The sequence below is a fragment of the Paralichthys olivaceus genome, chromosome 4 (genome assembly GCF_024713975.1).
Source record: "Paralichthys olivaceus isolate ysfri-2021 chromosome 4, ASM2471397v2, whole genome shotgun sequence".
Classification (NCBI taxonomy): Eukaryota; Metazoa; Chordata; class Actinopteri; order Pleuronectiformes; family Paralichthyidae; genus Paralichthys; species Paralichthys olivaceus.
In genome coordinates, this window is record NC_091096.1 from 6622117 (window position 1) to 6825000 (window position 202884).

The 202884-nt window shown below is 41.5% G+C and overlaps 20 protein-coding genes and 3 long non-coding RNA genes across 41 annotated transcripts in view; 11 read left to right on the forward strand and 12 right to left on the reverse strand.

The window, feature by feature from the left end:
- Positions 1-889: 889 nt before the first annotated feature.
- On the forward strand, positions 890-6735 carry LOC109637066 (glycerol-3-phosphate acyltransferase 3-like). Its single transcript, XM_020099184.2, has 14 exons — positions 890-1044; positions 1437-1654; positions 1741-1807; positions 3104-3252; positions 3357-3502; positions 3703-3777; positions 3869-3958; positions 4055-4148; positions 4228-4343; positions 4660-4715; positions 4923-5008; positions 5114-5242; positions 5382-5461; positions 6248-6735. The coding sequence occupies exons 2-14, from the start codon at positions 1511-1513 to the stop codon at positions 6354-6356; spliced, it is 1341 nt and encodes a 446-aa protein (XP_019954743.1). The 5' UTR covers positions 890-1044; positions 1437-1510; the 3' UTR covers positions 6357-6735.
- Positions 6736-9311: 2576 nt separating this feature from the next.
- myl7 (myosin, light chain 7, regulatory) lies at positions 9312-11181 on the reverse strand. The gene is made up of 7 exons (XM_069523472.1): positions 11032-11181; positions 10698-10799; positions 10129-10204; positions 9886-9990; positions 9710-9788; positions 9576-9624; positions 9312-9494 (listed from the first exon to the last, which is right to left on the reverse strand). The coding sequence occupies exons 1-7, from the start codon at positions 11032-11034 to the stop codon at positions 9390-9392; spliced, it is 519 nt and encodes a 172-aa protein (XP_069379573.1). The 5' UTR covers positions 11035-11181; the 3' UTR covers positions 9312-9389.
- Positions 11182-11829: 648 nt separating this feature from the next.
- Positions 11830-16399, reverse strand: gck (glucokinase (hexokinase 4)). Of its 2 annotated transcripts, XM_020099182.2 has the most exons (10): positions 16111-16399; positions 15522-15684; positions 15233-15387; positions 14893-15012; positions 14690-14785; positions 14492-14591; positions 14201-14384; positions 13445-13600; positions 12728-12961; positions 11835-12589 (listed from the first exon to the last, which is right to left on the reverse strand). In XM_020099182.2, exons 1-10 carry the CDS (start codon positions 16189-16191, stop codon positions 12442-12444), a joined length of 1437 nt encoding a protein of 478 aa, XP_019954741.1. In that variant the 5' UTR covers positions 16192-16399; the 3' UTR covers positions 11835-12441. The 2 variants fall into 2 exon arrangements, with proteins under 2 accessions (XP_069379574.1, XP_019954741.1); XM_069523473.1 differs by lacking the exons at positions 14201-14384; positions 14492-14591; positions 14690-14785; ... (2 more) ...; positions 15522-15684; positions 16111-16399 and adding an exon at positions 13719-13843 and having other exon boundaries at positions 11830-12589.
- A 3704-nt stretch (positions 16400-20103) lies between these two features.
- ykt6 (YKT6 v-SNARE homolog (S. cerevisiae)) lies at positions 20104-25586 on the forward strand. Its single transcript, XM_020099185.2, has 8 exons — positions 20104-20660; positions 20996-21134; positions 22026-22108; positions 22256-22356; positions 22453-22557; positions 23133-23198; positions 23549-23650; positions 23758-25586. Exons 2-8 carry the CDS (start codon positions 21031-21033, stop codon positions 23791-23793), a joined length of 597 nt encoding a protein of 198 aa, XP_019954744.1. The 5' UTR covers positions 20104-20660; positions 20996-21030; the 3' UTR covers positions 23794-25586.
- LOC138407461 (uncharacterized) lies at positions 25389-28645 on the reverse strand. The gene is made up of 2 exons (XR_011240858.1): positions 27201-28645; positions 25389-26618 (listed from the first exon to the last, which is right to left on the reverse strand). It is a non-coding gene; the product is annotated as an uncharacterized lncRNA (long non-coding RNA).
- LOC138407460 (uncharacterized) lies at positions 26960-30643 on the forward strand. Of its 2 annotated transcripts, none has more exons than XM_069523475.1 (5): positions 26960-27113; positions 27544-27598; positions 28652-28723; positions 29662-29746; positions 29959-30643. In XM_069523475.1, the coding sequence occupies exons 1-5, from the start codon at positions 27051-27053 to the stop codon at positions 30005-30007; spliced, it is 324 nt and encodes a 107-aa protein (XP_069379576.1). In that variant the 5' UTR covers positions 26960-27050; the 3' UTR covers positions 30008-30643. The 2 variants fall into 2 exon arrangements, with proteins under 2 accessions (XP_069379576.1, XP_069379575.1); XM_069523474.1 differs by having other exon boundaries at positions 26998-27216.
- Positions 30644-32360: 1717 nt separating this feature from the next.
- LOC138407462 (uncharacterized) lies at positions 32361-33255 on the reverse strand. The gene is made up of 3 exons (XR_011240860.1): positions 33184-33255; positions 32811-32893; positions 32361-32483 (listed from the first exon to the last, which is right to left on the reverse strand). It is a non-coding gene; the product is annotated as an uncharacterized lncRNA (long non-coding RNA).
- Positions 33256-33443: 188 nt separating this feature from the next.
- Positions 33444-69253, reverse strand: LOC109637090 (rho guanine nucleotide exchange factor 28-like). 13 transcript variants are annotated; one of them, XM_069523479.1, is made up of 40 exons: positions 69114-69253; positions 68199-68242; positions 65045-65186; positions 64111-64220; positions 63625-63811; positions 61111-61294; positions 60442-60643; positions 60123-60198; positions 59256-59302; positions 58064-58136; positions 49285-49406; positions 48710-49089; positions 47742-47910; positions 46843-46954; positions 46541-46621; positions 45601-45643; positions 44374-44463; positions 43648-43771; positions 42735-42879; positions 42430-42485; positions 41233-41290; positions 40484-40619; positions 40254-40384; positions 40009-40149; positions 39455-39705; positions 39245-39370; positions 39025-39142; positions 37940-38194; positions 37780-37856; positions 37496-37674; positions 37324-37421; positions 36992-37183; positions 36513-36641; positions 36277-36410; positions 36144-36191; positions 35817-35921; positions 35512-35670; positions 34998-35249; positions 34549-34921; positions 33444-34449 (listed from the first exon to the last, which is right to left on the reverse strand). In XM_069523479.1, the coding sequence occupies exons 2-40, from the start codon at positions 68229-68231 to the stop codon at positions 34259-34261; spliced, it is 5529 nt and encodes a 1842-aa protein (XP_069379580.1). In that variant the 5' UTR covers positions 68232-68242; positions 69114-69253; the 3' UTR covers positions 33444-34258. The 13 variants fall into 13 exon arrangements, with proteins under 13 accessions (XP_069379580.1, XP_069379578.1, XP_069379579.1 ...); XM_069523477.1 differs by having other exon boundaries at positions 35512-35676; XM_069523478.1 differs by having other exon boundaries at positions 36513-36644.
- Positions 69254-70361: 1108 nt separating this feature from the next.
- Positions 70362-75469, reverse strand: utp15 (UTP15 small subunit processome component). The gene is made up of 12 exons (XM_020099227.2): positions 75272-75469; positions 74617-74733; positions 74425-74517; positions 74117-74301; positions 73495-73673; positions 72954-73079; positions 72667-72802; positions 72477-72561; positions 71778-71933; positions 71458-71559; positions 71221-71354; positions 70362-71095 (listed from the first exon to the last, which is right to left on the reverse strand). Exons 2-12 carry the CDS (start codon positions 74704-74706, stop codon positions 70804-70806), a joined length of 1578 nt encoding a protein of 525 aa, XP_019954786.2. The 5' UTR covers positions 74707-74733; positions 75272-75469; the 3' UTR covers positions 70362-70803.
- A 445-nt stretch (positions 75470-75914) lies between these two features.
- LOC109636954 (transcription factor BTF3-like) lies at positions 75915-79066 on the forward strand. Its single transcript, XM_020099009.2, has 6 exons — positions 75915-76038; positions 76834-76902; positions 77153-77266; positions 78046-78247; positions 78333-78392; positions 78699-79066. Exons 2-6 carry the CDS (start codon positions 76834-76836, stop codon positions 78743-78745), a joined length of 492 nt encoding a protein of 163 aa, XP_019954568.1. The 5' UTR covers positions 75915-76038; the 3' UTR covers positions 78746-79066.
- Positions 79067-80069: 1003 nt separating this feature from the next.
- Positions 80070-85164, reverse strand: LOC138407464 (uncharacterized). The gene is made up of 4 exons (XR_011240861.1): positions 85060-85164; positions 82926-82996; positions 82600-82787; positions 80070-80925 (listed from the first exon to the last, which is right to left on the reverse strand). It is a non-coding gene; the product is annotated as an uncharacterized lncRNA (long non-coding RNA).
- il12b2 (interleukin 12B 2) lies at positions 81764-85352 on the forward strand. Its single transcript, XM_069523488.1, has 8 exons — positions 81764-82013; positions 82367-82448; positions 82563-82808; positions 82945-83047; positions 83195-83385; positions 83699-83847; positions 83941-84051; positions 85070-85352. Exons 1-8 carry the CDS (start codon positions 81888-81890, stop codon positions 85208-85210), a joined length of 1149 nt encoding a protein of 382 aa, XP_069379589.1. The 5' UTR covers positions 81764-81887; the 3' UTR covers positions 85211-85352.
- Positions 85353-85994: 642 nt separating this feature from the next.
- On the forward strand, positions 85995-89596 carry LOC109636951 (protease-associated domain-containing protein 1). The gene is made up of 5 exons (XM_020099003.2): positions 85995-86262; positions 86504-86604; positions 87633-87742; positions 88364-88531; positions 88612-89596. Exons 1-5 carry the CDS (start codon positions 86208-86210, stop codon positions 88730-88732), a joined length of 555 nt encoding a protein of 184 aa, XP_019954562.2. The 5' UTR covers positions 85995-86207; the 3' UTR covers positions 88733-89596.
- A 1132-nt stretch (positions 89597-90728) lies between these two features.
- Positions 90729-92700, reverse strand: LOC138407463 (sphingosine 1-phosphate receptor 3-like). Its single transcript, XM_069523489.1, has 2 exons — positions 91814-92700; positions 90729-91723 (listed from the first exon to the last, which is right to left on the reverse strand). Exons 1-2 carry the CDS (start codon positions 92698-92700, stop codon positions 91666-91668), a joined length of 945 nt encoding a protein of 314 aa, XP_069379590.1. The 3' UTR covers positions 90729-91665.
- A 618-nt stretch (positions 92701-93318) lies between these two features.
- On the reverse strand, positions 93319-96337 carry LOC138407403 (allatostatin-A receptor-like). Its single transcript, XM_069523079.1, has 2 exons — positions 95377-96337; positions 93319-95258 (listed from the first exon to the last, which is right to left on the reverse strand). The coding sequence occupies exons 1-2, from the start codon at positions 96231-96233 to the stop codon at positions 95219-95221; spliced, it is 897 nt and encodes a 298-aa protein (XP_069379180.1). The 5' UTR covers positions 96234-96337; the 3' UTR covers positions 93319-95218.
- Positions 96338-97539: 1202 nt separating this feature from the next.
- Positions 97540-98409, forward strand: LOC138407388 (adenosine receptor A1-like). Its single transcript, XM_069523052.1, has one exon. It carries the CDS (start codon positions 97540-97542, stop codon positions 98407-98409), a length of 870 nt encoding a protein of 289 aa, XP_069379153.1.
- A 3449-nt stretch (positions 98410-101858) lies between these two features.
- On the forward strand, positions 101859-104086 carry LOC138407389 (adenosine receptor A1-like). Its single transcript, XM_069523053.1, has 2 exons — positions 101859-102724; positions 103121-104086. Exons 1-2 carry the CDS (start codon positions 101859-101861, stop codon positions 103221-103223), a joined length of 969 nt encoding a protein of 322 aa, XP_069379154.1. The 3' UTR covers positions 103224-104086.
- A 936-nt stretch (positions 104087-105022) lies between these two features.
- On the forward strand, positions 105023-123432 carry hic2 (hypermethylated in cancer 2). Of its 2 annotated transcripts, none has more exons than XM_020099219.2 (2): positions 105023-105214; positions 115548-123432. In XM_020099219.2, exon 2 carries the CDS (start codon positions 115632-115634, stop codon positions 117390-117392), a length of 1761 nt encoding a protein of 586 aa, XP_019954778.1. In that variant the 5' UTR covers positions 105023-105214; positions 115548-115631; the 3' UTR covers positions 117393-123432. The 2 variants fall into 2 exon arrangements, with proteins under 2 accessions (XP_019954778.1, XP_019954777.1); XM_020099218.2 differs by having other exon boundaries at positions 105024-105222.
- Positions 123433-152866: 29434 nt separating this feature from the next.
- On the reverse strand, positions 152867-177080 carry pi4kab (phosphatidylinositol 4-kinase, catalytic, alpha b). Of its 2 annotated transcripts, XM_020099220.2 has the most exons (55): positions 176902-177080; positions 175619-175735; positions 175011-175104; positions 174593-174681; positions 174441-174513; positions 174108-174370; positions 173890-173956; positions 172938-173086; positions 172779-172844; positions 172586-172682; positions 172291-172482; positions 172067-172167; positions 171790-171919; positions 170991-171120; positions 170803-170898; positions 170500-170683; positions 169809-169909; positions 169407-169575; positions 169263-169313; positions 165614-165722; positions 165002-165138; positions 164771-164904; positions 164465-164547; positions 164297-164367; positions 164078-164202; positions 163906-163987; positions 163702-163785; positions 163299-163388; positions 162928-163047; positions 162074-162088; positions 161835-161927; positions 161590-161746; positions 161362-161489; positions 161087-161245; positions 160700-160851; positions 160518-160625; positions 160283-160410; positions 159754-159912; positions 159503-159582; positions 159039-159238; positions 158628-158718; positions 157667-157834; positions 157410-157463; positions 157178-157298; positions 156966-157095; positions 155861-156004; positions 155693-155763; positions 155508-155614; positions 155278-155382; positions 155017-155142; positions 154754-154874; positions 154365-154524; positions 154192-154281; positions 154001-154084; positions 152867-153901 (listed from the first exon to the last, which is right to left on the reverse strand). In XM_020099220.2, the coding sequence occupies exons 1-55, from the start codon at positions 176998-177000 to the stop codon at positions 153850-153852; spliced, it is 6306 nt and encodes a 2101-aa protein (XP_019954779.2). In that variant the 5' UTR covers positions 177001-177080; the 3' UTR covers positions 152867-153849. The 2 variants fall into 2 exon arrangements, with proteins under 2 accessions (XP_019954779.2, XP_019954780.2); XM_020099221.2 differs by lacking the exon at positions 162074-162088.
- On the forward strand, positions 166014-168977 carry serpind1 (serpin peptidase inhibitor, clade D (heparin cofactor), member 1). The gene is made up of 7 exons (XM_020099222.2): positions 166014-166118; positions 166295-166565; positions 166797-167440; positions 167569-167717; positions 167814-167938; positions 168063-168207; positions 168317-168977. Exons 2-7 carry the CDS (start codon positions 166303-166305, stop codon positions 168506-168508), a joined length of 1518 nt encoding a protein of 505 aa, XP_019954781.1. The 5' UTR covers positions 166014-166118; positions 166295-166302; the 3' UTR covers positions 168509-168977.
- Positions 177081-178271: 1191 nt separating the features above from the next.
- Positions 178272-181400, forward strand: snap29 (synaptosome associated protein 29). 2 transcript variants are annotated; one of them, XM_020098974.2, is made up of 6 exons: positions 178272-178515; positions 179318-179554; positions 179691-179884; positions 180003-180088; positions 180174-180278; positions 180549-181400. In XM_020098974.2, the coding sequence occupies exons 2-6, from the start codon at positions 179318-179320 to the stop codon at positions 180707-180709; spliced, it is 783 nt and encodes a 260-aa protein (XP_019954533.2). In that variant the 5' UTR covers positions 178272-178515; the 3' UTR covers positions 180710-181400. The 2 variants fall into 2 exon arrangements, with proteins under 2 accessions (XP_019954533.2, XP_019954534.2); XM_020098975.2 differs by having other exon boundaries at positions 178461-178601.
- A 2610-nt stretch (positions 181401-184010) lies between these two features.
- LOC109636958 (somatomedin-B and thrombospondin type-1 domain-containing protein) lies at positions 184011-196785 on the reverse strand. Of its 2 annotated transcripts, none has more exons than XM_020099018.2 (5): positions 196319-196759; positions 188957-189142; positions 188446-188536; positions 185751-185909; positions 184011-185333 (listed from the first exon to the last, which is right to left on the reverse strand). In XM_020099018.2, exons 1-5 carry the CDS (start codon positions 196566-196568, stop codon positions 185228-185230), a joined length of 792 nt encoding a protein of 263 aa, XP_019954577.2. In that variant the 5' UTR covers positions 196569-196759; the 3' UTR covers positions 184011-185227. The 2 variants fall into 2 exon arrangements, with proteins under 2 accessions (XP_019954577.2, XP_019954578.2); XM_020099019.2 differs by having other exon boundaries at positions 184409-185333; positions 188957-189139; positions 196319-196785.
- Positions 196786-198588: 1803 nt separating this feature from the next.
- Positions 198589-202884, reverse strand: part of LOC109648105 (tricarboxylate transport protein B, mitochondrial) — a 17171-nt gene continuing 12875 nt past the window's right edge. The window contains exons 4-9 of the mRNA XM_069523028.1: positions 202233-202371; positions 201604-201688; positions 201357-201461; positions 200901-201016; positions 200717-200790; positions 198589-200373 (exon numbers count right to left, since the gene is read on the reverse strand). Coding sequence (XP_069379129.1) covers positions 200259-200373; positions 200717-200790; positions 200901-201016; positions 201357-201461; positions 201604-201688; positions 202233-202371 — 634 coding nt within the window. The 3' untranslated portion in view covers positions 198589-200258. The remainder of the gene's footprint in view (positions 200374-200716; positions 200791-200900; positions 201017-201356; positions 201462-201603; positions 201689-202232; positions 202372-202884) is intronic.

Consider the following 202884-nt stretch of genomic DNA (forward strand, 5'->3'; position numbering starts at 1 on the left):
TCAACCTGGGAAATAATCAGGATCTTTTGTTAGTCTTAGGTGAGAGAGAGGGGATTTAACACGCAGAGATTGTGGCTGCATTCCTCATAAAGGCTTCCTTGTGTTGGTGACTGATGTGTCTGAGAGGTTTGTGGTTTTTTATTACAGTAGAGGGACTGTTTCCCAAAATGCATCAATTTCAGGTCGACGTTGTTATCAGCCGTGTCAGTGATGGATGCTGTCAGAGGCTCAAACCAAAAGAGGAAATTAGAAATCATGACTACTAACATCTTATTGGGAGTTACACTGATAACAAAAAATAACAAATTATAATAAGACTTAATAAGACTGACTGGAGTTAAATACCAGACTAACAACCAGACTCACTGATGTTTCTATAGGACTTGTTGTCAATCCTCAAAAGTTACACTGCACATTTCAATGTTTTTAGTATTTTTTTATTATTTTTTATTAAGCTGACTCTTCTTATATGAGGCTCTTTCTATTTGGTCATGTTTCTTCAAGTCCAAGTCCAACACCTTTCATGGTATTGTTGAACACTAAATTATACAAAAATTAAAACTCAAAACTCAGTTTGGTGCAGAGGAAGAAGCTCGTCTGAGGAGGATCAGGTCTTTAATAGTTTATCTGAGATGCATTGGCCATCTGCCTCCTGCATTTCTTTTATGAAAGGTTTCATACAAATAAATAGATTATTTATTAAGAGTTTAGTTTAGAGTTAATCCACTATGATCCAGTCTGCTTGGAAGAAGTGGAGGAAAGTCCAGTATTTACATATTATGCTTCAACAGGAAGTCATCTAACAATATAAACAAGTTTGATCTAATTTCATGGGTCTCCCTGCAGAGCACATGTATGTTTGCTCGGCAGAATCAAACCAGCGTTGTCCCACTGGAATCCACCACAGGTCCACTTGTCTCTGTCTGCAGGGGGCGCTGTTGCACGCAGCTGAGTGAACTTTGTTCCAGTGGTGAATGAGTTGTTTGCTCTCCAGATCCTCACAGTTATTCTTCAGGAAGTGAAGACATGGACTGACGCTGACAGGTAACATGAGCTCCGGTCACTGGGAAACTCTGTCGCTGCAGACTTTTTAAAGAAAAGACTGAAAGAAATAACGCGGATCTCTTTCAGTTTAAGTCAAGATTATCACAGTGATAAGTTTGTTTATGGATTTGTTTATGTTGAAGGGAAGACACTTGATACTGATCTTGTGTCAGCGTGTGTGTGTTCCTGTGCTTTTAAGCATAGACCCATAGGGTTAGAATTAAGTTTAGGTGTGTGTGTGTGTGTGTGTGTGTGTGTGTGTGTGTGTGTGTGTGTGTGTGTGTGTGTGTGTGTGTGTGTGTGTGTGTGTTTTGACACTTTCCTACTGATTCAATCAACTGCAACGCTCTTTTGATATACGATTTGGGCCTCCTTCCCCCCCCCACCTGCAGGACGACCTCACCTGAGCCTCTGGGCTGCCCTCACACCCCTACACATACCTCAGACCTCAGGGAACAAGGTGGAGATGGAGGACTTCTGGGCCGGGGCCCTCTGGGCACTGAAGATCTGGCTGTACCTCATCGTCAGCCTCATCATGATCCCAGCCATGTTTGGCTTCTCGCTGGGCATCTCCGAAACGTACATGACCGTTCTGGTCAAAACCTTAGAGGTACCGTCCACTGTGCAGCTTTATGTAAATATTGTGTCCAGATCTGACCTGACCACGAATGTCTCTGTGTCTGTCCTCGTCCACAGTGGGCCACTCGGAAGATACAGAAGGCAAACGCAGAGGAGCAGACACTGCAGGCCTCTGCATCTAACAGTGAGAAGAATATTTATACTTGAGAATACTTAGATGGCTGTGGCTCGGGAGGTAGAGAGGATCGTCCCTACACTGAGGTCGTGGTGCGATCCCTGGCTCCCCCAGTCCACAGGCAAATGTGTCCCTAATTATTGTGTATAAAGTGTATGAATGGTGTGTGAATGGGATTTGTACTACATGCCTGGATGTTCAGATAGATAGATAGAGAGAAAGAAAGAAAGACAGAAAGATAGATAGATAGATAGATAGATAGATAGATAGATAGATAGATGGGGTCTCTTCTAAAGTATATTAGTAATTCCCTTTATTGTGAAAGATCGGCATTTAGTGACAGTTATGTGTTAAGCTGCAATACTGGATTTCATAAGATATTTTATGACAAGTCTGGGCAGGCATGTTGCAATGATATTGGCAAAGTGAAATTGATCTACATGTGGAGTGAATGAGGCTTTTCTGCACACAGAAAAATGGAAACAGGATGAAAACCCTGTGACTTGACACAGAGAGTTGAAATGGTTTTTATCTTATTCTTCTAAATGTGATCTTGTAAGTGAGTGAGAAGTTTTTTACAGTCAGCAACGAGGTGTAGCTGCTATGCAAACTCTGCATATCTCAAGATGCAATTACACAACTTTTTATCAGTCGTTAAGCACCGCAGGGTTGGATTTCATGCTGTAACACAAAACAATGCATGCTAGATAAAGAAGACAGTTTATGCAAAGTCCAACTTACGTCAGCGTTACCTTTTTTAAATGTGCAGGATGAACAATTGAAGTTTAGTGACACACAAGTTACAGGACTTTGTTCAGAAATTTTTCTTCTGAATATTGAATGCAGGTTTTGGACTTTGCCCTCTGAGTTATCTGATAATGTGGAGTCTAACTCTGAACTGTTCTGAGAGCTGTTATATGTGGATAGTGTTTGAAGCCAGGTGTGGCAGCCTTCCTGACTTCACGCTGCTCTCTGAACAGCTCAGCTCTTGTCTTATTGATGTGTATTTCAGGTCACAGGGTTAAATGTTTGGATGAGTTGATATATTCTGTTGGTTCATGGAACGTTTCTGCTATAATTAGAACTCGTAAAGACTTATCCCGTCATCTGGTCTCTTATCAGTGCCAGTACTTCATGATACATGCAGAGCTCTTGTCCTTTTTAAAAACTCACCCCTGCATTCCCGAAAGAACTTCCCCTTCTAACACCTCTGATATGACAATATATTACTTTCTGGATTGCTTTGAAGATAGTGATTCTTATCAGATGATTGAGTCTGAGTGTGTTGCTCTGTGTGTATATCAGGTCTCATCCAGAGGGAAGATGGCTCCATGGAGAAAGAGTTAGAGGAACTCCGACGCAGTCGCCCCAAACCCCCAGTGGGAGGTGATTTTACACTAAGCGACTGTTTTTATTTCACCCGAAGAGGCATTGAGAGCATTGTAGAGGACGAGGTAAAGTTTTACTTCATTAGCAAGAACACAGTTTGACACGTAAATGATAATAAGTGATTTTGTTTTGCATTTCAGATCTCTAAGTGTTTGTTTTTTAAATTCAGGTGACCCAGCGGTTCACATCAGAGGAGCTGGTGTCCTGGAACTTACTCACTCGCACCAACAATGATTTCCAGTACATCAGTCTGAGGCTGACACTGGTTTACGGCCTGGGCATCTTTGTGAGATACTGCATCCTGGCTCCACTCAGGTACATGAGCTGACTGCAAACTCAAGCTGTCAGTTACCTGGAATGATTTAGAGGCATTTGCAATCAGACCAATCTGTCTGGTATTAAAAACTACATTTTAGACTTCAGTCAGGTTAACTGTCATTTTATCTCACTATTCAGAAATTCAGAGTTTTATTTTTTTGTTTGAAAATTGAAAGCTGTGATTTATGTCTCTCCAGGATAACACTGGCCTCTATCGGTCTGAGCTGGTTGGTAATAGGAACATCAGCAGTTGGATTACTCCCACATTCAAGGTGCCCATAAAATATAGCATCATATCATTCTTTAAACACTTTCACACACTTTCCTTTCAATTGATCTTGTTCTGCTCATGTTGAATTTCAGGGTGAAGTCTTGGCTGAGCGAATGGGTTCACGTCATGTGCTACAGAATCTGTGCTCGTGGACTTTCTGCTGCTATCTGCTATCACAACAGGTGGGAGAACCCTCTCTCATTACGCACCCACACCACATTAATCATATTGTTTTATCTCCTGATTCTGACCTCATGGTTTCTCCTCACAACCTGCAGGGAAAATAAACCAAAAAAAGGAGGAATCTGTGTGGCCAATCACACTTCTCCCATCGACATTGTGATTCTCTGCAACGATGGCTGTTATGCGATGGTACGTGAGACTTTTTTTAAGGTCATTTTTCATGTTGAATCATGACATGCTGGTGTAACCGTCCTCATGTGTTGATTAGGTGGGTCAGGTCCATGGAGGCTTGATAGGAGTCGTTCAGAGAGCCATGGTGAGGTCTTGTCCTCACGTCTGGTTTGAGAGAGCAGAGATGAAAGATCGCCACCTAGTGACCAAAAGGTCAGTTCCTCCAGCTCATTTTTCAGCCTTGTCCCTGCAGGTCTTTCTTGCCTGTGTTTTCTCTCTATGGAGAAAAAACACTGGCACTGAGAGAGGTTGGCATTTTCCTGGCAGTGAAAGTCTTCTTAAGTTTTACAAGAACAAATGTGTTTTGGAAAGTTGCTACTGAACAGTGACTCATAATATCACATCCTCGCCCAGACAGTTGCTCCAGATGTTTGAAGTATTGTCCGCAGTGTGAAAAAAACTCTTCAAGGGTGCAGCATGTAGATATTTGTGAGGAGTGGTTTCCATTACCTCTTTGTGTTGCCTCTAGGTTGATGGATCATGTGAACGACAAGACAAAGCTTCCCATATTAATATTTCCAGAGGGTAAGTGTTACCATGTGGAGAGACAGAGATACTTTATCCAGTCTGATGTTTGTCTTGGTATCATCAAAGATAAGACGCAGTGAGCGTTGTTGTTTCAGCTCAGTCTGGCCACTGAGCGGTGACAAATGAGCAGTTATGTGATGTGGGGGCTGGACCCAGCTCACACAACTCTGTCTCCTTTAATACCCTGATGTCTGGTTTCTGCAGGAACCTGTGTCAACAACACATCTGTCATGATGTTCAAAAAAGGGAGTTTTGAAATCGGAGCGACAATATATCCAGTAGCCATTAAGGTACTTTATTCCTCTCTGTCAGTCAAAGCCCCATTTCTCATTCTGACTCCTCTCTGTCCGTCTGACTCATATATTTCATTATCACTGCACCCCTGTCTTTTTAAGTATGACCCGAAGTTTGGAGACGCTTTCTGGAACAGCTCCAAGTACAGCATGGTGAATTACCTGCTGAGGATGATGACCAGCTGGGCCCTCGTCTGCAACGTCTGGTACCTGCCAGCCATGCATCAGCAGGTGTGTATGACACGTCCCGCAGCACGTGAGCTCATGAACGCTTAAAGCCACGTGTACGACCTGCACAGGCCCCCACCCCTACACATATGCACACACAGAGACACGTGTCTGACCAAGTTTGTTTATTCAAATTTGGAAGGAGGGGGAAGATGCTGTGCAGTTCGCCAACAGAGTGAAGTCGGCCATCGCTCACCGGGGAGGACTGGTAGATCTACAATGGTGAGATTCAACCTCTTCACTGTTTTTGATTTGGCTGAGTCATATTCAAAGATGCTTTTTTTGTATGGTCAGTTTTCCTTCTTCAAAAAAAGATTAAGCTTTTTTACAGATAAAACTGACTTTTAAATCCTCTAAAATGTAGTCGGTTTTTTTTTCAAGTCAAGAAGAGAAACTGACCCACTGTCTTCCAACAGAAGGGTGATATTTTTACATCACAGGTGTTATGGAATTTTCATAGACACTGTCTCTTGTCCTCTCTGGGGCAGAGTGCAACAGGCTGTTGTGTTTGGGAAGTGCGAGAGCTTGGCGAAGGTCAAAGCCTTCACTCCCTGGACATCACAGATATAAGACTGCATAAGCAGGCACTACTGTCTCCATAACTAGTAAATACATTTGATTGTTTAGGAACAAGCACACCCATTGATTAAATGATCTGTTGGGGTTTAGAGTGTGACTGCAGGAAAGCAGACTTCAGAATATGAGAGAGCATCATGCACAGATGTTGTATGGATGAATTCTGATTTTCTCGTCAATAAATATTTCAGCATAAGACATCCAAGGGCTCTTGAAAGCTTTCTTCATTGATGAGTTGACCATTGATCAGCAGATTTTCCACAACAACAGGGAGACATGAAATCCTTTGAGTGTCAGGCATGGCTAAATAAAATAGATGCTTTCTTTTGCATGAGCGTGAAGCTCTGACATTGATCGTACAGTCTGTTGCATGTGGCTAAATGATGAGCACCACTCTCTGTTTGTCCTGTCTCCACCTGTCCGCCACTGCAGGGACGGAGGCTTGAAGAGAGCAAAGGTGAAGGAGACGTTTAAAGAGCAGCAGCAGAAGCAGTACAGCAGCATGGTGGTGGGAGACGACAGCAGCAGCAACAGTGACTGAGGCCTCCCGTCAGTGTGAGGGACAAATCCCTGAAAACAGGTGTCTCTCCTCCAGCTGGACTCAACATGGGATGCAGTTCTGCCAAGTGGACTTAATGAACACTGTGAAAACCACAGGTTAAAGGAGGAGAGCCTTGGTGATTTAGATGAACACAAGTGCAATATTGACCTTCGACCTTTACGTGGAACAGACTGACTATGAAGAGGGGAAGCGCTTTGTTTAAGATTTCTACTGTAGAGATTGAATATTATTGCTGAGAAAAAAAATGCTCTGAATGTGTGATTGAAGACAAACTGGATTCATGAATGTCTTGATTCTCACAGTCAGTCTTTGGCTGCTCCTTGTTTTTTCTTTTAAATAAAATTGTTTACAAACTGAATGGGTTCTATATTTAAGAGTCCTGGACATACCTTTATAACAAGACATGATTAAAACTAATAAAATACTGCAAAAATTGTGTTTTAAGTATTTAAATATAGACTTGAGGTATTTAAATCTTGCAATGTTGTGCCTCAGAAGAATTAACACTTACTGTATTCACGTAAAAACAATCTGTCCAAACAGTTTTCCAAATTTTAATTGAACACTTGACATCGTTTTTCATGTGCTTTTGCTAACATTTGACCCCTCACACCTTTTTCTAGAGAACACAAGAGACAAAAGGTTTTGGCAATTAAATAATACATTGTGTGTTAAAAGCCCAGTGCATTAAATGTCCACATTAGAGCAGAACACACATCTGAGACTTTTTGGATCTCTCTCCGCTGGAAGGTTCCTCTGAAGCATGACTCTCACTGCCTCCATTTCTCACTGAGCACTCATCTTTGTCCCCTTAAAACAAATGGAAACAGACTTGTTTCATTCGCTGTAACTGTGAATGTTGACACAAGCAATCAATACAAACATTGTCTGACCTTCATTCTCATGATTGCTCGTTTCTGTGTTTTCCTGAGTGACCTGTGAGAAAAAAACAAATATCTCTTAATCCAATCAGCAGCAGTCACAGTACCTCAATGGGCAGTTTTCAAACCATTCAGTTCTGTGATGACATTACTAACCTGTAGCACATTACTTGTGTTTCTCTTGCTCTTGTTGAGCTCCTTATATCTGCGAACGTCAAACAATGAAAAGTTTACATGAGATTTATTCACAGTAACGTGTGGTGGACAGCAGCCAGTGTGTGTTTTTTTTAAAAGATGTAACTTCCTGTCTCTTCCTTTTCATTAACCCTGCCAGGACAAACAAATGGTACGGTGAAATATTTATGAGGCAGATTAGTGCCTCACATCTGTGTCTCCCTCTCCACAGCTCAGATGACAAACAGGCTGCTGTTGATTCACTCCAGCGAGAAGCTGCTTTTATCTCTGAGCAATAAAACCCAATAAAACTGCTCTGTAACAAATCATCTGTGGTTTTACCTCAATGGTTTCTACCTTCAGCTCTGCTCACATGAAGGGCTTTGCTCTGATTTTAAATGTAGCTACTTCATTAAGTAAGTTTTTGTCATTTAGCTATTACTTATTTAGCAAAGTTAATATCAACCTACATCTGTATCAGCTGCTTGGTTAAAGTAACATCTGCACCAGGACCAAGCAACATGGTGATGACAGGAAGTATTCCAGCTCCACACAAAGACCCCGTGTATTGTACTGAGAGTTCTACATCGTCAAACACTGTGAATCAATCATCCTTCAAAGTGCAGCTACATGTCAGAACACACATGCAGGGATCAACCCACCTTTGCAGATAAGAGTCACAGCTCTTGTTTGCAGCTTTGGGCTTCCTCTTCAGTCCATCTGGGCTCCATGTTGTACTCTCCTCTCCTCCCACATCCACCCGGCCTGCAGCTCCAGATGCAATCGGCATCTCTGCCAGCACAACCACAGATTCCACAAATCAAAGCTAAACCCTCTGTCATCTGGCTGCGACTCCTCTGTTGCTGGATGTGTTGAAAGGAGAGCTGGTCTCAAAGCAGCTCTGCAGAAGCCTCCGTCCTCCTGTTGTTGACCGGCTGTTTGCTGTGTGAGCAGGAAAATGTGGCCGTGCGGTTAATGGAGACGTTTGTTGTTGTATCCACGGCAACAGTGTCCGAAAAGAAAGGAACAGCAGTGAGGCCTTTGTGAATGTGATGGATCCACTGACATCTACTTTACTTTATTTCACTTTACTTGACTTAACCCCAACCCAACTCACTTTGCAATAATCATGTGTGGCAGTCGACCAGGCCACCGGGGTCTCCCACACAGCCAGAGACAAACATGGTGCTTTTCAGCATATTTTATTAATCCCACCGTGCAAATATAACTAGAGTAAGCTCAACTCAACAGTGTCCCAAATCTCAGTCCTGAGTGTCTCTCCATGAATGTCTTTTTGAGGACACTCTGCTGCTGCTGCCTTTTAAACCTGAGGATCAATCAGATAACTGCTCTCACCTGCACTGATCCTCTGGTGCAGGTGAAGCTGTTCTAAACTGATGACATATTCTATATATATATATAATTCTATATGAAATATATTTTTCAGTCCCCACAGTGATTTGTAACTTTTCTTTGTTGTAAAAATGAGTGAGGACAATCTGATAGTATGGATTAGTTGAAATGATCAGTGGTAACAGCCTTGGAGGTTTTTGAATGTGCTCACTTCATCGTGGTTGTCATTGATCACTCAGAAGCAGCATCACGTTACCAAAAAACCATTGCACACTTTTTTAAAACAATAAAAAAAGTTTGGTTTGTTTTATTTATTTATTTTTCAAAGGATAAATGATGGTATTGAATTTTAAATTTTAAATAATAATTTTATATATAATTGTTATTACAAATTGGAAAAAAAAAAAAGTTTTTTACAGCAGTGACAGTTTTTAGTCTAATCAAATGTGCAGTGTTACTTCACAAATATGAGCATAGTCATTATAATTTCATAATCAATAAAGAAGCTTTGGAGGAGCCAACATCATACATTCCTACATTATTCAACCTTTTATTCATTTTTCTGAATTTTACCAACAGCCTCTGGCGTGTTAGAACAAGCTTATTAGGATTCCTCCTTCTCATCTCCATGTGTGATGATGTAGCAGAGCGACTTGTAGTCGATGTTACCGGTCGGGTCAATGGGAGCGAGAGAGAAGGCCTGATCCGCCTGGAGGTTTATAAAGTGACATTTAGAATTATGATCTTATTCATATTGAAATCACTCAGTTGAAAAATAAAAGACACAAACCTCCTCAGCTGTGAATTTATCAGCTTGGTTCATCAGTAATCGTCTAAACCTGGATAAACACAACGAAATAATTTAAAAGGAGAAAGAAAAGTTAAATTAAATTAATTAATATAGATTAATAGAATGTGTCTTACTCATCCTTGTTGACAAAGCCTGTGCCATTGGGATCAAATAGTTTGAAGGCAGCAAGTATGGTGTCCTCAGGATCGGTACCTGAGGAAGAATAGAATTTCACCAACATCATCTGAACATGTGTTATGAATTTAAAATGAATCAAAGATTGATTTGATCATGTGTGAAAAGTTCTCACCATTGAGTTTCTCTCCAAACAGAGACAGGAACACAGTGAAGTTAATGGGCCCTTTCCCCTCGTTCAGCATCTCATCCAACTCCTCGTCATTGACATTAAGTTTCCCTGATACACACACACACACACACACACACACACACACACACACACACACACACACACACAGTTGAAACACCTAGTCAGTGGAACCGTTTCATAGCAACAGATTAAAAACATGAAGACTTAAAAAGTAGATAAAAATACCCAGCTGTGCATACGTCTGCTTCAAGTCTTGTTTTTTGATAACACCGTCCCTGTCCTGGTCGATACAACCAAAGGCCTGTGGGGTAAACCAGGAATAAAAAAAATCTTAAGTGCATGATTCATTAAAATAACAGCACTTCTGGGAAGTACGTATTCTGCCCTGCACAGTTCACAATGATTAATCTTTCCTTCACCAGATGTAATAACCAGTCTGTTTTTTTTCTGTTCTTTACAAACTGCTTTAGAATTTCATTAACTTTGTCTTTATTATGGAAAATTCAGCAAGAAATTCTGACACTAATCTTTTATAGGACTTGTTGAACAAGAAGCTTCATAAATATAGCCAACGTTTTTTTTAAGTCCGAGAATTATTGATACTTTCTTTTTACAGTTTTAAACTATGGGTATTCCTTGATTGTTGTCTATGAGGCCACCTCAATCATTTTGCTAGAGATTGGTTTAACTTAAGAAGTTCAATTTGATTTTTTCATTCCCTTGTATTAGTTTGAGAATCAACAATCACAGGTTCCTGTACAAACTTTTAAAGACATTAAAGTTGAGTACCGCACCTCCTTAAACTCCTGAATCTGGCTCTGCTCGAACATGGAGAAGACATTGGAGCAGGACTTCTGTCCTCCCCTCTGTCTCTTATTGGAGGCCTTCTTACTCGCCTGAGGACATGAAACTTATTCAGTTTACACACTGATATTTCTACTGCAGGCTCAGGTTTCTGTAATGCGTACAAATCAATTATAAGGATATTAAACAACTGCTTTAACCATTGGAAAAAGATGTAAAAAACACACATTCCCTAACAAAATAATAAGATTCCCATATTTTGTGATAGGTTTTCTTCAAAATCACTGACATCTGAACACATCACATAAAGGTGGACTGACTTACCATGTTCTGAATGATCGTGTGTGGACTCCCAGCAGAGGTGTGATGCTGGGGTGGGTTTTATGTATGAACCTATCTTATCTCCTGCCCTCCTATAATAGCCTGTGGTGGGCAGCACAGTCCCTTACATGGCCACGGCTGCTCTCTGTGTGTCACTGTAAGGACCCGATAAGAGGTGAAGCAGCCAGGATTCCTCCAGGCTGGAAAATAAAGATATGGGGAGCGCAGAGGGAGAGAGGAGACAAGGGAGCGTGACCTCTGATGTTTGACAGTCACTTAACCAAGTAAATTTTCCTAATGTCAGAGGCCACATCAAGCTCTAAATGTACAATAAATGTACATTTTATTTGCAATTTTATGAAGAGTATAGCAGCAGCCGTCTGGATGCAACACAACCGCCTGCAAATATAATAAATCTCTGCAGCAAATGAGACATGATAATCTGAGGAGCTGTGTGTGTGTGTGTGTGTGGGGGGGGGGTTATCTCAAACTTTTATCATTCTTAAAACTTTTTCAATGAAAATGGAAACAAACAAATCAATGATCACATTCTGTTTTAACATAATTCAGCCCAGTAAGACTGCAGATGGAAATCAGTTGCTAATTCATGAAAGTAAAGTTTTGTACAAATAAATATTCCTGACAAGAAAATATCAGAATTAAGTTAATGAATAAATAAAGTAAACTGAACATAATATTGAGTATGAATATGAATATTATGATTCATTTATAAATAGCTGGTCTGGATCATGTTTGTTTGTATTTGGGTTTAGGGTCATTGACATCAATTCAATTCTTTTTAATTCTAATTAGTTGTTTTATTTACAGTTAAGCTTATTCACATCATCACAGAGTACATTTCATCGTGCACATGTGAAAAATTACAAATTACTGGCAAACACACATGGAGTTACAAACATTTAGATTTAAACATTAGATGTCAAAGAAATAAGCTTTTGTTTAAAAACAGGAATTACTACACAATAAAGCAACGATTTTGATGTGGTGGTATAGTTTACAACAGCATTTACAAAAAGTATCCTTGTGCTACACATCAACCAGTTTTTACTGGTGTTATAAACTATCATCAATAATATATGTGCCATTTTCAAAATGGAGCAGCCATTTTAAATGAGCCGCCTAATGTTTTGGGTGCAACAGGAATCCAATTCTTTAATTTACAATAACACTGATATTACTACAACTTGGTCCAATACTATCAAATACAGTCTACAATACTGCTGCTCTCTTGTCTGTACATCATCCAGTCGTGAGCGTGCAGCTCACTGACACATCCCTCAGAGCCTGGAGAAGCTGCACGTCTGTAGATGATCATCAGTGATCTCAGATCAGGGTTCAGGCTAACTTCACTGCTGTCCTGCGGGGGGTGAGCAGCTCAGTGCTTAGCCCCCTTTATTGTGTGAGCATGCACGCAGCCATCTTACAGGCCACTGCTGAGATAAGAGCTGCTCCACGGCCGCTGCCCTCCTCTGACTGGAGGAAGGTGATCTCACAGTGAGGCGTGAGGTCCCTGACCACTTTGTGGAACCTGTCACGGAAACTGAGACATAGATACAACAATCTCAATCTGTCTTCTAACTTTCCCCTGCACTGTTCAGGATATAATTCTATATAATTGTATAATCTCATGTGTTGGTGTGGACTAAGAATATGAAGACATTTAAAAGGCATTCCTCACCACGGGTGCAGCTTGTACACAGACCCGTCAACCCCCACTGTGATCTTCAGGGCCTCCTGGCTGCGTCGCTCCCTCATTGTGTTGATCACACCTGCGAGTCCTGCACCGCACATGTGAGCGGAGCGGGTGGAAACGCTCTCACAGACCAGACGTACGATATCACAGTCCAGCTCTGACGGCAGAACACCCAGGGATGACAGGATATTATAGATTTGTTTTCTGTCTCCAGTATCACTGAAAAAAAGGCAAATGGCAAAATGGTTGTCTTGTTTCTCTCATTGTTTGATTCTGTATTTGTTTATATATATATATATATTTAAACACACATTTATATAAAATATATAGATTTTCCATTCATCTAATTTAATTCTTTTTTCAAGCTTATTAAAATAATGCAATTTTATATAAAGAAAACAAAAGTGTCTCTTCATATCAAAATTATAAAAGCTTACTTTATTAATGGAAACATTATTAAGTTAAAGATATTAACTTAATTGACTCTACTTAATCAATAAACTAAAGCTGAGCTACTTTATTATGTTTATGTATGTAATGTATGATGATGTTGGAAATAGTTTTACAAATGGATATATATATATATATATATGTGTATATGTATGCAATAATATTTATCATATCTTTTCCTTGTCTCATGTGTTTTATAGGTCGTTTTTATACATTTAGCCATCTATAGCAGGTGGACTGGCTGGTGCTCACCTCTCCATCTGTGAGACGTAACGCGCCTCAAAGCTGCCACGTGTCTTCAGCAGCTCCGAGGCTTCACCGTTAAACAGCAGGTCTTCATTCACCAGCTTCATCAGAACAAGCCTCACCAGCTCTCCCATGTACTTCCCACTGATCAACTTCTCATATCTACAGGAGGCAACAGCACCAGAGAGCTCTCTTTAAACACCAATGGAGCACTCAAAGAAAGAGTGGATATTGAAACAGTGGAAAAAAAGAGGAAGGATGTGTGAGTCATGCAACGTACGAGCAAACAACTTTCTGTCTCTACACAGGGATGATAACGTCAGTGCCGAGGCTGGGCTCAGCAGTTGTCTGTGTGAAGGGGCTGCCAGTGCACAAAGGCAAACAGCCATTAGGCCGACAGGCACAGTGACAAGCACTGGGAAGAGAGGTCATTAATCTGACACCCCCACCCACTGACGTGAGGGCTCTGGCCATTTACAGACATCCTCATGAAAAACAGCTGGTAGCTTAGCACCTCCACAGAGACCTCGGAGGAGACTCTGGTGAGAATTGCCAATGGGGGCATGATTAATATCGAGAACGGTAAGAGAGTGAGGAGGATTACAATCTGCATTTCAGACTCCATACACACTACGGTAAAGTTGAATAACAGCTGACTAACACTTGTCATGTGTGCACGGGGGTAAAACTGATACAGTTGGAAAGATGCAGAAAGTTTCGTGAAATGTGTGAAGTTGAACTTATGGTGGAACTTTCACTCACAGCTGTTTTCCAGGGTTGATCGAGGTCTCGTCCACCACTCGGTCGTACTCCAATCTGAACTCCTCCAGCTCCCCGTTGCCCCCGAACGCCCCCCACTCTGTGTTCACACACATCCGGCCCTCCTCCCCTTCTACCAGCTCCACAGTCCTCATCTCCTCCATGTAACATGCGTTACAACCAGTGCCTGGTGAAAAGAGAGATCAGTATACATATGTGTATGCATGAGCATGTTTACAATTGTATATATATCATTTATCGTTGTAGAATGTGTGAGTGTGTTCAATTTCTTACCAACAATCATCCCGACTTCACAGCTGCGGTCCTCGTAATAGCAGGAGATCATGGTGGCTACTGTGTCATTCACCATGGCGACCACATCCATCTCAAAGTCCTGCGTGATATCAACATCACAGAGCATCATATTCAGGTGTTAAGTATCTCGAGTTGTTCAGTTTTTCAAAAGATAGATTGTGATGAAATGTGACTCACTCCTCGTCTCTTGATGGCATCTCGGAGTAAACCCACAATGTTGTTGCCCTCAGCCCCAGAGGCCTTGAAGCCTTTGGTCCAGTTAAGGAGGATTCCCTGTGGTGAGAAAGGGACAAACCTCATATTTAAACTTTACAAAACAATTTAGAATAGAAACGTGATAACAGTCCTTGTTAGCATTGAGTAAAAGATCAACCTCCCACCTTGTCAATGTTCTCATGTCGCACTGGAAAGGAGAAAGTAAAACCCAGAGGAAGCTTTTTGTGCTTGATGTGATGTTTGTCCAAAAAGTCCGACATGCACTCTGCTACGTAATCAAAGAGCTGCAGGATGAGAGATGTGGGAGAAATGCACAATAATTAGTGCTCATTTCACTCTGAGAGGTTTTATGTCAACGACATGCTAGAGTTCACAAAGACCAGAGCAGAAGTCGTCATACTATTCAATAAAAGTTATTTCATTATATACAAATATTTAACAATGAAAAATCAACACTGATTGAATGAATTATTGGTTTTGTATCCAAATGCTGAGTTCACTGACCATTTCAGCCGTCCCTGTCATGGCATCTTCAGGAATGGAGTACATCTGGTTCTTGGTCTCTACCTTCCAGCTCCTCTCCTCATCTTCACCCACTATGACCAGCATGACACGGAAGTTTGTACCCCCCAGATCCAGAGCCAGGAAATCACCTACCTCTGTCAGACACACACACACACACACACTACATGTAAATACACATACTGGCTTCACCTGCCACCAAGGGATGACTGTTAGATCACATATTGGTCACATCTGTATGATTTTAAAAATGAAGTTTAAAATGTTCTACCTGAGCCCTCAGGGGTGGAGCACACGTAAGTTGGCAGCATTTTCACACTGGACTCCTCGTGCGTCTCTAAGCGCAGTCCTCTCTCCATTTCACACTGCATCCGCTTCATGATTTCTTTAAGATCTTCCTTGTTCAGTCTGAACTCTGACAGGATCTGCTCTACCTGCAATAAGGGAGGAGGGAGCAGGTCAGAAGCAGCACAGAAACCATAGTTTTACTTGGTTTTACATGTTTGCTCTGGACAAAAGGTTCGGGTTTACTTATAATAAAAGTTATGGTGCAGTGAAAACCAGAGCAGAATTGCAGAAACAAATGAGAATGAACAAGATAAAACTTACAAATATATAATTAACAATAGAAAACATCGGAGTAAAGTGAAGAGGACTGAGTTCCCACAAATTTTCAATAAAATACAGCAGAAAGTTGCATCAGAATTATCCAGTTTCTCAGTGTCAGAATTATTCCAGTGCAGACTGTTGTTAACTAACACAACAGTCAAGTAAATAAAAAACACAAATCCACAGCATCACTCAAGGTACAAGTCACTTAAGTCTCATTTCAGCGCCAGAGGCAGAAACGTGAATCTTACCATGAGGATTTTATCAACCACAGAGCTGTAGCTACAAGGCATCTTCACCGTCTGGTCTGGACGACAGCTGACACACGGCATCGTCACAGGTTTGACTAAATGAGCTTCTCTGTGTGTTTCCAGGTGTGTGTGGAGTGTGTGTCCACCCTGTGTGTGTGCAGAGTCAGTGAAGTGTGAGGGCCTCTGAATGAGGAGCTCAGCTGTTTTTATGCTCAGGTGAAGTGGGCTGGAGGCATCAGACGTAAATGGCCACCCCTTCCCGATACCTCACCCCATCTGGCCATGTAGGTTCACACACACACATGCACTCTCACCTGCACTCACTCTCTCACACACACACACACACACACACACACACACACACACACACACACACACACACACACACACACACACACACACACACACAGGCACAAACATACAGCCTCCGTACAAAGTTTGTTGACATTTCAGTTATAATATATCATTCACTGGCCAAGGATTTGGATTTTTAAAATGTACATTCATATATTTAATCTACAACTGATTTGTACAAGTTGGATCATGATGTTTGTCTTTTAGAAAATCAGCAAATGTTGTCTTTGCCTTGAAAAAAATACTTTTTTCAGTCCACTAAGATTTTCCTTAAAATCATCACTGTTCCTCTTCAGAATACAGATTACTATTGATGAACTCTATCATATGTTTTAATCCAGCAAAACAAGATTTAAGATTTGACTTGGTGAATTATTCTTTGCCATCATGTTGCAAAGTGTGATATGTGACCTAGAATCCACGGACTGTGCTTTTACAGTCCATCAATGACAAAATTAAAACAAATCAATTTGAATGTGAACCCTGTGATTTGAAGTCATCCTTTTTATTTCAAAGAGCAACATGTCGTGCCACAGGTTTGCTTGATGGGTCAATTTCAGAGGTCTGAGAGAGTTACGCATATATTTGTAAAATAACTATGTCTAAAATTAGTAACAGTGAGGGGTGAATGACCTGTAGAACTAACAATATGCTTTGCAGGTGAAGGCCTCTGGTGCTTATCTGCTCCTGAGGTTTACCTGACCAGAGGTCAGAGCTTTTCTTAGCTCAGGCCTCTGATTGGGGGGGTAACTGTGACCTTGTCCCCAGTGCCCTGACTGTAAAATCAAGCCAAATGGTGACACTGACCCAAAGACACACATCTATCCAATATAACCACAAATTCTCCATTGCTTCTGATGTAATACACAATTTAAACGTTTATATATCTCCACAGGTAGCTTTAACTTTGGGGTGAAAGAAAATGATAATATACAATATATAATATTTGATAATGTGTTTGTTTTGATTCTTATCATTTCTACCACTGGATGCTCATCATTTTCCACACTTTTCCACAAATAAAGTCGTACGTATAGTATTTGTGTTTGGTATATTATGTAAATAAACTTAACTTGGATCTGTGCTCGATATAAAACGAAGAGCTTTGAACGTTACCTGTTTGAACAAAACAATTTTGTAAAAATGTTGTTCAGTGGGGTGGAAAAAAGGAACTCAGGGGGAGAAAGTGAGTAATAATAAAATTAGCATATAATTAAATTAATTTATTATGTATGTTGTGCAAGAGACATACATCTGCTACACTTTCAATTTGAGAATTTTACTGCAGCTTTGACTTTGACCAGTCGAAGTGTACCTTTTGGTGCAACAACAGTTCATTTATGGCTAAGAGTTGAATGTGTGCCAAGTACTTGTCAATAGCTGATTATCTGGTTAATTTAACCGGCTGGCTTGTTTGCACAGAGAGCTGCCTGATGGATTTCCATTCAGCCAGCTGTCTCTGATGACTGAGCCAACGTGTAACCCAATTGCAGCAGAGGGACATGTAAAGATCGGCAGGCCTATGGCATATTACCTCATACTGTACATCCAGGAATTTGTGTTACAGCTTGTTTGCTGCTGCACGTGAGTTGATTCATTACAGTTAGCCCAATGAAGTGGAAGCTTTCAACTCAGACCGGTCACATGAAGCCTCCTGGAACATTTATCCATTTAAAGCAATGATTGAACAGTTTGTTAGAAATTGGTGGTTTAGATGAACATTCAGTAACCTGCTGTTTTATTTACTTCCATTGGTAGAGTCTGCTCATCTTTTAAACTATTACACACTACTACTTTCAAACATAATAACTTGCATGTTTATTTACTTATAAATATGTATAATTAATCATACTCCATTGAATTACTTTAAGTACATAACTGCCATCATGTCACTTAAGTTGTTAACCCGCAAATATTTAATCAATTATTTTGCACCTATTTAATTTAGCACACATAGATGGATGGATGGATAGATAGATAGATAGATAGATAGATAGATAGATAGATAGATAGATAGATAGATAGATAGATAGATAGATAGATAGATAGATAGATAGATAGATAGATAGATAGATACAGTAGATAGATGGATAGACAGATGGATGGATAGATGGATAGATAGATGGATGGATAGAGCGATAGAGAGATAGAGAGATAGATAGATAGATGGATAGATAGAAAGATAGATAGATAGATGGATGAATAGATGTGCTCAGCATGAGCCATATGTCAACATTAACACAAAAACTTGAACTTTCATGAAATAAATCGAAATGCTTTTTCTATCTTACCTTATCCATCGTATCACGACGAGGATTAAATCTCAAGTGTCCTCTCGACCATCAGTGCTTTGCAGTGGATGTTCACTCTTTCTTCAGGAGTTGAGGAAATTCCCAAGTTTCAGTTGTTGATGTTTTCACTCACGTGTATGAAGAGCAAACAAAACACTAAACCTTTATGGGAAACTGTCCAAACATTATGTTCCCAAAATGTTTGATCTACATAATGTTCAGCAGCTAGTTTCAAACACACAGGCCGATATCTGCGGCAGTTTAAATTGTGAAATGAAAAGTTTAGGAGTAGATAAGTTTCATAAAAACCAAATGGATTTGCCTTGATTCGTGCAGATAGGAAAAACAATGACAAATCTTCATCCTTATTCAGATGTAATGAAAAATAAATGCTTTTATTTTCAGTCTTAAAGACATCAAATAAAAAATGTATTTATCTTCATCTCTGTAATTGTCATCTAAATAAAAACCTGTGGATTTGTCTTCATTCTTGCTGTTAACTGGTCCAGTTAAAAATATCCCCATGGACGCATTGCCTTTGCCATCATCAGCTCCATCAGTCAGTCAGACGAGGGAGAAGACTGAGTTTTCCATCCAAGCCTTCATCCCACTGATGAAACAATATAATTTTAGAGCATCAAAATTTGAGAAAAGAAAAAATGAAGATGACCTCTGGTTCTACAGCTGAACTTCTCACTAACACTGTTACCTCAATATCTATTGAACTGTTCCCGGAAAGAAAAGTGATTTCCTCCTCCCCTGATGTGGCAGCAACTGGGGAACAGATGCACCGGGAGGCTAAGCCGTTTCCATGTCAAACGGGTTTCAGTGGGTTACCTTGGAAATGAATTACGGACACTTCTACCATGGAAAACACTTAACCACTGAGTTAAGTGGCCGGAGGACATTGTTAAATGGAGCAAGATCACCAAAGAAAACATCAGGGGAGGGCAGCTCAGGGGGGCTTGTTTTTGTCGCCAAAACACGAGACTCACAGGACACCAAGCTGTTTCACACTTTTAGACCAAACAATAATAATAAGAGTAATACGAATAATAAGAATGAAGATAATAAGAATAATGATTAGTATAACAATAAGAATCATAAAAATAAAAATAATAAACATCATCATCACAAAAATAGCATTCATGATAGTTTATTAATTACATTACTAAATTATATGCGAAAAAATAGAACAGAGTTGAAGATGAATGCACTGGGTACTCATACTAATAAACAATATTCTTAAATTCACCATATTGAAATTATAATTTTACACACATATTAACTGTAACGTTAAAATTGTATCTTTTTTTTTAAGATAACTATATGAGAAAAGTAGACACTTGACCTGAATTATAATTACTTCACAAAAAATGAGGTGTGTTTCTCTGGAACATGAACCAGTTTCCGTGTTTACTCGCATCAGTGTTTCAGTGTAATTATATCATTGAATGTCAACTTTTCACTGTCACACTTCTGTGGGCTGAACTAATCAATGCGTATGCAAAAGCACAGTTTTTCATAAATATCCCACAGAACCAACATTATTTATTCATTGCACTTTTGGGGGGTTTGCGATTCTTCCCAGATTCATATTAATTATAACTTTTAACATTTGAATGCGATGACATTTCATTTTACCTCGTCTACTGGGAACTATGAGAAACAGCAGCGTCTTTGTTTGCACCGGAACAGATTTCCGGTCGGACCGTGTGAGGATCGTGACGTGGTGATTGGTCACTGAGCTGCACCTCGGAATTTAGCAACTTAGCGTGAACTCCTTCGTGATCAGGCCTCCGGACTCGAGTCCTTTCACATCGAGAACACTCGGTTCGTGCGGAGTGAGAAGTTTGTTGCTTTGTTTTCGTCGCGACTCGAACTGTTTTGCTGCGGATTCGTCTGGTAAGTTCACCGAGGCCCCGGGTAACTGCAGCTAGCCCCGAGCTTCGCTTGATTCCTGTGTGTTTACACTCTTTTTAAACCCGGTTCACGCGGTTGTCAGTCTGCGGTGAGCTAGCACAGATCGCCGTCAGTCAACCAGTCCATGTTAGCCTGGAGGTAGACACTCAATGAACCCGAGCGTGACTAGCATTAGCCGGTTAGCTTGTTAGCTCCAAACAATGCGTTTACTTTCACTTGTCAGCTGAGTCTCTTAAGTTTCTGAGCTGGATGGGGGGCGGGGGGGATAACGCTCTCATGTGATTCTGCTTGTGTCGTCTCCCAAATCGGATCATCAGGGTGAGTGAGTGTGTGAGCGAGTGACGGCGGCAGCATGAAGCTCTACAGCCTCAGCATCATTTACAAAGGAGCCTCCAAGTCCAACCTCCTCAAAGCGGCCTACGACCTGTCCTCCTTCAGCTTCTTCCAGCGCTCCAGGTGCGTCACCACCACCACACCTTCTTTATGCTGCTGTGTTTTCATTCCTGTGCTTTCCACCTGAATCCCTGCAGGTACACTGTGTTTATCTCAAAGGTACAGTGTGTAGAATGTTGTGATATCTAGTGTTGAAGTGTCATGTTGCAGCTGAACACCCCTCACCTCACCCTCTCCTTCCAAACATGAAAGAGAAACTGTGGTAGACTTTCATTGTCATAAAAACTCAAAAGGTGTTTAGTTTGTCCAGTCTGGACTAATGTAAAAAACATGGCGGCCTCCGTAGAGAGGGTCCCCTCCCTGTAAATATGAAGTATTTGAATATAAAGGGTCTTTTCTGGGGTAAAGAAAACTACGATTCATATAATTTAGATGAAACAAACAAGTGAAAACATCATGAGGATTATTGAACATTAAACTTCTGCCAATAGATTCCTTTCACCTAAATCTTACACACTGGACCTTTAACTTTTATATTTTCTATATCTCTAGTTTTATATTTTAAGTTGTACACTTACATCTGCTGTATGTTACTATAATGCAGGACTTTGTAGCACTTAAGTTATTTATCTCTAAAGCTGTACTAATATGTGGCTTCAATACTCTGCCTCGGTTACTTGTGTCTTTCCATCACCTGGTACTTCAAATATTCGTTTTGTCAATATCTCCATCACATACTTCTTTACAGTGACAGCTTAGTAGTAGTTCTGGTGGTGAGACCTTCATCTCACTGCAGTGAACTTATTCTTTGGTTTCTCTGATTTTGACCTTTTGTTATTCTTATGCTTATGACTGTTTTGTGTGATACTGGAAGCCTAAAGTTCCCCCAGGATCATTCAAGTATCTATCTATCATCTATGTATCTCTTACTACGTGTTGTTTTGGTTTGTTTAGTATTCAGGAGTTCATGACCTTCACCAGTGCCTTGATCGTTGAGCGAACATCCCAAGGAAGCCGTGCCTCTGTCAAAGAACAAGGTAAAAAGATTAGTAGCAGTCTAAAAAGTAGAAACAACACTTAGTTTATTTTAATGTCAAATGAAGCAGATTTTCGTCCAGAAAAGAAACTATTTTTAAGTCACTTTCATTTTGATGGTGGCACATGGTGGTTTCTCTTTCTTTCAGAGTACTTGTGCCATGTGTATGTGAGAAATGACAACCTGGGTGCCGTGGTCATCGCAGATACTGAATACCCACAGAGAGTCTGTTTCACATTGCTGGAAAAAGTGGGTACAAAAACATGTCCATAAAGATGCATTATTATTATTATTATTGCACGTCGTTGTCAGCGTCAATACTGAGATATCTGTTTGTTTTTTCAGGTACTCGATGAATTCTCCAGGACAGTGGACAGTATAGACTGGCCCTCTGGTAACCCTGGTACCATAACCTACGCAGCCCTAGATAGTCATCTTTCTAAATACCAGGTCAGTGTGTATGTAATCTGTTTATTAGAAAATACATCAGAGGGAGCCTCATTATGAGCTGAGAACGAAATCAGATTCAATTAAATGCCTTCAGAGTATCTGAATTTCTCAATTCATTTAATATTGTTTAGTCAATAATACTGAGTAGGGTCACGATACTAAAGATTTAGTAGTCGATACCATAAAATTTCCGTGATTCTCGATACCCAATTCAATACCACGGACAAAAACAGAATAATAAATCCCATTTACTTCAACACACTCTCCTTTATAAAAATATTTGAACAGACAAAGAACAACAGTGAGTAGCCTTCAAGTGATAAATGAAATAAAAGACTATTAACATTATAAAACAGAACATTGGCATGAAGGAAAATTATGAGATTTCAGGTATAGCTCAAAGAGAACAGCTGCAGAGGTTGCACATGCAGTGTACTAACACACACACACACACACACACACACACACACCTATATACTAGAGCATATTTGTTCGTGGCTTTTTCATAAAATGCTGAAAATACAACCTATGTAGCTGACAGCTTGTTGGTTTGTTTTTTGTGTTTTTGATCCCAGAACCCCAGGGAAGCAGATGCAATGACCAAAGTGCAGGCAGAGCTGGATGAGACAAAGATCATTTTGGTGAGAAACCTCTCAAAACACAAATCAACTGGCGGAAAAATATGCACAGTACTCAGAGAATTCGTTTTTTCTTCATTTTCCATTCTAGCAGAACAAACCTAGGATATGTAAATCACACAGATAGAGTGAGATCAACTTCAGCAGTTTCTTCTCAGCCATGAGATCTGGGCCTCACCACTAGACATTTATAGTCTTCAGAATGGTCTCAGTTACCAATGCATCAGTTTAATTGACCAATTTGCGACTCGCTCTACATGCCTAAAAAATGATGTAGCATTTCCTGAGCACTTGTCAGGTCATAATCTTTATACTGCTCAATGTTTCTGAAACAAATATTTTGTTTCATGTAGCACAACACCATGGAAAGTTTGTTGGATAGAGGAGAGAAGCTGGACGATCTCGTGGCAAAGTCGGAACATCTGGGAAACCAGTCCAAAGCCTTCTACAAGACTGTGAGTATTGATGACTCATCTTTATTCATATTGGATTGTCATGCTGTTTTCCAGTCGCTGTTCAAGTGCCTGACCTATGTGCATGTGTGTTCATATGAATCCTTCAGGCACGGAAACAGAACTCATGCTGTGAAATCATGTGATGTCGCTGCCTCGTCCTCGTGGACACACTCGTCTCTGCCTTTCTGCTTTTCCTACATCTCCCATCATGCACTGGTCACCAGCTCTCCACAACAACGGATAGAACTGACGCTGTCTGGCGCAAGGATGACAGCAAGAAAGGGGGGAAGGTGGTGGCCAGTGATGGAAGTGTGACGTATCTGGATTGTGACTGATGGGGGCTGAAGGAGTGATGGGATTTGGTCAGGGGAAGACGTAACCTTTGAATTATTTTTAACATCTCAAATGGTAATCATCTGTACGGTGTTTCAATACCAGCTGACGATATAATAGTGTGACATTGTGTATCGGTGATGTTTTACCTTCAAACCATTTAATGTTGTTCAGATTGAATCAAATCTCGATAGTTTGATCTCAAAACTTAATTTGTTTGACAGAGTATTAACCCCAGTTGTGCTTTTGCTTCAAGGCATCTCTGACAATCCCACAGTCTTAACTTGTGAATTCATACAGTGTGTCACTGTTTAGGTTCAATTCTTCAAAACTCAAACGGATTATCTTGCAGGCATAACCTTTGTGCCCACTAGGTGGCCCTGTTCATATACTTTATTCCTCCAATGAGACTCGGTGATGAGGTCGAACGGAAAACTAATGTCAACCAAGACAGCGAGCGACTGCTTGGAGGTTCGATATCAAAATCTCACAGGATTTTATGTTGATTTTTAAATATCTTTATGATACTGGATTAAGTTACAGAGTTTCTTTGCTTTTTTCTTTCTCATGGTATTAAATTAAATCTTAAACATTCCCACTTTGGGTGATTGAGTTATTGTGTGATGATGCATCTTAAAATTGATGAGAAGTTGGAGATTAGATGTCAAATGTAGAAAGATGTTTCTCCAGGGATGCAGCCTTATTGCAGTGTGGCTTAACATGTAACCCTCCTGTCCTGTGTAAGAATTGTCACCTATAAAGAGCAGAGCAGGACCTGTAAGCTATTGTCTTCTTCTCTGCATACTGTAGCCGTGCTCTCTGCTGTGGAAGCCAACACATGACACTTTGGCACACTTTTTTTTTTATTTGCACACTCAGACCGCTGCAGTTCACGGCTCGTCTGTACCTCAGGTGCTGTTGCACTTCCCTGGCCCTCCTATTGTGTGCCGTCATCACAAAATGAGTGATTTCATACTACATTTTTATTTCAAGACACTCCACGGTTGACTTTGTGTTCCTGTGAGCACTGCTTGTGTTGTGTCTGACTGGAAATTTATTTCTTCATGAACTGCTGATCAGTTTCAAATGAAGACATGCCTTTGGTTGTGTATTTTAAGACTGCTCTCTGCTGTATGTGAGTATGATTTGCCGATATACAAAATCTGCAGGCTGCATTGACGTTGAGTGCCTGTGTGTTTGTGTGTGTAAGTGAGAACAGAATTTGCTCTTTCTGCTTTTACAGTGTAAACGTTTGTGCAATATCTCTGCAGACTGTTGGTGTCGCTCTTTGAAGCAGGGGGAATAAATTGAGATATTTCCCATAAATGACAGTAAATTTGACCTTTGTATTTGCTATTTTTATGACTAACTCCGATGTGGGGCTTGTCCAGGGTTCTTTGAGATATTTGTCTGATTTCTTCTTTTCAAAAAAAAAAAAATCCCAATTCATGTGCTGAATTTAAGTCTGTGGAGTTGTATTATGGCTATTTGCAGGTTAGGTCTTACTGACCAGTGTTAAACGTTTTCATCCAGATGTGGTCTGCAAATTTTAATCAGTTAGAATGACTTCAGCTAATAAACAGTTCTTTCCTATCTGTATTAACAGTTTGTATTTGGAACACTGCTTTGTTCAAAAACAGACTATGTGATAAACAGAACAATAACTTCTGGTGTGGCACGTATTTATTATTTGAAGCATGCAGGTGGAATTTATTTTCTAAGGCAGCTGTGGTGTTGTATGACATCGTGCAAACCTGTTCTCTTATGCAATAGGAAGTCAATAATCTTATCTTAAATATAAAAATAAATATATATATATATATATATATATATATACCTTCAGTCAGCAAACTGAAGGTTAGCTGATAAACTGGTGCACCCTTCATGTAGTAGGAATTATTTGAACAGATTCAGTGGAATATTGGAGAGAGTGTTTTGGGTTAAACAAGATGTGACAGAAACAAATCAATCATCTTTACCAAAACAAATAATGCATCTTCAATGTACTCAAATAAAAATGATAATAAATAAACACATTTTAATGCTAGTGGATAACTGCAAATAAAATAGTTTTGATATTGTTGAATAAACATTAGCGTTGTCTTTCAATTAAAGGTACAGTGTGTAGAATTTTGTAATATTTAGTGTTGAAATTGCATGTTGCAGCTGAACACCTCACCCTCTCCTTCCAAATATGAAAAAGAACCAGTCTTCAGTTGTCATAAAAACTCAAAAGGTGTTTAGTTTGTCCAGTCTGGACTAATGTAAAAAACATGGCGGTCTCCGTAGAGAGGGTCCCCTCCATGTAAATATGAAGCATTTAAATATAAAGGGTCTTTTCTGGGGTAAAGAAAACTACAATTCATACAATTTAGATGAAACGAACTAGTGAAAACATCATGAGGATTATTCTACATTAGATTTCTGCCAATAGATCCCTTTCACCTGAATCTTACACACTGGACCTTTAAAGGGATAGATTACCCAGAAATGAAAAATTCACTCATTATCTACTCACCACTGTGCTGGTGGAGGAGCGGGTGAAGTGTTTGAGTCCACAAAACACTTTTGGAGTTTCAGGGGTGAACAGAGTTGCAGCCAAATCCAATAAAATTGAAGTATCTGGTGACCATGTCTTCAAATGTAAAAAAAACAACAGGAAAAAGAACATTAAATTCCACCATACTGCTGCTGTGGTGTCATCCGAATGTACGTAAGCCTAGACATTGAAATTCGACTCGAAGCGATTTCATTTGCATCATGTTTTCAGCCCTAAAATCCTCTGTGATCCTCATTCATGTTCGCACACACACACACATCCCTCATGTCGTGACAACTGTAAACTCTATAAGAATTTGTATGCATAAGTTATTACACATCAAAACTATGGAGCTAAACGATACTTTAGCTTTAACTTTACTTTAATGTTCACCCCACCCGGATTCAGAAAACATCCTATATCCGCCCCTGTGAGAGACTGTAAAGTACGCGATCTGACAGAGGCACCTGAACGCAGCACAGCTGAGAGGAAAACAACGTGAGAAGCGGATGAAGACAGAAAGCAACAATGTGGACGGAGGAGAAGAACCGGAGTGAAAGTGTAACCACCGCAGACACAAACAGCTCGAAGGTGAGGAAGGCAGCGGAGCAGACGCGTCGTGATCCTCAGAGGGATTCAAACTTTTCTGTTCACACGCTGCGGTCACTTCTCACCAACCTGCTGCAGTCTGGAGGTGTTGTCTCCTCTAGGAAACGTGTGCCTCTCTCCTGCATTCTCTTATCTCTGCTCCTGTCGCTCTGGTTTTCCACTTGTTTGAACTTCCTGCAGAAACTTTTCTTTCTCTGCAGCAAACAGCACGACTTCTCTTTTTCCCTTCCCCCCCTCCAAACTGATGTCTACATCAGAGGTGTTTGATTTTCACCTGCACAAGTTGTGTTTCACCTGAGCTGTCCTGTCCTCTCGGTGCTCCTCTTGTGCTCCTCCTGTGCTCCTCCTGTGCTCCTCTTGTGCTCCTACTTCTGTTTGTGCAGACATGATTGTGTTTGCTGCATGTTTTCAGATGGTCGACCCAGATCTCACAGGACAGCTTTTCCAGGCAGTTCAGCAGAGAAACGGTGAGGAACTTTATCTCTTCAATCTCCTTCTCGAATTCTAGTCAGAAGCTCAGAAGAAGATCAGGGAACTTCAGGATGTTGATTCTGTCAGGAGGATCATAATGAATCTAGTGTCGTTTGAAATTTGAAGTTGGTATTGTGTGTTTTTTAATCCTGGTAAGAATGTGTCATCATAATAATAATAAACCTAATTTATGCAGCACTTCAGAACAACTTACAAAATGCTTTACGTGAATAAACAGGGATCAGGACATTTCAGGGCTGAGGCAAATAAATCCAGACAATTTAAATAACGCAGAAAAAAAGATGGAATAAACCACACAACAGCAAAAACAATAGATATGAAACAAAGAGGAATAAAGGGTTAAAAAGGAATATTGTGCCTCCAGGATCTCTCAATGTTAAAGATAATTCTGCTGAAAACCAAAACTAACAGACAGGGCTGAAAGCATAACCTCCTCGTTTGGGGCAATTAGTATATCAGAGAAGGAAGGTACTGATTGAACATGAGATCAGAACTAATGGGTTCTTCCTGCAACTAGAAATCTACAGATGATCATAACAGACATGCTCCTGAGAGAGTAGTTGCACTGCAGGAAAAAAAAACCTGAACCAAAGTGTAATATTCAGAATGACCACACATTTGAATCAACAACTGCCCCCAGTCCCAACAAACACTGCAAACAACACGCCTGAGAAACAGTTTGGATAAAAGAGCAGTACCCATATCCACATATTTAAGGATTCATCATTCAGGATAGTTTATGTAAATACTTTTTAATAGTGAGTCATTGAAATACCTCCTTGATCATTAGCTCTTTGACTCACAGACATTTTGAATCCATCCATGATGGCGCTTATCCTTTGAGGGTCGTGAGGGGAGAGCTGGACGCAATCCCAGCCGACATTTAAATTCAATTCTCATTAATGACTCAATTGCAAAGGTCAATATAACACACGCACACACACACACACACACACACACACACACACGCAACCTTTTATATCAGCATTGTGTTTTTCTGTTTTTCTGTTTTTCCCCTCGTCATGAAGGTTCAGCTGCAGCGGTCACTCTTCCCTCCTTCACAGAGGACTCTGTAACCAGCAGCAGTGGGATCATCCCCGGTGAGCAGCACAGTCTGATGTCTTTACAGACCCAGGCCCGCTCTCAGAGAAAAACACCTGATTAGTCAGACGTTCCACCTTCAGTCCACAGCGAACAAAGGCCGCCTATTTCCCTCAAAAGTGGAGACTCACAAATAAACAGGAATCGTGTTACACCACCAACAGTCGGCCCGAGTTTTAAAACATTTGACTTGGCGGGTGTTTATGGAGCACGACTGCAAAGCAAAAGAGGCCCTTTTGATTTTGATCCGATTTCTTGGGGGGCTGTTTTCGTTGGCCGAGAGAAAGGTTTTCCAAAAATACTCAGTCAGTCAGAAATATCACACTTCCATAACTCACTCTTCTGTGTATTTAAATATGCAGTGTTCTGGTGACCTACACAGCCTGTTTCCCACTAATCATACTATAGACACTCTTTGTAGTTGAACCTTGACCCCAGGTCCCCCACGTTTCTGTGTCTCTGTTTGCGTGGGGGTGGGGGGGTGTAGCTGGTTGTGTGTGTCTAGTGTTGCACTGTGAGAGCAATCTCGTTAAACCTTACACTTCTTCGACCCGATCTGCTGCTAACTGTCTACGGCCCAGAGCTGAAACACAACTTATTCCTGGTCAGGAAGAAATTGTGTGTATGGATGTTTTGTGTTTTTAAAATATAACCAGACCCAGAGTAGATGTTTGGCCAGTGAAAGGAATCAGGTCTGCAGAACTCTAGAAGGTGGCTTTTACAAAGAAGGAAGACATTTCTAAAGAACTGAATAGATGGATATGGAAATGTGGATCATGAATATACACAAAACTTTTTTTTTTTCTGGGGAGGTAACTGCTTCAATCAAATCACCAGGTAAACAAATTATTTCTCCAGAAGCCCAGAGGTTCTCATCAGGTCACGTGTATGAAGTTCTATTTCAAAATGCAAATTATTTCATGTTTTGTGCCTTTAGGTGCGATTGCAGCCACTGTGTTCATCACTCTTTTACTTGCTCTCTATGCCGTCCTGTGGAAGTGCATGGTGTCGCCGCCACAACGGTAAACAACACACACAAGCCCAACTCCATGTTACCAGAGCTTTAATTCAGTGTTGTTGACCCAGCGATGCTGCAAACTGCTTATTTGTTCACCTGCCTGTTGGTGTCAGGTCTGAACTTTGTATCCCAGCACATCAGAGGAAATCAGTTTTTACACTTCATATTAAACTTTACTGCAGCCGCTCAAGCATTAACACTCATTCCCCTTTTCAGAAAGCACAGCAAGGTGAGGGTGAGATTGCAGCAGAGGAGTTCTGTGTGAAGACCGGCTCGTCTGTTCAGCAGGCTATTTTGGATCGTAATGGTGCGGACTCAAATCTGAGAGCAGACTTTGCTCCCCCCCGTCAGGGAAAAGCACCAGAGTGACAATATGCCACTGAACAGGATCCTCCTAATGGATCCAAAGATCAAACCGCCAAAGACTGAGTGGACTGAGTGGACGTGTCACCTGCGGCTCCATGATGATTGTGCTGCTTTTTTTTTTTTTTTTTTTCTTGTGGTTTTCTGTGAACTCTGCACTACTGAGGAACGAGGCAGCTCAGGCTGCAGCTCAGGCCGCAGCTCAGGCTGCAGCTCGCTGACCGACGAACTGTATATGACTGAGAGCTGGGGGGTGTATTTAGTGTAAATAGATTTTATTTTGCATATTTTTTTACCTAATGGCCAGTTGCCTTGTAAACATGTCATTCATTCTCACCTAGTATTTCTAATGGCATCACCAGGTTCCATTTACATCCATTTTATTCTTTACTTTCTTTAATATTTTTCCTTTTGAGATCCACATTTATTCAATTTACTCAGGATGATGATGTAACTACTGTTACTATGATTCTGTAATAAACTGCAGTTTGTGTTTTTTTTAACAGTTGTGAATATAAATAAATAATTAGAACAGTGACTGTTTTTTTTTTTGCTTTGTGGTGTTTTTCAAACTTATCGTAATTATGGTTTTAAAGTAAAGCATCTGGTCTTGAGACTTTTTTCCCTGTGGATAGATTTATGCAGACATTTGTGCAGACACAGCAGTAAACAGATTGTGAGAATGAATGTAACAGGAAAGGAATGCTCATCTGTGTGTGGTGTGTCAACGATATCTGCTCAGATTCATAAAGGTTCATCTGCTGCTCAACCTCCTCAAACCTAAATGATCAACAGGAAGAAACGCATAGTGCTGCGCGTGTAAGTGGTCCCTCAGCCAGATGGACACATCCACAGAGGACACAACATCAACTGTGGCTGAGTGTTTCACAGTCACAGCAGAGGTTGAACACGTTTCCAGGACCAGTTCTGCAACTTAAAAATAAGAAACGGGGTGAACAGAGTGAACCAATGAGCAGGGAATGTAGTTTGGAGGAAATGAGAAGAATGCAGAGTGGAAAGTTTGCAGATATCTTTAGAACAGAGATTGCTCAGCAGATAATTAGCTATAATGGATGAGATACGTGTTAAGTAAACAGGGAATCATGATTCTGATGAAACTGAGTGCAACTGAATGCAAAACGTTTTGATGAAATTGTAAAATGAAGCTGCATCAAATCAAGGATTATATCATTTATAGCAGAACACCTTGAGGTTAATGGTCTGGCTCTGCTCCTGAGGCTGCAGTGGACACAGGTTCATCAACACTGGACGGCTGAAGAATTAAAATCCTCTGGTTTGATGACTCTTAATTTCTGCAGATGAGTGTAAACAACAATTGGTGGTTGTGTTTTCTTGACTCACTTTGGGCAAGTCAACCACGATAATGCATCATGTCACCATCTCAAAATGGTTTCATGAACATGACAAAGAGGTCAGTGAACTGGCCTTCCCAGTCACCACATCTGGATTAAAGGTCTATGGGACGTGGTAGAACAGAGGATTTTAACCTGGAGACAAACTGGGATCATATTGACACACAGTTGTGTTATTGTTGGATAAAAGTGGTAACACAGGTGAGGTCACTGATTTTCTGCGTTTGTTTATGAAGCTGCACATTTAAGAATAATTACGTCACTGACTTCCTCAAATTCAAAATGACTAAATCTGATTTATTTTGACACAAAACATATGAAAACACAGAAGTTGCTGATTATATCTGCTCGGTCTCTGGAGATTAGAAGAAAATGTCAGCAGACTGGTAGGATGAGATCTGTAATCAGCACATGACCTGTTTCAACAAGTACTGGGAGTTAAAGCGTAAGATACCAGTGAATTTTAAATGAGACAGCTCTGCCATTAATCACTGATGGACAAACTGCAGCGTATAATTATATCATGAACGACTCCAGGTTAATTATACTTTGTGATAATTCATTACTTATACCTCATCCTACAAAACGTATATGTTCAGAGCAGATGGACATCTCTCGGTGACGCTCCCGTCTTCTCCTTTCACCTGTTGTGTTCAGCTGCGTAATCAGTGACACTGTTATCATCCTGTAGATAAAAATCTCTTCAGTGGCTTCCTCTTAAATGTTTGTGTCACAGGTCTCCAGGATTCTGATGAGGAAGTGAATCACTGACAACATAATATGACTGATGGGAAAACAAATGTTTCAAGAATGTCAAACAAAAATAAAAAGATCTCAAGTCACAGTTCCAGACAGAGCTGATTTTTGAGCTTTGCTGTTGTCAGCAGCGATAGTCTCGACTCCGGCTCCAGTGCTGATAAGAGGATATTTGACGTACTGAAGGTTATGCTGGTGATATTGACTGGTACAGTGGTGCCCTCTCTCAGCTCCTGGTGGAATCTTGGTCTATATACAAATAAAATTCTTATTATGAGACGCAGACAATCAGTGGTGCTGCTAAAACTTCTATAATTCTGTGTAGGTAGGAACAATACAACACACAGTAAAAACCTTACACATCCACACAGATTGTGTGCAGACTTTAGGAGGGAGGAGCTTTGCAACACACATTTGCAACAGAAATTGCAACAGTTGAGAAACACTGATACAAAGGTCGGTGAGGGCAAAGAGGAAAAAACATAAGGGCCTGATTTTAACTGCAAAAACAAAAGAGTATCTGATATTCATTGATGATTAAGGATCAGAATGTCATCATCTATTATAGTTACTTACCTTTCTGCTCCAGGGACTTAAATGATAGTAGACATGTGGTTCTCTGACTGAGTGGCAGAGGCAGATCAGAGGTCCATGTGTATCTGCAAATGGAGCACTGACATTTTACTGTACTAACAAAAACAGGGAAACATTGTGCAGCAGATACAGTTGATGATTATCTATGACATCCTGTTGAAAGCAGGATAATTGATACTGTTTAATTACCAGGATGCAGAGCCTTCAAACAACATAAATTCCAGCAGGGGGGGGGGGGGGGGGGGGGGGGGGGGGCAAAAGTACTTGCAATATAAAATAAGGGTGCTGTTTTCAGTGCGGCTGATCTGGATCTAATTAACGTCGCCCACTGAGTAACTGTGGTTTACCAGCTCACCATCAGGCTTAGCTCGTCACCGACAGGCTGCGGAGGAATGATGCTCGGTCGTCGTGGCTGCAGAACATATCTGAAGAGGAAGTGAAAGCATTTTGTAGAAACGTAAAACCAGATTCAAACATGAACCAATCACTGAGAACGTTGACTGAAGTAATAATGACTAACATCATCGTTATATCACATCAAAACCTCTGATTGTACAAATGTCAAGCTGATGTCGCCGTTTTTGTTTGACACAAGCAAAACGCACTGAGAGCTGATGATTTCCACAGTAGTTTTATGTACAGCACAATATTAATATGGTACATCACAGAGATTACAATAGAATACATATCAAACAAACATATTATTAATGTTGACAGTGCATGAAGCAATTTACACACAATAAATAATCTGAAAAGTAGATTAACAGAAAAAATACAGCCGTTTTTTTTTTTTTACAGAAATCAATTACAGTATCAGATAGCAAGATTTTTGGCACTTGTGTGAGAAAAATGAAGTTCCTCTTCCAGAGTAGTGTGCATAGGTAGCATTTCCATAAAACTATACATATATCTGATTTTTACACAATGTCAGTATATTTATTTACTTTTAGATGCTCACAATCCCTCATACATATTATTAAAGGTGATGTGGAGAAATAATAGCACTCTCTACATTTGAGGAAGGACTCAAATAATAATTAGCTTCTCAAATATTTCCTTTTTCTTTTAAGTGCTCCTGGGAAAACACAACTTCTGTCCACGTGTCCGAATGCTTCAGGTCTCAGTGTTTGTAGCACAAAGGTACGTCTGCCATCGACAGGTCCGACAGATATTCAAATGAGTTGTGGCAGAAGTGAAAACACAGGGAGTATAAGAGCTGATTTACATAGAGCTTCTTTGCAAAAAGGCACAATGGCTTGGTCACACTGCAGGAAGAGAAGGAATAATGGCTGATATACGCTGATAAAGGCACACACAGTATTTCTGCATATACTCCCTCCTCGCAACAAATGCAAACATTCACAAACACATATACGCAACAAGTACATTTCTGTTGGTCCAGTTATACGTCAGGAAGCTTAGTTTGTTTCTCAGAGATAAACAATGTTCTCCTCACCTCCCTCCTCCCCGTTCTGTCCCTCAAGAGAGAGGTAAGCCTGTGGGGGAAGGAGCGGGGTAAGAGAGGGGGAGGAGGAGGAGGAGCAGTCCTCGAAAAGTCCGTGACCTGTGACCTCAAACCTCCAGGGAGGAGGTCGCCTGTCCAACGGGGGGCTGAATTCTGCTGGAAGGAGAACAACAGAACAGACAATGATCTTGGGTTTTTTTTGGTGTCTCTCTCTCTATGGTGTCGTATGATTTCCTGTTTGATAAATCGTCTTACTGTTATTGGTCCTCTGCGGCTGCGCGGTGACCCTGTTGCTGAACGGGAGGACGGAGTCGTTCAGGGGGCAGCTATGGCTGTTACTGCACTTTGGGTACATCAGACCATCTGGAGGCTGTTTGCTGTGAGCCTGACTCAGCAGGGCGTTGAGGCTGTTGTAGAGGCTGGCGCTGAGGCCCAGGCTGGCGGTGTAGCTGGAGCCGTGCGGGGGGCCATCGTGGTTCGTCCTCGACGTGGAGTGCAGACACTGGTGCTGGTTCTTGTTCCCGGGCTGGTGGAGGTGTTTCTGCTGGAGAGAGGCGAGCAGAGCCACCTCGTTCTCGTACACTGAAGAGCTGCCATCTAGACTTCCTGTGCGGCTGTGGCTGGACTCCTGTGAGGAGACACGGTTTAGTCAGCAGTCGATTTCGTTTTCACCTTCCTGTCTGTCCTCCTCCTCCCTCTCATACCTTGAATCCATCCAGTGGTATTGTGGCAGGCAAGCTGCTCTGGCGGTTGTGTCTCCAGCTCTGGAGAAGCCTCTGCTGGGTCTCAATCTGCTCCTTCTCCCTCTCCACACTCCTCTGGCCCTCCCTCAGTCTGTCCAGGTTCTGCTGATACTCCAGCAGCTGGGCCTCCAGCTCCTCACGCTCACAGCGGAGACGCTCAGCCTCCAGGAGGCACTGCTGCTCTCGCTGCTCCAGAACGCTCTCCTGCTCACTCTGTTAACAAACGAGGCACGTGCACATGGGAAAAATCAGGCAGTTGCAATAGATTTTCTGCACAGGATTGGAATTGAAGGCTTTAAAAAATGTCTTGTGCAACTTCAGTGCAACTGGGTTTTGGTGATCTGCTCTGTATTTCTAGGTCTATTTTTTCCTTTTGCATGTAAAAAAGTGAAAAAAACAGATAAAAGGTTCTGTGCATGAGCCAGAGGGCCAGAGGAAACCATGACTCTACTGCCGTGGAATCAGAGATGCTCACCTGCTGTTTCTCTCTGACCAGACACTCTTTGTCCCATCGCTGCTGCTCCTGTTTCAGCCTCATATGGAGCTTCTGCACCTCATCCACCTCCTCTTTCTTCCTCTCTAGACCCTTCTTTTCTACTTCCTCTTTCTTCTTGTCGATGCTCCTCTGCTTCTCCTGCTCCTGGAGGGAAACAGAAACAGGTTATTTAAACGAAAAGGTCACTGAATTCAAGTTTAAATTCCTCACACTGATTGATAAACTGGTGTGAGCCTGTATGTGCTAAAGATTCTTATTCGACGTGAATATTAAATGGCTGGTACCAGACTGTTTTGGAGAGAAGAGAGGGTTCGGAGCTGAGGTCTCTCTCCCTCCTGGAGAAGAACTTTCTGGACTTCATAGCAGCTGTCCTGGAGCGTCACAGCAGCCTGCAAACACAAAGAGGAAACACCCGATCACCCAAGTTAATACTTTGACATGAAAAACTGACATTTCAATGGCGGATATTTAGCCTGTTTTCAAATCTGAATCAGTTTATTAAATCTTTTCTCTTGAAATCAGACATTAAAGCTGCATATTTAATATTAACTCTGTCCTGAATCCAGTCTTAAACTCAGTTCATCACAAATACCGAGATGTGTTTTTCTCACCTGCAGACTGTAGAGGAGCTGAGTCAGGCTCTGCACACTCTCTGCCACCTACAGAACAAGGCGTTATTACCGGGGAACACTAACTTACATTTATCCATTTACAAACATTGCTTATGGGGAACTGTAGTTGAACCTTTAACATGGTCCCTTTGTTGTCTCCTCTCCTCAGCTCGACGGCAGAGCTCCACAACACACCGTCCAGCCCCGTCAACTCTGTGTCCGATCCAAGAGACGTGGAGCTCATACTGAGTGTGCTGAGATAATCGGCTGTAGGAACAAGAACTCGGTAAAGGTCGGGTAGGATGCCAACAGCAACATCAGGGCAAACAATGATGACATTCTGAATTACAGTGCATGTCTGCGGCTCACGTTCAGAGGGAGACTCTTGGATGCTGCTACCGTGACTGTTGTAGCTGCAGCACTCTGGTCCTCGGACAGGAGAGCTCTGAGTTCGTACAGAGACACCGTCACGAGTCTGGAGAATGTTGACCAGGTTCTCTGCTGCAGGAGAAGCAAAGATCTGTCAAAACTCACGATTAAGTCTGGATTTTAAACAACCAAAGGAGGGGGTGTCAATAAAGCAAAGTGTGCACAGGCTTGAAAAGAGGGGTCATCAGCCAAAATAGGTAAAATTGGTAGAATTTATTCAAACAAAATAAACCGAGGAGGTTAGCTCTGTGTAAAAGATGCTATAATGTTAAATTCAGTAGATTAAGAGAAATATTGTTTCTCGTGTATATATAATATTCAAAATATCCTCTAAAATGGATTTGCCCCGACCGAAAAAAAGATTTGTATTTCAAATTTCATATGGCTGAGGCTGAAAACACAGCGTGCGGCTCCGTCACCTTCTCTGAGTGCGGCTGTGAGCAGTGAGGAGGCCTCTCGCAGCGGCTCACTGTCTGTGTCTGGTTGTACCAGCAGGTGGCGATGTGGCACAGGTTCTGGTGAGTGCAGGGTTAACTCGGTGAGCTCAGCGTACAAATGTAGCTTCTCCTCCAGGCTGGCGCAGATTTGCTGATCCTGACCCAACAGAGTCTCTGCACAAAACAAACACGACCTTTATGACCTTTTGTTTTTAATAGTTTGAAGCATTTTTTAATAAGATCTCCACAATATCAACAAATGAACACTTGATAAGAGCAGGTACCAGTGACAACGTGCAAGCCAACACTCTTACCTTGGAACTTGGTGATCTTCTGGACCCTCGCCTCTGCAGCTCGCCTCACCTCCTCTGACTCAGCACTCCGATCCTCCTCCTCCTCTTCCTCAGGACAACTGACAGGTAGATCACTGGGTTAGATGATGAGTAACACAATGATTCCACATACTGTACACTTGACTTGTCCCACCTCTCTACAGCTTGTCGAATGTGTCTCATCCACGCATTCCTCTCCTCTCTGGTGTTGGTGTGAACTTCATACATCTCTGGTCCCACCGCGGAGGCGGAGATAAGGAACATCCCTCGCTCCTCGTTGGCTACTTCTCTGACGATGAGCTTCTGCAGAGGAATCACTGGAGGCTTCTGGTCCTGAAACAGTTGATAAAGGTCATAAAAAAACATGGGTGAAACTGGTTAAGAGATGAAGAGAAATGGATGTATGGCAGGTCAGGGGGGGTTTGGGTTGAAGCTTACAACTGCAGCAAATATGAAGCGCTGGTCTTTCTCTTGTAGGAAAACCAGGACGTCTGTGAGAAGGAGTGCCAGAGTGTCTGAAACAGGAGTGAAAAAATATCTAGACTTGTTGCACCCAAACTTAACAAATCTAACAATGCAATGATGACGTCATGCAGACCTTTCAGACGTCCTGTGGCAGTCTTCCAGAAGACCAGCCCTTTATGCTGCAGAACCCTGTGTTTGCTGAGCAGGTCCTGTTTGCGAAACACTTTGTCGTTCTTCAGCTTGGCAAAGCTCTTGTTCTCCAGCCGGGCCAGAACTTCCTGCAGCTCCTGCCACCTCTCGAACTTATTCACAGTCAGGTCCACTGCAGCGATGATGTCACGGATCTGAACCAGGGCACGTGACAGGTCAGAGTGTTCTTGACTTCCCTCTGTCAGGAGAAAGTGTTAACCGAGGTGTAATTAAGATAAATGCATTACAAAAGACGGGTTTTCAATTATACTGGACTCACAGTTTGCCTTTCACACATGCACAACGCAGCAGCAACAAATCCTCTGCATTATTAAGGCGAGGTGTGTTACTGCTTAGTGTTACAGTTCACTAGTACAGAACTCTCACATACTTAACACAGCACAAAGAAAAGAGCAAAATGTATACTATTTATAATATTCTCTCACTTTGAACAAAACAAATGGCGACTATGTCACGTGATGAACACAGGAAATAACTTGAGCTATTTGTTCAGTGGAAAGTTATTCATCCTCCTCTTCCTGCTCTGCTCGTGTACTGGGACTTTTACAGTGTAACTATTGTCCTTGTTCTCTCTCAGCAGCAGGTGTGTTATGTGAGCGGAGCTGTTTTTTTATATTCAGTAAATAGCAAAGTTGTTGATTTCTTTACCATATGTTCATGCAATAAACATACACATCTATTAGCTGGTAATCTGCATGATATATTTAAATTAAATTACACCTGATTCTAGAGATCAATTTGGCCATTGACAATTTGATGTGATCACTCTAAGCAGTTCCCACTGTAGCTAATACAGTACCTAGTTGCATAGTAGTACAAAGTATTGGTAGCAGAAGTAGTAGTCATAGTCACAAAAGTAGTTTTGTAATATGTAGTAGTAAATAAACATCTGCAGGATAATGTGTAAACATTTAGCAGTGCAAGAACACACTCAAATATTGAAATGAATTGGAAAAAGCTTTGGGGGCTGCATATGTTTACAGTTAGGACACAGCAGACCTCACTTACCCTGAGTGTAATGTAATATCCTCTCCAGCAGCACTGGATACTTGGTGATGCGCTGAGTGACCAGCAGGATGAATTCAGGCACCTCTCTCCGTCGGACCAGAGAGTTGTTGCTCTGTTGCTGTGAACGGAGGTGAAATTCCAAATGAGAACATCGGCAGCTCAATCGAGACGCAATACTGTGAAACTAGTCTTTAACAGCACAAGAGGTTGAGGAGCTTACTCTGACAAAGTTCTGGAGCTTCTTGTTCTGCTGCTGCAGCTCTTTGAAGACATTGACAGCCTCAGTGTGGTGACTGCAGAACTCACCGTACACCTGCTTCATCTTCTCAGCATTTTCATCTGAGAACTGAAAGAGAGAGAGAAGCCATCAGACACCAAGTACAGACATGTTTGTGTGTGTGTTAGTATCCACGAGAGAATCTCCACCAACCTGCTGAAGCAGGATGTCTCCAATCTGGTGGATGAGATAATTCCGTTGGTTCTCAGATTGAGTTGCGGCCTGTCGGCGTTCCTGCAGTGCTCCGAAGAGGTTCCTGTGGAAGAGCAGCAAAGGATCCAAGCACGGGAAGATCCGGGCCACGCAGTCCCAGTCGAGCTGCAGCTCCTCTATCATCCCTCTCCTGAACACCTCAGACATGACCGTCAGGGTTTGGATGTGGTGCAGCTCCGTCTGCATCAGCTCTGTGGAGAGGGCAGTGAAAGTGGATTATGGGAAACATCTGGAACTCTTATGTTAACTGGTGCAGATGAGATGTTTATTTGGGCAAAAGTTTCTGACATTGAATAAGATTTGTTATACACTTTTTACAGAGATTTTAATGTGCAAGAAGGACATTTGAGGACAAAGGTTTTGGACTCAAACGAGGACGTGTGCATGGTGTATGTTATCAGATTTTCCACTGAGCTAACCCAACTACAGAAAGTAATTCAATATTAACATTAAATACAAGAAGAAGAAGAAGAAAGGAAGCAAAAGAATCTCACCATAAATAACATCCTGTCGTTTGACCGTGCGCCTGTCGTGTTGTCGACAGAACTCCGGACAAACCGCCAGACTCCACGACTCAACATCAAGTCCGAGCAGGTCGGCAGAGAAGTCGCTCAGTAGAGGAGCATCAACAGCATCTGTGAGAGCAAAAGATAATTAACAATGTCTTAACTTTGACTCACAGCTTCCTGTTCAGTAATTATCAATGTGACGGCTGAGATTTTTCCTCTGTCTTCCTCACCCTGTGTGATGATTGGCTGGTCGGTGGATGGGGGAGTGGTTATGACCGGCGTTCCCTCATCAGACAATGAACTGTTGGCGCACGCTGTCACACTGCACTCACCATCCCCCGCCGCTGAGTCACTCAGTCGTCTGTCGGGAAACAAATCAGGTCGGAATTGATCATTAAGAAAAATCCAAATATAGCTTTGATGTACTGGTGAGACCATCGTGGGAACACTGTCATCCTACCTGCTGTCTATGGAGAGGGAGAGGCTTTTGGTGAGAGGGGCAACTGTTTCCCTCTTCTCTCTGGTCATCGTTGGCAGTGACGAGGAAGAGGAGGCAGATGAGAAGATGGAGGCTGGAGAGTTGTCTTTCACAGAGTCTGAAGGGGGGTGGGGTAAGGAGGAGCAGGAAGAAGGATCAGTCACACCTTAGAGAATTTATACAAAGCAGTCCTTCAAAAACTAGTGTTCAGATGTTTTATCTTTACCTGTGTGGACACTGAACAGTAACTGGATTATAAAACAGGAGGTCTGTGTTTGTTATCTTTCATTGTTTACTCAGGCCTGCAGTCTACAGTTATAACCACAGTGAAGACAGTTGAGGACGATCGATATGGAATTTGTTTTGGGCTGATATCAAACGCCGGCTGACATATTATTTTTCAGTTTAACCATAAACCTACGAATAAAAAGAAAAAAAAACAAATATATAGAACTTGAATTAAGAAGATAAGCACGAACACATGTAAACAGTCCAGGACAGATCCCCCACTGAGCTGGATTAAAATGTAACTTCATCACCAGAGAAAGAACAACAGGGAGGAGGAGGAGGAGGAGGAGGAGAAGCGAGTGGGGGATGAGGAGAAATGGTTTACTTAATGCACTACAGGAGGAACGAGGGAGGACAGGTGAAAACCACATGAACCAAAGAGAGAGGGGAGGACACGACGGCAGAGGAGGTGAGGGGGGGACACATTGTAATTTCGGACTCACTCTGTGGGAGAGACGAGGTCTTGCTTTTCACCAGCGATAAATTCCTCTCCTGCAGCTTCTGGGGAAACACACGGTCACATTAACATCAACAGGCGTAAATCATACTTTGAAATATAACATAACAAATTCAGTCTATTCATGTCTATATCTACAAATATTTTTAAAAGACCCCCCACGATACAATTATTGTGTTGTTCAACACATTCCAGGAGTTCTTTTGTCTCAAAGTGTTGGACAGTTCTTACTGTGCTGTATCCGCCTCCTCGCAGCCTGCCTCCATTTCAGGAATTGAGTTATGTATGTTTTGGCATTTTGTCTTTACATAGAATAACAGCGTGTGCCAGGAAACACAGGGACAGAAAGAAGGAATAAACTGATCCAGAAGATTTGAGCTGGGGATGTTGCAGGACACGTCTCAGACTAATGGATATGGTGAATAGACAGTAACAGATTTCTGTGTCCTCAAAATGTAGAAGATGCAACATGAAAAGAGTGAAGGAGAAGACTGCAAGCTAATAACATAGACAACACCGCTTGATTGAAAGAATTCCTTGTGCCGACATTTTGCAAAGGAATGAAATGCACTTAAAATATTTGCCAGACTTCGTGGATGCAGAACATTTTTTTTTAATAAAAATTACAAAAAGTAAACGTAACTTTTGTATTTGCATCTCCTTCGTTGATTCAAATTACGACACATCTTGTCTCTCATTCTGGATTATAGAAGCAGTAAAGAGTGGAGGATTTCCCTACTTGAGGTTGAGCTGTTATTACACTCGATCCCACATTTCCTCTGACGCCACCTGCAGCATCTTTTTGTCAGAGCCTTTCTGTTCCGTGATTATGTCATCTGTTATTTTCTCAGAATTTATAAAGACAAGCAAACATGACCTATATGTGGAAAACTGGTGTGGAGAAGATTTTCCTACTGAGACATTGTTTGACTGATGAAATTGTTTAAAAAGAAGCCTGTGTATGACTCGACTCATGTTCATGCAAATAACACCAGACTATCTGTATCTGAAAGAAAAACACACCATCAAACATGAATTGTTCTTCACTACACCAGCTGTTTCTTCCAGTGTTTGTTAAGTAATTTAGAGTGAACGTTCCCCTTAAACTATCATGTGACCATTCATCATTCTTGCTGGCTGGTTGGGTTTGGGATGGAATGAGGTGCGTGATGTTTGTGGTTACCTTTCCACAAGCTGCAACAGACTCTCTGCAGTTTTTATGGACATTCAGGAAACAGTCTGCAGAGATAAAAGCAAATCCCGGATAATCATCATCGGTTAGGTGATAATAAACAAGATTGTCCAGATGTCCCTGCTCTGTCTGCTCGGCTCCTAAAGATTGATGCTAAATGTGTGGTAAGAGAATTGACTTCATGTCCTCTACTAAACAAAACATCAAGGCGACACGTGCGAAGAGATTTAGACAAACCCTAAACAGCTCACCCACCACAGGACATAAAACAACAGCACTGACAGTGTACTACTTACTGGAGCACTGCAGCAGCTCCTTCCCAGAAACGGACTTATCGCAGGCCACACAGAGAGCAGGACCAGATGGAGACACTGGAACAAACTGGTGTCCGTTAGCGGCTCCTGACTTCTCCTTCCCCTCCTTCACCTCTTTCCCCTTCACCTGGAATACAAGGCATTCAGCTGACGTTTACAAAAATCACCTGAACCACCAACGCAGAAACAACATGACGAGCAGCGGACAGGAAGAGGCCTGCGGCGGCTAAAACACACCTGTTAAAGTGGAGTGAGCTGAGATATAGGAGCCTCTGAATGAGCGTTTGTGTTTACTTTGTTAAGGTCCACGGGGACGGCTGCTGTTGTGCTGCTTCATCCTGGGGGGGGGGTTCCTCTGTGCATGTGTGTGATAGTTCTGTGTTTATTTTCTAATCAAACTTTACATGGAAGTCTAAGAGTGCATGTTTGTTTTTGTTTTTTGACTGTTCGTGTGCATCGTGTGTGTCTGCACATACATGGAAACACGCTGTCGGACACATGCACACGTGTTTATAAGAGTATACTATGGAATGTGTTTTGGTTGCTCACGCTGTGTGTGGGTTTGTGTGTGTGTGTGCATGCGTGTGTGTGTGTGTGGGGGGGGTCTTTGTATTATGTAAGAGGATATTTTCTCTGTGTCCCGTTGCTAAGACCTGAAGAGGGAGAATTTTCTCCCTCGCCAAATAAAAACACAGTGAACATACAATGGCTCCCCAGCAGTGGAATTCTGACCTTGCTGGTCAGAGAGGTGGTAAACCTTTTACTGCACTGGAGTCAGGCTTTTTCCTCCAAAGTTCAACTGAAGGGACTTTTCAGTTATGTATTTAACACATGCCGCTGAAATCTTAGCTGACAGAAATCACATTTTCCACTGGCGCCTACTGTGTCGCCTCACCTTGGTCTTGTTGCGGGTGCTGGACATCCTGCTCTTCAGGAAGCTGAAGGTCCGGCTGACTTTGTACTTCTCCGACTCGGCCTTAGATGGGATTATGTATTTATCCCACTCCTCGTCCTCGATCCTGTTTCAGGGGGGGGGGGGGGGCATTTCAGTAAGCAGTCATCACGACTCCTAGCATCATTTCGGCCTGTAGAAGACTGTGGGATTCAAACCCAACATGCACCCGTTTATAAACCATATCACTGTTTGATTGGTTTTAATAAACTAAGGGCTGAATGTTCAGGTTACACTGGTGTCATGCTGGAGTGAAGGAATGTCCAGACAGTCTTCCAGGCCCCCTGGTCTGCAGATTATTACTCTTAACAACATGCTTGGCATGCTTGGAAGTCACTATGGACTCTAGAGGATACTATTTATAGTATGACCTTGGCAAGATGCAATTAATAATGTGTCAACTATTTGTAGCAACTTATGCTAGTTACAGTAGAGAAAGGCAACAACAACAAATCATAAAGAAATAGAAGAAACACATGCAACAACTACACTGGGACACGACATTAAACGTGTTAACATGATTTATCTATGAAGAGTCATTTATGACCGAATGCAGCTGCAGAGAATCCGCGTGGTTAATGGATGAGTTGGAGAATGATTTTATGACGGGGGTTAGAATGAGTTAAGCCACGCATGCATGGCTACGACGTTGCTTTGGTGAAAACATACTCTTTGAGGAACTCTGTGAGGGTGAGGTGTTGGAGCGATGCGCTGCTCTCCTCCTCTGCTGACTGGGCCCGCTTACGGAAACCCAAAACCCTGCATGGATATAACACACCTCAGACCAGGTCGCTGTTGTTCAGCTCATCAGGAGACTCACAGTGTTAATGATACGTGGGACGTCTAAGATTAGAGTCTACAAATCGTTTCTGGGACGAATAAGCTGATATGTATGGGGAAGCTAGATGGAGACAGGATTTACATGTGAATAGCCACATGTCTGTTAGTGATGCATATAACATTTTCACAAATGCTTAAGGCAACATCCCCATGTTGTTAACATCGTATGGACTGAGATAAAGTGAGGGACAAACATGAGCTGTTTTCAGACATGAACTGTGGAGGATGTCCAGACTTTCTCACACACACAGCAGCAGGAGATTATCCAATCAGACGTGTTCACAACAACACAGAAATCTCTGAGTGTTCAGTCCACAGACAGTCTGGACACTCTGACATTTTGAATTCACACATACAGACTCTCCGGAGTTCAGTGCATGTCTGAAAGCAGCTATCGTGAGTCCACAGTCTGGGGATCAAAATATTTTGGTATCAATATGTTCTTTTCTAAAATAATAATCTAATAGGATCATCTAACTAAAACAATCATCTAAAATGTTTCCACTGTTAGCGATGCATGGTCAAATATACTGCATTAGCACATGATACGTTTATGAAAGCAGTGAGATGAGCTATGAGGTGAATTATAACATGAACATAGATTATAGTAGCAATGGAATAAAGTAACATAAGCAAACGGCAAATGTTAGGTAAGTACAAGTTATAGTCTATATGCAAAATGAATACTTAAATACTGTATGTACACACATTCAATATCATTACTGTGGTCTGGAAAGAAGCTTGATGTTTCTGAGGTTTTACGTTGAGGAAAGACAACATGAGATTTGCTCTTTGCTCGGGGTAATTTTGAGATTACAATCAGAGCATAGTCTGTCCGCGGCCTTGCAACAGGAAGTACGTCATATCCTGCATAGTCAGACCTTAACTACAGGTTGAATAGACACACACACACACACAGAGACACACAGACACACACACAGACACACACACACACAGACACACACACACACACCGGTGCCTAAAAACAGAGGAAGAGCTGAGCACGACCCTGCACAATGGAGTGGATCTTGCCTGAAAAGTCACACTGGCTTTTACCTCTTCTTTCTGGGCGTCTCTGTCAGGCTGAACGCTCTCTGCTCTGTAATGTAGAGTAACAATGACAGACAAATGAGTAAACCAGAAACACACGTCAATGAGACATCATTACAGAGTTCAAGACATTATTACAGAGTGAATCAGCCAAGGAGATTATAAACCATCATCACCGAATCAGAAATGAGTTAGAGGCAAATACAAGAACCCCTCAAAGAGTCTGCATTCAGCAAACCCCTCCAGAGAAAGAACAAACACAGCAAACGAGCTTTGCCTTGAAAGACCAGATGAGTGTAAACATGGAAAAAATAAAGAGGGAAACAAAACATGTTCCCATAGGGAAGCAAAGAGAAACCTCAGAGTAGAAACAGCTCCTCCTTCAGATAATAAGTTATGCAGAGAACATTTTCCAAAGCCTCAGGATTCCGACCTTTATTTGAGTCATTGCAGAGATGACAAAGTTTTTTTTTTGTGACTATTGTTTTACTGCTAAGAAACAAGTCCTGGCATGAGGTTTTGGAGAACGTCTGCTTTTGATCATCCAGAAACTCTAAACAATATTTAATAAGGTCTTTATGGAGACAGTGATTTATGCATTGCACATTTGTGAGTCACCACCAAGAACTAGATCTTACCCCAAACACAGAGCTGCACAATTTGGACGATGACGAGCAACATCATCATTTTGTGAAATAAGTTTACACCAAATGAAATGATTTGATTTCTCTATACAAGAATTAAATTGTGTTACTCCAGTTTTTCCATCTTGTAGAAATATAAACTATAAGCATGTTTAATATTTTATGTTTCTGAAATATAGCAGGCATGTCTTTGAATTGTGCAGCTCTTGATAATCAGCAGTTTGTCCATTGGTTCCCAAGAGAGAGCAAAAAGCCTAAATGACATGAATTGACCGACCAACCAGCAGCGTCCTTGTACTTACTAACTTGGTTGAGGCGAGAGAGCGATTTAGAGAGAGATAGAGCCTGAAGTAGAGAACGACCGCTGCTGCTGAACGCACCATCTACATGGGATAAAGCAACGCCTTAATGCTGCACACTCACTCACACACCCCAGTACTGGTGCTGCATCAAAGCTGACTGTAAACACACATATATACGCTCCACAAGTTGATATATGACACCTGTCTGCCCCCCCCCCCGTAAGACATGTGGCACATGTGTCCATTCAGCTGGCTCCTGGGAACAGAAAGGTCACAGGGCCGAGGGGTCAAAGTTCACTCACCTTCTGCTAGGTCGCTGATGGCTGCGTCTCGGTTTAGCAGCGGCCGTGACAGCTTTGCTTTGGGGGAGGAGTAGGAGTAGGAGCGCAGACGAACCTCGGCTTCCTCCAGGTTCTGGTTGAGAAAAAAAGATCGAGAGGAAGTGATCAGGAGTGAGCACAACAAGTTCACAGGTTCGATCCTGTGAGGAGCACAAAGCTGCAGGGTTCCCAGATGAATTTGACTTTTAATGACAGTCTGGGCCTTCCAGCTGATGTTTCTCCAAGTTGTGTCTGTTGCAGTTAACTTCACTGGGTTTTTAGTGTTTTATTGTGATTGATTGTGAAGCATCTTCAGTAAAAACCCTGCTGTAAAAATATTTTAAAACCCTCTGCCAAGGAGGGGATGTTTTCACCCCTGTCCATTTGTTTGTTGTTAGGCAAGATTACATAAAAACAACCAAAGGGATTTCCATGAAACCTGGTGGAGGGTCAGAGAAGGTTTTATTTTGGTCCGAATCCAAAATCTTTTTCATCACTTGCTTTAACATTGCGAGATAATAATAAATACTAAGGGAACTGATATCTAAGAGCGTGTGAAATTTAGTGCAGCTTGATTGAATTAAAAGGGACTTTTGGGCCTTGCTGCAGTTTGCGCTCTCATGAGAGCCATTCTAGTTTCTAGCTTTTAAAGTTAAATAATTAAATGGAAGTAGGATACATAAAGTCTGTTCTGCACATGATGACACTGTGAAAAAAAAGTAATTCAATTAGTTTACAAAAGTCTGCATCAGTAAGAGCAATCAAAGAAACGTTTGAATCTCATGTCTTTGGGCCAATATAGTCATAAAGTAATCTTTGGAATAAAGATGTGGGAGAACACGCTGAACGTCTAATATTACGTGTTTTCGATGAGGGTGTACCTTGGTGGACGTCTGTGTGCTGTTGGAGTGTGTGTGGTCTGGTGATGTGTCGAAAGAGTCCCTCTCCTCTCCGGAGCTGGATCGCAGGAAGGACCGCTGCTTTAGAGATGAGCAGGGGTAGGAATGTCCCAGTATGTCCTCTTCCCCACTGTCACACTCGAAACTCGGACTATTTATATACATAGACACACAAAAAGGGAAACTCACCCACATGCTGAGGTTATGATCCTGCAGCTACAACAGCCTACATGGTTAAATTATATATAACAGAGTTGTCGACAAATGTGCTGTGTTCATGTTTCTATCAACAAAAAAAAATGAAACTGGAGAATTAAATTAAATTTAGGTCTGTTTTTCAAAATTAGCTCAGTCTGATGTCCAGGACTGAGCTGAGGAGGCAGCAGAGTTGGATCCTAAAGTCTTGTACACTACAAGATACCATGCTGATTCTGTCTCCATGATAAACATTTATTATAGATCAATGCAGATAATCTCCATTATCTTAAGAAACTGAAAAATATCATCATCATTGCTTCAATCAGGCAGTGGTCAGGCTTTAAATCAGGCAGCTTCTGTCCCGACACAGAAGATCCTGCAGCTCTGAGGAAACTGGAAGGAATGTTCAGCAACTCAACACACAAACAGCTCAATTGTGTCCAGGCTTCCTGTCACTTTCCGCACCTTCACTGACGACAATCGCTGCACCAAAGAAAATAACACTTTGCTGAAATTCCAGACAGATGATGGTTGGTTGTCTTAATCTGAGTTGGTCACAGGAATGTTTATGTTTCTTATCAACGAGATCAAAGGTTCTACATTGGTGCAGACGTTCAATCAACTGATTCGATTTTACATAATAAAATAAAATAAAGGAATTCAGTTCATATTCTCAAATTAAAAGTTCTTTAATGGAATCCTTGTAAACAGTTGACCCTTTGAGTTTGTTTACAGCAGCAGTAGTGTCCTACCTCAGACCCCGGCTAGGCTCAGTCATGCTGCATCCCCTTCGATTCAGAGCAGGAGATGCTGGCAGGCCCAACTGTCTCTGACGCCTCTGTGCTCCTTCGAACAAACGGAAAGCGGAAGCCAGGGGGGAGGAAGGAAAAGATGGGGAGGCAGCAGAGGGAGAGTGGGGAGAGGTGCGTGGGGATGGCTCCCTGTGATTCTTCGGGCTGGGGCCTTGGATTCCCCGCTCCTCACTGTGGGGCGAGGATGTCTGCCGGCTCCGGGAGCAGTTCCCTGAGTCATGGGGCGTCATGGAGGAGTCCCAGCACTGGCTGCCAACATGGGCTGTAGGGCTCACCTCCTCCTCCCCTGGAGAGCGGTAACTGATGTCAGCGTCTTGCACCTGGAACAGAAAAGCGAGAAATTGAAGGCAAGGAAGACAGACTTCACTGAGTGATTTGTAGCAACGGTAACGGAACATTTTACATCATATTAACCAAAACTACTTTTGACCGGATGACCTAACTATGTAACATACACTTTATAGTGTTTACTTAGAAACAGCAAAGAAAGAAGAATTAATTTCTGCTTAACTCACCTGGTCCACCAGCATGGTGTTGGTGTACACTCGGTCTTTGCCGTGTATCATCGCTGACAGTCGGGCAGCTGCTGCCAGAGTCGGAGAGGAGGCCTGGCTCTCCCTTATGGACTGGCTTTTCTCTACAGAGAGGAAGGGAGCCACAGAGAGAGAGAGAGTGGGTGAGAGAGCGGGGGTGAGAGAGCGAGCGAGAGAGAGAGAGAGAGAGGATTTTTCAATATTACATTTTGTTTCCACAGCAACACGGAATAACTTCTCACAAACACAGGAAGTGACATAGACATCCTGGGCAGTTGCATATCATTGTTCTGGACCAAGAGTCTCTGTATGAGAGTGTGTGTGTGTGTGTGTGTGTGTGTGTGTGTGTGTGTGTGTGTTCTTTAACCTACGGAGTGAGGACATTTTGGCCGGTCCTCACTTTGTGACCCCCCTTTAATGGACTGTTTGGGGGTTAAGACTTGGTTTTAGGGTTAGAATACGGTTTAGGGGTTAGGCATTTTGTTTGGATGGTTAGGGTTAGGGGGTAGGGAATGCATTATGCCAATGAATGTCCTCACTAAGACAGAAGTACAAACGTGTGTGTGTGTGTGAGACTCTTTACACACACACGTGAATGGGTGTGCATGGAGTTGTGAGTGGGCATCTGTAGGCATGTTTTTTCCCCCCACCCAACCTTCGATACAGTGGCTGAGTGGAAATAAGTCCCGGTGAGCACACAGTAGCATTGACTGGAGCCCTCTCAGCACAGTGGAGTCACTGTGAGCCGTCAGCCTGGTTTCGCTGTTAAACAGGAGAAAACACTCCTGCTCTCAAAACACACACACACACACACACACACACACACAGACACACAGCTCCCTCCGGGATGTCGCTCTGCACAAAACAGCTTCTGCACAACACACTTTCTCAATAAGTATTTGCAGCCTAACGTTATTAACCAAAGCGCTCGCGACAACGAGGCTTTGATGAGGCATTTATGCAGCACAGTGAGATATTGTTCAAGCTTGTTTGTACAATGTCGAAAAACTTAACACAATAAAGAGTGAAACTAATTGTGGCAGTTACATAAGCAAAAATAAAATCATGCTGAAATAAAAGAAAGAATCAACTGAGTAAAATACTGAACATGAACTAAACACAATTTGACTTGACACTGATCTTTAGTGAGTGGATACTGGAAAACAAGGATCATGTGATGTGATCAAAAGTTCCAGAGCAGCAACTAAATGGACCTGAAGCCGGGATTCTTTGTCTTTTGATGTTTTCGAACGTCTTAAACATCCCTGAAACTCAACTGTAAAACCAATATGTACAAAACCGGTTTAAATGCAAAAATGAAAACGCAACTGGGCAAGCTCAATCTGCTGATGAAGATCATGTGACATGATCGAAGCCTCCGAAACAGCTACTGACCGGGATTTGTCAACTGCTGATTTCAAGGTCCAACAAAAACTGGAACTCCCTCAGCGTGTGAAGTTCCAGATGTGCAGCAGTTTCCAATGGGTTTTACAGAACATGACATTGTTACCTTTGTTTGTTTGTTATTTAGCAGGATGACACAAACACCATGAATACTTCCTGGTTCTTGACAACATCAAAATCAGACGTGTTCATAGGATTTACATTTATGATTGTGTGCAATCTGGTGTGGAAAGTATATGTCAGTTTCATAAGTGGGCTGTTGGACCTTGGCACAGTTATGTGCTCCACTGAGTGAAATTCTAGATTTCTATCTAACTGTGGAAGGGGGATTCTGAATGGAGACAAAATCACTTTGATCAATCATGAATCAGAAATCTGGTCTATGGACGTTACTGATGCCAATATTAGAGTGTAAAACATTTCCCATAATGATATACTGGCCAATAAAGACCCTTATGACAACGACATGTAATTTATAAATTATAAATTTTACAATAAAGTCTAGAAAACAACAGAAGTTTTTCTAATCATACCTGGGGCCAGTCACTACCAGAACTAAGAAAATGACATCACCAAGATAATCTGCCCCCAGTTTCCAGTGAAGCTTCTAATGACGCTCACAGACACACGTTGTTGGTTATATTCTGCTGTTCATGGGTTATGACTGTATAGGTGCAGTATTTAAATTTCACAATCAGCTGAGTATTCACTGTAAAAAAGACATTTAAAACTCATTGGTGACCGGTAGTGATGGTGAAGCCTCAGTAGCCCAGTTATATTATTATATTCCTAATGACAGTCTCACCTTACAAGGGTAATGCAATGGCTGCAATGATGCCAGCAATGCCAAAACATATGTTTGACTTTTCCACTTAAACCCTTTAAGCAGCTATTAAAACAGGACTCGACAGTCTTCTCTCAAAACAAATCCAAAGTTCCTAAACTGCAGGCACCGCAGAATAAGAAGAGTCCAGCATCTGTAACAGAGAATAAATCAGACCAACAATTGGCTGTGCTTCCTGTAGGCGGTGAATCCAATAAATCTAAGAGGCAACAGGGAGTCGAGCAGACATTGATGAGGACACCAGATGATCCCTGTTCCATCCACATCAGATGTAAGGGAGCAGACTCAGGTTCAGCCACTGCAGGATACACAGCTCTGCCTCCCAACAGCTGCAGTATCTCTCATAATGCACATCTCCCACAACCTGAATATAGTGTGAGTTACTCCAGCGTGAAATTAGCAGTAAATGGTAAAAATATATAGATTACATCTGTTGTTCTGCAAGAATAAAACCCCTGTAGATCCATAGGACTGTGCATAAACCTGAATTCAGGTCAACAATACCTGCACAAAGTCAGACCTTCTCCTATGGATCGCAGGATTATCTTTAGTCTAACTTCAAATCCAGACACGGGGGGCAGATCCTGCGTGAGGGTCAAAGTGCTGTTTGAAAGCAGATAGTGTTTCATATAAACCCACTTCGGGGACTTGACAGACAGGCCTGATGGTTCAAGCTCTGGGCCAGATCCAAAGCCACAGCTGGCTGCCACGGGCCCGATCATTCACACACCTCTGACCCATAAACACCACCTCAGTGAACATTACTGTCAGCCGCTGCGATCTGGGTTTAGCATTAGTTAACTGGGGAGAATAACAGAGACGCAGGGAGTTCATATTACTAATAAGTTAAAGCCGCACAAAATCAATCTTTCTGCCGGAGAAGCCGAGACAAGAGAACTCCATCTGCAGGTTGCCATTTCAAAGAAAGTTCCAAAGAATGCTGAGTCGTGTGTGGGACTGTTTGTGTCGGGGGGGGTTGCACACAGAAATTATATTTGGAGTGATGTGATATTCAGAGCATGTCCCTGAGTGAGAGCCAACCCTATACAGTAGCAGAGCCTGCAGCAGCGGCAGCAGTGAGAAACGCATGAGAGCCGGAGCTTTACAGAGAGCCAGACAAAGACAGCAGTCACTGCCAGGTTTCCAGCACAGGGCAGTTAAACACAGAGAGTGACCCTTCAACCCATGCACACCCCTGGGAGAGAGAGACTGAGGAAGGCAGGATGGAGGGGGGGGGCTGTCACAAGGCTTCTTTCTCAAGCTTCACTCTAATTTAGAAACTGCACGGCAAAACAAAAAGTTCAACATAAACATAGAATTATCATTTCTAAGAGCATAAACACCTCAGCTTGTTTATTGTGATTACAAGAGGATCATTCGTCCATGCTGCCCCTTTCTTTTATGACGTAACTCTGGTTTTATGCACGGCACTAAACAACTGTCACTTTGGAGAGAGCTGGGAGAAATTAGGAGCAGAGTGAAATAATAAGCCGAGTCTAAAAAAGGAGAGAAAATAATCACAACAGAGGGGGTTATTACCTTATAAAAGGAGGGGGGTAATTATTTGGCTTTAGAGTTCTGGGAAGGCCGTTTAAATCATTATAACAATAGTCTACCAAAATCTACAAACCCACTCTGAGTTATGACACCTGTGGTGGGACATCCCGCTCCAAGCATCACATTTTGTGCTCCCACAGTGTTTACATTTCAGCGTGTCACCCGGCCCTGGAGATCCAGGAAGAGGTAAACCCAGAGAGAACGGTCGTCAGAGTGAAGAAATAAGCTTGTGGCACCGCAGCACCTGAAATCACACAGAGCTTTGCAGGTGCACAGTTACATCAGAGCTGTTTTCTGATTTCTAACTTCTAAAAAAATTCCCTCGAATGCATGGTTTAAAAGGGTTTAAACAGTGCTGCTGGCTCTTCTCCGCAGCTGAACAGCACCGACACGCGGTGTGGATAAACTCTGCCAGTGTCAGTCACAATTAAGAAGCAATAACGTGGATAATCTTGCAGAGGTTTGTAGTGAAAGATGAGGAAAAGGCCACTGGAGTTGAGCCATGACACAGACATGGCAGTAACTTGATCTCACTGTGTCTCTCTCACTGTGTCTCTCTCTCTCTCTCTCTCTCTATCCAACACAGTCATTTTCACACAGGCAGGGAACTGTTTTACCATTCTGGTTTAATTTTTCACTATTTAATGCATTTACTTTGGCTCTATCATGAATAATGATGAAGCACAAAACTTGTGCATCACGTTAGAGCATCAGGATGACCTTAATTCACCTTCAATCTTTGATAAATTGACACCAAACGCCGCTAAACACTCCACTTCAGCTCCGGTGACACTTCAGTGACACAAACACAAAAACTATGATTATCAAGTGCAGGTGCATGAGCCTATAGACTCCACATGAAAGGACATATTAAGCCTCCTTTTCTGCACTTCATGGACACCACCAGTCACACAAGGGTAAAACTCACCAGGGTCCATTCATGCAAACAACGGTGTGGCCTGAGAAAAGCCCCAAACCACTCAATCAGCCTCGAGTGGACATCTGACATTCCCCAACATACTGTCAGATATCAGGTTACATCACCGGCAAACATGCAGTTATCTCACTCCTGGGGACTTGGTGATGCAGTGGAAGTTATGACTAAAGAATCTGCAGCGGGAACAGTCTAATTTTAACTTTATTGTTCCACAGTGAACAGTGAAACGTGGCTGCCAAGAGGGCAGTTTGCAGCAAAAGTTTCCCAGTTGCCATCTGTGACATGATGTAGCTGTAAGGTCGATCTATACTGTAGGTGTTTACAGCCAGCAGCTTCCTCTCTGACATGAATCCACATGTAACGTCTGATGGCTCAGAAATCAATGTGTCGGACAGATGTTTCTGTCTGTGAAGAACATGCCTGTCAGAGTGAGAGGAGAACAAGACAGATTTCCATATTACTTCCCCGTTACCTTTCTTTCCTGTCTTCCTGCGCATCCTCATCTTGGGAAACGAAGGCCACGAGTAGTTGAACGGAGAGTCAGAGTCAGAATCCATGATCTGCTGCCTTTAAAGAGAATCTTCCTCCAAACAGCTCAATGAATCAACAGCGCCTCAGTTTACATCATCCATTTCCCTGTGGCTGAACAGACTGCAGCTCTCACTCTCCTTTCTCCAGAGCCCTGCTGTAGACACTGACACTTCAGGAGTGAGCCAGCATGTTCCCCTCTGTCTCCCCCTACTACCCCTCCCCCTATAATCCTACCCTTCCCCCTTCACAACTCTGAAACAACTGTCCAACAGAGCCAGGACCGAACTGTGCCTGCTCCCTCTGCTCCTGCTCTTGAGTTTTCTATCCCCTTTTTCTCTGGTCGATCCGACTGACTCGAATCTGTAAGTCTCTCTCTTTCCCCAGCCGCACACAGCACGGAGGGAGAGTGGTGAAGACGGGAGCAGGGGGAGGACGGTGTTGACGGCCGGAAAGAGGGAGTGAAGGAGGGAGAGAAACAGAGGGAGACAAAGTCGAATATAGGAGTGACTTCAGAACCTACAGGGAAGACAAACACAAGGGCAGACTGCTCAGTGGAGGTGAGTCTCAGACACAGGAGAAATCATTAACCCTGTGAGTTCATGATTGTCTCACAGACACGCCAGACATCAGAGCTGCACTCACTCCGACGAACAAACCACTCACTGTGAACACGCCTGATGCCACGTCTGAAGAAAGTTGTGCTCGATCACTCCATTCTATCTCTATATATCTTAGCATGTCAAAGCCGAGCTGAGGGGAAAGGGGTTTGTGTGTGGTTGGGGTAGGGGTGTCAGCAGGTCAGCAGCCTCACCATGGAGACACCAGCGAGAGCCGTGTCGCTGTTTTCTCCTTCCATTTTGCTCCCCTTGCCAACCTTCAGGAGTACAGTGCTCCATTTGCAAAAGGCGATAACACGTGAGTTTGGGCCGAGGTGGTGAAAGCGAGAGAATGGGATGGTGAAGGGGGTTTAAGAGACGCATCAGACAAAGGCACCATGGAAAGACGCCAAACGTGGGTTTATAAATGCACGTAAATGAAGGAATGTGATAAAAAAAAAGACAGAAAAGGGGGAAGAGAAGAGTTTTATAGGCAGAATATACACGGACAGTTGAACAAGAGGGGCACTGCTACTATAGAAAGTGTGTGCATGTGTGTGTGTTGGCACTGTACTAGCCAACATTAATGCTGCCTTTGTGGGGTCTGAGTGAGGTTTACTCCTTTTTCCGTTCTCCAATTAGATCCCTCTGCTGGGGTCTGAGACTTTAGTTAGCGTTCCTAGTGCTGCGCTCATCGTCTGCTGTCACCGCGCCAAACTATCAGTATCATTAAACTTTTCACTTGCACTCTTTCTTTTCCCCCCAGTTATAAACACACACACACACACACACACTATATTCGCACACTTCTCCACTCCACTCCCTGGGGATCTGATCGAGCTGCATTCAGTAAAGCCCTGGCAACCCCCATTCAGCCACAAATACCCCCTTTTCCTACTTCCCCATACCCCTTGCCCCCTTCGGAGCAATCTTCCCCAATGCATGCTCCCTCTAAACACACAAGTGCGTGCACACACACACACACACACACACACACACACACACACACACACACACACACACACACAACAACCCTCTTCCTTTCTTCAGCTGTGGTGAGCAGAGCTGCTCAGGATGAAGTGGTCTTTGCTGTTTGTTCACTAAACTCACATTAAAATGCTGACCTGGGAGGATGGGCCTGGGAGCATGGGTCTGTGTGTTTGTGTGTGTGTGTGTCTCTAAGTAGGTATTTGGGTGCAAGTGTGTGCTTTGGGTGCGGTATTTGAATATTGGGGGCATTAGGAGGGCAGAGGTGGGGGAGAAGGAGGAGGCCTGGTGGAAAATGGAAAAGAATGACCACCTTTTCTCAGACAAAACTAATAATGAGTGTACTTTTACTAAAAACCTTGTTGCAATACTGTATTAAATTACAGTCATGCCAATGAACTCAGAGTTATTTGAATTGGGAGGAGGAAAGAGCTGACAGGGGGTGGGACATGACAGCTACCTTCAAAATTCCTCATCCCTTGCCTACAGAAGTTCTGTCTGTGTATTTGATGACGCATTAGCGCCAAAAAACAGCCACAGCGCCTGTGATAAAAACAGACTGGAATCACAATATGTGCCTCACTTCCCTGTTAGAAAAACAAATACCCGCCGGTCACTCGATGCTCGACAGCAATGAGGAAAGGGTGAAATAAACTCTGTAATCCCGGAAGAACGGCAAATGTAGACCGAGCAGTTTTTTCCCCCATTCAGTTTCAAAACAATTCATTCAATGTGAAGAAACTTAAAAGGAAGTTGAAGGGGAAACTTGAAGGAAACACTATTTAAGTGACTAATGTTATTTGTCTGAGCCACAAAAGGCCTTTGAGGGGATTGAACGAGGTCACTGGCAGGCAGTCCTCAATGACTTCACAGAAAATGCAAAAATCCTCAACCAGCCAAAACACACACGCACACACAGAGAACAAAATGGCAATATAGCATGGAAAACAACAGAAGCCACAGGAAGTTAGGATTGCAGATGTCCAGCGCCAAGTGTTATAGAGCCTGAAGCCTCAGCTTGTAACCACAGCATTCTTACACTGAGGCATCAGCAACACAAGCCAATAATTAACCCACAGGATGTCCCCATTCTCAGATCCCTCCCATGCAGAGGCAGATCAGGGTGAAGCCACCTTCAGACCCCAGGTTAGGATTCACCTCTGTGGCAGCTGATAGGCACAGAATGACTCGTAATGACCCACAGGCCTCTCTGTTTATACACACAGACACAAGGTGTCTTCTTATTGCTGTTAAGAACACACCTTGTTATGCCACCTTTGCTCATTGACGCTGAGAAAAATAAGCTGGCACACTGATGCCCCTGTGTGTTTTTAAATAGCACACCGGCGTTCCAAAATCATGACGTGTAAACGCAACAGCATCTGCGTCCTGTCCCACCAGCCCCACATGCCATCTTTGACTCTGGTGCCGCCGGGATTAATCCGGGAAAAGAGAATAACGCCCCCTCCCCATTCTATGTTTGTAGCTTTCACACAGAACCACAGGCTGAAAACAAAACATTCCCTCATTGAGGAGGCTTTGTAAAAGGAGCTGCAGAGGGACACGGGTCCAGAGAGAGGGGTACATGTAGGGCCAGGGGTCTGAAATGGGATCCTGTGGTCCGTGGGGATGGCAGACACTCAGAGGTGAGGATCAGAGCCGAGTTTCAAGTTCTGTTCAGGAAACAAAACGTTTCCTGCGGTTGCCCTCGCTTAACGATTGGAGGCTGCTTGGATAACTTATTATGCGTATAACAGCACCTAACACAACAACGATCCATTTCAGTCCGCACAAAACATGATCTACAGCTGAGGCACCGCAAGATCGACAATAAAACCATATCTAAAAATAGGCTTCTGAGAAACTGGCTTAGAGGAAGTTTCAAAAGCTAAATAAAATCTTTACCAGAATCAGACGGGGATGGGTCCTCCTCTTCGTCCTCCTCGTTCAGGCAAAACATGAGCGGCTCCTCATAGTCCTGAGTGAAGAGACAGAGGAAGAAGCTTTCACCCAGCAGCAGGGATACCTCCACACTCAAACACGAGGAGAACCAAGTATAAAAACCTAAGTGTTAGGCCGGTGCATGGGTGTGTGAGAAAAAAATTAATTAGTTAACCATCTGTATCACATTAAACAGGTCCTACTGGATGACCGGAATCACGAACACGCACCACACCTCTCAGACCTTGAAAAACACACTTGACCGAGCACACAGTCAGCTATTGAGTGGTGTGTGCAAGGTGCCAAATCCAACACCTTAACAATGAGAGTGGAACAATGTGGAGCATTGAGGGGCGGTCCACGACCACAGTTTATCACCGGCTGGTGCAGGTGGTCGTGCAGATGTGAAATTTGAAATGACGTATTCAGGAGTTTTTAAGTTACACCTGTTGTTCTCAAATAGAAAAATGAACAGAAGTATTGGAAGAGTAGCTTATGCTCATGTTTGGAATCTATTAATTGTTAATTGTTAATTTATAATAATGATCTTGGTTACTGATACTGGAAATTTGTCTTGTTGGTTAAAAATCAAATTAAATCAAAAATAAATACAATAATAAAATAACGCACACAATACAGACAGCAATGATGGGTATTGTTGTAGTTGTTACACAAATACAACAAAGTTGTTGCATTTGGTGGATCTTGGATCTTGCTGAAAAAAGATATTTGGGGGACTGATATCTGTTTATCTGTGTGTGCAATTTCTTGAAGCCTGATTGAATTTAATGACACTGTGTGGACTTGGTGGAGGTATGTGCTCGACCAAGTGCCATTCTAGTTGTGAATGTCTGGGTTGCTGTGACGGCCCTACAGAGTCTTCCTGAGGACAGTTTGATTATTTCTTCAAACATGTGGTGATCAGGATTAGACACAATCCGTGGGGATTTTTGTTTCAGCAGTGTTCTGTATAAACATCCCAATTGTTTCTGCTCTTTCCCAACATGTTTGTGATTCTAGAGAGTCCCTACATATCCATACCACATGCTTACATATAATATATGATGTACTTTCAACAAGGCTTCTGTAGATAGTTTCTAAAAGGTTTATGCTTGTATTCTTTGATACGATTACAGTCCTCGTCGCAAATACGCACATTTTCTTCAACAGCAAAGTTTCCTTCGTTGATATCTGGATATAGCGCTGAAAACAGAAGAGACACATTCAGTTATAGAGCAGCCATTAAACTTCAAAAGAGTCTCCAGAGAGTATTTGTCACTTTTTTAATCTCACTTTTTTTTCTTTTCATAACCTGGGGGTATCTTAACTGTGTGGCCTTGACCTAATTTATTTTAATTAAACCACCACATGGATCCCAGTGTATGAACACATAAACAGCGACACATGGAAATTGTGTGTTTGGGCAGTCTGATGTGCAGCCTGGGGTAACGTAAAAACATAAAGGCAAAGGAAATGTAGGTGAGTGCTAGAAGCCCATAAAGAATGGTCTTATCTGACTGATGTTTCCGTTACTCAGTATGATCCCTTCGATTAAATTAAATTATGATAAATATATATATATATAATTCCTGAAAAACGACCTGTCATTTTCATTTTTTTACATTTTCTAGCTTGTTAACTTCTCTATAAAATGTCAGAAGATTATTGTTTAAAGGGTGCCATCATCGTTATTTATCGATTTATTTTACAATGATATGAAGCAAAATGCCAAAAATTATTATTAACAAAAAAATTATTATTGTCATTATTATTATTATTATTATTATTCATGCTGATTGGTTTGTTTTTCTCTCTTCTCTTCTCTTTTTCACAGCCTTGCAGTGCACATTATACCCCAGAGGGGGGCAGTCAAATCCTTTCAGTCTTGCAGCCTGACAGCCTCTGGCCTCATAAAACACCAGAACAGAAACTTGCAGATCCTTGCAACATGAAAGAGAAGAGTTAAAACTGAGCGGCTTAGTTTAAATCCCACAGAGCAGGCAGATTAGGGAGAGTATGATACCGTTCTCTGAAGGATCATCCACCAGTTCTTCCTTCCCTAAGATGGTCTCCACCCGTTCTCTCCTTAGAGCTTTTATCTGAGGGAGGACAGGTATTATTTTAAAAAGGTTGATAGCGTAAACTAAAGAATATCAAGATAGAAAGACTGATATTGACTTAATCAATGATACAATCAAATCTGGCTTTATTTTAACACTAATTTGAAGCAAGTCACTCTGGTCATGAATAAGGTTCCTCAAGGTTTATTCCAGTGCTTGGTCATAATCAATAGTTATTCTGTTTCAGATACTGATGTAAACGGCTCATTTCGATCATCTCACCTCCCTGAGAAAGTCCTCGTCTCTGAGCCGCTCTCTGAGCAGCAGGATGTCAGCGTGTCGACTCTCCTCTGAGCTCCACCTCAGGTTCTGTCGGACGGTCAGAGTCAGGTTCCCCGTGTCGTGGCAGAACCTCAGCAAGCGGGACCGGTCTGCCCACACCTGGGACAGACCTGCTGGCGGCGTGGCCAGGGGGTTGGGGGGGCTGCGGCACAACAGCTGGATTAGTTTAATCAAGAATCACAAATGAATAATCTCAGAGTGCAGAGATTGAATCATGATTAGAACACATGCATTTCTAAAGGTACTGTCTCTCAGTGAGGGTGATGGCCATCTGTTTTTTCAGGACAAGTAAACAGACTTGTAAAGCTTAAGATTTATGAATCCAGCTGGAGGCCAACTGACAAAGCAAAACTATTCCTGAGTGTGAAAGGTAATACTAGCAGGTGTTTAGCATTTCATGTGTTCATAAACTGGACTTCAGAATGTAATATTTACAGTCACAGAAAAATCTGAAGAATGCAAGTTCACTGGGGGGATAAGAGCTAACGTAGTAAAACTGGGTTGCGTTCCCTCGCTGCTGTTTGGGAAAGCTCTGCACCGAACACATGAAGTTCCAGCATGATGTCAGTGTCTCTCCCTCAAAGTCCTTGTAGTAGTGGAGAACCGTACTGTGTGAGCAGCTCCAGGAGGTCGTGGTTGCCTGCCGTCTGTGCCAGCTGCAGCGGCGTGACTCCCTCTTCGTTTGGCAGACTGACAGCCATCAAACCCCCCGGCTGGCACAGCAACAGCTCCGCAAGCCTGCAGAGACCCCAGCGTACGGCCAGGTGGAGGGGAGACTCCCTGGGACTGTGCTCTGGGAATGAGAGGAGACATATGATTAAAAAACATGTGAGCGGAGGAATGTGAGAGAAAAACAGAGGGAGACGAACACGCCAAGAATCTCATATTAATAACCACTTTCCATATATCCATTCATTACCCATCCCACTTATCCTTCAGAGGGTCAAGGGGGGGGGCTGGAGCCAACCCAAGCTCTTATGACCATCTCCTCACAATAATTAACCTAAATGTCAATGATTGATTTCTCCTCTTGCACAGCGCTGGATCCCTCTGCTCCACTGACCCACTTTTTCAGATGGTAAAAGCTTTTCAATAAAGTGGCGACAGCTTCTTTATTTCTGTGTCTCCCTGTCAATGCAGTTCTACAGGAATCTGTATCCAGGTAACTGGCTGCATCAAATCAGCCACAGTCAGGAAACTGGTCAGCTTGAAAATGTACTGTTGTATTCTCGCAAAATTCTCTAAAAAAAAGGTTTTATTATTTAAACGAATTGGAGGAAATGTAGTTATAACGTCCGTTCTGTTCCTGTCTTTGGGTTGATTGGATATAAAATGTCTTAATTTCACCATTTGATCCCAGTAGACATTTGTGTGACATCATTACAGTATGAATCTTTGAGTTATGGACAAAAATGTGTTCTGTGCAGTAACTGGAACCTCGACCTTTGACCACCGAACTATTCGATCGAACCAAAGGCATTACTGAGAGACGAACCTCCTGGCAACAGAATCCCTCTAGGCAACATGAATATGGCCTCATGAACAACATGCGTAAAGTCTTTCATTGAAATCTCCAGCAAGAGATCACGTTCAATCTGTCACAGAGTTCCTCCAGAGTCTGATGTTGGTCACTTGTCAGGACACATGATGCCACAAAGCATTTGATCATGCCGAAAAAAATACAAACATACAGTATATACATTCCTGAGCAGTAAAAGGTAGGTGTGTGTGTATATATATATATATATATATATATATACATACATACTTTTTCCTTTTTGATGGATATTTTTTCTACCAGCAGCTGTGTTTGTGTCTCCTCCATGTGGGATCTATCATCATCAGTCTAAGACCAGCTGCTCTTATTCGGACACTTCGACACACAGCAGACAAATGAGGGATCGCGGTGCTTTTTTATTATTATTATACCTTCTCTGAGGCCAGTTCAGGTCAGACAGCCATATGTTTAACATCCCTGGTCTACACTGACTTCAGAATTTTTTATTTTATCTAAACATTATACTTCTGTCCTGTTTGCCTTTGGATTATAGTTGACAGAAGAACTTGTTGAGTTATTATTGTTATAAAAGCAAAACTGCTGCAAGAAATAAGTTGAATTTACTTTAAAAAGGTTAAAGTTGTCTTTATAATAAACAAACTGACTATGTGTCAATGGATATTCTGCATTAAAAACCCATCAGGCCTTCTGAAGCTTTGGAGACAGATTTCAGAGAACATAATAATTCCAAGCTCCGATGATTTTGTGAAAGTAATGAATTTTTCCAGTGCCTCAGAAATGCTGAGCACACTGTCGAGAAGTGGTGACTTTTAAAAGGAAAGTTGGGGATTTATAATTCAGTCACATATAAAGCATCAGAAATATAGTGATGTCATGAGCAGTGTTATCAAATTAACTGCAGACATTTAGAGGGAGACGCTGCGATGAAACAGACTGCCATAACTGTATTAACGCTAAATCTAGTTTGTTATTTATGTAGGTGGCCCTACACAAACACTGTCATACAAACAGATGGTGGCATCTAGTGGTCCACGCATACGCACACACACGCACACACGCTACTTCCAGATAGAAAGGCTCTATTAACCACATTACATGCTGCTTAATTGGCTTTGATGAATTCGACAGGAGCACACGTGACCATGTTCAGTTCCGACCTCAGCCCAGTGAACATGGAAAGTGGAAATGATGGCAGAGAAAGTGTACGGACGATGAACGAGGGAACACAGAGTTGAAAAGTTCACGTTCTTCGGATAGAACTGGCTCAAGGTTTCCAGCAGGATGCTGATGTTATCAAACCTGTCCATCTTTTCACCGCTCACTAAGAATCTTTCTTCATGAATTCACATAATAAATAATAAATTACGTCCCTTCTTTACACAAATCTGTCTGTTTTTCAATCAAATCCTCTTTATTAAACCTTCTTCAGCCCTCAACATGTACTGTGATGTTCCATTTATCTATAATTAATTGTCTAATACTCAAATATTGTATTAAAAAATGAATTGACGCTGTTAAATAATAAAAACCAAACATGAAATGCTTCTGATCAACACATCTGTGCAGGAATGTGTTACAGCGAGACAAGATAATCCTGCTCTCACCGTCTCCACTGTGGCTCCCCAGTACATTCCAGTTCTGCGGGATATCCAGGTTTGCCATGGCCAGGGCCACGCGACGATCCATGGCCCAGCGAGAGCTCTCCTGGCCCACGTTGAAGAGGCTTCTCAGCTCTTTGTGATCTGAGGAACTCAGACAATGTGCGTGGATTACCAGGTGCTCCGCAAGGTCCTGGGAATAAAGAAGTTGAAAATAAGATGCAATGCTGATAACTGGTGCACGATGCCAAAACACACAACTACAGCTCTGCAACAAAGGTGAGATGATTTAACTTGTTTTCGATGCAAAATCATTTATGACAATCACTTATCAAAGACAGATAATCCTACATTGTTAGTGAATCATCTGCACCACCGTTAATATGCCACTGACTCCTTGGAGAAGATCATGAACCCACCCTTAACATTACGCACAGATGTACACAATCTTGTGTGTAAAGGTGTAGCATCTTATTTGTGTATCTTCCTCACCTGAGCATCATCTTGGATGTACTCCAGTGAAGCCCCGCCCACCCAGGTGAGGGGTGTAGTTTGCGAGCTCAGGTACGCCTGGACAGAGACCGTCTCAGCCAGGTTGTGTCCTAAAGAGACAATAAGCCTCAACTCCATGCAGTTTTCCACATTTCTTTGTACAGAGGAAGACACATAGTCTTCTTTCTCTCTCCTTCTGTCTTCTCATACAACAAAACCCACAGCAGAGAAAATGTTGAGTGTGATTTGCATGTTTGAAGTGCTTGTTTCAAACTCACGAAACTGAACGTAGGTGACCTGGGTGTAAAGAAAAAAACATTTGTGGTCTCTAATAAATGAATGTACATAATTAAAATCAGACACATTTTGTAGGCAACACAACACAAAACCACTGTTATGGCACCAAGTCTAACTGAAAAATATTCTCAGATTTTCTTTGTGTATATTAATAAAGGCATGTTCTCTTTTTAATGGAGAAGGAAAACAGGTTTTCAGAGTCCATCAGCCTGCTCTCTCCATCTGTAGAGAGCATACAACCCTGCAGGACGGATGGCGGTGTCAGCCTACACAGACGCTCAGTAATGTTGACATACTGTTTATGGCACTGCTTCCCTCCTGAGAGGAAGCAGATAAGATTCTGTGCCGCTCCAGACCTCAGCTCACAGACGGCACATGTACTGTATGTGTGTGTGTTAAGATTCAAATACTGATATACTGCTCCCTGGGACACAACAGACAGGAGAGGAAAACCTGGGACTGTAAAGAGTGTGTTTGAATTCTGATGATATTTTTCTGAGGACCTTTTCATTCTTGGATGTTAAACATGCAAAAATAGATAAGAGAAGAAAAGGAAGAAAGAAAAAGGAATATAACATCAATCCATCCATTCTCTTCATACAGATGCAACACAGTTCACATAGACATATGCACATACCAGGCACTATAAAGCAGAGCATGATGTCACTCTGAGCTCTGGTGACATGGACCAGTGTGGATCCTTCCAGAACAATGTAGACCTCTGCATCCAGCGGCACCGAATCTAAACCCTCCAGCAACGCAAACACTTTGGCCTGGCCCTGAGACGAAGAAAGGCGAGAGAGGTTGAGATGCTTAATAAAGAAACATGGACGCGACAGAGCATAAGAAATTTCTATTCCTAAAGATGCAGGCTTGTTTTAGAGCAGGACTCTATTCTGATGCTGTGTTCTACATTTCTGTAAAGTACACCAAATCCCCTGACAGCATTCCTCTTGAGAGTATAATAAAATATTACCCCTCAATAAAAACAGGAATGTCTTAGTGTCTATTGTAAAGACCTTCCCTGATCCCAACAGGCCAGAATGCTTTAGACTTCTGATCAGAGGCAAGACTGTGAACTAGGGCGGAACAGTCACACATGTGCAGCCTGATTGGTACCTTTAAAAACCTTTTGTGCAGGTTAAGAAGTTCAGGCTGAGTTGTTCTGGGTCATTGATTTAGTATCGTTTGAAGTTCGGACACTAGAGACTATATTAAACCTGAGCTTCGATACTGATAGCAGATCTTTTTATATACTTTGAGAATAAAAGGACAACACACCCAAATAGCCGTACAAGAACTTTGCTGATATTAAGTGGTCCACAACTGGCACCATTTTTATCTGTATCTATTAGAACGGAATACAATCAATAGAAGATTATCAAATGTAATCAGACAATATATTGGGCTGCAGATAGATTTCAATCAGTAACAAAAACATATTGAGGTTACACACACACACACACACACACACACACACACACATCTAGAACTTGAATTAAGAAAAATAATTTGTTTTATGTAAAATGTTAACACAAAAGCACAGCTTTTCTGCATTGTTTGTTATTTCAAATAACATTTTAATATCTACTAATTTCAGCAAACTTAAACGTACGTGTATGTCAGTGAAAGGCTCCATGTGACACATGGTTACATTTGAGTGATATCTGTTAATCAAACATGACACCAATAACAACCTTTTCAATATGACAAGAACACAAGCAGGTCAGGATGGACTTTCCCTTAAACTTCTGTGTCAAGCCAACAGAGCAACAGGGGAGGCAGTGAGAGAACTGGTTGTTTTCACTGAGACCCAGACCTTATTAGGATTTTGGAACTTTGATGAAAACACAACTTAAAATATCTGAAGCATTATTAATTTGTTTTTCGCTCTCTTGAGGACAGAGGTATTACTTTCAGCTCCTCAGAATAATAAACATCCTGCAGGGCCTCTAGCTCAGCCACCTCTTTCCACCTACAGTGGCCTCGATATAGCGAATCAACCGCAAGACGACAGCGTGTGGGTTATTCTGGGAAACATATCAAACGACTGACAGAAGAAGGGGACAGAGGTTGCACTGAAAAAGGTAGAGCAGAAACGTAAATAGTGAGGCTTAGTTTGAAATGCAGCGAACATGCCAGATTAGTGTTGGATGGGATGAGGGTGTTTTTAATCAGCCACTCCGTTTTCTTAAGAGAGTCTACGTTAGTCTTACATCAGCCCAAGAGCTGACCCGATTTCTCATGCTATAACTCTGTCTTTACTTCTCTCACTGTCTCAGATAGAGACGCTGTGAGTTATTGCTTGTCTCCGTCTCACCTAGTTCTCAGGTTCACTCGTCAGTTTCTTTATCCCTAGTCATTCATTCTTTTTTCGATATGGACTCTAATGTTTGCTCATATGACACCATTTACTTTACAGAATAAACAATGTAGAAAAGATGTGCATAAATGTCTTAATTCAAGGTCTATGTATGTGGTTGTATTGTTGTTTCTTTTTTCATTTATAGCTACTTATAGTAACGTTGCTTATTGTTAACTTTGCCATAAGGGTTTGACGCCGACATCTTAGGATTCATTGCCAATTTCTGTTTGTCTATGTCAGCTGAAATATCTGCATCAGAAATGTTCCCGATAATGAAATCCGAACACACAAAATCTGTGACGTTTTTAGTTTTTAGTGAAATATCTTGACCACCATTGGTTTTGATGTGGAGACACCAGCAGGTCAGTTTCTAATTCACCAGTACAATATCTCAACATCTGTGAATAGACAGGCACAAGTTATTCTGTAGACCGTAGACTGTATATGAAGACATAGAAAATATATTTCTATAGTCATTTATTCACTCATTCTTTTGTGGTCCTCCACAGAAAACAAGTATATGAGCGACGGGTGTTTCATTGCATGTAATGGTCGATATGCTGCATCCACATTAAAAGCTTGGTAACATTTACGTGACCTTGTGTGAGCCGGGAAAACAGCATCAAAAACATGTCAAATGAGTATCGACTGAATACAGTGTGAGCAGTGCTTTGATCTTCAGAGGACCATTAGTTCACGTTGTTGTTTGTGCACAATGTTAAGATATTGTCATTGTTAAGAATATTTGACTGCGGTTGCTTGTTAAACTACAGCTTAACCTCACAGACAACAGATCCATTCAAACCACCAGAAACAACACAAATCAAACACACGGTAAATTCAAGTTCTCTACAACTGTGACGAAGTAAAACACAAATAAAAAACATTACTGTGAATGAATCACAGAGTTATATACAAAAGTGCCACGCTGCTATTGTCACTGTTGTGTTGATGGATCAGGTTATTTTTCCCCCAGAGAAACTATGAATCACTGCTCAAATAATCCAACAGCAAAACCAACAAATGTTTAATCCAAAGACCAATGAAGTCGCTGTTTGATCACCGGAGAAAACATCAGTCTGCTTTCATTGTGCCGCCCTCGTCAACCCCGCTGTCAAATCTGATACCTCCTTTATACAATCGTACATACAGAAACTTCAGGGAATTCATCTACAGAAAACATTTGTATCCTTTCAGATATTGGACGTTATGTTAGATTTTTAGATGCATTTTATTTAAACATAATGCGTTTTTTGTCACATGTGCAAAATCTCTCCCATAGACTTTCAGTTTTGATAAATGAAGCTGCTGATCTCTCACTACTTTCCAAACCTGATTTGCAGAGATTTCAGAGATGTTACTAACTCTTGAGATTAACTGGAGATGCCGGTATCAAACTTGACTGCAAACTGGAGCACATACTCACATACAAAGGCACTTTCCTCCTGCTCAGCTCCATCTGCACAGCAGCTGCAGGCAGACACATGAGAACAAAATATATGAAAAACAGTAAAGATCAAGTCACACTCGACGTGTAGCCACAGGATCCTCATTTCATCCTGGGTTACTTTGGTTATTCTGTCTGTTCCTCTGATCCTCAAGAGATTATCAAAACGTATCTGTGCCAAGCAGAGCCAGAGGTCGTCCGACAAGACACGATAATCCTTTGATCCCCTGTATGTGAATAATGATTTTAATGATGACACTTTCTGCCGTGGTGCATAAAGACCACATGTTTTATGTGCATGTGTGGTCCGTGCAGGTACTAGTGATGTTGTGAGGACCTACATCTGTTTACCATCACATTATTGTCTTAAATCGGGGACACAAATAAAATCCCCATAACATTAATCATTGGATTTTAAGGTAAAGACATGTTTTAGGGTTAGATTTAGTTACTGTGGCGTAAGTTAAAGTAAGTCTGCAGGGAGTCATGGAGACATGACTGTGTGTGTGTAACAAATCGATTGATTTCATTTGTGCAGGGTTCAGATCTGTTCTTCATCAGTGGCCACTTTCTAAACTGAACTCAACAGCAAGGTGTCATGAAAACAAAAAACTCTTCCCTATGATTACTAATACCATCATTACCAAACATCACAGTGAGCAACGGCAGAACATGAACAAACCACAAACAGTTATGAATTATTGAACCTTTTAAATCATTCATATTAATTTAAGTTTCATGTTGACCTCTTTGACTGCAGAATGAATTAGACTCTGCTTCTATGGTCGTATCTGACCGTTCACAGTGGTGGCAGTAACAGGAAACATTCAGGTTGAACAAAGTGAGCAGCAGCAGCAGCAGGTAGAGAAGCGTGAATTCTCTGGATGTACTCACCTCCACAAGGGGCTCACACTCCGGCGGAGGAAACGTGACAGTGCGCGGTAAACACAGACTCTAAGTGGGACTCATTCCTGTCGGTGCCGCCGCTGGAGCCACAGGTTGAGGAATGACGCAGGGTCTGAGCCACAGCTGGGTCCAGTGAGGACATCCTCCTCTGTGCGTCTGGGTCCAGTGGATGCTCAGTCTTCCGTCTGCTCACCGGCAAGTTCCTCCTTAAAAGCCCAAGTCTTTCCTTGTGGTTACAGCGACCTCTAACGAATGAAGCTGTCATTGGGAAGAGTAATGATCCCTTCAAGTGCTCCTGTTAAATATTTAGATGAGTATAAACATTTGGTTTATATCAGACTCATGTAGCTGGAACATATCAAGCTGATTCTAAGTGCATTAAATAAATGGTTTCCTGGTTTTAATCCTTGTTTATTCACTTGAATTTAGTTTTTCTTTTCAAATAGAGGGAGAGAGCGAGAGCGAGAGAGAGAATAAATCTATTAATTACTATAACCCCTCCTCTATGGAAGCTGGTGTATATACAGATAATTAAATATAGTAAAACAGTTCAATAATTACACACTAGTCAAAGAAATGAAGGGAACACTTAATCATCACAGTGGAAACCAAGTCAGTTCAACTTCAGTGAAATCAATCTGTCCATTCAGGAAGCTCCAGTGATTGTGAATCACTTTCACCTGCTTTGGTGCAAATTCAAGTGACAACAGGTGCAATGGAGGCAAAAGCAAGACAACCCCCAGAGAAGGGAATGGTTTTATATGTGGTGGAAACAGACAGCTGCTCTCTCCTTATCCTTCTTTACGCTTCTCTAATTTTCTGTTCTGCTAGTGTCCTTGTCACTACTGGTAGCATGAGGCTGAACCTGCAGCCCAATGAGGTTGCACATGTAGCATCCAGCTCCTCCAGGAAGGCAAAACCATACGTGCAGTAGCAAGGTTTGCTGTGTCCCCCAGCACAGTCTCAAGAGCAGGGAGGAGGACAGGGCTGTAGATGCGCATCAACCAAGCAGCAGGACCTGTATCTGCTCATTTGTCTGAGGAGGAACAGGAGGAGCACTGCCAGAGACCTACAAAATGACCTCCACAGGGCTGTGAACTGTGATCTGAGTATTATCACAAGAGGCACTGTTCTAAATAATTAAAATACTTTAAAGTCACGTGTTTCTGTTTAAATAATTATCATCAGTGGAAATGTAACAAAGTGAGGCAAGCCAATTGTTTAACACAATTCTGATTTGTCATTTTCACTATTACAAAGATTTATTTTTATCCGCTTATAAAACATTTGTCAACACCAAATATTATGAAAACTCAAAGCAGACATTCACAGTCAAATCTTTCAAACGCACAAGTGTGCATACATATACATATGCACACACACACACACACACACACATTTACATTTGAAAGTGTAATTACGAGACTTCCAATTAAAGCAACATCTTGCTTTAAATCCACGTTCTTCCTTTCGGCGGAAACATGCTATCTTTGTCTGTTGTGTTTTCAGTCGAGTTAAAACACCAGAGTGAAACCATGGGTTTGATCAGTCTCTTAAAACCTGTATGAAAATGTTTCTGATTGACATGTAGCCTGACATGTTCATTTGTGTCTGACAGTTCAAAAAGATGTTTCAGGGTTGTGATGGTTCTCTAACCCAGTTTTTTTCCCTCCAGGTCTCAGGTGGCCGGAAGCTGTGGTCGTGCTTCACCCTGAACCAAACCGTTAGACCTGCTGACAGCAGAGCAGGGCACTTGCTTCCTTGGAAGGGAAGAGGCGAACATTGTGTCCAACATGCCCAGCACCTCCAGCAGTTCCTGCTGGTAATCAATCTCCCTCTCAATCAGGTCCTGCAGACGTATCAGCTGTCGGTCCACGACTGGCGACTGACCGATTACTGACTGATAGATGTCCAAGATCATCTCAGCCGCCGTCACGAGCACAGGAGCAAATCTGGAGTCAACCAAGTTCCTGCAAAAGAAGCAGAAAAAGCTCATGTATTCAAACATTTGTAAATATTTGATCAGCAATTGCAAGCTAAAACATTTCAGTGCATCCCATAACACATTATGTCACCCCTTGGTAAAGCATCTTACCCTATGAGGAAGTTAAGCAACTGAGAGAGACCCTGTTCATCCCTTCCTGCCAGAGCGTTCTTCAACGTTCCTCTTCGATCCAGCTCCTTTATAACAGCGACTGTGACCTCTGGTTTTCTGAATCTTATCCATGTCTAAAAATACAATTGAATATACTTATAAATAGTGAAAAAGACAATCTCAACATGAAACAAACTAACATTGTTGATAAAGGTTATAAACACATGAATTGTATACCTCCAGGGCTCTATCCAAAGCCTGAGATACATTAAATTTCTTCAGCTGCTTGTCGTATTTGGCCAAATGCTGTTTCACTGGCTTACTGACGAGATAATCATCCTAGAAAAAGAAGGAGAACCAGAAATGAATCAACAGTAGTTAGAGAGAAAATGAGTTCATAAGCCTTAAGTATAAATACATCAGTGTGTAGAAATAAAGGCTTCAGTAATCAGGACCTTGTCCTTACTGGTCACTCTATGCACCTCTTGAGGAAAAACAACTCAACAGACCACATCATGTCTCAGACTGTTAACGACAACATCTGCATGTAAATGTACCTGTTTAGGGACATAGTTCTTCCCCTTCACAAAAACTCGATATGATGGCCGTCGCCTCTGTTGACCAGAGATTTCTTTCGACTCTTCAGGATTCTTTCGGTGTTTCATACTCAGAATACCGTTGGTCATACCCACGACAATGGACTCATCATCTGGCTGTGAAGAAAGATGAAGACATTCACAGTTTTACTATCAAAACTATATTTTTTTCACCCATTTCTATGAGGCCCAACAAAGTCAATTTAATACAGTGATTGATGGTCAACGCATTATCAGCCAGCATTTCCTTATCAAGGGAATTTTTACAACAAATCAGCGACTGTGATGGTGATTTTAGACAAAGGGGAGCACAAAAGCACTCAAAGTAAAAAGTGCCTCGTCAGGTCACTATCTGTTTCACGCTGTGTTCTCGTAACCCTGCACCCTAATACCAACACCACGTGGAGAGGATCTACTGTTTCATCTCTTTTCGATCTACATCTCTGGCAATACTGGATATTTCTGTTGGCTGCAGCAGATATTGGATCTATTACTTTGAACTCCGAGACCTGGTCTCAGAGAGCAGCTTCTTCTGAGACGTGCACCACAAATATATGCATCTGTCTGTATTGTATTTATTCACCTATTAGAGAGCACGTTTCTACATTTAATTAATCTTTAAACATGAAAACTAATAAAGGGTTGAGTGTAATTTCTTACAGCTAAAGCCAGACTGAGGATGGAGGCAGCATAGTCAAAGTTGTGAACCACTTTATAGTTGGTTGTGCTGTACACCTTCACGTGCCTGAAAAACAAACAGAGGTTCTGCATTAGACAAGATTCAAATAAAAATACATATGAAGTTTGGAACTGCTGTGATTTCCACAACTTAAATACACAAGCCCCATACCTGTCCAGAGACCCTGACAGCAGTCTCTGCCCATTGCTGCTGAGACACAAACAGGTGACAGTTTTGTGATGGTTCTTCAGGGAGACCAGAGGCTGACCTCCTTTTAGAAGATCCCAAATTTTCACATAGCGCCCACCTGATGAGAGTAACAGGAAGGATTTCGTCAAATATCCTGATTGTAAATTAATGAATATAATGTAGTACTTGTGTTTGAGTGTGTATGGGCCTGATAACAGGAGGGTGTGTTTACTGGATGCAGTGAATGTGAAGATTACACTGCTGAATACCTGCAGAGACGAGGAGACCCTCAGAGGGATAGAGGAGGAGACTCTCCACTGGGTGGCCGTGGTCCATGGTCATCACACTCTTATCCATTCTGGCATCAAATACCTTCAGTGTGTGGTCATATGATCCTTTGATAAAAAGAATAATTTTCAGTCTCACAAAGACAGAGCAAACTCTTGCATCCTCATACACACCTTATCTGCAGAGGATCATTTTAATGCATTTACTGCTAACTTTGTATATTAATTATCAAATTTGACTAGTTGTGTAAGATGTTTCTCTACATATTAGTTTGTTGTTAGAATATTTGTAAAAGGTAGAAATCCTGTGGCATGTAGAGCTGCTAACATTTAAAGTTGGTAGGAATAAAAGATAAGTTAATTCGATTCTGGTTGAACCGGTTATGAAAGCCAGATGACATCACATAGTGGATCTATTCAAATGCTACTGGATAATTCTGGAAGGTACCAACTGTGATGCAAATAAATGCAGTAACTTTACTTCCTTAATTTGCTCATATTTTAAAAATAGCTTCCATCTCACCAGTAATAAAGAGATCTCTGTTGAGCTTGCTGGTGACTCCACAGCGGATGTAATCTGTGTGTTCTTGGTAGGTGCTGAGCTCTGTGGTGTTCGGCATGTCCCAAAGTCGACAGGTGTAGTCGTCAGACCCAGTGAGGATCTGGTAGCGATCTGAAGTGAAGTCTGTTACATGTACGGCCCTGAACAGAAATAAAATGAGAAAAAACTAAAAACCTGTTTCATATTTCATGTAGAAATCTTTAGTCAGTGACCGTCTCGAATGTTGTCAGAATTCTTGAGCTCATCACAAAATTCAGACGATGGATCACTCAAGATATCATCACTCAACAACGCCTTTACCTCACACTAAATTACAGGTTATACAATCAGATAGCCAAACATATGATGTGTCCTTTTTACGAAGCAGCCACTGTAGAGATGGAGATCTGAGACATGTACTTTGGTTTCTACACAATATAATGAAGTAATGTATGTGCTGATATCAAGACACAAATGCAAACTGTAGACTTTTTAAACAGTCAGGGACCAGTTCTAGATTTAGATTGAAAATGTGAACAAATCCATTGTATGCTGTAGAAGTTAGACTAAAACACTATCGGACTGTGACACAGTGAATACCTACTTTGTGTGCCCTTTAAACATCCTGAGTGCCACCCGGCCATTGACATCAAACAGCCGGACCACAGAGTCCTCACATCCCGCCACGAGTAGCTGACCGTCGGACCTGAACCTCCCACAGTAAGCAGTGTCTTTGAAGCGTGTATACGTCTTCACAGGCTCCTGGGAGAACGCCCCGTAAATATGGATCTGAGGAGAAAATATTGTAGAAATGAAACTAAATCTCAGATTGATTAAAGACTGACTGTAGCCAACATTAAGTGAACTGTGAGCAAAACTAATAAGAATTCATACAAGTAAAAAACAACATACTCTCGTGAACGCTGTCACAGCAAAGTTATGTGGAGCCTCGGGGGAGACGTCTATGTTTGTGACCGCTCCAAATTCTTTTATCTGGACCGGAGCCTGTGGGAGGAGAAGACAACGATGCCAAGTTAAGATCGAGAAAGAAATCTGCATGACATTTTTACGCAAAACATAAAAAAGCAAAGAATAGAGACTCACTTTGTAGTTTTTCCAGTAGAGTGTGTCTTGTGTGACTTTCTCCCCAAGTTTGGGATAGACTTGGATTTTCGTAGGTTTAAATGAAGCCATTTCTGTGCTTATCAGAATAAACAGTGTCTGCGAAGATTCAGAAAAACATTAACAATGGAAATATTTGACATCTGGGATAGTTAACCACGTATCTACCGGCGGGAGTTGTCTTATAAAGTGAGACACATGACATCATTGCAACTTACGGTATTAAGCCATAAAGACCCAGATTTATTTATAGGGGAAATAAAGGCGGTGAACTTGATTGGGGAATAAACACTTTCGCCAATATACATTTGAACACGTGAAGAAGAAGAAGTCGACATCAGAAGAACGAGTGCAGTGAAGGCTAAGCTAACAAGCTCAGTGATTCGAGACTAATTAATCCTTCATTCAAGTTATAGATTTGGTTTAAAGGTCTAATAACACACACACACACATACAGTCAGTCAGGGTACGTTTCTTGGTGATTAGAATTACTCGTGAGGAACCTAGTTTGAAAACAAAAGAAGCTCATGACACGGAGGTAACTGACGCAACGTGTTCAGCGCAGCACAACTTCGTTAGCTAACTGGGCTTTAGCCGGTTAGCATCATCCACTAAACCCGATTTTGACGATTCTCACCTTCGACCGAAAAAATATCCAGGAGTGAAAACTTGTTTCTTTGAGGAAGAAGTGTTGAAATCAGATGAAACCTAAACTGAAGGTGAATCTAAACGAAAAGTTTCTCATTTTAACGAGTGGTCACGTTGCCTCTCGGTGCACAGGAGGACGCCATGACACTTTCCATGCGGCCGCTTCCGTTATATACCTTTTCACAATAAACAAAAATTCATTTTATTTTATTACTTAAATCAATTATAATAACAGAATTACGCAGCATATTTACTTTTCAAAAACATACATAAATGATCCATATGATTTTATTCTAAAAGAGTGGTATCATTACATTTTATGAAGAAAAAAACAGAGAGGAATCTGGCATTGTTAAGTATTTTATTGTTTAGTTTAAGATTTCTTTATTTCTGATTTATTACTTTAAGTTGCTAGTGAAATTATTTGGCATCAATATAAAAATACAAATACAAAATCTTCTTTTTCAGAAGTGTCCGATTTCACTTCTTTAAATCAAATGTATGACATATTTTTGGTTTAACTTTTCAACATCAAAAACATGAAAGTGTGTATTTGACATTAGAAAATTGTGTTTTTTTTATCTTATGAAAACATCCGATTAAAAAATAAGATCACATTAAAGTTTGAGCACAAATTTTGAAAAAAAAACTGTGCGCGCTCCCGGCAAAAGTTGATCATTGCGCGTCACTTCCGGTCCTCGCTCCTTTCTCCGAACGTCTGTCGGCGGTGGAACCCGCGTGTTTACACTCTCACAGGTTAGTTCACGGCCCTGTGGCCTTTCCGCGTCTCATCACACAGGTTTGATTCCCACTGAGAGAAGGAAGAAGAGTCCCCGGTGTCACCGTGTGTGTGGAAGTGGGAGGAAAACTGCAATCACATCTGAACGTTAGCATACAATGCAAGAGGCCTGTGTTAGCTGGTTAGCATGCCTTGCTAGCTAGTTAGCCAGCCGGCAGTGAAGTGACATAATCTCACACACCCGGGATTTACAGCTACATTTCCCTGTTTTGGAAGTTGACAGTTCAACCATCAGCTTCTCATTATGAAACCACATGGGGACTTTATCAGCTCCTCTTCTTAGGAAACGCTGTGAGCTTAACTTAGCCACCAACTTTAGCTGAGCACTTCTGTCCGATTCATTTGAGGCTGAAAATGTGAGCAGCTATTTTTGGGAGCCCTGGCAGCTGTGCATACTCGTTAGATCGAAGTAAAACCTCCACCAGGAGGGTTTCTGGGGAATTTTTGACACTTCCATTTAATCACAAACCCTTATTTTCCCGCAACATGTCACTTTGCATATTGGACTATGAAATTTCCACCCTCATAATCACATGTTATGTTAAATTAGTGTGCATGTAGATCAGAGTCTGTGATAATAGAACAGGTGTTTTGTAAGTATTTTGACTAATTTCTATATTGTCAGAATTGTGATGTCATTTTAAGTCTGAGCATTGGAACATGTTTTTCTGCCTAGTCCACTGATAATTATATTTTTATTTATAAATGCATTAATAAACGCATTTATTAAATTTGATCATGTGCTGTTACAGATGAAGGAGTCCATAATGAACCAGGAGAAACTCGCCAAACTGCAGGCGCAGGTCCGCATAGGCGGCAAGGTGAGTACATGCTGACAAATAACATAAAATACATGAACCCCTCTGTTTATACACCCACACATTTATACACACTTATACAGACATCCACATAGATGACACTTATTCACACACATGCATATATATATATATATATATATATATATATATATACATCCATGCATACTTAAACATACACATGTGGCTGTCAAATAAAGAAAATAAAACGAGTAGAATTAGGGTTCATTTATTGAAGCTCTATGTTGTGCTCTAGGGGTCGGCCCGTAGAAAGAAGAAGGTGGTGCACAGAACAGCTACAGCAGACGACAAGAAACTGCAGTTCTCCCTCAAGAAACTAGGAGTCAACAACATCTCTGGCATTGAGGAGGTAAAGCCAATTCTTACAGAAGTGCACGGCAACAAGTAGGCACATTGGTGTTTTAGGGTCAGGTTACTCCACTTTAAAGGTCCAGTGTGTAAGATTTATGTGAAAGGGATCTATTGGCAGAAATTTAATGTAGAATAATTCACGTGATGTTTTCACTAGTTCGTTTCATCCAAATTGTATGAATTGTATTTTCTTTACCCCAGAAAAGGCCCTTTACATTTAAATACTGTATATTTACATTTGGGGGACCCTCTCTACGGAGGCCACCATGTTTTTCACAATAGTCCAGACTGGACAAACTAAACACCTTTTGAGTTTTTGTGACAATTAAAGGCTACCACAGTTTATTCTTCATGTGAAAGGGTGAGGTGAGGGTGTTCAGCTGCAACATGAAATTTCAACACTAGATATCACAAAATTCTACACACTGTACCTTTAATGCAGCTTTAATAAATAAGATTATTGAAGTGGCCTATAACAGTAACAGAGATTAGATTCCAGTGCTAAAACTAATACATAAATAATAAAGACATGATGATAAAAAAAGTTTATAAGTAAAAGTATTTTCTTTGTTTACATATTGTATCATAATTGGAGATCAACTGTTGCATTGTTAACTTAAGCAAAAATAACAGAATTATGTGTTAAATCAATTACTTGTTGAAAATGATTCAGCCTGGTCAGAGCCTTACGTCTCCCTATGTGACACTGACCTCAAATTCCTCTATTTTTTTCCCCTTTTTTTCTTTCGATTAAACTCTTCTTGTATTTCATTATAGGTGAATATGTTCACAAACCAGGGGACGGTGATCCATTTCAATAACCCAAAGGTTCAGGCCTCCTTGGCTGCCAACACCTTCACAATCACAGGGCATGCTGAGAACAAGCAGCTCACAGAGATGCTCCCAGCAATCCTAAACCAGATGGGAGCTGACAGTCTCACCAGCCTCAGGAGATTAGCAGAGACCCTTCCCAAACCAGGTAAACTCTTTACTGACATGTAGACATGCATTAATACGTTTGCTTGATCTTTGTCAACAATCTGTAATTGAATGTCCCTTCATAGCTGGAGAAAACAAAGCCCCCATGGTTGCTGCTGAAGAGGAGGAGGATGATGAGGTTCCAGGTAAGCCAATTTATACTTACATGCATTAAATTACGACCCCATTATTAACAGTCAACATATAATAGGTACACCAAGGTTTTGTTTTTTATTTCTAATCACAGTGGTACATTTATGACCTTATTAAGTCTAATATGTCTTGTATGCATTATTAACAAGGGTTAATGATGTGTGTCCTTATATATTATAGTCATATTTTCAAGTTGTATCTAAATGCTAATGAATGATAGTCTCATTTAAACATGTCGTTATTGTTTGTTACTTATTTCTGACTTCCACAGTTCCTTACTCTTCTGTTTCGGCTTTCAGATCTTGTTGAAAACTTTGACGAGGCTTCGAAGAATGAGGCGAACTAACAAACACCGGTTCACATTTCAAGGCTCCTCTTGACCCATCACACTTTGACTAAGCAGCATTTTCACTTCTGTTATTTCCCTGTGGCTCCAAGCAAACGATGCGTTTAAATTGTAACATTGACAATTGGGATAAATCAAGTAAAATTGACTTTTTTATGGCAGCTGTTACTGACCATTATTCTGCATTAAAAGTGATATTTAAATTCAGTAGAATGTGCAAACCTTTTTCTTTCTCACACTGCCTCTCCGATGTTGTGATGCCCCACACATCAAAAATGTATTGTTGGAATAAATCATGTAATAAAGATTACATTAAATCCACCAGTTCTCCGCGACCATCAATGAAGAACCTATTGACTTAGTTCTTGTCATTGTTTTCAGAGTCATATCCATGTTAACTTCATGAAAGGCCTGTGTTGTGTGGATATATTAAAAACTTGTCTGTGCCATGATACTAAAGGTTAACAAACACTAGACATTCCCCTCTTTATAGAAAAAATATCAATTTAGAAGGTGATTTCAAAATTAAGAGAAGAGCCATTACATCTGCCTTAACCGCAAAAACTAAGCTTTGGTACCTTTTTTATACACCTCCAATGATGAATGGTCAGCCAGAGTTAATTTGTCTGAAGTGTTTCACAAATCTTCTGGTTCAAGACCTTGTAGTTTCTATGTTAAAGGTTCCATGTGTAAGATTTAGGTGAAAGATCTATTGCCACAAATTGAATATAAAATAATCCTCATGCTGCTTTAACTGGTGTTTAATCAGTACTGTAAGAATTGTTGTTTTCTTTACCCTAGAATGGGCCCTTTGTATTTAAATGCTTAATATTTACATCAGGAGCGGGTCCTCTCTTCGGAGGGCGCCAAGTTTTTAACAGTAGCTCAGAATGTTCGTACATTAGAGAGTTATACATCAGAACTAAGTTATTGACCCCTCTTGATATCAGATAGTATCTGTTGCTTATCTCGTCAGTTATTTTATCATTTTAACTGCTTGATGTGGGTTTGATGTATGAAAGGGCTCAAAGGAGCCCAAAAGAAGTCTAACACAGTCAATGTGATTATCGATCATTTGAGATAGCTGGACATCTCACAGCTGAAATGATTATTAATAAAGTGAGCATTCACCCAGTCACTTCAGATACTGAGAGGTTATTCAAGTACATCTTGGTCTTCTCTGAAGCAGACAAACAAATTATGCAATGAAGGAAAGTGGTATTGCTTTTCTTTCTTCAGAAGTGTTATTTCTCTCTGAAACTGAAGTAGGCTTTCGGGTGGGAGGTGAAACGTTTTAAAGAACCTTGAGTGAGTCAAATTGATCTCATGTCAGAATTCACATTTATTTTCACAGACACAGATAAACTATTTAGGCTTTTAAGGAAATGAAACTACTTCTGTTCATGTGACCTTATTGGTTTCGCAGAATTTTTGATCAGAAATGTGATTACAATGTGCATGTCACACAAAGGGTGAATTCTTTTGAAAGTAAAGTATTGTGTATCTACTCAACAAACTGTTAAAGGACAAAGAAGCTTTACAACACCAAAGTGCAGCACAGTCTCACAGACTACTTCACTCATGTGATGTATATGTGAGGAGAAAAACACTTTTTTCACAGGTTTTTTTCTGAGTGATGTAAAAGGACTAGTTTTAGCTCTTTCAAAGTAAACGTTTGGATAAACAAAACTAGATTACCCCACACATGTACGGGCCACACGTTCTTTGAGGGCGATGGCGCAGTCCAGGGAGAGCCGTCCTGGGAACCAGGGGGTCACCAGTTTGAGTCCCCCGCTGGACCAAGCAAGCAAACTGGTAGCTGGTGAGCTGCCAGCTTGCCTCCAGAGCTGCCGAGGTGCACCTGAGCAAGGCACCGAACCCCCAACTGCTCTATGGGCGCCGTATAATGGCTGCCCTGCTCTCCCTCTGTAATGCATGTGTTGTGTGTGTGTGTGTGATCTGAGGGAGAGAAATGTAAATTTGAATTGTGTGTAACTTACTGTGCATGCAACAGGAAAATAAAACTAATCTTAATCTTAATCTTGACATGAGTAATGGGGAGGGGAAGTCCAATTCTCTGTCTTATCTCTTTTCTGTATGAAGGCGTGTCCATGTATGCATGGTCTTGAACTTTAGGACCACCGCATGTCCTCTCCAAGAAAGCAGGATGGGGAAAACCTCTGAAGGAGTGAAAGAAAAAGATCTCAGTCAGTCTTTGCTTTTGACAGAATAATTCTGATTTATCTTTCAGATTTAAATCCAGGATTTATGGTCAGAAAAATCAGGGGAATATCATCAATATCAATATACCTACAGTCTGTGCAGACTTGTTTCAGTGTATTTAATATATGTCATATGCACAGTCTCTCTCCTGTAAGATTATTGTTCCTCTTAACCCATTAATCACCATATAGAATGAGAAAAAGTAATAAATGTCCCATGCAGATTTCCATAGTCCAGAGTTACTTATTTAAATTGCTTGTTCTTTTGTGACCAACAATCTAAAACTAAACAACAAATATTCACATTCACATTTTAGAATTTAACTTTAAAAATGACTGAATCACTTGAAACCAACGATAACCGTTCAATCATTTCAGCTAGTCTATGAGAAAAATATAAAAGAATGATGTAACAATAAATAAAGATTATTGGATGAGGGTGATCAATAATGAATTTTTCAAATTTATGTGTCTGTTCATAAAGATATGACTCCTTTATTCTTTTGATTTGAGATCAAATTAACATTTATGATACTAATCAGATTTGCGTCAAAAATGAACAAATCTTCTAAGATAGAAGATCAAATGTATGAATGTGTTTGTGTCTGGGGGGGGGGGGGGGGTACTTGAGTGATTCAGGTTTTGTTAATCAGAGACAGTACACGGATACTGTTATACAGCAATATGTCATAAAGGTTTATGGTAACCCCCCCACGTAACGCCCACACCTTACATTTCTTATCACCGCCTCTCAGTCCCTTGTTTGAAACTCATTGTTTATCTGTTTACAAAATTTGACATTCAAATCAGGACAGAGGAAATGCACTGCCCGCCGCCTCTGCCTACAAGTTCTTATCCGTCGATCAGTTTCTCTCTCGCCTCCAAAGGGGCTGTGGTGATGGTGATGATGATGATGATGCATGCTGTACGCAAGATATAAAAATGAGGCTCAGTGGGCAGTGAGAGCAAACAATCGGCAGGATTCCTTCAACTGGACCTCCGCTCTTGATTTTTCAGCATCACTTGAGCGTAATTTCAGCCAAATGGTAAGAATGAACTACCAGAGAATTAGATGCTGTATATGACCACTAATTATTAATCATCATTCTATTTTATTACTTAATGTGTCACTTGATTGTTTATGGTAAATAATAGTACAGTACCTAGTTTTCTGATATTTTGCTTTTTTTTTAACTCTAAGTTTTCAGTCAACGAAAATGTTTGTTGCTTAAACATTTAATTGCTCCATTATCATATATATTTATTATATATAATTATGATAATGATTCCCACATGTATATGTTAGGATTCTAAGTTTGGATTTTAATCATATAATTTTGATAAAACTAATGCGTTTTCAATAATCTCCTCCTCCTCTTGTTGTCACTGTTTCCCTCAGATGACTCTGTCTTTGTGGAAATTTGGACTTCTGCTCATTAGCTTCATAGGAGCAAATGGACTTGACCGCTTTCCAGAAAATTGTACGTCTTATTTATGGATCCATATATTTTCACACATAATATTTTCTACATCTTCAAAGGTTTTACATCTATTGATCTTGATCTATGTGCCTGTGTGTCTGCATGCTTGTGTAGTTGTTGTGGCAAAAAGGAATGACGCAGTCACACTGACCTGCAACACAAACACTGACGGAGCAGTCACGTGGAGGTTTGACGGTGAAGTGATGGAGGATTTGGAGGATAATATCCAGCAGGACGGTCAAAATCTGAGCTTGACAGAAGTGGATACCCCCATACTGGGAGAGTACAGCTGCTGGAGAGGAAGAGAGATGTTGTCATCGACCTACCTGCTGCTGGAGGCTGAGGAGGAAGAGGAATTAGGTGAAATGCTCGTATTATTCTTATCTGTTCTAATATTAGGTCACAGTTTAGGCCAGTTTAAACTCTGTGCAGACAGTCTGGGTGGAATATTTCTATGTTTTGAGGAGGGAACTTAACTCAAATTGTGTCTTTATAGATACCAGCATCAATTGTTGGGCAAAGTCGTATCACTGTAACTTCAGCTGCATCTGGAAAGACAGCAGAATCAAAGCAGGTCGCCTTGGACTGGGCCATGGCTGGTAAATACCACAAAACACAATTTACACTAGAAAGACCACACTACTGCATGTATAGTGTATAAAGATTGACCATGATGCAGCTAGAATCATATCCTTCTCAGTGACGTATTTCACCCAGTGTCTCATATACTCCTTCCATTATTCAAGCACTGAAGGTGGGAAGTTGTGTCACTGGGTCAGCAGCAGTGATCAGATCCCGGGTGGGGGATTTCAGTTTGAGCTGTCGCACTCCCTCTCTCCCTACGCCGAGGAAAGCACCATGCTCAAACTCACCGCTGAGGCCATTATTAACTTCTCCATCTTCAGGATGACCAAGACATTTTATCTTCGAGACATTGGTGAGCTGAAAGAAACTGAGCCACACTAAAGGCATCCAATAGAAGGTTTGAAATAAACAGAGCAAAGGTGTTCACAAAGGACAAAAGTAAAGTAACTTTGTGATGAAGTAAAATGCATATTCAAATGAAATGTAGTATAACATATAATATGCAATTATTTTCAAAAACATTTATGACAGTTTTAAACATTGAGTTTCAGGCACAATACATAAATATTTGTAATGTTCTTTCACAGTATTTTCTTTCATGGTTATTTCCAGACAGACTTTAATGTTTCATATATTTTTTAAACTCTGTTTTATCTTCTATCAAGTTCAACCCGACAGTCCCCAGATTAGCAGGTGTCAGGAGATGGAGCAGAACCTGAAAGTGACCATCGATCCTCCATCCAGCTGGTCCACCCCTGAGAGTTTCTTCTGTCTGGAGCACGAGATTGAATACGTGTTCAAAGATGATGGGAAGGTAAACACAAGCCTGCGTTGGTACAAAGTCGAGAGATCTCTTAACGCCTGTCCTTTGGTTGGTTTTCTCATCGTGTTTCCTGTTGTACTTTAGACTGGACGCTCTTTCTCTTCCCTGATACCGAAGAGCATCAGTAAGCTGAGGGTCCGCTCCAGAGACTCGCTGGTGCTCTCAACCTGGAGCAATTGGACTCCTTGGAAAAATGTAACCAACTGATATTATTTGAAGCTGCTACACTCTGCTGCTGCTGCTCCCTCTTTGTTCGCACATATCCACATTTTCCTATCGAGTCCACTCCAATGAGTTTATGGATGTCATCCCTCACCAGAAGATCAGTGATAGAGTTTTGATTTATATTAGATGATAAGACCATACATATATTATTTATCTTTTATTTATGACTGTATTCAAACTATTTATTATGAATATATTGATTATTTATTGTAAAACATCATACAAAACACTGCTGTTCCCCAAAGTTGGTTTTGGCAACCAGCATCACACATACAGGAAATGACACAGACAGTGCACCACAAATACATCAGAAGTTTCCATTTCCATTTCAACAGAAGAGTCCAGTTCAGTGGGCCCTGCTGACAGAATGTAACACTTGTCCCTGTTATTTCTGTGTAAGTCACTTGGTGTTTTCTGTGCTGCAAGATGAATGTCTATTAAAAGCATGTACTTCCTTCCTATTTTATGTTCCTTCTTCTTTCGGATGATTCTCACGACATTTGTACACTTCCTGAACAGAAAAATATACATTCCTCTGTGATGTAATCTAGAGTCAATTCATTTTATTTAGTTAATGTTCAAAAATATCTGTATTTTTAAATGAAAGGTCAAATGAGCAGATTTTACTTCTGATATCTGGAGCTTAAAGAGGTATTTTTTTAGTAAAGTTTCTCTAAGTAGTATATACAACTTAAACTACTTAGCTGGTTTTAGTTTTTGTAATGATTGAGCGATATCACATTTTATGCTAAAGTATATCACCTAATTTACATAATAAAACTTGTAAGTTTGCTTTACATTTATTCTATCATCAGTTTAGATCCTCTTAAAGTTTAAAATGTTAAATATTTGTTGAGAGCTCATCAATAAAAATCTTTCACTTCACTCAGACATCTGTAGCAACTATTTTTAAAAGTTTGTAAGATAGGATATGCATAACTTAATGTGTTTACTTGTCCCTTTGAAATCTGTCATTACCTTGTTACAGGTGAGGTCGCGGGAAGAGAACTTGTGCAAATGCAGAAACACAGTAAAATATTGCTGTCCAGAGTTGCCACCTGCATTGTTGGAACGCTGCAAGAAGAAGAAGAAGATGAAGAAGAAGAAGAAAAAGAACAAGACATCTTAAAAACATGTTGAATAAAAAGGTACATTGCTGCTGGGATCATTCTGTCGCACAAACACACCACAGTTAGTGGAGAATAATGAACAAATAATTGCTTACGTGTGTGAGTATGAAGCAAATAAAGTGTTGTATGTTATTGCATTAACTGAGTGCTTGGGTAAGGTAAAGATTTTGAACTTCAAAAAGCTCTGACCTGAAGAAGTTATCAACTTTTGTTCTTCACTCAGTTGCCTGTTTATCATTAACGACTTAAATATCTTGTTAATTCAGAAAAATTGTCCAAAAAACAAATCTGCCCAGTCTGTTTTAACAAGATAATTTTCCTTAAAAAATTCTGCTGTTTTTCTGAATTAACGACTTAAAGGTCCAGTGTGTAAGATTTAGGTGAAAGGGAACTATTGGCAGAAATTTAATGTAGAATTTCATCTAAATTGTTTGAATTGTAGTGTTCTTTTCCCTAGAAAAGGCCCTTTATATTGAAATACATTATATTTACATCGAGGGGACCCTCTCTGCGGAGGCTGCCATGTTTTTTACAGTAGTTCAGACTGGACAAACTAAACACCTTTTGAGTTTTTATTCAGCTGCAACATGAAACTTCACCACTCGATATCACTAAATTCTACACACTGTACGTTTAATTACCTCGTCAATTCAGAAAAACAGAGCAGATATTTTTCTCAATTGAATAAAATACACTTCCGTACTAAAACAAAGGAAATGCACGGTACATGTATTCATGTTGTAGTTCATTTGAATAAAACATCTATGAGATTCAAATACATGTGATGGGGCCCAGCAGCTCATTCGTGCCCGGCGGCTCCGGAGCGTATTGATCCGGCTCTGCAGAACGCGCATGCGCACAGCACATTGACCGGATATGGCCGCTCACCTGCCGCTGTGTTGTTCTCCGGTGCAGCCTCAGACATGGAGGAGACTCCGCCGGCACATGTGAGGTACGAGGACGTGTCGGGACTCTAACGTTGCACATGTCCTGAACATGGCAGCGGCTCTTTTTGTTTTGTACCTGTGGAGCGTCTTCAGCCGCACCGCAGGTGAGAGGAAGAGTCATGGCAACCAGCTAGTTCAGCTAGCAGCGGTGTTAGCTTTAGCTTTGGATAACCTTTGTTTACACGCGCATGGGTTGACTGAGCACATGTGCACATGTTTTACAGGTGCAGAGACAATACTGTCATACTCTGAACATCCATGACCAACTCTGCCTTCATGTGCATGATACAGTCACATGTATTTACAATGTTTGTGTTTTTTTTGGGGGGGGGGGGGCTGCTGCAGGTCTCGGGGTCAATGAGCTCTTGTACTTCCGGGTCATCAGCCCAGAGGAGATCGGCTACATCTTCAGTGCTGCACCCGCTAAAGACTTTGGAGGAGATTTTGTAAGCACTCTTTTCTCTTTCATTTCAAATCAAACTTCCTGTCTTCAACTTGTCTGCATTTATATTTGGCTTCAATACTCAGCTTCGGTTACTTGTCTGTCCATCACCTTGTACTCTGCATTGACAATGTCTCCACCAGCACATACTTCTTCACAGTGACAGCTTTGAAGTAGTTCTGGTCGTTAGACTTTCATCTCACTGCATTGAACTTATTCTTGACTCATTTGGACCTTTTTATTATTCTTATGCTCTTGTGTTTGACTGTTTTGTGTGATATTGGATGCCTAGATTTCCCTCGGGATCAATAAAGTATTCATCCATCCATCTATCTATCTATCTATCTATCTATCAATGTCCACTCGAAAATCACATTCAGAGTCAAGAGACGTGTGTACTGTAAAACATGTGTTGCACCATGCAATGAAATATTTACTTTGCCTGTCCTCGGTCTCACAAGATTAAACCGTCACAGTAAAGTCAAGCTTAAAAATGTAATTCAAGTAAAGATTAACTTAATAATAGAAAACTACATTAATACTCAAATCTAACTGTAGACACATGTTATGTGTTAACATATATCTGAAAACTTTGGCATTGCAGAGCAGCAGTCATAAATGGACACAAATGCAAGAGGCTATGAGTTCAGTCAGACTTGTGGGAAATTTTGTTCTTACAAGCTCATTGTCGTATGCTTCCTCTGGATTTCACACTCTTGCAACATCTGCCTGATGTCAGGAGTGTAAAAGGCTGTGGCTGTGTACTGTCCCTGATGATGATGATGTGTTCCCTTCTTATGACCTTATTCTAATAAAAGTCCTGTAGTGATGGAAAGGCTGTTCTTGAGATAAATAGTGCACTTCTAATGGAGCTGATTCGGCATTTTCCACTGCACCTAAAGAAGTTACTGAGTTACTGATATCTGGTTGCTTCATTTGCCCTCTCAAAGTTCAGTCACTGTAGGGATTTCTCGATGATGTTATCGTAAGGCCAAATTAATGTTTTCACCCTTTCTACCTCTTTGTCTCCAGACATCTTCCTATGATGAGATTTTCCTGGTGCCTGCAGACCCGGCAGACGGCTGCTCCGACCTAAAGGACAGAGACATCATTTGGGGACAAGTGATCCTGGTTGAAAGAGGGTGAATACTAACTTATAGCTGCCCCTGTAGAAGCCATAAACAGACCAGTGATAGGAAAGTGTAAGCTGGGGTGGATCCATGTAGTGGTTGAGGGGTGGGGAAGGCCTGAGACTAAGATAAGCAGGGTGTGGCTGTAAGAAATGATGATGATTCAGTTAACTTATAGTAAGATAACTTGCTTACTAACATGCTTAGGCATGTGACAGCCTAAAATGGACAAATTGTATTTAGTAGTCAAATTGTCCCGACTGGAATATGATGATAATTAATTATTTTCTTCATTCATGTAAATTCATGTTTCTTAATTGTTTTTACAGTTTTTTTTGCAGCGGTTGTAGGAAATACAGAGACGCTTGAGTGTCATGTAGAATATTTAATGTAATTTGTTTAGTTAAAGTAACTGGCTGATAAACAGTGGCATTTTTAGTTGTATGCAATGCTAACATGATGTAATTAGATATTTTATCTTTTGGAATGTTTAATGTGCAAAGTCTGTCCATATGGGACAGTAGAGTTTGAGTAACTATGTCACAGCACATCGTTGGAAGTAGTATTACAACTTATTTATTTCTGGCTCATTTTAAAATAATTTCTTCCATTTCTTTATCTGTTTTTCTTCAGTGGTTGCTCCTTTGTACAAAAGGCCCGTTATGTGGAGGAAGCAGGAGGTAAAGCTGTTCTAATAGCTGATAATGCAGTGGACAACGATAGTCAGTACCTTGATATGATCACTGATGGGACCACGGCCAAACCCAACATACCTGCTCTGTTTCTACTGGGACGTGATGGGTACGACGCGTCATTCAGAGCTGTTAAGGATTAATGCAATGAATTTATTGGGCATTAACAGTTTATTCCTTTTATTCTAGAATGATGATCAGACGAACTCTTGAGAGACAAGAGCTGCCGTGGGCTGTCATTTCCATCCCTGTCAACGTTTCGTCTTTGGCCTCATTCCCTCTGAAGCAGCCACCATGGACACTGTGGTAGAAGTGACACACATCTACAACTTCATTGTCTTCCTCACTCTGTTTGCTCTCTTTCATCGGTGCATTTCCTCTCAGCAGTGAATAAACTCACAGCTTCACAGGGACGTCTTGGTGATAACCTGGTGGTGGTGGGTAACCTAGCACATGTAGTAGTGGTGAACCAATAAAACTGATGTACACATAAGTTCACACTCACAGCCTTTATACCAGGTAAAGACAAACAAATGAGAAACATTCTTGCTTATGCTCAGTGCTTAGCTAAAGTTTTAATAATTATTTGCCCATTCAAAATGTGCCGGTCTGTAGGGGCTGGTTGCTTAGTGTCACAGTGTATGTGACACAATCAGTCACAAGTATAATTTTGTCGAACCTTGTCTCAGTTGGATGGTTGAAGAGGGTTTGATTAATTAATGTCTGTATTTTTATTTTCTTGACAACTATTCATCCAAAAGCACTGTACAGTCAACTGTGCACTTCCTTAGATCCTCAGCAATACACCTGACTACACCGAAGGTTGATCGGATGAGAAACAGTGATGCCTTGATTTGTAGTTTTATTAGTCGGTGATCATGATTATGAGGTCTTCCAGTAGGTCAGTCTCCAGAAACTGCTTAATACAACACTTACAGAGCACACGTCGCCTCTGCCTTGTCTAATAGTGTTAGTGGTTGGATATCCCTCTGAGGGAAAGACACAAAAAAACTATTCATGAAAGCATCTGCTATAATCACAATACAATATACAGGGAATGTTGCCTCACTGTAAAAATGTAAATAATTTCTGTTCATCTGCATGAACTTTAACAGGATAAAACTGATAATAACTGTACATTCCTTTTCTTATGGTAAATAAATCTAAAATGAAACTTTTTGCAGAACAGACCATCATTCGTTTGCTTTCTTGCAGTTCACATTTGTAAAACTTCAAACTCAGTCTTCCACGGGAAAAGGATTGGGTGTTGCCTTAAATTTTTTCCACACTGAGGCTTCTGAATATTTTGGATGGATGAGTTGCTCTTTGTCTTTGCTTGGTTAGGAACAGATTGCTAATATTAGTAGGTCTGTAAACTTTATTGATCCGTTTATCCATAATATAAATGGGTGAGGGTTTCAGATTGCAGAATTGAAAAGTCTGAAGTTCTAGCTGACAGGCCTCAACACAAAAATGTAACTGCAGTTCTTTCACATTGCCTGTTAACTATTCACTCTCAATTCATATCTGAATATATAAGTTATCAATGCCTTCATTTAAGCTCTTTTCGCTGTGAGAAAGAAATCCTGTATTGATTTATTGTTTATTATTATAGCTGCCCTCTTGTGACAGGAGTCAACCCCAAAGAAATGAGTTAGTTTATAGAAATGGCCATAATTATATTGAACATGGTAGTGAATTTCTCTCTTTGCATCTTGGACCCACACTGTCCACATCGTGGCCTCCCTCTGTTTGGTGGTCTCCCTCATAAACATCAGCACTCATCCTACACAAATCTGATGGTACTAGTTTTCACCATGAAAACAAACTTGTTTTGAATGTGGAGGGCAACAGTTGTAGGGAATCAAATCTGGAATATAAAGATTAAATAGTCCTCAGTATCTCCTCCTGCCACAGAGTGTTGTTTAGTCTTAAGTGGTTTAGTGCAATGATTGTTTTGTACGTAAGATCAACTGTGGAGTCACCAGCCTTTCTTGTCCGAACATACAGTACATCACCAGCCTCGTGCAGATGTCCAGTGTTCAGTCACAGGTAAACTTCCAAGATGTTACTACTTAGTTCACATAGTACATTCTTTCCTCTAACATGCTTTAGGCTTTTATTGTGCTGTCATGTAAAAAATCATCATCCTGATGCAGCAGGAATGTAAAAATAATATTAATAATAATACTATAATGAACAAAGCATAACATACTTCCTTCACTAAAACACATGCAATGTTGTTGGAAAGTATGAACTTGATAACTTGGAAGACAACTTGAAAGATATAGATAGAATACCACATATCACATATTAATAGTATTTTATTTACAAGAGCATTTATTCCTCTTTTGAGCTGTAATTGATACAAAATGCCACCTGAAGGCGCTGTGGTGTCTTTAATCCAGAGGAGCCATCTACTGAAGTTCTTCCTCCGCGAACTTAAAAAAAGCAGCAACTTTTTTTTTAATCAAATATCAAACCAAATCAAGGACATTCAATTAATATGTAGACAAATGGACAACAAGTCAGACCATTGATCATTAAGCTGGTTTGAAGCTTCATTGTTGAAATAGTGATTTGGACCCAAAACTCATTTCAAACAAGAGACACTTGATTTTAACTTCCCTTCAGCACCAGGATCTGCAGTCACATCAGTAGGCTTATGTTATTATATGAGGTCAGGTTCATCTGAGATTCACACTATTGAACATCATCAGCTCAGTATCCAGATCATATTAATGCTTAAACGTTTTATTAAGGAAACTTTCTGTACTCAAGGAAATGAATAAATACTACTACTAATAATGTAAATTGGAGATGAATAATATTGTCGATCTAGTGAATAATAAACATAATATTAAAATAAACATTTACATATATTGCTACCAAGTATATAACAAATATTAATGTGAGGCAACAAACTGTTGGACTTTTTAAAAAACAACATAAAACACACAACCTTTTCTCTTGAATGAGGGTTTGGCCTTATTAATATATATATATTTCGTATTAGTAGATAAAAAAATATTAGGAATTCCAAGTGCTTCTTTAACAACTGACTTCAACAAGGCCAGAAAAGGGGGGGCCGCTGGAACCTGTCAGAGCCAACATACTGAGATAAAGAGGTCAATAATGAACAAATAATACACATTTATTCTTTTGTAATTTCATTGACAATTTGAGCATTTTCCTTATATGTATTTTACCTGAATCGGTCCTCGCTTATCTCACCTCTCACAGTCAGTGAATCTTGGTCGGCCTTTCTTTACGGTTTCCCTTCACATGAGAGGAGGCAATCCTGAGGAAAAAAAAAGAAATATCAACATCTGCTTTACTGCGCGTTCCGAACGAATTTCACCTTTTTCAGAGACACGTGTCACCCTCTTACCTCCTCCGGCATCGTGGACACACTCTGCCCCACACCGTCTGCACCGTGGCCCCCCTCAGAGCCGGGCTCCCCCACAGGTACACGGCCGGTGTGCACACGGCGTTCAGACGGGCCATGATGGCGAACAGATTAGTGGCCTCGTTCCTAAACACGAGCCCTCGGCCCATCACCAGCCTGAGCGCGATGTTAACAAAGGAGGGGCACCACAACACCAAGAAGCTCATGACAACAAAGATGATGATTCTCAGCGACTCCTTGTTGGTTTCTCTCTCTGCGCTGGGGGGGTCTCTCGCCAGCTGGTACCTGGCTATAATGTACAGTTTGATGGTCATGACCACTTTGGTGAACACGATGATTTGCAAGCTGATCACGCTGAAGACGTACAGCTGCACAGATTTGGAGAGAGGCAGGGCATTTTGAGCGATCAGCTGCAGGCACACGTGGAACCAGCAGTACACGTTTACGCAGATGATAACATTCCGGGTGACGAAGCGCGTGTAAATGAAGGGGTGGCACACGGCAAAATATCTATCGAACTGCGCGAATAAAAAAGTCATGATGTTCACCCCGAGCAGAGAAGGTAGAACATGATAAGTCCCGTTTCTGGACGGGTACCCCTCCTGCACATCGAACAGACCCAGATAGTACACTGACAGCCCCAGCAGCGTGTCACAGATGCTGGTGTTCAGCATGAAGATGAACCTGTTCTGCAGCCGCAGCGCTCTGGTGCATAAAATGGTGATGACCACCGGCCCCGCTAAAAGAACCGCGGCCGTGGCGAATAAGATCTGAAAGATGAAGATGAGATAATCCACTGGACTGTCGAAGTCCACCGAGAGACGAAGCACCGCTCCTGTCACCGGGGGTGTGAGGTTGGAGAGGAGCATGGTTTCTGGAATGCATGCTTGGATTATTCTCTCTTTATATTGTACATGCGATACAATGTGTCCCCATGAGGAATGACCTAATGTCACTCGTCATATCAAACTTCAAACTTTTATTCTCCCAAACATTTAATATTTTAAAGACATAATCATTTAATTAAGTCTGCATTTTGCATTTCAGTTTGATTTCACTTCAGTTTTCACATGAATTTAAAGATTAAAAACCACTCTTTGTTATATTGAAAGTAAAAACTAATCACACAATATTTCCCCAGAAACATACAATTAGACGTACATTAATTTCTATGCGTCAGGTTAGTTGTTCATAAAAAAACTTTCCACAAGCCAACATACATTTACTTTTCCTCTCATCGCCACAATTACATACATTGACAGTGAAAAGCTTTTGATTCATTATTCATTTGTTATCTTATCATTTGGATAGAAATCATCATCAGGCACTAACAATTGTTTTCTGGTGATTCACCTGAATCCAACTTATTTTACTTATTATATTTATAGTTTAACTGCGCTTAATCTAAATGAAGAAGCCTCTTAGTTTACCGTCATAATAACTTTACCAGGTTGAGATAATGTCAACAAGTCAAACATTAGAGAATAGAGGCATCATGACTTTAATTCCAAGAAGAAAAATGCTGATAAGTGAGACAAGAAATCCACTTGCACAGCAAATAAAAATTGATGGGAAATACTAAAATAACATCGCTGGCCCTAAGTGTTTTCAACATGACCGATTTTATCTTTAAAGTGCAATGGAATGATTTTAGATATCACAATATCACGCGAGCACGGTGCTATAACATTGGCCAAGATGTGATTAGTATGAATAAGGCAGTGTGTAGACTGTAGAAGTTAGGACGAACGAGTGTTATGTTGACTGGCGGGGTCATGATGGGAGTAAATGGAAGCTCACACAGAGATGCACTCAATGTTTTAAAGTCAGTGTTTTCTTCGTGCAGACCTCAGACTCTCCCTGATGACGGTGATTGATTGACAGATGGTCATAGACGTCCCATAGATATTTCTCTTTGAGTTTCCTTTCATTCCTGAATTGAATGAGGCAGCTTCATAAGTTAGATATGGTTCTTTATTATTGTTGGAGGCGTAGTTCACACTGGTTCATCGTCTCATCACCGCCCCCCCACAGCTCGTGCAGCGGGAGGTAATTACTCAATGTTATTTATCAACAACAACACGGAGCTGACCGAGGTCCTGAACCAGCTGGTGTCAGTGGAGCTGTCCGAGCCATGGTGCTGAACCTGCGGCTGGTTAATCCCATCAAGATTAAGATTAAGATTTATCAAACTATTAATGAACAGAAGCACTGAGGTAAATGCGGTTTCTTAATTTGATGGTATTTACCAGGGTGACGGCTGCCAAGTTCAGACATCATCACCCAGATGCCTTTTTAAACTAAACACTGGAGCTTTTTAGAACAATAGGACAAGATGGAGGAAACCCCTTGTCTGTTCTACTGCACTAATGAATGGCTACCAACAGTCATCGGATGTTAGTGACAGGTGAGAGTTAAAATTAGATGTCTGCTTTTAAAGACTGTTACCTCACTTTTAAAGTCTATTATTTCTTTACAACATGAAAGTCTCCATTTGAGATAAGTTTCGCCCTTAAGCGTCTCCACCCTTTCTTATGTCACATTCTTCTTTTCTGTTATGACCTGAGTCTATTTGTGGCAAATATGAGTCAGAGAAACGTTTGTATTGACATCACAAGATAGAGAAAATAACAAACTAACTTTAGATAGTTTGATTTTACGAGTCATTTCTGTTATATAATACTATTAACAACTGTAATATTCGTGCATCATTTAGCTCGTTCTTTACCATAATGTTATCCTTATGAAAATATAAAACCCAAACTGCGTTGTACAGGCTGTTGTAGAATATCTGATAAATTAACCTCAACCGTTGATATTGTCTGCGAGGGTTTTATATCTGTATTTGAAAGTTTCATAAACTTTAAAAGGTGTTAAATTTGAAACAGGACATTAAGCTTGGAACCGGATCAATGCACATGGATTTTTATAGAAAATAAAATAAAAACATTCCTATTCTCATTGAAAGTTCAAAAAATAGACTCAGTGATTACAAAAGTATCATACATATTATTTCATTTCTTTTAAAACCGTTTATGACGCCTATAGTACGTTTTTCGTGGGAAAGAAAACATACATACATCCTTTCCAAGTGCCAGACCTAACCTTGCCCCATGTCTGTAATGAATTGTCCTCCAAACACGTGGCAGTGGCCCATAAATACATTTCTCCATTTTCAAACCAGTCTTTCATCTTTGATTTCAGCCTTCAATTCACACACAACATAATCCAGGCTCCATGTGCTCTCTGCAGTCATTAAAAAAAAAGAGGACAATCAGTAAATTGTGATGATTAAGGACTCACGTTAATTCAAAATCAAACACATGACATATTAGACCCGTGGTCTGGACATTTAGTCCGTCTCCTGGTGATGATGATGATGCAGATTCAGCTTCGTTGTAATTTTCCATCAAAAGTAAAACCAATTCTGAAAAGAGACAGGAGGTGAGGGTGGAGAGAAAGAGAGGGTTGCAGTCAGTGTTTCGCAAAAAATACACGATCAGTTACAAACAGTGACATTGTAAATTGATTGTATAGAGACCGACCTCCTCGCGGGGCAGATCCTCCGCCACACAGTAAACCACACGGCCGCCCGCAGCGCCGGGCTGCCCCAGATGTACAGAGCCGGGGTGACCAGCGCGTTCAGCCGTGCCAAGATGGCGAACAGGTTGGTGGCCTCGTTCCTGAACCTCAGACCTTTCCTGGTCAACTGTCTGACAATGATATTCACAAAAGACGGACACCACAGCGCCAAGAAGCAAATGACCACAAACACAATGATGCGCAACGACTCCTTCTTGTTGTCTCTGTCCGCGCTGGGCGCCTCTCTCACCAGGTGGTTCCTGGCGATGACGTATAATTTAACGGTCATCAGCACTTTGACAACAACTATAATCTGCAGAGTCATCACACCGAATGCGTTTATTTGAGCCGCTTTTGAAATTGGCACCATGTTCTGCACAGTGAGGATGGAGTAGGTGTAAATCCAACAAAACGCGCAAATGCCAATGACAAAGCCCCGGGTTATGAAGCGGTTATAAAAGAAGGGATGACACACAGCGAAGTAACGATCGAACTGAGCGAACAGGAAGGTCAACACATTGACACCGAGGAATGAGGGCAAGATGTAAAATGTGCCATTCCTGGAGGGGTAGCCCTCCTGGACGTCGAAGAGGCCGAGGTAGTAGACCGAGAAGCCGGTCAGCGTGTCACTGATGCTCGTGTTCAGCATGAATATGAAGCGGTTCTGGCCTCGCAAAGACCGTGTGGAGGAGATCCCGATCACCACCGAGCCGGCGACCAGCACCGCGCTGGTGGCGAAACCAATGTGGAAGATGAAGATGAGGAAGTCCTCCGGAGTGTTGAAGTCCACCGACAGAGGGACGGTGGCGTTAAGGAGCATCCTGGTGCTCCACCTGAGGATGAGCACGCAGGAGATTTATAAAGGCCAGATGGATGGATCCTGTGGAGTGTGAGCACACCTCCTGATCTCTAGAGGAAAGAAGGCTTGAGCAAAAACAAATTATATGTTGAGTTAAAACAAAAGATCTGAATGATGACCATTGGAAAAACTTGTGTTTGGTGATGGTGAAAACAAGGTGATATTGAGTTACTGTGGATTTCTGCTGCCCTCTACCTAAAACGAATTCCCTCTCACCTGAAGTCTGAGGTCTCCATCACCCTGAAAAACCTTTCTCAAGTTTCTATAACTTTCTGTTCAACACATTTAGGACATGTAGTGCAACCGGAAACAAGAAGTGCAAGGGCGGACAAAGAAAACATTTAACTACTATTAACTACTACTAATTGTGACCAGAGGACAATAGGTGCAGGGTGCAAAGATGCTGCAACCAATTCTGATCAATAACAAACAGGTTACTTATAATGAGGAAGGTGTAGCATTTGGTGCAAAGTGCAAATGTGCTGGAAACAGTTTATTATTAATGTTCAGAGTATTGAATACAAATAAGTAACTGGGGTATGAGGTGTATGATACACATGCATAAGCATAAAGTTCTCTCTTTAATCTCTTTAAACCCTTAAACAGTTTATTAACAAACATGTTCGACATAAACTTTCTCTATTTCCTTCACGAACACCTGATTGATCAAATTCAGCTTCAGCCACATGAGGGAGCAATGAACCCTTGTTTCTCTGTCTCACTAATCATGCACCAATAGCCTGTAAAGAGTGTTTTATGTCTGTATATTCTCAATCCAGTTTGTATTCAGTATGCTGCATAGTAAATATTAATGGATGAAAGTTTAATCCACTCAAAGTTTGGTAAACACACTCATTTCTTTTCTTGTCTGAATATAGACACTTTCACCAGTCAACACGTTGTTGGCAGTTTATTTGTTTAGTCAGTCAAACACAAAGAGGCCTTATTGGCCCTTAACTGTGATCACATAAAGAAACTATAATTTACACGTTTATTTTCTGAAAATGTAGAAAAAGTTTCAGAGGTTACAGACTTGTTCGCTAGAACCTGAAAATGATATCAGCTTAGTTTAGTTTTAATTGCAGGCTGTTGTTATTTTACTTCACTTGTTGACCTGATGTCCAGGGAATTAGTCACCCAGGTACATGTCTGCTTATCTTGTCTGTGCTTCTTAAGTCAGAGCAGAACCCTCTGGGTTGTCACTCAGTGGCTCTGCTGCCTCGTCACTGTGCCATGAGGACCTGAACTCTTCGGCAGCTCTGCACCGATGAGTAACAGCAGCCTGCAGGGCCTGTCTTTTGCTCTGCCCCTCACCAGCTTTGGCAATGTGCTGATGTTTCTCTTCAGTGTTTCCTTAGCTTCCAGCATCATTTTCCTCAACATGTCCGTGTGTGTCTCCATACTGCTGAACAGGGCTCTGCGCAGCGAGAACCGCTTCATGTACATGCTGAGCACCTGCTTCAGTGACATCTGCACCGGCGTGTCGTATTACTATGTTGGTGTCCTGGATGTGAGGGACAATTTCAACTCCCCTACGAGAACATATTACGTCGTTCCCACATTTTTAGGTCTGTCCTACATGGCCATCCTGGCCGCACAGGCCGACAGGTACCACGCTGTGGTGTCACCTTTCCAATACTCGCGCCGCATGACGCGCAACAGAACCGTGATTGTGATCTGCGCGTACTGGCTCTACGCCAGCCTCATAGTGGCTGCGAACAATCTGGTCACCGTCGGCGTGGCCGGAAAGATCACGAGCATTGGATCGTTTGTGGGCAACATATTCGGGGTGATTATAATGATAGGACTGAACATCAGGCTGTTCATCATAGCCAGGTTCCAGCTGGAGAGGGAGCCACCCTCCGTGGAGAGGGACACCAAGCGCTCCTCGGTGTATCTCATACTGGTGGTGGTTTTGTTCTTCCTGGGGACGTGGCTTCCCATCTTCTCTCATGTTATCGCCTGTAACTTCATTGGCTCGGGGTGTTACACCACTAAGAATGAAGGCACCGACCCTCTGCGAGTTTTGCCTCGAGTGAACGCTGCCCTCACCCCCATCCTGTACATCTGCGGCTGCTCCCCGCTCAGAGCCACGCTGCTCACCAAGGTGTGGAGGCCCTGCTGCAGGAGGAGGTGAGAGAGGGTGGTGATGGTGTTAACTCCTCAGTGCTGCCTGCAGTTGTGTGTCATGATGGTCACATCTGGCTTCACGTAAACATGTGATCACAGCTGGAATCACTTTACAGATGCTGCAGAAAACTCACTTTTATTGTTTCATTTATGTGCGTAAAGGCACGAAAGTGAGGTGAATACCTCTCCACATATCTTAGAGTTATCACCTCATGTTACCATATTGTAGATGGAGTATAAAACATATTGCATGTTTTGTATTTTATGCCTTTATAGGTGCATGTCCTAAAACATCAAGACAAATATAATAAGTATTTATCTTTCTGGCTCGTTTTAAATGTCTTTTCCCCATTCTCTTCCATTCTCTCCACAAGGCGTGTGTTCTGGAAGACTCGGTCCCATTAGACGCCCACTGGCTTCATTTCTAAGTGGATGGATGTCAAAGTTGATAAAGTTTAAAATCTATGCCAACATTATAAAAACGCATTTAAACACATAGTGGGAAAGTGAGAACAAGTTCAGGCTTTCATGGGAGATGAAAATGTTTCATCAGGCACTCAGCACATTAAGGATGTGTAATCCTGTAATCAACACCTTGTTTCATGTGTTGTCAAATCACAGGGAACACATTACAGGTGTTATTCCACAAATAAGTGATGGAAATAAGGCTGAAAAGGACCATGTATCATATGGGGTATTTGTTATTTGTAATATGACATGTAAATGAAAAATTAAAGGTTGTCGATGATATTTTTAAAACTTCTGAACAGTTTCTTAACATGTTCGACATAAACCTTCTCTTTTTCCTTCGTGAACACCTGATCAAATTCATTTTCAACCACTAGAGGGAGCAATGAACCCTTGTTTCTCTAATGATGTCTCACTAAACATGCACCAAATAAGTTTGATGGATTTTGGATTTGGATGACATGAATTTGTTCCTGCACAATTCAGTTGTGTGTTTTATGTCTTCTCAATCCAGTTTGTATTCAGGATTCGATATGCAGCATTTTAAATATGAATGTATACAACTTTAATCCGCTCATAACTTAGTAAACACATATATTTTCTTGTTCCAAATAATACAACGTAAAAGACCCTGAAAGATTTCCTAAAAATATGACATTAATGAAAACACTCAGTTGAGTTTACCACTTGTAAAAAGTCAGTTTGTCTGAATATAGACACTTTAAACAGTCAACACATGTCGGCAGTTTATATCTTTAGCTTTAAAAGTAGTCAAACACAAAGAATAGTGAGTGGCCCTCAACTGTGATCACGATAAGAAACTAAATTAGATTTAATTTACAGGTTTATTTTCTTTCTTTTACCCTAAATTGTAGAAACAGTTTCAGGTGTTTGTGTCCAAATGTTTCTGTCAGCTTTCATACCTAAGATGACCTTTAAATTCAAAGTGATTTACATTAAAATAAAGAATTGAACAATTGAGAAACTTCCCAAAAAAAGTTTAGCACAAGCATCATTTCACATTATTTATAATAACATTGTTGAGTTTGAGCTGTATATATTGAAGCAAAGCTGAAATGATTTATTGTATGAAGCTCAAATCAACTCCTGCTTTTCTTTCTGTGTCAAACAGAAACGGTGGAATCAACCTTGTTACTGGTTCTTAAGTGATGAGATGTGTTGTCTGTGAATGTCTGAGCCTGAGATTCATAACAAATTGTCCTTCTTTTATGAACTTCAGTCAAAACTGAATTGGTCTGTCTTATGAGTGCATCGCCTCAGTCACTGATATGTGTTCATTTACAAAAGCTTTCAGTGCAAAACTCCTGTATATCTTCTATTAAATTATAGAAGTCATAATCATCATTTTGAAATTTGTTGGGCCCAAAGTCTGGACTTAATTATGAAATTAAGCGTTCAGGTTTTTGGCACCTAACTCATGGAATTATTTAGAAATTCGAATTGTTATGTTGGGACTATTAAATGTAATGAAAATATAAACTAAAAACAATCGAGAGTCATTTATTCTAATCGCAGGCTGTTGTTATTTTTAAGCCTGTTACTTCACTTGTTGACCAGGGCATCAGCTGCAAAGTAAAACACCCGGGGCTGAGCCCGGAGGGCGGGTACTAAGGTGTATTAATAAACTTATATACACGCCTATTTTGTTCTCTAGTAAAGAGAAGAGCAGATATGCACCCTAACATATAAATGATAGATTCTCTTCTGCTGGACAGTTTACAATACACAATGTCACAAACACTGCAAATCTCAAATATCTATTTTTACTTTACATGTAGGCACTTGTATTTTAGTATTTCCACTTTATGCTACTTCATACGTCTACTCTTAATACATTTCAGAGAGAATTACTGTATTTTATACTGCATTATATTTATTTGACAGCTTTTAAGATGAAGATTTCAAATAATAGATAATAGAACAAGCTATTAAAACAAGACTAAATCAGTGCTTTTGAAAAAATGTTGCCTCTGAAAAAAGAAATGTAATTTTTTCACAGGGCAGAGTTGTTTAAAGCTTTTCCCTCTGAAGTTCTCAATGGTTTAATGATCCATCTCACCACAAATCAAAGAGAGAAACAAGATCTCACAGTATATTTAGTGTATATAAAACTGTTTATAATGAATTTTACTGGAGCTTCACTTTCTGCTTACACGGCTTCTTCAGTATTAATGATCTAATGATGTCATGGAGCTTAATAAAATAATATAATAATCTGTCAAACGAGTACTTTTACTTTAATACTTTAACTACAGTTAACTAGCCTGTATGTGATGGTGTCAGGTGTAGTCAAATCTAAATATTTAATCCCAGAGATCGCACAAAAATGGTACAAAAACTTTAGAGATTAAAATACCCCCGAATAATATCAGTTAATGAAATCAGTCAGACAATGAACTCCCTTTTATTTATTATACTCTCCACACTGATTTCACATTCATTCAGTTTAGACTTGTGCTGCACCGAAGGCTTAAAGGTTCAGTGTGTAGAATTTAGTGACATCTAGTGGTGAAGTGTCATATTGCAGATGAATGCCCCTCCCCTCACCCTCCCCTTCAAAACATGAAGGAGAACCCGTGGTAGCTTCAGTTGTCATAAAAACTTAAAAAGTGTTTCGTTTTTCAAGTTTGGATTAATGTGAAAAAAACATGGTGGCTTCCGTAGAGAGGACCTGCTGCTGATGTAAATATTAAATATTTAAATATAAAGGGCCCATTCTAGGGTAAAGATAAACAACTATTTGTGGGGGGGCTGTGAGGAGGCAACAGACAGAGGGCTACAGCCCCGGATACCCAAGCCAGGATACGCCCCTGTTGTTGACCTCTGGGGAATTACAGCCACAGGTGGACGTGTGCTTATCTTCACTGTGCTTCTTAAGTCAGAGCAGAACCCTCTCGGTTGTCAGGTCTCAGTGGCTCTGCTCGGCACTGAAGACCTGAACTCTGCGCACACGTTTTCTCTGCACCCATGAGTAACAGCAGCCTGCAGGGCCTGTCTTTTGCTCTGCCCCTCACCAGCTTTGGCAATGTGCTGATGTTTCTCTTCAGTGTTTCCTTAGCTTCCAGCATCATTTTCCTCAACATGTCCGTGTGTGTCTCCATACTGCTGAACAGGGCTCTGCGCAGCGAGAACCGCTTCATGTACATGCTGAGCACCTGCTTCAGTGACATCTGCACCGGCGTGTCGTATTACTATGTTGGTGTCCTGGATGTGAAGGACATCTTCAACTCCCCTACGAGAACATATTACGTCGTTCCCACATTTTTAGGTCTGTCCTACATGGCCATCCTGGCCGCACAGGCCGACAGGTACCACGCTGTGGTGTCACCTTTCCAATACTCGCGCCGCATGACGCGCAACAGAACCGTGATTGTGATCTGCGCGTACTGGCTCTACGCCAGCATCATCGTGGCTGCGAATAACCTGGTCACCGTCGGCGTGGCCGGAAAGATCACGAGCATTGGATCGTTTGTGGGCAACATATTCGCGGTGATTATAATGATAGGACTGAACATCAGGCTGTTCATCATAGCCAGGTTCCAGCTGGAGAGGGAGCCACCCTCCGTGGAGAGGGACACCAAGCGCTCCTCGGTGTATCTCATACTGGTGGTGGTTTTGTTCTTCCTGGGGACGTGGCTTCCCATCTTCTCTCATGTTATCGCCTGTAACTTCATTGGCTCGGTGTGTTACACCACTAAGAATGAAGGCACCGACCCTCTGCGTGTTTTGCCCCGAGTGAACGCTGCCCTCACCCCCATCCTGTACATCTGCGGCTGCTCCCCGCTCAGAGCCACGCTGCTCACCAAGGTGTGGAGGCCCTGCTGCAGGAGGAGGTGAGAAGTGATGGTGTTAACTCCTCAGTGCTGCCTGCAGGTGTGTGTCATGATGGTCACATCTGGCTTCACGATACATGATGCAGAAAACTCATTACTATTTTTTCATTTTTATAGGTTTGTATTTGTGCGTAAAATCACGACAATAATCTGAATATCGCTCTGATGTCTAAGAGTTATCACCTCGTGTTGACATATTGTAGATGGAGTAAATATTGCATGACTGCATGTTTTGTATGTTATGTGTTTAAATGTCCTTTTCGTTAGATCTTACTTTAAATCATTGAGCTCTCTGTTTTTTTACACGCCACAAAACAGCATGATAAATATCCTAAGTGTTGATTTTTCTGACAATAATTCATTGTTTTAAATGTCTTCTCTCATTCTCCTCCCAAGGCGTGATGTGTCCTGGATGACTCGGCCCCATTTGATGCCCAGTGGCTTCATTTCCAAGTGGATAATAAAAACAAAACCCACGGTGGGGGATGTTGCTCTGTGAATACACAGCAGCTGACAAAAAAAACAGTGAGGACAGGTTCAGGGTTTCATGGGAGATGTTGGAAATGTTTCATCAGCCACTCGGCACATCCGTAAACTGTAATCAACACCTTATTGTTTCATATGTTGTGAAATCACAGGGAACAAATTACAGATGTTATTCCACAAAGAAATGATGGAAATAAGGCTAGAAATGAAGTGTATCATATGGAGTATTTGTTATTTGTAATGCCACATATTTAAAAAAAGGAGGTTATCAATGAACCTCATTTTCAGCTGAGACGTGTTGATTTTCTTTTTATTCATTGATTTTCGATTCTCTTCTGAATCTCCTCCGAAGTTCCTATAATCCTACGGCTTCTTGACATTGACTCTTAAATGCTTTTAAACAACTTTATACTATTGATTTCTAAATGTATGTCACTGAAATGTAGCACATCTACTAGATTCATATCTCTAACTTCCTGTATAAATCCCCACTGTGATTTTTGTTGAGTAAGATTTATCACCTGTTTGCCCCGGAGCCGTTTGATCCTCAGCCAGGCTGAGCTACAATACAGGAACACGTGTAGTGAGTCTCAGCACCTTGATAACGCAATGATCCATGAGATGCGTGATCCCAGCCTCCCCTGCAGAGGATGCAGTTTGCCCGGCAACCACACAGTGTCAGGAGCGCACTTAGGCACGGAGCCATCACCCAACCATGATGGGATGTGAATCATGAGGAGGAAGGAAGGGAGGTGCAATACCTGGACGGGCCTTAAAGCCTGTATGTGGACATTAGGATTAAATAGTAGCTTCAGTCATATGCCACCATTAAAGAAACATCATTGATACAGATCCAATAAATTAATTGTTGGTCAAACCCAGTGTGTTCGTATCCTGTCTTCCATTGGCTGAGTGTGGGTCCTCTGTGCCGAGAGGAGGAGCCAGCAGAGCTCCACACTTCCGCACATCTGGTGCCCACTTTCTGACCCACGACCCAATGTCTGCTGACACCTTTAAATCATGAGGTTTTAAATCCACCAAACTCAACATCCAGGAAATAAAATCTAATACAAGTTTATACAGATGCAAATGATAATAATAATGATAATAATAAACTTTATTTATGTGGCACCTTTAATTCAAGAAATGCGGCTCAAAGTGCTTTGCATACAACAAAGATAAGAATAAAAAACGCTTATAAAAATATATAATTTATATAATAGACAAATAGACGCAGATTATAAATAATCTGTATATGGACCATATGAAAACAGTGGATCAACACATTTTGTCATTTATTCAGATTTGAGATTAAACTGAGAGTATCATCTTCAATCCCACCGATACACAAGGTTAATGCTGCTTGCACATGACATGTTGGATTTGCAGAGGAACATACAGCACAGTGCAGGAAGTGTCAAATGAATCTTAGTCAGTACGGCGAGCTTTTTATATTCAAACAGAGTGAAGTCATATAAAATCAGTAAAGTTCAGATACTTTAATCTTTATTCAAAGATTTGAGTAAAAAACAATTATTTATTTTTATACAGTCCCTTCTAACACTTGTTTTTATTGTTGCAAGTGAAACTGGGAATTTTTCCAACACCCTCTCAATGTTTGTTTAATTATTCTGTTCAATTAAACTCACACTCATCACACGACCCTCACGAAGTCAGACATGTTCTGCAGAGCAGCCCTTCATTCAGCTGCATTGTCGCTGCTGGGAGGAAACAGGCCTGGACACACATAACATATCCCCCTCTTCTTCTCCTTCTTTCTCCCCCTGCCATCTTGCAGGTAAACTTGCCAGGGGTCCTGGGCTGAGAAAGTGGCCAAACCCTCCCACAGTGGGATGTTTTCTCTGCTGCACTCTGGGCTGGTTCCTATTCAAATGTGGGTCAGGGGTGAGGAAGCCTAACGTCATAAGCTTGCAACATGGCGTCCCGAAGGCAGTGAGATGAGCAAGAGGATGGTAAAGAACGCTTGAGAACGATCCCACCGATGTAAGAAGGTAATTTAACTGCACTATTTCATCTTTGACTCGGAGCGTAAATGCGCCGCGGAGCCGCTTTTGTGCGCGTTTCTCCCGGATGGCTTTTTTTCGCGGATGGGGCTTTTCCGTGCTGTTTTTTCCACGGCGTGCCAACAAAAAAGGGGCTCCGCTGGTGCCTGCTCTGGCTCCATACCAGCCTGCTTGGCAAGCCGAGGAATCCCACCTCATTTTCCCCCACAATTCACCGCCTCTCCGGTTCCATCCACACATTTTGAATTGTTTGCAAACGTCGTGGCGTTTATTTTCTGGCGTCGTGCGTTTTTGAAAGAGATGCCTCACAGAACGGAGCGTGTGTGTGCCAAACAACCACCAGGCTGGCAAAGCACATTACAGCCACAGAAAGGATCCTCTAACGTCGCTGCGCTTTCACACACACACACACACACACACACGTAGAAACATTCACACACTTTACCACGTTTTCTCTCTCTCGTACGATCCAACGAGTTCAATGAATTGTTCGCCCTGATGGAAGGTAACGAGCTGAACGTTTCGCGTGAATCGATCGCTGTCATGTAACGAGAGCGTCGACAGTAAATAAATAAATAGCGTTTAATGAATCCAAATGATCCTGTGAATTTTACGCACGATACGTTGCGCAATCGTGCTGATAATCGTAGTGATTTCGCAGCAGATACAGTGTCATCATTGTTTATATGTGGGTTAAGCCACCTCAGACTTAGGGCTAATTAATAATAATGTAACAGGATTGACTTACTAATATACCCAGCACAACGTGCACGCAGGTTCTCAACGGGTTTAAAACGTGGCCTCGTATTAACGTGAATTTCACTGATGCAGAGGACTGTGCATGTCTTAATATCCTGTAGGTGCACCACTGCTTTACATCGACCATCTTTGTGATCAGCTATAGTGTGGGTGTAACGTTACATTGTGACCCAAGAGTGCTGTCCTCTATAGAAACCCTGTTGCCTGATATTGATTTCCTCATGTCAATTATCATCCTAATTAACCCCAATAGTCACATCAGGTTGAATATCTATTTTTTGTTTTAATTATTTGGCCAAACACAAAGAGTAGCAACTAAAACAATGTCTGTGCTCTGGTGTGAAGGCATCCTGGCTCCTCAGGTGATTAGAGTTGTTAAAAGTACCAAGGGGCATGGAGATAATAAGGCACAGGAATGTCAGTAATGTGGTTTTCTTTTTTTTGTGTGTCTATTTTAGTTGGAGTACAGGTCTGTTTTTACATTTAGATGCAACAAAGTAGAAACACTATCACAAGATGTAATTCAGGGACTTTTGTTGTGTTCTATCATGAATGGAACTGAGGTACTTGTTGTTTCAATGTGTGTTACGGTGTAGGAATTGTGAATTCTCAAAGTAACTTTGCTTGTTTTTACTTGAAATGTGTCAGTCTTGATATATGAGGGATGGGTTGTGTCTCTCCAGAGAGTTCTCACTTGCCCATTAATGGTCAGTTAATGTTTGTAAAATGTGTTGTTGAAGTGTCTTTTTGTCCTCGTCACGCATGACAAAACAGTTTTTTTCTGCCTTGTTTGATTCATAGTCACAAAAAGTCAACAGTTTCATTCTTCACATCTAATTTAGAGATTGTTGGTTGTTGTTGTTTGCATTAAATCGCCTTAAGTTGACAGTTTGTTCAAGGTTTTGATAAATGCAAAATTTTCACAGTTTTTTTTTTACATTGAGACATTTCTACATCACCGTTGTGGCTTCAGTCACAACTTAAGTTCAATAAAAAGATAAATCCATCTATTTTCACAACCTCTTGCCCCTTTCAGGGTTGAAGTGTGCGGCAGCCTATAGCCTGAAGATTACATAGGATTACATTTTGGCTGGTTACACCCACCCAGAAGTGTAGTTAAAGAGTTGCTCCGACTGCCAGTTACAATTAACTGAACTGTGCTTTTTAGCTTTTGGCAGTATTGACTAAATGTTTTCAAAGCCTGATGTTGTGCATCATAATATTTTCCCCACTGTCTTTATATCTGGTGAGGGTTGTAATGCTGGAACACGGCTCCTGGCTGTGCTGCCTTCGGCATTTGATCGCAACAATGCTGCATCTGTAACCGCTTTGATGACTGGCAATGCACCAAGGTTGTTGTTCATGTGATCACTTTATTTACAGTTTGTCTTACAGACTTATGCAGTAAATAGTAACTTCAGTCCCTAGACTGTGATGCAGATGTACAGCAAAGTGAGAACTGAGAGGAAACTTTGACATTAAGTAACCGGTGTGGTCTTTTGTAATTGTATGTCCCAGCCCAACTGTCAGCATCTTGTGTCGTCAGATATTCATATGTACACATAGGTGCGTCTTGTAATAAAAGTCAATCAAGTTAATTTAATGAAGTCAACTGATCAGTGTGACTAGTGTCATTGATTACTATGGACTACATAGTGGAGCCTGCAGGGTAATTTGAGGCCCATGTGTGTGCCTCATGATCCTCATGATCAGCTGGTTGGTCTTGCCTCACCCTCCTTGTCCCTTCCCCTTCTCAATGCACACAGTATCCTGTGTGAATTGTGATCATGGCTTACAGTGTCGTGTGTGGGCAGCACAATGCAGTAAGCAGGCTACTTAGGCTATATGTTCTGCTGACATGTTGCACGAGGACTTATAGATTGCGGCGCTGGGCTGTCGTATCTACATGGATCTGCCTGTTCTGCTCTGTTCGAGGGCAATTCGGTTTGTTCTGTGGCAAAAAGGAAAACTCCTCAGGGCAGGGTTGTTGTTCTTTAAGAAGAAGACAGTCTGTGGAATGTAGTGCTGATAGCCAGAAGGTTATGCACTGTGTAAAGGCTGGAGGAGGGGGTGGCAGCTCTGTAAAACCTTGGACCATACATGATCTCTCTCCTTGCCCAACATGCCCTCTGTCCTTAACCTAAGCATTAAGCATCAGGTCATGAGGGTTCGCTGCTTTTGACGCAGGGTTTTATCTCATCAGCAGAGTTCGTTTTCTCAGGACAGAGGGCATTTTATCACACCAATCATATGTTGGCTAGTTAGTGAAGTGGTTGATTAGTTCGCTTTCAGTGAGCGTACGCAGATTCAGTGTTTGTGTGTGGCAGTTACTAACCAGTATTGCTCGTGGCCTCACTGAAAATCTCAGAGTTGGTGTTAATCTTTATTTAATTTCTCCAGGGGCTCCTTGGATGCAGCAACTGAGTCAAAACAGAATGCAGCATAGACGATACACAAATTTACACAAATGAGAAAGGTCAACAGGGACTGGGTTAGATGTTAAATACCACGATTTGTTCATCTCACAGTTGAACAACAGAAATATTTTATCTACTCTTTCCCTCTTAACAGTGAACTCACATAAGTCATAAATACATTTGAGAACCTTTTAACAAAGCAAAATTAACTCTGTAATGCATTTGAAACACTCGATTTTGGATTCATTAAAGATAAGATAAATCATGTACTCTGCATTTCTATCTGGATCTTTTCGGATACATTTGTTTGATGTCAATTAATTTGATAAAATGTACTCTTATTTAGAAACTAGCCATATACACAGTTACAAGCTGTTGCAAACTGACTGATCGAGTTACTGGCTGTATGTTGGAGTTTCCCCATCAGCCATTGACCTTTCAAAATGTTTTGCACAAAACCGGTTCTGCTGCGTCACCAGGGGGCATTTACAGGGTGTGTGCCCATCTTATCACCTTTGTGGTCACATTTACAGACTTTTTTCAACTTCAGCGACTTTCTTTTTGTCCGAAAAAAGAAAAAAACACGACAAATCTAACCAGGACTATTTGGACAAACCTTTGCTCCTCTTGTTCACCAGTATTTTGAATCTTATTTAACTGACCACACAGCAGCTGTTGTTTAATGCATTTTCTATTGTCTGATAACAAAAACATGTAAATGAGAGAAGTGTTACTGGTCATCACATATGTGCTTATTAGTGTTTTCACTCAGAGCAGGTGCTGCTTTAGTGTGGATCTAGTCTGATTTGTCTCTCAGACTTCATCCAGAATGAGTGGAAGCATTATTTTAGATTAACAATCAAAAAGTCTCTGTAACTGTAAGAGCACTGGCTGGAAATGTATGCTTTATCTTCATACAAATGTCAGCTGATCTCTGTAAACTGCATAATAATATTCACAGACATTAATTTAATCTTAACTCTGACATTCTGATCTGTGCCTTTTTAACCTTGTCATTAAATGGTCCCATGTCTATAAATAATGTTGAACTAAATGAGACCTGGCCATGGTTTATAGATACAGGGGGAGAAGTGTAAGGCTCCAGTATCCAGCAGCATCACAACAATAAAGAGGAGGGGAAATATGGTCAAGTTTTGTGTGTGTATGTGCTGTTTTTGCATGCATGAGGGAGCACACTTGTACACCTGTTACTCCCTCTAGACTTGGCTGTGGCTTTAGGATCTAGTATTACCTGTTGCTGACATGCACACCACAGAAGACCTTCATTCTTGGCTCATTGTTTATGTTGTGATGTAGGAAAATAAGTTTTGTACTCACGCTATTTTCTTTTTTCCACTGTTACTAATGCTCTGGCGTAAGGTCTTAAATGGGGAAAAAGGTGTTTTTACTGTGAATGTGCGTGAAAGGGATTCTTGCCTTTTCTTCCCATGCTTCATAGCAGTGGCACATCTGGGGTACACAGCAGACCCCCCCCCCCCCTGTGATGAAATGGACGGGGCTCTTTTCACTGCACTGCACCCTGGGCAGGACTTGTTTGTCTGCAACATGGCTGAACTGCCTGACAGAAAATTGGTCTTAATTGGAAGGTTTCTACCCAGACTATAGCAGGGACACTGTAATGTACCTGATCATGTGTATTTATATCCAACCGTTCTGCAGAAAACTCTCATCTCTGAGACGGCACAGATCAGTCTTTACCTCTTGTATTAAGGTTTTTGAGCTTTTGTGCAGCAGGACGTCTCTCCTGCAGCTTTTCTTTGGAGATTATAACTAGAATTGGATCCAGAATTCCAGCAGACGCTCTGCATCAGAGCTATTCAACCATTTGCCACAGAGACAAGTGTTGGCAAGATTTTGTTTCAAGCAAAGATCACAGCAGGCGATTATACTTATTTCACCATTTGTAGTTTCTGCAAAAAAAAACACTGCATATTCTGCTCTACATGGCACCTGGTTGAATAGCCCAGCTTTTATATATATCACTGGAGGAAATTCAATAGAAGACTGCATGACATGTTTTTACATTCAGTGCAAAAATGGAAGATTGTTTTGGATTTAGGCTGATTGTAGATAAATAACTTTAATTATCTGGAATTTCTGCTGCAACCTGACCTCTTAAATATTATGGAAACCAAAAAACAGGTTTGATCAAGGTAAAGGATTAAGAGAAACCCAGTGTACTCTGATAGATTTCAGCAGGAGGAACCTGATTTCTTTGCCATGTATAGGAGGCTGAAAAGGTTTCTTCTTGTGTGCATGACAAAGACTTGAGACAGGGAAAGTATCGCGGTGGCAGGATGAAAGCAAACATCATTGCTCATACAAAAGCATCATTGTAATCGATTCCAACAGAAATAAAGCAGTCGGTTTCACAGCGCAACAGTAATCCGTTTGTAAAACATGCACACGATCAGAAAACACCGTCAGCTCTCTCTGCTCAGAAGCCAAAAGCTCACAGTTCAAAAAGACATAGGAGGAAATTTACTGACTTGTTTTTTTTATTTGTTTCTATTTACCACAGTTACTGTGAAGTAAAGTTTCTAAATGATGTCTTAAAACTGAAATGATGGTGTTCACAGTGTTTCCTCTGGTGCAGCAGATATAACACAGGTGTAATGGAACACACAGGGGTGAAGAATGGGTGAAAAGCACAGCCGTTCAGTTTAATCTCCTCATTGTGTTGTGAGCCGTCCTTTCACTCGTGAGCGAACCGAGACTCAGATATTCGCAGTACCCACGAGTCCTGCTTGGATCAACCTCACCCACATGCAGCAGTGTCAGCCATGTTGAAATGGCTCTGAGGTGGTTGCTCTGTGTTTGTATTTCAAACTGGCTTTGTACCATCCCCCTAACCCCTCCCCCACTCCCTCTGCCCACCTCTCTGGGTGGGTGTGTGTGTGCTTGCGTTTAAGTGCACTGTCTTTGAGTGTGCACACACATCAAGGCCTTATGCTTGTGTACATGATTGGCTCTCTTTTCTGTTCACTTACCTGCAAATCCGTCTCATCTGCCCATCCCTCATTGCACAGTGTGACATCCTTGCACTTTTTAAAGTCTTTATTTTGTATCGTTTAAAGAAATTGCCGTAAAAAAAATAAAAAACCCTGCAATAAAGCCGAGGTTGAATATGTTTTTAAAAAATCCTGCCCGCTCTTGCTTTCTATTGGCTGTTAGCAGATGACCTTTCACAGTAGTAGGGTGTGTTTTGTTATTGCGCCACAGGACTTTGCCTCACCTCTGCCCTCTCTCCTTGGCTCTCTACCCTCTGCTCAGGAGATTAGTGCCACAGCCCACTGCTCTCCGTCACCTTCGCTGCATGAACACAGACTCTGAAAGTTTTACTAGCTCACTATTTAATCCATAAACTCCTTGGGAAAAGGATTCACTGAGAGGCTGCTGTAAATTAAGTCAAACCAGATCGTCCGGCTCTCTCGTGTAACCAGTTTAATCTAAATAAGACTGAGATTAATTCACTTCTGGGGACACTTTGATGCTCACCGTGTTTTGAGTTCCAATCAAACACAAGGATATGTTATCCTGAACTTGTCTGTCAAGTCTGCGCAAACATCCCTATCTCCTCGTCAGCAGGCTCCTGAAACCAGCCAAGGTTGAAGCCAAACAGTAGGTTGCTGTGTTTTTGAAATGGGCTTGGCTCCTTTATCATTATGCCACAGTCACTTTTTGAAAAGGTTAACAGTGCAGGCAAGGTAAGTTGATCCCGTGGCTGCGCTTGAAGGGCAACATCTACCCTGGTCTGCAGTCCAAGCCCAGGGCTGGCTTTGGTTGGTATGTGGTGCCATATTTGGTGTCGTTTCTCGTGGCTCTCCTGACCAGCTCTTATGCCATCTCTCAACCCCCCTGTCAGCTTTTGCATAGGGCATAATAATGCAAGAATCCCACCATGCAGGAAACCGTACCTGTCAATTTAAAAATCATACATGGGAACGAGTTATCCTACACACTATCATTCTTGCTTTTTGAGCAGTATCATCTTTCTAATGGTTCCACTGTAACTGTGATGCTGTAACAGAATAACAGCCTTAGTATGGTAGTGGGAATCTGCAAAGACCTCCGAGCACTCACAGATGGAGCTGCCATGATGGTGCAGACCAATCTCTCCCCTGTGGTATTAAGCCTGTTTTCCTGGGCAGCACCACTGGAAGGGGAGCTGGGCCTACACGTGTCCCACCCTAGCTGCATATAGATCAGCCGTAATCCATTAGCAGCTCCCTGGAATCCAGCCGGCACGGCACAGCACTGGAGGGGCCAGGGGGAGAGGGTAGCTGTGTGGGTGATGGGGGGAGGAGAGAGAGAGAGAACTCAGGATGAGAAGAGGAGGGGGGTGGGGAGGGCTCTTTTTTTTTTTTCTCCTGAGCTGGCTTCTCTACTCCGAGCCCAGCCCCCTTTTATGTTGGTCTGCTGGAAAAGCCTCTTGAATCCCCCCATAAAGCCTGCAGAGGTGTGTGTGTACGTTAAGAGAAAGACTTGACTGATATATGGCTTCCTGACTGGCATCATAGCAGAGGCCCTTCTCTCTCCAGCAGCCCTCTTCTCCCTTACCGCCTGCAGGGTCGATTGCCATACGCCCCTGCAGCACACTCTGCGACTCAACTGCAGATCTTATATATTTCAGAATGGCTCATTGTGCTTTGCGTTTTGGGACAACAAACTGTTCCTGGGATGTGTCTGTGTGCCCGGCGAGAGGCTGGTGAGGGTGGGAGGATAGAGAGGAGCAGAGGAAAGACGGGGGAGGGGAAGAAGACCATGACTTGAAGTGTCAAAGCAGAGGAGGCAAGCCCAGGCCTGGAGCTGGGAGTAATGATCACTCCAGCTGATTGTATCTTCTACCCTGACTGTTCCAACAGGGCTGGCTTTGGTTCATCAGCCAGACATCTCCCTTTTTCTAATTTCACCATGGTGGTTGTTGCCGTCCTGACCAGACACGTCCAACAACCCCCCCCCCCTCCTTTAGTCACATCTTCACTTTGTGTGAGTCTGTATAGTGATTGTAACTGTTGGGCCTTGTATGCCTGGAAATTTTTGATGATGCATACAGATCCAACATATACTTGTTAAGTAACTAATATATTCAAGCTGAATATATATAGGAACTGATTCAACTAAACATGGTGATGGGGAACCACAGTATTTATCTTTATGCATTTGTTCTTCCTTAGTATTGAAAAGGGGAAATCTGCCCAGGCAGCCCCCAGTTCTGTGATTTTTAGAAGGAGATTTGGTCTGATACATTTCTTTATGATTTTCTGTAAATGAACCCTTATTCCAGAGATGGTTCTAAAAAAACGATCTCTTTTATGTTGTTGTATTCAGGCTTCACACGTCTGTTGCTCAAACTTAGTTGGGGAATCACTATATTCTTCCCTGCTACATATAATGAAATGTGGTTTTCAGTAAATCTCTAAGTTGGCACTGCATTGAAATGGCACATTTTCATCCGTATTTACAGCTTGAGCTAAGCATTTCTCTGCATTACAGTGTAATCTCCTTTTAATACGGTATAACCTGCCCTGATGAGGGGCATCAAAGATGTACGTTCGTTTTCCCAGCGTGCCCAGGGCTTTAAAAACGCGTTTAACACGTCTCTGGGACAGACCCTGCAGCTGCCTCAACTGACGAACACTACTGTTGCACGTGTTTTTTTTTTTAGTGTCAGAACAGAAGTGGAGCACAGTGGTTTGTAATAGTTAGTCAGTGTGTAGTTTAACAGCGAATGAGATTCATGCCCTAATTCCATAAATGAGGGCCTCTCTGGAGGATCAGGTGGTAGTGTCCTTGTCTTTGAGCAACCCACCCACCACAACCACCCCCCCTTCTGCCCTAGCTCCTGTGTAGTTTTACCTGCTCAGGTGTCACCTAATCCCTCCCCCCAGGCCCTGCTGTGCCACCAAACCCCCCACCTCAAGACAATGGGGCATGGCTGACATTACCATGACCTAATGGAGTCTAGGGTGAGCCGTGTTTCCAAAGAGGGCACCCAACGAAACTAGAGTTGCTCCACTGAGATAGAGAAGAGATGCTTAGAGGAGCCACCTTTAGAAAAGTAACTACTTTACCCTTTGTTCTTCTCCACCCTTTGGCTTTTGTGCCAGAACTGTGGCAATGTGTGCAATCAGAACTTGATCCACGTGGGGTGCAATTTGTTTAAAAAGGAAGACGAGAGGGAGGGAAGGGTTCCAGTTTCTGAGCTGTCGTGTGATTATGTGGCACGCTGTGCTAACAGTTTGCTAATATCCCTCAGAGAGCTAAAAGCTTGGGTTGATGTTCTCACAGTGGGAGTCATGACACATGCCTGCTTAATGTGAGATATGTCGGATGTTAGCATTGCAACTGTCATTTTTAAAAACCTGTATTACATTTTAATCCTACTATAGGCTGCAATAAACTAGAACTTATATCAGACTTGCACAAAATCAAACTGCATGTGAGCAATGCAAGCTGTTCTGCCGTCAATCCTGTGTATGACAGATCTAATACACTTGCATGTTGTTTGGTCTTCTAATTTTACTTTTTCCTCATACAGTGTCAATTAAAACGTGGAAACATTTCTCTTAATTATTTTCCCTGCCATACACGCTGTATACCAGTCAGTTGGTTGACACAGCATCAGTCTGAGGATTGCATCTATAACAGTTTAAAAACTAAAACAATATTCATCCAGATGAGCATCTGTAATCATCAATCCACACTGACTTGAAAACTATCACATGACCACTCATATACACTGGACATGAGTCAACCACTATAACAACATATAGCATAAAAATAAGAGTAGTGGTGTCTTGTAAAGATGAGAAGGTGGAACCGCTAATAAGTGTTAGCAATGTTCTGCATTTACAGCTCTTAGTCCTAAGAAACAATCAGGAAGTGAACGCAGGTGATGACATTGTCGTTTCCAAAAGTCTCCATTTTGGCTCGTCCTGACTAACCCGAGGCTCTTGAGTTTTTCAATACGATCTGCAGCCTTTCCAAAATTCCCAGTTTAAGATGCTTGAAAGTTGTGTTTTGAAATTAAAATGTAGTTTTGTGGATGTAATCTAACACTGCTTCATGTTAACAATGTAACACTGATCACTTTTTTCATTGTTTTTCTTTCAGCTTCAGGTGGTGCTCGTGTAGGAAGAGAGAGAGAGAGAGAGAGAAGGAAAGAAGGAAAGAAGGAAGGAAGGAAGAAAGGTGGAAATGGAACTGCCAAATCATGCCAAACACCTGCTGCTGCAACTCAACCAGCAGAGAGCCAAGGGCTTCCTGTGTGATGTCATCATCGTTGTGGAGAATGCACTTTTCCGTGCCCACAAGAACATCCTGGCAGCAAGCAGCATTTATTTCAAATCTTTGGTCCTCCACGATAACCTCATTAACCTGGATACAGAGATGGTTAATCCCTCTGTATTTAGACAAGTGCTGGACTTCATCTACACTGGGAAGCTCCTGTCCTCATCGGATCAGAGCAGTGAGCAGAACTTCAGTGCCCTCTTAACTGCAGCCAGCTACCTCCAGCTCCATGACCTTGCTGCTCTGTGCAGAAAGAAGCTGAAGCGCAGTGGTGGGAAACCTCTGCCAGGTAAACCCTCCACCCCAGGTCCCCATAGCCGCTTACGCCTCAACAACCAGAGACTTTCCTCTTCTACCCCTGCCGGCCCCAAGAACCACTATCCTCCAACTCCCTCTGATGCCGACCAGCAGCAGCCAGATGAAGGCCTTCGGGACAAACTGTCAGATGACGAGATGTTTGTTGGCAGTTCTGGGAAGAACGGTAATGGGGGAAATGGCAGTAATGGTAACCTCAGCAGTGGAGGTAGTGCTGGGGAACCCGACCTTGGACTAGATCTGTCCAAGAAGAGCCCTCCCTCTGCGGGAACAGGCACCGATGCCCTCAGCCCAAACAGCAACTCCCAAGAATCCCCTCAATCTGCCTCAGTATCCACAACCAACAGTGCCTCACTGGATGACTCCTCAGCCACCCTACCAGGTGTAGACACATGTGGCTCAGAAACCATGGAGCTCAACCCTTCCTCAAAAACCTCAGAGGAAACCCAAAACCAGCCAGACGGGCCCCCACCCCAGAAGAAATCCAGACAGGGTGCTCGCAAGAACGAATGGCCTAAGAAAGAGGCGTCAGGGTTGAAGTCCGAAAATTTCGACAAGCCCCTGGTTAATGGAGTGATTGTGGGTCCTAAAGATGGCCGCTCCTCTGGGGTGGGAGGGGGCAGTGGTAGCAGCTTTGCCTCGGACCAGTCGTTCCAGTGTAAAGATGAGGAAGAGGGAGGAGAAAACGGCCAGGACCACAGCGATGAAAGCGGTCAAAGTGATGGAGAGAGTGCCGGAGGTGGAGGAGGAACAGGAGGGGGAACTCAGAGCGCCAACTACGTGTACAGGCAGGAAGGGTTCGAGCCCGCATTTGGGGACAACCTCTACGTGTGCATTCCCTGTGGTAAGGGCTTCCCCAGTTCTGAGCAGCTCAACGCTCACGTGGAGACTCACACTGAGGATGAGCTCTACATCAAAGAAGAGGGGGGGACCTTCATGAAAGAGGAAGACGAGGAGGAGGCGGAGGACCTCTCGGCCCCTGTAGGTCCCTCCAACTTTGGCTCCGAAACACGTCCATTCAAGTGCACAGTCTGCAGTAAGAGCTACAAAGACCCAGCAACACTGAGACAACACGAAAAGAGCCACTGGCTGACCAGGCCCTTCCCCTGCAACATCTGTGGCAAAATGTTCACCCAGAGGGGCACCATGACGCGCCACATGCGCAGCCACCTTGGCCTCAAGCCCTTTGCATGTGAAGAGTGTGGCATGAGGTTCACACGCCAGTACCGTCTGACAGAGCACATGCGGGTCCACTCTGGGGAGAAGCCGTACGAATGCCAGCTATGCGGGGGGAAGTTTACCCAGCAGCGCAACCTCATCAGTCACCTGAGAATGCACACCTCACCCTCTTAGAAATGCATCATGCCAAAGAACTCTGGGAATCGAAAACATTTCTCTACCTTTTTTTCCATCTCAAAAGCAAAGAAACGCACACAAACGCATTGACACGCAGACTCACATAGTTCTACATATGAATTCCAGTTTACGACACCTTGGCTAAGTGAATGATGTTGCTGTTAGCCACAGTGGGCTCTTGGTGATGGTGGGATCTCGTTGACGCAGGGATCGTGTCGTCGTTTATATCATTCACTCACCTCTCAGGAGTTCTAGATGAACAATGTACTCCTGTCACTCTCCAAAGTCACGAAGCCATGGTGGAGTGGCAAGACTTCTGGTCTGCGTTGCAAGTCTCTCAAATGTGAATGTGGGAACTAATATAATGTCAAACCCCCTCACCTCATACCCCTCTGCAACCTTCCTCTCTACCTTTGAGCATTGAGTCTTTGAGTTTTTCAGATTGTTCCTCAGACAGATTAACTCGAGAGTCCCCTCTGCACTTCAGTGCTGTTTTGACCAAAAACCCGTGCAAACAAAACTGGCAATAATTCAGCTAAAAGATTATTTTTACCCTGACAGCTTTATGTCCTTCGTTACGTTGGTGACGGGGGATCTGTATGTAAGAGGAGGGATAACTGGGTTTGGGACCATCTGCATGCTTTAACTGAAAGTCCTGAAAGAAAGTTCATGGTGGGATAACATTGGATTAAGTTTTAGTTTTTACAGAAAACAGATTCTCAAAGTCCTTCTCTACAGCTGTGCACAGTAATATAGAGAGGATTGTTTTCAGCTTTGCCTGCTAGTGCTTCCAGGATTAATCCTGGTTGGAAAGATGAACCCTTTGAGGTACTTGTTTTACTTAAAGAACTTGTAATGTTTCAGTGAATGTTTAAACTGGAAGGTCTTGGGATTTTTCTTGTGGAGGGGAGGGATTTGGGTTGGGGGTGGGTGGGGTTTAACGGGGGTAAGAAAAGGGTGTTATAGCCTGAACATTATGTTCAGTGGGTACGTTTATTTTATTTTTTGTCTGTATAGCTTTCCTCCCCTCAGAAAAAAAAAAAGAAAAGTCTATTTATATAGGCTTGTGACCTCGCTACCTCTGATTACTCTTACGAACTCTGTTGATTAGTTGAAAGTTCCTATGTAATTAATTGTAAAAAGTGTGTAGATTATGGTAACTTTTCACCTAATGCTTTAACCTGCCCATCTCTCAACACAGGTTTTTTTTAATGCTCATAGATTTTACACATTAATATTGTTTTAGCTGTTGTTTTTTCTTGTCAAATATAGCTTTTCTGGTGCCCTGCTCAGTGTGGCCCCACCTCAAAGTGTACTGTAGCTTCCTGCCTGGAGCAAATAGTGGTTAGTTAGTTAGTTTAGATGTATAGTGTTCCAAAGATCTTATGAATGTTGAGGAGAACAGAGCTAACTAACAAACATTGCTAGACAAGTTCATAACCAAAGTTTTTAAAAAGATGTACTTAAGATATATAGCATACTAAATTATTTTGCTTTTGATTTTCCTTTTTGCTGTATAAAACAAATTATGAATTATATTCCAAGTCCAGACAAAGAAATCATCTCTTTTGATGGAGTTTTGGCCAATGACTCTGAGACTGAGGAAGCTTCTTGTGGTTTGCAAGGAAAGCTTGTGCTGATTGGTGGGCTGGTATTATGTAAACTTTACCACCTGATGAAACCGGTAAAGCTTCAAACATGTTCCCTGTACATGTTTTTTTTTTTTTTTATGTTTCCTTTTGTTTGTTTCCAGAGTCCTTATCACTTTATATTCCCTGACTTTAAAAACAGGACTTGATGACATTGTGTGTTCTGTTCAGACCAAAAAAAAAAAACAAAAAAAAAAAGATAGGATTTATAATCAGAATTTTAATGTGAAGTTCAAGTTGCTTGTTAGTTTTTTGAGCCAGACTTGTGAAAACTTGTAATAAGAAGGGAGAAGCAGAGATGCACTGGACAGCTGGAAGACTCATTGTCTCCTGCAGCATTCTTTTGTACCTGATTGTATTTCATTATATCACGAGGTGATTTTAAATTATTTTAAACCTCTAAAGCTTTACCTCATCATAAGCAACCACACGTTGGGAATGACCCCTCTGTTGTCTGTAGGTTTCACTGAAACCTGTCCAGTGTATCTACTCTGAACAGTTACGCTGTGGAGCATGAACCTTCACTACAAGTTTTTGGTATAGGCATTCCTCTATTATGTTGGTTTAACTGTCTTCTTGATTTCTTTTTTTTTTATTCCTCTTTCGTCATGTTATGGTCTGTGAAATGTTTGTTATCAGCTACAGTTGCAAACATCACTACCGTTTTAAGGTACCTGCGTCCTGGACTCCCTTGTTACCTGGTTATGTTGGATGTTGGCGTCTTGCTGTTGAGCAGTTGCTTTTTAGTGATTGCATGGTACATCTATAAAAAAATTTACACCCCCCCAACCCCTTCCAACAACAAACATGTTATTTATCGCCTGATCCATTGTTGCTTGTGATCTCTTCTAGCTTAAGCGGGAGTCCACAATGCATTGCCTTCAAACGTCATTGTACTTGTCAGCACTTACTGCAGTACAGCGTAATGTCTGTCGTGCAAAATGTGTTTTTGTACAACCAGATCTCTAGCCATCTCTGCAGAAGACTTGCATTTGAATGCTTGCTTGTTTGACATAACGAAGAAAAAAAAAAACTACGAACTCCAAACTGTGACCATACTACTACTACTACTACTATTGCTACTACTACTACTAGTACTACTACTATTCAAATACTTCAGGGATTGTTCTGCATCTGTGAAGGCAGACTCTCAGCTACATTTGTAAGACATAGTATTGTATCGATTTCTCTGTATTTTAATCATATGGGAAAAGCAGAACACTAGTTTCATATTTAAGACAAACAGGGGGGGACTTTATCAACTAACACAAAGAGCCTTGACAAAGGCGAGGCAGCTCGAAACAAGTCTACATTTTAGTTAGTAACACAGTATGTTCAGAAATAGTTGCAAAGTTGTACAAAGAACTAAGAAGAAGAAAAAAAAGCTCATACCCAAATCCACAAACTATTTTTTAAACCAAAGCACATTTGAATGATTATGGAACCATGTGTGGCTCTAAAAAGAAACATATGTATTTATCTCATTGTTTACATAAACTCTTACAGTTTTACAGACCTCAGTCGAGGCTCGGCCAACCAGAGAGCTGGTTTTGTGTTTTGTTTAGTTTTTTTCAAATGATGCTTCACCACAGAGGTTGCTGCCAAAATAAAAGCATAGCATCAAACATGGGGTGAACTGCTGCATATTCAATGAATGGGAGGGGTGTGTGGTTTTGGGGCACCCCCCCCCCCATCCTCTGCCAGCTGGCTTTGAGGTGACCTTGCGCCCCAGTCCCCCTGCCCTCTGGCCTGTCTTCAGATGGGACTGCAGTGATGGGGGTGTGCAGTGCATCCTTGATGTATTAATCAAAAGGCATTGTTAGTCGGGGTCTTTAGCTGAATGTTGTGTGTCTGTGTTTTTGCCCAAGTGCACTCGAGGACTACCTCTGCTGCTCGGGTCTCTTAATTTGTGGGAGTGGGTGGGTTGGTGCTGGATTGATTTGGGTCGTTTTCGTAACATGGTACATCTCTGATGCTGGCGGTTCATGAAACCAATCCGGAGAATGTAGCTCTGATTTGTTCACTGCATGTAAACAGGCTTATCTGGTTGTCTTAACTGTGAATGTTAATGTTATTTTACTGCTTTGGTGATGTTTTGAAAGCGTTTTCTTAAGCTGCCTGTGATCTGTGGATGAAAGCAGCACAAACCTCTGGCCGGCCGAGCCTCATACAAAGTTGGTGCAAACACTTATTGACAGTGTTCTTTTTTTATCAAATGTCTATTGTCAGTGATGAATGTATTTATTTCCGGTCCTGCCCTCACCTCTGCAAAGAATTAGCTCAGTGTGTGAGACTGAGGTGCAGGCAGGACCCCCTTTTTTTGTTTTGTTTTAAGGATTTCAAGCTGAGAATCAAAAATGAGACACAATACATAGCCATTAACCACAATCTGTGAAGTTTTATGTTGAAGAACTGATTAAATTTTTTTGTTTTTTTTCCAAACTCAAAAAAAATGGTCTATGGCATTTAATATCTTCTTTCTCAGTTCTACCTGACAGTCTGTAGGGTTTTGATTTCATGTTAATTCACTATGGGTGTTTTTGTGCCCGTGTGTTCTTGAGTTCTCGCTGAATGACTGCACACCAGGGGAGTTGAACTTTAACCCCTTGAGTGTGTGTGTGTGTGTGTATGTGTGTGTGTGGACGCAGGCAGGACACTGTGACCTGCCTGTGCAGAACGGAGGCCACTGTATCTTTTCAAACTTGCTCTCCCTGGGTGTTGCCACGCTGCTGCCATTCAAAACAAACATTCACACAGCAGAAACATGCACGTAATCAACTTTTCAATCCGCTCAACGGTCATATTCCTCCGCGACTATTGTTACAGTCTTAAACCACTTGCCACTTCTTCAATCTGTTTTACATGATGTTTTATGTTGTTTTAAGTGTCTGTTAGCCCCACGTTGGAGGATTGTAGAAACCTTGGGTGAGATAGCTTTACTAAGTGCACTTTGTATGTTTTTCAAAGCCTCTGGGAAGACCCAGACGCTCTCATATCAGTTCCCATTTAACTAACAGTCGACTCTTTGTCGTTCTTTTCTTACCTCCTCATTGTTACTGTGTTTGTTGGAATATCATATCATTATGCAGTGTTACAAAAGCTTTAAAAATGAATTTACAAAGCAGGAAACTCAACCGAGGCTGCACTCGGCTCCTAGCATTCAAGTTTCCATCTCATTTCTTGGCATTGTTGTTACACAATGTACGGTTGTTGCTTCTACCATCCTCTCCAGGCATTTGTATAGTCGAGGGGCTGGTCTGTCCAGTTATTATGGAGATGTTCCTTCTTACCTCGGCAGACTAAACCAAAGCCAGTTTTAAAATGGCGTCCAGTGCCATTAAACCTCGTCGAAGCTTTACTGTCCCTTGCTTTATCTCAGATTCACCTGACCCCTTGCTTTAGTCCTTTGACCCTCTGTAATCTTTGTTGATGCACAGGCAACCGTACCCTCTGCTCTGCTGCATTTTATATTTCACATAAGTATTAACTGTACCTCCGCTGACATTGTGCAGTAGCGACTTAAACAAAAAAACACCAAATTACCTCAAAACTTTTGTTGTTTACAGAAATGTGCTGTCAGTTTTTCATTGTAGTATATCTCACTATTTATACTTTTTTTTTTTGCCGTCCATCTGTAACCAAAATATCTTTTCTAAAATCGAGTTTGTAGCAGCATATTTTCATATATAACCTTTAATTTACATCTGTTTTGTAGATTTCTGAAGGCACAGTGTCACCTTGATGTGCTCTGAGTTAATGGAACGATACGATTAGCTGCTAAAAAATAGTACTTGAAGAGTTGATTTAGTGGAGGCGCCCATGAAGTGGGTGCATCAAGCTTCTTCTCTGGTCCATTTTCTTCAGGAACAGCCTCTCAATAATGTATCAGGATCTGTGGGCTGAGAGGCTCTGGAATGGACATGTAGTGTCTTTGCTGGTGAATAATTAAAGGCCAAGAAGCCCTCCCCCTTGGCAAACAACACTTCATATGCAAAGGTGTACGCACCAAGGTGCACTTTTGCTGGCATGCACGCACATACACCTCCACTGATACGAACAAGACAGATGCAATTGTCTAGACTTCAAACACAACCTAACACACACACATACACACATACACCAGTATTTAAGGTGGGATTCTGTGTCCCCTCTGTGGCTTTTGGCAGCACCCAGGCTGGGCTCTCTCTTCATCTCCACTCCTCAGAGAGCTCGTATTCAGGTCAGAGCCACCGCCGTGCATAGCGATGGGGCTCGCAAACTCAAAGTGTCATAAAAGTGTAATACAGCTGACCTCAGCACTCACAACCTTGCAGTCTTAATGTACAGCAGTGAGGAAAAATAAACTGTTATTTTATGATCTTTTCATTAAAAGCTTGATTGAAAACCAAGACTGGCTTTGTGTGTTTGTTTCTTGAGAGCAAGTCTAGACATTATCCTAAAGAATAATGTCTCCCAACTCGCAGGTCATGTGTTTCTTGTCTCATTTCAGGTATTTGCCTCGGGCTTGTTATGAACACGTCAAATTGTGACACTCTTGAAAAAGCAGTTTTCCTGTATTTGACATGTCGTCATGATTCTTCAGCCATGACTCAAGAAGATTGAGTCTTTGTGCCTCTACAACTTATTTCACGATGCCTTGAATCGTTGTTGTGGTTGAAATGATGCTCGTTAGTAATCCACTTGTATCCAGTTTCTTTATAGTGGGGTTAAAAAGTTTTACTGCCTCTGCTGCTTTTGGACCAGTCGTCAACAACCACAGAAGTGTTTTGTGGTTACGGCAAATGCCTCAAAAATCCTGATGCACTCTCTGCAAGTGGACCCACACTGACATTACCTCAGGGGCATTTACGGCACAAACAAAGAAACATCACTCTGCTGTAATAAACTCCCTCATGTGAAGACAGGCAGCCAGACTTAGAAAAGGTGTTTTTACTTAAATAACGAAGTGTTCCTCAAATCTCAATGAAAACTAAACATCACATGTGACTTCTATTGACGTGGGTTTCAACTTCCACCTCCTGTAGCAGACCCAGCTGTGGTAAACACAGGGCCTTCTCCAGGCCGTCTACAGTCCCCTCCCCCCCAGCGTCTCCTTGTAATATTCCTTTTGATGCCCAGGTAGAAATGCCCATGGCTGTGGGCTGCTGTCCTCCCCATCACTTAAACACATACTTAACACAGACTCGTGCACACGCCCTCCTCAGGTATGTAGATGAGCTCCCTCAATGTCTGTCCGCCTCGTGTTGGTGTTTCTCACACCATCCTTCCATCATGTTCTTCTGTTGCTTTCTTGTCTGTAATCTCTCTCCCTTTGCCACCCCCTCTCCCCTCCACCCTTATCTCTCCTGCCTTATTTCACATCATCCTGGCTCGGGTCAGAGTGTAGGGAGCTGGCACATTTACTGCTCCTCTGTGCCATTAGTAATGCACTGTGCCCTTAGAGGTGTCACATGCTAAATGACCCTGAATGGGGGTCGCTGAGAAACAATGGCCCTGGTGTCGATAGCCCTACCCTGCCCTCCCCCTTCCTGAGCCCCCCTCTCCCCTAACCTCAGCGCCACGCAAACACAATAGTGAAAGCTGAGGGGGGGGTGGATGGGTGGGTACAGCCTGGACATTACCCACCACAAAGACCAGGAGTGCCTGTTTGCCCGAGGTCGTTCACGCAGAGAACAGTTTTGGCACCTGGAGAACAAGCACAAAGCTCAAGAAGATGCAAATGTTGTTTTCCCAAAAGTGCCCCCACTTCTCCCAGTGGGTCTGTGAGCATGAGTGGAATTTACCAGGGTCTGCCCAGGTGGGTCCAGGCTTGCCTCTGCTCGTCCCTCTATAATCTGAGGAATGTGGATGAGAAATGCCTGGCCTGCCCATGGTGGGCGAGGGAGATGGACAGCGTCTGTTTTAAGTGGTACACACACTAACACACACAACACACACCCGCCTTTATCTCCAATGCCAGATGACCTTGTCTCCAAGCTGTTATTAAACAGAAGGTGTCTTCTCTTGTCTTGGTCACTGGCTGTGTTTTAACCTCAGGGTAAGACATTGTCTTGAGGTTTTCTTTTTTTTTTTGAAATGTTCTTATTTGCTTTGTTTCGTAAAGTTACAGTATAAAAGAAGATGATACAATTCTTGTAACTCACTAACAAGTTTGTTAGTGAGTGCTGGCCCTGCTGATAGGTGGATTCAGTCACCATTTAACTGAACCATTTCCAGTCTTTGTACAAAGCTCAGTTAACTGGCTGCTGGTTCCAGCTTTACATTTAACACACACATGTGAGAGTAGTGAATAATTCTATGTCCCAAAATATTAGTTTAGAGTCCTGTTTTTTTCTCAGTATGTCTCTAAATTAATCAGAAAATAAAGTTTTTCTGAAATTCTCCAGTTATTTCCATGATACTGAAGTTGTAGTCTATGAAGCTTGACAGAGTAAAATATTCATCTTCTGTGTCCAATGTTTCGCCAAACAGTAGGATTTTCTAAAGCTGGAGTCATTGGAGGGATAAGTGTAGCTTCACCTGCAAGTTGATTCCTGCCTTAGCTGTGTAAAACTGAAACCAGTTCAAAAAGTTAATTGGCAGTGATCATCACGCAAACAGACCAACTATTGGTCCAAAGTTGCTGTAAATCATCAGGAAAGATATTGTTTAATTGATAGTGGAGCTGCCTACGAATGAGACTGAAACCCTCTTGAGAGAGTAGATCACCCACAAGTAGAATTTGTACATTCTGATCATGTGTGCATATATATATTCAATGTTTTGATGCACATCAATTATTAACACTGTGTTGAATTAATCCCTCGGAGTCCCAGGTTGTCTCTACAAGCATTATGAAATGCTGCCCTCTCTACCAGTGGGAACGATCCGGGGGAATTTAGATTCACTGCCGCTTTCCTCTGATAGAAAGCTGGATCCTGTACATCCCAGGTTCCAACACTTCATCTCTGCTTCATCTTTTCATCTCCCTGCCTCTGCCTGTGGGGCCCTTCCCTCCATCCATGTAGTTAACCATGCCCTCCTCCATCGCTGCCTCTTCCTTAGGGATGAGTGCAGTGGATCCGCTCCCAGTGGGGAGACATGTGTCTCGGCACAAAAGTGCAACGCTGCAGGCAAGGTATATACATCCATTTGTGTAGGATTTCATTGATTTTTGCTGTGAGAGTGTGCACATATATATGAAAACACCTCGCTTTAGCTATATCTCATTATTTCCCCTCACACACACACACACACACACACACACACGTTTCCTTGACAGTACTGGTCTCATGATGGTGTGGTACAAGGATTCACTCACTCCTTCATCAATAACCCATCAGTATTGATGGGGACTGAGTACACTCTCAGCATCAATACCTGATCTTAAATTCAGTTGGGCTGAGCATGGGGAAAATATCCAAAGCCTGTGTGGACGTTATGGCAAGAGGGCGAGGCCAGAACACACACAGACTGCATTGGATATACACACTAGAAGTTGTATGTTGTTGTGATTGTTGAATTGTGTGGATTTCTGGAAGAGTTGTATAAACTTTCTTCTTTTCTTCTTCAGCAGCCTTAAAATTATCGTTTCAATATTCCCAGCCAGGTGCAGCTTAGGCTTCTCTTTTAGTACAAAACAAAGTACAGTACCTATGTATCTGCCTGCTTCTTTCACCGCCTTCCACTCTCCCACTCCAGAAATTAATCTTTTCTCTCTCTTTTTGTGCCCTTTTCTTTATTTCCAGAGGCCTCAGTCTGAATTGAACCGGGACTGCTGAGTCACCGAGCGCTTGACGGTGAAAGGCAGAGAAAGAGAGCAGAGAGAGAAGGGAGAGATGAAGGAGAAAGAACTCGGCAGGTGGTGGGCACCGCCGCAGCTTCAGCCCGCGGAGTCTTTTCAGCTGGCACACAACTGCTTGGCTGCCACAGAGGCCCTGCTTTCCATCAGAATATTCCCCCTCTCTTCCCCCTCTTTAAACGATAAACGAGGAGAACAGGCTTGGGCCGGAATAATAGGATCCTTTCTTTCTGCCTCTGCCATGTGTGAGGACAGGAACAATGGCAGGGACCGGGAGGGGAAATGATTCAAAGTGAGATTTTCACCTGCTCCCTTCAGACCCCAGCTCTGCTCCTTTCAGAGCATGCTAATGCCAGTTCATTTACAGAGTGGTACTGTAAGCTGTAACACACGGACACACAAAATTGCACAGATCCTTTTTTCTCTTTGTGATAGACAGTTTAGATTATTGTGCTCCAAGAAGTCCATTTGGGCAATCATACCCATTATCATCATTATCCCATTTTCAGAGCTAAATAAGAATTATAGGCCGACCAACCTGCGACATGGTACAGTTTCTGCTTTTGTTCACTGTTCTTTATTTATTTAGTGGAGTGATGGTGTGGTTGTCCCTTAAAGTTACTAGAGAGACTTTCATTAAACTTTTCCTGGCATCTTTAAAAAGTTTTCTTTCAATCTCTAAAACCTGCTCCATAGAAATAAGCAAATCTGTTCATCTGTGAGATTAAATCAGTACTTATGTCTATATAATCACGGTGCCATTTTGAAAACTGCAAGCTGTTACAGTACATAAGCGTCGGTGTGGTGCGATCATGTCAAACAGTCCTCATCAGCAGATGGAGTCCACCCAGTTGTCATGGTAATGCAGATGTGTAAATTTACATTTGTAAAGGACTTCTCATTCATGTCATCTTTAAAGTTGCATCTCAGAGATTATTTTGGCCTTTGAACAGCAGTTATACAAAAAAATAACAAAAATAAAACACTTGAAGTTTGTGACCATTTTAAAATCGAATTTATTCAAATGTAGTTTGGTGAAGGTTCAGGACAATCACACAAAATAGAATTCAGTGCATTTATAAAAGGCACAAAGACTGTAATCTTATAGAAATGAAAACCAAAGATTTCTGCATCTCTACGTCTTTGCAACATAGAAATAATCAGCTAAGAAATTGTTGGTATCCACCCCCTGCTTGTGGCCACACAAATCTAAACTTTGAGCAACAACATCTGAGCAGATATTATGTTTGGATCAAAAGCTCGGGTATGTCCACAAAAGGACCTTCAGTTTGGATGCTTTTGTCAATTGCTGGCTCATGATTTTTCAACACCAAAATAAAATAACTTCTAGAGCAATTAAATAATGACAACTCGATTATCAAATGTTTTCTTTTATCATCAAGCTAAAGCTAAACATCGGCTGGATCCAGCCTGTGTTAGGATTTGCTGTTTTTTTCCGTTTCCATTCGTAAATGGAATATCTTGGACTGGATTTCTTTTATTTAATCAACTATACACTTTAATTCTTAAAAGTCTAGCGGTAACACCGCATTTAGGACAAACACCCAATCCCTCCACAGCACAAACATACATATGAAGTCGCCCGCTGCTTGTGACTGTCCCTCCATCATGTGACCTCTACAGTGACACATTAAACATAATCAAGTCATAATCAGTAGGGAAAAGGAGGAGAGAATCATGATGGAGAAGATATTTGTCTCACAGAGTAATCAGCGTCATGGTGTATGTGTAAACTCATTTGCTCTAACCTCCTCCCCTTTGTACTAATTTGTTTACCCCCCCTCTTTGTGTGTGTGTGTGTGTGTGTGTGTGTTGCCACGTGTTACATTTTGATTGTAATTCCCTTTGAATGAATTAAAACTTGCTCCTAATTTATCATTCACCGGCCAACTTTAAGTGTTAATCATATAAACACACAGAGACACAACACACACAAACAATCCTGCATGGAAAACAGCAATTAAATGTCTGGCTGCTGCTCACGTACAGCGGAACATAAATGTTCATTCAATAACAAGACTGTGAGACATTTATAACATGCCTCAATGTTTTATTATGTCAAAAACATCATTAAAAAAACAGGAGAAAAATAGACATGTGCATTCACAACAAGTATTCACATGTGGAGCAGTAGATATTACTCTCTTTTATGTCCGTTTAAATGCTTCCCTTGTGCTCCAATTACCAGTCTTTTCTGACCCTACAGGAAAATGAAAGCAGCACATGTGCAGAAAGAATAGGAAAATATCTCATTTCAAGGTTTGAACATTTTAAAAGGACGGACGATGATGGCATGAAAGAGCTTTGGAAGATCGGCGGCTGTTGGAAGATCAAGCTGTGACTCTGTGAAGGGACACACGTTTTAGTTTCACAGACATTTATTGTCAGTGCTTTTTCTCCTCATTAAAACCTCAGAGGAGGTGGAGTCAAGGGATGCCCTGTGCAAAGTGGTTATATAGGTTTGTGCCGTATGATGAGATTATAAGCACATTGATGAACAAAAGGAGAAATAGCTCGTGCTCTTTGCCGGCTCATTTGAATGCTACTAGCTTTTTGTCTTTATCTGGAGTGCAAAAACAAGGACAGCTATAAAACAGGACAGATAAAAGACTGTCAGACTGAATGATAAAGTCATAAAGTTAAACCATTGGTCAAAAGAATGCCGTGTGACTGAGGGATGATGTTATTGGTCTGCTCACAGTGTTGGCGATTCCTGATTGGCTGATGCACGCTTAAAAGTAGTTTTGCCAAATTAGCAGCTTTGTTGCCAGATTTCCCCAAATTTTCTGACCCGTTTGACGACCTAAATAAAAATCTTGTGAATGTTTGTTCGAGTTTCCCTTTCAAGTGTGAGGTGAAGTTTTCCCTCCTCAGACTCACCTGTGTCTTTATCTCAGAGCTATCATTTTAGCCGCTCTGCCGCTGTCTTTAACGTGCACGCGTGACAATCTTGTCGGATGAACTGGTAGTTTTAACGTGAAGGTTTTAGCCGCGCAGAGCAGCATCTTGGAAATAACAACAATGCAGCTGTGATGAGATGTTTTCTTATCTGGCAACACAAACATAAAAAAGCATAAAGTTTACTTTTTAATCGAGGCCTCACATTGTTCAGCAGGTAAATGTTTAACACTGTATTTTTTGTTTCTTTATTTATAGGTTCATGTATATGGCATGTATAGGCAGGTTATACATGTTCCATGTGGTGTTAAAATAATTATATATTGGTTATAAATTCATGTTATCCTTTATCTTTAATAGCCTTTCTCATGTCCTATATGGATTTTCTCACTTTTCTGTTTTGCTTTTATTTTTTGTTCTGCCATTGAAGCCAATATTGAACATTTATTCTTTCAGTTGTTGATTATTATTATTTCACAGAATTCTCTCCTCCTCTCCTCCTCTCCTCTTCTTCTCTCCTTCCCTCTACTCTTACCTCGTTCTCTCCTCCCACCTCCTCTTTCCTTTAACCATTTCACTTTACGCCTCAGCTCCCTCTGTAATTGGACAGAATTTGATCTGCTTCTCTTCTTGTTTCTTTCTTCTGCCTTCTTTTCCTGTATTTTCTCCTTTTTTGGTTAATCTCTGTGTAGATCTATTCCCCCACAATACGATATATTCAGTGTTTTGTTAAAAACCTTTGTTGCTCGTCTCAATCGCTCTCTCTGGCCTCTCGCTCCTCCACCGTCTGTAATGTCATTAATTTCTGCACAAAGTCAGTGGAAGTGCAGGACCAGAGAAGAAGGGGGGAATAAAATGAAGGCAGGAGCCATGTTACACAGCAGGAGGATAAGATTCCTTGTGGCAAACAGCTACACCCTTTGCCCTGAGGCCACCACAGTGTATTATGGGAAGCAGCAGTGGCAGCCTCACCCCGGGGAGGAACAGTGATTAGGTTGTTTGCTCAGACCCTCCCAACAATATGTAATATTCATGCAAATGTAAATACTCCTGCATTGAGAGCATCTGTCTGCTTTATGATTCATAATGGGGGCATCAGTAACACTTTGGAGCAAGATGACAAAATATGTTGTGAAATATATACTCACCTGAGCACGAATGTTAACTAAATTCCATTAATGAAGCACCATATGCTGTGGCTGACCTATTAATATGTAACCTCTTGTCCTGGAGAGATGAGACCATTCATTTCATATGGTAACTAATGTGAGCTGAACATGGGCTTTATTTATTACATTGTATTGTCTGTTTTAAAGGGCACTTCACTGATTTTACAATTATACCTCTGTTTATCGATCATGAAAAGCGCTAATCACGCCGAGTAAACAGTGTTATTATGTCCTCAGTCTCTGAGATTCCATAGAAAATAATCAAAATAAGAAATATACAAAAACATAATCCCAGTAATGGGCTAATCTTCATTTTGAGATTTGATAGATTTGGGCATTTAGAGGGAAAAATATTTCTAGTAAAATACAATCAATGTTTTTGGAGACTGACCCAGAATAGAAACCTGGATCTTGGCTTCTGCTATATTGGTTTGATTATTTTTAATTCGTCTAAAAAATGTTTTATCTAGATAAGTATTCAGTATAGAATGCTTATCTCTGCCAAGGCCCAACAGCCCCTTTAAATGAAACCACATTTAATTTCACTAGATACAGATTCTTATCTGTATCTGAAACATATTACACTCACTCATTAATATCAGTCCTCTAAATGGAAAAATATTTTTTCCATCAAGATCAATGAATTATTCTCAATGAATAAATGAATCTCTCAAAATCTCTCTGAAAATAAAAACCCTGCATCTGCCTCATGATCTCCTGATTTAAAGTCCTTCCTTGACCCAAACTGCTCGTTGTATTCCATGAGGTAGTCTTAGTTTTATCCTGCTAACTAACAGACAGTCAGACAAACAAACAGACCAGAACATAACTCTCCTTGATGGAGATAAATGTGTGGTGAAGTTTTGTCTGTGGATGTTCCTCAACAAAGAACATTTCACTGTCGACCTTCTCCAGCTCCTTCCCACATTAAACAATCCTGTTTGTTTCACTGAACACTGATTCAATAGACACAACACTGACAGAAAGACACGAGGACTCTCACCAGGTCAGAAAGAATCATTACTCTCATTATGTCACAGTTATCCTGCCTTACATATATTACGAAGCAGATTTCGTCCCATGAATATCTGTGGGCCCTCAGAACAGCATTGTAATGACACACAAAATGAGCCTGCAGCAACGGTGGAATAGGGTCATTTTTCGATTTAAGGCACCTGGAGGGGGGTCTAATAACCTAAGAGCTGTGCCTGACCCTGTATTCAAGGCACCATTACTATGCTAATGCTTACACAGCAATTGTGGCAGTGTTGTTCAGTGAAGGCGCTCTAGAGCATGCTTGTATTTGTGTAGGCTGATGTACATAATGAGTGTACGTGCACATGCGTGTGTGTTGCATGTATACAGTTTGAGCCTGTGGAATTAGATACTTCCATGTCCGATACCTTTCAGGAGATAATGGAGCCCACAGTGAAGGAGTGAGTGGCAGCTTCTCGAGGAGCCCACGGCTCCCTCTTCGCTCCCAAGTTTCACCATGCCCTCCCCCAAGCCCCCTCTCCTCATTCTTGGCATATGGTGATTGGCTGGGAGCAGGAGAGGATGTTATAGAGTATGAATAATTGAGGAGAGGGTAAGAAAGAGAGAGGGAGATACGTGTAAACTGACCCTTAGCTATCCTCACCCAGAGCCAGCTCTGCTCAGGAATCCATGTCCAACTGTACACAACTATACGTCGGTATCAACGTATACCAGCCACTTACTGGAGAGGGCTACAGATGAACAGGGTCTCTAAACATTATAGTTCAGACCTTATTTAGTTTAGTGCATGTGTGTGTACATGTGTGGTTGTGCAGGGATGCATGCACCTTCATTCAACAAAGGGTCAGTGTGAGGTTGCATTGCACTTAACCTAAAATTCCCATGAGACCACCACATTCTGCAGCTGTATATGCCCATATGAGTTTATTTGTGTGTGTGTGTGTGTGTGTGCGCGCACGTGTGTGTGTGTGTGTGTGTGTCTGTCTCTGTATGCAAGTGAGTGGGTGAGTCAGTGAATGAGTTTTATGCCCCCCTGGTTTCTTTTAAGGATCTCGGAGAGCCACAAAGGAAGAAGAGATTGTTGCCATGCAGGCTTGACCCTATTCAGCTCCTGAAAGATGTGGAGTGCTTCTAGCGAGGGCCAGCGCAGCCTGTGTGAGGCTGATGGGCACTGGAGACTCTTAAAGGCAAGTAAACACACCGCACACGCTTTCGCTATACCTTGTGAGGTTGCCATGGTTTCTGGGGAATGTCGTTGGGCAAGCTGAAGCACATCTCTGGTAATTCCACCCTGCCTGGCAGGAATACAGTGTGTGTGTGTGTGTGTGTGTGTGTGTTGTAACTTGAGTGGATTCCAGATTATCTATTTAGCATTATATGTGCCTGCACAGCAATATCAATTTTCCCCAGATGAGCACAAACAAAGTGTGGATGATCTACAGTATATCTTTAAAAGAATTAGGACAATGAGTCATAAGAGGGCCTCTGTACAATCGATTAGAGCAAACATTTCAGCTTCTGCTTCGTGTGACTCATTGTAATGCTTTGAAAAGTCTATGTATGTTATTAACATTACAGAGCTACGGTGTTAAGGATTATTGATTTAGTGTGGCAGTGTGGTGGTTGGTCATAAGACCGTCTGCTGTGGCACTGCTTTAAGTGTCATTGGCCAGTTCTCTTTGATGGCCCCCTGATGGCTCTAATTCTGAAAAACATAGCCACTCTGAGAAAAACCTTTTTTCTCTGCAGCTCATTACTCCGCACTGATGTAATAATAAAGTTTTACTCAATTATTATTATTGTTTTAAAGCATCATATCCATAGTGGTGCATGTTTTAACTAATCTTCACACATGTTTTACATTATTACTACATTATACTGCTGTTTTTCAGATGTATATTTCTGTGTTTAGACATTTCAACAATTGATTTCCGTTCATTTTCATGTGATATAAAAACCAGTTTGTTTACTAACTTAGTTCTGTTGTCCATCACAGCGATCGCCACAGCGCTTAATGTAATATTTTATATTCAACATTAATAATAAGTAAAGCTATTTTAGTAATTGATTAATTGTTTTAGTCCTTTTACAGGAAAAATTAAAACCAATGTCTCCTGGTTCATTTGCTGCTTGATCAGAAAATTAAATACAGTATATTTTAGCTTTGGACTCTAAACCAGACATAACAAATAATAAAAATAGTTTTTTGATACAACCACAGATTGAATGTTGCACAGACAATTCAATCTTCAATTTGAATTCTTCATCTTTCATTTGTAATTCATTTTCGTTATCTACCCTAAATACATAGTTTGGGCTTTACATGTATTGCAGCTTGTTAGATTTTGTAATGCAAATATAACAGAATGGAAGCGAATAAAATTTAATTTGTGGTTAATTTTCATTAATAAAATACATATTAAAATCCAATGGCAGCGCGTCTATCACTTCCACAAACGTCTCACACACACACACACACACACACACACAGTATGCATAAAAGCTGTGTCCTGCAGCTTGGAAGTGGCCTCTTGACTTTGACTGTTAAACCAATAAAAGGCAACTTCATTATGGTCTCACCTCCAGCTATTGGACACTTACACTGTGGTAATAAGTCGACGGGCAATAAAATCATGAGCTACCTCCACAGGACCGATGAACACACACACACCCACACACACACACATTCTATTTGAATGCACACTGAGATGACACACAAATGGATTCTATCGTCATCTGCTCTGTGTCTTTACACACACACACGATTAAAGGTGGAGTCAGCATTTGTCAAGTGTTTCCAAGCCTGAAGCACATTTTCTTTTTGTGTTCCTTCATGACTGTTGAACCTTTTGCCCTCATGACCGGACTCTGCGATCCCTCACACTCAGGGTTCGCTGCAGCCTCTCTCCTTACATTGTTTAAAAATGGTTCAAGCTCTGCGTCCGTGACTAACACGTAAACAGCAACTGTCTGCACACCAAATCATCCAAGCACTGTGCCATGACATTGCAGTAGCATAATATTTCCTGATGTTTCTTTGTGGACAGTTTTCTGATGGGTTTGGGTTTGCAGGCCTGCTGGATGCACAGAGCAGCGGAGGGGGGTGATTTTAGCCCACGGTGGCTTCACTGGGTCCAGCTCAGCAGTTCTCTTTCTCGCTGGGGTCTCAGTGGCCCTGTCCCCTACTTCTCTACTCTTCAATCCACAACACCCACCTTCCCCTTCCCCTAATCATACTGACCCAGCCCACCTTGAGCCTATGTGCTTTGGCAAACTCAGCAGTACTGTGGTAATCAGTAATCAGCCTTTGGGTCTAAGCCTTTCTCCACACCAGCAGCCCGGGCTCCTTCGTCTTCTCATCCCAGTTACAGGGATGTGGGCTAAGCATCCCTGCCCCTGGCTTTGTTCTCTCACTTTTTTTCAAATGGAAAATATTATGGTTGGCGTTGAAGCAGTACAGAACTCTTACCACCCTGATTTAAATCAAACATAATTTCAATGACAACAACCGATAGCAAGGCCAGTCTGTTATTCTCATCCTGTAGATAAACTGAGGCTACACAATGAGATAGCACAGTGTTTGCAGAGTGGCACCAGGATGAGTACATGCAGTCCACGTGTATATGTAAACACACTGAGCAGAAAGGAAGCCACAAACACTAAGTGAGTAAATACGGAACATGAAAAGTGCATAAAAGCAGAACAAACACATTGAACATGTCACTTGAAAAACCCTGCGGGTTCACTTCTGGTGGTTTTTCACATATTCGGTTTACGTTGCACTCTGTGAGCTGGGACATTTAAAAAAAGAGACACTTAATCAACTGTTCAGTGCACAGTGGTGAGACTGAGTTAGATGTATCTGATCAAAAGATTTCACCACACAGTAACAATGTATAACTTGTGTTTTTTCACTGAATATTTTCATATCAATAAAACTCTTGTTCAGCTTGTGCAGATTCTGTCAAATGATTGTTTTTAGCATTTCCCCCCTAATGAATTTCTTTTATGGCTGTATGTGCCCTACGATCAGAAGAGTGATTGTGTTTTGTTTTCCAGTAATGGAAGTAGTGTTCAAGTGTGATTAAATCAAATATATCACAGTCGTGGCACTTTTATTTCAAATAATTGTCAGTGATTTGCAAATCACAAATCTCAACCGTCAGAGAAAACAAGAGGGGCTCAGTGTAGAATTTTCCTCTTGAGAGTTTCGAACACCTCCACTCACATATTTCAGGTTAAACCACAGATTGTTTTGCACTGCCAACCTCAGCACAAGCTGCAATTATATACTATCTTGAGGAAAGAGCCTGCGCACTTACACAGAGGGGATGGTCGTCATTAGTGTTGCCAAGGCAACCTCCATCACCACCCCCTCCTCATTTTATGAATTTCCCCCGCTAATCTAGCCCAGATACAGGGAAGCGGCAGTAAATGATTTATTAACAAGCTGATGGAATTATTCCTGATCATCATTCATGGACATTAATTCCTCAAGTGCTCAAATTTGACATTGGACATGCATTCATTTGCTGTACAAATAGGCCTTTACTGATCGGACATGTGCAGGGGTCACTATTATCATCTTACCTTGGTTCCCTTTCATTTAACACAGAACACAGGAGCACAACATCTGCAGCAGCATCAGATGTAATAATCTTGTCATCATTGTGTCACTTACTGCAGTGTTGGACGCTGCACAACCCAGTAATGTACACAGCTTTACTGAAGGATGGGACGAGCCACCTCCCATCTCACATTTACAAGTAATGCAACTTGTGCAGCTCTTTAATGTGACTCAGACGTCACAGGCGCACATGTTACCTAACTGTGCTGAGAAGTGTGATTAAATGTGTTAGAGGAAAATGGGTTTCAGGGGAATTTGAACAGAAAATGTGTGTGTACTGGAAACTACACAATAAAGCTCATCTTTTATTGATCTAGTTGATCTGATGATTAAAAATATACTATAACCATTTTCTCTGCAGGAGTAAATATCTTCAAAGAATAAGAAAAAAAAAAACCCTATTACGGCTTCATGCTCCCCTCATGTATAAAACAAATGTATACAAACAAATTACAGACAAACCAACTGAGGACTCGAAGAAAAGTATTCTTTTGTAGTACAAAGGTATAAATTCTTTTTGTACTACAAAAGAATAAAGAATAAATAAATGTGCTTTTATCCATCACATTTCAGAGTCTGTCCACTATAGTTTATCTGAATTCATCTGCATCGTCTGACTCAAAGTATAATCAGGAAACACAAAGAAGTTCTTGTTTAATTCTTGTTTAATTCACTTGTTACTTGTTAGGTCAGACCTTCTTGTTCTCCCTGCTGCCACTATAAAACCTGATCTCTTCTATCTGATGGATGCCTGTAAATTGACATCCTCTCTGATCACCCCCTTTTTTCTGTAGCCTTTATTTTTTCTTTCACTCCATTACCTTATTAATATCCTTCCTCTTATCTGGCAATCTCTCTCTCATTTCACTTCTTTCATATCCACCCACCTCTCTCTTTTTCCATTCACTCTGTTCTCTTCCTCTGCTTTCAGGCATGTTCATTAGTCTGACAGGAGAGTGCTGTTAATCGTGGTGAGAGGAGGAGGGAGGTGAAGGAGCCCCAGATCCATAATGGGCACCAGCGTGGTGCATGTGGTACATAAACAAATCTTAGCAGCTACGTCAGAGGCTCTGCAGAAAGGGCCGATCTGTGTGCACGTCCACTGCAAAACAACAATTATCATGACCGTAACGAGTATGGGGTGCACACATGACTGAGGACTGATCTATTAGATACCGGGAAAGACCAACACACACTCAGACATTCCTCTCATCAACATCACAGGCTGCTGGATGATCGTCTCGAATGATCACGAGTCATACCTTCATAAAAAAGATCTATTTCAAGGAACTTTTGAGAAAAAGATCAGAGAGAAGTTTTTCAGATGCGTGACACAAATGAAGGCTGTGATGAGATAAAAAAAAAACAACAACCCTGAAACAATCAGAGAAACATTACATTCTGTTCTACTTTTCTTGTTTTTGTATTTGTTGTAAAACACCATCCGTTCTGTAGAAACACAATGATTGCGAGATCAGTCTTGTTGAGTATAAACCAAAGACGAACTCATTTGGCTCTTACCACTCTATAGCTCTGGATACGTGGCGGTGAGAGCACGAGGAGAAATCATGAATAACCCTTTTTATGAAACCTTCATTAGGATCTGTCAGAGCACTTTGATTAACATTAATGGGTCCAGCCCCCATTTCTCAAACCATTCTTCCCGCTCATCCTCTCCCCTCATTTCACTCCTCTTCTTCTTCTGCAAGGCCCTTTCTCTATCGCTCCTTAATGCTCCATGGGCATAAAACCTCCTTTTACTTTACTCCCCCTTCTTTCAGTTTCTTCCTTCCGTACCTCTTTCTGTAACGACCTCCCCCATCCTCACCTCCAAAACAGATGCAGTGCCAATGATGAGTGGATCCTACCTCCCCTCCACCTCCTCCTCCTCCTCCTCCCCCCTCCCCTATTCTCTCTCTCTAGGCCCAGTCCGTCACCTGCATCCTCCCCCCTCCAGTCCCTCCTTTCCCCTCGTGTTATCTATTTCCTACCCTCCCTCCCTCTCTCTCCTCACCCCTGCAGTGTCTCCTCTCTCCTCCTTTCCTCTCTCCTCACCTACATGTTCTCCATTTCTTCTCTCTTTGCCTTTTTATGCAGATAACACCCTCCGCCCATGCTCTCTGGACCCCTCATTGCTGAAAACTGTGTGGTCCAGCTGCATTCATCTTTGTCAGACTGCATTAGTGCCATGAGGGGCACGCACACACACACATACACACATGCACATGCAAGGTCTATGGTCTGGTCTGCCATGGGGGGGGTGGGGAGGCCATGACAGCAGGCCTCTCCAAAGCTGGCCAATGAATATAGATCACCTAGCTATTCTCAACCACTGGGGCCCCGAGACCCCCACTGGCCCTCTGGGACTCCAGGCCCTTAGACTGGGTCAGACCTGCTCCATGTGGACATGTAGATAGAGCTTTCACCAGCAGTACAACACCAGCACTCTTTGTGTGTGTGTGTGAACATGGTGCAGTCAATAAATATATACAGTATGTGGTGCTGTTCAACAGAAAACATTTTTTTTTTAATGCAGGAAACTGTTTTGTTGTGACTGTGGTAAGAAACAAACAGTCCTGGGAATAATGGAGAGGAACAAGAGGAACCAACTGCTCTGGGGTTACTGTTCCCTCAGCTGAGGGGATGGGGTTGGATCACATTGGAAATTTTCAGTCAGGGTTTTCATGTCTCTCACATTTCAAATAAATGCTTGTGGCCCTGATGTAGACAGGGATGTTGCGATCAGAAGGCATTTCCTCTTTTTCCTTTTTTGTGGGAATTTAGGGGTTTAGAAATACAACCATACACATAGAGAGTATTTCATAAACTAATTTCTGTATTTTTAGATTTGAGTATATAAGTATTTTAAGTCAAAAATGTATATTTTATTTTATATACAAATATAAATTTAAATTCTGGCAATGCTTAGAAATTATTTCTAAAAATGTCTGTGTGTTTTTTAAAGCTTTCATAAGAATAACTTACAGATCTAGAGAGGAATAAATAAACATACCTGCTTTTGTTCTGTTTCGCTCACAAACATTTGATGATTTAGTAATTACATAAAGAAACACAGTGATTCTAAAATAATCCAATAATGTAAAAAAATAAAACGTCTGATTCATTTTGCTGTTTGCTTGTATTCTGTCAGCTCTGCACATATATTCAGCCATAAGGGGAGAAATAACACAAGCCATTTTTTTCACTGGTGCAGGACCAGCATGCATTGCAGCAACAGTCCTTTTTGATTGTGTGCTGGTTGTCACATTCTCCCGGTTGGATATACCTCTCTCTGTGGCCGCTGCTTTTACCAGGAACTCTGAGGTTCACAAAAATCCCAAACAAACACGGGAGTTAGTGAAGCAGCTTTAAATGAACATTACACACAAAAGCAGATTATCTCTGAGGTGGAAACAAGCCTTGTATTTACATACATGTGAATGCTCATTTAAATGTTTTTGTAGATAATACCATGTATTGTTAGCAGCGTATTATGACTCTTGTACATACAGAAGAGATCAACACCAGATGATCAGGATCAAATGCTTGAGTACCGGCGTGGTATGTGGACATGTGTGTGTTTATGTTGCTGTGTGCACTCCCTAGCATGTGTTTGCTTTTGTGAGCACATTGTACAGTTTGTATGTGATGCATATCTGGGAGTTGCATCATGTGTGTCTATGAAAGGCTGTTTGTGTGCGAATATCAGACTGTACGAGGGGGAAATCGTGTCTCTGCTGTAGGTGTGCTCGGCCGTGTGCCACTGCGGATAGGTAATCTGTCTTGCTGTATTGTTGCACTCTTGTGCGCCCAATCCCCTGTAAGCATGCAGTAGGCATCCTAATCTGCTCGGAGAATTACTAAACCAGCTCTAAGAAGCTCAATGCAGCAGTTTGTGGAAAAATAGTGAAGGGAAAGGGAGGAACTGGTGTTTTGGGGCCTTATCTCAAACCTGTTCCGTAATGGCCACACTTTCTATTTACTGTTAATTCCGCACCATATTTTTGTCATGATCATTTCTGACTCTCACCACATTTGTATTTTATATCGTATAGTGTAAACAAGCTCTTAGAGCGCTGGGGAATTTGTCTTTCCTATGCTGGTAGATATGTAAATTTAGAAAGTGCTGCTGGTGTGATCCTCAGCTCAGAGTATTGGATCACCCTCTCTTGATCTCATTAGGTGCAAATGACCCAGTTGGTATAAGCAGATTGCTGATGAGTTTGCCACCAGTGTACAAGGATGAGTGGGAGGCTGAGGATTGATTAAAGATGATGGTGAAGACCTATTCATAACATTTTATTTCTATTTATTAATTAAAACAAAAGCACACACGACAAGAAAATAACTGAATGCCACTTAGAAGCGTGTCGACCCCCTCTGAGGCCCAAAAGTCCCCTCATGAAAACACTTTTAGATTCACTAGATCCACATTTTTATTTGGATCTGCGCCGAATTGCAGATAGATTTTTTTTCCTTTCTAGATCAATTAATTATTCTCAGGGGAATCAATGAAAATGTTGAAAACACACACGTAATCCATTCAGTAGTTTTTGTAGATTGTATATATTGTATCTTACTAACGAACAAACAACCCATCAAACAAAAAGACGAGTGTGAAAGCATAACCTGCTCGATGAAAGTAAAAATTATTAATCTACATGATAAAGGAGAGAGGAACAGGTGGACTCCTCTGATCTGTGATGAATCAATAACCTGCTGTTTCTAGTTCATGCACATCAGTGAACAACTCTGTCAATATAAATATGCTATGGATATGAATACTACTACATGTGTATTGATTCAAAACTAAATGATTAGAAATGACGTACAGCAAATATTTACTGTACATTAAGGAAATTAAAGAAGGGGGGGGGAGACAGAAAGTTTGAGAGAGCAGTCGACTAACTTTAGTTCAATTCATGGGTCATATATTACTCAGCCTGAGCTGATTGTGTAACAGCGGGAGCTGTCCCCTCGTAGCATGTCTCACTAAATCAAGCTAAATTGTTATAAATAAATTATGTTGAATGACATTACAACTTATAAAAAAATCCACAGCCAGTATGTTGTTTAACATCTGCTCGTTTGAGGACAACATGTTGTATAACCCATGATGAACCCTCCTGGAGAGTAAAGCCTGCTGGTACAAAACAAATATTATTTTTCTTTCTTTCTCTGTTTTCTTTATCGTTCTCTATTATCCCTGTATCTCACACTGATGAGTGTTCTCACTTCAGGCACGTGTTTGCTTGCATGCAGACATATAGGCACATGCAGACGTTCATTGTACACAAGCATATCCTGGCAGGAACTGAAGGCACCGCCAGTCCTGGAGGCACCGCCGGTGCTGCATAATAGCACACACAAAAAGCAGTTACCAGTATTATGAATATTAACCTTTTAACACAGTAAAATGGTAATTGTGTTTGGACAGCCCTGAAGGTAGTTGGTGTCACAGTTGAAGGTGTTTCAATTTTTCCTCCAAGGAGCAGATTTGCCATCCAGTGATGACTGGTGTATCCCAGGGCTATTTGAGATTCAAACAGACAGTTGAACTGCTCGCACACCCACTTCTAACATGCAAATATAAAGGGAATGGCTCGCAGGCCCTCGGGGGGGAAGTGCACAAGGTAGCTATTAGAGAGAGAGAGAAAAAAGAATAGCAGATTACAGGGGGAAAACAGACACAACGAGAACAAGCCACATTCCTGTGCCAGTTAAATCTTTGCTGCAAAGACAATTGCTTCCTTTCAAAACCTGTCGATGTGAGTAAAGTGAAGCTGTACGTTCAAACCTGTGGTGGCCGACTCGTTGCCCCCTCAGAGAGCCAGCTGCTTAAGACATTAAGACCAACAAGCTAAATGCTGCAATGATTGATGGGCAGGTAACTGAGTTACAAGATTTTACCTGAAAAAAAAACAGATGGCAAAGAAAGCCAGTTGTTTTCACATGTATAAATCAGGAAAAACTGTTCACGACAAGGAATGATCTAAATCATCTTGTCCATCCAACCTGAAAGCGATCAACAGTTTCAATCATTATTTCAGAGGTTGACAGTGTTTTCTCTTCCGACTCAGGCTCACCTGTATCAAACCTATATGATCACGTGACCAGTTGGGTTTCTCGTCCGGTCAGAAATCTTTGTATAGCTGCAGTATATCAGACATGACAATACATCATATCCTGCGTATGGCCACCACCCCAGGTCTTTAACAAAGAAAGACTTTGATGATGGCGTAGATCAAACATATAGTCAGATCTCAAATAGCAGAGCTCAGTGCTCGGCTTTCAGCCTCAGGATTCTTTCTAAATGTCAACAAACCTGGTGACGTCTGTATCATTATTACAATTTGGATCAATGGCCAAGGGCAAATCAATCCAAGTTAGAATAACTGCTTATCCTGTAAAGCTGTTGAATACCTTATTTAGAGTGTAGATACAACTGAGTCCCACATTTTGATTTGAGAGGAAACCAAATAAACCAACAACTCATCAAAGAAACTTGTACTTTTCATGATCTTGGTGTAAAATATATGATTAGACTGATTATTTGACCGTCACCTGGACAGAAAGTATAAAGTTCTCTATTGTACGAAAGACAGAACCTCTTTCTGACCATCGACATTTTGAGCTTGTGCCATGTTCCTTCCTTGACCTCTATTTGTGCACATGTTTGCGTGTGTGTGTGTGTTTGTGTGTGTGCACTTACTTGAAGTGAAAGAGAGAGAGAGAGAGAGAGAGAGAGAGAGAGAGAGAGAGAGAGAGAGAGAGAGAGAGAGAGAGAGAGAGAGAGAGAGAGGGAGAGAGAGAGAGTTGTTGCCTGCTCCCTGACCTCTCTCATGTAAACATGGACACACTCTGGCGAGGTGCTGAATGGCGGTGATTATGAGAGAGCTCTGCGCCACACACACACACACACACACACACACACTGGGAGCTCTGCCAAGCAGGGAAGACCTCTACAGAGCAAGGCTTCCCCTGGCTCACTGCCAACACTCCATTAACAGACAGAGGAGGAGAAGGAGGGAGAGAAGGAAGAAGGAAAAAGAGGGGGATAAGCAGTAGCATAGAGAAAGGAAAAGGATTGAATGGAGAAATGAAGGATGGAATAAACTTCTCAGTGTCTGTCTGTTCCTTTTTTAATCTGAGGATTAAAGCTGCGGTGATGGAATGAGAAAGTTAATGACTTAAACAAGATTAAAGTATAAATTTAAAAACTTGTAACTGTTTTCCATCACAGCTATTACAAAAGTACAATGATGGGATTATACAATATAATGCCACTATGCGATCTGACAGATTTATTTCAAAACATGCCAGAGGGAGAAATGATGGTAATTCAAGAGACATAGGCATAATTGTTCTCAATTAAAAACCAGTAGCTGTAGTTTTAAAAGTGTATGAAATGGAAATTGTTTATTTAGCCACATATGAATGGATTTTAAAAGCCATGTAAACCAAAACTGAAAGAAAGACCTCCAACAGATTCACTGTGATAAATGTTCCAGACAAATTGACATTATTGGTGTTGGTTTGATGGAGTTGAAACGTATTTCCTGGAGTTTTATTTGTCCAGTGTCATGGACGTAAAGAAGACGAAAAGAAAAACTCATCAAATTGTATTTTAGCTATTTGATTGTATTTTTTTGCAGGGTATCAGTTATCTGCAACATCATCTGAGGAGTCACACTGGCAGCATTAAGGGAAATAATCTAATAAGAAAAATTAGGAAAAATAAAGCAATGCTACACGAAGCAATAATGCAACAACCACAACAAATCAGTCATTTAGAAAATAAAAAATCCTCGGAGCATGAGAGGAGCTGAGAGTGTCGCGCTTTGAAGGAGCATAGACAAAGGTCTCTGTCCGGGTCACGTTGTTTGCCAGGTCATGCTTTTCCTGTCCTTTGCCCGTCTGGCCTGTTATCAGAGAGTGGCTCAGCTGACTGCAGATGACCATGTGTTGACCCCTGCAACCTCCAATCAAAACCATGTGAGGGCTGAATTTGCCCCAGAGTTGGCTACTGACATGTTCTTCCCCCTGCTCCGTGAACACAAGACTACGTTATGTGTCCTTTAAAAAAAAAGCTGAGAGGATGTGGAAGCAGAGACCTCTGACTGGGGGACACTTCAGGTCATGGTCTTATCCAGAGACAGTAGATAATTGACAGGAACTGTGAGTCCTATTGGGTCTTACACACAGCTCTGTCATTTCTGCAGCCACTTCTGAGCCACTTAGATCGTTTCATGCTGCCTTGCCATAAGATATGAACTTTAAATCTTTGACATTTTGTCAAAATTCAAATAAAGTTCAATTTGGATTCAATCAATAAGCTGGAAACAGCAGCTAAAAATTTAAATCCTAGCATGTATTTAAGATTTGTCTGAAAAGTGTTCAAGATTAAGTCTAAGAAAATAAGAATCAAACTATAAAAAACCTGAGGTGTGAATATCTTTTGTAAAATTGTATCACTCCAGGTCACTGAATGCCTCAAATCCTTATACAAGTGTTTTCTCCACAGGTGAAAAGAGATAAATAGCCTTGAACATTAGCAACATCAAATATGACTCACAAGCATCTAATGAGATTTCATTAAAAAAGAATCCAGCTCTTCCAGTTGTGTTTGTATAAAGTCGCTGCAGAAGAAGATTCATTAATAACGAATGTGCCGTCTGTAATGTTGCCGGTGAAATGATTTCCAAGCTGTCGTGTGAAGCTGCAGCTCTGCACAATCAGTCGGTGTATCTTTATTTTTGTAGCGGTTCATGTTGCGGCATATTGTGAATGGTCTCACTGAATTCAACTGGGAATTACAGATCAATATGGAAATTCAGCCGTGGTTTTGCAGGCACAGAGATCTACTATGTTGTCAAGCAGTGTGGTTTGTTGAAACAGTTGTGTGTTGTTACACTGTGTTCACTCCCCTCAGCATCACATCTGAGTTGATTTCTCAGGAGGGTGTCGACTGCAAGCACAATGAAACTGACTCAGGAACCACAGCACATGACAAACAAGGAATAGAGCATTCTGCTTATTGGGGGATAGTTTTGTTAATGCATGTGTGGACTGTAACAATCACACACAAATCCACTTATAGTTGTTGTCTGTTACCTGAACTAGGTTGAAAGACAAGAGGAAATACTGAAAACGTGTTTAAGGATAAAGATGAGCAGACCTCTGATAGATAAATCCTGTCCACCTTATTCTAAAGCACATTTTGGAGACTGGCTGGTACATCATGTTGCTTGTTCTCACTTGACTGGATTCAGAAATGTTATAGCCACAGTGAAAGCACAGTTGTGACAAACACAATATCAGACCAGCAGGCAGCTGCAGCAGGAAACAGGGATTCACAAATTATCACCATAATGCACATTGTTGATTGTGAATACATCTTATTGGGTATTTTCTCTTTCAGGGCACTGATCATGGCATCATCACTTGAATACCATCATCTTTCCTCATTGGCACTGCACTTTCTATTCCACAGTTCACTTATGGCCCTAAATGCCACGTTCTTCCATTTTTATTTCACTCCCATACAAAACCTGCAGCTCACTCCATTACACTGGAAACTCATAGGAAGCTGCTCTTCATCGTCTTCATTTAAACGGCACTTCATCACGTTTTCTCACTTATCAGGGAACTATCCCGGTTTCTTCCTGTGGAAGTGGCACCCAGGAGGACGCTTCCTCCAAGACTGCCACATATAGACGCACGCTTTAGGGTACTTTATCTTGATTTACCCACAACTACGTCATCCATTACTGAACTTTGTTATGTTTCCTCCTCTGTGCAGCTGCAGTGGAAGGTATTCGATCATATTGTCTCAGCACATTAAATGACACTTTCACAGAATATACATTTCATCAATAATTCAAATGTAGCATCTTGGTCATAAACCTTAAAAATGTCTCTTGTTTACTATAACATCAGGGGCGTTATGTGCTGTTTGGGGTAAAGAGAGACTTTTTTCACTTTCTGAAATTGAAAAAAAAATACAGCTCTGGCTCTTTCTTTGGTTCACTGAACGCCACGCCTGCTATAAGAGCCTCGTGTGAGTGTGAATGGATTCAAAGCTTAATTTTCTTTGATGCTGCCAAGCTGCACTGACAGACTGCAAAATGGAATTTGACCTATGTAACGTCCTTTTTAATCAGCGGTAATTGACACAGATAGACCTTCATAATAATCGTATGTGCCCTTGCTGAGACCTTTTCATTGCTCTGCCTCTACGACTCCCACCAATAGATTGGCTAAATAAATTCCCATATTCCAAAGAGAAAAAGTCTCCAGGTCTGTAACTCATGAAACAACTCACTGTTTGCAATGATCTTTAACAGAATAATAAACTGACCAGATTATGTCCTTTTACATTTCAGTTAACCTTTGTAGACTAAACTTCAGGCCTCTTTTTCCGTTGGCTCTACACAGTTATGAGACAAGTTTGCTCCACTCGTTGGTTCAATTAATATACAGTAACCGGTTTCTCCTTTTACCCTCCGTCCTCCTCCCTCCCCTGCTGAGGGGAAAAATGTGTCTCATTCCAATTTAATGCATGGCCAATCCCCACCTCGACAGAGCAGTAATTAAAATCCACACGCAAACCCTCATTCATCAGTAGAGATGACAGAAAGAGAAAGAGAGAGGGGGGGGGGGGGCTCCATCTCTTTACCCTTGGATTTAGGAATCCAAACTGTAAAGCAGGATGAAGAGAGGGAGGACGGTCGAGTTTTACTTGTTTTAAACACATGTGATATATGTCTTCAGACATCATGCGTTACTAAACATTGACATCCCTATAATGTGTGTGTGTGTGTGTGTGTGTGTCTGCGTGTGTGTGTGTGTGTGCAACATGTTACATTCCTCCAAATAATTAGCTCCCACTCTGCAGAACCTGCAGCGACTTCATCTTATTAGCACCCACCAGTTTAAGCCCTGCCCCCAGAATTAGTAATTTTTTCTCCTTCCTTATTACAGATCCCCCACCTGGTGCACCCCATGGCAGATTTGCTGTTTGACAGCAGTCCTGCTGTGCTCTCTGGCTTGACACACACACACACACACACACACACACACACACACACACACACACACACACACACACACACACACACACACACACACACACACACACACACACACACTTATTGCATGACCATGACCCTCAGAGAGCCCCATGCGTGTTCACAATGTCCTTCGGAGCGCAGGAACACCAGAGGGGTTCTGGGAGGTTGATGGGTGTGTGTGTCATTGTTTGCTGTCTGTGATTACGCATGTTGCCACCCGGCAGCTGTTTGCATGTTTATCCTTCTGTCCATCCACACGCGGCCGGGCCTTGTCTGGTGCCGCGCTGACGTCACGTCACTCTTGGGCTCAGTTACATCTTTTTCAAAAATGCACAATAGAACAATGTTTTTCATGCTGTGCCTGACAAGTCTTTTTTGTTGCAGGAAGGAGGGCTGTGAAATCATTCAGTGTGCATGTAGCGTTTGAAGATTCAAAATGGGAAACGGGTCGTTTCTGTCCCTGCACATCATCCCATTTCTCATCAGCACCATTTTTTTAAAATCAACCGAGGATACAATTTTCAAAAGAGAGAAAAACGAAGCATTTTCAGCTTTAACAGTAGAATAACGTCTTTCTCTTCACTCCTATCTCAGTGATGGTGGCATATGTCCAAGGCCTCTTCCACCCCCTCCTCAGCCCCTTGTCACCCCCCAGCCTTCTCTCTGTCTGCTTTTTTTCCCTCCCTATCCTGCAGTGGACTGCACTTGAGCTTGAATGGCCAGAGCAGGACAGGCAGCTGCCTGCATGGGTCCTGCGCTCCAGAGAGCGGGAGGGGTGGGAGAGAGGGGTGCACAGACTTTAATGAGATGCACAGTTTCAATGGCCACTCTCTCTGAAGAGGGCAAGAAGAAAAGGACTCTCTCTCTCTTTCTCTCCACTCCCCTCTCCTCTGTGCCCCTTCCTCCAGCTCCCTCTCTCCCTCTCTCTCCTGCCCTCCTCCCCAGCTGGCGAAGGGCTTTTGTTAGGCGCCAGATGATACCCCAGATGCCCCAGCCCAGCCGCTCCTTTCAGCTACATTCACCAGCCTCCCCTCGGGTCAGAGGTCACCACCGGGCATCTGAATTGGTCTCCGTGGCAACAGTGGTCATGGCGGTTGAGAGTGGCAGAGGCTTTTTGTCGTCGCCTGGTTGCCATATAGACAGAGTTTGATTAATCAGATTCAGTCACAGAGAAAAGTGATGTTTGATTTATGCAGAAAATGACCAGTAGAGTTGTGACACTGCAAACAGAAGTGTTAAGTTATTATTTAATGTAGAAAATAATTGAGATGGCAGCAGTGAAAAGTCCAAAATACACAGAGGAAACAGTATTTTGGAGATTTGCTCATGTTCACTTCTCCTCCAGCCTTTTTGCTTCTGAGCATCCTGCAGTTCACTGCTGCTGCTGCTGCTTCAGCCCTCTGCTGGGCAAACACACGTCACTGCATCTTCACCAGTCCAGAACCAATACACTGTGCAAATCTATTAATGCACATTAAAGCCCTGTTTGAATGTTTGGACACATTCTGAGTGATGCTGCTTAATTCAGTTTGACTCAGTCCATATGTTTTTATTGCTGACAGATAAAGACAATTTTAAATTGTGCATTTCACACTGAAATATTCCAGCTGAGAAAAGAAGGGATAATGTATCATCAATAAAACATACAAATGTTATATCACTACTTTTCAAAACAACTGTGCTTTTAAGATCTGCAGCTGGTATGAATCTGGATAAAATGAGTAAAGAGTGTTACAGTAAGTCAACAGAGAGCAGCAGAGGTGGGCGGCGATGTCAGAAGAGGTAAAAGGGTGACGAGGGGACAGAAGAGGGAGGAAGGAGCGCAGGGGGCAAAGGCTGAATATCTATTTTTAACCCACACTGCAACTTTTTCTAAATGCAAACAAGTGGTGCCATGATGCTACTGACAATAGAGTTTTCTTGATAAGAGAGTCAGTGTGCAGGATATCCAGGACCCGGTGAAGCCCTGAAAGAGTACTACATATACTACCTTATAAATATATATATGATATATATTTGAAGCTTGTTACTTTTTTAAAAATTCTTAAGGTGTCTTTCAAGGCCTCATGTAATTTAAATCGTTGCGGGCCTCCTCCGCTCTATCTCTGGGCTCCCTCCTGCTTTGCAGCCTGTGTTGGTCACGCTGTCCAAACAGATCAAAGGTCACACGATAAGGAGAGGGCGAACACTGGGACTCATTCAGCAGCCCGGACCAATGGCGTACAACACATGGGCAACGAGAAACAGAGAGAAAAAAGAAAGAGAGAAAGGGAAAGAGACGAGTTTGGGCCCCAGTGTGTGTCTTGACAAGCCCTTAGAGAATTCTGGGAGAGTCTTTTCTTTAGAGGGGGACATAGAGGAGCTTTACATGACGATGATTTGTGACATACATACAGACAGTTTTATTGGATGAACAGTATATTGGTTTGCATTTGCAAGTCAGAGTTTGTTGTCCACTGGCTTTAAGCTCACAGGTAAACAGCTACTGTGTTGGTTCAGCCTGTGGCTCTGACACCTCCCTTAAGCCATCACACCCTCAGATAACAAAGCTGATCAACAGTGGCTAACTGCACGGGGGAGCATGACCCTGCCCTTCCCCTTGCCACACGCAAACTGTAGAAACTACAAATGAAACTGCACAGCTTGGAGGAGAAACTAGTAACTCTTCTTACAGAAGGAAAATTACACTCAGTTGCCATTAAATTTGCCTGTAAAACCAAATAACCAAGTCATGAAAGTTGTGTTTGGTTGAGAAGTGTTAATTTGAGCTTGATGATTGTTTTGGAGACTGTAGCGTGTTGCTTTGTTCACCCTATTTACAGTGGATCAATGAGGGAAGTCAAACAGTTAGTTGGAGCTGATTTTCCAAGTATGTGCATTTATCCGTCACATGTATGTTGGAAAGTTGCACAGAAGCTTATTCTTTAGTATCAGTGAAATTTGTGATTTATATGCAAAATACAATGTGTTCATTCATTAGATCAGCGAACCACTGAAGACGTTTGATGTCTTAGATAAGTTGCAACTCATGTCTCCATAAATATCAATGATCAATATCTATTTTTAATATGGTTGAACACATTTCATATCACCCACAGAGACATAATAATGTTATACTTTGCCTGTCTGAGAGAAAACTGTAAAATTATCCCCCTTAGCTAAAACATCCATTTAAAAACACAGTGAACTCCTTTAGAATTTTTTTCTCTTCAATCTCATTTTTCAGCCACATTACAAACGTCAATATAGTTATGCAGGTGTCTCTGAAAGCCAAACAGCAGACAGTGAGGATCCAGATTTAGCCGATGCCTCAAAGATGTAAACATTAAAAAAAGAAAAGCCTGATTGTGGCAGCGGTGACTTGAAGGACAGCCTGACTTTTGTGTGCCACTGGTTTTCCCTTCTCCCACAAAAAACCCCGTCAACGCTGCTATTCAGGGTATCACAGCTACTATTCCTGATTAGCTGGAGCATCTCATCAATAGGCCTGACTGTTTGCTCTGGCCTTTGGACAAGCAGCCCTTTCTACTCTGCGTCACTCCTTACTGCTTAATGGCTGGAACAGCTCGGAGAAGAGTTAATTATTGCAGAGCACATGGCTGGCATACAGGGCATGGTGCAGTTCAACAAGAATGAATGTGTCACAAGACGCCCTGCACTTTAACACGTGATGAGTAAAGAGATGTGGTATTGCAGTATATGCATGTGTGTGTGTGTGTGTGTGTGTATACACAATTAACTGATTTTGATTTTTTTTTTATCCCATATGATTCATGTATGGGTAAATATGTAAACACACCTTAGTTTTTACATGGCGAATAATAAAAGATGGACACACACACACACACACACACACACACACACACACACACACACACACACAACATAATTCCACATCTCCTTACTCGTCACGTGTTATAGTGCACACACACCTTGAATTGGAGGCTGTGTGTGAGGCTGCAGGGATTAGATGAGTACACCTGCAGGACCACAGGGAGTAGCCATGACAGTCATTGATCTGATCTCATCAAAAATACATCAAGATGTTTCCCTCCAGACATCTGCCATGAAATATTAACCAAATTGAGTATCGAGAAAGCAGCCGTAAACAAGCATCAGCAGCTTTTTCTTCAAAAATATCTGGAGGCTTTTCATCGAAACCACCAGTGTATCAGCTGTGAAGAGTCAAAGCCCAGAGATCACGCCACGCTGTCCCACAGCAGCAGGCAGTGTCACAAGACATCAAGTCCAGACTACTGAGAAAGAAGGAAGGAAGGATCTGCATGTTTTGTTTTCTCAACCTGACAAACAACCATGGATCGCTTCTCAATGTCCTGCTACAACAATAATCCCTTCTGGTAAAACTACTTCTAGGATGTGCAGTTTTATGTCACAACATCAGACTTCACCACAGTTCCAGAACCATTGGAAGTAGAGATTATGGCAAATGGATCTATCTCCCCACAATGGAGCTCATATTAGAACCTGGAGATATGTTCTGAGCCACAACACTGACAACAACTGTCTCCAGGCTGCTGGAAACGTTTTATCAAACCAGAATGAAGAATAAGTCCAGCAAGTGGATTTTTATTGTCAAATGTCAAGTCATGGGTCAAAGATTTCATATTGACAAAACATCTGTTCCCAGCTGGTTCAGAAACAGAGCATGAACCGATGAGGCTCAAAGTCAAGTTATTAGAACAACTCCAAAAGGAAACCACCACTACGTCGCTCACATCAAGACCTTGCTGCACGGGCCAAGCTGTGCTGCTTCCAGTGTGGAATATGTGGCATTAAACAGCAGATCTGCTCAAACACCAGAGCCTGAAGCAGAGGTGAGGAGAAGACACCACATGCTACTTTTGTCAACAAAGTTTTGATGAATGTGTGAGTGATGTGTTCTTCAAAGCCCATGAGTCAATTTGACACCTTAAATGTCAGAGCTTTGTTTCAGATGTTTCCTGGTTCTACTCAAGTATTTCACCCACAGTGAGAGTCATCCTCAAAACAAGGATGAACTCTGTGGTTGAGTCTGATGTGGGTTTACAAGAGTCACGACTGAGCAGTGACAAAACAAATGTCATCATGTGCTGCCCTCTGGTGGGAGTCAATATAAAATACAGCTTAGACTGAATAAAAGGCTTCATGAAAACCCCTCACCAGCATTATTTAAGTTTCTTACCTCTCCTTAACTGTATCTTTTATTAGTTTACCTGTATTTTTCATAATCTTAATGTGATACAAAATACATTTCAGGCATTTAAGTTAATAGATCTTTATTTGATATCATATCTTATGCGTTTTTTCATTCAAAATGCATGATGACAGAAAAGGAGACAGAAAATGGGCATAATGGGATATAAATATACAAAGAGAGGCATAATCTTTACAATCAGTAACATTACATGAAGGCTTAAGCTAACCGTATGGACATGGGGCACAGCACTTTGGATTACTGAAACAATTTCCACCAAAAGTCACATTGGTCACAGGCAACATGGGAGTTAACACTTAACTTCATGCAACTGCCCGACATTCAAGCTGTGCCTTCACCATCCACAAACAATAAAAAAGTTTTATTTACGTTATTTACGTTTTCTTCCCTCCCCTTTGGCAATGCTAAATATACAAAACACAGCCCCTGATGTAACTGCAAATATGGAAACCCCAAAATACAGACAGCATAAACCAAGTCTATCCAGTGTCACTGTGAAATACACGACGAGTACCATGCCACAGATCAAATAACTCCTGACTGGTCCATGATTAAAAAAAAGAGAAGCACAGTAGTACAGTCAAGTACGAGATGACAGAATAGGCCACGTTGGTCAGAACTGAAACCTACTACTTTGGCTACTTCAAGTATCCGATTACATTTCAAACCCCATCTAAAAATCAACAGCTTCCAGAATTCACAGTCACAAATATTTCAAATGATTTCAAATCGGCACAAACTCTGATAAGGAATATAGTGAACGTGCTGATTACCATGAGTTTTTCCAGAAGTGCACGGAAGTCAAGATGCTAGTGCAATAGTACGGTAATTGAAAACAACACTGATTTTCAACATAATGTAATAAATAACAGAAGAGACAAGAAGAGAGGAAACAAGAAGCCAAACATCGAATAATCAGCAGAAATAATGATCCACATTCATCAGTGGTGAACATTATTAACAAAGGCACAAACTCATGCACACACCATGTACCTGCTGCTAAATGCACATGCTTAGGCACACCTGTTTAGTATGGGATCTGATTTTGGTAATACTGGATCATGTCGTAGGTTCTACTCCTGTAAGACAGAAAAGAGCAATCGCACAAACGTGAATATTACTCTCAGAAAACCAAAATAAACAATGATATAAAAGGAAGATGTATAAACTCTGCTGACCTGTTGCTGAGGAAGCAGTTCTGAATGACTTTGATGATGAAGGAAGCTGCATCTTTCTCACTCAGACCAGGGTTGAATCGCTGCCTAGATGGTGGCAAAAGAGATGGTGAGCAAAAACAAGAGACATTCAAACAGCTCAGTCACATTCACATTGTCCCACGCATGCACACACATCCAAAGGCCTGACTCACTTGAGCAATTTGATGGTCTGTCCTCTGAAGCAGGGAAGTCCAGTGTCCAGCATGAGGTTAACTAAGGAGACGACTCCATCCATGTAGGGTCTGATTCACCAGAGGAACTTTTATCAATGCTTGTTGTCTTTGATGTACTGTGATCATTTGCTACAGCACTTTCACATACTCACCTGACAGCCAGGTAGCCTCTCACACACATCTCCATGAACCACTTGAAGGGCGTCGCCTCCATCTTGCCACCCATGATCATCACCATCTCATCGGTTAGTTTAATATCCGGCTCCCAGCCGAGGTTTCCGCCGGGAGAACTTTCAAACATGAACCCAAAGTCTGGAGTCACACAAACACAATCACTTAGGATTTTATTTGAATGCTCCCGTGTCCAGTTAAAGAGGGACACCAGAATCTTTTTATTATTTCATCATTCTATTAAGGAGTCATGTGAATCGGCCTTTTGGGATGATGAGAACAACACAAACAAAATAAAGTGTGGTGCAGCCCTACATTACAACCAGGGCCACACATACACACAACTTCAGTGCATGCACACAATACACACCGATATGAATGAGGTGGCCCTGGCTATCCAGCATAATGTTGCCATTGTGTCTGTCTTTTATCTGCAGCAGGAACAGAAGTAGGCTGTAAGCTGCCATACTGCGGATGAAGTTGTACCGTGCCTGAAAGAGTATCAGAATAGGAACATCAGATTTAATTTATAAAATACAATATGTGAACACTGAGAAATAAGGAATCAATTTACAGGTATAAAGGACTGATGACGGGAAAGTCTTTCTCAAGGGTGTGAGATTTGGGGTTTACCTTTTGGAAAGCTAGCGTGGATTCATCTCCATACTGGTTCCTGAAATAGTCGTACATGCCGAAGTCTGTCTGTCGGCCCAGCTGATCACGAGACTTGCAATCTGGGATGCACTCGATCACTCCACACTGTGGTGGAACATTAAAAACAGGAAGAATGAGAAGTGGCTTGAGTTCCTGGGAAAGTTGTATCATCATAGTGGAACCTGTAGCATAGACCTCTATACTATAGAGGACGACAGAAGAGGTTTTATATGAACTCACTCCCGGGGCTGTGGCCACCACTCTGTAAGGAAACACGTAGAGGTCCAGGCCCACCAGCTGGAAGATGTTCTTAAACAGACTGATGATCTGAAGAGCCAGCATGTCCTGCCAACACAAACCACAAGATGGTAATAAAAGGAAATTCTAGCTTAAATACTTGAGCCACTTTTAGATATCATGAAATTAATGTGTGATGGTATTGTGATGGGTAAAAGGTGTGAAATGGAGACCTGTCTGCAGTCGTCTCCCACTTTAAAGATGGCTGCCTGCCAGCAAATTCTCTTGGCCTCTTCCTCACTCTTAGTGTCATCCACAGAATCGGAGCGACACAGCAGACCTGAGGGGAAGATGTCATGATTTGTCCGTGCACAGTTTGAGAAGTAGCTACAGTTGGTTTCTTTAACAGTGACTTTACCTTCTTTTTCCAGCTCACTGACTCCACACCTCCTGACTTTGAATTTGGCCAGGTACGGAGCTTTGGCAGCACTAAACAGTGACACGAGCAGATAGAAGAGGTTCAGTGAAGCTGTTTGTGAATCTGGGGACTGTTATGAACATTATAGTAGTTGATTTTGAGGCCCACCTCTGCATGGGGGTCCCAGACTTGTAGTCTATATCCAAAACTATGGCCTCAGGATTACTGGGAAGATAACAGCCCGGCTGGACTTTGATTTGTGACATGGCTTCCAGGCAAGCTCTCTTCCTCTCCTCCCCTTTGGGAAAAGGTCTGATAAAGACAAACAAAGACCACATGAACACAGAGTTTCCACACATCCATGAATATAATGCATGGTTATCTCACTGAATGACTCCAGACCACAAGTGACAGTCAGGCTCTGCTGTTATTCACAGAGGTAACTCATCGGGGTGCAAGGTAATTGAGATTGGAGGCAAGGGGACAGTAGAGGTTTCTCCCCTGACATGTTACAATTAGAGCTGTAATGAGGGCAGGGGGGAATTTTGTCAGCCTCTAGTGAGCTGACAAACCACTCTCTGTACGAGCCAGCAATAATGGGAGCTATCAGAAAATGACTCATCAGCTGCGGAGTGTACACACTGGTGGACAGGCAATCAGGGGAAGCGGGAACACAGCACACAACGTCTTCCAGACCAGTGCATAATCAGAGAGACAGTACGGCAACTAATGGGCTAATAAATGAACAACAATGGGATTGTGGGAGCAGATCAAGGTGGTGCGAGGCAGGTGAATAACAAAACATGTAGGCTCAAGGGTAAACTGATTATCACTTCATTAACATCTTAAAGATTAACCAGAGTGTAGTGTTTCTCTAAATAAAAAAGTGGTACAACTCTTGAGGCCTTTTGACAACGTTTGGTGGGGCCATCATTTTTTCATTGTATTATTTTGCATCTTAAGTGAATATTAAGAGATACAGACAGAAAAAAAACAGAAAAATGGCCCCTCACAGATGTTGAATGCACTACCTGTAAGCTTTGATAAAATTAAACATTGTGAGACAGATTTTTTTACATTCTTGTTGGGCTTTTGCAGAGGTATGAGCTCGATTGATTCTAGTTTAGATGTTTCAGTGATCACTTGGTTGGAGTGAAGATGCTGTGAATGTATCGTATATGTGGTCATGATAGATAGTAATAAAAAAGTGTATTGATTATCTAAAACATTCTCAACACCACGGTTACTTAAAAAATTAAAAGTGTGTTCATACTTGATAATTGCTGACACGTTGGTGATCTTATTGAAGAAGTCAAACTCTCGCTGGTAGAAATCTTTGGCTGGACCAGACAGCGAGCCTGTGATCTCCTCCACCATCTGTTCCAACAGCTCCCCGATGTCAGCTGTAGGGAGGGAGATCAGAGTTTTGTACATTTTTATGTTCACGTTCAGCAAGAGATACATATGGAAACAGAGAAATCTTACGATCTTTTTGGTTTCCTTCCTCATCCAGGTATATGTTGGTTTTCATGTTCCAGATGAACTGGTGAGCCAGTAGCTGAGACTTCTGAGCGGCCCACAGGATGTACTCTCTCACATAGCCCATCTACACCAGGATGTCAGGGGAAAGACAGATGGAAGAGGCTGTAATGATTTGATGATCTGATGATATGTGAGCTTTAAATTCTGTTAATGACTGAGAAATCAGTTATTTTACCTTGTCGTAACGAAGTGCTTGGACGATTTGAGGAATGTAAAATAAAATGGCATCCTAGAAACAGTGGGAAAAAAAAAAAAAATATATATATATATATATATATATATATAAATAAATAAATACCAGTGAAAGTGAAATATCCCTGTATATACTTTGATTATTTCTAGAGCTCATCAGTCACAGTTTTATCAGATTTTTCTTAGTGCTGTGTGAAGAACTGATATAATTTGTCAAACTTGTGTTCGATGTGTTCATACAGGGGGAAAGGAGCGGAGCACTTTGACCCCATACTGGGCGGTGAGGGGGTGAGGAGGGTACATGGAGGAGAAGTAGGAGAGACCAGTCGGGGGATCAGCAGGGGCCCAGGACAGGATATGACTGAGCTCTGGAGAGTCAGCATCGATGGTGTGCCAGGTCACCAGGAACTGATTAAAAAGAAAAGAAAAAGAAAGATGTGAATGTAGAATAATGATTTTTGACATGAGTGCTTGAACATGTTATACCCTGTACAGCATATATCTCAGGAACTGTTATTTCTACATTAAATATGAAAGAAAGTGTGTTACACTGCAGAGGAAGCTTATTACTTTTTAAAGTAACTAGAATAAACAACTATGAGGTGTCAGGGAGGATTATCTGCTAAATCATGTGGCCTTTGGGAAAAGCTATGCTCTGCCTCCCAAGTTCCTTCTTTAGGCAGGTATGAGGCTCATTAGGAGTTCAGTTAAGCAGAACTAAATGATAACGACTAGAGAAAGCTGGATGGAAAAAGATGACTTCATAACATCAAAACACATCGTTTTTTAAGTACCAGTAAATAGCAACTGGGCAGCAAACCATGAAGTGACAAAAGTTTATTTTTCTTCTGTTTAACTGTTGTTACAGAAATGCAGAATAGTGAACTACAAAATTTCTTGGAGAAAATAGTTCATCTTTATAGTCAAATAGAGTCAAACACCTATTGATAAACAAGTATTAACTGTCAAAAGCTGCTAAATCCTCCCTAATCAGAGACAAATGTGAGACTAATTCTCTAGTTCTAGCTTTAGATGGTTGTGACGCCTCAATACTCTGTATATTCAAATGTGAAATTAGGCCCTGAAAGAGTTCACAAACAGATCTTTAAATTTCATATACAAATAAAAAAGGAAGAGTGACGGCTGTAGTGAATCACTAATACATGAGCAGAGTTTGGAGTTGTTTAGTGAGAGACCTCACCTTGACTGCTTCAGGAACATCACACACAGCAGCTGGATCCATCCGCACCAGACGAGTCACCTCCGAGACGATAGCCTCTGTGTTTTTAAATCTGAAACGCAAACGAGAAATTGAAAGGGAGAATATCTTTTCCTTTTTAGATAATTTGCCATAGTTATATAATGAAACTGCATGTTTGTCTGATGTGTATGTGTAAAATTGGTTCTTCAGCGGTCCACATTGCACTTATCTTCATTCAACAACACTGAAGTTACCGACCTCTAAATAATCCAGGGGCTGCGTAGCTGGTGTCACATTTGCAAACCTGAATTCTTTAAGATACTTTTATCGTAATTAGTCATATTTTCAAATTTGTCAGACAGAATTTATGTGACGTTGATAAAATATAGTGCATATTTATCCTGTGTGTACCGAGCAGGCAGCTGCAGAGCGAGGTAAGGTGCAATGCTCCACGCCAGGTTCACGTTGTCCTTCCACTGTTTCTCTGTGAGACTGATGTATTTAGATCTCCAGTTAGCAATGCTGGTCTCCACCGACTGTTCAGTAGCAATAGCGAGCTCCTGAGTGGATAGCGGGTTGTACCATGTTGTCAGTCGCTCGATCTCGCTGGCCTAGAGAGAAACATGGTTAAACTAAGACACAATTCAATTTTGGTAACATGCTCTAAAAGTACAACTAGAACAATGATCTGGCCAAGACTTATCTTACTTAAAGCCACTGTACGCAGGAAATGAACGTGTCTAGCACTGGCTAATTCTACTGCAGCAGAAAGTAAAGAAGGCTGTTATCCAAATCCCCAATTAATGGAGTACAACACAACACCAGCACAAGTACACAGTATTTGTGAACATTAAGAATTGAAAAGATGTATATACCAGTAGAGCTAGTAGTAGAGTCCTGCGTTTCATATAGTATTTGTGCAGCTGCGAGCCTCTGTTGCTTTTTTTGGAAAGCCCTGAAACAGTACAGGAGCAATACGTGTATCAGCAGCACATCTCAACAGTGGATATTTTTATTTTTAAACAATATTTCTACATTGAAAAGAAGCAAGTGGAGGTTTAGTTTCACTTTCTTTGAAACATGTCATGGGTTACAGCACAGAAAGTTTAAACTACTCTGTATTTACCAGATTTTTTGGATATGGTGGACATCCCAGAGGACAGAGGGTAGGTGTTGATCCATCCCTGAGCCACCTGCTGCCTCTGGCCCACCGCTGCATCGAGACTGCTCCGGCTATCTGTCACTGCCACCACAGAGAGGCTGTTCACAGACATGTCTTGAGGATCTATTAAAAGAAAAATGGTATTTATTCATTCTTTTTACATTTATTTAAAATATTTAAAAAACCCAGATGCCATGTTCACAAGTTTGGTTCTAAGTAAGTCATAGCAGGAAAACCAGCTTTTTTCTTGACACAGATTTCTGAGGATTGAATTTGTATGAAAGAATATTGTTGCCCCCTCCATAAGTCTTTATGTGTAACCACTAAACCGCCCACATGGGTGCAGAAAAAGGACAGTGTAATAAATTCTAAACATATCCTCACAAATTAGATATTAACAGCCTCATTTAACATTAGAATACTGTGAATTATTAGTCTGCTCATTTATTTTTCAATACTGAAAGTGTAGGTCACAGATTTCTCTCTGCTGTACCTGGAGGAACCAGCTGGTTGGCAGCGAGATACTTTTTGTCAGACTGCAGGCTGGCGTAGAACTTGATCATTATACTGATGTCTTCTCTCAGCCTCTTATCTGTCTGAGTGGGAAACTTGGGAATGACACTACACAAAGAAAGAGACGGTGAAGACGAGAGAGAGAGAGAGATTTAAATCACACTAAAATAGAGTTCCCTTTTTTGCCAACTAAACAGATTTGAGTTTTTTTCTACCTGAAATAGTCAAAAGCTGTGGAATAGATCTTCTCTCGAAGCACATTTCTGATGGTGGCATTCGTCACAACATCAGCATGCAGAAGAGTCAGTCCTAGTGTCAGTAGTCTGAAATAAAATAAAGTGATGACACACTTAAACATTGCAGAATTTATTTTTACATCAGTGGAGAGACACGCTACCTGAATCTTGGTCCAATGGCAGCAACATGTCGGTTCAGACTGCTTTTGGGTCCTCCGACAGTCAGAGACAGAGATCTCTGCAAAATAGCAGTGAAAATCTCCACTTGGTCCGCACTGCTGTACTTAGCTATCTCAAACCTCTGCACCACAAACTAGAGAGAGAGAGTAGAAAAGAGGGATTAAAGATGTAACAGTTTCCAGTTGATGGCCTTTAAAATAATTAGTTCAAGTCCATTTTATGAAAAATATATAAAAATTATGTATTTCTGTATATTTTACTGAGATATAGTTGTGAGAAGTTTATATAAACTGTGACAGCAACATAAGTTGGCAATAGAGAGGACAATAAAATAACAAAGCAGCAGTTTAGTTCTCAGTGTCGCTGACCTCTATCCAGAGAAAGTGAGGGATGACGTCAGGTGCACAGGGGGCAGGTTGACTCTCCTCTGAAACAGCCAGAGGGCCGGCTTCTACCTTAGCCTCTGAAAACAAACCCATCTTCAACTCTACTGTCATCTGCCAAGCTCCTGCCATCTCACGCATGAACTAGGCAGAGGGAAAGAAGGAGATAAGAACTAATCTATTCTAAAATATCGAACCAAGACACACTTCAATTAAGAAAGAGTTCATATGAGTTTATGAAAAATTATAAATATACATACTGGCACTTCCACCCCATTGTGTGCAGCCAGGAGCCATTCCCAGCAGGCAATCGCAGTTTCCATCCCATGCTCTGTGAACATCTTCAGAGGAGACCAACACAGATGGTGAAGGAGCTGAGGGTCACAGTCTGGAAGAAAAATGTTGTTATCATAACTGAAATATTACCAAAAAAACTGCCACTACTGCCGCTGAGAGAGATTCAAGTTAAATGAGGCAGAGCTGCTCACTTTTGGTAGTTATAAGCAGGGCAGCCATCTTGAACATGGTCTGGGTGAAAGCCTCTGGGTCTTTTCTGTCCAAAGCACTGGTCATCTGAAGGATCATTAGTTTGTTGAGGTCTGACTGACTGTGAGTCGCCTCTGAGAACTGGATCATACCGGCCACCTACACCGCATATAAACACCAGTATGAATCCCGTAAACAGAAAGTCCAGGAAAGTCAAGTCATCTTAATATTTGTAAAATGAAGTCACCTCTCCTGTGTAACGGTTGCGCAGGTTGAGTGATGCCATGAAGTTGGAGTAGTCCTTCTTCACACAAGCTGGACGCTCTGTCAGCTGGGTGGTCTGATACAAAACACAGTTTAGGAGCCATTTAGGGCCAACTAGTCACGACGAGGAGAGTAAGATACGTAGCTGTGCTGTAACACGTCTGGATATACTGGAAGTTATCATGTCTGAGCCCTGAGTCTATATTAAATGTTCAGACCAACCTGAGGGAAAGCAGCCTACGGTTGGCCACATGGTGGAGGACAGCCCCAGCACAACCAGTTAGCCAAATGGGCAAAGAGCCAACCAACCCACCCGTCCAATGCAGGTAAGTAACCAGGTAACCAGCAAATCCGTAAACCAGCCAAGCAACCAGGTAGGTAGTTCGGTGCATTTTAATAAAGACAAAATACAACAAATGAAGCAAATGAAAAGACAGATATAGCAGAATGCGAGCCCAAGAACACATACGAAATGCATAGCAAGCAAAACAATGTCACACAGACTTGTTATCATGCACACATGGACGTACAGTACTGTAAACAACTAGATAAAACACCCCCAGTGTTTACAGTGCCACACAATAAGCACATATGTGCATGACAGATACAAGACACATCTGGTCAGAGCTGACAAAACTGCAAAGGCTTTGACAAAGCAGCTAAAAAGCACATTTACTATGTTTACAAGCCATTAATGTTGGACAAATATTAATAAGCATCAAATTACCAACCTACCAATTGCCTCACGCTAAGTTTAAAGTTTGCTTTATGTTTCAAGTACCTTCACTGCTCTGATAAATTTAGGATTTCCCTTGCTACAAAAATAAAAACAAAACAAAGAAATCTTAACAAGTGTTTCTAATAATTCAGCGTTGTTAGTAGTACTAGAGTCTTATCGTGTGATTAAAATGTGACTAGTAGTAGGATTAAAACAATTAATTCTGACCTCACCATTAATTTGGAACATGTCATTTGTTTTTTTCCGAATCTGAGGTAAATCTGACATTTACGAGACAATACCTGAGGTGACCTGAAAGGGCTCATGCACTTGGTATGCATGTGTGTCGGTGACTCACCCCTAGTGTAGTGCTCTGTCTGTTGTAGCCTGCAAAGTGCAGAATGCTCTCTGTGGCCATGGCGAGCCCAGTGTGCTGCGACAGCCCAGACACCCAGTTCTGATGCTTGTTCAGGTACTCCTGCATTACACATAACATTCAGGAAGAGATAGAGGGAAAACAATAATAAATCAAATATCATGTGTAAAGTCAAATATACAAATATTTCCCTTAAATCAAATTATATAGTTTATACTATAGAATCTATAGTATAAACTAGTTTCTGAATTGTGTGAAAAATGATCATAAGGAAATAATAGCTACAATCAAATGTGTTTCTTTAATGATATCTGTTTCAGGCATCTCTTTTACATGAAGGTAAGAAAACTGACCTGTAGGTGGGACTTTGTGACTGAAGGGGCCCATTTCATCGCCTCTTTCAGGATCTCACCACAGCGTGCAGCAAAGTCCTTTACTATACTCTGAGAGGAGATAACAAACCATTATATACGATACAGCATTACTGAATGAAGTAGACGAGAGCTGATGGATACTAAATTGAATGAAATGCATCCTTGCACCCAATTATTTAATTAAATAAATTAATTGATGATTACCATCAAATATCTGCTACACAGTTTAATTCAAATCTCACATTCTAATTTAATTGACAAATCAATTCCACTCAGTGATTAAAAATATTCAGACTACACATGAACAAGATCACTACTGTGTTTACAACCAAGACTGTGCTGTCCTCTGGTGGACATATATGTAATAACAACCGCATCTCACCTCTCGGGCTTCATATGTGTCAGGTACAGTGATCCTGTAGGGGGTGTCTGGAATGTCGTAGTATGGCTGGTCCTTGTGGATGTCCTGAATAGACGAAAATGAGAAAACCTGCTTTTATTTAACTGCTAAACACAGTGAGACATTTATGACAACTGATGGGTTGAACATCCTGGCACCACACGTTGGCGCTCCCCGGATACTTACAGCGCTTAATGACAGAGACAGTGTCTGCAAAATATCCAACATGGTCTTTAACACACGACCACTCCACAGCAGATGCGGGAATCTGGTTGAGGTAGAAGGATATAAAAAATATGGGTGTTAGATAATGAAAAATAATGGAAGCTGATAAGGTGAGTGATGGATTACAACTCACGTTTCAGCCAATCCAGAGAGGTATTTGTCTGCCACTCTGCGGATCCTCTTGTGGGTGTGGTTAAAGTTGATCAACAAGAATTGAGCGTGTCGCTCTAATTCCTCCTCATGCTCTTTGGTCTTTGGCTACAAACATGATAAATAAACATTGTCTCTTAATTCAGTCATAATTTAGCACAAATGTGATCAGTTAAATGTCCAGAGAAACCATGTGACCTACCTTCTCAGCCATCATCTGGAGGAAGACGTCAAATACCTTATCACCAACACAAATAATGCACTGCATCATGCCTGTGAAAATATACAGAAATTTGTATTAGTATGTTTGTTTGAAAAGTGCAATTGGAAGGAAGGAAGAGGCCGATGTTTACAGGCATTAAGTCCTCACCTGATTTGTCTTTCTGAATGGCTTTATCTTCAAAGTATCGAAACATGACCTGGAACCTGTCGGGATCGTTGGATCGCAGCATCCTGAACGAAAGGTAAGAAATGTTCAAGTATATTTAAAAACTAAAGATGTCTTAAAACCTTTATGAACCAGATGAATTACTGCACTTTCTCAGTGTCCATACAGGCTCTGAACATGATTTTAAGACAGACATAAAAATGGTGAACCTGTGCTTTAGGAAATAATGCCAGTAGTATCAAAAAACGAGAAATTGAATGCTGGATTTGAAAGCACCATGGAGCTGACCTCATGTATTCTAATCTGTAGACTGAGAGCAGGTACGTGGACATGGCAAAGTCGAGCTTGTTGATGAGGGCAGATCCTTCAGGAGTTGGGTCGAGAAGATTGCTGATGGTTGTCCGCAGATCGCTCAATTCAGCCTGGAGGACAAGGATTGACAAGTGACCAGGTTTAGTGTTTTAAGGACACTTTACACGACCTTAATGCCTAAAAATTCATTTTGATTGAACACTGTACCGGTGTTACTGTGTCATTCTTCAGAGCCGAGTTGTACTGCAGTTCGGAGCGAAGAGGTTCTCCACTGGGGAAGGTGAGAAGAGGAGACTTGGTGGCAATCTCACACACACCCTCATACCACTCCTCTGGCCAAAGCCCTGGAAAGACATAAATATGTTCAGAATTTGGGAAAATATTACTAGCACTGATGTTGGTATGATTGTAAGCTACTATCTCAGGTTATTTACACCAATGAAGGACCAGTCCTTTATATGTTTGGTTATATTTGGGTTGATAGCGATGATAGAAATATTAAAACATCTTTAATTAACAAAAACAAAATTCAATATAGATAAAATATTTCTATTTGTCCATTTGGCAAGAAATAATTCCCCATAACTACTTTAGGGTACATTGAGATAGGCTGAGCAAACAAGTCTGAGGATCTATGACCCACAAATGAAAGCAGCAGGCCGCTTGATATTTTGAAATCCGGCTCAGGTCACGGCTGAGTTTCAGAACATCGTCAACACTGCCCACTAAACCATGACTCAGGGAATGTTACTTTAAATAACGGCTCCCACTGCAGAACTTTCTTCTCTGTACACAGGCAACACTTCATCCTTTGCTCACCTGATCCTTCAACAGCAAAACCCATGACCACCGAGTACAACCAGAAGTCCCTGAACAGCTTCTGGAGGCGGGGCTTGGCCTCTTTGATTGGCGGAAGTCGTCTGGTTAACTGAGAGTTTGACAAAAACAGGGACAGAGGGGAAAAAAAAGGAAAAATCTTCAGTGATTATATTGTTTTATCACACAAATAATCACATTCAGTAAAAATAATTCTAAGAGAAATGTATGTTCTGTTTGGCCAAATTGAAGACATACAAGAACTAGAAACAAACAGCGGAAAAGCATAACTTACCAGATTATGAGCTTCTGATATATACTAAATATTCTAAACAGCTGAATTGTGAAGAGTTAAAGGTTTTAGTCTGTCACAGCACTTTTAGGTCTGTTTGATCTGGTCTATTTGTTCAGGAGGAGCCGACATCAAAGTTCACTTTTGTATTCAATTCTTTGCTCTTAGTCCCACAAACAGAAGCAACACAGCACTTAGCGCCAGCACACAGCAACGGTAAGACTATTACTTATTATTCAGGAAGCTTCAAGTCAAAATCTTTTGCATTTTTACCCAGTGAAGAGGTTAATTAATTTCTACAGATGTATTGAAAATGTAATTTCATAAATTCTACCAAATGCTGATCAGACAATTAACCAAGTTATGTTAAATGTCCATTGGCTCTGCTTCAGCCCTCAGGATGTGGGTCATCACTGTCATCTCAGCGGCCTGTCTGTTGGTCAGTCCTTCCCTGGCTGGAGTCAAAGACCTCAGCAGTCACTTCACTGAACTGCAGCCGGACCCCAGAGGCTTTGAACCAGACGGGGCAGTGAATATAGAGGCCATTCCCTTGGAGTTCCACAAAGAAAACACGGTCACGAATGACCTTGTGTTTGATGGTTTTGAGGATGAGGATTATATTGATTTTGATAAGATCCTGGCAGCAGGCAGTGATGACTACATGTACGTTGAACAGGTTTTTACTTCTGTGAGGTTACATCACAAATTTAATATAGAGAAAAGTAAAACTTTTTTGAAATCAGATTGGATGTAGCCTAAGTGTGAATATCTATTATATTTATATAAGACGCATGTACAGACATAAAAATACTTATGATGCAGCTACTATGTAATATACTAAATAGCAAAACATTTGGTTGAATGGTTGATTGAAGTGTTTATGATGTTCCACAGTGAAGGGGATGAGATAGACGACATTGCCACACCAGCCCCAGACATTGATATTTTTGCTGAACCCTCTGATCCAAAGATTCGTCGTGCCAGACTCCTGCGGCTGTTCCACGGTCGCACTCGCCTTCAACGCCTCAACATCGTCAATGCCCATTTTGGTTTTAATCTCTATCGAAGTCTTCGCAACGATGTAAACCAGAGCGACAACATCCTGCTGGCGCCTGCTGGCATCTCTATCGCCATGGGGATGATGTCTTTAGGGGCAGGACCGGGAACTCACGATCAGATCTACAAAGCTCTGGGATTTGCAGAGTTTGTAAATGCTAGCCACCACTACAACAACACAACAGTGCACAAGCTCTTCAGGAAGCTTACACACAGGCTCTTCAGGAGGAACTTTGGTTATACGCTACGCTCAGTGAACGATGTCTACATGAAGAAGGATATCCAAATCAAAGATACTTTCCGTGCAGAAACAAAAGCTTTTTATTTTGCAGAGCCACAGTCAGTGGATTTCAGGGACCCTGCGTTTCTGGACAAGGCCAACCGCCGCATCCAAAAGTTGACCAAAGGGCTGATCAGGGAACCACTGAAGAGTGTGGACCCAAATATGGTTCTAATGCTGCTCAACTACCTGTACTTCAAAGGTGGGAAACTAAAGACACACTGTTCTGCACCTACTCTTAAATTATGTGCAGGATTTCAGTGTTGCAGAAATACAATTTCAGCACATCTGTCACAAAGTAATCATATGACTCTTTGTGTGCGTAAACAGGTACATGGGAACAGAAATTCCCCAAAGAAAGGACTCACTATCGTAACTTTAGAGTCAACGAAAAGACAAATGTACGTGTGCCAATGATGACCAACAAGGGGAACTATCTGGCTGCTGCTGACCACGAGCTGGAGTGTGACATCCTTCAAGTGAGTGGCCTCACGTTGATTTGAAGTATTAACCTAAATATACTGATCCACAAACAAGTCCAGTGAGCTGCATAATAACAATTGTCTTATTTTCAGCTCCCATACACAGGAGCCATCAGCATGCTCATTGCTTTGCCTCAAAAGATCACTGGCATGAGGACGTTGGAGCAGGAGATCTCCCCCACCGTTGTCAGAAAGTGGCTCAACAACATGACAAACAGGTCAGCAGCTGGTCTTTCAGTTAACTAATGAATAGTTGAGGACGAACACTGTTAGTATAAGATTACAAAAACCATTAAGACTAAATTTAAGAGCCATACAATGAGGAACGTTTTCTCCCTGCAGAACTCGTGAGGTCGTGTTACCTCGCTTCAAACTGGAGCAGAACTATGACTTGATTGTGAATTTGAAGGAGATGGGCCTCACTGACTTGTTCCAGGAGAGTGGAGATTTCACTGGAATGACCTCTGAAAAGGTCGCCATGAACTGGGTGAGTAGGATGAAATCAATTATGATTTTACTGACGAATAACCTGGACACTTATCAAGTGCGATCACTACCAACTTCTATTTCAAAATGCTTCTGCCCTCCCTCTGCAGCTGAAACACCAAGGAACCATCACTGTGAATGAGGAGGGGACAGAAGCTGCTGCTCTGACCCAGGTTGGCTTCATGCCCCTCTCCTCTCAGATCCGCTTCACTGTGGATCATCCCTTCCTCTTCCTGATCTACGAGCACCGCACAGATTGCCTCGTGTTCATGGGCCGGGTGGTCAATCCCTCACTGAGCTAAATATAAACAAACCGCTACACAAATCATTACAAAATTACACCTTTGTTTAAAACTTCCAACAAAGTTTAATGAACCTCAGAAATATAACTCATTATAAAAGCTGAGGTTTTGTTTTTATTAGCACATTTTTTTCAATTGGTATAATATGTGAAATTCAACAGGTAATGAGTCTTTATGTGTAGTTTGTCTCTCTTTATCTTTTAAACTTATTCTTTCATGTTTGTCAGAATGACTCAATAACGCCTGTTATCTGCCTTCAAGTGTTATCTCTTAGTCAAGGAATGTGTTCAACTCACTGTCATTATCCTCATGCTGAACTGTAATATGTGCAGAAAGACCCTGAATATTAGCATCAACAAAGGAGATAAAATAAAACAGAACACGATCATACAAGGGACAAGAATTTCTGTGGACATGACATTATTATTTTTTACAAAGGGAGTCCTTAAATAAAGAAAAACATACCTAATTCAACCTTAATACACTTAATGTGTCAACTAATGAAAAATGACTATGAATTGCAAATGTTTGTAGGGGTGTTATTAGATATCTTATAACTCAATAAAATGTATCTCTTGGGAAAAGAATAGACTTTAGAAAGTCCACAGACTTCTAAAAAAATCAGTAATAAACTGATGACACAGATATTTGAACTGCAGCTAACAGGGTAAATATTTGTTCATGGAGTTAAAAGGTAACTAACAGCTTGGATTCATCTGTAAGAAATGTGCGGGGGAACTGTCTCATTACTCACCACAGCAATCACTGGGATAAGGACTCCAAGATTTCCAGCACTGCTTGATGCCTGTGGGAGATCATTACCAATGTCAACATTCAATCAACAATGCCGTTATCAGTTTACAGTGGCGTTTAGTTATTTGTGTATGTAAGCACGTACCTTCAGAGCTGGTCCCTTGTCTGAGGCCCTCTCACTGGCTCTCTTTCCCTCCAGGCCCAGTTGGACAAATAGCTCTAAAAGGTTCACCATTAGCTCGTCCACCAGCTGCTCCCCCTGCAGGTTGGCTGCAATGTTGGCCAGAGCATTGATCACAGCCAGAGAACAGTGCCTGGGAGGAAAAAGATATTAACAGTTATTTCCTGTGCTGACATGAATGTACAGGAACAACAAGAAGTACTTACTGCAGGTGTTTCTAACAGAAGACAATACTGTAATGCAAACAAGGGAACTAAACTATTAGAGTCAAGTACAGCGAAAAATTGGTAGCAGTGAGCCAAGAGACAAACTTTTGAAGCTAAAGCAGTCACCTAAATGGTGAACAGGACAGGAGCGGATACTGACCTGTAGCCCTGATCTCTGTCTTTGGTAGCTGAGTAAACAACTGAACTGGCCTTCACGCTGATCTGCTGGAACAGGTTCCACACCTCCTGATAGATGTATTGCTACAAGATAGACAAATGAAAATAGTAGAAATAAGAACCAATACAATGCTTAATGTTTATTTACTATATACAATATTTAAAATCAAAAATGATGAGGAATAACATGAGAAAATATGCAAGATCTGAACAAGGCATTTTGTAAGTGATCTGTATCTGTTACATAAGGTCAGATCCATTTCCAGCCCTTAATTGCAGCCTTTCACACTCACACACACACACACACTGGCTGTCAAAACAACCCATTACTGTTCAATGATGTGTCAACTGGAACACTGGAACCTATTCTTAATACAGTGTACTGAGCAAGAAAACAACTGCTTACAATAATTACAACATGTCAGCCGATCTGGCTTAAGTTTTAATTTGCTTCTATTTAAGCAACAGTAATATATCAGTCCAACCACAGATGTTTTAAACAATCTCCCCAGACACATCAAATAAATTTATATTTCTTCTGCAACTAAACTAATAGTTTATTCTTCTTAATGGTCATCTAGTAGTTATATACTTCCCTCACATCCCATTTCAACCATCAATATGTAAAAGAACAGAGGCAATGTGCTCTAGAAATGTGACATCATAGTTCTTACATTTCCTGTGATGACCATACAGCCGAGCTGGTCAATGATGAGCACATCCAGCTGTGATGGAGGCTGGCAGAACTTCTGTTGGAGGATTTGCAGGATGTACTCCATGACTTTAGGAGTGTCTCTCAGAGCCACCGCAATGTGGCCCAATGCTCGAATGGTGTGATCTGGGATAAGATGAGCGTCCCTGGCAAAAATACAAGTTTTATTTTTAGTGTAGCTGCTCATCAGTTTCTAGAGCCAGAAACTATTCTTGGCAACAAAACAGCATAAAAATATGTTTTTTTAAGTATAAATGTTGCTCACTTGTCATTTTCTTGTGAAATGTACAGACGATTGGACAGACTGGCTAGAAAGGCCTCTGCTATCACTTGGTCCATTGTCAGTCCAGCTTTCAGACATCTGAGAGAGATAATAAAAGATGAACATTTTAAGTTTAAATAAAAATACCTGAGATTCTTTCATTACAGCTGTGCCAGGTGTTTGTGTCTGACCTGCAGATGTTATCGATGGAAATGTCTCTGAGCTGCTCATACATAGACGGCTGGTCTTTCCTGTTTGCCAGAATGTTGAAGGTGGACTGAGAATGCTCATTGGTCACGTTTATCCTAATTTCTCCAGTGCCTTTAGTAGAGTAAAAACAACACACAGACAGAGACAGAAACATCAACACATGACAGAATTCAAAACAAGCATTTGGAAATATATAACAATTAAAAACCACTCTATAAAATATGATCCTGGATAGAAAGAGGGTAAATGTAGAAGTAAATCTAAAGAGAGTGTCATCTTTTATAATTTAACTGATTAGCAGCTGATCTATGAAAAGGCAGAACACTGTGTAGGGTGGCACAAAAAAAATCGTTCAACTGAATTGTGTTTCCAATTGTCTGTATCTGCAGCTTCTCATCAATAAACACTCTGCTCAGATCAATAATGGATGAGAGCCGGACGTAACAATGTCATGTCGTTGATGAATATTTGTTACTGCGGCATCAGCCACAGCATATAGTTCCATTTACTGTTGGCTTTCATCATCTGTGCTGCTCTTGATTGTGAAATCATTATAATTTTTAGGAAAAAATGTGCTTCCTATGTATGTGTGGGAAATATGTACATATTAATATTAAATGTCTAAGATTCAGCCACTCTATAGCCAGTTTCACACTAAATCATGTTTTTGGTGATGCCAACACTGTAAACAGGACAATCTAATATCTTCAAAGTCTCTAATATGAGTCATCATAGAGCTGTTCAATCTCAGTCCAGTGATAGATTTGAGGTCATCTGTACCTGAGCTGTACTGGCTGTGATACTTGTAGAGTTTTATAAGAACAGGGGAAGGAACCACCAGGAAATCTCTGAGAGAGGTTGTGGCAGAGTGAGCAACAACTGGAAACCTCTCACACAGACGACCCAGGCCCTAAGACAGAGGAGAACATGAAAAACTAAAACTTAAAAAACAGAGCACAGTTATTAGCTTCAAAATACAGACATCAAACATTGTAACATTGAAGTATCTTATATCCCGGGAAACTTTCCTGAAATATCTCTCTATCTTGTATTCTACCTGTAGGCAGCAGATGAGCAGGGGCATATGAGCGATGATGACTTTACTGGAGGTTTTTGACTGTAGTTTCTCGGACAGTTTGGTGCACAAATTCTCTGCACCTGAAAAAAAAAGAGACCAAAAAGGAAAGATGACATAAGCTGTACAAATAAACACATCCAGTATTCATCTGATTACAACATCTGAAAACACTGCTCTCTTCACTCTGTGCTCCAGTTAATCACCTTGCTCATCTTTGACGGCCCACACCATTAGGTCCACGCATGCAGCGTTGGCTTGGCAACGAAGCTTGAGGGGGCTCTGTTCTCCCGGCAACCCCCCCGTGTCATGAAGTACCCGTTGCAGCTCCGATTGACTGCTGCTAAACTGCTCCAGTACAAAGTCGTGCACTTCACGTACAAAAGCTGACTGCAAGGCTGAGAAATATGACAACACTATGAATATTTGACAAAATACAGCAATTCGAATCAAAAAGTGTTGCTTTAATATTTAATAAATTAGCTCTTTGTGGTGCTTTACCTGTTGTGTAGTAAAGTGTGTCGCGCAGCATTTTGAAGACGCACACATAAAGAGGGTCACTGAAAGTTTTGTAATAGAGGTTGATTCCAGGATTAGACTAAACAAGAGAGACAAAGACGGTTATTAGACTGATAATGACAAAAACTTTGACTTAATGTTTTGTGTACAGATGCTGATGAAACACGATAGTTACCTCTACAACTTCTGTCACAGTCGCATCCAGGGTTTTCAAAAAAGAGTCAGAAACACATTTCTTCACCTGTAAATTGACAACACACACAAAAGTTGGTAAAGTTGCAAAATACACACAAAGAATGGAAGACAATAGAAGCACTATCTGCTATTGCTGTACCACGTCAAGGAGCTGTTGGAGAAGATCAACAGGAACCTCCACCTCGTTTTCTTCTTCCCCCATGAAGAGAGGAGACATTGAAAAACTGGAGCTGACTGTGGAAAAGAAGTAATCAGGGTCCACTACACTGCTGTCTGGGAGGTAGGCGCCTGGAATCAAAGAGATTGTAAAATTAACATGTGTTAATGGATGTCTTCTTCTATGACTGTTGATCATCAGTGCAGATTGTTGACACAAGAGGAAAAGGAAAAAGACTATAAGACATAAGATGACAGCTTACGTTTCAGGTCGGTGACATCTTTCATGCTATCAAAATCAAAGGAAGGTGAACTGGGAATGCCTAATTTCATTCAATCAAGGTTTGGCCTCTAACAGCAGCAAGAAAATGGATGGATGGATTATCACTAACAGCAATATCTGTCAGAGATGAAATACAGCAGTTTTCTCACGCAAGGTAAAAGTACTGAGAACTAAATCTGGATTAGACCAATTGTATATGGAGTTGGCTATAAGGCTTGTTCTGAAACAGTCTCATTGTCATGTTACATAAGGCACACACAGACTTTAGCACCACAGACGAGTCGCTGCCTCAATGATAAGAAAACTGTGTGAGTGCCCATTTAAACTGAAAAGAGAGATCACTTCAAGACAATGGGTTCAACACTAGATGTGTGGTAAGTGTTGCCGGGAAAAAAGGTTCATCCAAATTAAAAATAGCTTCATTGTTTGTATTACTGTAGTATCTACTATGTATGTAGAGGATGTGAAATATATCTGCAGTGTACCACAATTGATATCTTTAATTAAGATGCATACAATTGCAGATACAATGTTATGATATGCAACATAATATGCAAGTTGTTAGACAATCATAAGTTATGGTGAGTTGACAGAATCCAAGTTTATGGACAAACACATATTTAATCAAGGCATCCTGTGTTTCAGGTTTTACCTTCAAAATAATGTGGGCCAGGGGTTGTAGGAGAGCAGGGTGAGTGGCCTCCTGGGTCTGTACACACCTATGAGACAAGACAGTACAGAACGGCCCTTAAACCCACTGACAAAAAATAACAACTTCATGGAAAATGACACACAGCGTGTGAGAAAATAAGAAGATTCACATGTAATTCCTAAAAGCACAAAAACTTGCAACTTGCTCTATCACCACACCTGTGCAGAGGAATCCTGGTTGGTCCCGGTGCGTCTGCGCAGAGTGTCACTCTGGCACACGGTCAGTAGCGAGGATGGGAGGATAGAACGAAAGTCATTGAAGGACCTGCGCCGCACGCCCTCTGTTTCCTCTGTGACGCAGCGGGTCTGCGGGGAATCTTTGGGGAACAGCTTCGACAACAGGGCTTCGTCTGTGTTGCTGTAGCGGCCAAATGCTCGAGCCATGCCGAGCAGACCGGGAACAATGTATCTGCACAGGTAAACTAGAGACGAGAGTATTTATGAAGCTTTGTCATTTTTGAAGGGCTAATGTGTGTCTGTGTGTAAATGTACCTTTGTCATGATTATCAGGTGTTTGGCACATCTCCTGCAGTGCCTGTATAACCTCCATTATTGTGTTCAAGATCTGGTGGAGAAACAGAGCAAATTAACACTTAACTCACATGCACCCAAGTCAATGAATCCCACCAGTTTAAGAAGCTGACCTCATGTCGGGAGTCTGGATCCCTTTGAGCCACATCTGCCAAAAGAGTCACTAGACAGAAGCTGAAGCTTTCTGACACTGGGAGAAGTTCTGAAAAACACAAAAACATACAATTAAATTTCACATAAGTGCGCAGCAAGAAAAATAATCAAACAGCTTCCTCAAAAAACAAAGGCAGTCCATCAGTAAACATTTTAATAAAGAGGATTAACGAATGGAATGGTCAAACAGTTTGGCCAGACATGACAATGGGACAACAATGTTATTTGGCTCTTTACAGGTGGACACTACAGTGCAAAAATGGCAATTTATACATCAATAGAGGGATCAACACAATATCTGTAGTATTGAATAAGGGCAACAAGTAAAAAGAGGCTATTGTCAAACAGAAGACCGAACTGTAAGAGGATTGTTCTCACCCTTTCCTTTCTTTCCCAAGCTCTCTTCGATCCATTGGACTCGTGGTAAACCTCTCAATAGGCTCAGCAAGTACGAAACAAGAATGTCTTTGTGCTGCCAGAGTAAAGCAAACAACAGCAGTTGTTGGCAAAAAAACGCACTTTTGTTTGCCTTACAAGCACAGATAAATCACGAGTATGGTGTTGTTGGGACAAGAAAATATATAGAACATTGCTTTATCGTTGAAAATTGAAGCTACCATCTCAGAATAATCAGAAGGCAGGGAAGCTGCCCCAGCGTGTCTCAGTGTGATGAGGTTAGAGGCTTTCGTTGCGAGCTGCAGGCCTAATCGCCAGCTTAATCAGATTATGGAAATAGAGAGAATAAGATTATCGTGGTGATATGGTGTGTGTGGAGTCCTGTGAGAGGCTGAAACATGGACTGATAGAGCTAATACACTAAGGCTGATCATTTCTAAATGTATTATCCTATAGCATTCCTATGGAATAAAATGTAAAATGTGGAACATCTGGATATTAAATCTACCGTATTATCCAGTCACTGCGAGGATGATAAAACGTAGCCACTGTGACAAATCAACATTTATGTACCGACCACCATCAATCACCTGTAAGCCAGACTCCACCAGAAACACAGCCAGAGCAATAACAGCATCTCTGCGACGCACGTCGAGAGTGAACACACCGCGGACTTCCTGTGGACACATGCATTGCAGCTTCTGGACCTGAAAAGCAGTGATAGAAAAGAGAACATTGTTCATTGTGGCTCCAATACTGAGTTATATTTGCTAAGCACGTTATCAGAAAATTGCTTTTTCCCAAGCATTACACATTGATGTACACTGGCCCATAGTAACGTCAAAGCCAAAAAGTAAATTTGATCATTCATGTGGTCACATACGTCTCAGTCAAAACACAGAGGCAGACACACACACATATATTAAGCAACAGACCTACCACCAATATAAAATGTGCAAACAGTGAGTGCCTCGAGCTGGATATACAATCTAAAAGTTCATCTCAATATACCACATCCAATATTATGTAAACTGTACCTCACACAGCCTCATGCACAATACACAGAGGACTGACGAAAGAGTAGCCTCCAATAAATAACATAATAATATTATAAATACATTGCTAACTTACACTATTAAATTTTACTTTATACTTCATCTATGTCTTCCCCTCCTGGACATCAGTAAAGTAAACTGCACATCGATATCAAGGCAGGAACTATGTGCTATTTTGTTAATAGACACTATAATATCATATAATTGTATCATAAAACAGGTATTCACTGAAAACGTCTGCTCATTCCTACAAAATTTACAATGAAACTGGACATTACATCAAATAATCTGTCTGCTTGTTAAAATAACAACACTCTGTGACAGCGTCTTGATGACTGCATCTTGTTAATAACACCAGAATCACATCTTTGCATTTCCATCACAGCTCCTGTCAAAGACTCAAGTTTCATGTCCACCTGTGAATCCAGCAGCTCAGTGACAGATGTAACGTGTCATCTTCTGTGTGACTCTTCACTTTGTAAACCTGTTTGACTGCAGTGCTGACACACAGACACACACACACACACACACAGACACACACACACACACACACACACACACACACACACACACACACACACACACACACACACAGACAGACACACACACACACTTTCTCCTGCATGTCCTCTTCCTCCTGTCACAGTGAACACACACAGACTCACACAGACTAACACCCTCCTGTCATGTCGCTGATCAAAACACAACCATCGCTGGAGCGGAAGCGCAGCTGCACCCTGAATGAACTGTTGCTCCATGTTAGCTAATTAACAAACATACGTGTTACTGACGCGAACTCGGGTTTTCTCCCGCCTCACCTTCTCGACTGGAGCGGGGCGGTGGGCGGCCAGAGAGCGGGCCAGCGACAGGACTGTGTTGAAGTAGAAGCCCCTGGTTCCACCTCCCATTACCGACATGTTTACCCAAACAACAGACGGAGAGATTCACCGAGAGGAAGAGAGCGAGCGGCTGGCAGCGCCGCAGTACGGCAGCCCGGCAGGGACAAATGTGTTCCCCTGTTAGCGGAGCGGAGCCAGACCCACAGACTGTAAACAGCCTGGAGCCCCACATGAATACTGTTATAACTTTATACTTTATACTGTTATAACTTTATACTTTATACTGTTATAACTTTATACTGGTGTAACTTTATACTGTTTTAACTTTATACTGTTATAACTTTACACTTTATACTGTAATAACTTTATACTGTTTTGACGTTATACTGTTTTAAATGTATACTGGTGTAACTTTATATTATATACTGTTATAAATGTATACAGTTTTAACTTTAAACTGGTGTAACTTTATACTATATACTGTCATAACATTATACTGTTATAACTTTATTCTGTTTTAACTTTATACTGGTGTCACTTAATAATTTATACTTTATACTGTTATAACTGTATACTGTTATAACTTTATACATTATACTGTTATAACTTCATACTGTTTTAACTTTATACTGTTATAACTTCATACATTATACTGTTATAACTTCATACTGTTTTAACTTTATACTGTTTTAACTTTATACTGTTTTAACTTTATACTGTTATAACTTTATACATTATACTGTTATAACTTCATACTGTTTTAACTTTATACTGTTATAACTTTATACTGTTATAACTTTATACTGTTTTAACTTCATATGTAAACTAAACACTGATGTCTAATGTTTCACTTCATGTGGCAAGTTTTTACATCGTCATCAGCCAAAAAAGACAGATAAAAAAGATATGAAATAGTAAATATTTGTTCCTGTAAACAGTGAGAAATCGATAATCTAATAAATCTAAATAAAGCTTCATCTAATTACGTTTTGAAAAATCAAAATATACAGAGTTATTATTATAGTAGTAGTAGTATTTACGGTGGAAGAGAGAGCTTAAAATATTTAAAGGTCCAGTGTGTAAAATTTAGGTGAAATGGATCTATTGGTATAAATTGAATATAAAATAATCCTAGTAATGTTTTCAATAATGACATGACAGAGAACCTGTCTACCATTGGTTCTCTGTCATGTTTGGAAGGGGAGGGTAAGGTTAGGGTCAGCTGCAACACGCAACTTCACCACTAGATGTCACTGAATTCTACACACTGAACCTTTAAATATAAAGGTCCCATTCTGTGGTAAAGACAGATGGTTACAAACTTAATCTCACACACTGGACCTTTAAATATTATGTTGGGGACACAGATTTGGTGAGATGATGTCTGAAGATTGCGTCAGAAACTGCTACGAGTTGTTCTATTAGTAAAAAACACAAAATAAGACATTAATGCGTCATGTGACTGCGTGATATTTATCAACGTTGAGCTCGTGCTACAGCTGCAAGTACTATGTGCGCTGACGTCATCCAACGTGACCGGAAGTCTCTCAGTCATCTGAGCCACAACAGCGTCTGCAGCTACGACGGTCAAAGGTTTGTCTGTTAAAACCTGAGGTTTTTATAGTTTCATCTCAGACATCTTCTGTTCCACCAGAACAACACACCGTGAGCTGACACAGGTTTATGGGGGTTGTTATTTGGATAGCTGTCAATCCTCGTTAGCTAGCTAGCTAGTAAACCAACACCCCTTCATTATGTTTAACGCTTGAAATGTCAGGCTATAACCAGCGACAGTTACTTTACGTTCATGTTGACGGTTCGTGTGATTGTGAACGATGAGTGTGAGATATCGTGATAGGGTGTATTCAATGCTCAAGACACGTTTACTTTAAGCTAGCATGAGCTAACAGTCCGAAGCTAACGTTAACGACTTCCTCTCAAAATTGGGCTATTATCTGTCAGATTAAACAAGTTGTGGTGGAAGAAGGACTCAAAATATTTACTTAGGCAATTCAAAGTTCTAATATTGTTGTATACAATGCTCTGTTTCAAGTCCTACATTTATAAATCTTTTATAGCAGAGTAACTGAGGTTTTCCACTACAAGGTACTTTTATTGTGTAATTTTCCAGGAACCTGAAATATGATGTCATATGTTGCATTTGTTTCATAATCGATCGATTGTTTTGCCTACACATTACCAGAGAATAGTGAAAGATCCCTGTTTGTTATGTTTTCCCCTCAGACCAAGACGACATTTTAAATCTTGTATGAATCGAATATTTCGTGCCCAGATGTTATTATCTCCAGGCGCTCTGCTGTTAGTGTTGTTGAATTGTTCAAACTTTCATGTTTTTTCTTGTGGTCTTACATAAATTCTTGTCTCAACTCCACAGATGGCGTACCCTAAATCCCACAACCCGTTTGCAGATGATGACGATGAGGAAGGCTTTAAACCTAAAAGTCGGGGTTTCGATGATGACCCCAGTGATAGTGGGTTGAGTGACGCAGAGAGGAGGCAGCGATACCTGCAACAGGAAGTGATGCGTACAGCTCAGTCTGCTGTGGACAGCAGTTACCGCTCCCTCGGCCTCATCCACGAGTCTGAAAAGATGGGTGTGGAAACTGCAGAGGTATGTTGGGCAAATCAGCTTTTCTCCAGCACACAAAGAATCATATTGACTCTGAGAGGTTAACAACCAACAAAAAGTTCTTATAGTATCTCTCACTCTACCCTCTCTCTCTCACACACTGGTTTTGTCTCTGTAGGAGCTGATGCGACAGGGTGAGGCTCTGAAGAGGACAAACAAGATGTTGGACCACATGGATCAGGACCTGAAGACCAGCCAGAAGCACATCAACAGTATAAAGAGCGTATGGGGCGGCCTCGTCAGTTACTTCAAGGGCACGCCAGAGACAAAGCCACCACCTGAGCAGCCTAATGCCTATCAGGCCAGTGACAAGTAAGGTTCTTAACCATGGCAGAGAAAACTGGTTTTATTATTTTTGCAGTTTCCAGCTACTTGTCATTGACTGTCCTTAATGAGTTAAACAATGCTTATCTCACTTTCTCATGCTCAGATTAGAGAACGCCTTGTCTGGCAGCAAAGACGTTGAAGATAGGTATCAAGCCAGCCACCCTAACCTAAGAAAGCTTAACACAGGAGGTAAGAGATGTTTACACAATGATGTCTGCAATGGCATAACCATACCACAAACTGGCTGCCACCATTTTGAATTTCTGTGTTTTAGGATTTGGAGCTTCGGCATCAGTAGATGACAGCTCATCTCAAAAGAACGGTCACCCTCAGAATAGACACCTTAGGGAGGCCCACCAGACCCTCGACAACAATTTAGGTAAAAAAAAAAATTTTTTTTTTCATAATACAAAGTTTTTTGTGGAACAGGGTGAAGATGTAATTCTCATCTTAAAATGATGGTGTTTTATTTACTATAATTTACCTTACACCCAAACACCATTACAATAAAATGGTTTATTCTGTCAAATTTTGAAATACTGTGAATCCTAACATAGCAGTGTATTACTGAATATTCTCAGTCAAGTGTGAAATGTTTTGTGTCGTACAGTTTAACTAGAGTCAGATATCCTTTCTGTGAATGACTTAGATGATATGTCTGATGGCTTGAGAAGACTAAAGAACCTCGGGCTCGGACTACAGAGTGAGATTGAGAGCCAGGACGACTCCATTGATTCTCTGCTTAATAAAGTGGACAAGATGGACAGCAAGATCCTCAACACGAACAAACAGATTAAAAACCTTAAATAAACAAACTCAGACTCACCCTACAGAGACAAGAACAAGTCAACATCCTCACTTTTCCATCCTGGGCTTTGTTGAATACACATGTTCTTTGATTTAATCTTTTTTTAATGTACTGGAATATGTAACTAGCAGATAAACAAGTGGATATGTTTTTATTCAAATCAATTTCTTCTTGAGTGACATTCCCTTTTCTTTTTGAATTTGTTCATAAATCTGAGATTGTCTAGGTCCCTTCTGTCCTGTGCACACTTGCACATGCCTCCTGGAACATCCTTAAAATGTGATTCATCTACTTGGTTGCTATGAAGGGAAGACTATATCATGTTTATTGGATGTAAAGCAGCGTTTGATCTGATTCATCTCTCTTAAGCTCCTCTGCCTTTCTGTCTCAGTGTAGTCAGCTGAGTTTTCACTTGTTGTGTGATAAGAGCGCCAGTTTGATCAGTTTTTGTGTGTATGATTCACATCCTGGACCCGCCTCCACATTTGTACAAAAACACTTTGCAAGACTCACTTGACCACCTTTGCCTTACATGTTACATGCATGCACAGTAGAATATCTGTTGGGGGTGTCTCCACTGGTACATCTAATTACAATTCTTCAGTTTGATTTAGACTTTATGTTCGTGTGCACATGTGCTTTCAATTGCTTTATATACGATGTTGATATTGATAAACTCTGTATCACATTAAATCCTGCAGACTGTGATGGATTGAATTGAGTAGTTAGCTTTAAGTTAAAAGCTCTTGAAACTGATGGAACATACATAATATTATAAATATAAATCATACCCAGGATAAAATGTCATAGGTGAGCAACTACATGAATGTTTTCAATATAGAAAAACAAAGGTTATTCAGATAAAACTATTAAGAAACTGTTTCTTTTTATCATGTTAATCATGTATTTTAATTAAAACCACATACTCAATAAAAGTATAAGGGAATTCTCAGGTGTCACAAAAGAGTTTGGAAGGAAGTCAAAAGTACCACAAGGTGGCGCCACAGTTGTAGAGTTGAATTCATTTACGATTAACTTCTGTAGCAATACACCAGAGTTAGCGTTTATTAACTCAAATATATCACAGCTATTGGTTTGCATTGAAATTAGAGCCCTGAAATACATAAGCTGGGTGAATTTTAATAGAATAATACATTTCTATCTATCAGCACAGCTGTTGCAGCTGAAAGTAACTGATTATTTCCCCTGAAGGGATCAGAACAGAGCCACATTACTGTATTATCTTCTTTCAGCCTTTTAAAAGAGTATCATACTTTACTGTTATTGAATATTCTACTGGGATTAGTCTTTTATAATGATGCATGATTCTGTCTGAATATGCCTTTGCCTCAGGTTGGGTGTGTTTTTACTCTACTGGTACCAGCTGTGTTGCTGTGTGTTGCTCAGGTCCTCATGTCCAAGTGTCTATTCATTATCATTCCTCTGTGTTGGACCAGCTGCTCCCACACAGACAACAAGCCTTCATTAGGATGACTTGCTAATTACAGTACACACGTCCCCCAAAACACACACATACACAACACTGGGGCTGCGGCAGAAGAAAAATGGGGATACCGGGATATCCAGGGCCCCCGAGCTGAGGGAGGCCCCTGCATGTCTGGACTGAAAAACACATATTTGTGACACCTCTGGCATATTTGTAACTATTGCATGTTTTGTATTTGTAGTAATATATTTGATCTATATTTAAAACAAAACTTATCTGAATGAGTGAAAAGCAAAACAATCAAACATGAAGTTGTATATTCCTGCAAGAAACATGCAGGAATATAAATCTAAGACGGTTTTTGCTGCAGTTACTGAAACTAAATTTGAGATTTTGAGCATGTTTTAATTTCAAAGGAACAGAGAAGAACTTTTTATAATCCATCACAACCTTGGAGGTTTTACTTTTGTAGCTCCAGGGCAGAAATGTCTTGAATGTGTGTCTCAAAGTTTGACCATCTTTTTTCAGAGCAGTGACTTATTTCCATGAATTCAGTGGAGCCTCTGTAATGTGATTATTGAAGATGGTTGAACTTTGGCTACAGATCAACGTGCAGTAGAGTGAAACACAGGTAGAAGTTTCGCCGCACAGCCACCAACACCACCGATAAACGGAAGTCACCTCTGGGTTCTTTCCCTTCACGCCATCCATGGGGGCCGTGAGGGCTTTGAACAGCTGTCTTGTCAAAAGCAAACAGTGGCCGTGCTGTGACAAAGGCCGTCGGTGCTGGAATGCCCCCCTTTTCAGCCAGAGTAATCCCAGAACACACTGCTGTCGGAGCCCATCAGGCACTGGGCCAGAGACGGGCCTTCCTGCCCTTTGGAAAGCGGGTTAGCAGCAGAGGCAGGGCAGCCGGGGGGGGGGGGGGTGAAGCCTGCCTCAGAGGGGATGGACTGACTGGCTGACAGCACTCTATTGCCACTGTTGTAGTAAGAGAAAATAAAGAGTTGTGCTGACTGAGGGGAGTTTGGTAGGGAGCTGGCGGAGAGGCAGAAGGGAGGGAGGAGGAGGGCAGAGAAAGAAGGGAGGGCAGCTGGAGAGATTAATGGAGGAGGTGAAGTTCAAGTGCCTCGGACATGGAACACAAGAAAGAAGCCACGGGCATGAGTCTCTCAAAGGCTGAACATGGAATCGCATATTTGTCAGATCTTGGACCTCTTGCTCTTGCATCTCTCAGGCCCATGTGCTTGTTATCAAGGACATGATAGTTGAGTGGTCAAGTCTTTGTTGTTTTTCTATTTTTCTATTCAATTTTCAGACAAAAACGCAAAATGACATGTGTAAAGCTAAGCACTCAAACGTTTCCCTAATGTCTATTTACCCCAATCATCCTCTTAACCTTCTTGGTTAAACACCAGTGAAAGAAGTACTTTGAGATGATTTGAGCCATCCAGTGTCTCAGCTGCTTGTTTCGTCCGTCCACACATCATATCTGACACTTACATAACGAGAACAAACCCCAAATTGCCGGAGAATGTAGCTCAAATGCTTGATTATACACATTAACCGCCATTTCGCTTGTCCTCATCCCATTTACACCACAGGTAAAAATGCCAGGAATGCAAGAGAAATGTGTTGATGGTCACAAGTTGCGTGTGTTCTCCTTTTAACTGTGAGCCGCTGCTTGTAAACACTGGTCAAACGGAGCAGTGCTGCGCTCACGATGGTAATTGTAGAGGCGAGAAGTCAGAAATGCTCGGCCTGTGCAAAGAAAATCTGTGTTATTGGTAGATCTAACTGCCTTGATGCAGTAAAACACCCACATTAGAAAAATATGACAAGGGAGGGAGGGAAGGTGACAGTATAGTTGTTTATTTTCTTACTAATGGACAGTGTACAGAGTATGCTGCGCTGCACTAATAAAATCATTGCTTGTTTTATAATAAATAAACACACAAACACAGGCACAGACATGGGAGAGAAAGTCACAGAGTTCCAGGGAGGAAAGTGTTTTACTGGCAATACACGAGTCCTCGTATAAAACCAGTGGAACAAGAGATGTGGGGAAATGTGTGTTTTTCAACAGTTTCTCTGAGAGAAAACATGAAGCCAGAGGAGAGAAGAAAAGGAAGAGCAGGGCGAGGAGGTGGGAGGACACTTTGCTGATTATCAAAATGAAGATACTGTTATTGGAATCTAAAAGGTTTTTTGAAAAACAGCCAGTGAGACAAAGAAAACATCAACAAAGCCATTCCTTTCAGTCTTGGCCACAGAGGACAGAGAGAACCAGAGTGAAATTCTCTTAAATGGCTCTTTTTCCTCTCCAACAATATTAGATCTAAACACTAAAAAACATCAGTGACTCACTGTAAGAGGAGGCAGACGTGAACGAGGAAGCTTGATGGGAGACAAAGACACAAATGTAAGCACCTGAGAATCAATACCTGATATTCACCTTGACTTGCTGGCATTAATGTTTTGTTTAAAAAGAAATGATCACAGGGACAAAACTGTAAAAATACACATATATTGGCTTAAGGATTCTAGCGATGGATACAATTTGAACCAGTTTTCAGTATCTTTAACCAGCAGGTGATTTAGGGCCCTGTGAATTACTGGGTGTTTGGTGTTTAAACTGTTGGATACAACAAGTGTAGTTATATAGACACATATACATTACACATAAACAATCAAAAGTAGAAAATGTATAAAGCAAAATAATATATTTATATATTTATACATTATGCATTAACAAATGCATTTGCATTGATGGAGGTAGATAGCAAAGATTGAGAGGTAAAAAGGTATTTAGATGTTGCTGTGCTTTATAGGAGAAAAAGTACATAATGTGGCTGTAAAATCTGAAGTAAAATGCAAGGATTTCTGTGTGCTTATAGTAATAGTTTATACAGTACAGATTATGAGGTGAAAAAAACAAAAAGTGGCAGGATGCTGTTGATCTCCTTGAGTTACCCATCCAGGAATCTGGCTTGGCTGGCAGGGCGCTCCACAGTGAGCAGGAGGCGTCCAGGGGGATGTCGTCCCTGCACACGGATGTCTGGGGTTTGAATGCTCACACAAAGAGCACAGAGTAGGGAGGACAGTGGCAGCCCTCTGAAGACGACTCCCGTACCCAGGAACCATGACATCCTGGGACTGAAGCTGCTGCCCAGAACGTTCTGGGAAATAAAACAACTGTGTCAGACATGTGACGTGTTCATTACACTACACTGCAGACATTAAGTATTGTTCATACTTTATGTGATGTGTAAAAATCCACTTTCTGTGAGAGTTTGAAGTGGTTATTGCAGGTGTCATATTGTTCTGATGGAATAAGTTTTAAATGACATTTTTACAAATGTTCTGGAAGGCATGTCCCTTCTATTTGATCCTAACTACAAGCACAGACCTAACACATATGATATTAGTTTTAACTCATGAGTTCTTAGACTCAGTGGTTGTGAATATAAAGGTATGTTTGAACATTTTTCAGTTATTATCTCTTTCCATTTTTTAAAACCAGTCTGCAGCTGAAAACCGGTCAACTAATGTGAACTCAGTGGATGAATGTATCTTCAGTGTCATGCTGGGTTTACCTGGTGCTCTCCCGGCCGTCCCCTCCACAGAGGTCGGACTTCGACATGGCGTCACTCTGACACTCAGCGCAGACCAGCCTCTCTCTCACAAGCTGAGCACTCCACAGTTTGAGTTTACATGCTGCACTGGCCTGTTTCACCCGCAGGTACACACAGTAACTGCAAGCACAGAGAGAGAAGGACACAATTAATGTATATATTCTCAGCTACTACATAGAAAGAAATAGCGCTAGAAACCTACATCTGCAACCAATGTGTAGCTGAGACACAGGAGATAGATCCAGAACAAATCCTCATCTTTAATTTCCAGATCTGTGGGATGAGTGCATTATGGGCCTTGGCAAAGGTCGGAGTTGTGTTTAGTGCCGTTCTAGTTTCTCTTTGAATTGAGTTTTGGACTTTAATCATTCTGCCTCTACATCAACAGACACAGGCCCCGCTCCACCTCCCTGCTGTTTAATCAATCCAGCTTGGCTTGACTGACGAAAGTCAAGCGGTGATCCAACCCAGCAAGCTGCACTCAACCAAGATTATAAGCAGACAAAAGACAAATAAAAGATGCTGATAAGAGATGTGCTCCATTTGAAGATGATCCAGCGGAGTCACCTGCTGTTCCCTGACATCAACACAGTTCAGTCTGTGCACTGGGAACGATAATAAAGTCTTGTTTTCCTGATCACTGTGTTCTCTGGCAGACACTTTAACCTCCTGCACTATTTATTTTATCTGTGATTTAGTCAGCTGTGACAAAACACTGTGACCCTGTGGGGCAGTTCATCAAAGAAAACCTTCTCCGAAAGAATCCTGGAGATATTGTCCACCAGGAACTTTGAAAAATATATATTCTAATATCATGCAGTGTCAAATCTGATTTGGAGCAAATGTGAATAAAAAGCAGTGAACGATCAAAGTGGACAAGGTCGAGCAAAGTCTTCTAAGAACCTTGAAAGTATATTTTAGGCCTAATGGATTCTGTTGGACGTTTCGCATTAGCATAAGTATTTGGGATCTTTTTTTAAATTATACTGGAACAACAAGTTTAATGACGTTCTATACACATGCACAATATGTTCACACACACACACACAAGGAATTTACCATGTCCCCTCTCTTTATTAGACTTAACAAAACCTAACCAACCTCAAATGCTGTAGATTTTCATGCATAGCACTAAAATACTGTTGTGGCGTTCGACCACGCCACGGGGTTCCCCTCACGACAGCCAGAGACGGACCAGTTCAACCATTGCGGGTTCCGAAACATCTTTTATTAATCAAGGCCAAACTGAACATACAAAACATAACTTAAATGGTCCAGCACTTTCTGCTGGACCTTTGGCTTAACCAAAGTCTCTCTTCCCAGTGTTCTTCTCGAGTCTCAGTGTTCTCTGCGTCTCAGAGCGTTCTTCTGAGTGTTCTCAGGGCGTTTCTTGTGTTCCCCGTTTTTTCCCCCCGAGGCAGCTCTGCTGCCTCCTTTTAAAGTCTGAGGATCAATCAGCTCACAGCTCTCACCTGTGCTGATTGATCCTCAGTGGTGCAGGTGAAGGTGCTCTCTCCGCCCCTTCACCTCCACAACTGTCCTGTCATAATAATTAATTCCTGATAGATTTAATGATTTCCAGAGATTAGAACAGGTCTTTCTATTAAGAACTGCAGGATAACTTCTGAATCTCTGTGAAATATCACTCCTCAGGATAATTTCAGGGAGATAATAATGGCAACTGTACGATCATCATTTCAACTGGTGTAAACGTTCAATTCCCAAGTGGCCTGTGAATGCACCAAGTGTCTGTGCGAAACCTGAACTCTGTATCATCTGTATAATTTCTCACATTTATGAGTAATGTGCTTCCAATCCCCTGATGCTTTGTGCTTCAGTCAAAACAAAGGTTTCCGATGTCCAATTTAATCAGTGTAAAAAGGACGAGGGCCGTCAGGGACCCTGCCAGGATTTTACTCCTCTGCCTCTGATTTTTTTTTCCATCTCTGAGAACATCAGCAATCAGCGCAGGTCAAAGACGACGTCTACGCATGAAGGCCTTACCTTTCACATGGATTAAGGCTGCCTTATCAGTGAAGGTCAGCTCCTGATGCAAATCTTCAGAGACGGGGGTTCATGTTACATAGTCAAAGCAATTTCAAGCGGATGTTCGCTATGGCAACCTTGGCCTTGGTCCTCTCTAATCTTTGGGGGATTTAAAGTGACATTAAAAACCAAGGAAACACTGATATGAAGCTCTATCAGAGAAGCTTCAGTGCAGCCTTGGAGCTCGCAGCTGGAGTCAAACAAAAACAGATATCTGAAATCTGACAGTTTTCTCAAATGAAATCATTGCTGTAAGAATCAGAATTGGGTTTTATTGCCAAGCAGGTTCCCACTTACAAGGAATTTGCTGTGGTATAAAAGGTATATTAATAAAGAAATATAGTAATTAGAGGATTCATATATTATTAGTTATAATTACATCGATAAGAACAAGTTTTTGGTGTTTTTATAAATATGTTTTTGAAATATTTTTGTCGCCAACAAACAGTCTCAGTACACAAGGATCTTTCAACACTTGACACAGTTCAACTGCAATTACTTCCTCTCTGCACTGATTGCACATGAAAGCCGGTCGTACAGAGGAAATCCAGTTGAGCCGGGTCAGTGGCGAGCTGTGTGTTTGTTTGCAGTCTGATAATAGAGGCCTTACCTGGCCTTCTCCTCCTTCATCAGCATGTGTGGTCGTCTCCACGGGTCTTTGAAGTTCCTCTTGAAAGAATCAGGCAGGATCTTCGCCACCTCTGAAAGTCAGGTGCGGGGATGGAGAGGTGGAAGTCAGATAACTTGCACGAGTCAGTGGAAGCAGTAACCTCAAATATATGACTCAAAATGACTTATTATATAATCGTTTATTAATTCATTACAGTGATGTGATGTGCAGCGGAACTCTGGGTTCAACGGAAGTCTTTCCTGGTAAGTGTTAATTTGTGTTCTGGTGTTTCATTACCAGAAAAGTGCTTCAACATAGAGAACATAACGGAGGCATTTGACACAGAACAGCTGGAGATAAGGCTTCGGAACAGATATGCCCAGATGTGTTGCTTAGAGTAAAACCAGAGAGAGAGAGGCATACCCCAGAGAATACTGAAATGTGTCAGACTCAGAGCAGGAGTCGGCGCGTGCATGAATGCACGTGAACATAGTTAAAGTCATGTTCTTACCTTTGGCAGTGCTGCATATGGCGTTGTTTCCGAAGCATCCTCGACGCTGTTTGAGGTCTGGACAGGGCGTGCCTCCGTTTCTGGGGGGAACGGAAACTTGGCGACTCCTTTCTGTGCTGCCGACTCCACACGGAGATGTGCATGATGACCAGGGACCCCATGATCCCACCACACAGTCAATGGCTGCTAGGGAAGCAGGAAAATACACAGATCACCTGAGGGGTTTTTGATAAACAGCAGCAGAAACTTAAATTAAAAAAAACATAATCTAATCCCTCTTCTTGTTTTTGGTTAAAGTTTGGTTCAATGTTTTGATCTGGGTTTGTTTGTCTGTCTGTTCAGATTTAGGATTATGAAAACACAGGATGGATTACCAGGAAACTTGGTGGAAGGATGTGATATGGGTCAAGACAGTAACATTTTTCGATGTTTTCATCAAGTTCCAGGGGAATAATTCATTGTAGATGAAAAAAATCCTGAATATTTGGGGAAGTGATATCTTTGAATGTGTTATTTGGTGCAGCCTGATGGAATTTGAAGGGACTGTTGGGCCGTGGAGGAGGTAAAGGTTCTACTGAGTGTGATTCTAATTTCATTTATTTCAAAGTTTAGTGTGAAGTGTAGAAGACAAGCTCCAGCTGTGTTAGCATTACACGTCTTAAATGCTGAAGAATGAATGCTCCCTTACTCCAGATAATTCATTCCCTAATCGGTCCTGCCATGTCTTACTGCATGACTGAAAGTGTGAGCTGCAACACATACCCAGATAAAGGCCTGCATGACATTGCACTGAGCATTTACTCAGGTGCATGGGTGCACAGGGACCCGGGTCATTACCATCGACTAATGTCAGACCAGCCCAAACCCCAGACTCAGGAAGTCTGCGACCCAGGTCAGATGGGTGGGGGGGGGGGGGTCTAATTTTGCATCCTGTGTTTCCTTCTACCCCACACTTACACACACATACACACACAAATACAACATGACACATAAACACAGCAGCAGCAATCAGGCTCTCCTTGTTCAGTACGCATTACATGGCAATTATATCAGGCTAAGAGGAAGCTGTATTAGTTAGATGGCTCCTCTGATCAAAGCCACAAGTCTCCAGCTGTAATCAGGCCTGGTCCGACACACACATATTTAATAGTGACAAACATTTAACGGCCTTGTTTTAAGGAGGAAGTGCAGCCTTAGTGAGCTGATAAACAAAGAAGGACAAAGGCTCTGGAGTGCTTCCACACAAATCAATACATGCAAATAAAGCATGTGTAACACGAGACAGGTTTTTCATGAAGTTAGTAGAATGGTCCTTCATATTTTCATGAAAGCAGGTGATCACAGTTTGAAGTTTGAAGCTTGAAGAAAATGGAGATGATGAATACTGTACACAACAACTGAATGTAATCCGATTAGTCTTTATACTCTCACCCTCACCATGCAACGCTGCAAGTGTTTAAGTACGTGTGTGTGTGTGTGTGTGTGTGTGAACAGGAGAAAAACCGAGAGAAAGGGAGCTTTCAAGGTACCGCCTGTTCAGTTCATTCCCATGGTCCCGTTGGGGTTTCGGAGGGGGGGGGTGGCTGTCTCAGTGACACAGCCGATCCACAAAGCCACTGTGGAATCTCTGCATTCCTGCACATTAGTGCTGCCCACCTGACACTCGCCTTTCCCAGATCACCACACACACACACACACACACACACACACACACACACACACACATACACACACACACATACACATCGAAAACAAGTCCTGTCAGATGAACCCACCCACTTGGACTTGTTCCATCTTCAGTCATCGCCCTAAAACCCACAGACGAACACGTTTCTCTGTGTAGAGTGACATGAAGTTTCTTCAAGGAACACTGAAGGGCGTGATCCCATCAAAACCCCACAACCGTATTAACTTCCTCCTCCTCCTCCTCCTCCTCCTCTTATCCTCTTATCCTTGCTCCTGTCTCCTTGCCTTTCCTTCCCTCTCCTGCATCCTCTGACGTTCACAAGACCAGTTTCTATGTTGCTGTTTCTCTTTCTCATAGTGGGAAGAAAACACAATCAAACATGGCAGAAGTGGTCTTCACAGCTGAGGAAGAGTGAACCAGTGGAGTTCCAGGGCTGTTATCCCTCTGATGGACACAGACGTACATGCAAACAGGACTCAGGTTCTGTCTGGAAGTCTCAGCCTGTCGCCCCCCCAAGTCACCAGAGGTCACAAGGTAATTACCAATCTGTGGTGGTCCACAGCTCTCGCTCTCTCTCTGGTACCACCGCTGCGACAGTTCCACCGAGCACATGATAACCCTGCTGACAGCCTGACACAGCCTGACCCACACTACAGCTCACAGCCACCGGTGTCCCCTGTTTCCATTGTTGAAGAGAAAGTCCCCTGCTGGAAAGTACGCCACCACCTCTGACCTCTGACCCTAATACAGGAAACAAATGGCACTCGTTGTCAGCATGTTAAGCTTTTGTTTTTTTCAATGAGCTGATACTTTTACAACGTGTTTAAAAATGTTTTATCTTGAAGGAGACAGTTTTATCTGTGGATGTGTCTGCTCTAATCTACTGAAGCACAACGTTAACGTAAACTTTGAAACAGTCAAAACACTCAAAAGAAATGAAGCATTTCAATTACATATAAAAGTTCCAAACAACTTTATTACATTTTATTTATTAAGTTAAAGTAAATAAATCAAATTAATTGAGAGTGGTACTTTGCTTTTTACACTGTGATCCTTTAATATGTAATTGAATTACATAAAATTGATGTTTAGGGCTTCATTTGTTTTCAGTGCAAAATAAATGTATTTCACTGGAATTTAAGGCCCTGAAGATGTTTTTCCTCAATCAACTACTTAGTGAGTTAGTGAAGGGATCCCACTGAAACAGTTGAGACTTTGCTTGGACAAAGTTTGTGGCTATTTTCATGGCAGCTGGCAGAGCTTCAGACAAACACCACGTATACTGAAACACTGCGTTACTGAATGTGTATCCAGCATCAGCACTTTTATCTCCCAACTTGTCAGCCAGTTTCCTCTCACACTTGTTACAGTCAGATACTGGTGCACTATCTTGCTTTTTCCCATTTGCATTCCTTTGCTTTTTCTCTCCCTCTCCTTGAATCCTGCTTCCATTTTAGGGTTTCGCGACAAAAGAGGTATCAGTCCTGCCCGCCCAATTTGCTTTATCTTTTTCTCCCTTTATCACTTTGTCCCACTCTCTCCCTTGTTCTTTCTCCTCCATCTGTCTCCTTTTTTTGTGGACCTGCTTTCCACTTTCCCTCCCCCTCCTTGGGCCACCGCCGCCCCCACGTCTCCTCTCTGATGGGACCCAGATGTCGAGCTGCTCTGGAGGACCACTGCACCTCAAAACCTCCACAGTAACCCGGCCTCCCTCCCAAAGGGAAGTGCTGGGCCGCGGTCCCATCAGACAAGCCCTATAATGTTTGGCAACACAATAAGCCTGTTAATAGGGGTGAGGGACTAGGGACTGAGCCCTAATAACAGGTTAGCACATAAATGTTTCCTGTAGACACCTTGAAAAGAGGAGCCAACCAAACCAACTCATTAAAAGGATTCATTCCAAACACAGCTGGGTCAGGTTTTCTGTTGAAATAACAGGACCGAAGGTGATGTTTGCATCACGTCGCCTCCCGACACTTTGTTATAAGGATTATAGCAGCAGACATGGTACACAAACTCGTGCATCCATCCTGAACACTGGCTCCTACCTGCAGAAACATGACGGTAAGCTGTCTCCAGCAGCTGGCCCATTGCAGTCAAGCTTGGCAAAAACATCCACTAGTCATAGCGGTAAAGGTTAAAGAACATGTGGGAAGCGAGGAGGAGGAGGAGGAGGGAGTGAAGGTAGATGGACAGAAGCAAACATCGAGGTATGACAACATACTGTGCCCTGGAGGAAAGGAAGAGGAGCAGAAGAGTCAGCAGGGGAAACAGATGAATGATGAGCAAACCCCTGGTGTATCTGAGGCAGAGGCTACAATATGTCATCCTGCTGTAATGAGAATTACCAGACTCCACTGGCGGCAGGGAGAGGAGAGGAGTTTGTGAGGAGGAATGAGGAATTACGGACTCGCTGTAAAGCAGAGATGAAAATAATGTGATAAAAAAGAAGTAGAGTATAATTCATTCGTGACATCCAGTGCTCGAAACCTTTGTGGTGTTTTTAGTTCATCCTCTTAACCTGCCTCCTCCTCCACTTCTGCCTCAGACAGTCATTTCCTTTATTTGCCAGAATGCCCTTTAGCTTCCCTCAGTGACCCGGTAGCTATAGAATAGGGCAAAGAAAACAAGAGCCCAGAATAATCTAGCCCCCGAAAAAATGTCTCACATCTGGTGTTGAAGATGCAACTCAAATGTGCAGCGAGGCCTCTGTCAGTAGAGAAATAAACATCTTCTCAACAATCATTTATTTGTCCATACGTGACTCTTTAGTTTAAAACTTTTCAGCTCAGCAGGGAAGTTTAATAACTGTTAATTGTTAAACTATTTTGCCAAGATTAAAAAAATACACAGTCACAGTTTGATCTTCACCAAATTGCACACACTTATAAATACCTAAAGATGTGGGGTTCTATTATCAATACCCATGAATTATCATAACGCCACGATGGTCAAATCCGCACATACATTTAATGGATTATTTTCCTGCATCCTTCCACCATGTTTCGTGATAATCCATCCAGCAGTTTGTATAATCTTGTTTACGATCTGGACAGGGGGGAAATATACATATTGTTATAGATGATAACCAGAGTTAACTTGACTGTTGACCTGAAAGACAGCAAAGCTCTGCAACTCATCCCTATAATTTCCAATGCATCCAAAAACCTTTTTAACATGTTTCCACAAACACCAAACAAACACCACCGTTCATTCAAGTGCAGAAATAATTAATTCCCTTTCAGAAAGTAACGTATGCCCATCGATGACAATTTAAAAAAAACACAGATTTTTGCCAGAATTGCAGCAAAACGTGAGTTGTAGGGAGGATTGTTTTCCCTTTAAACATTCCAGCACGACTCCTCACAGCTCTTAACAGCAACAACTTCTGACTTATGTCTGCTGCCATGCACAGGAACATCCTCCGCACTGTTTACTCACAGCACCACATTCCTGCCAAATACTTCATTAGAGCAACATCTGCAGAGAGAACGGTATCGCTCTCTGAAGAGCTCTGAGAGTTTAGGTCCAAGTGGTACAAACAGTCTGCTGCTGCATTCTCTGTCTCTCCTCTGATGTCACCCACTCCACGCTCTTTGCTCGGCTTCAGCTGACACGTGTTAATTACAGACTGTGACAGACGGCACACAGTCAGACTCCTTGATGCGTTACAGAGCCGCAGGATCAGCATCAGATAAAGTCTCGGTGTAATGTGGGTGAGAAAATATCAGGTTGTTTTGATGGAATTGAGCCAAGCCACAAGATGCATGCTGTGTTTACACTGTAAAGATGCTCCGGAAGTCAAGGTGCTTGCGTTGCTCGTGCTCATTGGTCCATACAAGGTTCAAAGGTCATGGTCGACTGACCATAACTCGTGTTCGTTCCAGACCGCAAAAGCCTCATCAAAGTCTTTTCTAAGCACTGACATGACTTTCAGAAATTATAAATAATTATATTGAGCATATATTTCTTGATTCACAGTAACCACATGTGTCTGGAAAACACTGTTCAACCTGTAACATCTGCATGGCACCATCATGAGACTATTTTCTGAGCTGTATCACATCGGAGCGACGCAGCCCTGATCTGGCACGTGATCAAACCGATGCACATGGCAGCCGTGAGCTGACCTCTGAGGGACCAGCTGCTGTTGAACGATACAGTGATGACTCAACACTGACCCGAGGTCCTTTTCCTGCGCTTAATCTGTTCAGTTTCGACTTGGCAGACACATGGGATGAATAATGTGATACCTGGAGTCCACTCAGCTGGATGATGAATACTTTGACTGAGGACACCATGAGAGCAATGCGAGAGTACGTGCACTTATGCGGAGAAACTTTACTTCAAGAAGCATAAATACAACTTTGTGTTTGTGCAATATTACCTATTAAATGGAAAATGTTAGATTGTCACAGTTTCTTAGAATTTCTGCATCTGAAGAGCTATTCTTGTGTCCTTGCTTCTTTTTCTATCTAAAATTGCCGCTTGATAAGAAAAGTTAAATGATGCTTCATGAGATGGAATATTTCTCTCTTTTTCATTCTACAAATACAATAACAAAAAAATCAGAATTGGGGCTTTATATTCCCTTCAACATACAGATTTGTTTTTACTGAAATGAAGACATCATCATTTAATAAAGCCATATGCTACATAAGACAAGTTATAATGTGAAGTATCGAAAGAAAAGTCATTAAAATGTGCGAAATAATATGTGGTTTTAGTCGGGGATTAACAGGTGGTTCAGATATTGTTGCAGATAGGTTTGAAAAAGTGTATTAGTACTTCCATCGCAGTATTTTGTACACACTTCTCAGTGATTGATTTAAGCCTTTTCACCTCTCCAACACATATCCAGGTAAACAATGTGTAAACTCAATGTGCCTAAATAGAAGGACTGCTTTAAAAAGCTCTTTAACTCGTCAAATGTCCCTGCAGGTGCTTGTTAGTGTGCACTTAAGGTGAGGGTCACACCCTGAGTGCACTCATACACATAATGTCCTTGTGAACTTGAGATGTTTCAACGTTCTGTATAAGAACAGCTTCAGTTACAAGTCTGACTGTTTCCCGTGTTACATCTCAGACACACAGCTCGGCTTAAATCCTGACCATCTTTGGCAGTCTGGTTTCCATGGTGTCCGCTCCCTCATTTGTCCTTATATAGCAGCAGCCGGGATGCTGAGGGAAGAAGTTACCTTAACTCACATATTAGGAGTCTGAGAACTACTTTAATTTCATGACTCAAAGAAGCGTTTATATTTGGTTTGTTCTTTGTTGTGATCACTCACTCCACTGTCCAGCACTTTCAGGTTGTGCAATTTGTAGCTTTGATGTGAAGGCCAAGGGTCAAGCCTACAAACTTGAAAACACATAAACACAAGCTGCTGGTGGAAAACACTGAACCATGAAGACAGCAGATAGCCCTCGAATGGTCATCTCTGGCTACCCACTTAAAACAAACAGCTATAATGGGCGCACTGGAGACAGCTATGTGTAGTATGTCTCACTGTCTCTGTGTCACCTCACTGCCAGCCGTCTCTGGCTCTAAGTGGACAACAAGGAACAACAAGTGTCTCTGGACAGGATACACATTCTCTACAGCTCATGATGTTAACTGTAACAAAAAGTACCTGAAGTTATTTGACGTCAGATTTATAGAACAAGCAACTCACCAGATATTTGGCACACACGCTGATAGTCCTCGCAGCAGTCTCCGGTCTTCTGACAGTAGGTATCACAGTAGCACACTGTTTTTCTCTTGCTGTACTCGGAGCAGTCGTTATTCCGGCCGGTGCAGCAGTTCGGGCTCTCCCTCTCCCTGCAGCCCGCGTCCGCCCCTGGAACAATCTCCGCGCAGAAAAACACCAAATATCCACAAACGACGAACCCAAGACGCGCCGAGCTCCATCCACGCGCTCCCATGACGGAAACTTCTCTGGGTCCACTTGCTCCACGCGCACGCACTCTGCTGGTGTATCCTTCACTTTGGGTCGTGCTTGAAACTAGATTACACTATCACGTCGAAGATTATGTTTTCTATATAGAATCCAAGCACAACATGGTCCTATTCACGAGGAGAACGAGATGACTGCTGCGTTGAACAACTGATGCGTAAAAGTGGAGCTTGTGTGCGCACCAGCTCTCCTCCTCTGTCGGACACCGCCCCTTGGAGCTACTGTTGGTTATTGGGAAAGACTTACAGTACAACCTCTCTCTCTCTCTCTCTCTCTCTCTCTCCCTATTGGGCTTGTTTGCGCAATATGTCAAAAACAAGCACAGAATCAAGTTATATAATTTCTAACAATGTATTGCACCACTAATATATGCAAAACATACACATATATAGACATTCATAGTGACTTGCATTGTTGCACCAAAGCTGGGACGACCAACATTTCAAGGAATCCAAAACTGCTGTGAAAAGACAAGTGCATCTCGGGTGTTTTCACTACAATTTCTGCAGGAAGCGATGTGAAGACACCTCAAACCTTTGAGTTCAGTCTGAGCTCCCTGTCAGGAAAACACATTCAGCACCACGGACAGCGGCGCGGCCACTTTATAAAAAATAATAATAATTAAATAAAAGAGAGATTCACCGGAACAAGGTTCAGTCCGCAGGAACTTGAAGAAAGTGAAGTGGTCCCTGCTGAGCTGCAGCATCAAACCCATCTCCACTGATCCCGCAGAAGTCAGCCTATCGAGAGAAAGACTGGAGAACAATAAGATTACTTCCACTTCACCGGCTCCGAGTGAATGGAGGCTGTGGAGGAGAAACTGAGCTACTGTAAAAGAGCAGCAGCACGAGAGAGACACAAGACAACTTATATCCAGATAAGTGGTAAAACAAAGATTAGATTTGACAATGTTTGAATATCAGAGGTTGCTGGGAAAGTGTTAAACATTAGATGCACTGCTTCATATACTCTATAAGCAAATATTGTGTAAAAACACGTATGAGATATATGGTAGTGCAATGGTTGGGGTCTGAACCCCCATCCCCCAAACACCCAGTGGGGTAAGAAGGCTTTTCTTTACATGTCAACCTCTTTGGGATCTTGGAAAATAAGGAGGAAAATGTTTTTTTTAATTCACATTCATGTAAAAAGTTGTTGTGAGATCACAAGGAGATTCTCCTTCATTTAAGTGTTGCCATATGAAACCATCACTTTATCTCAATTACACCGAAAGGAAGAAATAAAGATCCTGTGTGTTACTGATCAGTTGTGAAAAATAGAACATCTATAACCAGAAAAGTGTTTTCTTTGTCTGAGGGCTCCCAAGATGTGATAGTTGTTCAATAACTAATCACTTTTTTGCTCACATCTGGATTGTCCTGATTCCTCAAGTCTCAATGGTTAAGAGCCACTGACGTATACGTTTAATGAGCTGTTGTACGTTTGATTCCTGTGAGTCTTAACTTGATGAGATTTTTTTTTTCTTTCTCACTTTTGAAACAATGTCTCCAGCAGCAGAGGGGAGAGATGGGGGAGGAGGGGTGATGATGTTAGGATGAAGAGGGGGATAGTGGGGGCTCGGACCCTCCTCATAAAGACCTATTGTACAGATATGAAGGGAGAGAGGAGGCGTCTCTCATCACTGATGTGAATGTGCCAGAGGATGAAGGAGGGAGAGGATCACAGATGTGTTTGAGTCTCTGGCAACAGCTCCCCCTAGTGTTTAAAATGGATCTTATCATATCTATTTAAGTCTCACCACTTCATTCTGTCATCTCAGATTCTCTCTCTCCTTATTATCAACCATTATTCTGCTGTGTGGTTCACTGATGCTCCACCGTCCGACGCCTTCACACCTTCACACCTGTGGAGCAAAATAAACAAAGTAAGTTTCGTGGGCACTTTACTTGCAAATATTATATATTGTAATCTTCATAGATGACTATGGGAGAGAGTGAGAAGAAGAAAATAACAGCCAGGCTTCATGCTTTCATGTTTTCAGATGCCTTTTTAATGAGTTTTAAAATCCCCTCCCACAACAAATGACTTTACATTAAGCACACACTACAGACGATGTTTATTGCACGAGATTCATCCTAAAGAACCACTCACACATATACACACATACATGAAATACATTGATCTTCAATAACAATATCATTTTCTCTTGGTCTTTTGGCTGTTTGGAACACAAGGATTTTTTTTTTTTTGGGCCAAACAGAAAAATACAGTAAAGGTGATTATTTCAGCAACATGGGAATATAATCCATCAGTGTTTTAATACAATCATTATTGAAAGACACATATATTCTAACTGTATTCACATCACCAGTGATGAAACAAAGAGGAATAATATACCTTATTATAAAAACAATAAATAATATATGTATGTATATACAACTGAGCTACAGAATTAAAACAATTCTACAGTTTAACAGGTCGCTCATGAAGATATTTCTGAAGTAGCATTTGCAGACAAACAGAAAAGCAAAAGGCACATAAGTGAGAAAAAAAACCCCAGAATGAACTGGCAATGGATTTGAAAACAAAGTGATTTTCAACCTCTTTGGTGGGAGACCCCTTTAAAGATAAAGAAAACATTGCTGATGTGCAACCCCATTAATGAAAATAATAAACCTAATATAAGTAGAAATATATTTTTCCCGGTGTTAGAATACAACCTGATTATCACGCTTCCACTGAGGAGGAATCAAGGTTCAAAGTTACTTAGTGTGTAAAATATTTTCCAAATGATCGAAAACACCTTTAAACCCAGACCTGATAACAGAAAGAAAACTTGACACAAGTGGCACAAGAGTAAATCTCTAAAAGTCTCTGAAGCATCTGCATCTTTCAATAAATACATTTATAAACCATTTTATGAATCATAATAATATTTTCTCTTTTCTGGTTGAGATCATTAGACTCAGAGATGTGTTCTCACTCTGAACACACCTTCACAGTATAACAGGTTGGCATTTGGCACATGAATAAAATATATTATATATATTATAATAAAACTTAAACACTGATATTAAACTAAATAAGAATCTGCGCTTTATAAAAATAATTGGCATATTATAAATGTAAAATCATTCTGTTAAAGGCTTAATTATGGAAGTTACCACAGTTTATGTGAGCTGCAGTCTGGCTCCTTTGAGTTTAAATAAACATTTTGAGGAGACAGAGAGCAACAATAACTCAAGACAATCCAGTATGACACCTGTATACTCACAGGAAACATCAGTAAACCAGCTGTGAAAGGTGAAAAATAATATTCTTCACAGAGGGAATATTTTACAAAGCAGGTTTACAAAGACAGTGAACCAGATAACTTGAAAAATGTGATGAAATATCTGCAAACTTGTTCTTTAAAAGAAGTCGTCAAGGAATCATGTGAAGCATCTTTTTCAAAGTTATCTGGCTGATCTTATAATCCCACTTTGTAAAGCTGACCCTTGGTTTTATCAGGTGTTCTGCAGCTGTCCAGATGTTAGCGACGCTGAGCCTCTGTCAGGCGTTCTTTCTTCTCTTCAGCCTCCCGGTCGGCACAAGACACTGATCCAAGTTCACCTCCCTGTCTCAACCCCTCAGAGGACGTCTGCTGAACTCAGATCTGTGTCTCGTGCCCAGGAGGCCTTTAAGTGCGTCCAGCGGCTCAGTCCGTCTTCCACACCGTATTCAGGACCTTCACCACTTCCTCATAGATGATGAAAACGATGGCCACGTCCAGACACACGCGGCCCAGACGAGGAACTGTGCCTTTATAAAAACTACAGACGGACAGAGACAGAGTGGCGAACGTAAGATATCAGTGTTTATTTGTTGATTTTATTCTCAGTTTTCAGGACAATAAAATTCTGGTTGACCATCTAGGATGGACCATGAGGTTTCAGAGGATAAAATGATTGGATCTAATGGACATTCAGTGTTTTTATTTTAAGGTCAGTACAGATGTCCGATAGACGGGATGAATTAAGGCCACTAGATGCTTCACATGCAGGGTTCACAGCAGAACTTGTAAGCTGAGAAAGCAACGAAGGCTTGTTGTGTTTAAAGGATTAAAGGGAGAAACCTGCTGTGACACTAAGCCAAACAAAGTGGAGGCGTACTCACGCTGCCAAGCCCTCGTGTCTCAGGATCTTCATGGCGCAGTCCAACGTGCTTTTATATTTATGTGCTTCAAGACCCTTCAGAGAGAAAACGAGAGACGCTGTCAGATGTTGAGTTCAAACGAGGACACCAGCAGAACACACGAGGAAGAAACTGTGCTTTTATGAACAGTTTTCATTTTACGTACCTGCATCCGAGTCTTGATGACATCTAGAGGCGTGTTTCCAAACACACTGGCTGCTCCTGCTATGGCTCCGAAGGTTCCGGTCACCAGAGGATTGATGGCTTTGTTGGGGTTGTCACCTGGTGAAGGAACAGGAGAGTCAAGCGGTCGCTTTATCATCACATTACACTGCATTCTTATATAATCCATATTCACTATATATTTCAAAAAAATAAATAAATAAACAATGCAAACAATATGTGCATTTGTGTTAATATTTCCTTAATTGAAGTTCTATATATTTGGTTGTATTTGTGTTTTCTTTTTATTTATGGTTATTTAGGATATGGTTTATGGTTAAAAATTTTTTTATCAAGGCTCGGTTACATTTCTTTGTCACTAGGGATTAGAAAATAAATATTAATCATATAGCAATATTGAAAATTGGCGACGACATCCAGAAATCGTTAAAACACTGACCTTTATACCAGTTTTTGAGAGAGGTCATCACGAAGAAGCGAATAGCCTGGTTGGAGCCTTGTTTGAGGACCGTGGCAGTGAGACCCTGGTACGTTCCTCTTATTCCTGTCCAGGAAAATAAACCAGGATAAAGTCACCAGGCTTCTTTCAATCTCAGTCCACATCCACATGGACTGAACAGTGTGGTTATGGCTACACCACCCTTGTCTGACCAGTAGATGTCAGGTGAACTACATGCGCTCTTTACCCTGAGCCCTGACGATCTCTCTGACTCCGTGGAAGAAGCCCTTGTATTTGGGGTTGGCTGAAGTCTGGTCATGAATGAATTTAACCTTGAGAGATAAGAAATGAAGGGAACAGGACGATCATCAGAAAAACTTGATGCTGCTGCAGAGAAGAGAGACACACGAGCTGGTCAAAACAACATATGTGTTGTCTGGCTTTCTTCAGAGGAACTGAGTTCAGGGAATATACAAGGTTTAATATATATTCATGAATAAACACTTTCAATAAGACAGTATTATGACTGAGAAGTTAAATAAATATTTACTCTGTCTGAGTATTTGCTTTCAGTGCGAAACGTATATACTTTAATCAGTTTATCTCTTAAGATAATAAACTCAGAATCTTCTGACTTATTCTGTGTAGATGATTATTATTACTGTAATGTCCCGGCTCAGAAAGGAACAGCTGTGAGATGTTATAATTCAGGATTAGAAAAACAATATTACTGTTATGTTTATTTCTTTGATAAAACCAGATTGTCCAGAAATTACAAGACACACAAATCACAGTGCGCTGCTGTTTCATGTGCATTTAAGGTGGAGGGGACACTTCCCCATCAGAAATCTGACCACAGATCAGTTTGTAATATACCTTGACAGTTTCCATGGGACAGACGACAAGAACCGCCTCCAGCACCCCGGCTCCGAGTCCACACAGCAGGCCTCTGGTGCTGTCCAGTCGACCGGACTCATCCTTCGCATGGTTACTGAGGAACTCAAACACCCCGAACCTGAGGACGAGAACAGAGTCAGAATTTAACTGTGGGAGAATTCAGTGAATTTGATTTACTAGAGAGGGAAACGTTTGAATTTACATAAAGAGTAAAGAGATTTATCTGACATTTGAAGGTACATATTGTTTACACCAGTCTTAATCACTGACAGCTGAATGTAACATTTGAATAACATTGTGGGTGGAGATTCATTTCTTGTACTGATTTATTAAACCACTCTGTGACTGGATTGATGCAGTTTTTATCATCCAAGACTAGATTCACTTCAATGTGTGTGTTAAATTAAACAATAAAAATAGCTGGTGATATTGCAGAGACTTATGATGAAGTTCCTTTTTTTAATCAAGACATTTTCACTACATGTTTACCAGATGGAAAAAAGGAAACACATCACAAAATAATTACGCGGCAGAAGAGAACACGGATGGACAAAATGTATTTCGAACTGAGATTTTAGTGGAGACAAACTGCTGCGAGTGCAGAACGTTGTTTATTGCTCCTCTGACTTCC

Coding starts and splice junctions, on each gene's coding strand:
- LOC138407388 (XM_069523052.1), top strand. CDS start 97,540: ATGAGTAACAGCAGCCTGCAGGGCCTGTCTTTTGCTCTGCCCCTCACC.
- utp15 (XM_020099227.2), bottom strand. CDS start 74,706: ATGGCTTCATTTAAACCTACGAAAATCCAAGTCTATCCCAAACTTGGG. Junction 74,302..74,424: donor CTGTGACAGCGTTCACGAGA/GTATGTTGTTTT, acceptor TTTTCTCCTCAG/ATCCATATTTACGGGGCGTT. Junction 73,080..73,494: donor CAGAGATCTCTTTATTACTG/GTGAGATGGAAG, acceptor TTTTTATCAAAG/GATCATATGACCACACACTG.
- LOC138407460 (XM_069523474.1), top strand. CDS start 27,051: ATGTGGACGGAGGAGAAGAACCGGAGTGAAAGTGTAACCACCGCAGAC. Junction 27,217..27,543: donor CAACCTGCTGCAGTCTGGAG/GTGTTGTCTCCT, acceptor GCATGTTTTCAG/ATGGTCGACCCAGATCTCAC. Junction 27,599..28,651: donor GGCAGTTCAGCAGAGAAACG/GTGAGGAACTTT, acceptor CTCGTCATGAAG/GTTCAGCTGCAGCGGTCACT.
- il12b2 (XM_069523488.1), top strand. CDS start 81,888: ATGCTGTACGCAAGATATAAAAATGAGGCTCAGTGGGCAGTGAGAGCA. Junction 82,809..82,944: donor TGAGGAGGAAGAGGAATTAG/GTGAAATGCTCG, acceptor GTGTCTTTATAG/ATACCAGCATCAATTGTTGG. Junction 83,386..83,698: donor ATTTTATCTTCGAGACATTG/GTGAGCTGAAAG, acceptor TCTTCTATCAAG/TTCAACCCGACAGTCCCCAG.
- LOC109637090 (XM_020099228.2), bottom strand. CDS start 68,231: ATGGAGCTGAGCAGGAGGAAAGTGCCTTTGTAT. Junction 39,706..40,008: donor ACGACAGGATGTTATTTATG/GTGAGATTCTTT, acceptor CCCTCTCCACAG/AGCTGATGCAGACGGAGCTG. Junction 34,922..34,997: donor TACCACTGGATGGATTCAAG/GTATGAGAGGGA, acceptor GTCTCCTCACAG/GAGTCCAGCCACAGCCGCAC.
- LOC138407389 (XM_069523053.1), top strand. CDS start 101,859: ATGAGTAACAGCAGCCTGCAGGGCCTGTCTTTTGCTCTGCCCCTCACC. Junction 102,725..103,120: donor AGGCCCTGCTGCAGGAGGAG/GTGAGAAGTGAT, acceptor TCTCCTCCCAAG/GCGTGATGTGTCCTGGATGA.
- LOC109636958 (XM_020099018.2), bottom strand. CDS start 196,568: ATGGGAGCGCGTGGATGGAGCTCGGCGCGTCTTGGGTTCGTCGTTTGT. Junction 185,910..188,445: donor ATGAAGGAGGAGAAGGCCAG/GTAAGGCCTCTA, acceptor CTGTGCTTGCAG/TTACTGTGTGTACCTGCGGG. Junction 185,334..185,750: donor GACGGCCGGGAGAGCACCAG/GTAAACCCAGCA, acceptor TTTATTTCCCAG/AACGTTCTGGGCAGCAGCTT.
- pi4kab (XM_020099220.2), bottom strand. CDS start 177,000: ATGTCGGTAATGGGAGGTGGAACCAGGGGCTTCTACTTCAACACAGTC. Junction 163,389..163,701: donor ACACATATGAAGCCCGAGAG/GTGAGATGCGGT, acceptor ATCTCCTCTCAG/AGTATAGTAAAGGACTTTGC. Junction 156,005..156,965: donor AACGTGTCAGCAATTATCAA/GTATGAACACAC, acceptor TGTCTTTATCAG/ACCTTTTCCCAAAGGGGAGG.
- LOC109637066 (XM_020099184.2), top strand. CDS start 1,511: ATGGAGGACTTCTGGGCCGGGGCCCTCTGGGCACTGAAGATCTGGCTG. Junction 4,716..4,922: donor CATATTAATATTTCCAGAGG/GTAAGTGTTACC, acceptor TGGTTTCTGCAG/GAACCTGTGTCAACAACACA. Junction 5,462..6,247: donor GGACTGGTAGATCTACAATG/GTGAGATTCAAC, acceptor CCGCCACTGCAG/GGACGGAGGCTTGAAGAGAG.
- ykt6 (XM_020099185.2), top strand. CDS start 21,031: ATGAAGCTCTACAGCCTCAGCATCATTTACAAAGGAGCCTCCAAGTCC. Junction 22,109..22,255: donor TGCCTCTGTCAAAGAACAAG/GTAAAAAGATTA, acceptor TCTTTCTTTCAG/AGTACTTGTGCCATGTGTAT. Junction 22,357..22,452: donor GTTTCACATTGCTGGAAAAA/GTGGGTACAAAA, acceptor TTGTTTTTTCAG/GTACTCGATGAATTCTCCAG.
- serpind1 (XM_020099222.2), top strand. CDS start 166,303: ATGTGGGTCATCACTGTCATCTCAGCGGCCTGTCTGTTGGTCAGTCCT. Junction 167,718..167,813: donor TGGAGTGTGACATCCTTCAA/GTGAGTGGCCTC, acceptor TCTTATTTTCAG/CTCCCATACACAGGAGCCAT. Junction 167,939..168,062: donor CTCAACAACATGACAAACAG/GTCAGCAGCTGG, acceptor TTCTCCCTGCAG/AACTCGTGAGGTCGTGTTAC.
- myl7 (XM_069523472.1), bottom strand. Junction 10,205..10,697: donor AGATTCAGGAGTTTAAGGAG/GTGCGGTACTCA, acceptor TTTACCCCACAG/GCCTTTGGTTGTATCGACCA. Junction 9,789..9,885: donor GTTTGGAGAGAAACTCAATG/GTGAGAACTTTT, acceptor ATTCTTCCTCAG/GTACCGATCCTGAGGACACC.
- LOC109636951 (XM_020099003.2), top strand. CDS start 86,208: ATGGCAGCGGCTCTTTTTGTTTTGTACCTGTGGAGCGTCTTCAGCCGC. Junction 87,743..88,363: donor GTGATCCTGGTTGAAAGAGG/GTGAATACTAAC, acceptor GTTTTTCTTCAG/TGGTTGCTCCTTTGTACAAA. Junction 88,532..88,611: donor TTTCTACTGGGACGTGATGG/GTACGACGCGTC, acceptor CTTTTATTCTAG/AATGATGATCAGACGAACTC.
- LOC138407463 (XM_069523489.1), bottom strand. CDS start 92,700: ATGCTCCTCTCCAACCTCACACCCCCGGTGACAGGAGCGGTGCTTCGT. Junction 91,724..91,813: donor TGTCCACGATGCCGGAGGAG/GTAAGAGGGTGA, acceptor TTTTTTCCTCAG/GATTGCCTCCTCTCATGTGA.
- snap29 (XM_020098974.2), top strand. CDS start 179,318: ATGGCGTACCCTAAATCCCACAACCCGTTTGCAGATGATGACGATGAG. Junction 179,555..179,690: donor TGGGTGTGGAAACTGCAGAG/GTATGTTGGGCA, acceptor TTGTCTCTGTAG/GAGCTGATGCGACAGGGTGA. Junction 179,885..180,002: donor GCCTATCAGGCCAGTGACAA/GTAAGGTTCTTA, acceptor TCTCATGCTCAG/ATTAGAGAACGCCTTGTCTG.
- hic2 (XM_020099219.2), top strand. CDS start 115,632: ATGGAACTGCCAAATCATGCCAAACACCTGCTGCTGCAACTCAACCAG.
- LOC138407403 (XM_069523079.1), bottom strand. CDS start 96,233: ATGCTCCTTAACGCCACCGTCCCTCTGTCGGTGGACTTCAACACTCCG. Junction 95,259..95,376: donor AGGATCTGCCCCGCGAGGAG/GTCGGTCTCTAT, acceptor GTCTCTTTTCAG/AATTGGTTTTACTTTTGATG.
- gck (XM_020099182.2), bottom strand. CDS start 16,191: ATGCCGTGTGTCAGCTGTCGTCCAGACCAGACGGTGAAGATGCCTTGT. Junction 15,685..16,110: donor TGGTTGATAAAATCCTCATG/GTAAGATTCACG, acceptor CCCTTATTGCAG/GTAGAGCAGATCCTGTCAGA. Junction 14,786..14,892: donor GACATGAGAACATTGACAAG/GTGGGAGGTTGA, acceptor TTCTCACCACAG/GGAATCCTCCTTAACTGGAC.
- LOC109636954 (XM_020099009.2), top strand. CDS start 76,834: ATGAAGGAGTCCATAATGAACCAGGAGAAACTCGCCAAACTGCAGGCG. Junction 76,903..77,152: donor AGGTCCGCATAGGCGGCAAG/GTGAGTACATGC, acceptor GTTGTGCTCTAG/GGGTCGGCCCGTAGAAAGAA. Junction 77,267..78,045: donor ACATCTCTGGCATTGAGGAG/GTAAAGCCAATT, acceptor ATTTCATTATAG/GTGAATATGTTCACAAACCA.